A 246799-nucleotide genomic window follows, 5' to 3' on the forward strand; every position below is an offset into this window, starting at 1 on the left:
GCCGATGTTCGCCCATGACTAGTCCTATGCAACCATACAATACCTAATGTCTATCCTGCAAAGATCATTCTGAAGCTGGCCTAGATCACAACTATCACTTGCTAAATTTTCGGCTTTTTTTTTTTATGAGCCCTAGTTCACCTTTAACCAAACTTATGTTTAGCTGATTTTTGTAAGTCCCAGTCTCTTCATAGAGATGTTTAGTAGAGCGCAGGATTGATACTTCTTGTGTAAATCAATACATGGCCCACAGCATAACATGGTCTTAGTTAAATACATTTGGAACGCTTGATTTATTTTGTATTGATTCTGTCCCTTAAAATGCACACACCCTCTCTTAATTGTACAGAATAATTTAACCCTTCTAAAGAGAAGCAAGAATGTGAGTCAATAAAGAGGAAATTTAGCTTATAAAATTGTGTATTATTATTTTTTAGTATTATTGTTAGAATTATTTTTCGTTCACCTTTATTACAGCAAACTGTAATTATATAGTTTTAAAGAAATGTTTACTGTCATTACAGTAAGAATATTGAGGTATTTAACCCCTTATTAACCAGTCCTGAAAGAACTCTAATAAATGGGAAAAAAAAAATGTCATTGATGTGGCTATACAGGTCCTTCTCAAAAAATTAGCATATTGTGATAAAGTTCATTATTTTCTGTAATGTACTGATAAACATTAGACTTTCATATATTTTAGATTCATTACACACCAACTGAAGTAGTTCAAGCCTTTTATTGTTTTAATATTGATGATTTTGGCATACAGCTCAAGAAAACCCAAATTTCCTATCTCAAAAAATTAGCATATTTTATCCGACCAATAAAAGAAAAGTGTTTTTAATACAAAAAAAGTCAACCTTCAACTAATTATGTTCAGTTATGCACTCAATACTTGGTCGGGAATCCTTTTGCAGAAATGACTGCTTCAATGCGGCGTGGCATGGAGGCAATCAGCCTGTGGCACTGCTGAGGTGTTATGGAGGCCCAGGATGCTTCGATAGTGGCCTTAAGCTCATCCAGAGTGTTGGGTCTTGCGTCTCTCAACTTTCTCTTCCCAATATCCCACAGATTCTCTATGGGGTTCAGGTCAGGAGAGTTGGCAGGCCAATTGAGCACAGTAATACCATGGTCAGTAAACCATTTACCAGTGGTTTTGGCACTGTGAGCAGGTGCCAGGTCGTGCTGAAAAATGAAATCTTCATCTCCATAAAGCTTTTCAGCAGATGAAAGCATGACGTGCTCCAAAATCTCCTGATAGCTAGCTGCATTGACCCTGCCCTTGATAAAACACAGTGGACCAACACCAGCAGCTGACATGGCACCCCAGACCATCACTGACTGTGGGTACTAGACACTGGACTTCAGGCATTTTGGCATTTCCCTCTCCCCAGTCTTCCTCCAGACTCTGGCACCTTGATTTCCGAATGACATGCAACAGTCCAGTGCTGCTTCTCTGTAGCCCAGGTCAGGCGCTTCTGCCGCTGTTTCTGGTTCAAAAGTGGCTTGACCTGGGGAATGCGGCACCTGTAGCCCATTTCCTGCACACGCCTGTACACGGTGGCTCTGGATGTTTCTACTCCAGACTCAGTCCACTGCTTCCGCAGGTCCCCCAAGGTCTGGAATCGGTCCTTCTCCACAATCTTCCTCAGGGTCCGGTCACCTCTTCTCGTTGTGCAGCGTTTTCTGCCACACTTTTTCCTTCCCACAGACTTCCCACTGAGGTGCCTTGATACAGCACTCTGGGAACAGCCTATTCGTTCAGAAATTTCTTTCTGTGTCTTACCCTCTTGCTTGAGGATGTCAATGATGGCCTTCTGGACAGCAGTCAGGTCGGCAGTCTTACCCATGATTGCGGTTTTGAGTAATGAACCAGGCTGGGAGTTTTTAAAAGCCTCCGGAATCTTTTGCAGGTGTTTAGAGTTAATTAGTTGATTCAGATGATTAGGTTAATAGCTCGTTTAGAGAACCTTTTCATGATATGCTAATTTTTTGAGATAGGAATTTTGGGTTTTCATGAGCTGTATGCCAAAATCATCAATATTAAAACAATAAAAGGCTTGAACTACTTCAGTTGGTGTGTAATGAATCTAAAATATATGAAAATCTAATGTTTATCAGTACATTACAGAAAATAATGAACTTTATCACAATATGCTAATTTTTTGAGAAGGACCTGTATAAGGCCATGTTCTATGCAGAAGAAATATAATCATTTTTTGATTGTATTTGGAGGTAAGTATAAACTACGGGGTAATTTGTAAAAAAAAATTATGAGAAAATTACAGAAAGGAAACATTTTCTGCGTTGCTTTAAAAAAAAAAATTATGCCATTACACACTAAGGCAACCTGATAAATTAATTCTTCAGGTTATTATGGTCATATTGATATCTAATATGGATATGTTTTTTTTTTATGTATGCACATTAAAAAGTATTTTATACTAAACATGGCATTTTATTTTTCATTTTTTTTGCAGAATTTAACTTTTTTTTTCACTGTTTGTAACTTTATAGTATTTTAAAGCATTATTTTATACATAAAACCTATTAGTATTAGCATATTCCTGCATGATAATACATTTTACTGTGTCTTTCTGAGACTTAATGTTGTGTGACAACACTAGTGTGCCCTAATGACAGGATTACTGTACAGACAGCCTCTGGGGTCCTTGGCAGATCCTGAAGGTTGACTGCAGACAGCCCCTCCAGTCTCTGATCGGGTCACTAGGAAACCCAGTGATCTGATTGTCATGGATCATGGCAATCGGGTTAACAGCCAGGAATGGAGCTTCGTGCCACCCTGCTCTAAGAACCCAAACTATATGTAACAGCTAGTTCTTAGAGCAGAAGCGCTCCGGGAGCTACTAACCCCCATCTACTGCAGCAACACCAAAAGACCTCTCTGCAGACTGAGGACCTACAAAGGGGCTTGGCTTGAAAGGATTGCCTCATTTTGGTATTTCATGGCCAAGATGGGAATAACCCACAGTAAGACCCAAGCAGGTGAGGAGAATTTATGGAAATGGTTGAGCGTCTAGAACTCTGCTGTTTCCGTAACTTCAACAGAAGTGAACAGGAGGTACTCAGGCATCATAACCCAGCAAACTATGATTTCTCCATAGATCGGGAGTTAGGGCTCATTCAGACGGCCGTATGCTGTCTGCAAAATGCGGATTGCATTCTCCATTGTTGCGGACCCATAGACATCAATGGGGCCAAGTCTTGATTTTCACTGACAAGTATAGGACATGTTTTATTTGTTTTGCGGAGTCGTAGAACAAGAAAAAGGACCCATAGGAGTGAATAGGTCCGCAAAAAAAAGGTTCAGCACTTTTGCAGACCGCATACGGCCATCTGAATGAGCCCTAAAGGAAACATTGTAGTTTGCTGTGCTACGCTGCTTGTATGCCTCTCATTCATTGCTCTTGGCATTACAGAAACAGTGGAGCGCTGGCCGCTCTTCCATTTCCATAACTGTGGTTTATTCCCATTTCAGTCATGAAAGGCCGAGATTGGAAACTCCTTTAAAGGGAATCTATCACCAGGGACCTCACTGTTTGCCTAGACACATAGCTGTGGTTCATCTGATTAAAACTCTGGGGGAGATTTATCAAACTGGTGTAAAGTAGAACTGGCTTAGTTGCCCATAGCAACCAATCAGATTCTGAGTTTCATTTATCACAGCTCCTTTGGAAAATGAAAGGTGGAATCTGATTGGTTGCTATGGGCAACTAAGCCAGTTCTACTTTACACCAGTTTGATAAATCTCACCCTCTGTCGCAAGTTAGAACCCTTTTTTTTTTTTTAAATATGCAAACCAGGCCTTTGGTGCAATGAGTGCAACACCGTTGCTCTTGTTCCACCCAAGCTCCATTCACTTTTGTGTCCGGCATCCCCCTCCCTGCTTTGCCACTGTCTGACCCTGCCAATCAAAACAGCCAGGGAGGGGCTGGCTGCAGAAATGAGTGGAGCTTTGGGGCAACAAAAGCAATGGTGACGCCCTCATTGCACTAAAGGCCTTATTTGCATATTCAGAAAAAGTGTCATAACTCGGGAACACAGTCTCAGATGAACAAAAGAAAAACAATGCAAACAACTGGACAGGGAGGTCACTGGTGACAGATTCCCTTTAAATATATACTGTATACAACGCACTAAAAGATTAAGAGGATTCTAAAAAATAATCTCTAAAATGTCTTTCCAAAAATAATATAAAATAATGCAAATTGTTTTCTGAAACTGATTTCATAACCTTAATAATATGCACTTTTATCCTCCACTTCTCTTCTACTTGTTCCTGAATAGTGACCAGATAACGCCACACAGTGCTCAGATAAACAGGGAATAAAATGCCAGCGTCCAGATAAATAGTGCCTACCATACCTGGACAGTGTCACACCAATCTCAAGATAAATAATGTCATAAATAATAATAATGGCATACAGTGCCTAGGAAATGGCATGCAGTGCCCCAATTATCCCATACAATGGTGCCAGGTAATGCCCCTAACATACCTCTCAGTACAGGTTGTATCCACGGGATTCAGGTCCCTTTCTACCAGTCAAATGTTAATTTTCAGGCACACCGGGAAAGGCGTATGGTAAATGGCATCTGGAACTCCCCCCCCATATTGGCCTCTGGATAATTAAAGGGGTTGTCCAGCTTTTACTATGTGATGGTCTATCCTCAGAATATCCTACACCCCGTATCCTTGCCGATCTTCTGTTTGGGTGTAGCTTCGGCACTGGAGTTACGCAGAACCATTAATTGTGTAATGGGATCAATGTGGAAGTAATGATCTCCCTTCACGACACAGTCGACGGTGCTGTGTAGTTCCGTTTCTGGACAACCCCTTTAAGGGTCCACATTACTTATAGAAGGACTGATTTTATTTAAAGATACAGCAACATTTTGGTCCACTGTCACCAGTGCGATAGGGAGAGGAAATTCCAAGATTTCTTTAAAAAGACCTACTTGACTTGATTCCCAATTCTTCTACTGTATTCTCTCGACTAAATCTCCATACTGTATTTCATGGCTGTAAAAAAAGTTTTGAAATATATGGAAAACTGCGGCACTCCAATGTCATAGAAAACGTCACCTTTTATTACACCAAAATCTGCGACGTTTCGACCTGTTAGGTCTTTATCAAGCTCGATAAGCTTGATAAAGACCTAACAGATCGAAACGTCGAAGATTTCGGTGTAATAAAAGGTGAAGTTTTCTATGACATTGGAGTGCCGCAGTTTTCTATATATTGCAAGTCATTAAGGAGTTCCAGAGGCCAGGACTCAACACTGTAGGCACCGCCACGAAACGGAAAAGCTGGAAGGATTCAGTGAGTAGTGCTGTCTTGTTCATAATCTTTGAAGTACATGCAAAAAAAGTTATGATACAACTTCTTGGATCCTGGTCCAGCAGTCCGGCCTGTTCCATCTCTCCTGTCCAGTCTGCAGTGACACTATCAGTTGCTGTCAGACTTTAAGTTCCCTTAAAAGCATTCTGCTTCATTTCAGCCGCCCATCCTTCTCTTTGCTGATCCTTATTTGTAACCTTCCAGCTTATCAGCATGTCTTTATTGAATTTTGCCCGGTGTGGTCACCTTAGATCAATTATACCTTCTCTGTGTTTTTTCCAAACCATAATATGCCGGTTACAGGCTTGCCTGAGGGACAGCTTGTCTTGATGCTTCCTAAGTAATTGCAGAAGTTAATTCAATTTCTCCTTGTCACAACCGAGCTAAATGAATATAATTCCTTTATGTTAAGGGTAATAATTCAATAACCCATGTTAAAATATAAGGCAGATTGATTTCTGACAAATACTCATATTGTCAAAACTTTCAAAACACTTTTAGATATTGTGTGGATTTAGCATGTGATGGGTCAGTGTCCATCTGTAGGACAAGGCTGGAAATATAAAAACAAAATTGCTAATGACTTTGAATTGGTAAAAAAGATCATGCGGGATGAGGTGACGGTTTTATTGGTACCATTTTGTGGGACATACGCCTTTTTGATCACTTGGTGTTTAACCTTTTGTGATGTAAGGTGACAAAAAATTTTTTTTTGACACAGTTTAAATTTTTTATAATTTTTATTTTTTACGGTGTTCACCCGAGGGGTTAGGTCATGTGATATTTTTAGAGAGCTGGTTGTTACGGACACGCCGATACCTAATATGTATACTTTTTTAAAATTTAATTTCACTTTAACACAATAATAGCATTTTTGAAAAAAATTATGTTTTTTATTTTTTGAGTGATTTTCTTATGTAGGAGGTCATTTTTTGCGGAATGAGGTGACGGTTTTATTGGTACCATTTTGTGGGACATATGCCTATTTGATCACTTGGTGTTGCACTTTTTGTGATGTAAGGTGACAAAAATGGCGTTTTTATTTTATTTTTTATGGTGTTTATCGGACTGGGTAGATCATGTGATATATTTATAGAGCTGACCGTCACGGACGAGGCAATACCAAATATATCTATTTTATTAAATTTTTTCTATTTTTCTATTTTTTTATTAATTCCTCACTTAGGGAATTTTTTTTTTTTACATGTGAAACCTTTTTTAAAATTAATTTTTTAACACTTTATTTTTGTATTTTTTATTTTACGCTTTTCGTCCCTCTTAAGGTCATACAAGACCTCTGGGGGACATTTAACTTCACTTTTTTTTTTTTCCCACTGTTGATTTCTCCTTTAACTTGGGCTGACATAGTAGCCTCAGTTACAGGAGAAATGCACCCCCCAGTAAGGCTGTACAGCGCAATACAGTGCTGTACAGCCTCAGTGCAGGGCTGATCGAGGTCTCTGAAAGACCTCACAGCTCCTGCAATCTCCCGACCCTGGCGATCACAATGACCGCCGGGTCGGAACAGGAAGCACATAGCGCTTCCTGCATTGTATACGCAGCGCTCGGTGAGCGCTGTGTATACAGTGATCTAGAAGGCAGGGACACCTGGGCACTGTCCCTGCCTTCTCTAAGGGTTGCCCTGCTGTCACTGACAGTGGGCAACCTGATCTGCAGCTGCACAATTAGCGCACAGCTGCAGTTTCTGAATGGACATTCAGGAACGTCCATTCAGAAATATAGAACCACCTCCCGAACGTTTATAGTCTATGGGCGGACGGTGGTTAATAAGCACCAAAAGCACTCAGGGTACGTGAGCTCCATTTGGTCATGGTTGATCCACCCCTGTGTTCATTAAGTGCTAAAGTGATTGTCCGGATTCAGAGCTGAACCCGGACATAACCCCTTCTTCACCCCTCCATCCCCTCTGAGTGGAGCATCGGAGCATTTCTGTCACGGAATGTGTACAGGTAACAAGGCAAAACAACATGCATAAATGACTCGCTGGATCCAACAGCTAAGGAACAAAAGGGAGACCCCTGTAGAAGACCTGGCACTTTCCCTGGCTGCTTAGCCTATGCATAGATCCGAATGGTGGAGGTATGCATATCCACGTACCTTGACTATATAACCCCTGAACACCCTACAATAGTGAGGGGACACGACCACCGGCTCCCTACACCAGACACGGAGGGAGTCAGGGTCACCTGGGATCCAGCAAACAGAAAATAACAGATAACAGTATAACACTTAACTTTGTAGAGGAGAGGAGAACCAGATAGGCATGCACACATACTCCAGGAAGAAATATAAGCCGCCCAGAAAAGCCTTCTGGGGAAGAATTTAAAGGGAAGCAATTAGTCCAACACATGACAGCTGAGAGAGGCTAAGAAGAGGAGGAGCTGAATACCACAACACAGAAACTCAAAGAGGAGGTTCTGAAAGGCCTCTGTCAGAGCTTCTCAGCTGTCTGGTTGTGACAGTACCCCTCCCTCTACGAGTGGACTCCGGACACTCAGAACCCACCTTCTCAGGATGGGACCTATGGAAAGCCCTGATGAGACGAGAGGCTTTAATGTCCGTCACTGGGACCCACATCCTCTCCTCAGGACCATACCCCTCCCAGTGAACAAGGTACTGAAGAGAACCGCGGACAAGACGAGAATCCACAATCCCAGAGACCTGAAATTCAAGATTCCCATCAACCATAATCGGAGGAGGAGGCAAAGGCGAGGGTACAATGGGTTGAACATAAGGTTTCAATAAGGACTTATGAAAAACATTATGGATCTTCCAAGTCTGAGGAAGATCAAGACGGTATGCAACAGGATTGATGACAGACAGGATTTTGTAAGGCCCAATAAACCTAGGACCCAACTTCCAGGAGGGAACCTTCAATTTGATATTCTTGGTAGACAACCACACCAGATCACCAACATTCAGGTCCGGACCAAGCACACGTCTCTTATCAGCCACACGCTTATATCTCTCACTCATGCTCTTTAGATTATTTTGAATCTTTTGCCAAATAGATGACAAAGACGAGGAGAATCTGTCCTCATCAGGTAAACCAGAAGACCCCTCTCCCGAGAAAGTCCCAAACTGTGGATGAAACCCATATGCACCAAAAAATGGTGACTTATCAGAGGACTCCTGACGACGGTTATTTAAAGCAAACTCAGCAAGGGACAAAAAAGAACACCAATCCTCTTGATTCTCCGCCACAAAACAACGCAGATATGTCTCCAGATTCTGATTGACGCGCTCTGTCTGACCATTCGACTGCGGGTGGAAAGCAGAAGAGAATGACAACCGAACCCCCAAGTGAGAACAGAAAGCCTTCCAGAATCTGGAAACAAACTGCGTGCCCCTGTCAGAGACTATGTCTGAAGGAATACCGTGCAATTTGACAATGTGATCAACAAATGCCTGCGCCAGCGTCTTAGCATTGGGCAAACCAGGAAAAGGGATGAAATGCACCATTTTGCTAAAACGGTCCACCACCACCAGAATCACAGTCTTCCCCGAGGAACGAGGCAGGTCCGTTATGAAGTCCATGGACAGATGTGTCCAAGGACGGGAAGGAATGGGTAAGGGAAGGAGAGGACCTGATGGCCGTGAATGAGGGACTTTGGCACGAGCGCAAGTCTCGCAGGCTGCCACAAAACCCTCAACCGACTTACGAAGCGCAGGCCACCAGAATCTCCGAGCGATGAGATCCAGTGTGGCTCTTACCCCCGGGTGCCCAGCAAGGACCGTATCGTGGTGTTCTTTAAAAATCTTGTGTCTTAAAGCGAGAGGCACAAACAACCTCCCAGGAGGACAAAGATCAGGAGCCTCTGACTGGGCTGCCTGCACCTCTGCCTCCAATTCAGGAAAAAGAGCAGAGACCACCACACCTTCAGCCAAAATGGGACCCGGGTCTTCAAAATTCCCGCCTCCCGGAAAACAACGTGACAGGGCATCTGCCTTCACATTCTTAACTCCAGGGCGGAACGTGACAACAAAATTAAACCTAGAAAAGAACAACGACCATCTGGCCTGTTCACACGCTTGGCTGACTCCAAGTAGGCCAGATTTTTATGGTCAGTAAATACGGTAATAGGGTGTCTGGCTCCCTCTAGCCAATGGCGCCATTCCTCAAAAGCCAACTTGATGGCCAACAATTCCCTATCTCCCACATCGTAATTTCTCTCTGCGGAGGAGAGTTTTCTTGAGAAAAAGGCACACGGTCGCCAATTGGCAGGAGAGGAACCCTGAGACAAGACCGCCCCCACACCCACCTCAGAAGCATCAACCTCAACTATGAAGGGTAATGAAACATCAGGTTGCACCAAGATGGGAGCGGAAGCAAAACTCTCCTTGATATCAGAAAAAGCCTTACGCGCCTCTACTGACCAAGAAGAAAAATCTACCCCCTTTCTGGTCATATCAGTGAGTGGTTTAACAATAGAAGAATAATTCAAAATGAACTTCCTGTAATAATTGGCAAAGCCCAAAAAACGCATCAGCGCCTTTTGATTCTCAGGAAGCTCCCACTCAAGCACAGCGCGGACCTTCTCGGGGTCCATGCGAAAACCAGAAGCGGAGAGAAGAAACCCCAGAAATTGAATTTCTGGAACCGCAAACACACATTTTTCCAGTTTCGCATATAATTTATTCTCCCGCAGAATGAGCAAGACCTGACGTAAATGTTCCTTATGAGTTTTGAAATCGGGAGAAAAAATCAAAATGTCATCCAAATACACCAATACAAATTTTCCCATCAAATGATAAAAAATGCTGTTCACGAAATGATGAAAAACGGCTGGGGCATTCATCAAACCAAAAGGCAAAACCAAATTTTCAAAATGGCCCTCAGGGGTATTGAAGGCCGTCTTCCATTCGTCCCCTTCTCTGACCCTGACCAGGTTGTATGCCCCTCTTAAATCTAATTTGGAAAAGACTTTAGCCCCAACAACCTGGTTAAATAGGTCCGGGATCAGAGGAAGCGGATAAGGGTCACGAATAGTGATACTGTTCAGCTCCCTGAAATCCAGACAAGGTCTTAAAGAACCATCTTTTTTCTTAACAAAGAAAAAACCAGCGGCAACAGGTGACTTCGAGGGTCGTTTGTGTCCCTTTCTCAGACTCTCAGAGATATAAGCACGCATAGCGATCCTCTCAGGTTGGGAAAGATTGTATAAACGAGATTTAGGCAGCTTGGCATCTGGGATGAGATTAATAGGGCAATCGTACTCCCTGTGCGGGGGCAAATCCTGAACTCCACTCTCAGAGAAGACATCCGAAAATTCAGAGAGAAAAGATGGTATAGTTTTAGTAGCAACCTCAGAAACAGATGTCATGAGGCAATTCTCTCTGCAAAAGTCACTCCAACCATTTATTTGCTTCGCTTGCCAATCAATGGTGGGGTTATGCTTAGTGAGCCAGGGCAGCCCCAACACCAGAGGGGTGGGCAAACCGCTAAGGACGAAACATGACACATCCTCAACATGAGCATCACTCACAATCAAACGGATATTGTGAACTATGCCCTTTAATGATTTCTGAGAAAGTGGAGCGGAATCGATAGCAAACACAGGAATATCCTTTCTCAAAGCGCACACCTGGAAACCATGAGTTATCGCAAATTGATTATCAATGAGATTGACCGCTGCTCCACTATCCACAAAAATCTCACAAAAAATGTTCTTGCTCTCTAGCGCCACCCTAGCCGGCAGGACAAAACGGGAACTACAACCAAACGGAAAACCTTCAATTTCCGCCTCAACCCTGCCAATAGTAACAGACGGAACATTTTTCAAAGATTTTTTCCTCTTTGTTTCTTTATTATACCCAGAGAAGTGCCTGAATCTCCTAGAGGGACAAATATTTGCCAAATGATTAATACCTCCACAACAAAAACAAACCGTCCCATGCGGGCTGAATTTTCTATTGTCAGAAGCAATCAACCCCAGCTGCATGGGCTCCTGCTCAGAAGGGGCTGACAGCGACTGAGACCCCTGCGCACAGAATGGGACCGCTGCACAGTCCTGGGACCGAGTATGACATGAAGGAGAGATCTCTCCTCTCTCTCTCTGAGACGCCTGTCAATACGAACGGCCTGAGACATAGCAGAGTCCAAAGAAATAGGCCTTTCATGAAAGGCAAATGCATCTTTCAATCCCTCTGAAAGACCATGGCAAAATTGACTTCGGAGTGCAGCATCATTCCAACCAGTATCAGCTGACCATCTCCGAAATTCTGAGCAGTATATTTCTGCGGATTGTTTACCCTGGCATAAGAGACGTAGTCTAGACTCCGCCAGAGCAATACGATCCGGATCATCATATATCTGACCCAGGGCTAAAAAGAATTCATCCACTGAACGGAGAGGCCGTGCCCCCTCTGGCAGCGAAAAGGCCCAGGACTGAGCGTTACCTCTGAGCAGCGATATAATGATCCCCACCCTCCGTTCCTCATCTCCAGAGGAAAGGGGAAGAAGGCGAAAATGGAGTTTGCAAGCCTCTCTAAAACGCACAAAATTCTCACTACCCCCGGAGAACGTATCCGGGAGCGAAATCTTAGGCTCAGAACAAGCTCCATGAACGCAAGCTGAACCGGTCACTTGAAGCTGAGAAAAAGTCTTACGGAGGTCAGCTACCTCCAATGAAAGACCCTGGAAGCGTTCAGCCAAAAGTGAAACCGGATCCATGCTTAAGACGGTTTTGGCGGCTTATAATGTCACGGAATGTGTACAGGTAACAAGGCAAAACAACATGCATAAATGACTCGCTGGATCCAACAGCTAAGGAACAAAAGGGAGACCCCTGTAGAAGACCTGGCACTTTCCCTGGCTGCTTAGCCTATGCATAGATCCGAATGGTGGAGGTATGCATATCCACGTACCTTGACTATATAACCCCTGAACACCCTACAATAGTGATGGGACACGACCACCGGCTCCCTACACCAGACACGGAGGGAGTCAGGGTCACCTGGGATCCAGCAAACAGAAAATAACAGATAACAGTATAACACTTAACTTTGTAGAGGAGAGGAGAACCAGATGGGCATGCACACATACTCCAGGAAGAAATATAAGCCGTCCAGAAAAGCCTTCTGGGGAAGAATTTAAAGGGAAGCAATTAGTCCAACACATGACAGCTGAGAGAGGCTAAGGAGAGGAGGAGCTGAATACCACAACACAGAAACTCAAAGAGGAGGTTCTGAAAGGCCTCTGTCAGAGCTTCTCAGCTGTCTGGTTGTGACAATTTCATGCTCCGATGCTCTTCCTTGCCCGGTGCTGCATAGAGCAGGGCAAGGGCTTTTTCTTCATATCCGGTGATGAACCTAACATAGGGCAGTGCTAAAGACCGCCCATTATTGCCGGTGATGTCACCGGGAACACTGCTAGGCAGAAGTCTCCGCCTAGCACTGTAAAAATGTAAACAAACAGCCCTTGTCCTGCGCGATGCAGCCCAGGGCAAGGGAGAGCATTGGAGCATGAAGTCAGCCTCAGTGGCATCTGTTGCATGTGCAGTGTAGCATGGTGTCCTGCCTGGCCTTAGCTCCATTAGCATTCATCAGGATTTATGAATGAGTTTCTATCAGTTTTTAATCAAGGTCCAGATAGTTGTTTCTCGTTGGGGTTGTGTCCCTGCACAGTCTGACTCTATCCAATCAGTGGTGACACCCAACCATTGGTAACACCCAGCTGGACCTTCATTAGAAACTGCTAGCAATTCATTCATAACTTCTGCCAGGAATGATAAAGGAATGGCATAGATACCACTACATGGGGAATGAGAGCAGTTACAAGAACAAACATGTCAGGAGAGGCGACTGCGGACATGAATAGGAATCCTATATTAAGTGCTGGCAATGTGCGCCGTCCGTGTTTTGCGGTCCGCAATATGTGGACTGCAAAATGCTACGGACGTCTGAATGGACCCTAAGAGACATGAACTGGTGGATAACTGAGAAGCCAAGAAATTGTATTAAAGAAAGCAAATATCCAGGGAGAGTGGCAGTAAAATGTGGAAAACACAGAGGTACACAGTGTGCAGTATGTGGCAGTAATATAGGGAATGAGCCATAAAATGTGAAGCATTCCAATAAAACTGATGTGTAAGTGTGAGGCAGCACGGCACTACATGAAGGCACATTGCTTTACGGCATTGTGGTGGAGTCCTGTTCAGCAGGAGAGAAATCTTGCATCATAGTAAATACCTTTCACACGTCCTGCAATCTGATCTGTGGGCAGCGAGAGCAGGAGGAGCTGAGCAGATTGATATATAGAGTAGTTTTGTAGGAATCACCAAGATAAGCCCCTGCTCTCGTAATCGGTGGGGGCAGGGGCGCAGTCTGAGGGGACCCAAAGTCTCTTGTGCCGTATAAGAAGACACCAGTATTAGAGAAAGTGCACACTGGGAGGACTCTGTCCTGGGGCACTTTGCACTGGGGCCTAAAATCTTCCAGCTACACTTCTGGCTGGAGGGAGGGGATTAGGTCAGGAATTTGGCATGGGGGGGGGGGGGGGGGGGGCATGCCGTTTCATTTTTTGCCTCAGGCAGCACAAAGGCAATGTGCTCCTCTGCCCCTTGCCACAAAGCACTGAGAGAAGGGGGGCCCAAGCTGAACTCTTGCACCAGGGCCTATGAGCCTTTAGCTATGCCCTGGGTGGGGGCACCAGCAGTTGAACCCCTGCCAATAAGATACTTATCCTCTCTCTCTCTCCTGTGGATGTGGGATAAGGCTAGTTTTACACTAGCGTCATAGTTCTCTACCAGAACAGCCTGCTGGAGTTCTCTGGATCCAGCATTGCCAGATGTTACCGAAATGCGTGCCAGCTCCATTGTCTATAATGAAGTTCAGTGGAGATCCAGCTGCTATCTGGCAAATATACCAGGATTTGGCCAGACAAAAACCGCATCATACATATTTACGGGGTAGTAGCTGGGATCGTGGTAACATCTAGCAATGCTGGATCCAGAGAGCTCCAGCAGGCTGTTCTCTGCCATGGCACGTAGACAGCCCCCCCGAAAACAATAAACGCAGATAATGCTCCCAGGAAATAGTGTCAGATACACAGTGCCCCGTATAGAGCCCCAGATGATTATAGTGCACAACACAGTAAAAGTGCTACAGAGTAACCCACAGAGTTATACCAATTCTCAATGTACCCACAAATTAATATTGCCCCCTTTCTCCCCTAGACAGTAATGATGCACTTGAGTATCTATATGAAGGTATTCATGCCCCCTTAGTGCCAGCTAAAAGGTAATAATGCCAAACACATCCTTAGAAAGCCATCATGATCCATAGTGCTCACTTAAATGTGATAACTATCCACATTATCTCCTTAACCATATGTGGAATACATTTATGCTATGAAAACTTTAAAGGGGTTATCCCATGCAAAATATTCTACAGTTTTCAAACCAGCACCTGGATCTGAAGGAACCTGCATTCCCTGTATTTTCTGGTGGCCAGTATGGCACTATTACAGGTAGTATTTAGTGTTAGATCCCCGTCTTATAGAGATCGCCTTGACACCAGCAGACGGGCCCAAATAATTTTGTACAAAATGTATTTGCCAAGAATCTCAAATTTATAAAATAAGCATAGCTTTATCACCAGAATATTTTGTATAACTATGGCATTATTGTATTTTTTGGGGGTTTGTAGAGTGCTGTTGCATTGTGTTTTTTTTCTTTGTGTTTCTAGCCATGGCGACGTGCACCTGTGCATTGGGATGACCCTCTTTTTTTGCAGCTATCCTCAGGGTAGGTCTTCAGTATCTGATCAGTGGAGGTCTGACACCTGGGACCCTGCCGAGCAGCTGTTTGAGTTGTGAGCACCGTGGCCCTCTCCAGCTTTTCCTAGGCCAGTGACGACACGTTCATCAATCATGTGGTGTAGAAGCAGTTCAGTTGCATAGAAGTGAATGGGGCTGAGCTGCAATACCAAGCACAGCGCGCTATACAATGTACAGAGCTGTGCTTGGTAAGCAAGCAGAAGGCCACATGGCTCACAGGAGCGCCAAACAGCTGATCGGTGGGGGTCAGGGTGTCGGACCCCCACCGATCAGATACTGATGACCTATCCTGATGATAAGTCATCAGTATAAAGATCTTGGAAAACCCTTTTAAGAAATCCATTCACTGAATTCAGGCTCCTGTCAATGGTGCCTGCAGGTGACTCCATCGTTACTACCCTGTAAGTTCTTGCCTAATTTTATATTTTGAAATTCCTCAAAATGTAATACTCTTACACAACAAAGGAGCTCCATAGGCCAACGTGTGTTTTGCTAGTATGTGTTTTCTTTTGTAAAACTAGTCAGGTCTCATATCAAAATACAGCAACAGGGAAATATTAAAAAAAGAGATGGAAAACGAAATGTTCAAGAACCAAACTGCAAGATCTTAGCATATTCTCCTACAGTCTCCAGGGGAGGATCTGCTTTAAATTAGTACTGAGCATATGTATTTATTACGAGTTTATACCATATGGGCTTAGAACAGTTTTCTATCTGTGTTCTATCGTATGTCTTAACTATGAAGAATCAACACAAAAAGGAGGACTATTATCACTGTGTATCTCTCTGTAGGCGTATAGAACACAAGCCTACCGGGCTGCGGAGTCTTAGAGTTGCCAAAATCTGTAGTAGTTTAAATCCTAAAAAAAAAAAAAAAAAAAAGGTGTTGTAGGGATACTCAGCAGAATATGGGCTTGATTTCTGTTTCGTTGCTCTTTGGCTGTCAATATGCATTACACCTGAAATGAGCCAGATAATCTATCTCATCCTTCTTAAAGCAATTGGCCAAAGCGCCCTCAGGGTATGCTATTTTACATATGCCAGATTGCTTATATGTCCCTGTAATGCATGATGCTTGAGAGATACAGAGCAATTTCCTTAATTTACTTCCTGATTGCTTTTCATAATGAAGAAATCCAAATTTTCTCATTCATGGGATAAACACAACCAATGTCTCCTGTGCCGGCTGCTTATCATTTGCTCTATTATCAGCAGGTGGCACTGCTCAGTTTCCAGTGTCTTCAGTGGGTGTCTTGATTTAACAAACAGCACGTGCACTGAGAGGAGCATGGTTTAAAAAGCTGGCATCTTTCTTTTCTTCACAGTTTTCTCAGAGGAGTCACTATCGTCCCACTCACCAGAGGACAAGGTCACCCGAAAATCAGAAGGTGATGGAAAGGGTAGAGTGGACAACACACAAATGCTAGCCAAACAGTGGCTGGTGGACGCTCCTGAATTTCTCTCTTCAGATTGGTAAGTTTCAGGATAATACAGCTGTGTATTCTATATAAGCTATATGATAACAGCTGATTATATTACTTATTACATAGGGGTGTATCTTTCATGTCACTGTCACTAATCTTTTGTAGAGCGCTCCACTCCATCAGTTACTACAAACCAATGACTTTATAGCTTTGTTTTATTTTATTTGTATTTTATTTCATTGTTGTTTGTTTTCTTTGTTTGTTTATTTCCTTTAGAAAAGGAAAATATTTCCAAAACAAGAAACGCCGGGATAATACTGCAATTAAAGGGACCACGTACTCGTCCTAGGCAGGCAGTATTTGCCCACTTTCAATTTTGGCAATGCTGAATACCAAAATGTTCAAAAAGGGTCAGTCTGACCATAAACTGTCAGCGGTGGTTCCCATGAAAGAGACTGTTCCTGAAAAGAAAGACGTCGAACTCATCCTGGTTAAGGAACAGAATGGAGTCCAGTACACGAATAACACAATCATTGCCCCAGATAACTCTCTGAAATATGAGGCGCCCGTCCAGGAAGAGCAAGAACGAGAGCACTGGGGCAAGAAAATAGACTTTCTTCTATCAGTGGTTGGGTTTTCTGTGGATCTGGCAAATGTCTGGAGATTCCCCTACCTCTGCTATAAAAATGGAGGAGGTAAGAGCGATATTTTTTTATCAATTTTTTTAAATTTGATTGAGAAAAAAAAGCAATGAAACCATAACAATATTCTATACACTAGGATAAGGGAAATATTAATACATTTCTTTTCTGCATAGACATACTAAAATATGGTTTGAAATTTTTGGGGGGTTCATGTTTCTTCCAGCTAATACATTTTGGAAAACATAGTAAGAATGGTTTTTCACATTTCTCATATTCATTATAATATACATTTATATGACATAAGCATCATTCAGATATTCATATTGTACTCAAAATAATAACCGCTTGTATTCTGAAGGTAATGGTCAGACCCCTTATGGTTTTACAGAACTGAGTATACAGCACTATAAATGCCTATAGATCACTAAATCATAATCTACAGCAAGAGCGTAATAGTTTAAATGTTTGTAGTATATGCTATTGCTTATATATGTTTGCTGGGAAATAAGGATACTTCCCTGCAGTATATGACATGTATATGACATGGTGTAATGTTTTGCAATAACCAGTGAATGTGAGCGTTCCTACATCACTAGAGATTGATTCTCCAATACACCCCATGGCAGATACTGTTGGTTCTGCCTCTAGACTGTTCCTTAGTCTGTAAGCCTCTAGTCACACAGCCGAAACCACAAAATAATGTTTTCCTAGCAACCTACCCTACATTTATAAAAATACCCTCAGGAAATATTTGAATTCCATTTCACATACTTAGCATAACGTATTCTAATCCGGTGGTCGCACTATATTTTGCTTCTGCAAAGGAATTCATTGATGGGCTTTCTGCGCACTAATGTTTTTCCACTCTTTGGTCCCTAACCTGTGGATCTCCAGCTGTTGCAAAACTACAACTCCCAGTAGGCGCTCACAGCTGCATATTTCTAGTTAGAGATAAGCGAATCGAAGCTGCCGAAGTGGAATTCGATCCGAATTTCAGGAATTATTTGATTCGCGCCGAATCCGAATTTCCTCACGCTTCATGGTAACGAATCACATTTTTTCCTAAAATGGCTGCTGCACAAGTTAGGACATGGAGCAAGGAACTCTGGGAATGAGGGATCACCCACAATGCCATGCATGCAGCCAATCAGCAGGCAGCCAGCCCTGTAAATAGCCTTAGCCATCTTGGATTCAGCCATTCTCCAGTGTACTTAGTGCAGGGAGAGACGTCAGCAGGCGCTAGGGACAGTGCTAGGAAAGACTTGAAAACTTTTATTTTGCTCAATAGAAGTTCAGGGAAAGGATAGGGAGGAATAATTTTACAGTATTGAAGCAGAACAGGGTTCATTAGGGGAGTTTACAGCCTGGGTAATAGGAGCAATCCTATTACCCCTTCTGCACTGACTGCGGATCCAAATTACCATTGTACTGCTGCTCATTTCAGATTTGCAATGCCTCTGTAATTCCAGCAAACCGTTCTTGTTATTAGGGTCTTATTAGCCCTTGTGTGGTGCAGTTATATATATGTTCTAAAGCCTTTTTTTGTTGTGTATTAGTGGGGGAAGAAAGGGGGCTTATTAGCCGTTGTGTGTTGAAGTGAGAAAATTACAGCCCCTTTTAGCGTGTATTAGTGGCAAAATAAAGTATTATTTGATGTTCACGGCAGGAGTTATATGTTCTAAAGCCTTTTTTTGGGGTGTATTAGTGGGGGAAAAAAAGGGCTTATTAGCCATGTGGTGAATTGGGAAAATCAGAGTCCTTTTTGGTGTGTATTAGTGGCAAAAAAAAAAAAGATTATTTGCCGTTCACGGCCACAGTTATATGTTCTAAAGCCATTTATAGGCGTGTGTGTGTGTGTGGGGAGGGGAAGGGGGGGGGGGAAATGGGGCTTATTAGCCGTTGTGTGGTGATGGGAGAAAATTAAAGCCCTTTTTGGCGTGTATTAGTGGCAAAAAAAAAATATTATTTTCCGTTCAGCGATGAAATTCCATTGTACTACAGCCATTTACGGGGTGTATTAATAGGATAGATACGTACGTCCTATTAGCCGTTCTGCGGTGAATTGTGATTGTTATATTTATTTTTTTGGGGTGTATTAATAGGAAAAAGAATACGTCTTATTAGCCGGTCTGCAGTGAACTGACATTGTTATACACGTATAAAATCAACAGGCATTAAACAGTCAGCAAGTCGTCCTTATTCACAAGACTGCCCGACCCAGATTTCGCCAAAATAGCTTAATCAGGGGCGAATTCATATCCTTATCTACACTCAGAAGCTACAGCCTGTACGTGGCAGCGCGACCACCTCTTTTACTTAGACATTGTTATACAGCCATTGTTGGGGTGTATTTATGGGAAAAATAAGTGCATGTTATCAGCCAGTCTGCGGTGAATTTACATTGTCATACAGACATTGTTGCGCTGTATTAATAACAAAAAAAGGTACTTCTTATTAGCCATTCTGCTGTGAATTTACATTGTCATTCAGTGGTGAAATTCTTTTTGTGATACAGCCTTTTTTGGGAAAATTGGTCGGTGAATGTAGACTTACTTCTGTAGGGACTGAGTAATTGTGTCGATTAGCCATTTAGTGGTGTAATTTTTTGTGAAATAGCCTTTTTTCGGAAAATTGATGGGTGATTGTAGAGTATCTTCAGTAGGGACTAACAATTAGTCGATTAGCCATTCAGTGGTGAAATTTGTTTGTGATACAGCCAGGGGCGTTGCTAGGGGCGCAAAAGATCCAGGGCCCAAGCACCAATGCATATGGCCCAATTCTCTAAATTGAACAACCGCATCCCCCCCTTTCCTGCAAACACTAGCACTGAAGACATTTTCCTGTACTTGCTATACAGCAGCACATACCTCTTACATCCAGGGCTCCCAGGTGACATCTCCTCTGATGTAGATCTTCTCTGTCATCATCTTCTCCATTCGGTCCGGACAACCTCTCTCAGCCGCCTCATCTCTGCAGAGTGTGACACACGGATATCTTAGCTTCCTTACTTTTCTGTACCCCCCAATACTATCCTGAAGAAAAATGAGTGCCCCCCATAGTAACAGTACTCCTTATAGTCCCACCAATAGTAATTCCCTTTTAGAATGCTCTCATTAGTAATACTGCCCCCTACTGGATCCAACAGTCATAATGCTCCACAAGAGTGCCTCTGTTAGTAGAAGAGCCCTCCAGTATTAATAATACCCTCACAGAGCCCCCAGTAGAAATAAGGCCACCCTAATGTCCCCCCAGTGGTAATGATGCTCTCTACAGACCCCTCAGTAGTAATAAGGCCCCCATAGTGCTCTTAGTAGAAATAATGTGGATCCCTCCTATAGAGCCCCCAGTAGTAATAAAATGCCTCCACAGTGCCCCCAGTATTTATACTGCCCCCTACTGTTATAATGCTCACCCTGAAGCGCCCCAAGTATTTATAATGCCACCTGCAGTGCCCCCTGTAGTTATATCGCCCCCTACTGTTATAATGTTCGCCCTGAAGAGCCCCCAGTATTTATAATGCTGCCTGCAGTGCCCCTGTAGTTATATTCCTCTGTTTAGTGTCCTCAGAAATTATAATTCCTCAGCACCTCTGCCATACAGTCCCATGTAAATAACACTATTTCCCTCCCTCCGCCATAGAGTCCCATATAAATACCATCACACCATCACTCCAGCCCCCTCCAATATACAGTTTCATGTAAATAACATCACGCCCTCCCCAGTCGCCTTCAACATACAGTCCCATGTAAATAACATCACCTCCTCAATATTCAGTCCCATATAAATAACATTACTCCCTCCCCAGACACCTTCAACATACAGTCCCATGTAAATAAAATCACCCCCTCCCCAGCCACCTCCAACATTCAATCCCATGTAAATAATATCACTCCCTCCCACAGCTGCCTTCAACATGCAGTCCCATATAAATAACATTACCCCTCGACATACAGTCCCATGTAAATAACATCACCCTACCCCAGCCACTTCCAAATTTCAGTCCCATGCAATTAACATCACTCCACCTCACTGTCCCATGTTAATAACTAATATCTCAGAACACCCTTGTTCTGAGATATTTTCCTACCCCAGATATTTTCCTACCCAGCGAACTGAGCATGCTCAGTACAAGTGAAGTCCCCACCCACATGTAAAGTTCCCGCCCATTCTTGCCACCCATTATATTTTCCTACTGCTTCTGTTCCAGATCTGCTGGATTAATTGTGTCTCCTGCTGTCACATTCAACTATTTAAAACTAGTAGGAACTTACATGTGACAACAGGAGACACAATGAATTCAGCAGATCGGGAACAGAAGCAGTAGGAAAATATAATGGGTGGGGACTCCACTTGTACTGCGCATGCTCAGTTCACGGGTAGGAAAATATCTCAGAACACCCTAACATACAGTCCCAGTTAAATAACTACAACTCCCAACATTGCTCTGCCTCTCACACTGAGTAATCTTCACTTACCTCTCCTCATGTAGCAGATCTCACCTCAGCCTCTTCCCAGGGCTTCTCTTCGCTGCTGAGCCATCCTTTCCTGCACTGGTCACATGATGGTGACATCATCCCAGGTCCTTTTCAGCTACTGCATTTAGAACTGATCACATGACCTGTGAGGTCATCACAGGTCCTTCAACTCTTGCAGTGCATCCTGAGGATGGCAATACAGTTATATCTATCTGACAGGCAGGACATTCGGGGCCTGGGACAAAACATCAGGTGCCCAGGCTCTGAATAGTTTGACCCAGCCTTTTTTGGGAAAATTGGTCGGTAGCTGTAACTACGGTCAAGGACAATATATGTCCTTAACGGCCCACTGGGTAAATGTGGTTCCTGCCCAGCCACACCAGCAACTTGGCCAGGTGACGCCACTTCCACCTCCACGTTCTCACGCTGTTAGTCCTGCGACAACGTCTGCCTCTGCCTCCTCATCCTCCACGTGTCCTCAGCCTTCACTGCAGGGACAATTCACAGTGCCTCTCCAGCATACCACATGTGCAGGGCACGGCGATGTCACACTGTTCTACACCTCGTTTGCCTGGGCGAACGGAGTCACACAGGGGAGGAACTGCTCCGTGTCCTTCATCAAGAAATCAAATCCTGGCTTTCTCTGCGACAACTGAAAATCGGAACCATGGTGACCGACAACGGGAATAACATGGTGTCGGCGCTGTGTCAAGGAGGGCTGTGCCCTGCATGGCGCACGTGTTCAATCTGGTTGTAAAGCGGTTCCTGAAGTCTTCCACCCATCTGCAAGACATCCTAAAAATGGCCAGGAAACTTTGCATGCACTTCAGCCACTCGTACACCGCCAAGCACACCCTCCTTGAGCTGCAGCGGTAGAACGGCATCCCCCAACATAGGCTGATATGCGACGTTTCAACCCATTGGAATTCCACCCTCCATATGTTGGACTGACTATACGAACAGAGAAAGGCCATCAACGATTTCTTGATGATCCAAGCGGACAGAGGTACTCCCCTGTGTAACTTCGAAGTTAGCCAGTGGCAGCTGATGCGTGACACCTGCCGTTTTTGCTCGTGCCTTTGAGGAGGCCACTTAATTTGTCAGTTGCCAGGACTACCGGATGAACAATATCATTCCACTGATTTATATACTGGAAAAGATGCTGGTAAATCTGGCTGGTCAGGGAACTGGAGACGTGGCACCTATATCTCACAGCCACATGAGCCCTGTGGGGGCTGAACTGGAGGAGGAGGACATTGGAGCACAAGCAATGTGTAGCGAAATGGATGGTTTTTCTACACAGGTGACAGGAGAGGAGGAGCAGGAGCAGCCAGAGGAGCAAGAGGAAGATGAAGCACACCATGGCAGTATGCAGTGGAGATGGAGGCAGGGAGTCCCTCCGAGTCACTTGCACAAATGGCCCGATGCATGCTCACTTGCTTGCGTAGAGACAGCCGAATTGTCACCATTAGCCAGAGGGATGACTTCTGGTTCTCCACCATGTTAGACCCTCGCTACTGGTCCAAAATGGGGGCATTTTTTACACCCGCTGAGAGGGAGGGCAAACTGAACTATGATAGAGACCTCCTATGTAGTCAGTTGGCCGCTGCCGATCTATGCAGCCAGGAAATAGCTGTTTTTTAACGTGATTCGCCACGAATAAATTTGGATCGAAACTAATTGTTTCGTAAAATTCGGTGAACCGGCTGAATCGTATGTTTGAAAAATTTGCTCATCTTTATTTCTAGTTCCTATATCCCCTTTTAACTTTTGCAAATTTTTGTAACTTTTTTTTATAAGTTCACTGGTTCTTTGAAGGGAATGTGTTTCTTAACTCCATTCTCTGAGCACTCTAATTTGCATTTTAAATTCATTGTATGAACTCAACTGATTAAGGGGAGAGAAAATATGTATACATTTTATAGTGTTTTTAAAGGGAACCTGTCACCACAAAATGCAGTGCAATCTGCAGGCAGCATGTTATAGAGCAGGAGGATTAAATTCACAGGATTTACTTTATGCTGTTGAAAATAAAACAGGGTGCACCATAGGGTAATACCGTTGGCATACAGGTAAAATAAATGGTTCCAGTGCAAGGCTCACCTTTCATGGTTGTGCTACCTGTAGGCACAACTCTAGTGAAAGCTTGTCAAGACGTGTACTGGAGTCACGATTTGATGGTGGATCTGCAGCCGCGAAGGGGTGACTTCTTGTCGGAGATCCCTGAGGTCTCCAAGAAGTGGTAGGGTACAGAAGTAAATAGATAAGATATCCCAGGGCACAAGAATCCAGTCCAGATGGTGATAGTGAAAAGATACTTTTATTGCAGAAGTACAACACGTTTCGGGGAGTAGTTCCCCTTCATCAGGTACATAACACTGCATCATAGAGCAGGAGGAGCTGAGCAGATTGATATATAAATTGGGGGGGAAATTTCTGTAAAACTTGTAATTTATACATTTATATCTCTGCTTTTTTAACCTAAGATCACCCTTGTGACCAGTCCTCAGTACACGAGGGAGGTGCTACCAGTGACTGGCAGCTATCTCTATACACACACGTATGCCTTAGGCCTCATGCACATGACTTTATTTTGTTTCCGTGTTCGTCCCTTTTTTTTGCGGATAGGATACGGACCCATTCATTTTAATGGGTCCGCAAAAAAATGTGTGCTGTCCACATCAGTATGTCCGTTCCATTGCTCCGCCCAAAAAATAGTGCATGTCCTATTTTTTTCTAGTTTGCGGACAAGGATAGGCATTAGTACAATAGATCCGCAAAAAAAACGGATCCGCAAAAAAAAAAAAACAATGCCATACGGAACATCATCCGTTTTTTTTTGCGGATCCACAATTTGCGGACCGCAAAACACATACGTTCGTGTGCATGTAGCCTAATTCACACAGTCAGTGTTAGGCCAGTGATTTCCATCAGTGTTTTTGACTCAAAACCAGGTGCGGCTCTAAACACAGAACAGGTGCAGCTCTTTCCCTTATACCTTATCTCTGTGGAGGCTCCAATCCTGGTTTTGGCTCCCAATCACTGATATAAATCACTGACCAAAACACTAACATGTGAATAAGGCCTTATACAGAGAATGCTATCAATCGCTGATAACACCTACCCTGAGGGGTGTCTTAAAGGGGTTGTGTCACTTCAGCAAATGGCATTTATCATGTAGAGAAAGTGAATACAAGGCACTTACTAATGTATTGTGATTGTCCATATTGCCTTCTTTGCTGGCTGAATTAATTTTCCATCACATTATACACTACTCGTTTCCATGGTTACGACCACCCTGCAATCCAGCAGCAGTGGTCGTGCTTACACACTATAGGAAAAAGCTTAGGTTTATGTGCACTACCGTGGTCCCAGCCACCAGGGAAGCTGGTGCCTTTTTCCTATAGTGTGCAAGCAAGACCACCACTGCTGGATTGCATGGTTTTCGTAACCATGGAAACGAGCAGTGTATAATGTGATGGAAATTTTTTTTTTTTCAATATTACGTGTTGGAGTACCAATGTATTCCAATGCATTACTGCATGGGTTTTCTGACAGCTTGGCCATTGCCATGGGGTAGTGACTATCAATCACAGCCTTCCCCATGAGTGATTGCAACTAGTGTTTATCATGAATATTGGCACTTCGAGAATTCGCGAATATCTAGAATATAGTGCTATATCTTCGTTATTGCAAATATTCTAGATTTTTTCATCAGTACCCATGATCCCTCACTGCTTCTTGCTTGTGGGCCAATGAGAAGGCTGCAATATGTTTGACTTTAGGAGTAGTGTTGAGTGCGAATTTTCGTATCGCAAATTTTTATTGCGAGTTTTCCGATTGCCGATTTTCGCAATCAAGAAAATAATGACCGGAGATCAAGAATTCTCAAATATATGACGAATATTCGCCCAAATATTCGTGAAATATAGCAAATTCGAATGTAGGCCCTGCTGCTCATCACTGATTGCAACCAAATGTATGGCTCTAGGAGTAAAGAACTGACTGTTGGATCGGGCAGCATTGGTACAGGAGCAGAGGGGGGTCAGTGCGCATACCTTTTTTATATTTTTGTAAACCCTGTTGAGCCATTTCAAAGATATATTTATTTACTGTACAACCCCTTTAATCTCAGAATCTCTGATGTTTTAGGGCATTCTAGAGGTTAATGTCAGTATCCCTGGTGGTCTCAGACAATGAAGGGATCAGTTTACTAGGTGGTCTAGGACAGAAGGGGATTAATTACAGTATCTCTGATGATCTTAAGCAGTGAAGGGGTTAATTAATGAAGAGACGGTAGTCTAGGACAGCGAAGTGGGTTTACACTAGTTTCACCTCTGCACTAAAGGTATCCAGCATGCTGTTCCAGCAGAGGAATACCCTGCCGGAGTTCACTTTATCCGGTCTGGCCAGATAGGGCCGTGAACCACCAAACCCTATTCACTATAATGGGATCTGGTGGGCATTTGGATGGTTTCAGGGATGAACACCAGGTTTCCACCACACAAAAAACATTGCATTGTCCGACCAAAACCCAGTGCTCATGCCTGAAACCGTCCGGATCCCTGACAGATCCCATTATGGTCAATTGACTCTGGGGGTGAATGTCAGGCCAGATCCGGTGAACTCCAGCCGGCTGTTCCTCTGATGGATACCTTTAGCAAATACAGTATGTGAAAGTAGCCTATGGTCTGTCTGTGTGAGGGTCTGTGGCAGTGAAGGTGTTATTTACAGTACCCCTGGTGGTCTAGGACAGTAAAGTGGGTTAATGGAATCTCTCTGCGTTCCTAGCTTTATTAGGTGCTTTTAGCTGCTCTGGAAATCTGGGAAGGTACGGCACCATAGAACATCTGTGGAGAAAGAAATTGGCTGATATCTATCTAGAAACTAAAAATCAGATTGAAGGTTCTTTGCTGACACCATAGGAAAATTTCACTATTCACTAACAGGTTAATTATATTTCAAGTTTTCCTATAATTAATCAATCTATTGGCAATGGTAGTTAAATTGGGTTTCCGGTTCTTTTAAATTGATAGCCTATCTTTAAGAAAGGCCACCAATATTAGATCAATGGGAGTCCAACTCTTGGCACCCCCAGTGATCAGATGTTTGAAGGGGTTTGTGGTGCTACAGCACAGCAGGGCCTGGTATTACGGCTCTGTCCCATTCGCACACCTACACCGATACAATATTGGTTTAAAAAAAGTACATACTCACCTCATCCATTTGATCGTGGAGAGGCTGTTGCGGCCATCTTGATTGAAGATGAGTTGAGTATGTATTTTTTTTACTGCCATTTCAGGGAAAATTAATTTGTTACCATGAAGCATGAAGAAATTTGCCTTTGAATTTTTCATGAAATTCGGATCAAAGTCCACTTCGGATACTTTGATTCGCTCAACGCTACTCATGACCTATCCATAGGATAGGTCATCGATATACACTCACCTAAAGAATTATTAGGAACACCTGTTCTATTTCTCATTAATGCGATTATCTAGTCAACCAATCACATGGCAGTTGCTTCAATGCATGTAGGGTTGTGGTCCTGGTCAAGACAATCTCCTGAACTCCAAACTGAATGTCAGAATGGGAAAGAAAGGTGATTCAAGCAATTTTGAGCGTGGCATGGTTGTTGGTGCCAGACGGGCCGGTCTGAGTATTTCACAATCTGCTCAGTTACTAGGATTTTCACGCACAACCATTTCTAGGGTTTACAAAGAATGGTGTGAAAAGGGAAAAACATCCAGTATGCGGCAGTCCTGTGGGCGAAAATGCCTTGTTGATGCTAGAGGTCAGAGGAGAATGGGCCGACTGATTCAAGCTGATAGAAGAGCAATGTTGACTGAAATAACCACTCGTTACAACCGAGGTATGCAGCAAAGCATTTGTGAAGCCACAACAAGCACAACCTTGAGGCGGATGGGCTACAACAGCAGAAGACCCCACCGGGTACCATTAATCTCCACTACAAATAGGAAAAAGAGGCTACAATTTGCACGAGCTCACCAAAATTGGACTGTTGAAGACTGGAAAAATGGTTTCTTGAACATGACAATGAGTTCACTGTACTAAAATGGCCCCCACAGTCACCAGATCTCAACCCAATAGAGCATCTTTGGGATGTGGTGGAACGGGAGCTTCGTGCCCTGGATGTGCATCCCTCAAATCTCCATCAACTGCAAGATGCTATCCTATCAATATGGGCCAACATTTCTAAAGAATGCTATCAGCACCTTGTTGAATCAATGCCACGTAGAATTAAGGCAGTTCTGAAGGCAAAAGGGCGTCCAACACCGTATTAGTATGGTGTTCCTAATAATTCTTTGGGTGAGTGTATAAGTCTCAGAAAACCCCTTTAAATCTGCAATTCACGATGCAAGGCATTTTAGTATTTAAGTCAGTGTAATTGTATGTCACCATAGTGCTCAGAGCCAAAGGCCATGGACAGGAGTGGCACTATTTCTGGAAGAAAAACACAGCCAGACAACCCCATTAACAGAAAAATGTGTCCAATGTTATTTCCATAGAATAACTTCCCGTAATATAACTGCACACCCTTTCAGTGTAACGCTGAAACTATTATGCTGCACTGAAATGCTTCACCACTGGTCCTGGATGCCCTTTGACCGATAAAAAGGTTATGATCTGAAAATGTAAAGAGATTGTAATTCAAACTGATGTTAAATGGAGGAAATATGATATTAAATTGGCAAAAAAGCAAATCCGTGCAGCATGTAGAAATACAGTAAATAGCGGAAAACATGCAAATGAAAACCACTGGACATATTGTTGTGACAACAGACATCCTCAGATCGAGCATTAGCCGACCTCCAGGTCCTTTCGTTGGTCTTTAAAGACAGACTTTGTCGTAAACAGCAAACTGGGAAGATTTAAAGAGGGCATTTTCTGTAAATACTGATGTGAGACTCAAAGTGTTCCAAGAGGCCTCCAGAGATTATATTAATGGATATAGCGTTGCTTACAAGTTATAAGCAAAGGTTTTATTAGGAGGATATATAAACTGTCTAATTTAATCTGTACCCATACCACTATTATTGACCACTAATATAAGCTTTACTGGACTGATGTTCCTTGGACTCACCAGAAGAATGGGATTCTGAGGGCCCATCTTCTTCTTCCATCTATACAGAACATGCTGTTATCATAGTCCACACAGGGCATATCATCAGTAAACTTCTAAGGTAGTGGTATTCATGATGGCTCCCCAATCAAAGTGTGGTGGAAGGAATCAGGCAAACATAGTCATATTGTAAACAGGAAGAACTTTACTGGACTCACGTGAGACAACAAGCATAAGGGCAAGAACAGTGCGTTGACAGACAACCATCTTTGTGGTTGCAATTTCTCAATGAGAGCATGATTACTTAAAGGCAGTAGGTTTGTTAGGTACACACTCTCTTAAATTGACAACAGGCAAATATAGCACAGTTCCTTCAAGTCCTTTCCCTTTCTTGCCATGTGGTGCGGTACTCCACAATCTCTTCAGTCTCTAACAGACTCCCCCCAATTTCCGGTATCTCTTTGTGCACAGTGGTTATAAAATCTCTTTAGTCACTGTGTGTACCTTTGATATACACTGTACACAGTCTCTCACACAGCGTTGGCTAGCTGGTCTTGGTTATAGACCTGTTTCTTAAACAGCCCTTGGTTGCCTCTTTCTACCCATTAGCTCAGCCTCAAGTCCTAAGCGATGCTCATCTGCTCTGTGGCCCTATCATTGAGTTGTTGTACACTTATGACTAGTACCAATCACCTCCACTGCTAGTTAAGCCTCATGCACACGAACGTTGTTTTAGCCCGCATCCGAGCCACAGTTTTTGCGGCTTGCATCCGGACCCATTCACTTTCGTTGCTCCGTTCCGTGGTCCGCCCCAAAAAAATATAACCTGTCCTATTCTTGTCCATTTTGCGGACAAGAATAGGCAGTTATATTAATGGTTGTCCGTGCCGTTACGCAAATTGCGGAACACACACGGATGCCATCCGTGTTTTGCGGATCCGCAATTTGCGGACCGCAAAACGCACAACGGTTGTGTGCATGAGGCCTTAGATACATTTAAAATTTTGCTGGCTTTGTTTCCAGCTTCCCAGCTCACTTGTCAATTTCCTGCCTGCTTCTAGCCATGCAGTCTGCAAACCACAGCTATTTAAACCTTTGTGCCATCTACTCTCACCAAATAATTAAATGGTCAATGTACGGTAGTTCACACGACTCTGTTCCAGTCAACAGACTAATATAAGAAACGCTGAAAAATGGCTTATAGTTCAGTTATCAGCTGTTTTCTCCCCTTCTCATTTTCTAAACTAGTTTTCTCTCTGAAATTTGTGATAAATTTGTCTTTTTAAAACCAAGACTGTCTGCATGCTCAATAGTGTTGAGCATATCGAAGTATCTGAAGTGGGCTTCGATCCAATTTTCCAGAAAAATTTGATCAATCATGAAGCCGAATTTCCTTGTGCTTCGTGGTAACAAATACATTTTTCCAGAAATGGTAAAAAAAAAACATTCTCACCAAATCCATTTGGTCGCGGAGAGGCCGTCGTGGCCATCTTGATGAAAGAAAACCTGCCAAATCTCGCGCACTGATGTCTGACATCACATCATCATGCTGGCCGGGGGTCACCGCACCTGCCCAACGTGTTGACGTCAATACATGAGCATGCAGGAGATTTGGTGCATTTTCTTCAGTCAAGATGGCCGTGATGGCCTCTCCCTGATCAAATAGATGAGGTGAGTTGAACGCGGCATCTGAGGGGTTCAATGGGGGGGGGGGGGGGGGGAGTGTTAGGGGGCGGTGCAATCACCGGTCCCCATTATTGCACTTGCTACATACAATGGAATGCGATTTGTGACTAAATACTTTGTAACAAATCAAATTTCTTGGCAAAGTTTGAGAAAGCAGACAAATCGAATTTTTGAAAACTCCGCTCATCACTAATGCTCACTGAAGTATCAGATGACATGATCCCATAGAAGTCTATGGAGAGAGGATAGGAGGAGGAAGGAGGCAGTGCAGTGATAAACTAGCCTAGAGATATAATTCAACAGATTCAGCAACTAATAGCAGGTTTTATATCTCACCCCAAGTGCTTTATTCATATCTATACTGCTCCATACTTCTCTTTGATATCCTATATGGTGCTTCTGAGTGATTTTTAATGAGTGTGAGAGAAGTAAGTACCAGAATCCCATGTCTCTATGTGTTCCATGGGAAAACACAAATAGTAGCTAGTCTCTACCGACCATCTTGGGGACAACACAGAATTAGATGTGCAGCATTACAAAGGAGAAAACTGCTAGAAAATGCTAGATACAACAAGTCATATAATGTCCAGTTCTAGCACCATCACTCATGTATACACACATGGCAGCTTACTCTGAAAAGTCATCTGAAACAACAGGTACTCTTTAAGAACCTTAACTCAGATGTTCAAAAAGGCACCCACACATATTATCCAACATTAATAATATAATTTGTCATTATATGGCAGCATAACCTCAGTATTGACCACAATACACATATTTACAGTGTATACTGTGGGGACTCGTTCTGGTAGACAGGATTAGCGGACGCATTATAGAGGCAACAGCAAGTTCTTTGGATCAAACAGTTCAGTGTTTTATTCACACTTTAGGCAAGTGACAAAACAAGCAGTCATGTTCAAACAAAAAGTCACCTTGCAATGTTGGTGGTAATTTACACTATGCGGCAATTCTGCCTCAAAGAGTCCTTGCTGATGGCAGCACCAACCTGTTTTCACGCCAAACAGGTAGTAAGCCTTCATCCAGACACAAGGCTCCCAGATCCCAACACAGAGACCTGGCTTCTGAGCCCAGCTGCCTATTTAAGGACAGCCAGGTGCTGCCAAAACTCGGAACCGCATTTAAAATCCGGTCCGGTATTTGACCTCACCTGGCTGGAAATCAGCCCAGCAGCACATGATAGGAGGAAAATACCTGTTTTCCCAGACCAAACATCTCACTGTGTCACAATACATTGATATTTGAGTGCATTATCCCATAATTTCTAGTGCCTGCACATTTACAGTGGACTACATCAGTGTGGATCATCTACAAAGTCTATCACATTTTGCCCAAGGTATATGACTCCCCCAACATGACAATGGCAATATGCTGTCATAGGCAGTCTGTGACATTTCCCATCAATGTCCTATATCCAGTGCATGTGCATAAAGGGTGTTTTATCTACCTTGGTGCAGTATCTGTAATGGTGATTATCAGTGAATGTCGCCTAGAATGTTGCCTGTGTAGGAGATTATGTTCGGAAACCATTGAATGCAAAACTAAAAAAAGACTTTAAAAAATGTATAAAAATATGTCATTTACCATTGCTCAGCAATTGCATTTCATGACAAATTTTGTCTAATGTAAAAACTATAACAATAGAACAGTACTCTATTTTGAGCCATGTTTGTCCCATTCGTGCGTGCCCACACCATGGTTAATATCATAGCAAATATGAAAATACCATAGATGTATAACACATGTATGCCAAATTCCTTTAGGAAGTGAGAAGCAGAAATTTCCCATAACAGAGAAGAATACTGCATTACTGAAAATATCAAACAAACTATGTATGTTACACACATATATGGAAAGTAAAAATTATTTTCATAAGAGAAGAGCAAATACAGATGGTGTCTAACAGTTTGTGAACCCTTCAGAATTGTCTATATTTCTGCACACTTTTGACCTAAAACTACATCAGATTTTTACACAGGTCCTAAAAATACATAAAGATAACCAAATAAAATAAGTGGCCCAAAAATATTAGACTTGTTGACTTATTTATTGAGGAAATGTATCCAATATCACGTCTTTAGGATTAGAAGATAATTTGAAGGTGAAGTCACGGGTTTTCAATCAATGGTATGACAATCGGGTGTTTTATTTATAGAACAGGGATCTATCAAAGTCTGATCTTCACAACACATGCTTGTGGAAGTATAAAATGGCACGAGCGATGGTGATTTCTGAGGACCTCAGATGAAGAGTTGTTGATGCTCATTAGTCTGGAAGAGGTTACAAAACCATCCCTAAAGAGTTTGGACTCTACCAATCCACTGTCAGACAGATTGTGTACAAATGGAGGAATTTCAAGACCATTATTACCCTCCCCAGAACTGGTTGACCAACAAAGATCACACCAACAGCACAGCATGTAATAGTCCACGTGCTATCAAAGGAACCCACAGTAACCTCTAAGAAGGTCTTTCTCACATTAGATAATATTAATGTTCAAGAGTCCACCATCAGGAGGATACTGAACAACAACAGTTCAACAACAGCAGGATTGAAAGGAGAAAGTCCTAATCTAAATCCAATAGAAATGTTGTGGAAGGACCTGAAGTAAGCAATTTATGGGAGAAAACTCACCAACATAACAGAGTTGATACAGTTTTGTATAGAGTAAAGGGCTAAAATTCCTCCAAGCCAATGTGTAGGACTAATCAACAATTACTGGAAATGTTTAGTTGAAGTTATTGCTGCACAGGGGGGTCACACCAGACACTAAAAGCAAACGTTCACATCTTCACAACACTCACAGACAAGTGATATTGGATCATTGTCCTCAACCAATAAAGAACCAAGTCTAATATTTTTGACAATCTGTAGAAAAAGACATGGATCGCACATCCGTATGCCATGCATTGATCTATTGCCTCTCAGCATAATTTATAAACATTACAGAAGGAACGTTTTATAAATTTTGATCAAAATGCATGGGCCCATTCATCAGGTCAAGTTATCCTCTTTTGAGTGGGTCCTTACTCTATTTTGGCGCAGCGTCACGTGGCAACCACCACCGACGCAACACATCAACTGCAGCCCGACAATACTCCTGCTGTTAGGCTAAGCCTACACGCAGAGCACCACAGCAACAACAACCACCATGCATCATTACCCCATGTGTACAGATTTCAAAAGCTCACCTTTCCATGTGGTCTCAGAAACCAGGCTCAGGCCAAGTAGGTATAAAGCCCTACACAGTCTCCTGCTACATGTCCACTCTAAATTGGTGCAGCACCACATGCCGACCACCACTGCTGCAACAGGAACAAGAACGACCATGCAATGTATAAAGTAAAACAGGCACTCACCATCTGGTCTAGAAATGTCGTGTTTAATAAGTAATAATATTTGGTAAGTAATATAAAATACTATAATAAAATATATAAAATATGAGCCCCTAGCTGATTGTATTTATTGATAATTGCTATTGTATATAACGTGTATTGGAGGATATACACTCAACGAAAGAATTATTAGGAACACCTGTTCTATTTCTCATTAATGCGATTATCTAGTCAACCAATCACATGGCAGTTGCTTCAATGCATGTAGGGTTGTGGTCCTGGTCAAGACAATCTCCTGAACTCTAAACTGAATGTCAGAATGGGAAAGAAAGGTGATTTAAGCAATTTTGAGCGTGGCATGGTTGTTGGTGCCAGACGGGCCGGTCTGAGTATTTCACAATCTGCTCAGTTACTGGGATTTTCACCCACAACCATTTCTAGGGTTTACAAAGAATGGTGTGAAAAGGGAAAAACATCCAGTATGCGGCAGTCCTGATAAAAATATATAAAACATTAATACAACATGTCCAAAATTGTGCTAAAAAAATAGTCCCAAAAAAGGGTCCTAAAAAAGGAGAAAGTTAAAAAGTTATCAGTGCCGCTTGTATTTGCAATCAAAAGCTGTGATTTGCCAGGCGTGAGTAAGTTATTATAACATATATCTGGAGTCTGGGTGATATTAGTAGGGCTGGCGTCTGGGGGGGCCCCCTGATGCACAGCCTCTTACCTCACCGTCCGTTCGGTGGTGAGCGGATTTGGCTCCTCTGTCTGTGCGCCTGTATATGTAGATAAGCCGTGTTGCAATCTCCAAGATGCCCGGTACGTTGCAGACTCCGGACTGTGTGATGCGCGGACCTCGGCGTCCCACGTGATCCTACGATGCAGTCTACAGACTATGTGATGCGCAAACCTTGGTGTCCCACGTGATCCGGCCAATAAGTGCTATCATATGATGTTACACGTGATGCTGAGAAAGTCAGGTGGTGACGTTTCAGTGATTCTATAGGATCTTTCAAGGGCTCAGTCCTTTTAATAAGAATCTGCAATACAATAGATAATGTCTTCGGATATCTTGTATAAAGTTTAAAGTTTTAGGTGGGTATTTCTCTATTCTGAAACAGCCAGACGCGTTTTCGAGGTAACAACCTCTTCCTCAGTGGCTTCCGACCATGCAGCACTGCCCCATATTTTTGACTAATTTGTTTGATTTGTTTTTCTTTATCTACTTTTAGGACTTGTGTGAAAATCTGATGACATTATAAATCGTATTTATGCAGAAATATAGAAAATTCTGAAAGGTTCACAAACTATTCATGTTTTTAAAATGTTCGCATCTAAACATTAGTGTTGAGTGCGAATATTCAAATCACGAATTTTAATCGAGAATATCACCACTTCTAGAATTTTCCGAATATTTAGAATATAGTGCTATATATTCGTATTCGCGAATAGTGTTAAATATTCTAATTACAAATTTATTGCAAACATATTACATTGCCGATTTTGCAATCAAGTGCACAATGACTGGAGATCTCAAATTCTCGAATTTTCAAATTTATGGAGAACATTCGGCCAAAAATTAGCGAAATATCACGAATTCGAATATTGCCTATGCCCCTCATCACTATTAAACATATAAGTTTATTTTACAAGCTTTATAGATTAAAGAAGCTTTTGAAATTTATAAGGGTTGTCTAATGAATACAACAGCTTTCCAGATAAGTTTATGCTTACTTGCCAGCATTTGTGTTGGTAAATTCAGACCTACCCCTGTGCATGCCCTAAAACCCACCCAAAACACCCACTTATGGGGAGTGTTCACGTAAGCTCTGCCCATTTCCAGGTCAGGACAAGCCAGGATTTTCTCAGAAAATTGAGGATAATCATGGCAAATTCAGGACTATGAGTTACTATGTGTATGGTGGGCTTGCTCCTAGCTAGCGATAACAGCTCACCACTTGGGGTTTGCAAAGCTACCTGTGGAGATCAGCTGGTTGTGGGACTACCGTAGCTTCAGTTTAAATAGGGGTTGTCTTAGGGGCCTAAAAGTGAATGGACTTGGGCTGCAATACAAAGCATAGCCACTACACAATGAACAGCACAGAGCTTGGTAAGCTGTGAGGAGGCCACGGCCCTCACCAGAGAACCACAGCCTCTTCAAACAGCGGATTGCTGGTGGTGCCGGAAGTCGGACCCCCGACCCCCACTAATCAGATATTGATGATCTTTCCTGAGGTAATCAATATTGATCTCCTGGAAAACCCCTTTAACAAGCTAATAATTGACTTTATTTCCATGTGACATTCCAGCTATGCTAACATCACATGTTGACTGTCTTTTTTTTCTTCTAATCTCTTTTTATTTTATTTTTGTAGATTTTTAATTCTATTTTATATTCAACATTATGGGGCGGCCATATTTTTTGGCTGCTTGGACTTGGACCAGCCACTTGGACCATAGACAGCATAGGCATGAGATGTTTACTGGCATCTATTAGGTACTTTGTTGGACTTAATCTGTGACCTGCGCACAAGTCATTGTGCATGGAGGAAGAGCAGATACACAGTGATCATTACCTGCTGTAAATGGTGGATCCTGTGTCATCATTACATAACTGTTATCATCCAGTGTAGTCCTGTTTGTGATGATAATGAGATGACTGTTAAAAAAAATGATCTTAACAGAACAGAATGACAATTTTTATTGTGGATTTTTACAGAAGATTTCACACTTTGCAATGAAATTTGTGACAGAATCGGCATGTAAAAATATGTGGATTTTCAAGTCCCATGTGGACATTGCCTGGGAAAGGAATGTCTCATCCTACTCACAAAATGTCAAAATGAATAAAAGCATATCAAATTAATCTTACGAGGCACACAAATCATTGGTCTCACCCTGGCTTTCAACCTTTTGGCTTCCTCAAGGTCATAGCCCCTAAGGCTACATGCACACGACCGTTCCGTTTTTTGGGGTCCGCAAAAAACAGAAGCCGCCCGTGTGCCTTCCGCACTTTGCGGAACGGAACGGGCGGCCCATTGTAGAAATCCCTATTCTTATCCACAAAACGGACAAGAATAGGACATGCTATATTTTTTTTGCGGGGCCTCGGAATGGAGCAACGGATGGGGACAGCACACGGAGTGCTGTCCGCATCTTTTGGGGCCCCATTGAAGTGAATAGGTCCGCACCCGAGCCTCAAAAACTGCGGCTCGGATGCGGACCCGAACTACGGTCGTGTGCATGAGGCCTAAGAATAAGACTCTAATAATCTAAGATGTCCTATTTCAAGCACCCGTAGGCAAACTAGAACCGATTAAACTCAGCAGAGGGGTAGCCAAGGATTCCCTTACATCAGGCAATTGCTGGTCTAGCCTTGTATCTGACCAAGTATGAGTGGGTTGTGATGCCCCCTTGGCACCTAGTATCAGGGCAGGTGTCCCATAAACCCCTCCCCATAGCAGCCTATCAGGAGGAAATCCTCTTAAACATGAGGAGACTCCATACAGAGTCCATACATGCCCTTGGTTGGATTGAAGCTGAGGCCCCCAGTGCTGCAAGGCGACATTCCATGACAAAGTACTTTCGCAGCATGCAGTATACTACAACAATTAAAGTATTTCAACTATGACAAACTTGCCCGTTTTAATGAAATCTCCCAAAACAAAAATTCGGGCAAATCTGAAACCATATTAACAGAGTTTAACCTACTCTGCTCTTGTCAGTGACCCATTTGAGCAAACAGAATGGTTTGTCTGGAATGTGAGACTATGGAAAAAGTCACAAAAAGCATGCTGTGTTTTAAAAGAAACATTACTCTCCCCAAAAATGGCTCAAAGCAATAAGTTTTTTTGTGTCATGTATTATACTATATTTCATTAAAAACTTTAAAGTAACATCTGGCCTCAGCGTCTACGCCTAAAAAAAAAAATCATTAAAAAGCAGTAAAATCTGCATGTGAATGTAGCCAGAGTGTTAAAGAGCATCTGTTAGTAAGATGAACCCTATTCAATTAGGCATCATGCCTGGTAGGGTTGATCCTGCTGCGTTACATCTCTTATTTATGCTCCTTTGTTGCGCCGCTCCTGAGAAAAATTACTTTTTAATAATATTTAAATTAGGACTAAGGTACGACCTGAACCTCTTGGAGCACCAGAGCTTCTCCGCTCTCCCCTTAGTGCCACAGCCTCCGTACCCCCTAAACTATCTGCGCATGCGCGGTGCTTATGCCTATGCTTCCCCAGCAGTGCAGATGACTACTGTGCATGCGCTGGTGATCCTTCACCAGAAAGAAGAGACACTCAGCTTTGTTCTGGTGGAGGATGACATCATTGGTGCATCTGTTTTTTTTTTTTTGCACATCTTATGCCATTGTAAATTTGCCTATAGTATATGTTTGATGGATTCCAAATTATGATGTTTTTGCTGCATTTGTGGTGCAGAGAGCAGATACTAAAGGAAAAAAAATTTGCCACTTCTGTGGCACACAAATCATCTGTCTCAACCTCTTGGCTTCTTCAAGGTCATACCCCCTGAGACTAGGACTCATAATTTAAGATTTCCTATTTCAAGCACCCGTAGGAGACAACGAATATCTTCAATGATCTGGAAGTTTGGCAGAGTACTACTAACAGCTGGTTGTCTTGACAACTGTTTCGACAATTTTGATGAATGTATAATGTTCGTGTCTCCGCTCATTAAGTTCTGAGTGTAAAATGCATTTCTAAGACTGTAAAATATAGTGAAACGTCCACACTTCTTGTTAGAGCTCAGTTTGCTTTATTGAAGGGGTTCTCCTCTCCACAGGATAGATCATCAATATCTGTAGCTCGGAGAACCTCTTTAATACAGAAGAGTATATTGCAGCTCCAGGCACCAATGCAAGATCTGAAACAAGGACCCCAAAAATGAGTATTTGGGTCCAGTCACTTTGAAGACAGAAAAGCTAGAATGGTCAGAAAGTGATACCATGAAAGCGGATGAGATTTGAACAGTTTGTCCGTTTTTTTGCTATCGAAAGGACAAGAATTCATTATGGCTTTTCCTTATTAACACCAACAGGGATATGAAAATCTACAATATATTCTTGTGTATACTCATCTTCCTAGTCTTCTGCTGCTCCTGTGGCAAGGCTTCATTGGTAGAGATGGCCTTGTGGTTCGCCTGGCGGTCGTTTCGCGGCGAACTTTGCTCGTTCGCGATTCGCCGAACATGCAAACATATGGCGATATTCGCACACGCCATATTTTTTTGCATAGCGCCGAATTTTGACCCATGACACATCCATCAGGTGGGACAGGACAGCCAATTGAGACGTTTCAGCACATGGACACCCCCCCTACCCTATAACTAAACCCGATCTGGCTGCCATTTTACATTCAGTTTTTTGCCAGTGTAGGGAGAGGTTGCTGTGTGGAGCAGGGACAGGCTGTTAGTGACACGAAATGCTAGCTAATAGGGCCACAAAAGTCCTTTCAAGTACTGGTATAGGTGTACTTTTCTGGGATCCCTGGTGTTGTCCGTGGATGGGGGGAGGAGACCGAGGACGACATTCTCCTGGGTGATGAGCAGGAGCCAGGCCGCTCCACTGCTTCCAATTTAGTGCAAATGGGGGCCTTAATGTTCCAGTGTTTTAAGAGGGACCCCCATATAAAAAAAACATAAAGGGCAAGGACCAGTACTGGGTGGCAACGTACTTAGACCCCTGGTACAAACACAAAATGGCGGATATGTTACTATCATCACAGACGGCTGTCAGAATGCAGCATTTCCTGGCGTTGCTTCGAGAGATGCTGCATTCTGCTGTTGCTGGCTGAGGAATTTCCACCAACAGAGAAACAGTTGCGAGTACCAATCCTACAGCGCATGCAAGAAGAGGGAGGTTTGAAGCTGTGTTGGTCACTTTGGATAAGAGATCATTCTTGCAGCCAACCAATTGACAGCCGCCCTCCGGATCAAGCCTCATGGAACCCCTAGACCGACAGGTGTCCGACTACATCGGGTAAACGGTTTGAGAAGCGAGGAACCCCTGGACTACCAAGTGTGCAGGTTTGACCTGTGGCCAGAGCTGGCACAATTTGCCATTGAACTCTTGGCTTGCCCCTCGTTGAGTGTCCTGTCCGAAAGGACATTCAGCGCAGCAGGGGGAATTGTGACCGATAAGACACTCGCCTAGCTCACGACAGTGTGGACTACCTCACATTTCTAAAAATGAATGAAGCATGGATCTCGGAGGAATTGCGGGTACCAATCCTACAGTGCATGCAAGAAGAGGGCAGTTTGAAGATGTGTTGGTCACTTTGGATATGAGATCATTCTTGCAGCCAACCCATTGACAGCCGCCCTCCGGATCCAGCCTCAGGGAACGCATAGACCGACAGGTGTCCGACTACATTGGGTTAACAGCTAATGTGGATGCTCTGAGAAGCAAGGAACCCCTTGACTACTGGGTGTGCAGGCTTGACCTGTGGCCAGAGCTGGTACAATTTGCCATGGAACTCTTGGCTTGCCTCTCATGTGTCCTGTCCGAAAGGACGTTCAGCGCAGCAGGGGGGATCGTGAGCGATAAGCATACTCGCCTAGCTCACAACAGTGTGGACTACCTCACATTTCAAAAAATGAATGAGGCATTGTTCTCGGAGGTATTCAACACCTGTGACGACCACGTTTAATTGAATTTCCTCATGCCAGCCCACACATATCCGCCACCACCCAGAACAAATAATGGTCCCTGTCTTATGTAAATACAGCGGCATAAAAGGCCTTTTCTGTCCGGTGAATGCCTAATGTTTGGGGCCACGAGGAATTCAACACCTGAGTTGACCACGTGTTATCGAATTTCAACTATTATCATTTCGGGTTTTTTCAAGAGGGGGGATTTTCGTTAGCCATGTTTTCAATCCAATTTAATATTTTTGACATATGTGACATATATTTGTACTGGCCTGCAGTAAAATTGATATCCAATGACCGTCTAATATACCTCCAGCCACATAATCACTTGTTCTTTTCTGTACGTTGAATGAATAATCTTTTGGGCCTGTGCTACACTGGCCTGCTTTAAAATTGTTATCCAATGACTGTCTAATATACCTCCTGCAACATAATCACTTGATGTTTTCTGTCCGGTGAGTGGATAATTTTTGGGGCCTGTAGTCCACTGGCCTGCAGTAAAATTGATATCCATCGACCGTCTAATATACCTCCAGCCACATAATCGCTTGATCTTTTCTGGACGGTGAATGCATAATTTTTTGGGCCTGTAATCTAACTGGCCAACAGTAAAATTGTTATACGGTGACCGCCTAATGTACCTCCAGCTACATAATGACTTGATGTTTTCTGTCCGGTGAATTTATAATTTTTGGGGCCTGTAGTACACTGGCCTGCAGTAAAATTGATAGCCAATGACCGTCTAATATACCTCCAGCCACATAATCACTTGATGTTTTCTGTCCGGTGAATGCCTAATGTTTGGGGCCTGTACTCCACTGGCCTACAGTAAAATTGATATCCAATGACCGTCTAATATACCTCCAGCCACATAATCATTTCATGGTTTCTGTCCGGTGAAGGAATAATTTTTGGGGCCTGTAGTCCACTGGCCTTCAGTCAAATTGATATCCATCGACCATCTAATATACCTCCAATAATCACTTAATCTTTTCTGTATGGTAAATGCATAATTTTTGGGGCCTGTAATCTAACTGGCCAACAGTAAAATTGTTATACGGATACCGCCTAATGTACCTCCAGCCACATTATCAATTGTTATTTTCTGTACAGTGAATCAATAATTTTTGGGGCCTGTAGTCCACTGGCCTGCAGTAAAATTGATATCTATCGACCGTCTAATGTACCTCCAGCCACATAATCACTTGACCTTTCTGTATTGTGAATGAATCATTTTTGGGGCCTATACTCCCATGGTCCAAAATAAAAAATTTCTAGGCTCCAGCAGGGCACATTTTTTACAGTTTCTCTTTAAGACGCATGTGTCAGCCCCCATCTGGACACAGTTTACTGGCCGCTCATGATGACGTCTTTTGTTGACACATGGCCATTGTTGCCGTTCACGCACTGATACATTATTGATGGACAGTCCAGGAGACCAGGGAAGCTTTGCCATGGGAGCTGGAGAAGGTAAGTACACATTTTTTTTTTCCAGATCTGATTTTTGCCAAAATTATTTACAGTATCTGGATTAGAATGTCTGTGGAATTATCTACAGCAAATTCGACCTGCCTAAACTTAGCCTTAGGGCTCATGCACACGAATGCGGTTTGGATCCGCATCCGAGTCGTATTTTTTTTTTGCGTCTTGGATGTGGACCCATTCACTTAAATGGGGTCGCAAAAGATGCAGACAGCACTCCGTGTGTCTTCTGCATCCGTTGCTCCGTTCTGTGGGGCCACAAAAAAAAATAGAACATATCCCATTCTTGTCTGTTTTGCAGACAAGAATAGGCATTTCTATTATGGGCGGGCCGGTTTTGTGTTTTTGACCTACACCTGGTTTTGGCTCACAATCACTGATTGAAATCACTAATCAAACATGAACTGTGTGTGAAAAAAGTCTGATCGTTAGGGCTCATGAACACGACCGTTGCCTGTTTTGTGGTCCGCCAATTTGGATCCGCAAAAAAAGCAGGACACTGTCTGCATCTTTTGCAGCCCCATTGAAGTGAATGGGTCCGCACCCGACCTGCAAATAATGCGGATTGGATGCATACATAAAATATGTTCATGTGCATGAGCCCTTATGTCCGTGATTAAAGTAACCTCCATACTAGAGATGAGCAAATCGAAGCTGACGGTGATGAATTCATTCCGAATTTCAGGACAAATTTGATTCGCACCGAAGCTGAATTTCCTTGCATGTGCATGCTGCATGTGTGAGGACATGGAGAAAGGAACTCTGGGAAGGTGGGATCACCCATAATGCCATGCATTCAGCCAATCAGCAGCGAGCCAGCCCTGTGCCTGTGATGTCACAGCCCTATAAATAGCCTCAGCCATGTTGGATTCTGCCATTTACCAGCGTAGGGAGAGACATCAGCAGGCGCTAGGGACAGTGATAGGAAAGACTTGATTGTGGTGAAAAAAACTATTTATAAATGCAGGGAAAGGATAGGGAGGAATCATTCCACAGCATTTATGTATAACAGCGTTCAGTAGGGGAGGTTACAGCCTGGGTAATAGGAACAATCCTACTACACCTTGCTGCACTGACTGGGGATCCAAATTGCCATTATACAGCTCTGTCATTCCAGAAAACCATACTTGTTATTGGGGTGCAATTGCTGTTTGATACAGCCATTAACAGGGTTTATTACAAGGAAATATTTCTAAAGTACGTCTTATTTGCCCTTGTGCGTTGCAGTTATATGTTGTAAAGCCCTTTTTGCCGTGTATTAGTGGCAAAATTAAAATATATTTGCCCTTGTGCGGTGCAGTGATATGTTCTACAGCCCTGTTTGCAGTGTATTAGCGGCAAAATAAAAATATATTCACCGTTCAGCGTTGCACTTATCTGTTGAAAATCCTTTTGTTTAGTGTAAAGGTAGAAAAAAATTAGGGCCTAATTGCTGTTCAGTGGTGCATTGATATACTCTAAAGCCCTGTTAGCCGTGTATTAGTGGCAAAATAAACATATATTTGCCGTTCTGCGTTGCAGTTATCTGTTGAAAAGCCTTTTGTGTTGTTTAAAAGTAGAAAATAATTAGGGCCTAATTGCCGTTTTGTGGTGCAGTGATATAGTCTAAAGCCCCGTTTGCCGTGTATTAGTGGCAAAATAAAAAATATTTGATCTAACATTTGGGTATTTGATCTAACAGTATATCAGACAGAAAAGTGCCAGGCCCTGTACAGGGGAGTGGCAGAGGCCTAAATGTTTCTGGTGCAGCCACAGGTTGCAGCAGAGTAAGGGGGCGTGGCAGCAGGTGTCGCAGCGAGAGGCCTGAGCTCCCGGTGTCATCTAACAGTCGTGTTTTGACCAGCAACCCAGCGGTTCTTGAATGGTTGACTCGGTCATCCACTTCGTCCCAAGTGACATCAGACACCCCCAGCCAAAAGTCGGTGGGTTCCTCTGACACGATGCTTAGTTGGCATGGCCCGGAAGCAGGCCCTGTGCCCCCACCTGTCCTGAACCTTCCTCTCTCATTTTCAGTTCCCTCACCGTGAGAAGTATTATATGCCATAGGCTCGGCTCCACTTTTCAGCGAGGAAGAGTTACTAGAGGGCAGTCAGCAGCTACTGCCCAGCCAAGATCTGGAGGAGACATCTGCAGCTTCCTCGGTAGGCGAGCAAGTAGTGATGAGGAGAGTGGCGTGAGAGCTAATGTGGCGAGCAGTCAGGCTCCTGACCCAGAGACAGTTGAGGAGGACATCAGTGACGTGCAGACAGTACTTGATGATGATGATGTATCTGATCTCACTTGGGAGCCGGGTGATGAAGGGGCTTCATCATCATCATCAGGAGAAGAGGATGACAGCTTTCCCGTGAGCCAGCGGTAGAGCCAGCAAGTCGCTAGGGAGTCAGCAGGGTGGCAGCAGTGGGAGATCGGGAGCCAAATGTGCCTGGGGTGGACCACCTGCTTCGCGGGAGCTTACCTGCCCGGGAAGTAGCGGTACAGGAGTTCAAGGAGGCTGCGGCGATAGCAGTCAGTCAGTGCGTAGTGTTGGGGGTAAAATCACCTACTCGGCGGTGTGGCAGTTTTTTTTAAGCCACCGGAGGAGGTGAACGTAGGCATATGTAGAATCTGTGAGCAGAAGGTGAAGCGTGGCCAGGTTGCCAATGTTGGCACCACGGCCCTGTGTCAACATATGCAGCGTCACCATAAAGTGGCCTGGGAGAACCGTGGCTCTTATGTGGTGGTCCAGCCTGTCGCAGCAACCTCTGTATCACCCAGTGGCACGCACCTGGTTTCAGGCAGTCAAGGCTCCACCACCTCAGCTGAAGGGAGCTGTCTGTCCTTCCCATCATCTGCTGGTCCTGATGCTCCTGCTCCCCTTCCTCATCACTCATTCCGTCCGCAATCGATCACTGAAGCGATTGCCAAGAGACAACAGTATTCGTGCACTTATCCAACGGCGCAGAAGCTGAATGTGCTCCTGTCCAAGTTGCTGGTGCTGCAGTCCCTCCCTTTCCAAGTGGTGGACTCTGCACCTTTCAGAGAACTGATAGCTTGTGCCGAACCGAGGTGGAGAGTCCTATCGTCATTTCTTTGCTAAAAAGGCTGTATCAGCCATGCACACACATGTAGAACAGAAGGTGGGCCAGTCCTTGAGCCTGTCGATGTCTGCCAAACTGCACGGCAGTACCGACGTGTGGAGCTGTAACTACGGTCAAAAACAATACTTGTCCTTTATGGCCCACTGGGTGAATGTGGTTCCTGCACAGCCACACCAGCAACTTAGCCAGGTCATGCCGCTTCTGCTTCCAAGTTGCCACGCCGTTGGTCCAGCGACAATGTCCGCCTCTGCCTCCTCATCCTCCACCGTGTCCTCAGCCTCCACTGCAGGGACATCTCACAGTGCCTCTCTAGCATACCACATGTGCAGGGCACGGCGGTGTCATGCTGTTCTGCACCTCATTTGTCTGGGCGAACGGAGTCACACAGGAGAGGAACTGCACCATGTCCTTCAGCAAGAGATCGAATCCTGACTTTCTCCACGAGAACTCAAAATCTGAACCATGGTGACCGATAACGTGAAGAACATTGTGTCGGCGCTGCGTCAAGGAGGGCTGAGCCAAGCGCCCCAGCATGGCAAACGTGTTCAATCTGGTTGTCAAGCGGTTCATGAAGTCTTCCACCCATCAGCAAGACATCCTAAAAATGGCCAGGAAACTTTGCATGCACTTCTGCCAATCGTTCACCGCAAAGCACACCCCCCTTGAGCTGCAGTGGCAGAACAGCATCCCCCAACATAGGCTGATATGCGACGTTTCCCCCAGTTGGAATTCCACCCTCCATATGTTGGACCGACTGTACGAACAGAGAGAGGCCATAACGATTTCCTGATGATCCAAGCGGACAGGAGTACTCCCCTGTGTAACTTCGATGTCAGCCAGTGGCAGCTCATGCGTGACACCTGCCATTTGCTCAGGCCCTTTGAGGTGGCCACGTTACTTGTCAGTCGTCAGGACTACAGGATGAACAACGTCATTCCACTGCTTCATGTCCTGATACAGATGCTCGTAAATCTGGCTGGTCAGGGGGCTGGAGACGTGGCGCCTAGCTCTCACGGCCACATGAGCCCTGTGGGGGCTGAACTGGAGGAGGAGGACATTGGAGCACAAGCAATGTCTAGCGAAATGGTTGGTTTTCCTACAGAGGTGACAGGAGAGGAGGAGCAGGCAGAGGAGCTACAGGGCAATGAGGAAGACGAGTGAGAGAACCCAGACACACAGTGGCAGTATGCAGTGGAGATGGAGGCAGGGAGTCCCTCCGAGTCACTTGTGCAAATGGCCCGCTGCATGCTCACTTGCTTGGGTAGTGACAGCTGAATTGTCACCATTCAGCAGAGGGATGACTTCTGGCTCTCCACCTTGTTGACGGATCAGAGGATGGGCAAAATAATCAGTGACATCAACACAAACTTACTGCTGACACCCTCTCCAATCTGTCGGGGGCTCTACTTGTATAAGCGTTTACTAGAACAGGTTCTGTAGACATCTATGTGGAATCAGCTGACAACGACGTAAAAGGAGTGTGCTTCTTCTTGGTGCTAACATCAACCTGTAAGGCTGAGTTCATAATTGAGTTATTTGGTCAGTTTTGGCCCCGTGACTGCCCTAATAAGTGAAGTATGCAGTGATTCTAAGAGCGACGCCTGTCATCTGCATGTCATACTGTCTCACAGTATTATTTCACTACCACAGCAGACTCCCTATGCGTGTTACTCCACCACTATAATGGCTCTCTGCAGCCAGGAAATAGCAGTTTTTAAACTAAATTCGCCGCGAATATATTCAGATCGAATCAAATTTTTCCAAAATAATTTGGCAAACCGGTGAATCGAAATTTTTCAAAAATTTGCTCATCTCTACTCCATACAAACAATCTAATTTTCTTAAACGTTGGTCTTAATAAATTACCCCCATAGTGTTTTGCATTTAGGCCAAAAAATTTAACTTTGGTATAATCTGACCAGAGTCCCTTCTTCCACGTTTTCTGTGTCCCCTAAATGGCTTGTGGCAAACTGCAACTGGGACTTCTTATGGCTTGCTTTTAAATATGGCTTTCATCTTGCCACTCTTCTATAAAGGGCAGATTTGTTGACTAGATGAATAATAGTTGTCCTGTGGACAGATACTCCCACCTGATCAGTGGATCTCTGCAGCTCCTCCAGAGTGACCATGGGCCTCTTGCTGCTTCTCTAATTAGTGAACTCCTTGCCTGGGCTGTCAGTTTAGGTGAATGGCCATGGCTTTGGTAGGTTTGCCTGTGCAATACTCCTTCCATTTTCGGGTGACGGATTGAACAGTGCTCAGTGAGATGTTCAGAGCTTGGGATATTTGTTTTATAACCTAACCCTGCTTTACACTTCTCCACAACTTTATCCCTGACCTGTCTGGGGTGTTCCTTGGTTTTCATGATGCTGTTTGATTGCTAATGTTCTCTAACAAACCTCTGAGGCCTTCACAGAATAGCTGTAGTTATACTGAGACTAAATTACACACAGAACTCTATTTAATAATTAGGTGACTTCTGAAGGCAATTGGTCTCATTGGATTTTATTAAGGGGTATCAGAGTACAGGGGGCTGAATACAAATTCAGATTTTTATTTATTAAACATTTTGAACACCATGCATAATTTTCTTTTCACTTCACACAATTTGCTACTTTGTGTTGATCTATCACATAAAATCCCAAGAAAATACTAATTCAAGGCACTATGAGGGCTACAGATCAAGCTGATAGAGCAGCTCTCTCTAATAGACACGGCCATGAGATCTGCATGGGAATTACTGTTAATAGCTGGGCTGCAACTATACTTGCCAGTACTTCAAGTTGAAAGTAAAGATGCAGCCAAGCAAAGAGTGATAATCCGCATGTGGTTCTTGTGGCCAGACCTTACCAATCATATGCAGCCACGCCTCTCATGATGTGCCAGCATGTGATTGGTCCTTATTCATTTTAAATGGTTGTACCTGTTATGTTTCTTTTATCCTGTAACTAAGAACTATACTAAATGTGCATGTTGTAACATAGTAACAGAGTTTGTAAGGCTGAAAAAAGATGTCCGTCCATCCAGTTCAGCCAGTTTCATTTTAGGGGAAAAATTCCTTCCAGACACCAATCAGGCAATCATAATAACTCCCTGGATCAACGACCCCTCTCTAGTAGATATAGCCTGTAATATTATAACACTCAATACATCCAGGCCTCTCTTGAACTATTTTAGTGAACTAGCCATCACCACCTCCTCAGGCAGAGAGTTCCATAGTCACACTGCTCTTACCGTAAAGAATCCTCTTCTGGGTTGTCAATACGTTTTTATTAACGTTTCAATAGGAAAACATCCTCCCTAGAGTTACAGCAGTAATAGCAAGACAAATACAACAGCAATAACAGTCAGTTACAGAGGCGAACATGAATGTACAGCAATCATCACTGGCTTAGTAGAGGAGTATATGGGCAAAAATCATCCAGAGACAAAATAGCGTTGAAGTAATGAACAATTTAAAGTAGACAAGTAGGCAAAGGAGAGGCATAGCGGCTGGACAGCCAAGAGACCCATTGGTTATGTGTTCGTATTCTAGAGCTAGAGGTAACCACGAAGGTCAATTCACAATGCATGTGCTCATTGACCGATTGCACAACTGCAGCTATTGACGGGGACTGTGGCAGTTTCCATTGGCGAGCAATGATGTTGCGAGCAGCACTAATAACATGTGCAGTAATCCCTCGCGATGTGAAAGGAATATCTGCCAATCCAATTCCTAGAATTGTTAATTCAGGAGAGAGGCTCACATCGTCTAATGTGACTTCTTTGAGAAGCTCTTTAATATCAGACCAAAATGAGGTAACTGAGGGACAAGCCTACCACATATGAAGGGGAGGAACCCCCAAAACACTGTATCGAATGCTTTTTCGGCATCAAGTGAGAGAAACATTGTGGAGTCCCTGGATTCCTCCGCCATTTGTATCAAGTTGAGCATGCGCCTGGTTCCATCTCTGCACTGCCTCCCAGGTATGAAACCTACTTGATCCGGGTCAACCAGAAAAGGGAGGTAATTGTTAATGTGAGAGGCCAAAATTTTTGCAAAGAGCTTTAAATCCACATTCAATAAAGATATGGGTCGAAAATTGGATGGCTCGTCAGGGGCCTTGCCCGGCTATGGGATTGTAACTACCGTGGCTGTTAACATGTCAGGGGGTATAGCCTTAGGAGAAAGAAAGCTATCAAATAAGGAAGTCAAGTTAGGGATCAGTTGTTGTTGAAAAGTCTTACAATAATTAGAAATAAAGCCGTCCGGTCCCGGAGCTTTACCCAATGGGGTGTGTCTAATAGCCAGGAGAACCTCATCATTAGCTATAGGCTGGTTCAGAGCTAATAGTTGCTCGGTGGTTAAGGAGCGGAGGCTCAGTGAGTTTAAAAAGGATGTTATGCCTTCTTCAGTCGGTTGAGGAACAGAAGTATCCTCACTAAGGAAGTTCGCAATTGTCGTAAAACCCTTTCATGTTTATAAAGGAGCAGAGATTTTAAACACGACCGAGCATAATGGAGGGCCTGTAAGTTAGTGGGAGATGGGGCCTGTTTATAAAGTTTATTTGCTGCATCCAGAGTGGACAGTACTTCCGTCAGTTGTTGATCCCTGCACCTCTTAAGGCGAGCAGCCGACTGTAATAGGATCCCTCTCATGTACGCCTTGTGGGTAGGCCACAAAGTTGAAGGAGAGATTTCCAGGCTTTCATTGAGGGAAAAAAGTCTTGTAACTTAGCTCGAAATTCCTCAACTCTCGGTTCACTCTTAAGTAAATAAGTGTTCAGTCTCCACTGAGGAGGAGAACGACTGGGTAGGCCTGTATCTAATACTAGGGTTATGGGAGCATGGTCAGACCAGGTGGCACATCCAATATCCGACTGAACTGCCTTATGTAAAATATCTCTGGATATCAAGAAGTAGTCAATACGGGATTGCGACAAATGGCCCACGAGACATACGTGTAGTCTCATTCCCCTCTATGATGATACCTCCAGATATCATGAAATGACGTGGTGCTAAGGAGGGAGTGCAAATCTTCCCGCCTAACACCTGGGGTCGTGCAACAGTCAATATCCGCATTGATCGGAATATTAAAGTCGCCTCCTAATATCACTGCTTCTCTTGGCCACTCCTCGAATTTTCCTGAAAAACTTATTAATGAAAGATCTCTGTTGGACATTGGGTGCATACACAGATGCTATAGTATACATAGCTCCTTCTATAGAGCAAACTAAAATAACATATCGGCCAATTTTATCTGTAATACATTGGTGGAGAGTAAATGCTACCAAGGATTTAACCCCAATAAGTGTGCCCGCTTTATGTTTTTTAACTGACAGAGAAAAAAACATGAAGGGGAAAAGAAGGTGTGCACACTGCTGGTCCTTCTACAGTAAATGGGTTTCCTGTATTAGGTCCACATCACATCTAGATTTTGCAAGATCAGACCAAAGTTCAGAGTGCCGGAATTGGGAATTCAGGCTTCTGACATTATTAGAGAAAATGTTTAACCCTATAATACCATAATAAGAAATGCAGTGTACAGTGCGGATAGACCTTCAGAATATAAGCTCGCAATTCATAAGCACACTGATAATAGGTATTTTTAGAAAAATACATCTCATGGCTGACTGTTAGTAAAAATAAAACAGAACAAAAACCAAAAAAGTTGAGCATTCGTAACAAAGAGGTGAAACACATTGAACCTGTATGAACGGAGATGGGTAAAACCCAGCCAGAACTACAGTGAAATACTGTAAGTTAGAAGGATGTCTGCTGGGATGATGAAGCAGACTAAAAGGTGGGAAGGAAAATAAGAGTGGATGGTAGTCACTCACGCATATCGACTTCCCAATATCCAAATAACTAAGCAAGGACAGTGCAGGTAGATAGCTCACACAGTCTCCCACTCAGAGGAAATCTTATCCGGTTTGTTCCAGCTTTCTTTTCCCTGCTGCAGAGAATCTGGGAGTAATCCCAATTTGTGTAGATTAAACGCTGCTTCTTGAGGAGAGTTGCAGACATGTTGTTTGCCATAATGCGATATCAATAATTTAACAGGGAAACCCCAGCGATAGCGAATTTGCTGGTCCCGAAGGATCCTTGTCATCTCGGAATACTCTCTCCTCTTAGCCATCGTGGCCGCAGACAGGTCAGGGAAAACTGAGATTCCTTTGAAGGAAGGAGAAGGAGTAGGATTTTGCGCTATTATGTCACGCGGCAGTAGTGGGTCGAATCCTTTAGGCTTGGGTACACGATGTATACGGTCCACAATAAGATCCACTTCAGCACTGTGGGTAATGCTTCTTTAATCAGACCTTTAAGGAGGGATTCTAGGCCTTCAGAGTCGGTCGCCTCCGGGACCCCCCGAAGCCTCACATTATTTCATCTATGATGGTCCTCTAGATCCTGTAGCTTGGTCTTCAACGCTGCCACATCCTCTTCAAGCGCCTCATGGGCATCTATTAACGTGTTGTGAGAGGTTGCAAACTCGGCCATGTTACCTTCCACGTGCGCCGTACGGTCGCCCAAGCTGTGGAGTTCGCGCTTCAGCTCTTTCAGAGCGCTAGAGATGTCCTCTTTAATAGAGGAGCGAAGCGATGCCAGCATAGCCCGCATGGATCCCTCAGTCAGCGGCATGGAAGGGGAGCTAGCCTGAGGGTGCTCTGCTGGGTCCAGTGAAGTCCCCGATGAGGAGGCCGGAGAAGCAGCTGCTTGAGGTAATGGAGACAGCTCGCTCACGTGTGCTGGGCTGAGCGGTGCTGACTTTGCAAAAAACTCAGTGAGTTTCTTAGGTGCCTGCCGCTATCTCAGCTTACTCATCTCGGGTGCAGTGTAGGGTGTCTCAGGGACGAGTTTACTGTCTTGTAGCCAGCGGTAAGAGCTGCTTTGTGGATACTGTCTGGCGCCATTGACGAGCAGACTACGCCCCCGTAAAGAATCCTCTTCTATGTTTGTGTACAAACCTTCTTTCCTCCAGACGCAGAGGATGTCCCCTCGTCACAGTCACAGTCCTGGGGATAAATAGATGATGGGATAGATCTCTGTACTGCCCCCTGATATATTTATACATAGTAATTAGATCTCCCCTCAGTTGTCTTTTTTCTAAAGTGAATAACTGTAATTTTGATATTCTTTCTGGGTACTGTAGTCCACCCATTCCAGTTATTGGCTGCAGAATGTTGTCATTATAGTGTAGGGGCTTTACTGTAGTGCTTTGTATGTAGATATATTACAATATCATTCTTCAAAGAATTTTATAAAGGTGATAAATTAACACAATACATAATGTCATATTTTCTTATAGTGTAATTGGTTGAAATTATAAATACTGTTTACATACCCGTCACACAAATGCACTATGGGAAGCAATCTAGTGTTGAACCAGTTACATTGTGTCTGGTTATACCATTCAGAAGCCATTTCAATAAACTGCCAAGTTTCATAGCAATAATTTCTGATGTGTTCATTAAAAATGTCATTTCATCTAATTGACCAGAAATGTGATATAGATAATCCTTAGAAAATTTAATAGGCATCAACGGTAATTGATTTTATCACCTGTCATGTCCTTTTATAAAACCACTGTAGACAATAACCAGATTCTGCATTGAGTTACGTAGCTTGTAAGTAAACTTAAAGTGAATCTACAATGTGGGTTCAATCATCAATAGACATTACTGTATGTATATATTTACAGGTCAGCGTCAGCCGATAGATAGAAATACATTAAAATTAATTTTAAAAAATCAAGCAAAAATTTTACACGTCATCTGTATTGTGGTTCAGTGAGGACAAACATGCCCTATGATTCTTGGGAGCAATCAACAATCTACCTGCAAATTTCGGGTTCGTACTGAACTTTGGTAGTTCGGGGGCCCAGACCCGAACCTGGACTTTTTCACTGAAGTCCGGCTTGAATGTTTGGGTGATTTTATTATTTTCTGTTATAACTTGGTTATATCAGAAAATAATATCATTCTTAAGACAGAATGCAAAAGAATATGGTCATTTATGGGTTAAAAAAAACCTCACCTCATCCACTTGATCGCGCTACAGCAGTCTCTAACCCTAAGTTCACACCTGAGCGTTTTACAGCGCGTTCCTACGCGCTGTAAAACGCTCAACAAGGAGAAACCAATGCTTTCCTATGGGAATGGTTCTCACCTGGGCGTTTTACAGCGCGTACGAACGCGCTGTAAAACGCCCGACGCTCAAACAAGTTCTTGAGCTTTTTTGGGGAGTTTTGTCGCGCGTTCCCGTACATAGATATTCGGGAACGCGCGACAATGTGTGTTCGCCTGTCTCTGTATGCGCGATTGTAAACGCCGGTACAATCGCGCATACAGAGCGCTCGTTTCAGAACGCTCAGGTGTGAACCCAGGGTTATACCTTCATTTAGCAGGACCTGCCAAAGGACCTGCGATGTGCGCGATGACGTCACCACGCTCACCACGTCCAGGTCCAGAAAATAATAAAGTGAAAAGTGAAGTTCGGGTCCCCATTGACCTCAATGGGGTTCAGGGTCAAGTTCGGGTCCCGAACCCGACTAACACAATCTTCCATGGGTTCGCTCATCCCTATTCACATACTATGTTTTCAACTATTCCTTTCAAGTGTTTTTCATGGTATTATTGTACAAGACTTTTTCATGACATTTATTGTTTTGTAACATTTTGAACATACATTTTTGTGTGTTTTTCAAGTGCCATTTAGAAATGTATGTGAAAAAAGACCCAAAAATGTAAAAACACCAACAAAATCAACATAAAAAAGCAACAAAAACACATTTGGTGTGAAAAGGACTAAGGGCTCATGTACATGGCCGTAGGCATTTTTGCATTACGCAAAACACGGATTTCCGCCGCGTGCATTCCACATTTTGCGGAACAAACAGCCTGCGTTCTATAGAACAGTGCTAATATTGACAAGTATAGGACATGTTCTGTTTTTTTGCGGGTGATGCGGAATGGACATACAGATGCGGAGAACACACATGTGCTGTCCGCATCTTTTGTGGCCGCATTGAAATGAATGAGTCCACTTCCAACCCGCAAAAAATGTAGATCAGATGCGCACAAAAAACATGGTCATGTGCATGAGCCCTTAGCCTATGTTTCTCCTTCACAAATATGTACATACGCACACATACTTTTCAGTGTTTTTAGACACTTTTAAAAGTGTCATTTTACCAATTCCTATAAAGAATCCTATGGAAAAAAATTCATAAAAATGCTATATACAGAGCATGCTGAGCTTTGAACAAAAAATAAATAAAAAAGGGTCACTCAGTACAATCATTTTAGAAGGCTTTGTAACTAGTATTCTCTATATTTTCAGTTTAGTTTTTAAAAGAATGTCCCCAAGATAAACATGAATGCCAGACCCCCTTTTACAAAATTCTTTAGTATTTGAAAATACAATCAATTTTCAAAGTTGTGTGTGTGAAAAGATCTCACCATCTTCTTGGTTTGTTTCTTCTTTGTTGCCCCAGCAGTTCTTACATTTTAGAATGTGCCTGCGCAAGTCTTTACCGCTATCTCGGTGTAACAGCTTTCCTCTTCTTTATCTGTACAGTGGAAGATGTGCAGTTTGCCCGGTATCTTCAGCTCTCTGGGGTGCCTGGAAAAACTAATGTTGAGCAGGACAGCAGGTAGTCATGTAGTCCAAAGTACTGGACCTTCTGGCACTTTGGTCTTCTGATGTGTGAAATGGTCATTGAGCCACCTGGGGCACATTTATAGGGCATTTTTCTTATACTAATGGACAATGTACCTTTAAAAAAAACATCCAAAGTTGGGGCAACTCCTTTAAAGGGGTTCTCCGGGAATTAAGAAAATGAAAATACTTAAATATTACTTTATTATAAATATATTTCCAAATACCTTTCATTAGTTAGATTAGCTCGTTTTGTGTAGAGAGCAATCATCAGGGGAAATAAAATGGCCGCCGTCCTATTAGTACACACAAAACCTGTCCTAATTACACAGCAGGACAAGTTACTTCATAATACTGAGGTAAAGAGCTGCCTCATCCTCCTCTCTGCTCTGATTGTCAGGGATTATGATTGTCAGCTGATAAGATCTTCATCTGAATCTCTGGAAAAGGAGTTCATGAGGAGACATGAAGGACAGAGAGGATAGACAGGATAGATTGTGACAATGTGGGGCTGTGGTAATGGAGACTGCATACAAGGGCTGCTGCTTATCAGCCACATCCCCACCTCCGCTCTGTACTTCATGTCTCCTCATGAGCTCCATTCCTACAGAGATTCAGATGAAAATCTTATCTATATTCAGGATCATAATCCCTGACAAGCAGAGCAGAGAGGAGGATGAGGCAGCTATTTACCTCAGTGTTGTGAAGTAACTTGTCCTCCTATGTGATTAGGACAGGTTTTGTGTGCACTAATAGGACGGTGGCCATTTTTTTCCCCTGATGGTTGCTTCCTAGACAAAATAATCTATTATAACTAATGAAAGGCATCTAAGAATATATTTATAATAAAGTAATACTTAGTTATTTTCATTTTCTTAATTCCCAGAGAACCCCTTTAAAGTAACATCTGGCCACAGTGTTTGGACCTAAAAACCCATTAAAATAGCAATAGAAATGTAAAGAAAAACACAGAGAAAAGCCAAGTGTGAATCCAACCTACAGCTGCCAAGGGCTGGATTCACATACAGCATTTAGGTTTTTGACGCTTTGTTGTGTCTTTGAGTGCTTGTCATAATGCAGCATGTGCTCGGTATGAAATTTGTTACGTATTTTTCCATAAGCCTTTCTCTAGCACTTAAAGGGGTTCTCTGGGCTTTTCATAAAATCCCATCTTCAGTCCTGTGTAAGAAAGATAGTTTTATCAGTATTTACCCCCTCTGTTGCACCAATGATGATGCGGTCTCTGCTGTGCTGACACTGGCTGCGGACTCTTCCGCTCCAGTCCGGACTGGATGTGCTCCCGTGTCTTCCTGTTCAGCTCGATATACTGTATGCCTCTGAACAGGAAGACTCGGGAACACATCTGGTCGGGACCCAAACAGGCATCATCAGTGGCGCAACTGACAAGTAAGCACTTATGAAACTAGCTTTTCTATACAGGAAAGAAGATGCCAGGATTTTATGAGAAGCCAGGAGAATCCCTTAAAAAAATGCCTGAAAAAGAAAACTGAGTGTACAAGTTGTTACAAAATAAAAAATACTATCAAAAACACTACCATTAGCCTGAAGTCATAAATGCAGTTTTTTTGGGCCGTTCTAATGCAGTTTTTGGAGCCAAAGTCAGGAGTGAATTAAAAAGGAAAGGAAGATACAAAAAAGGACTAAAGCTGTCCAAGTACATTACAATTGGCCAAAATGAACAATTTTGGCCATTTTGGCTGACCATCGCTTGAAAACTGTACTCTATGACAAACTTCTGTCTGACAGATATGTGATATGCCAGGCTGGAAAAGTTCAGCCCTGGTTGGCTAAAAAATATACATCTTTGGCATGATTGGCTGAATTTGACAGATCATTTGTCACTTTGCACAATTGCCCAATTTTATTTCTCATATTGCTTATGGGATCAGTTTGTATGAAAGATCCCACTGCAGTGGCGTACCTGCAATAGAAGCAGGCCACGCAACTGGAGAGGTAGGCCTGGCACAGAACTTACAGACAGCCAAGTAGCTTTGTAATAGATGAGAAGCAGATTAATCAGTGTATTTTTGCCTGTTTTCTGGTGTAAATACATTGAGAAGTATGGTGTTCAGAATGAGTGCCATATATTTGAAGCACCTGTTCCAAAGGCAACATTTTTTTTATTATTATTTGTATTTAATTAAAATTTCTTCCACTTGATAAAAAAAAAAAAAAGGAAAATCGTCAGAAATCTAGGGCGTTGCACATGTTCTGCATTTCCTGAGAATGACTAAAATGCATACACTGGTAAAAAAAACTAGGTGCAGGGGGCTCATACTAGGTGCAGGGGGCTCATACATTTTTTGGGACTTCTGCCATACGTGTAAGGCGGAAGTCTAGTGTTTACAGATGATGCCCACTTGTGAGTACGGGGGGTGCCATAATGGCTGGGTTTCCACTGATTTACACAGCAGAGGACTGGGGGTAATGTCTGCGATCAGTGTTAATGCCAATCGTGGACATTTAACTACTCAGATGCTGTGGTCATATGTGACAATGGCATCTGGGAGTGCTAAAACTGGGAGCCGCATACTTTCCAGCCCAGGCTGCCTTTCCCTGGCGGAGAAGACAGCATACACTAGTAATAGGCTGAAGCTTATACAAGGCTTACAAGCTGATTACTAGTATATTCCAATACAGGTCTATAGGTGGCAGCGCTGCATTGGAATATTCTGAATTCAGTATGCTGTAATGCATAGATATGCATTATAGAATACAAGATGCAATCCAATTATTGCATGTTATAGTCACCTAGGATGACTTTAAATTTTTTTAAAAAATTATATTAAAAATAAAACAAATATATAAATTGTAATCACCCCCTTTTCACTAGAATAGCTACATAAACAAAAAAATAATAATCATGGGCATCACCACGTCTATGAATGGCAGTATTATTAAAATATAAAAATATTTATCCTATACAGCAAATGGCATAACAGAAAAAAAATTTAACTGGCCGATTCGCTATTTTTTGTCACTTCACCTCCGCAAAAATTTTTATTATAAAAAGTGTTAAAAAAGTCATGCACACACCAAAATGGAATCAATTTAAAAATACAGATTATCCCGCAAAAAAATGAGCCCTGACATAAATATGTAATCATAGCTTTAAAAAAGTAATCTGAGTCAGAATATGGGGATGAAAAGAAAACATTTTTTCCAAAGTTTTTTTTTTTGGGGGGTATTAAACAGAAGAAAAACTATAACCGGTAAGCGTTAATTTTAACGTAAATTTGTTTTCCCTTAGTCTTAACAGCAGCACAAGTGGGGAGTTCTCCCCTGTGAAACTGGTAGGACAGGTGGAATTTTTATTGATAACAATTTTACTACCAAGCTAATTAAACAATTAACCCACCCCCTATAAAGGGACGCCCGCCCTTCTACCAGTGCTTTATCAGCAAGTACACAAAACAAAAATTGGGTGCGAAATTTGTGTGCTGCTGTTAGGACTAAGGGAAAACAAATTTATGTTAAAATCAACGCTTCCCTTACGTGCTAACCAGCAGCACAAGTGGGAACCTAGCAAGGAGCAACAGACAAATACAGAAAGTAGATACTGCCCTTATAGAGTGGGCAGTGACAAAGGATGGAGGAGTAAACCCCTGAGCTAGAAACGCTTCATGGATTGCCTCTTTTACCCATCTACTCAAAGAGGGTTTTAGTCCTTTGCGCTTCCCTGACAAGGACAGCAGGAGGTGTTCGGATCTTATGAAGTCCGCAGTTCTGTTCAGGTAGATTCTGAGATTTCTTGAAATGTCCAAGGAATGGAGGGCTTCTTCCTCCGGAGATGAGGGAGAGGGGCATAAAACCGGTAAAGTGATGGTCTGGTTAGTATTTCTAAATGATGGCACCTTGGGGACAAAGGTCGGTAGAAACCTCAACAGAACTCTGTCCTGGAGGAAGAGAGTATAAGGCTCAGTGGCTGCCAAGGCCTGAAGTTCCCCAATCCTCTTGGCCAAAGTTATGGCAGTAGGAATGTGACCTTCAAAGATAAAAATCTAAGGTCCACATTTTCCAAGGGTTCAAAGGGGGGAGAGGATAGCCCCTTCAGAACAACAGATAAATCCCATTCAGGGATAGGTCTCAGGATTCTAGGTTTTAATCTTTCGGCTCCTTTGAGGAACCTCCTGAGTAGGGGGTCTTGAGCTAAAGGTCTGCCTAAAAAGGCAGAAAGAGCACTGGTGTGAACTCTGAGCATTGGCGGGCTTAGACCCTTGTCCAGGCCGTCCTGCAGAAACTGTAAAATAGCTGAAAGAGGAGGATCTGAGGGTACTACCTCTTTAACATCACACCACCGGAGGAAGATCTTGTATATACTAGGGTAGGCTTTGTTTGTAGACTCCGCCCTGGAGTGTGAAATGGTTCTCAAGACCTCAGCAGAAATCCCTCTAGCTTCTAGTAGGGACCTGTCAATCTCCAGGCTGTCAGATTGAGTTTCCTCAGATCTAGGCAGGAACCTGTGTCCTAATACACTAGGTCCTGCGTTAAGGGAAGTCTCCAATATGTGCCCTGACTCATCTTCATGAGCTGGGTGAACCAAAACCTCTTTGGCCAGAAGGGTATTATCGCAATGACCAGGTTCTGGTATTGTTTGATTTTCGTCAATACCCTTGGTATCATGGAAATTGGAGGGAATATGTAAGCCAGCCTGAACCTCCATGTTATGGACAGAGCGTCTATCGCCAGAGAATTGTCCTCCTTGTAGAGGAAGCAGAATCTGTCCACCTTGGCGTTCAAGCGGGTGGCCATCAAGTCAATCTCTGGATTACCCCACTGGAGAGTGATCTGGGTAAAAACGTCTCTGTTCAATGACCATTCGCCTGGAACTGGCAGACCCCGATCTGCAACTATGTTAAGATTCCCTCTGATGTGAACAGCCGAAATGTGGGATAGACTGGTTTCTGCCCAAGCAAGAATTAGACCAACTTCCTGAAGAAGAGGTTGAGATCTTGTGCCTCCCTGTCTGTTGATGTAAGCGATTACTGTCGTATTGTCCGAGCGGACTCTCACCGCCTTCCCGCGGATAAGAGCAGCAAAATGGTAGAGAGCGAGACAAACTGCTCTCAATTCTCTGAGATTGGATGAGAGAAGTCTCTCCTGCTGGCTCCAGGTACCTTGTACTGGATTCTCCTCCAGATGGGCTCCCCAACCTAGAAGGGAGGCGTCTGGGGTCAACGTGATCCAACAAGGTTGAATCAAGGACCTCCCATGTGATAGGTTCCTCCACCATCTGAGTGAGGAATGGACTTCAGCTGACAGGGAGTGAGTCTCTGACCGTGCTTATATAGCTGACAGACCCCCCCCAGCATAGCTTCGCCCCCCCGCCGGAAGTGACCCACGGTCACTACCTTATAATTTAATTTAATTAAAAGGGGGCCCCCAAAATAGGGTATTAACCCTGCCAGGTAAGAACCTGCAAAGGAAGAAAACAAGGGGGGTGCGCGCAGCCAGAAACTAGGTCCGATGTACCGTTCGCCACCCCAGAAGTTGTCATCTGACGCACTTGTGGGTTAGGGCACGCGCGCGCGAACACCGAGCACGGCAAGACGGATTACAGCCCTCCGCCAAAGTGCTGGGCTGTAACCCACAAGTGCGGGACCTAGCCAGGCAAGTAGACGGGATCTGCGTGCTCCATTCAGGATCAAGGAGGCAGACGCTGCATCCCTGGCCGAATATAACCTGTCCTAAGTTCACAGGACAGAGAAAAAAGCACCGGTAGAAGGGCGGGTGTCCCTTTATAGGGGGTAGGTTAATTGTTTAATTAGCTTGGTAGTAAAATTTTGATCAATAAAAATTCCACCTGTCCTACCAGTTTCACAGGGGAGAACTCCCCACTTGTGCTGCTGGTTAGAACGTAAGGGAAATGTGATATCACCATAATTATACTGCCCTGAAGAATGAAGGTAACAGGTCAGTCTTGCCACTTAATTCTGGAATTCTGAAAAAAAAAAAAAACCATAAAACATTGCTGGAATATATATATATATTTTCAATTCCACCCCATTTGGAATTTTTGCCAGTTTTCCACTACCATATGTGTAGTATACACAGACTTACCACACCTTTATTGTTGTAGTATATTTTGTATTTAAGTCTCTACTTAGATGTTTAATAAGATTCCATGCATTATTTTTTCTAATTTTTGTTTTTCTCAGAGTTGCATGATGGTGGTGAAGACTGGGGTTGGATTAGACTATAGCAATTTTCAGAATGCATGCTTTCAGTAAACGATGGGTTCATTTGCTAAAGACTGGGGTTTTACATAACAATCTTAGTAAAACCTCTGCTAGAAAAGGATGCGGCTAACTTATTAAACAACTCAGGCCACTTAATAAATTGTCTCGTCTGTGATGTCCGTGTGCTGAAACCTGTGCTAGCTAGGAGCTGGCATAGATTACAGTTATAATTTACTCTCATTTTCTGGTCTTAAAAGGGTTGTGCAGGCAGTATATATTGATGACCTATCCTGAAGATAGGTTATCAATATCGGATTGGCTGTTGGAAGAAGAGGTGGCGCTCCATGCCAGCACTGCTTCCTCTTCATTACACTGTATAATCGCACAGTGTAATTACAAGTACTCGTTCCATTCAAGAGAATAGAACATGTATTTGTAATTACACTGCACTGCCCAGACTTCCGAGACAACAGGCACTGAAATGAAGAGGAAACAGCGCTTGCATGGAGCACCATCTCCTCTTCAAACAGTTGATTGGTGGGGGTACCAGGTGTTGGACCCCCGCCAACCAGATAGTTCATCAATATACAGTGGCATTTAACAGTTTGGGCACCCCTGGTCAAAATTATTATTACTGTAAATAGTTAAGCAAGTTGAAGATGAAATGATTTCCAAAAGACATATAGTTAAACATGTACCACACTTTTCAGCATTTTAAGCAATATCAGTATATTATTTTGGTTTTGTACAATTTTAGAGGGAAAAAAAGGGAAATGACGACTTGCAAAGGTATGAGAACTCAAGGAGATTTGAGCAGTCAGATAACTTTGATTAAGGTTTCAGACTTTAAATAGCCTGTTAGGCTAAGTCTTGTTCACAATCATTGTTAAGAAAGGTCAGGTAATGCAAATTTCAAAGCTTTATAAATACCCAGACTCCTCTAACCTTGTCCCAAAAACCAGCAACCAAGGGTTCTTCCAAGTAGCTGCCTAACACTCTGAAAATGAAAATGGTTAAGGCCCACAAAGCAGGAGAAGGCTATAAAAAGATAGCAAAGCACTTTCAGGTTGCCATTTCTTCAGTTCAAAATGTAATTAAGAAATGGCAGTTAACAGGAACACTGGAGGTCAAGAGAAGGTCTGGAAGACCAAGAACATTTTCAGAGACAGCTGCTCATAGGATTTGCTAGAAAGGCAAATCAGAACCCCTGCTTGACTCCAAGAGACCTTCAGGAAGATTTAGCAGACTCTGGAGTTGTGGTACATTGTTCTACTGTTCAGCGACACCTGCACAAATATGGCCTTCATGGAAGAGTCATCAGAAGAAGACCTCTCCTGTATCCCTAACCACAAAATTCAGCATCAGAAGTTTGAAAAAGAACATCTAAAGAAGCCTGATGCATTTTGGAAACAAGTCCTGTGAACCGATGGAGGTTAAAATAGAACTCCTTGGCCACAATAAGCAAAAGTATGTTTGGAGAAAAAAGGGCACATAATTTCATGAAAAGAAGACCTCTCCAACCATTAAGCATGGGGTCGGATCAATCATGCTTTGAGGTTGTGTTGCAGCCAATGGCATGGGAAACATTTCATGGGCAGAGGGTAGAATGGATTCAATGAAATTCCAGCAAATTTTGGATGCAAACATAACAGATAATAGATGTAAATTGACAATCCTCAAAAGGCGCAAGCTGAAGGTTTAACCATGGCCCCCACAGTCCCCTGATCTAAACATCATTTAAAATCTGTGGATGAACATCAAAAGATGGCCCAGGAACCTCATAGAACTGGAAGATTTTTGCAAAGAAGAATAGTTGAAAATCCCTCAAACAAAAAGCATTTACACGCTGTGATACTTGGCAAAGGGGGTACTACTAGGTACTAACCATGCAGGGTGCCCAAACTTTTGCTTAAGGCCCTTTTCTTTTTTGGTTATTTTGAAAATGTCAAAGAAATGTAAAAAAATGTTTTTGATTAAAATACAAAGGGAATATGCCTTCTTTAACTTTATGCTTTTTAGAGATCATTTCATCTTCAACTTGCTTAACTGTTCAATAACGGTAACAGTAATTTTGCATGCCACTGTATACTGCCTTCGAAACCCCTTTAATTATTGTAAATGTGTTAAGTTGTGGGAGCCTTGGCTCCACCCACTTTTTAAAAAGTAGTGAGAAAGGCAAAAAGTAGCAAAATGTTTGTGCAAGAATCTGCTATGCCAGAAAACTGGCGTATTGTCTTTTAAAATGACCCCCATTAACTTTTTGAATTGGTTGATCTCCTCTATTGATAATATTAATTTTTCCATATTTTTTTTCCAATCCTAAAATAAACCTTTTCCAACAGTTTTGCACTGTGAACTTTTTGGGGACAAAAAAGATTGAAAATCCTAAAATAAACCTTTTCCAACAGTTTTGCACTGTGAATTTTTTGGGGACAAAAAAGATTGAAAATCTACCTGTCTCAGCATTTTTTTGCATTTATGAGGCATTATTGCTGATATATTGTGTTTGATATTTTTGCATGACTTGTGTTTATTTTGCTCCCCTGTAATGTCACTTCCTCGGTACAGCAGTATAAGGGAAAATACAGTACATTGGAAAAAAAGAAAAATCCGGCAAAAATACCATTAAAAACACAACACATCTTGTCACTTGCATTTTTTTCAAGTAGGGCAAAAAAAAAGGATGTCTATGGAACAAAAACACAGACAATGAGAACAAAAACATCACAATGTGAGCATGCTATAATAAAAAAAAATGCAATTAGTCCAACAAACGCACTTTAATGGTAAATAAAGGCCACCATAAAAACTGCCTGTTTGTTCTGCATAAACCAATGTGTGAGACCATATAGTCTTCTGTCTTTTTTTAACTAAGACATTGTGGTGTAAATGTAGACATGTGTGAAATGTTTTGTAATGCGTTTTGATGCGTTTTTCACACGCTTGATAAAAAACTGAAGGTTTAGAAACAACATCTCCTAGCAACCATCAGTGAAAAATACATTGCGCCCGCACTTGCTTGCGGATGCAATGCGTTTTTCACTGAAGCCCCATTCACCTCTGTGGGGCCAGGGCTGCGTGAAAAATATAGAACATGCTGCGTTTTTCACGCAACGCAGAACTGATGCGTGAAAAAAAAGCTCATGTACACAGACCCATTGAAATGAATGGGTCCGGATTCAGTGCGAGTGCTATGCGTTCACATCACTCATTGCACCCGCTCAGAAAACTTGCTCGTGTGAAAGGGGCCTTATCTGGCGTCTTGAGTGTTCAGTGGAATGCTGAATATGGATTCTTAGTTACATACAGCTTTCTAACAAATTTTAACACATTTTCCTACTCAAGCTGATTACAAAAGTAGACTCACTGTCTCTACACATTCACTTTAGGCCTAATCTGCCCTTTATAAAAAAAATATCCCATTGAAAAACCCCTTTAAGCCCTTCTCACCACTCTAATTACATTGGCGATGGGGTTATTAAAGATAGCACCCGCTAACGTGTGCATCGGTCACCATAGCTGCTGGGTGCCCGTTGTTTTAAATAGCAGGTACCCGGGACTAATCTGTGATCGACGATAACATTGATTGCATACATTTAACCCCTCAGATGCCATGTTTAAATGTGACACAGCATCTGTCAAACGAGAAGCGCGCATTCCCAGCAGTGATCCGGCTTCCCCTAGCGATCATCGAGAGAACCAGATATAGTGTGCGTCAGCCTCTGCATTCCTGAGTGGTACAAAGCTGCCGCACACTAGTTCCTATGGAGAACCTGCCTGTGGAGCAGCATAGTGTAATCCTCATAGATACCAATGCTAATGCATTGGTATCTATGAGAGAAGTTCCCTAGGGGAACTATTAAAAAGTGTATAAAAAAAAATAAGATGGAGCACGTTTTAAAAAATATTAATAAATCTAAAAATTCTAATCACCCCCTTGCCCCAAAATTTTATTAGAAATACCTAAACAATTTTAAAAAAAAATATCACGGGCATCACCACATGCGAAATTTAAAATATAAAAATATTTATCTCAAAAGGAAAACAGTGAAACGGAAAAAGAGTCAAAATGGCTGATTCTCCGTTTTTTGGTCACTTCAGCTCTGACAAAATAGTTGAAAAAAGTCATCAAAATGTCATTCACATTCATTGTTATCAATGAAAGGTACAGATCGCCCCACAAAGTTATGGGGGTCACAATAATGTGATGCAAAGAAAAAAAAATGCTTTTTCAAAAGTTTTTTTCCCCAGAACTAAACTGTAAAAAAAAATCATACAGATGTGATATTGTTGTAATTGTACTGACCTGGAGAATGAAAGTAACAGGTCAGTTTTACCACATAGGAAACACTGTAGAAACAAAACCCATAAAACTGTGGCGGAATTGTGTTTTTTTCCCCCAACTCCCATTACATTGTATGCAACCTTAAATGGCGCCATTAGAAAGTACAACTTTTCCTGCACAAAACAAGCTCTCATATGGATGAGGGAATTAAAACATTTTAAAAGTTATAGCTTTGGGAAAGCTGGGAGTAAAAAACAAAAAAAAAGGAAAATCACCTGGTACTTAAAGGGTTTAAGTTCCTCTGATTACAATAGATACATTGATTTTGTGCATAGCTACATATTGATAGTTTACTCATATTTCAGTCCTTCAATGGTTTAGCATTTGTGCCACATCATGTGCTGATCATTAATTATGATTTAAAGCAGTTCAAGCAATCAACATTTCTTGTAAGTTCCTTTAGACATTTCATATTTCATGACATTGACTAGATTGGACGCTGACAATATAAATTTATTCTAATAGTTTCCTAAAGATAAGCCAAGGGGCTCTTGTATAAGCAATGGCCCATCATATTCATATCTTAAAGGTAATTAATTTGATATTATTACTCATGTACAAAATCTAATAGACGTAGCATGACGTAATTTCACCTGTAAGACTATTTTGTCGTAGATTTTTTCAGATTTTTTTTTGCAACTACTACTGTATATAAGTATCTATTTTCTCTACTAAGCAGGTTGCTATAAGTCTACATTTTTTTCAATTTTTTTCTTTTTCTTGCTTCTTCCAAATTTCCACCCAAAAAGTATTTATCTTTCTGTTTTGATATGGGTACATATTGTAGTGCAATTTCGCAGCCATATTTTTTTTTAACTTTAAGTAAACCTAAAATACACACAGAGGATGAAGAAACATAGCAAATTGTAATAAAAAAATAATTTCCATTTTGTGTATATAGGTCCTATGCAGAGCAATGTGCACTAAACATGTTCTGTCTTCATACACGTTCACACAGTGTGCAGTCTGACATTCAGCATAAACCATTCCTGTCTTCCAAATAAGAGGACTGTTCTTTGTAGTCTAACTTGTTTATTGGTCAGCAGGTTGTACTCTCTGCGCGGTGCGCATGAGTGAGTGTCACGGCCATGGCCATGACCGTGACTCCTCAACTGCATGCGGTCGCCTGCGGTTTGGTTTAGTGTTCAATAACAGGTGAGGGCCGCTGGTGTGTGGCCTCACTTGTGGTTGCCGCGGGCAACCTGTCGTATGAGTTGGTTTCTGCAGAGCAGCCTGAGCGGTGCTGGGCAGCTTGCTGCATGGCATGCAGTTGCACCTAGCAACCTTTCTGTTAGGTGTGTGTGTGTGTGTACACTTGGTTTTATGTGTGGTGTGCACTGACCCTTCCCTTCACTGTGGTTGTCCGTGGCAACGTTTGGTCGTTGTTGTACATGTGGTGGCAGTGTCCTGGCCTTCGGGCTGACTCCCAGGACATGAGTGCCACCCATGTCGTTGCCTGCGGCAACAGCCACAGTGTGTGTTAGTGAGTTTGACACTTTCCCTTTAATGTGTGTTTTCCTTCTCTGGTGCTGGAAGGGTTAACTCCCTTCCCAGTGTGTGTGTGTCACTGGGTGTGTCCGACTGTGGGGTGTGGCTTCTTGGCCTATAAAGCCTCACTGTTTTCCCAGGTCTGGAGGTTGCTTCAGCCATGCTTTGCTGGAGCAGCCTCCTGTATTTTCTACCTGCCAGTGAGAGCCACCCCTGTGGTCATAACCATTATGTCACATTTAAGTTTATGTCCAGTTATGTGTGATGTCTATTTGATGTTTCCTTGTGATTTTGTGCAGCTATGGATCTGGGTCCCTGTGTGTGGATGCGTTGTGATCTTCACCTTGCCAGCACAGGGATCCAGTCAGCAAGGCTGTGGCAGGTAGGTGGAACTCCTTGTTCACCTGCCATATCCATAGAGCTGTTTATGTTCCCCCTTTTCCAGCAGCTTGGCCATTGAGACTCCTGCTCCTCCGTGCCTAGGAGGAGTAGGTTGTCTTACCCTGACTCCTAGCTAGGGACCGGACGGAGGGTAAGTCAGGGCTCCCAGGTTCCTGCACATGGGTCCTCCTACCTTTAAGGTCGGCCCATGCAGATAGGAGTTAGGGTCAGGGTAGGGACGCTGTAGGAGGTGACCTGCTCCCTTTCCTGTTGTCCTGGCCGAGCAGCCATAACATCATCTGGCATCGCACGGCTGAGGGTTTCCCCCATCCTCAGCCGTGACAGTGAGAAATTGTACATTTTATTGGTAGAACTACAAGAATACAAATAGCAAGTATAAGTATAAAGTATAGATAGCATGTACTATAACATTTGCATTAACACTGAAGGCACATGGTAAAATGGCTGCCTATACATAGGATTACATGTCTAGCTAACATTAGTAATAACTCCCTGACTAACAATTACAACTAGCTGAACAGCTCTGCACAACTTTATGTTCCTGAAGCAAAGGTAGATCTCTCACCTGATATGCTTATACAAGGATGGTGGAGTTTGAGAATGAGATATGAAAAAGGATAGCTCTGCTGATGTGTCCTGGAGACTGGAGGCTTCTCTCTCCCAGGATGCTTTGCACTCCAACAATGCAATGCACCACCCACAATTCAGTAGTATTGTAACAGGAAAAACAAAGTGTAATACAACTTAACACCGCTAGATGGTGCTATAACCACACTAAATACTTGAGAAATACAAAGACTGAGGCAGACGTAATCTGTAATATTCTCTAACTCTCTAAAATTAGAAAATATTTTTTTTGTGGCTAATTGAATTCTTTATATTTTGGACATATTGTTTCCAGAAAACACTACTTTTGAAGGGTCATCTGTTTAACATATATCTCCTGAAGTTTTGTGGTCAATAAGCTTTTCAGGCTATTAACTTTGTTAGATATAATAGATGATAGATAGATAGATAGATAGATAGATAGATAGATAGATAGATACCGTATTTTTCGCCCTATAAGATGCACTGGCCCATAAGACGCACCTAGGTTTTAGAGGCGGACAATAAGAAAAAAATATTTTTCATTAGACCTCAGATCATACCTCAGCTAATCAGACCTCAGCTCAGACCCCAATGTGAATGACCCCCCAATCAGACCTCAGACCCCAGACCCCAATCAGACCTCATATCAGCCTCCAGCAGCCCCCACTGCCTCTCATATTAACCCCAAGCAGCCCCTATTGCCTCATATCAGTCCTCAGTATCCCCCATTGCCTCTCATATTGGCCCCCAGCAGCCCCCATTGCCTCTCATTTTGCCCCCCAGCAGCCCCCATTAACTCATATCAGCCCCTATTGCCTCATGTTTAATAAAATAAATAAACCACTTACCTCTCCTGCTCCTGGACGTGGCCTCTCCTCACTGCCCGCGCTCTGTCTTCCCCCTGCTGTCGACTGTGCTGTGAACCAGCGTGCACAGCCGACAGCCGAGGACCAGGAAGTGGTGAGTACAGAGCCTTCACCGTTTCCTGGTCCTCCAGTACTAATGAGCGTTGCATAATGGAAGCGCTCATTAGTATTTGCCCCATAAGACGCAAGGGAATTTCCCGCCCACTTTTGGGAGGGAAAAATGCATCTTATGGTGCGAAAAATATGGTAGATAGATACACTGACACTGCAAAAGAGTAACAATGTTTTGAATTTTTGACTTTCAGGCTCCATATCTCACCATCCACTACAACGTGAGACATTTTATAGACAATCATCTTGGCTATCTCATACATAAATTGGACTTGCAACTATTTAGCATATGAATAATTATGCAGATTCTTGTCATGTAACTGCATTGTTACTGTTTTGCTCCTAAAATTCTAAATTTAAAATTGTATTATTTTGTTAGTATTTTGTAAATCCACATTTGGCTTTTAACACTGCCTGAATCCTTCTGGGCATGCTCTCAATCATATTCAACCATGTCTCGACCGAAATCCGTTCCCAGGTCTCTTTTACACGTTCCCAATGTTGGTGCATACTGGTCGACTCACTTAGGTACGAATACAGCTTTTTGTTCAACTCCACCCACAAGTGTTCAATTCGTTTGAGGTCTGTGGACTGTGGAGGCCAATCTAGCACCTCCACATCATTGTCATTGAACCATTTCTTCATCAATATCAACATATGCTTCGAGTCGTTGTCCTGCTGGAACACTATGTTGTTCATTTCATACCCATAGTAATCGATTGTACGAAGTAACTTATCTTGTAGGATAGCTCAGTATTGAGACCACTATCGATCCTGGTCAAGTGTCCAACGCCTTTGGCTGTGAAACAACCCCATATCATAAGGGTTCCTTTACCAAACTTGACAGTTCCTACAATTTCTGGATCCGTTAGCCCCCTTTTCCCTTGTTTCTTCCTGACCCATTTGCACCCATCAGAGCCCAGTCTATTGACTTTTGTCTCATCTCTCCAAATCCCCAGTTTCCAATCTTCTACTGTACACTGTTCCTACTTGTTTACAAACTCGAGCCGACGCTTCTTATGATGATATTTAAGTCGAGGATTCTTCACCTTTTTTCAGCTCACTATTCCAGACTTGTGTAATGCGGGTCACACGGTGCTTGCATAGATATCTGTGATCTCACTATTATGAAGCATACAAGCCACCTCCACTGCCATGTTTATTGCTCCAGAACTGATAGACCTTGTGATGAGCCAACTCGTTGACTCATATTTTGCCTGGACATCCACCTCTTGGCTTTGGAATGGATGGACAGACTTCATTTCATATTCTTGCAACTGTCATGGTGCTCACATGATGCAGTTTGGCAATTTTCTTGGCCGAGATATTGCTATTGATGAGCTGGATGATGCTCTTTCTCTTTTCTTGGGAAATCTTCTTCATGGCTGCTACTCAATTTCAAACCAGTGACCTTTTGCTTGGGGTTCAACCTAATAACACACTGAGCTATTAGGGAATGAGAGAGCAGGTTGTAATTTGTACATATAGAAGAAAAAGATTGTACCACTAGGAGCAAAACGGTATCATGCAGTTACATGACAAGAATCTGCATAACTAATCATATGCTAAATAGTTGCAAGTCCAATTAATGTATGAGATAGCTAAGATGATTGTCTATAAAATGATGGTAGTTTCACGTTCAAAGCTGTAGTGGATGGTGAGATATGGAGCCTGAAAGTAAAAAGTTTAAAATATTGCTACCCTTTTGCTCGTCAGTGTAAATAAAAAACAAAATTGAGGCCGTGCTCCAAAAAAAAAAGTAAAGATGGGTAGTGGACCATCTTCATTCACACCTCGCAGTGTTTTGGCCTTACTCATTGAGGCCTTTGCCAAGTAAGGCTGAAACGTTGTATGCGGTGAATTAAGAGGGTCCACTACCCATCTTCAATTTATTTGGAATGCGGCCTCATTTTTGTTTTTGGATTATCCATTGAACCTATTGCCTAGGGTCCGGGAGGGTTTGCACCCATTTTCTCTCAACTCTGACAGTGCTGCTATGTTTTGATCTTTTTAGAAAGATAGATGGATAGATATGAGATAGTTATGTAATAGATATGAGAGCGATAAGAAGATGTTAACACTTTTTTAGGGTCAGTGCATTTTCAATAGTAAATCATTGATATTCTGTTTTCAGTGATGTTAATTGCCTCCCCTCACACAAATCATTAACATCATCACAAGTAAATGTTTAGTTTTGTGGAAAAAAATTTAATTTCCAGAAACAATCAATAAGAGCACCTTCATTTTGAAGGGGGCATTGCAAAGCAATCCCTTGCAGGCAGACTAGATAAAATCAGTATGTAGCGCTATTAGTTACTGTGGCCGAATGTAACCAAAATGAAATTTATTCTGCATCTGCCAGTCCTAACTGCGTCTAATTAAATTATATAGAGTAATGTTGTGACATTCATGGACTGGGGGAATGTATCCTTTTATTCAGCATTTACTATGTACTGTGTCTTACTGCTCAGTGGATTTGGACATATAGAAGCTAGGTTTTCCTAAGTGTTTTAAATGAGAATGTTAAAAGAAACTTTAGTTTATGCGCAACTGCAGGAAAATACAGAAACATAGTATGGTGGTATTCTCACTGTACATACTGTATGCAGAATTATGGATTTCAGTATGCTTTGGTGCACACAGGCTTTTCGCCTTATTATTGGTCAGTATTTTGTATCTTACAAGAAGTTACTTTTCCTTGACGATCAGTTGTTTGAAGAGGCCATAAAGCTCCGGTGAGCACTGTGGCCTTCTTTCAGTTTACCAAGCACAGCACCATTAATTGTATATTGGTTATTCTTGATATTACAGCTCTGGTTCCTTCCCTCTTAATAAATCTATTGTTTTTTATGAATCCACTAAGCTACTGTCATGATAGGTAGGTAAGCTGGGAAATAAATAAACACAGGAAAACAAACAGAACAAATTATTAGGCCCAAAAGCTAGGGAGAAAAGGGTCACCTCCTAGCGATCCCTAAAAGCTTTCCCTAAACTGCTGTGCCCATGTGCATACCCTTATGGTGGATATGCACATTCCCTCCTGCCTAAACCTAAACACCCTGGGCAAACCCTAAGCAGCAGGGAAAAGGAAAGAGGCAACCTGCTTCTTCAAACCAGGAGGAAGCAAGCCTCTCCCTGGAGGCCTAGATAAAACACACAAAGGGAAATAACGGAGAGGACTTATCTTGAGCAGAGCTGGAGCAGACAATCCACCACACATCAAGAGCTCCCAGGAAAGAATTATAACCCGCACAGGCCACTGGGGAAGGAGGGATAAATAGCCTCACTAACAATGAAACCCAGTACACCCTAGGGAAGGTGGATCCAGCTCAAATCCAAATAAAATCAAACAGAGAAGTCAGACATGTGCAGCCAGTCTGACAGACCTCTGCACATTTACAGGGCAAGGCTTGACAGCTACATACTCTTCGTTTTCTTTTCAAAAGTGACTTAAACACCTAAATGTGGCACATGGCATGTAAACCAGTCTGGCATAATATGAATAGCATATAGTACAATAGTGCATATATAGAGCCAGACAAGGGGAGATATGTCGTCTTGGTAGCGCTCCTTTGGCTTTTCCCAAAATGATTTAACTTGACTGTCAGATCTCTCCCAAGAAGTTGGCATTCTTTGGTGAATAAAGGAGTGCCTTGGTGGAAAGGGCATGGCTTAAGATATGACACTGTGTGTTAAAATTGGGTCAAAATGGAACAAAGTAAGCCAACCACAATACAAATCCCCCAAAATAAGAGAATACTACTTACTCACCCGCACATTACTTACAAACAACACTCACACATTCTGCCAGGTTTGAGCCATGGTCATCTGACCATTCCTCAAGGTACCATAGTCCTCCATATTCCTGCATTAACCTTCTACTGAATCCTTATTGCCAGTAGCTCCTAAATCAAGCCTGATGGTATTCAAAAGGTCCTGATCTTCCATAGAAGGAGACCAGTACTGTAAGATAATATGTGATAGTAGGGGGACTATGCTGTGGCTTTGAATTTAAGCCTTGGATCTTCAAATTTCACCTCTGTACAGTCCCCATACCATCTCAGATTTGTGAGGGATGTCATTCCTTATTCATCAGAAGATGAGAATTAACCAAATTGTTCCAGTGAGTTAGGGACCTTTTACATAGGCAATGAAAATAGGAACGTTCATTTCTTATTGTTGCCCACTCATTAAATGATTTCTGCTATATGGGGATGAATGATCATTACTCCAATCTTTTGTCCAAATACTATACAGTTTCATTGGCAACACATCCAGTTTACACAGGGCAATGTGTTGCCATCAAATAAGATTTTTTTGTGCGATATAAAAGATACGATCAGGTGATTGGTGGCAAATTGACATGGCCCTGTCATCAGGAATAACTGTTTGTATGAACTTTCATTGCCAATAATTAGCCCAAACCTTGGCCTATGTAAAAGAATCTTTAGAGAAGACTGACCCTCCAACTTCCAGACCATTATTGTCACCGCCAGCTCTCTGAGAAGGTCTGGCAGACGTTCTTCTGTACCTCTTGCATGATGTTCTTTGTTTTGGTTTCACTTTGTCATCTCCTTTCCTTCTCCCAGCTGTCACCTATTCACACTAATTGCCTCCCTTTATATTCCCTCCCATACTGCCTCACTTTGCGGTTTATACTACTTCCTGGATTGAAGTGATCACTGCTGGAGACTTCTGTTACTGCTTGTTCAGATAAGTCCTTTCTTGTATTGTGTTTCTTTGCTGGCTTGATTCTAGGTGACCCTGACTCCCTCCGTATTAAGTGCAGGGAGCCGGTGGTTGTGTCCCCTCACTATTATAGGGTTTTCAGGTGTCATACAGTCTAGGTACGAGGGCATGCAATTGTCTACCTCTGAGACCCTTGTATGTGCTTAGCAGTCAGGGTGAGCTCTTAGGGTTTTCAGGGGTCACCTTTATGCTTCTTAGTTTGGGATCAAGCCAGTCGGATGTTTATCCATAACTTACAGCTATCTGCAATATCATCCGTGACAATTATATTCACCTTTCCAACACACAAAATAAATCCAAAGATCATCTATAATTCTCAGGAGACAAATTTGAGGGGACAGTGCTCTGGACATTGAGAAATTGGACACATTGAGAAATTCAATCACATCAGTTCAAATTTGATGACTTTTTTGACATTGTCATAAATTGTATATTTATGAGAGAATCATGCTCACACTGACTGGTAGAATTTCTTTTCATTACCTGGAAAGAGATGGAATACACCCATCAACCACTTGGTGTGACATCAACAGATTCTTCATAAACCTTATTCAACTCAAGCATCTCCCAAGCCCTAGTTAAGCTAAACTGACTTGAACTTAACTAGAATGTTCTTTCCTCCTCTACTTATATAGATGGTGACACCAGCCCCATCTAGTGGTGGCTATGAATAAGGTCTGTTATTGCCATGCGCATACAGGAAATATAGTAAATGCATACACGACATTACACAGAAAGGTATTTTCTTTGTAGTTTTCAGTACACTGCAACTCTTGGAGCAGGATGCTGCACTTGTATTTTTCCTAATTCTCATTTAAGAGCATAAATCCCACAGTTTTGCCTATTTTTTTTCATGAATTCATACATTTCTACAATATTTTGTATCCATATTATCTGTATTATAATGGTTTGTAGATGATACTCAAAAAGGACGTGTAATACAATTTTTTATTGTTGCTTGAAGCTCTTGTGAATAAAAAAACTGGAACAGGGCCTCTATCTCCCATGTTCTGTTAAGATTAATAATGTCTCCCTATGTAGCAGATGTGCTTCTGGGTACATAGGAAGGGCACAATCTACTTACGCTCCTGGCACTATACTTCTCTACCCTTATGGTTTTGCAACATAGGTTGATAAAAAAAAATAGGATCTCTGAGCTAAAATCTCAGGGGTGGCAGCTGTATGGAGAGCATGTATTTACAGAGGGTTGCCTCCATATACAGTTGCATATTTGGAAGCACTGCTGTGTTTGGCCATATGGACCTCATAGTGGATGTTCCTAACTTAAGACTCTACCTCTCCTCTGCCTAAATTTAAAAACTGCTTGAAAAAGGTCTTAGTCCTTTTGAATGTAGTCATGAAAACATGCTGAGTTTGGGATGTGTTTCTTATTTTTTTTATCGTCTGCACCCTCACCGTTTTCTTTGCTCCAGATCTGAAAATGAGTGCTTTGGTCTGATTGACTAAGCTTTGCAGAGTATATTTAAAGGGGTTAGCCACTTTTATGTAATTTGTGTTCCTGTGCAGTATGTTATGTATTGTTTCTGATCTATAAATTACATTTCTTCCTGCTTTGCTGTCTTTTATGTTTGGAGCAGTCCAGCTGTATACAGTGGCTCTGCTAGTTTTGAGAACTGCGACACGTTCTTATAACATCCTACAGTGCATGGCTAGCCAAGTTCATGGTCTGTCTGTCCCCTGTGCTCCTTCATCACATTACATATGTGAGAATGATTCTCTGCTCTAGTGTTTTTAGCCCACCAGCGGCGCCTGCGCAGTCAGGCAGCCTCCTCCACAACCAGCTGACCTGGCACTGGAGGCTGCCTGACTGCGAAGGAGACACCGGCTTGGTTAGGGGCTGGGGAGAAGGAGTCCAGGGGACAGGCCATGAACATATCATGAGTGATATGTATTGTGGGTCAGAACCAGTTGTCCAGGATCACATGCACAATGAATGGCACGTGATCCTGTACCAATGATGAAGCTGAATGAGGGCACCACGTGACCAGGAACCAGATTGCTGGCTTGGTAGGAAATTGTTAATGAGTGTTATTTACAAAGTTATTAAACACAGAAAGAGAGAACGTGAAATACAAAAGTGCAGTCTCGGAATACCCCTTTAATTGCATAAATCTGTTCCATTGTATCTTGTTGGCTCCAATGTCAACAACCAGCAAAATGCAATTACAAGGCTTTGTGTTTTGGTAAGTCTGCAAGTCGTGAATGCGGTTTGGAAACCTGACTTAGATATTTCTGAAACTCATTAGTCCTTTATTTCTCGCAGGTGCTTTTCTAATCCCATACACACTATTCCTAATCATTGCCGGAATGCCACTATTCTACATGGAATTAGCTCTGGGACAATATAACAGAGAAGGCGCTGCCACAGTATGGAAGATTTGTCCCTGTTTCAAAGGCAAGTATTTTGCTTTATTCTTTTTCATCAGTTTAACTATACAAGAGGATTATCTGAAGGTCTGCATTTTACTCATGATTAGATATTGGTATTTTGTGTTTTAGGCTGAAATGTTTTTTCAAAACTTCTACTTAGGTCATATATGGGCACATTTATTAAGACCGGCATTTAAGTCTTAATAAAGCCCTATAACTGGCACTGTATGTGCCGGCCTCTCCATAACTTTGGCGCATCCAGTGCCAGTTTAACTTCGAAGCTATCTTACATCTAGACCATTTTCTACACCAGAAACAGGCGTAGAAAATGATGAATGAGACGGGACTGCCGGCCCGTTGCCTTCCCCATCCATGCCACGCCCACAATATTAGACCTGGCGTGAGCAGGGCGAAGTCGTAAATAGCTAATATAGGTGTATTTCAGCATGATAAATGACCTCTATAGTTTTCAAGTATGGAGGTCTATATCCTGTGTCCTTCTACCATCACTAAGGGTAGAGACAAGTCTTTGAACCTCACACCTTTATTAACCTGATAATCTTTAGAAATCCAGAGGTCTTGGAGCTAAAAGCCAGTGATGAAAGACCAGCTAACAGGAGATGAACAGAGTGGTGGCACTAACCATTCCTTAAAAAGGTTGTCTCACCTTAAGGCATTGGTGGCATATTGCTAGGATATGCCACCAATGTCAGATAGGTGCTGGTTCCACTTGTAGGACTCTGTGGGAACTGCTCTAGAATGGAGCTCACAAACTGAACAAGAGCGCACCACTCATAGGTGGACACCCTCCATTCATTTCTATGGGAGCACGGAGTGCAGTTCCATAGAGGTGAATGGAGTGGTGGCTGCGCTTGTGTGGTGTGCTTTCAATTCATTTCTATGGGATTTTCAAAGATAGCCATTTGTGCTGCTATTTTCCTATAGAAATGAATGGAGGGAGGTTGCACATGTTCAGCGCGCTCTTGTTCACTTTGGGAGCTCTAGAGATACGTGCAGATCACAGAGGTGGTTCTATTGATATGCCACCAATGTCTCAGGTTACACAACTCCTTTAAAAAACAGTCTTCATTCCATGTAGTTGAAACATTACAATGGAAGTAAAGGTCAGAAGAAGTGTGGTTATATATGAAACCTCTGTCACCTTCTTGTACCAGCTCTTACCCTGTACTGCTTATGTTTTAACTATATGAAATTAATACTGTTTCTTGAAGGAATGGTGAGTGTTACTACTCTCTTCTTCTCCCATTGGCTGGCTTAATGTGGAGATGTCTTTGAAGTTGAGAACCATTGAAGAATCCTAGCCATATCCCAGTGCTCCAGTATATGTTAGCAGAAGCAGTAGCGCTAGTTTTGTTTTATACTTCCTACTCGATGATACCAGTGAGGATAGATGGACCAGTTCCCCTTCATCCCTAGCTCATGGACCCAACTTCTGAAAATTCTGGGTATGCTTCTATATGATTCTATATAAAAATTCTGGGTATGATTCTCTGAGTATCTGTCCTGGTCAACCAACATCTCTAGCCTGGTCAAGAAGGCACATCGGCAACTTTAGGACACTGAAGAAAAGGCACCTGTCTGCTGACATACTGGGTAACTTCTATCGCTGTGCGATAGAGAGCATCCTGACCAACTGTGTTACAGTCTGGTATGGGAATTGCTCTGTTGCTGACTGCAAGGGAATCCACCTCCCTCTATTGAGGATGTTCACAAGAAGAGATGTCTACGTCGGGCACACATCATTCTTAGGGACTCCTCTCATCCGTTACGGGAACCTTCAGACTAAAACCAGCAGGTTTAGGAACAGTTTCTTCCACACAGCTGTCACCCTACTGAACTCAGTCCCCCGCTGAACCCTTTATTCCATACTCACTTAACCCTCTACACTCCTCCTTCCTCCATCCCTTCCTATGACCATGATCATGATTGTCATTCATTCATTCTTAACATTCACGGTTTGTTCATATTGGTTACTGCAATAGTTGGGACACTGTCATAGCAAAAGTCTCTGCTATAGTATGTACAGAGTACAGTACTTACACTACATTGTTCACTATTACAGTCTGTCCATAGCGATACTCTTCCACTTCTCGAGCTATATTCATAGCATTTTGCAGATCTGTTTACTATACATCTGTAAATTCGTATATGTAGCACATCTGTATAACTGTTCATAGTACATCTGTGTATTCACCGTCTGTATAGCAATAGAACTGCTTATCTGTATATATGTACAGACGTGGACAAAATTGTTGGTACCCTTTGGTCAATGAAAGAAAAAGTCACAATGGTCACAGAAATAACTTTAATCTGACAAAAGTAATAATAAATTAAAATTCTATAAATGTTAACCAATGAAAGTCAGACATTGTTTTTCAACCATGCTTCAACAGAATTATGTAAAAAAATAAACTCATGAAACAGGCATGGACAAAAATGATGGTACCCCTAGAAAACACAGAACATAATGTGACCAAAGGGACATGTTAATTCAAGGTGTGTCCACTAATTAGCATCACAGGTGTCTACAACCTTGTAATCAGCCATTGGGCCTATATATATGGCTCCAGGTAATCACTGTGTTGTTTGGTGATATGGTGTGTACCACACTCGACATGGACCAGAGGAAGCAAAGGAAAGAGCTGTCTCAAGAGATCAGAAAGAAAATTATAGACAAGCATGTTAAAGGTAAAGGCTATAAGACCATCTCCAAGCAACTAGATGTTCCTGTGAGTACAGTTGCACATATTATTCATAAGTTTAAGATCCATGGGACTGTAGCCAACCTCCCTGGACGTGGCCGCAGGAGGAAAATTGATGACAAATCTAAGAGACGGATAATCCGAATGGTAACAAAAGAGCCTAGAAAGACTTCTAAAGAGATTCAAGGTGAACTTCATGCTCAAGGAACATCAGTGTCAGATCGCACCATCCGTCGTTGTTTGAGCCAAAGTGGACTACATGGGAGACGACCAAGGAGGACACCATTGTTGAAAACGAATCATAAAAAAGCAAGACTGGAATATGCCAAACTACATGTTGACAAGCCACAAAGCTTCTGGGAGAATGTCCTGTGGACAGATGAGACAAAAATCGAAGTTTTTGCCAAGGCACATCAGCTGTATGTTCACAGACGAAAAAATGAAGCATATCAAGAAAAGAACACTGTCCCTACTGTGAAACATGGAGGAGGCTCTGTTATGTTCTGGGGCTGCTTTGCTGCGTCTGGCACAGGGTGTCTTGAATCTGTGCAGGGTACAATGAAATCTCAAGACTATCAAGGAATTCTAGAGAGAAATGTACTAGCCAGTGTCAGAAAGCTTGGTCTCAGTCGCAGGTCATGGGTCTTGCAACAGGACAATGACCCAAAACACACCGCTAAAAACACCCAAGAATGGCTAAGAGGAAAAAATTGGACTATTCTAAAGTGGCCTTCTATGAGCCCTGACCTCAATCCTATTGAGCATCTTTGGAAGGAGCTGAAACATGCAGTCTGGAAAAGGCACCCTTCAAACCGGACACAACTGGAGCAGTTTGCTCATGAGGAGTGGGCCAAAATACCTGCTGAGAGGTGCAGATGTCTCATTGACAGTTACAGGAAGCGTTTGATTGCAGTGATTGCCTCAAAAGGTTGCGCAACAAAATATTAAGTTAGGGGTACCATCATTTTTGTCCATGCCTGTTTCATGAGTTTATTTTTTTACATAATTCTGTTGAAGCATGGTTGAAAAACAATGTCTGACTTTCATTGGTTAACATTTATAGAATTTTAATTTATTATTACTTTTGTCAGATTAAAGTTATTTCTGTGACCATTGTGACTTTTTCTTTCATTGACCAAAGGGTACCAACAATTTTGTCCACGTCTGTATACATCGGCACATCTGCATATCTGTATATCTGTATATATCAGTACATCTGTATATTTTTCCATAGTACATCTGTATATTTGCTCTCTATATAGCAATATAAACACCTGTATACTTAAAGGGAACCTGTCACCATGTTCTGACTCATAAAATCGAATGTACCTTAATACTTGTTTACTCTGATAGTTCCCAGCGATCGATCCATAATATTCGCAGGACTAAGGGTCCATTTACACGTCCGCAATTCTGTTCCGCATTTTGTGGAACGGAATTGCGGACCCATTCCTTTCCATGGGGCAAAACTATGTGCTGTCCGGATCCGTATTTCCGGATCCGCACTTCAAGGTCCACAATTCCGTTCCCGAAAAAAATAGAACATGTCCTCTTCTTGTCCAATTGCGGACAAGATTAGGCGTTTTTTATTATAGTGCTGGCGATGTGCGGCCCGGTGTCTGTGTTTTGCGGATCCGTGGATTCGCAAAACACATACGGATGTGTGAATAGACCCTAACCTGTCCTATTTTATCGCCCTATAAAGCTTTACCGCTCATTTATAAACTACAAATTGGCGTGGTAATGAATAGCAGGAAGTGCTCAACCCCATATGCAGTGGCACATCTATACCGGGGGAGGGGGGCGGGGGCAGATCCTGCACTTGTGGTCCGCTGCTAATAGCAATCCCCAGCAAAAATGCATACAATGGAGTATGCCTGCAGCGGACCACAAGTACCACAATAGACATCCTACACAGGATAGCAAATAGGTGGATGTGATAAACAATAAAACAAAATAACAAATGCAGTAATTAGGATTTTAATATGTAGAGGTCTCAACCACTAAGAAACCTGAATATAATGCCATTTATATCAGAGAAAATATAATTGACATGAATTTTTCAAAAATTAGATTCGCCAGTTCGCCAATTTTTTTGGGTAAAAATTCAGTTTGGGATCCAAATATATTCGCGGCGAATTACGTTAAAAAACTTCTATTTCCTGGCTGCTGAGAGCCTTTATAGTGGTGTAGAACACTGTACCTTGCAGTAACACGCATAGGGAGTCTGCTTTGGTAGTGAAATAATACTGTGAGTCCGTATGACATGCAGATGACAGGCGTCGCTCTTAGAATCACTGCACGTGGTGTGCAGTGATTCTAAGCCACGGGGCCAAACCTAACCAAATAACTCATGTATGAACTCAGCCTTACAGGTCAATGTTAGCGCCAAGAAGAAGCACACTCCTTTTACATCGCTTATACAAGTAGAGCCCCCTTGACAGAGTGGAGAGGGTGTCAGCAGTAAGTTTGTGTACTGTTGACATCACTGATTATTTTGCCCTTCCTCTGATCCGTCAGAACAATAACCCACAAAAAACAGATCCTGTCTGTGGAACATATGTCTTCACTCGGTCAGCATTTGCTAAAAAATCCATCAGTATTGCTAATGCCAAAAAAACAGGAGTGGATCTAAAACAGAGATGACACGTGAATAAAAATATTTTATTATATCCTGCTTTTGGCTACCAAATCATAAGCCAATTCTGATGGGACCATACAGGCGTTACAGCTGCTACACAGACAGGATCCGTTGTGCGTCTTATTTTTCCTTCCTTCTAACAGATCAGAAGAAGGGTCAAATAAATGATGATGTCAGCCAGCCCAAAAGCCAAAATAGTGGACCAGTCATGAAGTGGGAATGGTGGGAACAGCATGAGAAGTCCACAGAGTGGCACAATGACACAGTCTGGAGTTGGCAGCAGTATGAGGAGGCCATCGAGTGGCACAATGACAGAGTCTGGAGTTGGCAGCATCAGGAGAAGGCCACCGAGTGGCTCAATGACAGAGTCTAGAGGTGGCGGCAGCAGCATCAGGAGAAGGCCACCGAGTGGCACAATGACTGAGTCTGGAGGTGGCAGCAGTATGAGGAGGCCACAGAGTGGCACAATGACTGAGTCTGGAGGTGGCGACAGCAGCAGCATGAGGAGGATACCACAGAGAGGCAAGGTGACATAGTGTGGAGATGGCAGCAGCAGCATCAGGATACCACATATGTGGAGATGGAATCAGCAGCAGACCACAAAGTGGCAAGGTGACATAGTGTGGAGATGGCAGCAGTAGCATCTGAATACCGCAGAGTGGCAAGGTGCCATAGTGTGAAGATAGCAGCAGCATCAGTATACCACAGAGTGGCAAGGTGACATAGTATGGAGATGGCAGCAGCAGCATCAGGATACCACAGAGTGGCAAGGTGACATAGTGTGGAGATGGCAGCAGCAGCATTAGGATACCAAAGAGTGGCAAGGTGACATAGTGTGGAGATAGCAGCAGCAGCAGCAGTATACCACAGAGTGGAAAGGTGATATAGTGTGGAGATGGCAGCAGCAGCATCAGGATACCACAGAGTGGCAAGTGACATAGTGTGGAGATGGCGGCAGCAGCAGCATCAGGAGACCACAAAGTGACCCGGTGACAGAGTGGGGCGGTGGGTGGCAATATCAGTACCCGCGGATGAAGGTGTGTGAAAGAAGGAGCACTTGGCATCAGATGTGTGGCATCAGGCGGGTGGCAGCATCAGAGTAGTAGCTAAGGCAGGTAGCCAAGGTTTGGGTGAGGCGGCAAGCATGATCTAATCAGATGCATCAGGCATTGGTGGTTGGAAATCCTGGCTGATCCATGCCTAATTCATCTTGAGTGGACAGGCGAGTTCTCCTTGGGGTAACTATGGCCCCCGCTGCACTAAACACTCGCTCTGATGCCACACTACTGGCCGGGCAGGACAGCTTTTCCAGGGCAAACTCTGCTAGTTGCGGCCACAAATCCAGTTTGGCTACCCAGTATGTGGGTTGGCAGGGTGCTGTCCAAGTGTGCCACCACTTGTTGGTTCAGGTCCTGCTCCATGTCTACCTGCTGCTGCTGGTGAGTAGTTTCTTCACTATGCGGGTGAAGAAAGCTACTCATCAGAAACTGTAGACTCAGGATGTGTCACGGACGGTGTACAGGAAACAAGGCAAAACAACATGCATAAATGACTCGCTGGATCCAGAAGCTAAGGAACAAAAGGGGGACCCCTGTAGAAGACCTGGGACTTTCCCTGGCTGCTCAGCCTATGCATAGATCCGAATGGTGGAGGTATGCAAAACCACGTACCTTGACTATATAATCCCTGAGCACCCTGCAATAGTGAGGGGACACGACCACCGGCTCCCTACACCAGACACGGAGGGAGTCAGGGTCACCTGGGATCCAACAAACAGAAAATAACAGATAACAGTATAACACTTAACTTTGTAGAGGAGAGGAGAACCAGATGGGCATGCACACATACTCCAGGAAGAAATATAAGCCGCCCAGAAAAGCATTCTGGGGAAGAATTTAAAGGGAAACAATTAGTCCAACACATAACAGCTGAGAGACGCTAATGAGAGGAGGAGCTGAATACCACAACACAGAACTCAAGGAGGAGGTTCTGAAAGGCCTCTGTCAGAGCTTCTCAGCTGTCTGGTTGTGACAGTACCCCTCCCTCTACGAGTGGACTCCGGACACTCAGAACCCACCTTCTCAGGATGGGACCTATGGAAAGCCTTGATGAGACGAGAGGCTTTAATGTCCGTCACTGAGACCCACATCCTCTCCTCAGGACCATACCCCTCCCAGTGAACAAGGTACTGAAGAGAACCGCGGACAAGACGAGAATCCACAATCCTAGAGACCTGAAATTCAAGATTCCCATCAACCATAATCGGAGGAGGAGGCAAAGGCGAGGGTACAATGGGTTGAACATAAGGTTTCAATAAGGACTTATGAAAAACATTATGGATCTTCCAAGTCTGAGGAAGATCAAGACGGTATGCAACAGGATTGATGACAGACAGGATTTTGTAAGGCCCAATAAACCTAGGACCCAACTTCCAGGAGGGAACCTTCAATTTGATATTCTTGGTAGACAACCACACCAGATCACCAACATTCAGGTCCGGACCAAGCACACGTCTCTTATCAGCCACACGCTTATATCTCTCACTCATGCTCTTTAGATTATCTTGAATCTTTTGCCAAATAGATGACAAAGACGAGGAGAATCTGTCCTCATCAGGTAAACCAGAAGACCCCTCTCCCGAGAAAGTCCCAAACTGTGGATGAAACCCATATGCACCAAAAAATGGTGACTTATCAGAGGACTCCTGACGACGGTTATTTAAAGCAAACTCAGCAAGGGACAAAAAAGAACACCAATCCTCTTGATTCTCCGCCACAAAACAGCGCAGATATGTCTCCAGATTCTGATTGACGCGCTCTGTCTGGCCATTCGACTGCGGGTGGAAAGCAGAAGAGAATGACAACCGAACCCCCAAGCGAGAACAGAAAGCCTTCCAGAATCTGGAAACAAACTGCGTGCCCCTATCAGAGACTATGTCTGAAGGAATACCGTGCAATTTGACAATGTGATCAACAAATGCCTGCGCCAGCGTCTTAGCATTGGGCAAACCAGGAAAAGGGATGAAATGCACCATTTTGCTAAAACGGTCCACCACCACCAGAATCACAGTCTTCCCCGAGGAACGAGGCAGGTCCGTGATAAAGTCCATGGACAGATGTGTCCAAGGACGGGAAGGAATGGGTAAGGGAAGGAGAGGACCTGATGGCCGTGAATGAGGGACTTTGGCACGAGCGCAAGTCTCGCAGGCTGCCACAAAACCCTCAACCGACTTACGAAGCGCAGGCCACCAGAATCTCCGAGCGATGAGATCCAGTGTGGCTCTTACCCCCGGGTGCCCAGCAAGGACCGTATCGTGGTGTTCTTTAAAAATCTTGTGTCTTAAAGCGAGAGGCACAAACAACCTCCCAGGAGGACAAAGATCAGGAGCCTCTGACTGGGCTGCCTGCACCTCTGCCTCCAATTCAGGAAAAAGAGCAGAGACCACCACACCTTCAGCCAAAATGGGACCCGGGTCTTCAAAATTCCCGCCTCCCGGAAAACAACGTGACAGGGCATCTGCCTTCACATTCTTAACTCCAGGGCGGAACGTGACAACAAAATTAAACCTAGAAAAGAACAACGACCATCTGGCCTGTCTCGGGTTCAGACGCTTGGCTGACTCCAAGTAGGCCAGATTTTTATGGTCAGTAAATACGGTAATAGGGTGTCTGGCTCCCTCTAGCCAATGGCGCCATTCCTCAAAAGCCAACTTGATGGCCAACAATTCCCTATCTCCCACATCGTAATTTCTCTCTGCGGAGGAGAGTTTTCTTGAGAAAAAGGCACACGGTCGCCAATTGGCAGGAGAGGAACCCTGAGACAAGACCGCCCCCACACCCACCTCAGAAGCATCAACCTCAACTATGAAGGGTAATGAAACATCAGGTTGCACCAAGATGGGAGCGGAAGCAAAACTCTCCTTGATATCAGAAAAAGCCTTACGCGCCTCTACTGACCAAGAAGAAAAATCTACCCCCTTTCTGGTCATATCAGTGAGTGGTTTAACAATAGAAGAATAATTCAAGATGAACTTCCTGTAATAATTGGCAAAGCCCAAAAAACGCATCAGCGCCTTTTGATTCTCAGGAAGCTCCCACTCAAGCACAGCGCGGACCTTCTCGGGGTCCATGCGAAAACCAGAAGCGGAGAGAAGAAACCCCAGAAATTGAATTTCTGGAACCGCAAACACACATTTTTCCAGTTTTGCATATAATTTATTCTCCCGCAGGATGAGCAAGACCTGACGTAAATGTTCCTTATGAGTTTTGAAATCGGGAGAAAAAATCAAAATGTCATCCAAATACACCAATACAAATTTTCCCATCAAATGATAAAAAATGCTGTTCACGAAATGCTGAAAAACGGCTGGGGCATTCATCAAACCAAAAGGCATAACCAAGTTTTCAAAATGGCCCTCAGGGGTATTGAAGGCCGTCTTCCATTCGTCTCCAGATTATCTCTGACCCTGACCAGGTTGTATGCCCCTCTTAAATCTAATTTGGAAAAGACTTTAGCCCCAACAACCTGGTTAAATAGGTCCGGGATCAGAGGAAGCGGATAAGGGTCACGAATTGTGATATTGTTCAGCTCCCTGAAATCCAGACAAGGTCTTAAAGAACCATCTTTTTTCTTAACAAAGAAAAAACCAGCGGCAACAGGTGACTTCGAGGGTCGTATGTGTCCCTTTCTCAGACTCTCAGAGATATAAGCACGCATAGCGATCCTCTCAGGTTGGGAAAGATTGTATAAACGAGATTTAGGCAGCTTGGCGTCTGGGATGAGATTAATAGGGCAATCGTACTCCCTGTGCGGGGGCAAATCCTGAACTCCACTCTCAGAGAAGACATCCGAAAATTCAGAGAGAAAAGATGGTATAGTCTTAGTAGCAACCTCAGAAACAGATGTCATGAGGCAATTCTCTCTGCAAAAGTCACTCCAACCATTTATTTGCTTCGCTTGCCAATCAATGGTGGGGTTATGCTTAGTGAGCCAGGGCAGCCCCAACACCAGCGGGGTGGGCAAACCGCTAAGGACGAAACATGACACATCCTCAACATGAGCATCACTCACAATTAAACGGATATTGTGAACTATGCCCTTTAATGATTTCTGAGAAAGTGGAGCGGAATCGATAGCAAATACAGGAATATCCTTTCTCAAAGCGCACACCTGGAAACCATGAGTTATCGCAAAGTGATTATCAATGAGATTGACCGCTGCTCCACTATCCACAAAAATCTCACAAAAAATGTTCTTGCTCTCTAGCGCCACCCTAGCCGGCAGGACAAAACGGGAACTACAAGCAAACGGAAAATCTTCAATCTCCGCCTCAATCCTGCCAATAGTAACAGACGGAACATTTTTCAAAGATTTTTTCCTCTTTGTTTCTTTATTATACCCAGAGAACTGCCTGAATCTCCTAGAGGGACAAATATTTGCCAAATGATTTATACCTCCACAACAAAAACAAACCCTCCCATGCGGGCTGAATCTTCTATTGTCAGAAGCAATCAACCCCAGCTGCATGGGCTCCTGCTCAGAAGGGGCTGACAGCGACTGAGACCCCTGCGCAGAGAATGGGACCGCTGCACAGTCCTGGGACCGAGTATGACAGGAAGGAGAGATCTCTCCTCTCTCTCTAAGACGCCTGTCAATACGAACGGCCTGAGACATAGCAGAGTCCAAAGAAATAGGCCTTTCATGAAAGGCAAATGCATCTTTCAATCCCTCTGAAAGACCATGGCAAAATTGACTTCGGAGTGCAGCATCATTCCAACCAGTATCAGCTGCCCAACTCCGAAATTCTGAGCAGTATATTTCTGCGGATTGTTTACCCTGGCATAGGAGACGTAGTCTAGACTCCGCCAGAGCAATACGATCCGGATCATCATATATCTGACCCAGGGCTAAAAAGAATTCATCCACTGAACGGAGGGGCCGTGCCCCCTCCGGCAGCGAAAAGGCCCAGGACTGAGCGTTACCCCTGAGCAGCGATATAATGATCCCCACCCTCCGTTCCTCATCACCAGAAGAATGGGGAAGAAGGCGAAAATGGAGTTTGCAAGCCTCTCTAAAACGCACAAAATTCTCACTACCCCCGGAGAACGTATCCGGGAGCGAGATCTTAGGCTCAGAACAAACTCCATGAACGCCAGCTGAACCGGTCACTTGAAGCTGAGAAAAAGTCCTGCGGAGATCAGCTACCTCCAATGAAAGACCCTGAAGGCGTTCAGCCAAAAGTGAAACCGGATCCATGCTTGAGACGGTTATGGCGGCTTATAATGTCACGGACGGTGTACAGGAAACAAGGCAAAACAACATGCATAAATGACTCGCTGGATCCAGAAGCTAAGGAACAAAAGGGGGACCCCTGTAGAAGACCTGGGACTTTCCCTGGCTGCTCAGCCTATGCATAGATCCGAATGGTGGAGGTATGCATATCCACGTACCTTGACTATATAATCCCTGAGCACCCTGCAATAGTGAGGGGACACGACCACCGGCTCCCTACACCAGACACGGAGGGAGTCAGGGTCACCTGGGATCCAACAAACAGAAAATAACAGATAACAGTATAACACTTAACTTTGTAGAGGAGAGGAGAACCAGATGGGCATGCACACATACTCCAGGAAGAAATATAAGCCGCCCAGAAAAGCATTCTGGGGAAGAATTTAAAGGGAAACAATTAGTCCAACACATAACAGCTGAGAGACGCTAATGAGAGGAGGAGCTGAATACCACAACACAGAACTCAAGGAGGAGGTTCTGAAAGGCCTCTGTCAGAGCTTCTCAGCTGTCTGGTTGTGACAGGATGCTGCTGATGGAGCTGGTACTGCTCCTGCCACCTCACCCCTCCCCAGCAGCCATGGCAGTGGAACGTGAGCGCAGAGGCCCCCCCCTGGTCAGCGGCCAACCTATGATAGGATGTCTGTGTAGTAGTTCAGTTTGTCCTCCCTCTCAGTGGGTGTAAAAAAGGCCCCCATTCTGGACTGGTAGCGAGGGTCCAACAAGGTGGGGATCCAGAAGTCATCCCTCTGCCGAATGGTGACAATTTGGCTGTCACTACGCAAGCAAGTGAGCATTCATTGGGCCATTTGTGCAAGTGACTCGGAGGGACTCCCTGCCTCCATCTCCACTGCATACTGCTACGGTGTGTCTGGGTCCGCTGTCTCGTCTTCCTCGTCGCCCTGTAGCTCCTCTGGCTGCTCCTGCTTCTCCTCTCCTGTCACCTGAGTAGAAAAACCACCCATTTCACTACACATTGCCTGTGCTCCAATGTTTTCCTCCCCCTCATTCTGCTCTTCCAGTTCAGCCCCCACAGGGCTCATGTGGCCGTGAGATCTAGGCGCCACGTCTCAAGCCCCCTGACCAGCCATTGTTACCACCAACTGTTCCAGGACATGAAGCAGTGAAATGACGTCGTTCATCCCGTAGTCCTGGCGACTGACAAATAACGTGGCGTCCTCAAAGGGCCTGAGCAAACGGCAGGTGTCACGCATGAGCTGCCACTGGCTGACATCGAAGTTACACAGGGGAGCACTCCTATCCGCTTGCATTATCAACAAATCGTTGATGGCCTTTCTCTGTTCATATAGTTGGTCCAACATATGGAGAGTGAAATTCCAACGGGTGGAAACGTCGCATATCAGCCTATGTTGGGGGACGCCGTTCTGCCGCTGCAGCTCAAAGAGGGTCTGCTTTGCAGTGTATGAGTGGCTGAAGTGCATGCAATGTTCCCTGGCCATTTATAGGATGTCTTGCATATGGGTTGTAGACTTCAAGGACCACTGACAACCAGATTGAACACATTTGCAATGCAGGGAGCATGACTCAGCCTTCCTTGACACAGCACCGACACACTGTTCTTCTCGTTGTCGGTCACCATGGTTCCGATTTTCAGTTGTCTCGGAGAAAGCCAGGATTAGATTTCTTGATGAATCAAACAGAGCAATTCCTTCCCTGTGTGACTCCGTTCGCCAAGGCAAACCAGGTGCAGAACATCGTGACACCGCCGTGCCCTGCACATGTTGTATGCTGGAGGGGCACTGTGACTTGTCCCTGCAGTGGAGGCTGAGGACATGGTGGAGGATGAGGAGGCAGAGGCGGACATTGTCGCAGGACCAATGGCATGACAACGTGGAGGCGGAAGCGGCGTGACCTGGCCAAGTTGCTGGTGTGGCTGTGCAGGAACCACATTCACCCAGTGGGCCGTAAAGGACATGTATTGTCCCTGACCGTAGTTACAGCTCCACATGTTGGCGCTGCCGTGCACTTTGGCAGACACCGACAGGCTCAAGGACTGGTCCACCTTCTGTTCTACATATTTTGCAAAGAAAAATTATGGCTTGGGACTCTCCACCTCGGCTCGGCACAAGCCATCAGTTCTCTGAAAGGTGCAGAGTCCACCACTTGGAAAGGGAGGGACTGCAGCACCAGCAACTTGGACAGGAGCACGTTCAGCTTCTGCGTCGTTGGATGCATGCACGCATACACCTGTCTCTTGGCAATCGCTTCAGTGATCGATTGCTGACGGAATGACTGATGAGGAGGAGCAGGAGCATCTGGACCAGCAGAACATTGGAATGACAGACAGCTCCCTTCGGCTGAGGTGGTGGAGCCTTGACTGGCTGAAACTGGGTGCGTGCCACTGTGCGATGCAGCGGTTGCTGCAGCAGTCTGGACCACCACATTGGAGCCACGGTTCTCCCAGGCCACTTTATGGTTACGCTGCATATGTTAACGCAGGGCCGTGGTGCCAACATTGGCACCCTGGCCACGCTTCACCTTCTGCCCACATATTCTCCGGTGGCTTAACAAATAACTGCCACACCGCCGAGTAGGTGATTTTCCCCCCAACAGTCCGCACTGACTGACTGCTACCGCCACTGCCTTCGTGAACCCCTGCACCACTACTTCCTGGACAGGTAGGCTGCTGCGAAGCAGGTGGTCTACCCCGAGCACGTTTGGTTGCCGACCTCCCACTACTGCCACCCTGCTTACTCCCATCCATGCTACCACCTTGCTGGCTCAGCTGCTGCCTCATGGGCAAGCTGCCACTCTCTTCTCCTGATGATGATGAAGCCCCTTCTGCACCCGCCTCCCAAGTGCGATCGGCTTCATCATCATCGAGTAGTGTCTGCACGTCACTGATGTCCTCCTCAAAGGTCTCTGGGTCAGGAGCCTGACCGGTCGCAACACCAGCTCCCACGCCACTCTCCTCATCACTACTTGCCCGCCTAGCGGAGGAAGCGGCGGATATCTCCTCCAGATCTTGGCTGGGCAGTAGCTGCTGACCACCCTCTAGTAGCTCTTCCTTGCTAAAAAGTGGAGCTGAGCCTACAGCATATAATACTTCTCGTGGTGAGGGAACAGAAAAGGACAGAGGCAGGTTGAGGACAGGTGAGCGCACAAGGCCTGCTCCCAGGCCATGCCAACTAAGGGTTGTGTCTGAAGAACCCACCAACTGTTGGCTGGGGGTGTCTGATGTCACATGGAATAAAGTGGATGACCGAGTTAACCAATCAAGAACCGCTGGGTTGCTGGTCAGGACACGATCGCTAGATGACACCGGGAGCTTAGGCCTCTCCCTGCGACTCCTGCCACCAAGCCCCCTTACTCTGCTGCGACCTCTGCCTGCGCCAGAAACGTTGAGGCCTCTGCCACTCCTCTGTGCATGGCCTGGCACTTCTCTTTCTGACACACTTTTAGCTGAACTAAATAAATTAAAAGCAAATTAAAATACCCCTAAAAGTGACAAATATATTTTTCTTTTTGTACTGAAATAGGCCACTAAATGCTTTCACCCATAGGCATGCGCAGCCTATTGCATTAGGGTGTGCACCCTAAAGCACAAACACACACACCGCGCGTTATGCCATTAGCCCCATTATCACCCCCTATGCCTCTCATTAGCCCCATTATGCCTCTCATTAGCCCCCATTATGCCTCTCATTAGCCCCCCATTATGCCTCTCATTAGCCCCATTATGCCTTTCATTAGCCCCCATTATGCCTCATTAGCCCCATCATCAGCCCTCATGCCTCATTAGCCCCATTATCAGACTTTATACCTCATTAGCCCCCATTATCAGCCCTTATGCCTCTTCCTCCTGCTGTCGGCTGTGCTCTGAACTGGTGCACACAGCATGACGTCGCAAAAAGCCTCACGCTGTGCGCAGCCCTGCACAGTCAACAGCCGAGGATCAGAAAGCAAGTACATAGCGTTCACCGCTTCCTGGTCCGCCGGTGCTAATGATCGTTTCCAAAATGGAAGCCCTTCATTAGTATTAGCCGGCCAGCAGTCTTGATTAGGGTGTGCCCAGGCACACATGGCACACCCCGTGTGCACGCCTATGCTTTCACCATAAATAAATGCAACAGTGAAATGCATATGTATTTTTCTTTTTGTACTGAAATAGGACACTAAACGCTTTTGCCACAAATAACTGCAACAATGAAGTGCGTATATATTTTTCTTTCTGTACTAAAATAGGCAACTAAACGTTTTCACCACAAATAACTGCAACAGTGAAATGCGTATATATTTTTCTTTTTGTTCTGAAATAGGCCACTAAACGCATTCACCACAAAAAATAGCTAAATGCTGTGAAATGGTTCCTCCCTATACTTTCCCTGATTTTTTTTTTCACAATGAGGTTTTTCCGATTGCTGTCCCTAGCGCCTTCTTACGTCTGTCCCTGCACTCAGAACACTGGAAAATGTGTAAATCTAAGATGGCCGCCGTATTTATAGGGCTGTGACATCACAGGGCTGGCTGGCTGCTGATTGGCTGCATGCATGGCATTATAGGTCATCCCGCCTTCCCACAGTTCCTTGTCCCATGTCCTCACACGTGTAGCCACCATTTTAGCTGCCATTTTAGGAAAAATTGTGATTCATTACTACGAAGTGCGAGGAAATTCGCATTCGTTGTGAATCAAATTTTTCCTGAAATTCGGATCGAATTCCACTTCATCAGCTTCGATTCGCTCATATCTAATTACTACTATAATTACTATATGAAAATTAGAAGCTATTTGTGCACATTTTTTTATCAAAATTGTGTCAGTCCCATCTACCAGTGACAAGGGGATTCCAACAGATGAGACCTACACTATCAGACTTGCCTCTCCTAGGCCTAAGCCTACAAAATTCAGGACAATGTAGAATCCAGCTATAATATACTCTGATTAAAAACACTGGTAGATGGGTGGGAGTGCACATTCCAAATGGAGGCAGCCAATGTCTCAACTGTACAATGCTAAAAACAAAGTTAGACCAGCACCTCCAAACAGTATGAAATAAAGTACAGGTGCATGCTACCATGACTGACATACAAAAGCAAACAAATATTATATGTAGCAGCACACTACTCCAGCAGCACACTGTGCAAAGACACATGCAAACACTGGAAACGTGGATAAAGTTGAATCGCATTATTGCTTGCTATACTTACTATATGAAAATTAGGAGCTCTTTGCACCCTATTCCAAGTCAAAGATTGCATGAAACCATGTGGTGGCCCTGAGTTGAGGCTATGTTTACACTTTGTTCTTGTATCATGGTTTTTGTAAGACAATGAAACAAATACAGTGGTTTCAGTAACCATATTATGGCTCCAAGATTTGGATAACCCGTGGTTCAGCTGAATTTGGTCCAGTAGAACCTTGAGAGGTCGAGGTATTGTGGCTATCTAAGACTGGCCTAAGACAGGAACCTGATGAATAGCTTATTCAGACAAGCATTGTAAAACAGGTCAGTGTTCAATCTGCTAAAAATGAAATTTTTGCATCCATAGGAAAATTTCATGGTGGACTGATACTAAGGCGGCCACCCAAGCCGTCTTCACAGCCACTGGTTGGGTACAGGGTGATTTGATGTAGTGTTGATCGAGCACCAAAGTGCTCGGGTGCTCTACAATCTCGCTGTCACCAGCAGCGAAAAAATTAGACTGAATGTCACAGATATTTAGGATGCCCAAATGTTATACAGGAGAGGTAGCGCAGGTATTGTCGCTGTCACCAGCAGCGAAAAAATTTGACTGAATGTCACAGATATTTAGGATGTGCAAACGTTATACAGGAGATGTAGTGCAGGTAATGTCGCTGTCACCAGCAGCCCAAAAATTTGACTGAATGTCACAGATATTTAGGATGCCCAAACGTTATACAGGAGAGGTAGCACAGGTATTGTCGCTGTCACCAGCAGCAAAAAAATTAGACTGAATGTCACAGATATTTAGGATGCCCAAGCTTTATACAGGAGATGTAGTGCAGGTAATGTCGCTGTCACCAGCAGCTCAAAAATTTGACTGAATGTCACAGATATTTAGGATGCCCAAACGTTATACAGGAGAGGTAGCGCAGGTATTGTCGCTGTCACCAGCAGCAAAAAAATTTGACTGAATGTCACAGATATTTAGGATGCCCAAACTTTATACAGGAGATGTAGCGCAGGTATTGTCGCTGTCACTAGCAGCGAAAAATATTTGACTGAATGTCACAGATATTTAGTATGCGCAAACGTTATACAGGAGATGAAGCGCAGGTAATGTTGCTGTCACCAGCAGTGAAAAAATTAGACTGAATGTCACAGATATTTAGGATGCGCAAACGTTATACAGGAGATGAAGCGCAGGTAATGTCGCTGTCACCAGCGGTGAGAAAATTAGACTGAATGTCACACATATTTAGGATGCACAAACGTTATAAAGGAGATGTAGCACATTTAATGTCACTGTCACTAGCAGAGAAAAAATTAGACTGAATGTCACAGATTTTTAGGATGCGCAAACGCTATACAGGAAATGTAGCGCAGGTAATGTCGCTGTCACTAGCGGCCAAACAATTGTGCTGAATGTCACAGATATTTAGGATGCGCTAATGTAACACAACAGATGTAGCAGAGGTTGTGTCACTGTCAGCAGCGGCCAAACAATTGCACGCAATGTAGCGCAGGTTGCACTAATAATATATATTGCAGTCAGATAAAACAATAGTCCTTAAAAGGACTTTTGGATCTCTAACACCTTTCAACACTAAACAATTCCTGTCCCTACACTATCTGTCCCTGCTGCAGCTCTCCCCGACTAAGACTGAGCCGAGCCACATGTCATCGGGTGCTATATCGCACCCGATGACGTGTTCCAGCCAGCCAATCACTGTAATGCCAGTAACCAACATGGCGACGGCATTACAGTGAGGGCCAGTATATTCCTGCACGTTTATTGGCTGCATGACGTGCAGGGAGGAGCCTCGAGCATCGATCTCGAGCACACGCAGTGTTCGGCCGAACACCGCGATGTGCCGAGCATCGCAATGCTCAAGTGAAAATGGTTTTCGGCCGATCATGCTCGCCCAACACTAATTTGATGTTCTGACCGATCTGATATTTATGCACCTGCATGGCAGAAGAAAGCACCTTCCTGCATTCAACTGAATTGCCATCTTCAGGATGGTAGAATACTGCTGTTCCCAGCCTACTTTTGTTGGTCCTGCCTACTTATATTGGCCCTGCCTTCTGTCAATTTGTATCCGCCTACAATGTGGGGCTACTTTCAGTTTTTTTTTTTCCCAGTCCACCCCTGTTTCCAACTATGTGAAATCTTTTTTGTCTCCAATTAAATTCCATGTATCCATTCTTCTTGTCCCTCAAACTGCTTTCACTTCTTTTCAGTCTCTGGAAAAATGGACTGCCCATGGATGACCATCCACGTGCTGCCCGTTTTCGTTTCTCATGGACCCAGGCGAGTTCAGCATTAAAATCAGACCAAAGTAGTGCATGACGCAACTTTCTTTGCACAGACTGGTGTGGAAGATGATGAATGGGATTTGGTCCATTGCCACGAGACAGTGTTCCAACTCTTGTTCCAGCTCGTTCCAAGTGTTCCTTCTCTCCATTCTACACCCAGAAAGCACATGGACGTGAACAATGCTTGTCTGAATAAACCCTTAGTCTGTTGAACTTTCCCAAAAGCTGTTAGTTGATGTTTTCATCATCTGGTTTTTAATGACCTCTAATAACCCTTCAGGAACCAAATAATAAGTAACAGTACATTGTTTGCGCAATATTTCATGCATTCACGTAAGAATCTGGGTGATGCTGTGATTTAAAGCAGCAGTATTACTTTGTAGTAAATTTCAAACAGATCTTCCTTACAGATGTTCTTCTTTTTTCACTCTCCAGGTGTGGGCTACACCGTGATATTAATAGCTCTCTATGTGGGATTCTACTACAATGTCATCATTGCATGGTCATTATATTATCTTGTATCTTCCTTCACCTATGAGCTTCCTTGGACCAACTGTGGCAATGAGTGGAACACTCCTAACTGTACAGACCCAAATCATCTCAACTTCTCTCTGCTGAGTAATGGGACCATATACGCAAAGTATAAACTAACACCAGCTGCTGAGTTTTATGAGTAAGTTTCTCGTGATGCATTATTGAACATAAAGTACTTGTTTCATCTTATAAACTTTCCTTTACTTTGTTCTTTGCAAAAAAATAAAAAATGAAATAAAAAACTTCACAACATAAAGATTCTTAAACCCAATCGGAATGGTAGTAATAGTGGACGTATATAAGGTAAGGTGAGTACATCTCTGATGGTACATGTGATCTACAGACACTGGAAATAGTTTCCTCTATGTGCAAAATGTTGTCTCTTTTGACGTTTTATACTTTCAGAAATGACATTTTTATGTTCCTGTAAGAGTCAATCATATGAAATCACAAGCTTTCTGCCCATTAAACCAATAACAGCTCCCAGACTTAACTGGGTTATTCAGGAATCGATGATGATGACCTTTCCTCAGGATAGCTCATCATTATCACATCGGCAGGGGACAGAGTCCCGGCACCCCCACCTCTCAGCTGTTTCTTGCAGGTCGGATGCAGACCCATTCTCTTCAATGGGGCTATAAAAGATGCAGACAGCACACCCGTGTGCTGTCCGCATCCGTATGTACTTTACATGGCTCCACAAAAAAATAGAATATGTCTTTTTCTTGTCCGTTTTAAGGACAAGGATTGGACAGTTCTATGGAGGGCAGGACAATCTATTACACAAAATGCAGAACATGCTCGCCCGGTATCTGTGTTTCTGCGGACCGCGAAAACAGCAAAGGGTGCTTGTTTGAGCCCTTACCTTGTATGTTTTGTAATTCTGTATGTAATGTTAGAGGACAGAGGTTAGGTTAATAATTTGGCATGGAGATTGGGGGGGGGGGGGTATTAGCTTCTGTATGGTGGAGGTATTCCCACATTCCTGCAGCATGACCCTTAAAACAGAAGATTGATACTTACCTGCTCCATGCTGCTCCGGTCCTCTGCGCTGCCTCCACTCTTTCTATCCTCCTGTCCTGGCACCATTTACATCTGGCTGGCTATGGACATGGTCACATGCACCGCTCTAGCCAATGACTGACTTCAGAGGTGACGCGCTGCTTGTGGCCACATCATTGCTGGAGCCAGTCATTGGCTGGAGCGGTGCATGTGGCCATGCCCATAGCCAGCCAGATGTAAACAGTGCTGGGACCGGAAGTTGGAGAGATCGGAGGCAATGTGGAGGTCTGGAGCGACATGGAGCAGGTAAGTATAAATCTTCTGTTTCAGAAGGAACTTGTTAAAAAATCATTTTTCCTGGAAAACCTGCATTTCAAAAGCCATAACTTTTTCATTTTTCTATCGACACAGCTGTATGAGGATGTTTTATATGGGGCAAGTTGTATTTTTAATGCCACTGGTTTGGGGTACCACTACTGTATTGTATAATAATTCAGAAATACCAGATTTAAATGTTTTTTGTTATGTTTTACTACTTCAAAAATTTTTTAGAAGTCCTTTTTAGAAAGATGATTGCTTTGTGTCGCCATATATTCTGACATCCATAACTTTGTTTAATTTTCCTACCAACGCATACTATCGGGTGGATTAAGGGTACCATGGGCTCTGGGCTGTTGGTTTTCCAATTCCATTTGGATTTTTTTTTCCCTTTTCCCATTACACTGTATGCCATATTAAATGGTTGCAATAGAAATTACAACTTGTCCCACAAAATAACAAGCCCTCATCTGTGAATGGAAAAATAAAAAAGGTATGGCTCCGGGAAGACGAGGAAGGAAAAATGAAAATGCAAAAAATGAAAAAACCTCCGGTATTCAAGGCATTAAGAAAAGAAAGCTGACATCTGATTGATTATCGTGGGCAACAAAAATGTTCTTTCTTTTAGACAGTCTTGATAAATGAGGCACAGGTATATTGATCAGGTATATTGATGCTGCATGTTAAAGTTACCCCAAGTTATAGATACAGTGCATTTAACAGAAAGAATACAGCAGACTGCAGGTAAAGGAATAGCATTACCTGCGTTCAGTAATGGTCATAGTTATATCCTAAGCATAACCCCAGTGGTCAGTCAGAGCTGAGTAGGACGGAAGGAGGCAGAGTCTGCCAAATTATTTATATGAATTAAACCACTCAGTATTCCTTTGTGCTGCCTGTTACACTAGACCCTCACACTCTCAACATACAAGAAGCCAACACACGTGGATGCATTCATACACACGTTCACCAAACACTGACATACTCTGGCATATGTTCACCATACACATGGATGTATTTATACACACACTCACCACACGCATGGACACATTCATATATACCTTTAACACACTCAAGGATGCACTCACATATATAGAGTAATACATACACGTATATAGATAGATAATATATGGATAGATACTGTAGATATACACTGTGTATTTATTAATCTATCTCATTCAAAAAGTCTTCAGACCCTTTCACTTTTTTCATACTTTATGTTGTGGCATTGTGCTAAAATAAAAAAGTTCACGTTTTTCCCCATCATTCTGCATTCGATCCCTCATAATGAGAAAATGAAAACAGAATGTTGGAAATCTTTTCTAATTTATTGAAAAGTAAAATCTAAAATCTTGCATTGACATAAGTATTCAGCCCCTTTACTCAGGACTTAGTTGAAGCTCCTGTGGCAGCAATTACAGCCTCCAGTCTTCTTGGGTGATGCCACAAGGTTTGCACACCTGCATTTGGGGATTTTCTGCCGTTCTTCTCTGCAGATCCTCTCAAGCTCGGTCAGGTTGGATGGGGACCGTCAGTAGACAGAGATGTTTGATTGGGTTCAGGTCAGGTCTCTGGGCCAATCAAGGACTTTCACGCTCTTGTATTGTCTTGGCTGTGTGCTTGGTGTCATTGTCTTGTTGGAAGGTGAACCTTTGGCCCAGTCTGAGGTCCAGAGCACTCTGTTTAGAGTTTACATTTAGAATATCTCTGTGCTTTGCTCCATTCATCTTTCCCAGCCACTGAAAAACACCCCCAAAGCATAATGCTGCCACCACCATGCTTCACTGTAGAGATGGTATTGGGCAGGTGATGAGCAGTGCCTGGTTTCCTCTAGACCAGTGGCATAACAACAGGGGAATGAGGGGCCCGAGTTTTGAAGGGGCCCAGGAGCAGTGTTTTTTCTAGTACATTTTAGGCCAGATCAGGCCCCCTCCAGATACCGTCACATTGGGGCCCATGCCTATCATAGGGGGACATACCAGAGTATGAAGGACCTTAGAGAAATATTTATGGTAGGCTAAAGGGCCTTCGATGACATCATGTCACATGATCGCAGGTCCTTTAACCTCCAAAATACACCTGAAGAGAAGTAGGAGAATGGAAAACATGCAGCCTGTAAGTAAATAAATGTGTATGTGTGTGTTTATATGTGTGTGTGTGTGTGTGTGTTTATATGTGTGTATGTGTATATCTGTGTGTGTTTATGTGTGTATGTGTATATCTGTGTGTGTGTATGTGTATATCTGTGTGTTTATCTGTGTCTGTGTTTATCTGTGAGTGTTTAATCTGTGTGTGTATTTATGTGTGTGTTTGTGTTTATCTGTGTGTGTATATGTGTTTAACTGTTTGTGTGTTTATCTGTGTATGTGTGTGTTTATCTGTGTATGTGTGTTTATTTCTCTGTGTGTGTTTATATGTGTGTATGTGTATAGATCTGTGTGTGTTTATCTGTGAGTGTTTATCTGTGTGTGTATTTATGTGTGTATGTGTTTATCTGTGTGTGTGTTTATCTGTGTATGCATATGTGTTTAACTGTGTATGTGTTTAACTGTGTGTTTATCTGTGTATGTGTGTTTATTTCTCTCCGTGTGTTTGTCTATCTGTGTCAACATCTGCTTATTCTATATATAGAAGACAGCACCAGAGTATTAAATATCTGTATATGAGTAGTAGTGTATACAACAGATACTTTTTGATTCCCTTTGTGCTGCCAGAGAATGCAACAAATTAATGTTGAGGCACAGGCCTCATGATTTGTTTGCCTCCTCCATCAGTCTGTGTATTATACTTAAAGGGGTTGTCTTTTTTTTAACTATTGATGACCTTTTCTCTGGATATATATCTCCAATATCAGATCGCATTTCTCCCAAGTGTCCCTCTTTTGGTGGGACAGTCGCTCTTTTTTTGACCCAATTCTTTTTGTCCCTCTTTGATCCTTAAATGTCCCTCTTTTTGACCTGCACAATTAAAACTTAAATCTGAAATAATAAATTTACTAAATTGCTCCTTACTAAAGTGTCTGTATGGATTCTACCTGTAAAAACTTGGACCTTAAAATATCTATAATCTGATGATTTATGTGCTAAAATTTAAATGGATTTTGAAGGGGCTCCGGCATGCTGTAAAAAATGGAGGAACTTACACTCACCTAACCGATCCCCAGCTGCAGTTCTGACGAAGTCAGTAATTATGCTATGGACAGAGTTAGAGGCATGGTCTAGTATGAAATACATTGCTGCAATGCACGCCGGAATATATTGTCCCTCTTTGTGATTTTCAAAAGTTGGGAGGTATGACATCGGTGGGGGCCCAACCCCCAGCACCACCGTAGTTCAGCAGTTTGAAGAGAAGGCAGTTGCTCATACAAGTGCTGCCTTCTTTGCTATGTTTATCTACTCACTGCAGCAATTGCAGTGTAATTACAAGTATGGCGTCCCCATTAACTTCTATGGGACAGCTCTGCCCTATTCACTTGAACAGACAGATTTGTTCGATAGAAGTGAATGGGGACGCCATACTTGTAATTAGACCTGCTCACCAATCTTCAAACTGAACCAATCTGATATTGATGACCTATCGTGAGGATAGTTCATCAATAGTAAAATGCATCCATGGAACACGGTCCGTGAGATACCGGACTGGCATCCTGCTTAGTGCAAGAGCGCACGGTGTCATTGGTTGCTATGACACCGTTCGCTTTGTGCCGCTGCTGCTGTACAGCAATACACTCGTATACATCATACGAGTGTATTACTGTACTGCGGTGGCAGCACCAAGCGAACGGTGTCATAGCAACCAATGACGCCGTGCGCTCCTGCACTAAGCAGGATGCCAGTCCGGTATCTAACGGACCGTGTTCCACGGACGTGTGAATTCAGCCTTATAGGCTATTTACCATCAGCCTTCAGAGGAATGTAATAGCGGCCGGGACATTGAAGGGCTGGGGCCTTTAGAAGGACCCTGACTGCCATAGCAATGTATCTGATGACACTTAGATGCAGTGGTCGTTATTGACTGAGACATCTGTGGGGTTAAACTGCCGGGATCAGAGTTACCTCTAATCCTGGCAGTGAGAGTAGGGTACCTACTTTCTAATACAGCTGGTGCCTGCAGGCAATTGCGTGGGCTCAGATCCTGAGCTGCACCGTCACCGGGATGTACGATTATGGCAGAAAGCATTAACTACCTGCAGGAGTTATAAAGCCATTTATTATTTAAAAACATTACCCAGAAAAATAAGATATAGCATGTAATTTACAGTGCAGAAAAATAAATATTTATGTTTATCATAAAGAATGGGTTAACTTATTATTCTTGTTATTGGGTATATCAGTGCAAACCTGTACAGAAATTCGATTTGGCTGCTTTGCTGAATTTTACAAATAAATTCGCTTTGTGAGGAATTACTTTGATGTAAATAGCGGGTACAATGACAGGGAATGGCGGTTGCGCCCCCGTCATTGAACCCCTTGGATGCTGCATTCTTTGCTGATCGCGGCATTTGAGATCAATATAAAGGCTTTTCAGGGGTTGTTAAATAAATAAAAATAATGAATTGAACTTACCTCATCCATTTGAGCGTGAAGAGGCTACGGCGACCATCTTGCTTGAAGATCCAGCGCCAAATCTTGCTTGTCATCACGCCGGCCGGAGTGGTGATGTCATACGTCACCATGAAAGAGATTTTGCGCAGGATCTTCAAGCAAGATGGCCATGGTGGCCTCTTCGCGCTCAAATGTATAGGGTAAGTATGTTTTTTTTATTTTTACCGCCAAAATCGATTTGTTACCACTAAGCACGAGGAAACTCAGATCGAAATCCACTTCGTCAACTTCGATTCGCTCAACACTAATCGTAACAGATCACATTTGTATATTGTATGTTGCTTTGCAGAATGTATGATGAGCTCTCAGGAAACATCTAGTTATACTCTGTGTATCTGTTCCCACAGACGTGCAGTGCTGCATCTACATCAAAGCACTGGAATTCATGACCTTGGACAACCACGATGGCAGCTAACTATTTGCCTGTTTGTTGTACTTATAGTACTTTTTTTCAGCCTTTGGAAAGGAGTGAAGACGTCAGGCAAAGTATGTAAATGTAAATAGATGTTTAAAGGGGTTGTCCATCAGTATAACATATATGAAAAATGTTGCATTTTGGATTTGTATAATGAAATGAAAGATAGAGAAGTCTCTGAGGTAAGAAACTACTTAAAGGGAACCTGTCACCGGGATTTTGTGTATAGAGCTGAGGACATGGGTTGCTAGATGGCCGCTAACACATACGCAATACCCAGTCCCCATAGCTCTGTGTGCTTTTATTGTGTAAAAAACCCCGATGTGATACATATGCAAATGAACCTGAGATAAGTCCTGTCCCTGACTCATCTCAGGGACAGGACTCATCTCAGATTAATTTGCATATGTATCAAATCGTTATTTTTTTACACAATAAAAGCACACAGAGCTATGGGGACTGGGTATTGCGTATGTGTTAGCGGCCATCTAGCAACCCATGTCCTCAGCTCTATACACAAAATCCCGGTGACAGGTTCCCTTTAATGGGGTTTTCTGAAATTTTCATATTGATGGCTTACCCTTAGAATAGATCATCAATATGAGATTGTCGGGGGGTCCGACAAAAGGAACCCTTGCCAATCAGCTCTTTGAGAATGTTGCGGCACTCACTGGAGTTGTTGTGAGCGCCGCGGCTTCCTTGCAGCTTACCAAGCACAGCACCATCCATTGGATACTGTCTGCGGTTGGTATCTCAGCCTTTGCCCATTCACTTGAATGGTACTGAACTGCACCTAGGCCAGGTGACTGATGAACGTGACATCACATCACTGACAGAGCGCCGCAACCTTTTTATACAGCTTATCGGCAGCGGTGCTGGAAGTCCAACCCTCACCAATCAGATATTGATGACCCTGAGGACAGGCCATCAACATCAAAATCCTGGAGAACCCCTTTAAAATACTACTGATCACTACAACTACTATTCCAGTGATGTGTACAATGTTTACAATGTAAGGAACGGAATGTGGATGGAACTACTGCAGTCAGGGCCGCACTGGCCCACCAGAGAGCCAGAGGATCCTCTGGTGGGCCCAGGCTCTAATGCAATAGTGGGCCCTAAAGGTCGAAAGAAAAAATCCTATTTGGAGCTGTCTTTGGAGTTAATCACCTACCACTAGGGTCAATTTCTTTGATTCAAAACCTATTCAACATTATTGATGATATAGGCTTTGGGCCCCATGAAAAGTTTCCTCTGGTGATCCCAAGGAACACCAGTCTGACACTGACCGCAGTGTGATTGACATCTTCTGTCTATTGTACTGCTGCTTAAAGGGGTTATTCATCTTAGCGGGGCCTTTCTTCTTGCCCCCTTCCCCATCACTGGACCTTCAAAGTAAAGCATACTTACCTGATCCCACAGCTGGGTTCTGGCTCCTTTGGTCCCACTGCGCCACTTTCTCGTTCTGGTCTCCACATGTCAACATGCTGTTTGACGCAGTACAATACTGAGCAGCAGGGGGCACACCTATAAATATAATGGGGGAGTGCTGGCCTAGTATCAGAAAGCAACCATGAATTAAACTAAACAAAGAAATACCATAACTAAGCCGCACCTCCAAAGGTAAAACATGATTTATTGAAACATATTGATTAAAAACATCGATACATGGAGCAGACCCCACTGATGGTTGTGGTGTATAATAGTACGAACCTAGCCAATGGGTAATAATGTAATTCACGGTATTACTTATTTATTTATGCATTTATTTATAATTTGCTTTGTTTGTGGATCATGGGAGGGTGATGGTTATTCTGACTTTATCATTATAAATTTTGATGCCTCCCGTGTTTATTATCTTTGATCATGTTTTGTCTATTATGTACATAGGTATAAATTATTCCTTTGACTGCGGTCTACTATGGCCCTTGGTTTGCACATTCTGTTCACCTAAAATTATATTTGATATTTGATCATGTAGTCACTTTGCAAATGGTATTTAAAACACTGAATCATGTCTGGATATTCATTTAGTTCTCCTAATTGGCTTGTTGACTGATAGGTATTTTCGGATTCATATGCCCCATTCGCACGTCTGAACCAATAGCACCTTTCCTTGCCTTTTGCGATCCATTGGATGTATCGGCGCGGTTTGGCGCCCCTGTATGACGTCGGGGCCGTGATGCCTCATGTGACTACTGGTTCCAATAACTGACCTCAGCAGTGAAGTGTCCCCACCCGGTGACGTAACCCATGGGTGATACATCACCACTGCGGCCTGTCATTGGGTACAGTGGCCACAAGACACTTGGAGACCGGGGCAAGGCAGCGGAGAAGCCAAGGACCTGGAACCCAGTGGTATGCACTTCCATGGCGGGATTAGATAACCCCTTTAATGCTGTCCTGGGAGATCAGCAATATCATTATAAGGCTGGGTAAACATCACTTTTTGCCCGTTTAAAAACATTTAAAAATAAGTTGGGGGAAAAATGATGCAAAGTCATAGTACACCACGCTTTTCCATCTTGCAGAGTCCAGGAAAAAACCCACACGTTAACGTATATATTCTTTTTACAATGGAACCCTATGGTGACGAACGCCACTGTATAGCATCCATCAGAGGCATCCTTTTAACTCATATGTTTTTTGTACCTGTTAAATGTAAGACAAAAATGTGAACCCAGTCATACATTATATACAAGATTGCGATCATGACTGCGATGCAGGCTCTGTGCTGTTTAAGTTAAACTCACATCAGTGGCAAGGAATGAGAAGATTTATGGATCCATACATCTATGGAAAGCTGTCGACATCTTTCTTGGGTAACAGACATAAACCACATGTTTTTTCACATTTCCTAAAGCAATCCTAGAATAAAATAGGCTTTGATTGAACGTATCAGGCAAAGCAGCCGCCATAGGCGTAACTACCAGGGTAGTAGCTTTTAAGGGGCGCAACAGCTTAAAGGGATTTTTCCGGACCTTGGAATTGACAATCTCTCCTTATCATAGGTCATCAATTTCAAATTATGGGGGTCCAACTCCCAGTACCCATACTGATCAGCTGTTAGCAGGAGCCGCAGCCACCAGAACTAACACAGCGGACAGGATACAGAAGCGGACAGCTCCGTATTGGCCGTGCCAAGTTCTTGCAGCTCAACTCCCATTCACTAGAATGGTGCTGAGTAGGAATTAGCAAAGCGAGCTTCGGATGCTTTATTCAAAACTTCAGATTAGTACTGTACGGAGATCTGTCGGGCTCTAATAAGCCAAAGTCATTGGAGCCTGTACATTTTAATACTGTATGGGGACGGATCACCGTACAGTATTAATCCTAAGTTTTGAATGAAGTGTCTGTGGATGTAGCATCCAAAGATCGCTTCGCTCATCACTAGTCACTACACAGTGTATGGAGTTAGAATTGGAAATGTAATGTGTTCATTTCAATGCTGTGGCATCTGCTAACAGCTAATTGGTAGAGATCTGACATAGGTGACCTGGAAAGTCCCTTTTAATAGAGGGTATGTCCAATCAGGCATAAGGTGCAGGTTGAGTGATGAGTATGGAAAATTTAATGCAGCCCCATTCTAAAGTTTATTATGAAGTCTCATGGTTAGGCATGCACGAAGTCTTTGAATCCAGAGAAAAAAAGCAGACTAGTTTAAGAGCTCCAATTATACAAGCAGGCAAATAACGCGAGTTTGTGAGCGGTCGCGTGTTTGAGTTCAAGTGTGTATTTTTATTAAGTGTGTGACTTTAGATTACGTGACTTGAGATTCAGGGACTTTAAGAGGGGACTACAGAAAGTTAGATTCTTATCACTGCGCTATATTGTATTTTTCTCTTTTTTGCGTAATCCCCATTTAGTATGTGTTCCATAATTAACAGCGCAGTCCAATGCACATCGTGTCTAATGTATGCAGTCCTGGAACAGCCGTTTGAGGGTGCATATATTTGTTCACAATGTGAGCAAATTGCCCGTTTGGAATCGCACATCGAGTTTCTAAACGGGTGAGTTTCAACACTGAGAAATTTGAAAAAGAGTTTGCTGCTCACTGAGCAAGCACTCTTTGGGGTAGATGGGGTGGGAGGGTGGTAGCGAGGAGGCGGAGGAAAGTGAGGTAGCTATCTGGGTAACAGTTAGAAAGCGGGGTAGAGGGAAGAGTGCCAGGGAGGCTAGCCCTGATCTGACACACCCCAACAAGTTTTCAAGGTTGGCAAATGAGTGGGATGTCAGTTCAGAGAGATCACTGCTGCAGCTGGACACTTCCTCTGCCAGTCAGGGGAATGTCGCCTGCAGTAAGCAGGGGACCAGGAGAACAGGTCAGGCCAGACAGGTGCTGGTAGTGGCAGACTCAATTATTAGGGGTACAGATAGGGCGATCTGTCACAAAGACCGGGATCGTCGAACGGTGTGTTGTCTTCCTGGTGCTCGAGTTTGACACATCACGGATCGGGTTGACAGATGCAGCTGTCATGGTCCATATCGGAACCAATGACAAAGTTAGAGGTAGGTGGAGCGTCCTTAAAATAGATTATAGGGATTTAGGTCAAAAACTTAGGGCAAGAACCTCAAAGGTAGTATTTTCAGAAATACTGCTGGTAGCACGAGCCACACAAGAAAGGCAGCGGGAGATTAGGGAGGTAAACAAGTGGCTCAAGAACTGGTGTAGGAAGGAAGGGTTTGGGTTCCTAGAGAACTGGGCCGACTTCTCTCTCGGCTACAGGCTCTATCGTAGGGATGGGCTGCACCTCAATGGGGAAGGGGCAGCTGTGTTGGGGAGAAGATGGCTAGAAGGTTGGAGGAATGTTTAAACTAGGGACTGGCGGGGTAATTACGTTATAGGAGGGGAAGATAGTACAGATAGAGACCGGGGGCGAGTTAATGGGACTGGGGGAGGAATGGATGGAGGGACTAGAACAGTTTACTAATAAAACTGGGAAACTTGAAGTACTGATGTGTGAGGACTGGAGGACTATGACATAGTGGGAATAACTGAGACATTACTGGATGATAGCTATGACTGGGTGGTTAATGTACAGTCGTGGCCAAAAGTTTTGAGAATTACATAAATATTGGAAATTGGAAAAGTTGCTGCTTAAGTTTTTATAATAGAAATTTGCATATACCTTAGAATGTTATGAAGAGTGATCAGATGAATTGCATAGTCCTTCTTTGCCATGAAAATTAACGTAATTCCCCAAAAAACTTTCCACTGCATTTCATTGCTGTCATTAAAGGACCTGCTGAGATAATTTCAGTAATCGTCTTGTTAACTCAGGTGAGAATGTTGACAAGCACAAGGCTGGAGATCATTATGTCAGGCTGATTGGGTTAAAATGGCAGACTTGACCGGTTAAAAGGAGGGTGATGCTTGAAATCATTGTTCTTCCATTGTTAACCATGGTGACCTGCAAAGAAACGCGTGCAGCCATCATTGCGTTGCATAAAAATGGCTTCACAGGCAAGGATATTGTGGCTACTAAGATTGCACCTCAATCAACAATTTATAGGATCATCAAGAACTTCAAGGAAAGAGGTTCAATTCTTGTTAAGAAGGCTTCAGGGCGTCCAAGAAAGTCAAGCAAGCGCCAGGATCGTCTCCTAAAGAGGATTCAGCTGCGGGATCGGAGTGTCACCAGTGCAGAGCTTGCTCAGGAATGGCAGCAGGCAGGTGTGAGCGCATCTGCACGCACAGTGAGGCGAAGACTTTTGGAAGATGGCCTGGTGTCAAGAAGGGCAGCAAAGAAGCCACTTCTCTCCAAAAAAAACATCAGGGACAGATTGCTCTTCTGCAGAAAATATGGTGAATGGACTGCTGAGGACTGGGGCAAAGTCATATTCTCCGATGAAGCCTCTTTCCGATTGTTTGGGGCATCAGGAAAAAGGCTTGTCCGGAGAAGAAAAGGTGAGCGCTACCATCAGTCCTGTGTCATGCCAACAGTAAAGCATCCTGAGACCATTCATGTGTGGGGTTGCTTCTCATCCAAGGGAGTGGGCTCACTCACAATTTTGCCCCAAAACACAGCCATGAATAAAGAATGGTACCAAAACACCCTCCAACAGCAACTTCTTCCAACAATCCAACAACAGTTTGGTGAAGAATAATGCATTTTCCAGCACGATGGAGCACCGTGCCACAAGGCAAAAGTGATAACTAAGTGGCTAATTCTGACAAACTCCGAGAAGTGAATATGAAAGAATGGGTTGCTATCAGTCAGGAATTGGCCCAGAAGTTGATTGAGAGCATGCCCAGTCGAATTGCAGAGGTCCTGAAAAAGAAGGGCCAACACTGCAAATACTGACTCTTTGCAAAAATGTCATGTAATTGTCGATAAAAGCCTTTGAAACGTGTGAAGTGCGTGTAATTATATTTCACTACATCACAGAAACAACTGAAACAAAGATCTAAAAGCAGTTTAGCAGCAAACTTTGTGAAAACTAATATTTGTGTCATTCTCAAAATTTTTCGCCACGACTGTACAGGGTTACAGTCTGTTTATAAAGGATCGCCAACACCAGAGAGGGGGAAGGGTCTGCTTTTATGTAAAGTCCTGTCTAAAGCCCACAGTCCGAGAAGATATAAGTGAGGGACATGAACATGTGGAGTCACTGTGGGTAGAAATACATGGAGGCAAAAACAATAATACATTATTAATAGGAGTTTATTATAAACCACCTAATATATACCAGAGTCCACAGAAAATCTACTACTAAACGAGATAGACGAGGCGGCAGATCATAATGAGGTCATTATTATGGGGGACTTCAACTACTCAGATATAGACTGGGAAACTGAAACCTGTACATCTCATAAAGGAAACTGTCACGGCTGTTTAAGGGTAACCAGAGCATACACAGTAAGAAGAGCTACTGACCGGACCCAAACTAGGGAAGAGAAAGGGTGACCCCTGTCAGACCCTCAACACTCTCCCTATGCTGCTAAAGCACATGCCCGGATCCAAATGGTGGAACAAGGCATGCCCGCGTACCTTAGACTGATGAGCCCTGTAACCCCTACAATAGTGGAAGGGGCACGGCCACCGATGCCCTGCTCAGAATATGGAGGGAACCGTGGCCACCTCAGATCCAGTCAGGAAATCACCAGGTACACAACAAAGTCTGCACACTTAGCTGATGGAGCTGCAGCCGCAGAGAAGACAGATCCAAGGGCCGCTGGCAATATCCGGAGTGCTTGCAGCAGCAGAACACAGGTCCAGAGAACTAGTAGCTTAAGAAGTGAAGATACTCAAGGCAGAGCTACAACTGAAAAGAGAAATATAATCCACGCCCTGCAATAGGAGGAGGGGTGATTTAAAGGCAGGGAAATCAAACGCAGGAGAGACAGCTGGGAGTAAAGACCTCATCACAGGGGCGGAGAAACAGAACAGTGAGAACACCTCCAAACTCTAAGTGACATCATCACAGGGGTGGAGACACAGAGCTGTGAGAACGTCTCAAAGCTCTGGTAGTGACAGTACCCCCCCCCCCCCCTCTACGGGTGGACTCCGGACACCCAGGACCCACCTTCCCAGGATGAGCCCTATGAAATGCCCTGATAAGGCGAGTGGCTTTAATGTCCGACATTGGAACCCACATCCTCTCCTCAGGACCATAACCCTTCCAATGAACGAGGTACTGAAGAGAACCGCGGACAATGCGAGAGTCCACAATTCTGGAAACCTCAAACTCCAGATTGCCATCAACCAAAATCGGAGGAGGAGGCAAAGAGGAGGGTACCGTGGGCTGGACATATGGTTTTAAGAGAGATCTGTGAAATACATTATGTATCTTCCAAACCCGTGGAAGATCAAGACGAAAGGCAACAGGTGACTTTGAGGGACGAATATGCCCCTTCTCGAGACTCTCGGAGATATAGGTTCGCATTGCGAGTCTTTCCGGTTGTGAGAGATTGTAGAGGCGTGCTTTTGGCAGCTTGGCGCCGGGAATGAGGTTAATGGGACAGTCAAACTCCCGGTGAGGAGGTAGCTCCTGAACACCGCTCTCGGAAAACACATCTGAGAAATCAGAGAAAAATGATGGCACAGTTTTAGTAGACACCTCTGCAAAAGTCGCTGTGAGACAATTCTCTCTACAAAAGTCACTCCACTCATTTATTTGCCTTCCTTGCCAATCAATAGTGGGGTTATGTCTAGTGAGCCAGGGTAGCCCCAAAACTAGAGGAGAAGGCAATCCGTTAAGGACAAAACAAGATATCTCCTCCACATGAGTGTCACCTACAGCTAGCCGGATATTGTGAACAATGCCTTTCAGAGATCTCTGCGAGAGTGGAGCAGAGTCGATAGCAAAAACAGGTATATCCTTTTCTAATGTACAAACCTGAAAACCATGCAAGGCTACAAATTGAGTGTCAATAAGATTGACGGCCGCTCCACTATCGACAAAAATCTCACAAGGAATGACTTTGCTCTCTAGCGCCACCCTGGCAGACAGGAGAAAACGGGAAGCTGCAGGTCAGAGGAATAGCATCAATTCCCACATCAACTTTGCCCAAAGTAGCAGATGAAGCAGAACTTGATGATCTACCTTCTTGAGGTTTTTCTCTTATTATCGCTCTTAGTACAGTTCAGGAATCTCCTAGACGGACAAACATTTGCCAAATGACCTATGCCCCCACAACAAAAACACACCATATTCTGAGGACTAAATCCTCTTTTATCAGGGGCAAGTCGGCCTAGCTGCATGGGCTCCTCCTCAGAGGGGAGCGAGACAGGATGAGACCCCTGCATACTGAATGAGTCCGCACCATTGCCCCTAGACTGACAATGGATGGACGGAGAGGTCTTGTTTCTTTCCCTTAGACGCCTGTCAAGCGTACCGCCAATGACATGGCAGACTCTAAGGACGTTGGTCTCTCATGGAAAGCAAAGGCATCTTTCAAACCCTCTGAGAGACCATGACAGAACTGACTTCGGAGTGCAGCATCATTCCAGCCTGAATCAGCTGCCCATCTCCGAAATTCAGAACAATAAAGCTCCGCAGACAGTTTGTTCTGGCATAAAACACGTAAGTTCGATTCTGCCAGAGCAACACGATCCGGGTCATCATATATCTGCCCCAGGGCCACAAAAAATCTTTCCACGGATCGAAGGGAGGGATCCCCTGATGACAGCGAAAAAGCCCAAGTCTGAGCATTACCCCTGAGCAGGGAGATGACAATCCTCACCCTCTGTTCCTCATTACCAGAGGAGTGGGGACACAAACAAAAATGGAGTTTACATGCCTCTCTGAAGCGAACAAAATTCTCACTGCCCCCGGAGAACGTTTCCGGAAGTGAGACCTTTGGCTCGCAACAGACTCCATGAGCCGGAGCAGAGCCCAATGTTTGTAGCTGAGTCACAGATTGACGGAGATCCGCTACTTCCAAAGAAAGACCCTGCATGCGGTCAACCAAGCCAGAAAGCGGATCCATGTCAACAAGGACGGTTTTGGTGGATTATAATGTCACGGCTGTTTAAGGGTAACCAGAGCATACACAGTAAGAAGAGCTACTGACCGGACCCAAACTAGGGAAGAGAAAGGGTGACCCCTGTCAGACCCTCAACACTCTCCCTATGCTGCTAAAGCACATGCCCGGATCCAAATGGTGGAACGAGGCATGCCCGCGTACCTTAGACTGATGAGCCCTGTAACCCCTACAATAGTGGAAGGGGCACGGCCACCGATGCCCTGCTCAGAATATGGAGGGAACTGTGGCCACCTCAGATCCAGTCAGGAAATCACCAGGTACACAACAAAGTCTGCACACTTAGCTGATGGAGCTGCAGCCGCAGAGAAGACGGATCCAAGGGCCGCTGGCAATATCCGGAGTGCTTGCAGCAGCAGAACACAGGTCCAGAGAACTAGTAGCTTAAGAAGTGAAGATACTCAAGGCAGAGCTACAACTGAAAAGAGAAATATAATCCACGCCCTGCAATAGGAGGAGGGGTGATTTAAAGGCAGGGAAATCAAACGCAGGAGAGACAGCTGGGAGTAAAGACCTCATCACAGGGGCGGAGAAACAGAACAGTGAGAACACCTCCAAACTCTAAGTGACATCATCACAGGGGTGGAGACACAGAGCTGTGAGAACGTCTCAAAGCTCTGGTAGTGACAGAAACAGGTTATTTTCAATAATCAAAGACAATTAGCTTTCCCTACTGGTTCAGGGACGGCCATACTGGACTTAGTATTAACCAATAGACCTGACAGAACAACAGATGTGCAGGCCATGGCACACCTGGGAAATAGTGACCATAAAGTAATAACCTTCCAATTATCATTCAAAAGAGTGTTTCTTCACGGAGGAACAAAAATACCAAACTTCAAAAAAGCTCAATTTAGCCAACTAAGAGAGGCCATGGGCCTAACTAACTGGGACAAAGTCCTCAAAAATAAAAATACAGCCACAAAATGGGATATTTTTAAACGCATCCTAAAATCTAATTGTGAGAGGTACATACCTTATGGGAATAAAAGGTTAAGGAACAAAAAAGAATCCAATGTGGATAAATAGAACTGTAAAGAAGGCAATAAATGAAAAAAAGAAAGCATTTAAATCACTAAAACAGGAGGGTAGCGAGGAAGCACTAAAAAACTATAAGGAAAAAAATAGAATATGTAAAAAACAAATAAAAGCAGCCAAACTAGAGACCGAGAGATTAATTGCCAAAGAAAGTAAAACTAACCCTAAAATGTTCTTCAATTATATAAATGGTAAAAAGTATAAATCTGAAGGTGTCGGAGGGGGGAGTTGCAGAGAGCGACGAGGAGAAAGCAAAGCTATTAAATATTTTTTTTCTCCTCTGTATTCACTGAAGAAAATAAACTGTCAGATGAAATGCAGAATGTAAAGGTAAATTCCCCATTAAAAGTTCCCTGTCTGACCCAGGAAGAAGTACATCGGCGTCTTAAAAAGATTAAAAAGACAAATCGCCAGGACCGGATCCTAACCTCTGTATCCTAAGAGAATTAAGTAATGTCATAGCCAGACCCTTATTTCTGATATTTAAGGACTCTATACTGACAGGGAATGTTCCACAGGATTGGCGCATAGCAAATGTGGTGCCAAGATTCAAAAATGGTCCAAAAACAGAGCTCGGAAACTATAGGCCGGTAAGTTTAACATCTGTCGTGGGTAAACTGTTTGAAGGTTTTCTAAGAGATGCTATCTTGGAGTACCTCAATGAAAAAAGGCAAATAACGTCATATCAGCATGGTTTCCTAAAGGATTGGTCATGGCAAACTAATTTAATTAGTTTCTATGAGGAGGTAAGTTCTAGACTTGACAGCGGCGAATCAATGGATGTCGTATATCTGGACTTCTCCAAAGCATTTGACACTGTACCACATAAAAGGTTAGTATATAAAATGAGAATGCTCGGACTGGGAGAAAACGTCTGTATGTGGGTAAGTGGCTCAGTGATAGAAAACAGAGGGTGGTTATTAATGGTACACACTAAGATTGGGTAACTGTCACTAGTGGGGTACCTCAGGGGTCAGTACTGGGCCCTATTCTCTTCAATATATTTATTAATGATCTTGTAGAAGGCTTGCATAGCAAAGTATCCTGTGCTAGATTTCCTGTAACTTAGAGCGTAGACTTCAACTTAAGGTGCACGAATTGCCAGAGATGTGCCTAATTTATTAAGAGTCATCTGCATCTATATAGGTGTCTCTCAGTCTTATACAATCATATACTAAATTTGGCCAGATTGCTTATCTAGCTTCAGATTTTGTGCACACAACCGTTGTTTGGGTCCAGATCCCATTAGCAGTTTTTCCAGGTCGCACACGGACCCATTTATTTCTATGGGTCCGTAAAAAAAATGCAAACAGCATACAGATGTCATCCATGTGCTGTCCACGTCCCTACGGTCATTCCGCAAACTGCAGAACATGTCCTATTCTTGTCCATTTTGCGGACAAGAATAAGCAATTCTATTAGCAATATGCGCATGGCCGTGGCCAGTATCTGTATTTCTTGGATTTGTGGTTTGCAGACCGCAAAATACACATTAGGCCTTACACTGTCTACATCTAGGCCACAGCCACACGGTTTGGATTTTCAGTAGTGGAAACTAGCAGGATTTCCACTGCGGATTTGACCGATTCTCCTGGCTGCTCACATTGACCGATTTGACCGATTCTCCTGATCTATATGCTATATCTACCATGACGTAAAGAGGACCTATCAGCCTAGTTGCATGTTTCTTGAAACCTTGTCACACCTCATGGAGATTGCCCAGAACTGTTATTTCATGAGGAAATGACTCAAACAGATATGTCAGGTGACAGGTCTTCTTTTATCAATAGTCTCCAGCTCCTGCAGAAGACCCACCAGAGAAGATCGGTATTGCTAATCGTGGTCATTGAATGTATGTTACTTTGTTTGTTCTTATTTCTGCCTGAAGAGACTTAATAAACTCCTTTATACATTTCTCGTTAGGTCGTATGGATAACAGCAACACTCCCATATGTAGTGCTATTTGTACTCCTCATACGTGGCATAACACTGCCTGGCTCTTTCAAAGGCATTAGTTCATACCTTCATATAGACTTTAAAAAACTACAGGAATACACAGTAAGTGTCCTTCAAAAAAAATAATTTCTATGATATTTCTAATTTTGTCTAATCTTTCCTACAAGAAGTAGTTAAATTCAACCCATTACTGTGTCTGTAAACGAAATATTGAAAAAACCCTTAGTGCCTTTTTGTGTCACACAGTGTCAGAGTGTGTAGAGACACCCTCCATTGACTCAGTTGTCAATTTGCTCATACATTTCCAGGAGGAATAACAGGGACGTGGCAAAGAAAAGATGATTCAGAATTTATTATGAATAACAAGTACTTACTAAAAAGATATTTCAGGAGAGCTGAGAAGTCTTTTTTAACCATTTAGCTACCAGCGCCGTACATGTATGGTGTCATGGCCGGTGGGTCTCCGCTGTTTCAAACAGCAGAGACCCGTGGCTAATTACTGCAACCGGCAGATTGTGGTAATTAAAGCCTTTAGATGCCATGATCAATTGAGATCACGGTATCTAAAGGGTAAAAAACCCAGAAGCTCTGCGGCCAATGAGGATGCCGGTAATTGCTTTAAATGTGCTAGGTCTCGCTGAAGAGACCCAGGGCATTTATGCTGCAATTCTTATTTTGGCCAGCAGGTAGTAGGTCCACATAACAAATGAGCAATTCTGAATATTAAAATGATGTAAAAAATCTGTGAATGTTCAGAATTAAAGACAAAAAATGTATTTTGTAGGCTCAAATACAAGATTCAAAATCATAACAAAAAAGTAAAAAAAAACTGTTAAAAATATATAAAAAATAAAAAAAAATGAAAGTTTAACCTTCTCCCGACCGCCTAACGCAGGAATGCGTCCTGCGGGCGGCCGGGTTATTCCTCATGGAAGCATCGGTGCGTCATCCCGCGAGAGCCGAGATTTCGAGTGAACAAGCGCGTGCGCGTTCACAGCGACGCACGGCTGAGAAGTTAATCTACAGCCTGCCAGCAGCGATCATTCGCTGGCAGGCTGTAGATGCGATTTTTTAACCCTGAAAAAGTATATTAGATGCTGTTTTGTTAACAGCGTCTAATATACCTGCTACCTGGTCCTCTGGTGGTCCCTTTTGCTTGGATCGACCACCAGAGGACACAGGCAGCTCTGTAAGTAGCACCAATCACCACACTACACTACACCCCCCCTGTCACTCAGTGGCGTTGCTAGGGCTGGTGTCACCCGGTGCGGTAGAAAATGGTGTCACACCCCCTGGGACGAGTCACGTAGGGGACGTCCATCAAGCTCCGCCCTGCCGCCGCCGCGCCGCTGACATCCCTTCACTGAGCCTGCCGACCGACCCAAGCGGTAACCCACACTGCCCCACATAAAAAATATGCCCCCCACACTGCCCCACATTAAGTAATATGCCCCCCCACACTGCCCCACATTAAAGGGGTTCTGAACTTTGTTTTAACTGATGATCTATCCTCTGGATAGATCATCAGCATCTGATCAGCAGGGGTCCGACACGTGGGATCCCCGCCAATCAGCTGTTTGAGAAGGCAGCGGCGCTCCAGCAGCGCCGCGGCCTTCTCACTGTTTACCGCTGGCCCAGTGACGTCACGACTAGTATCAACTAGCGTGGGAGGGGCTAAGCTCTGTTTACTTGAATGGAGCTTAGACGCGCCCAGGCCATTTGATACTAGTCGGGACGTCACTGAGCCAGCGGCGCTGCTGCCTTCTCAAACTGCTGATCGGCGGGGGTCCCGGGTGTCGGACCCCCGCTGATCAGATGCTAAACAAAGTGCAAAACCCCTTTAAGTAATATGCCCCCCCACACTGCCCTCAATTATGTACTTTGCCCCCCACTAAGTAATTTTTCCCCACACTGCCCTCCATTATGTAGTTTGCGGCATTTCCAGGAAATGCACTTTAATGCTCCATGAGTCATGGAGCATTAAAGTGCATTTCCACCTTCTGTTCAAGCTTTACCCTGGCTGGACCTGGAGGCCCCAACCCCCTGCCCCCCCTAAATATAATAAATACTATAATGGGGTATTAAATTAAATCTAAATATAAAGTCAATATGCGCTCTCTGCGCTACCTACCACACCTCCTCCTCCCTCAGTTGCGGCAGTGGCAGGTCTGGCTGGCTGTGTGAGTGAGTCACCACCCAATCCATTAGCTCCAGACTCCAGTCCTGGGCCTGCAGGCTGCTCCTGCAGTGCCGCCACGGCGGCGCTACTCACCAGGTAGTCACACCCCCTTCTCCACGTGACGGCCGGACCGACATCCTTGCTACTGAGTAAGGAGTAGTGATGGGAAGTTCGGATCTTTTAGGTGAATCGGTTCATTTGAATCAGCTCATTCAAATGAACCGATTCATGAATTGGATCTTCGGTTCACTTGCTGAGTCACTGACTGCTGAGCTGAGTTGACTCACAAGTGAACCGAAGACTCTAGGTGCCGGTGCGCATGCGCAGATGCTATACATTCGATTCACTTGCTGCTGACTCAGTGCAGTCGGCTCTTCAGCTCTCTAATTAGTAATGAGTCAGGATCAGGAAGAGTGATTGATTATAGTGTTAGTGAAGGGAAGCTGAGGCTGACGCTGGACAGGAGGACTCAGGACAGGAGTCAGAAGCTGTCACTGTGGTGTGCAATGTGCATTGTTACCCACAGTGACAACAGTCTGACACTGACAGTAGTACAATGAACCAAGTGAAGTGAAATGTGAATGCACAGGGAAAGCTATGTGCTGAATTGATAACAGTATTACAGTAACACAGTCACTGGCTGATAATAAAATAGTCCCCACAGTCATCACTCAGGAAAATAACTAGTGTGCAATTTGTGCACGATTTTCTAATAAACCTGAAGAGAGATTGTCACCCTGTCGGATCCGTCCTGCCACCGCTCCGTCCCCGGATCCCATTGACTATAATGGGGACGGGGTGGAGCTCCAGCACGGCAGTTTGCGGTGAGAGGCCGCCGGACTAAAAAGTTGGACATGCAGGACTTTTAGTCCGGCAGCCTTTCGCCATGCACTGCCGTGCTGCGCCGGAGCTCCACCCCCGTCCCCATTATAGTCAATGGGGACGGAACGGTGGTCGGGCGAAATAACGGCAGGACAGATCTGACAGGGTGAACAGCCTGTCGGATCCGTCATGCAACTAGTGTGAAAGTAGCTTTACAATCTCATGGCTTCTGAGCAACAGATCCCGTGGTCTTCACAGTCATCTGCTGCCCAGAAACAATGATTCTGTAGGGGGACGAGCAGTAGCCATCCCTCATCCTCATGCACATGGCTCACGGGCTCAACATAGAGTAAGATCAAGATATAACACACTCCGTCTCCCACATAAACGGTGACATCTCTTTTGACAGCCAATTTGATCCTAAAGGGTTAATTCAACCTGGAATCTAAACTCTGTGTCATCTGTCACTTCTCTTAGGCTACTTTCACACTAGCGTTCAGAACGGATCCGTCTGCATTATATTGGCAAAAAAAAGCTAAGTGTGAAATTAGCCTCGGACGGATCCGTCCAGACTTTCAATGTAAAGTCAATGGGGGACGGATCCGCCTGAAGATTGAGCCATATGGTGTCATCTTCAAACGGATCCGTCCCCATTGACTTACATTGTAAGTCTGGACGGATCCGCACGCCTCCGCACGGCCAGGCGGACACCCGAACGCTGCAAGCAGCGTTCGGGTGTCCGCCTGCTGAGCGGAGCGGAGGCTGAACGCCGCCAGACTGATGCATTCTGAGCGGATCCGCGTCCATTCAGACTGCATCAGGGCTGGACGGAAGCGTTCGGGTCCGCTCGTGAGCCCCTTCAAACGGAGCTCACGAGCGGACAGCCGAACGCTAGTGTGAAACTAGCCTTATCTCTCTGCTCCTATCCCTGACCCTGGGTTCAGACCTGAGCGTTCTGAAACGAGCGCTCTGTATGCACGATTGTACGGGCGTTTACAATCGCGCATACAGAGACAAGCGAACACACATTGTCGCGCGTTCCCGAATATCTCTATGTACGGGAACGTGCGACAAAATGCCCCAAAAAAGCTCAAGAACTTGTTTGATCGTCGGGCATTTTACAGCGTGATCGTACGCGCTGTAAAACGCCCAGGTGAGAACCATTCCCATAGGGAATCATTGGTTTCTCGTTGTTGAGCGTTTTACAGCGCGTAGGAACGCGCTGTAAAACGCTCAGGTGTGAACTTAGGGTTAATCTTATCACTGCTTCAACAAAAGCAGCCAGACAGCCTCAGCCTCAGTGTGATGTAACCTGTTCTACAGCCTGACTCACAGCTCCTTTAACTCAAAGAATCGAATGAGTCACAAACTAAGTCGGATCTTTAGATTCTTTTAACTTGTGACTCATTCGATTCCTTTCTATTCTTAGACTCCCTGCACTTACTTGTGTGACTCAGACGACTCGATTCAGAGAGCTGCTGGTGTGCTGTGCTTGCCTTGCCCCCTCAGCTCTGGTCGGTGATTGGTTGGTGGGCGGGGAGGGGTGGGGCTGGCAGAAGCAGCTTTCACTCTAAGCTCATATTACGCTCCTCCCCGTCCCTCCCTCAGGCTCCCTGCTGCCAGCGTCTCTGCATTTTCTGTGTGACTGAGCTGAGCCGTTTCAAAACGGCTCGGATCAGTCAAGAACTCCGGCGGCCGGCGGGTGACACCCCATCAGACTGGTGTCACCCGGTGCGGCCCGCACCCCCCGCACCCCCCTCGCAACGCCACTGCTGTCACTTATTAACCCCTTATTAACCCCTGATCACCCCATATAGACTCCCTGACCACCCCCCTGTCATTGATCACCCCCCTGTAAGGCTCCATTCAGACGTCCGTATGTGTTTTGCGGATCCGCGGATCCGCAAAACATGGACACCGGCAATGTGCTTTCCACATTTTGCGGATCCGCACATTGCCAGAACTATATAGAAAATGCCTTTTCTTGTCCGCAATTGCGGACAAGAATAGGACATGTTCTATAGGCTCTACAGAAAACGCAGTGTTCGCCCGATCAGGCCTGATCTTGTGCGCACACTTGCGTTCAGTCCGCCCCACCGCAGTGACAGAATTTTTTTTTTCTGATCCTGCAAAAACACAGTAAAATCGCTGCAGCGCTATAAAGATCACTTTTGAGGGGCATGGCGAGTTCATAGAAGATCTTATTTTTTTTTTGGCACAAGTTAGCGGAAATAGATTCCACTAACTTGTGACAAAAAATAAAATCTTACATGAACTCCCCATACCCATCACGAAATCCAAATGCGTAAAAATGCCCTGTGAAATCCTAAAGGTACTCATTGGAATTTGGGCCCCTTTGCGCATCTTGGCTGCAAAAAAGTGTCACACATGTGGTATCACCGTACTCGGAAATAGTAGGGCAAAGTGGTTTGGGGTGTATTTTTACATATACCCATGCTGGGGGATAGAAATATCTCTGTAAAATGACAACTTTGTATAAGAAAATGGGAAAGTTGTCTTTTACAGAGATATTTCTCTCACCCAGCATGGGTATATGTAAAAATACACCCCAAAACACATTGCCCTACTTCTCCTGAATACGGCGATACCACATGTGCGACACTTTTTTGCAGCCTAGGTGCGCAAAGGGGCCCAAATTCCAATGAGTACTTTTAGGATTTCACAGGGCATTTTTACGCATTTGGATTCCAAACTACTTCTCACGCTTTAGGGCCCCTAAAATGCAAGGGCAGTTTAAATACCCCACATGTGACCCCATTTTGGAAAGAAGACACCCCAAGGTATTCCGTGAGGGGTATGGTGAGTTCATGTAAAATGTTATTTTTTGTCACAAGTTAGTGGAATATGAGACTTTGTAAGAAAAAATAAATAAAACATTTTCCGCTAACTTGTGACAAAAAATAAAAACTTCCATGAACTCACTATGCCCATCAGCGAATACCTTAGGGTGTCTACTTTCCGAAATGGGGTCATTTGTGGGGTGTTTCTACTGTCTGGGCATTGTAGAACCTCAGGAAACATGACAGGTGCTCAGAAAGTCAAAGTGCGTAAATTTCTTTTTTTGCACCATAGTTTGTAAACGCTATAACTTTTACCCAAACCAGTAAATATACACTTATTGCATTTTTTTTTATCAAAGACATTTAAATTTATATAGAAATCTAGTTTTATTTGAAAAATTTTACAACAGAAAGTGAAAAATGCCCTTTTTTTGCAAAAATTTTGGTAAATTTTGATTAATATCAAAAAAAGTAAAAATGTCAGCAGCAATGAAATACCACCAAATGAAAGCTCTATTAGTGAGAAGGAAAGGAGGTAAAATTTATTTGGGTGGTAAGTTGTATGACCGAGCAATAAACCGTGAAAGTATTGTAGTGCAGAATTGTACAAAGTGGTCTGGTCATTAGGGGGGCTGAAGTGGTTAAATTACCCCCCTTTCCGTAGAATAAAAAACAAAATACATAATTAACAAAAAATATAAACATCATGGGTATCACCACGACCAAAAATGCCCGTTCTATTAAATTATAAAAATATTTTTCCAATATGGCGAATGTCATAATGGAAAAAAGGGTCAAAATGGCCAACTTGCCATTTGTTCATTGCTTATCTTACCCCAAAAATTTTTTTAAAATGTGATTAAAAAATCACATACTTCAAAATGGTATAAATAAAAACTACAGATTGTTCAAAAAAAATTTACCTCCACACAACTCAGTAGATATAACAATAAAAAAGTTATGGGGGTCAAAATATGGTAATGTAAAAAAAAAATATTTTTTTCAAAGTTTAAATTTATTTTTACATTATTTAGACATAGAAAATCTATACATAGGTGGTATCATTGTAATCGTTTTCCCGCTTCCCACTACATTGTATGACATTAAATGGTGGCATTAGAAAGTACAACTTGTCCTGCAAAATATAAGCCCTTAACAGTATGACAGCTCTATTGTTGACTTCACCGGCCTAAATAAAGAAGTCCACTGCACTTATCAGTGTAATGTGTGATGCTCTAATTGAGTCACTCATCCATTTTCCCTCTCGGGTCGCAGTGAATGGTCTGACTGATAAAGTCAAGCGAGGCCGCCTGCTGTACTAAAAGTCCAAACTAAGGAGGAAGTTAAATAGCCAGGACAGGAAGTAGAAGACATGAAGTGCAAAAAAAAAAAAAGCCATCTACCTGTTTTTTTTGTGTAAATAAATAAACAGTTACATAGAATATTCACACATAGGCTGTTAATGTATGATTTTAAAAAAAATTGATAGTAGTGTGTGTCCCTTTAAAGACTTCTTTGTTTTTGGTTTAGGTATGGATAGATGCCGCAACACAAATATTCTATTCGCTTGGAGCGGGGTTTGGAGTTCTCATTGCCTTTGCCAGCTATAATAAATTCGATAACAACTGTTACAGGTAAGTTTAGATTGCCTTCTGTCTGCTTTAGGAGACATATACTAAAAAGCAAAAGGGTTTTGAACTTTTGACTTTCAGGCTCCATATCTTACCATCTTCACATGTGAGACTACCATCATTTAATAGATAATCATCTTAGCTGTCTGATACATAAATTAAATTTGTAACTATTTAGCATATGATTAGTTATGCAGATTCTTATCACGTTAACTGCATTGTTACTGTTTTGCTGCTTTTAGTGGAACAATTTTTTTCTTTTTGGATGCTACAAATTGCAACCTGTTCTCACATTCCCTAATAGCTCAGTGTGTTATTAGGCTGATTCCCTGGTCACTGGTTCAAATCCAGGAGCAGCCATGAAGAAGATCTCTCAAGAAAAGAGAAACAGCATCATTTAGCTCATCAATAGCCATGGAAATTGCCAAACTGCACCATGTGAGTGCCATAACAGTTGGAAGAATCCATCCAGGGGCGTAGCTAAAGTTTCATGAGCCCTGGTGCAAGAGTTTAGCTTTGGGCCCCCATCCCTCATTGCTTTGTGGCCAGGGGCAGGGAAGCACATTGCCTTCCTGCTTCCTGAGGCAAAAATTAAAAAATGCACCCCCACCATGCCAAATGCTTGACCTAACACCAGGGGCGTAACTAGAAGTGCCTGGGCCCCACAGCAAATTTTTGTATGAGCCCCCCCAGCCCCCCGCCCAATTTTTGATATACTATTTTTACCCCCACCTGTTCTTTTTTATATTTTATAAAAATCTTTTTTTTATATGCAAATTACCTTCCTAACATGCCCGCTATTAATTATTCACTGCTGTCCTCGTCTTTTTTTTCTAAGTGTGCCGTAGTCTAGCGTATGCGCCGATGTTACTCACGTGCGGGCCCGCGCGGTGTCCTGGCAGCAGCCTCAAGTAATGTAATCGCGCATGCGCCAGAAAGCGGAGAAAGCTGGCGCATGCGTGATTACACTACTTGAGGTTGCTGCCAGGACACCGCATGGGCCCGGACGTGAGTAACATCAGCGCATGCGCAAGACTACGGCACACTTAGAAAAAAAAAAAAGACGAGGACAGCAGTGAATAATTAACAGCGGGGCGGTGGTGGGCTTGGCGATAATGGGCGCGGCTGGGCACAAACGGCCAGAGGGACAACCTCTTGGGCACGTTAGGAAGGTAATTTGCAAATAAATAAAAAAGATTAAACTTAAATGACACGCTGTCAGGCGCCGGGCCCCTTGTCAGCCCGGGCCCCGAAGCAGCCGCTTCCCCGGTAGTTACGCCACTGCCTAACACCTTTCCTCCAGCCAGAGGTGTAACTTGACCAGCATGCACCTTCTATAAAACAGGTGTCTTCTCATGTGGTACAAGGGTCTTTGGGGCCCCTCAGGCTCCTGGGCCCGGTAGCGACTGCTACCTCTGAACCCCCTATAGCTACGCCCCTGCGTTCCATCCATTTCAAAGCCAAGAGGTGAATGTCCAGGCAAGATATTGGAGTCAACAAGTCGGCTCATCACAAGGTCTATCAGTTCTGGCATGACAAACGTGGCAGTGGAGGTGGTTCGTATGCTTTGTAATAGTGAGATCACAGACATCCATGCAAGCACTGTGCGATACACATTAGACAAGTCTGCAATGGTGACCCAAAAAAAGGTGAAGAAGCCTCGACTTCAATCTCGTCATAAGAAGCGTCGGCTCAAGTTTGTAAAAAAAAAAGTACGAACACTGGACAGTAGAAGATTGGAAACTGGTGATTTGGAGCGATGAGACAAAAGTCAATAGACTGGGCTTTGATGGGTGCAAATGGGTCTGGAAGAAACAAGGGAAAAGGGGGCTAACAGAACGAGAAATTGAAGGAACTGTCAAGTTTGGTGGAGGAAGCCTGATGATATGGGGTTGTTTCACAGCCAAAGGCATTGGATACTTGACCAGGATCCATGGTGGTCTCAATGCTGAGCTATATGTGAGTATCCTACAAGACGGTTTACTTCGCACACTAGAGTACTATATGGGTATGAAATGGATGACATAGTGTTCCAGTAAGACAATAACCCAAAGCATATGTCAAGATTGGCAAAGAAATGGTTCAGTGACAATAAAGTAGAGGTGCTGGATTAGCTCCCACAATCCCCAGACCTCAAACCAATCAAACACTTTTGGGTAGAGTTGAAGAAAAAGCTGTATTCGTGCCCAGTCGACCAGTATGCACCAACATTGGGAATGTGTAGAAGAGACCTGGGAACAGAATTTGTTCAAGAATCTTATCGAGAGCATGCCCAGAAGGATTCAGAAAGTGTTGAAAGCCAAAGGGGAATTTACAAAATAATTAAAATTTCGAATTTTAGGAGCAAAACAGTAACAATGCAGTTACATGACAAAAATCTGCATAACTAATCATATGCTAAATTGTTGCAAGCCCAACATATGTATGAAATAGCCAAGATAATTAATTATCTATAAAATGATGGCAGTCTCATGTTCAAAGCTGTAGTGGATGGTGAGATATGGAGCCTGAAAGTCAAAAGCTCAAAACATTGTCCTCATGCACACGGCCTCAATCCGGAGCTTTGGTATGGAAGGGAGGCACGGAACCTTCTGTGGTGTTTGTGTCCGTTCCGCCACACCACAAAAAAATAAAACATGTTCTATTTTTTTGCGGTGCGGACGGATCACGGACCCTGTCAAGTTGTAAGTCGACCGAAAATTGCGGTCCCCAATGCACAACGGCCATGTGCATGAGGCCTTACCCTTTTGCTCTTCAGTGTATTTGCGAATGGCCTGGAATTGTGAGTTAACAGAACAAGGTGGCACGTTGAGGAACGTTAACAGTTTGCTAGAAAGGAAGAAGTGCTACAAAGTAGACAATGTGTAATACTTCACCTTTCCTGCAGTGGCGCTACAGAGAAATTGAACCCTCACAGTTATGTCTTCCCCCTTCCCCTTCCAAATGACAATTGAAAACTGCAGCAGGTCATTCTATGATCAGATTATGGTCAGGGGACTCACAAAAAGAGATTGCCCAACGTGGAAAACCATTTTAAGATAATATTAATTCCAGCGGGTAAAGATATAGGTTTATAATGGGTCAAAAAATAAAGTAATAGTTCCAGCAGAAAAATTAACCCTCACAAGGATTTATATTTATTGATATATTAACATAAAGGACAGACATACATGAATCACTATGGTCAGTATACCACCAGCTAACTGGCCACTACTGGATAAGGGGGGGGAGAGGGGGGAGAGAATATCCCTACACTCGTACCCTAATCTACACCTCAGCCCAGGGACGGCCCCTAATGGTGGGGACTCCCTGTCCTCGAACCTCGGCTAGCACCTCCTAGTAGGCCCTCGGAGGATGACGATGGCCAGATAATACTAACTGTAATACTAGCTGTAGACTAAGGTCTCATGCACACATACGTGGACCACAGTCCGTGAAAACCCGTCCTGCTGAGTGCAGGAGTGCACGGCGTCATTGGTCGCTATGATGCCGTGTGCTTTGTGCTGCTGCCGCTGTACAGTAATACACTCATATAGATCATACAAGTGTATTACTGTACAGCGGCGGCAGCACGAAGCACACGGCGTCATAACAACCAATGATGCCGTGCGCTCCTGCACTCAGCAGGACGGGTTTTCATGGACCGTGGTCCACGTATGTGTGCATGAGGCCTTATGATATGCCCATTTTTGGTTAATGACTGAATGAGCACAATTAGACTGTAGACCAGTGAAGGCTAACCTCCGGCACACCAGCTGTAGTTAAACTACGACTCCCAGCATGCTCCATTCATTTCTATGGAGTTCTGAGATTAGCCAAGCAAGTGTGGGAGTTGTAGTTTTACCACAGGTGGAGTGCCGGAGGTTACCATTACAGCTGTAGACTATGGACACAGTATACGCAGCTATGCTTTAAACGTGTTGTAAAAGGGGAAACAATCCATTTTCCATTAAAGGGTCTCTATCAGCAGATTTGTGCCTATGACACCGGCTGACCTGTTACATGGGCACTTGGCAACTGACAGCATCTGTGTTGGTCCCATGTTCATATGTGCCCGTATTGCTGAGAAAAAGGATGTTTTAATATATGCAAATAATCCTCTAGGAGCAACCATTGCCTTACACCTAGAGGCTCTGCTCTCTCTTCAACTGCTGCACCCTCTGTACAGGGCCAGGATTTATGATGTTTTCACTGTTTGGCCCAGTCAATCAAAGTGCAAAGGTTGCCACAATTGCTCCTAGAGCTTTATTTGTATATATTAAAACTTCATTTTTCTCAGCAATGCGGACACACATGAACATGGGACCAATACAGATGCCTTCATCTGCCAAGTGCACATGTAACAGGTCAGCCAGTTGTGCTTGCTGTGGACCACCCAAAGTTTGTGTAGCTACCTATCCGGAGGCTTTTTTTTTTTACATCACTGGATCTCTGCAGGTTGATGGAGATGCCACATGACATCAGAGAATATTTTTTATTACTCCATGCTAAGTGGTTACCATCATGAGGTCTTATGTTTCAAAACTATGACCTTGTTGCCTAAAGGAATAAGTCGTGAATTCAGTATCTGATGCTGAGTCAAGGTGAGACCTTGCCACCCTTCGCTAACTGCCTGGAGGCAAGTAGACAAACAGTCCATCTGTGCATTTCCGTATTTGTGGAGGGCTTCATCATTTCACTTTTCATAGCGAGAAGCACCCGTGACCCTGTGAATGAAGCTATTTCTTGTCAGTTAGGATAGGGATACCTGCAGTATAGAAGGTGCAGTGTTAACAGTGACTTCAAGACCCTGGGGGCTGAGGGAGCCTACAGGTCCCTCTGCCATGTAGGAAGACACTAGTATTATAAATGGGACATGGATGGGAAGGAGGGGGCTGACGGAGCTTGTCTTCATCCTGAGCGTACTGCCATTATTCACATGATATATACCTTCATATTAGTAAAATAGACATATTAAACAACTGAAAGAGGGCTTGCTGATTGAGATAACAACCTGTGTTAGCTAATTTAGACTAAAAGAGGTTGTCCCATTGTCCCAAGATTTACACTTATCCACTATTCACAGGGTATGGGCTAAGTGTCTTAATAGTGGGGGTCTGACCACTTCGACCCCCACTGATCACAATAATGTGTGTCCTGTGTCTCTCTGTAAGAGTGGACTGGCGGTTGAGCTTGTGCATTGCTGCATTCATTCTACCTGTATATAGAACTGTGGGAGATATTCAAGTACTGTACTCAGAAGTCCTGTAGAGAAGAATCGAGCAGCAGGGTACATGTTGGACCACTTCTCCATTCATGTGGAGGACACAGGAACCCTGTTCTTATGTAATATTGATGTCCAGCTTGGGCAAGATAGTTTTTTTGCAACCGCCCTCCCCTTGTTGAGACCTGCTTCCCAGTGCCGCCTCCCCACTCAAGGGTGCACCTCCAATAAGCCAGGTGGGGCGGAGAGACCTAGAGACAAGAGGGTGCAATGGCAGGGCCATGAGAAATGAGCGCTTCAATTGTGGAAGTGCTCATCTCTCTATATTCATGTGTATCACAGTATGCCTTTCAGTAGGGCTGGGGGGGGGGCACCATTTCAATGTTCACCTCAGGCAGCAGAAAGGCTAGGTGCACCCCTGTCCCTATTCCTTCTCCTTCTTGCCTGCAATTGCCCACTGGTCGCCCTCGATGCAAACATCCAGTTTGATGCCACCTGCAGCCAATCACTGCCCAGGGTGGTGACCAGCTCCCATTTTGTCATGACAAATGGTCACATGATGTAAGGGGATCTGGTTACCGCTGCAGCCAATGATTGGCAGCATCAAACCGGATGTTTTTATCGAGGGAGCCAAGCGGAGCATGGCAGGCCTGGAGGAGAAAAAGCGGGGAGCCAGCACCGGAAGGCAAGTAAGCTTCCCTTTACAGGTCTGGCCAAGTAGGATTATTGCCAACCCTCCTCCCCTCCATTCTTGCACCACCCATTTAAAGAGGACCTTTTACCGATTATGACACTGTGAACTAAGAATACAGACATGTAGAGCGGCGCCCGGGGATCTCACTGCACTTACTCTTATCCCTGGGCGCCGCTCCGTTCTCCCGCTATTCTCTCCGGTATCTCCGGCCACTAAGTTATAGTAGGCAGAGATTTCAGTCACTTTATGTCAGGCGGAGTCTGCCCTTGTTCTGCTCTAGCGCTGGCCAATCGCAGCGCAGAGCTCACAGCCTGGGAGGGTTTTTTCTCCCAGGCTGTGAGCTCTGCAATGCAATTGGCCAGCGCTACAGAAGAACAAGGGCAGACTCCGCCTACCATAACTTTGTGACCGGAGATACCGGAGGGCATAGTGGGAGAACGGAGCGGCGCCCGAGGATAACAGTAAGTGCAGTGAGATCCCCGGGCGCCGCTCTACATGTCTGTATACTTAGTTCACAGTGTCATAATCGGTGAAAGGTCCTCTTTAAGGCAACATTCTGTTCTCAGGAAATAAATGATATAATTAAAAAAGTTCTAGAACTTTTCAGAGATCTTGAAATCTGCAGGAAAGGACAAATAGATAATTACTGGTGGCTACGAGGATAAGAGATTTGTCTTCATACACAGAAGCCAGCTGTAGATTGAACTGTATTTGAAGTTCGGCTGCAGAATTCTAATATGAAGTGTGTCCACTGAATTTCTCATCCACTAGTTGTTTCCATGGATTCTCACCTCGTATTTCAGCCTCCTGGGGGTATTCAGTTGCTTTTTGGTCTTTGGTCTTTTTGGATACTTCAGATTCCATATAGGAATTAGAAAAATGGACTGAAAGTTTTAATACATGTTGAAAACCATTAAATCAGTTGTTCAAAGCACAGCTTCTAATTAGTCTGGAGGCTCAAAGGTTTTGAGCTATCCCTGCACAATGTCTTCATAATGTAAGAATACACTGCATATCCCTTCTCAAGCTCCAAGTCAAAGGCTCGGCTAAATCTTAGACAAAGGACAAAAGAATTAGATGTGAATGACTTTGTCATGCTTACTACGCAAGGTTTATTGCAGAATTCCTGATTTACAGTGCCCATGTGGCTGGGAAATTGTTGTTTTGCGGACCTATTGCTTTTTATGTTGAATTTGTGTAGATTTGTTAGGCAAGAGATTTGTACATTAAGGTTTAGTTCCAGGTGTAGTTTTTGGCACTTTCACTTTTTTGTTACAAATGCGGATCTGCTTTGTCTACTAAAAACATTTGACTTGGGGCTGCTCCTAAGGGTGTTATCTTAGTGGCCTCCTAGTCTTCACCCTTCAAAGAAGTTATTCGAGACCTTGCGTTTTTAAAATGTGCAGCATTTACCCACTCTCAACTTCGGTTGCGTGATGCACCTCCCAGCTTTCCTTGAAAACATACACTTTTGATCTCCTGCGTTGATGTAGAAATAACATTACCAGCGCTGTTACAACACACCCCTTATGACTTATCCCCATCAAGCAAAGGTGTAGCTAGGCTTTCCAGCACCAGGGACAAGGATTCAGCATCGCACCCCCATCCCACACACTTGCCACTCAAACTTACATAAAGAAGGAAAAGTTCTGTTTTTTTAACAATTTTTTTTTTACATTAAGCCACTCCTCTAACTCTGCCCAGTGTATAACTATACTCGCCTACCTATCTAATAAAATCTATCATAGGGTACACTGTAGTAGCAATACACCTTTCAATAAATGATAGGACCAGCTGGTTCTACCGCATCCAGGGTTTCACTTGCGTGCGGAACAAGGTCGCTGCGGTGATAAAGCAAAAAGATTAATCACATAAGGAAGGGATGGTAACTGCCCCTGTGAAATTCCCAGCAGGTTGCGCTGTACTGCTCTGTATGACAGAGCTATCCCAATGTATAACCGGGTAATCTAGGGTATTGCTTTCCTCTTAGTGCTAATACAGTACTAATGCCCACATTGTGCCCCTCACAGTAGTTATACCCACATTGTGCCCTTCATTGTAGTTATGCCCACATTGTGGCCCCTCATAGTACTAATGTCCATATTGTGCCTCTTTTACAGCAGAAATGCCCACATTGTACCCCCTCACTGCAGTTTTGCCCACATTGCGCCCTCTCACAGTAGCTATGTCCCCCTTGCAAACCCTTCACAGTAGTTATTTCCTCCTTGTGGCCCCTTCACAGTAGTTATTTCCTCCTTGTGGCCCCTTCACAGTAGTTATACCCAACTTGTGGCCCTTTCACAGTAGTTATGCCCATCTTGTGGCCCCTTCACAATAGTTTTGCTGAGCTTTGTGCCCCTTCACAGTAGTTATGCCCACCTTTTTGCCCCTTTACAGTAGTTATATTCACCTTTGTGCCATTTCACAGTAGTTATGCCCACTTTTGTGCCCCTTCACAGTAGTTATGCCCACCTTTGTGCCATTTCACAGTAGTTATGCCCACTTTGTGCCCCTTTACAGTAGTTATGCCCATCTTTGTGCGATTTCACAGTAGTTATGCCCACTTCTGTGCCCCTTCACAGTAGTTATGCCCACCTTTGTGCCATTTCATAGTAGTTATGCCCACTTTTGTGCCCATTTACAGTAGTTATGCCCACCTTTGTGCCATTTCACAGTAGTTATGCCCACCTTTGTGCCCCTTCGCTGTAGTTATGTCCACCTTTTGCCAGACATATATACTTACCTGTTTCCCTGATGATCGGCACACCCAGCGTTTCCAGCAGCAGCACAATGCACATTGCACTGCTGGCTGTGCAGGAGGCTGATTCGAGGGCTTTCATCTTTTATGTGCGGCTGCTGGGGAACGCCGGAGACCAGCAGAACAGTGAAGCAGGTTGTGGACAGCCCCTGTGTCTGGGGCACATGTACAGCGACACCCCCCCCCCCTCAATACGCCCCTGCCGTCAACCACTGGCTGTTCCACCCACTGCTAGAGGGTGCTCCCCCTCGACATCTTTGACTTGTACAGCGCATGCGCGAATGGTATGGAATAAATAAATAGGGCGCATAGTTTGGAAATGGCGTTAAGTGTTGTAAGTGGCAGGGGATGAAGTAGGCAGGAGATACTGTGGGCAGAAAGCTGAGTGAAGAGGGTAGAGGACAACATGTGATGGGTGGGAAAAAAAACGTATCCTATAATTTCTATGCTGCATATGTAGTAGAATCCATATTGTGATTTTTATATTTTTGGGCTTGGTTAACCCCTTAACACTTATACAGGGATCTGGACTCTGCTGCAGGTAAACTACATGGTCTCTGTTCATTAGACTGCTGACCAACTAAGATCAAGAGACACTGGTGTGAAATACTAAGGAATCAAGCAAAACCATAATCAGGGACAAGCCAAAGACAGCGCTGAGTTTGTGCAATCCAAAAACAGTCTGAGGGTTAGGGCAGGCAGCTCAGGGTCAGTACCAAGACCAGGCAGAAGTCAGGTCAGGCAGTTTAGGGTCAAATTCGGAGGCAGGCAGAAGTCAGTATACAGGAAAGCAAATAGTACACCTTTGAAGAAAGCTAGACAACAAGGGGAAGGTTCTTTAAATAACCAGGGGTGGATAGATAACCATAGGCTAGGAAAGATGAAGTGAGCACTGGCCCTTTAAGAACCAGATGAAGCTTGCATGCCCTATGGTAAGAATGACAGGGTGCTATCAGGAAGCAGCCCTCAGCCTGTGTGGAGTGGATGGAGCAGTGCTACTCAGATGGCTGTGTCCACTGAGCAGGAGAAGAGGGAAGCTGCTGGGTCCAGACCACTGGAGATCTAGAGAAGGAGAGAAAGTTTTACAGTGGCTTTGCCCCTGGGGAGCAGGAAGATATAACATTATTGATCACAGTGTTAATAGTAAAGGGGTGATTTGTGAATAGCGTAAAAGAAAATATTAGTGGGATGTTCTTCCTTAAAATAATATAAATGCATAGTATGCATTATTCATAAAGCATAATAGAAATGAATATAAAGGCAGCTTAGAAAATTAATAAAAAAAATAGTGGATTGTGAATATAGGGTCATATTGGACCACCAGGAACACCCACTAAGCCAGGGATGAATTGGGCACTGGAAAAAACTAAAAGTGGCCCCATTTTGTAAGAGGGTCTAAATAGACGAGAGGTGAGCAAACAAAGGTAGGCAGAGACAATTCAAATAGGTGGGGTCAGCAATGCAATAATGCAGCACACAATACCACCCCAGCAGAACCAAATACCACAGTGCAGCACAAAATACCGCCCAACAAGTACCTGACGTTCCCAGGCTTAATTAACAATCAGCATAAGGTTGCTATGTACCCAGCTGGCAGCCAAAAGAAGGCCCCCTGGAGATCGGCTCACCCGGAGGGTGTAGGGTCTATGGTCAGGGTACCCCTGCACTAAGCTTTGAACTAGGAGCCACACAAGCTCACATATCAGAGAAAGCAAAAAATGCAATAGGGAAAGTCACCAACATAACACAACTTGAATCTCTCTCCACAAATTCTCTTGAATAAAATCTAAATAATCCAAACTTTTCCCAAAATTTGGGTCGAATTCCGATTCTATAGAATCATTTTGCTTATCTCTAAACACGATACATTTCTAAGGCCTTGTTCACACATCAGTTATTTCCATCAGTTTTTGTGAGCCAAAACCAGGAGTGGAGGCCACACATTGATAAGGTATAATGAAAAGATCTTCAACTGTTGTGTATTTATGACCGGCACCTGGTTTTGGCTCGCAATAACTGATGGAAATAACTGATCAAAAGACTGACATGTGAACAAGGCCTAACAGGTATTATTCAACAAACTTAGCTTGGTCCTCAAGGAGATGATTGCATCTTCCATCTGCATTTGATCTAATTTGATCAATTAGGTCTGACATCTGAAACTGGTTTCTGCTGTCTCCTCTTAAAACATGCTGCACTTTCTTTCAGAACATGCACATTAGATCTTCATGATGTTCCTCGTTCTGCTTCAGGACATGCTTTTTATTAATATGAGGCTCTTCCATTGCATGTCATAGAAAGTGTAGTCCGTAGGATGTGAGTAAACTCCATCTGGTGATACTCAGGTATAAAGATATTATTTCTATTTGCATGAGGGATGTATTGGAAATAGAACATTGTATTCTGAGAATCTGATTAGTTTTTATGCATCATTTCTGGTTTGAAGACTGTATTTCATTGCCTGCAGTCTGAACTTTATGAGTTCCATAAACCTGCATGGCTGTTGATCATTCACTGTATTATTTCCAGACACAGGACCATCAGTACTTTCAGGAATCTTTCTTCATTTTCTTGGTGCACTGCCTCAGGTACTAAGAGTGCATGAACGTTCTTTTTGGTCTAAACTCTCTTTTTACGGCTTACTTTCCCTGTTCAGCTGCCTGTCTTGTCATCATCAGCACTAAAATTGATCCTATATTACCATTCTCATACATAACATAGTAAGTTTAGTCTGCTGTCTCCGCTAAAGATAGTCCGAATTGTTCTGATTAGAAATACCACATTGATCCTTTTAAAACATGCATACCTAATTGCCCCCACAAGATACAATAGAGGTCATTTACAACGGCTGTATGACAGATTTTTGGCTTACAAAAGTTGCAAATTTATGTGCAAATAGCATTTCGGGCAACAATATCTTCCTTTTTTTGCCTTTCTCTGCTGCCTTTGCCGCTTTTTATAAAATAGGTGGAGCTTAGTAAAAAGGACAAGGACACCACTGTCCGACACATTCAATATTAATATCTACACCAGCTTCTGCTGGCATGAGTTTTTTAGTTTCTGGAGGTCACTGATGAGATACATTTATTAAGAGGCCTGCATCTTTCCATACAAGTGTCTTGCAAAAGTATTGACTTTTTTCGTATTTTGTTACATTACAGCCTTAAATTCAATGTTTTGTTAATCTGAATTTTATGTGATGGATCAGACACAATAGTCTAAGTTGGTGAAGTGAAATAAGAAAAATATATAAAAAAAACTATTGTTTAGAAATAGAAAACAGAAAATTGGCATGTGCATATGTATTCTCCCTCTTTGTTAGGAAGCCCAAAAAAGCTCTGGTGCAACCAATTACCAATTACGAAGATAATTCGTGAAATGATGCTCCACCTTTGTGCAATCTAAGTGTCACATGATCTGTCATTGCATATACACACCTTTTTTGAAAAGACCCAGAGGAGCACCATAAAATTGATCATAACCAAATGGAAAGAACATGGCACAATAGCAAACCTGCCAAGAGACGGCCGCCCACCAAAACTCACGGACCGGGCAAGGAGGGCATTAATCAGAGAGTCAGCACAGAGACCTAAGGTAACCATGGAGGATCTGCAGAGTTCCACAGCAGAGACTGGAGTATCTGTACATAGGACAACAATAAGCCGTACGCTCCATAGAGTTGGGCTTTTTGGTGGAGTGGCCAGAAGAAAGCCATTATTTTCAGCTAAAAACAAAAAAGCACATTGTGAGTTTGCGAAAAGGCATGTGGGAGACTCCCAAAATGTATGGAGGAAGGTGCTCTGGTCTGATGAGACCAAAATTGAACTTTTCAGCCATCAAAGAAAACGCTGTGTCTGGCGCAAACCCAACACAGCACATCACCCAAAGAACACCATCCCCACAGTGAAACATGGTGGTGGCAGCATCATGCTGGTGGGGTGGGACTGGGAAACTGGTCAGAGTTGAGGGAAAGATGGATGGTGCTAAATACAGGGATATTCTTGAGCAAAACCTGTACCACTCTGTGCGTGATCTGAGGCTAGGACGGAGGTTCACCTTCCAGCAGGACAATGACCCCAAACACACTGCTAAAGCAACACTTGAGTGGTTTAAGGAGAAACATGTAAATGTGTTGGAATGGCCTAGTCAAAGCCCAGATCTCAATCCAATAGAGAATCTGTGGTCAGACTTAGATTGCTGTTCACAAGCGCAAACATCCAACCTGAAGGAGCTGGAGCAGTTTTGCAAGGAGGAATGAGCAAAAATCCCAGTGGTAAGATGTGGCAAGCTCATAGAGACTTATCCAAAGCGACTTGGAGCTGTGATTGCCGCAAAAGGTGGCTCTACAAAGTATTGACTTTAGGGGGGTGAATAGTTATGCACATTGACTTTTTCTGTTATTTTGTCCTATTTGTTGTTTGCTTCACAATAAATAAAAAAAACATCTTTAAAGTTGTGGGCATGGTCTGTAAATTAAATGATGCAAACCCTCAAACAATCCATTTTAGCCTCCATTCACACGTCCGTATAATGGGTCCGCATCCCTTCTGCAAATTGCGGAACGGGGTGCGGACCCATTCATTCTCTATGGGGACGGAATGGATGCGGAGAGCACACTATGTGCTCTCTGCATCCGCATTTCCGGAGTGCGCCGCCGATCTTTCGGTCCGCGGCTGTGGAAAAAAATAGGACATATCCTATTCTTGTCCGCAATTACGGACAAGAATAGGCAGTTCTATGGGGGTGCCGGCCGGGTGTATTGTGGATCTGCAATTTGCGTATCCGCAATGCACTACTGACGTCTGAATTGACCCTTAATTCCAGGTTGTGAGGCACCAAAACACGAAAAAAAGTCAAGGTGAATACTTTTGCAAGGCACTGTAAATTGGTCACATCTTACTTCAGCAGGCTTTTTATTAAGACTAGCATGTGAAACGCAAATCCTTGGTAAATGAGACCCAATATTTGTCCGGCAAAACTAGCAAGTGGAAAAGCTGACATATAAAAAGAATGGATAGTAACATCAGTCTATGGACACCTTTGCACTATTTTTTTTATTGTTCCTTTGCTTCCTAAACACAAAATTAACATAGACTAACCCCTAAAGGCCCCAAAGCGTTTCACCTTTAAAGGAAGTGGCGGGCAGTGTTCACAGTAATGCACTGACCCACAGCACTGCTCCCTGATGAGCCGGATGACCGGCGAAACGAGTTGGGGTCATTAGGGGTTATTCTATGTTAGGGTGGATTACATAGGTCCGAGGTTCCAGAGGCTGGGGGACGCTCTTTTTAGGGCGGGTGCTCCGATTGCAGCCATTTAGGTATTCCCCATCAACAGACTAGGGTCTATGAGGGATAGTGTACTTAGGCACTTTGCTATATTGCTGCAATGTGGAGTTCACACCACCACTGAGACCTGTGAGCTTCGTTTGACCCCTTTAGCCTCACCAAACGGTACCCTATCTGAGCCTCCGTTATATATTATACTTCTTTGAGCACCTTTTTCATCTTATTTTATCTGTAAAACGAAGTAAAAGCTAAGTTTTATATTCCCTAAAAGCGTTCCCAGCTTACCAGTATTAGTTTGAGGCTTACTCTCTGGGTAGACCTGACACAGAGACTGGGTGTCAGAATACATATAGTAGCGTTTCTATTTCCCGGTATTGAGATCCGTCATAGGGTCTCAATACCGGAAACAAATGCTTCAGTTTTGTCCCCATTTATTGTCAATGGGGACAAAATGTAACTGGACAGAACGGAGTGCTCCAAAATGCATTATGTTCCGTTTCGTTGTGTTCTCATACCGGAAAGCAAACCGCCATGGGGTGAGGAGCAAGGCGGATCAGTCAGGACCCAAAATGCAAGTCAATGGGGATGGATCCATTTGACTCTGACACAATCTGACACAATCGAAAATGGATCAGTCCCCCATTGACTTTCAATGGCGTTTATAATGGATCTGTTTAGGCAATGTTAAAGATAATGCAACCGGATCCGTTCATAACGGATGCAGGCTGTTGTATTATCAGTAACGGAAGCATTTTGCTGAGCCCTGCCGGATCCAGCAAAAACACTAGTGTGAAAGTCGCCTTAGACAGGCCGATTATCGGGAATGGATGTTTCTGAGAACCCATCTAATGGTGCAGCCGATCACCCGATGAACGAGTAAAACGCTTGTTCATCAGGTGAAACTGTTGTTCATGTAGGCACCTAAATGATCCGTAGTCACAGATCGCATCTCTGCCCTAATAGAGCTAAGATAAAAGCGGACCTCCCAAGTGTCCCTCTTTTTGACCCAAGTCCCTCTGTATCTCTTTGCTCCATAAATGTCCCTCTTTTTGACCTGATGTATAAATTTGCATTAATACATGTACAATATTGATCCAGAAAGTATTTATTGTATTTTCATCTCTGTATGGCCTCATGCACTCGACCGTTGTTTCATTCCGTGTCTGTTGTTCCATTTTTCGTGATTTTCTGCAGACCCATTGACTTTCAATGGGTCCGTTGAAAACTCGGCTAATGCACCGTTTGACATCTGCGTCCGTGATCCGTGGTTCCAGTCCGTCAAAACAATATAACCTGTCCTATTTTTTTCACGGAAAACAGTTTGCGGACCCATTCAAGTCAATGGGTCCGTGAAAAAACGCGGAGGCACACAAGATTGTCCTCCGCGTCCGCTTTTTTCCTATTATTTGCATGGCAAACTTGACTTAGATTTTTTTTTACTTTCCTTCATGTCTGGTGATCCTCCAAAAATAAAGGAAGACACACGGAAACAAAAACGGAAACGGATCACGGAACAACGGAACCCCATTTTGCGGAACGGAACACAACAACGGTCGTGTGCATGAGGCCTTAACCAAACATTTGTGAGGACAAATCAGCAGTAACGGCACCTGTCTTATTCTTCTCATTACAGGGATGCTCTGCTCACAAGCACCGTGAACTGTGTGACAAGTTTCATTTCTGGGTTTGCCATCTTCTCAATACTGGGTTATATGGCTCAAAAACACAACATGAGAATTGAAGATGTAGCTACCGATGGTGAGTGATTTTTCCCTTTGCTACACTGTGATAAATGCCTTAGTAAAGACTGCAATTACTATGTCACATCCCAGCTACTTACTGGTCCAGCTCTGATTGGCTGTGTCATTATATTCTGCAATTTTCAAACCAGTACCTGGATCTGAATACTTTTGTAATTGCATGTAATTAAACATTTAATATGGCCAATAAGTTATTCAATAAAATGTATGTGTATAGTGCCACCTGCCGTTTTTTTTTTTATTGTTTATCTGTCCACCTTGCTGAGGTGGACGCACATGCTCAGTTCCATCCTTTATCTGTCTCCTGAGCTGTGATAGGTAGAGCATGGACACGCCCCCTGAGCTGCAGCAGAAAAGACACTCCCCTGAGCTGCCAGCTTGATATAAATCTAGCAGAGCAATGAATGGGAGATATCTGGATCCATGTGAGGTACAGGGCTGGTTCTAGCTTTGTTAGAAAGAGATTGTCATGTACTGTATCATTTCTGATTTTCATTTTTTACATTAATCACGGGATAACCTCTTTAAATGAGCGTGGCTATGCTTCAGTTAGACAGGATCTCTTGGACACAAGTGGTGCTCTATCTGAATAAATTTGCAATACTGAATAAATTTAAATACTAGTTTTTATAAACCTGGGCAATCCCTTTAATATCAAACTTCTTTCTTTGGTACAGAATTGTCCAAAATAAAATTTGCTATTAAATATCTATTAGAGGAGACTCATAATTGGTGCTGAACTCAAATCTGTGTTAAATGATAAACTGCTGGCCACTACAACTCCCAGCATGCACAGTTGCTCGGCTGTTCTTGGAACTCACATAGAAGGCAATGGGACATGCTGGGACTTGCTGAAGTGCTGGAGGCTGCTGATCTGCTGCACTAGAGGGAGTCTGCATACTGTTCTACTAATAAATGAGGTTTTCCAGGAGTTTAATATTGATGGTTAGTGTTGAGCGCGAATATTCGAATTGCGAATTTTTTTCTCGAATATTGTAACTTCGAGATTTTGCGAATATTTCGAATATAGTTCTATACATTTGCGAAATCAAATTCTTGCTTGTGGGTCAATAAGCCATTAGCCCAGAAGCAACTTAAGCAGGGGGGAATCATGTTTTCATATGGAAAATAAAATTACCAATATTCTAAAAAACTAATACATAGCAATATAGTGAATATATTCGTTATTTAGAATTTTGGCATTATTTTTTTTCCTATCTGTACAGTTGTTCGCATACTCCTCCCCGACAAGTGTCCCCGTCACCATTGGAACCCCTGTGGGTTAGAAAATACCATTGGATCTGAGTTTTCCCTGAGATCGTTAAAGCTCAGATCCGATGGCATATTCTAACGCACAGGCGTTCCCATGGTGACGGGGACGCTTGTCGGGGAGCAGTATGCCAAAGTGGAATAACAGTACACATAAATTACAGTCTATATGTGTATTTTACGAATATTCGTAATATTGCTCTAACTGCGTCTTTTAGAATATTTGTAATATACACATATAGACTGCAATTTAGCTAATATAGTGCTATAGTAATTTTTTTTATAGTGTATATATTTTCCAAAACTGAAGTTCAGAAGAGGCAAAAAAAAATTAGACTAAAAAAAAAAGATTATAGCACTATATTAGCTAAATTACAATCTATATGTGTATTTTACGAATATTCTAAAAGACGAAGTTAGAGCAATATTAAGAATATTCGTAAAATACACATATTAGCCTAGCCATAGTCATAGGAACGTTGCCTTATACAGGGAAAAAAAAAATTGCACGATTAGTTTAACCACCTCCGGACCGCCTAACGCAGATTCGCGTTCCGGAGGTGGCAGCTCTGCGCAGAGTCACGCATATATGCGTCATCTCGCGAGAGCCGTGATTTCCTGTGAACGCGCGCACACAGGCGCGCGCGTTCACAGGATCGGAAGGTAAGCGAGTGGATCTCCAGCCTGCCAGCGGCGATCGTTCGCTGGCAGGCTGGAGATGTGATTTTTTTAACCCCTAACAGGTATATTAGACGCTGTTTTGATAACAGCGTCTAATATACCTGCTACCTGGTCCTCTGGTGGTCCCTTTTGTTTGGATCGACCACCAGAGGACACAGGCAGCTCAGTAAAGTACCAGAAAACACCACTACACTACACTACACCCCCCCCCCCCTTGTCACTTATTAACCCCTTATGAACCCCTGATCACCCATGATCACCCCATATAGACTCCCTGATCACCCCCCTGTCATTGATCACCCCCCTGTCATTGATCACCCCCCTGTAAGGCTCCATTCAGACATCCGTATGATTTTTACGGATCCACTGATACATGGATCGGATCCGCAAAACACATCCGGACGTCTGAATGGAGCCTTACAGGTGGGTGATCAATGACAAGGGGGTGATCACACATATAGACTTCCTGATCACTTCCCTGTCATTGATCACCCCCCTGTCATTGATCACCCCCCTGTAAGGCTCCATTCAGACGTCCGTATGATTTTTACGGATCCACTGATACATGGATTGGATCCGCAAAACACATACGGACGTCTGAATGGAGCCTTACAGGTGGGTGATCAATGACAAGGGGGTGATCACCCATATAGACTTCCTGATCACCCCCCTGTCATTGATCACCCCCCTGTCATTGATCACCCCCCTGTAAGGCTCCATTCAGACGTCCGTATGATTTTTACGGATCCACTGATACATGGATCGGATCCGCAAAACACATACGGACGTCTGAATGGAGCCTTACAGTTGGGTGATCAATGACAAGGGGGTGATCACCCATATAGACTTCCTGATCACCCCCCTGTCATTGATCACCCCCCTGTAAGGCTCCATTCAGACATCCGTATGATTTTTACGGATCCACTGATACATGGATCGGATCCGCAAAACACATACGGACGTCTGAATGGAGCCTTACAGGTGGGTGATCAATGACAAGGGGGTGATCACGCATATACTTATCCAGCTATATTCTAACCCTTAATCGTAAATGGTTTTTATTAATATTATTACATCACCTAAAAAGTCCTATGAAGTCCATGCACAAGATGTCCACCAATACCAAAATAGGGGGATAGATAACCCTAATAATGATCCTAAAGCTAGGCCCTTTGCCCAGGGGCGACTCCTAATGGTGGAGACCCCCCGTCCTCGAACCTACCTGGCAACTCCTAGTTCACCCTACAGTGTGCGGGCTGGTAATGACCGTATTGCTGGACAAAGTTGGGCATGGACATACAGGATATCCCCAAATTGCACAGTGTATACTGCCCTATCGGTTAGAATATAGCTGGATAAGTAATTTTTCTTTTCAACCCACTTTATCCAATTACATTTAATAAGGCTGGTTCCTTTGATCACGCATATAGACTTCCTGATCACTTCCCTGTCATTGATCACCCCCCTGTCATTGATCACCCCCTGTAAGGCTCCATTCAGACATTTTTTTCAGACTTCTTCTCACGCTTTAGGGCCCCTAAAATGCCAGGGCAGTATAAATACCCCACATGTGACCCCATTTCGGAAAGAAGACACCCCAAGGTATTCCGTGAGGGGCATATTGAGTCCATAAAAGATTGAAATTTTTGTCCCAAGTTAGCGGAAAGGGAGACTTTGTGAGAAAATACAAAAAAAATCAATTTCCGCTAACTTGTGCCAAAAAAAAAAAAATTCTAGGAACTCGCCATGCCCCTCACGGAATACCTTGGGGTGTCTTCTTTCCAAAATGGGGTCACATGTGGGGTATTTATACTGCCCTGGCTCTTTAGGGGCCCGAAAGCGTGAGAAGAAGTCTGGGATCCAAATGTCTAAAAATGCCCTCCTAAAAGGAATTTGGGCCGCTTTGCGCATCTAGGCTGCAAAAAAGTGTCACACATGTGGTATCGTTGTACTCAGGAGAAGTTGGGGAATGTGTTTTGGGGTGTCGTTTTACATATACCCATGCTGGGTGAGATAAATATCTTGGTCAAATGCCAACTTTGTATAAAAAAATGGAAAAGTTGTCTTTTGCCAAGATATTTCTCTCACCCAGCATGGTTATATGTAAAATGACACCCCAAAACACATTCCCCAACTTCTCCTGAGTACGGCGATACCAGATGTGTGACACTTTTTTGCAGCCTAGGTGGGCAAAGGGGCACATATTCCAAAGTGCACCTTTCGGATTTCACCGGTCATTTTTTACACATTTTGATTGCAAACTACTTCTCACACATATGGGCCCCTAGAATGCCAGGGCAGTATAACTACGCCACAAGTGACCCCATTTTGGAAAGAAGACACCCCAAGGTATTCCGTGAGGGGCATGGCGAGTTCCTAGAATTTTTTATTTTTTGTCGCAAGTTAGTGGAATATGAGACTTTGTAAGAAAAAAAAAAAAAATCATCATTTTCCGCTAACTTGTGACAAAAAATAAAAAGTTTTATGAACTCACTATGCCCATCAGCGAATACCTTAGGGTGTCTACTTTCCGAAATGGGGTCATTTGTGGGGGTTTTCTACTGTCTGGGTATTGTAGAACCTCAGGAAACATGACAGGTGCTCAGAAAGTCAGAGCTGCTTCAAAAAGCGGAAATTCACATTTTTGTACCATAGTTTGTAAACGCTATAACTTTTACCCAAACCATTTTTTTTTTGCCCAAACATTTTTTTTTATCAAAGACATGTATAACAATAAATTTAGCTAAAAATGTATATATGGGTGTAGTTTTTTTTGCAAAATTTTACAGCTGAAAGTGAAAAATGTCATTTTTTTGCAAAAAAATCGTTACATTTTGATTAATAACAAAAAAGTAAAAATGTCAGCAGCAATGAAATACCACCAAATGAAAGCTCTATTAGTGAGAAGAAAAGGAGGTAAAATTCATTTGGGTGGTAAGTTGCATGACCGAGCAATAAACGGTGAAAGTAGTGTAGTGCAGAAGTGTAAAAAGTGGTTAATCGCATATTATTCGCGATAAATGAAATAATTACGAATATTTGATTTAGATGAATATTATACGAATATTCAATCGAATATTTGCGAAATATCGCAAAATCGAATATGGCACCTCCCGCTCATCACTATTGATGGTCTGTCCTTAGGCTGGGTCATCAATATTGATCTACTTCTGGCACCCCTGCTTATCAGCTGTGTGAAGAGGAAGTGGTGCTCTGTTTCGACCTGCGGCATCTTCCTAGGCCAGTAATGTCACGTTCATTGGTCACATGGCCTATATGCAGATCAGTCAGATTCACGTGAATGGGCCTGGGCTGCAATACCAAGAACAGCCACTATGCAATGTACAGCGCCGTTCTTGGTATGTTGTGAGAAGGCCGCAGCGCTTGCCGAAGTGCCACAACCTCCTCAAGCCGTTGATCAGTGAGGGTGCCGAGTGTTGGACCCCCACCAATCTGATATTGATGACTAGGGATGAGCGAACTCGAACTGTATAGTTCGGGTTCGTACCGAATTTTGGGGTGTCCGTGACACGGACCCGAACCCGGACATTTTCGTAAAAGTCCGGGTTCGGGTTCGGTGTTCGTCGCTTTCTTGGCGCTTTTGTGACGCTTTCTTGGCGCTTTTTGAAAGGCTGCAAAGCAGCCAATCAACAAGCGTCATACTACTTGCCCCAAGAGGCCATCACAGCCATGCCTACTATTGGCATGGCTGTGATTGGCCAGAGCACCATGTGACCCAGCCTCTATTTAAGCTGGAGTCACATAGCGCCGCCCGTCACTCTGCTCTGATTAGCGTAGGGAGAGGTTGCGGCTGCGACAGTAGGGCGAGATTAGGCAGATTAACTCCTCCAAAGGACTTGATTAACTGATCGATCTGCAGCTGTGGATCATTGAGCTGCTGATCCTCAATTGCTCACTGTTTTTAGGCTGCCCAGACCGTTTGTCAGTCACATTTTTCTGGGGTGATCGGCGGCCATTTTGTGTCTTGTGGTGCGCCAGCACAAGCTGCGACCAAGTGCATTTAACCCTCAATGGTGTGGTTGTTTTTTGGCTAAAGCCTACATCAGGGTGAAGCTGTCACACCAAGTGCATTTAACCAGCAATAGTCTGTTCATTTTTTGGCCATATACAAAATCAGGGGCAAGCTGCGCCTGTCACCAAGTGCATTTAACCCTCAATGGTGTGGTTGTTTTTTGGCTAAAGCCTACATCAGGGTGAAGCTGTCACACCAAGTGCATTTAACCAGCAATAGTCTGTTCATTTTTTGGCCATATACAAAATCAGGGGCAAGCTGCGCCTGTCACCAAGTGCATTTAACCCTCAATGGTGTGGTTGTTTTTTGGCTAAAGCCTACATCAGGGTGAAGCTGTCACACCAAGTGCATTTAACCAGCAATAGTCTGTTCATTTTTTGGCCATATACAAAATCAGGGGCAAGCTGCGCCTGTCACCAAGTGCATTTAACCCTCAATGGTGTGGTTGTTTTTTGGCTAAAGCCTACATCAGGGTGAAGCTGTCACACCAAGTGCATTTAACCAGCAATAGTCTGTTCATTTTTTGGCCATATACAAAATCAGGGGCAAGCTGCGCCTGTCACCAAGTGCATTTAACCCTCAATGGTGTGGTTGTTTTCTGGCTAAAGCCTACATCAGGGTGAAGCTGTCACACCAAGTGCATTTAACCAGCAATAGTCTGTTTATTTTTTGGCCATATACTACATCAGGGGCAAGCTGCGCCCGTCACCAAGTGCATTTAACCCTCAGTAGTGTGGTTGGTCAAGCTGTGACACCAAGTGCATTTAACCAGCAATAGTCTGTTCATTTTTTGGCCATATACTACATCAGGGGCAAGCTGCGCCCGTCACCAAGTGCATTTAACCAGCAATAGTGTGGTTATTTTTTGGCCATATCCCAGTCTAATTCTGTCACTAAATCCATACCGGTCACCCAGCGCCTAAATACTAGGCCTCAAATTTATATCCCGCTAAATCTCTCGTTACCGCTGTCCTGTTGTAGCTGGGAAAGTTATTTAGTGTCCGTCAAAGCACATTTTTTGTTCTGGGTTGAAGTACAATTCCCAATTTAGCAATTTCATAATTTAGTGGTTTCTGCTATATCAGAGCTATTTGAAATCTATCCCTAAAAGGGTATATAATATTCAAGGTGCACATTGGGTCATTCAGAATAACTTCACACACACCCGCTACTGTGTATTTTCAAGTCTAATTCTGTCACTAAACCCATACCTGTCACCCAGCGCCTAAATACTAGGCCTCAAATTTATATCCTGCTAAATCTCTCGTTACCGCTGTCCTGTTGTAGCTGGGAAAGTTATTTAGTGTCCGTCAAAGCACATTTTTTGTTCTGGGTTGAAGTACAATTCCCAATTTAGCAATTTCATAATTTAGTGGTTTCTGCTATATCAGAGCTATTTGAAATCTATCCCTAAAAGGGTATATAATATTCAAGGTGCACATTGGGTCATTCAGAATAACTTCACACACACCCGCTACTGTGTATTTTCAAGTCTAATTCTGTCACTAAACCCATACCTGTCACCCAGCGCCTAAATACTAGGCCTCAAATTTATATCCTGCTAAATCTCTCGTTACCGCTGTCCTGTTGTAGCTGGGAAAGTTATTTAGTGTCCGTCAAAGCACATTTTTTGTTCTGGGTTGAAATACAATTCCCAATTTAGCAATTTCATAATTTAGTGGTTTCTGCTATATCAGAGCTATTTGAAATCTATCCCTAAAAGGGTAGATCATATTGAAGGTGCACATAGGGTCATTCAGAATAACTTCACACACACCCGCTACTGTGTATTTCCAAGTCTAATTCTGTCACTAAACCCATACCTGTCACCCAGCGCCTAAATACTAGGCCTCAAATTTATATCCCGCTAAATCTCTCGTTACCGCTGTCCTGTTGTAGCTGGGAAAGTTATTTAGTGTCCGTCAAAGCACATTTTTTGTTCTGGGTTGAAGTACAATTCCCAATTTAGCAATTTCATAATTTAGTGGTTTCTGCTATATCAGAGCTATTTGAAATCTATCCCTAAAAGGGTATATAATATTCAAGGTGCACATTGGGTCATTCAGAATAACTTCACACACACCCGCTACTGTGTATTTCCAAGTCTAATTCTGTCACTAAACCCATACCTGTCATCCAGCGCCTAAATACTAGGCCTCAAATTTATATCCTGCTAAATCTCTCGTTACCGCTGTACTGTTGTTGCTTGGAAAGATATTTAGTGTCCGTCAAAGCACATTTTTTGTTCTGGGTTGAAGTACAATTCCCAATTTAGCAATTTCATAATTTAGTGGTTTCTGCTATATCAGAGCTATTTGAAATCTATCCCTAAAAGGGTATATAATATTCAAGGTGCACATTGGGTCATTCAGAATAACTTCACACACACCCGCTACTGTGTATTTCCAAGTCTAATTCTGTCACTAAACCCATACCTGTCACCCAGCGCCTAAATACTAGGCCTCAAATTTATATCCTGCTAAATCTCTCGTTACCGCTGTACTGTTGTTGCTGGGCAAGATATTTAGTGTCCGTCAAAGCACATTTTTTGTTCTGGGTTGAAATACAATTCCCAATTTAGCAATTTCATAATTTAGTGGTTCCTGCTATATCAGAGCTATTTGAAATCTATCCCAAAAAGGGTATATAATATTCAAGGTGCACATAGGGTCATTCAGAATAACTTCACACACACGCTTCTGTGCATTTCCAAGTCTAATTCTGTCACTAAATCCATACCGGTCACCCAGCGCCTAAATACTAGGCCTCAAATTTATATCCCGCTGAATTTGAATACAATACATTGGGCCAAATAATATATTTGTTGTTGTGGTGAACCATAACAATGAGAAAAACATCTAGTAAGGGACGCGGACGTGGACATGGTCGTGGTGGTGTTAGTGGACCCTCTGGTGCTGGGAGAGGACGTGGCCGTTCTGCCACATCCACACGTCCTAGTGTACCAACTACCTCAGGTCCCAGTAGCCGCCAGAATTTACAGCGATATATGGTGGGGCCCAATGCCGTTCTAAGGATGGTAAGGCCTGAGCAGGTACAGGCATTAGTCAATTGGGTGGCCGACAGTGGATCCAGCACGTTCACATTATCTCCCACCCAGTCTTCTGCAGAAAGCGCACAGATGGCGCCTGAAAACCAACCCCATCAGTCTGTCACATCACCCCCATGCATACCAGGGAAACTGTCTCAGCCTCAAGTTATGCAGCAGTCTCTTATGCTGTTTGAAGACTCCGCTGGCAGGGTTTCCCAAGGGCATCCACCTAGCCCTTCCCCAGCGGTGAAAGACATAGAATGCACTGACGCACAACCACTTATGTTTCCTGATGATGAGGACATGGGAATACCACCTCAGCATGTCTCTGATGATGACGAAACACAGGTGCCAACTGCTGCGTCTTTCTGCAGTGTGCAGACTGAACAGGAGGTCAGGGATCAAGACTGGGTGGAAGACGATGCAGGGGACGATGAGGTCCTAGACCCCACATGGAATGAAGGTCGTGCCACTGACTTTCACAGTTCGGAGGAAGAGGCAGTGGTGAGACCGAGCCAACAGCGTAGCAAAAGAGGGAGCAGTGGGCAAAAGCAGAACACCCGCCGCCAAGAGACTCCGCCTGCTACTGACCGCCGCCATCTGGGACCGAGCACCCCAAAGGCAGCTTCAAGGAGTTCCCTGGCATGGCACTTCTTCAAACAATGTGCTGACGACAAGACCCGAGTGGTTTGCACGCTGTGCCATCAGAGCCTGAAGCGAGGCATTAACGTTCTGAACCTGAGCACAACCTGCATGACCAGGCACCTGCATGCAAAGCATGAACTGCAGTGGAGTAAACACCTTAAAACCAAGGAAGTCACTCAGGCTCCCCCTGCTACCTCTTCTGCTGCTGCCGCCTCGGCCTATTCTGCTGCTGCCGCCTCGGCCTCTTCCTCCGCCTCTGGAGGAACGTTGGCACCTGCCGCCCAGCAAACAGGGGATGTACCACCAACACCACCACCACCACCTCCGTCACCAAGCGTCTCAACCATGTCACACGCCAGCGTTCAGCTCTCCATCTCACAAACATTTGATAGAAAGCGTAAATTCCCACCTAGCCACCCTCGATCCCTGGCCCTGAATGCCAGCATTTCTAAACTACTGGCCTATGAAATGCTGTCATTTAGGCTGGTGGACACAGACAGCTTCAAACAGCTCATGTCGCTTGCTGTCCCACAGTATGTTGTTCCCAGCCGGCACTACTTCTCCAAGAGAGCCGTGCCTTCCCTGCACAACCAAGTATCCGATAAAATCAAGTGTGCACTGCGCAACGCCATCTGTAGCAAGGTCCACCTAACCACAGATACGTGGACCAGTAAGCACGGCCAGGGACGCTATATCTCCCTAACTGCACACTGGGTAAATGTAGTGGCAGCTGGGCCCCAGGCGGAGAGCTGTTTGGCGCACGTCCTTCCGCCGCCAAGGATCGCAGGGCAACATTCTTTGCCTCCTGTTGCCACCTCCTCCTTCTCGGCTTCCTCCTCCTCTTCTTCCACCTGCTCATCCAGTCAGCCACACACCTTCACCACCAACTTCAGCACAGCCCGGGGTAAACGTCAGCAGGCCATTCTGAAACTCATATGTTTGGGGGACAGGCCCCACACCGCACAGGAGTTGTGGCGGGGTATTGAACAACAGACCGACGAGTGGTTGCTGCCGGTGAGCCTCAAGCCCGGCCTGGTGGTGTGTGATAATGGGCGAAATCTCGTTGCAGCTCTGGGACTAGCCAATTTGACGCACATCCCTTGCTTGGCGCATGTGCTGAATTTGGTGGTGCAGAAGTTCATTCACAACTACCCCGACATGTCAGAGCTGCTGCATAAAGTGCGGGCCGTCTGTTCGCGCTTCCGGCGTTCACATCCTGCCGCTGCTCGCCTGTCTGCGCTACAGCGTAACTTCGGCCTTCCCGCTCACCGCCTCATATGCGACGTGCCCACCAGGTGGAACTCCACCTTGCACATGCTGGACAGACTGTGCGAGCAGCAGCAGGCCATAGTGGAGTTTCAGCTGCAGCACGCACGGGTCAGTCGCACTACAGAACAGCACCACTTCACCACCAATGACTGGGCCTCCATGCGAGACCTGTGTGCCCTGTTGCGCTGTTTCGAGTACTCCACCAACATGGCCAGTGGCGATGACACCGTTATCAGCGTTACAATACCACTTCTATGTCTCCTTGAGAAAACACTTAGGGCGATGATGGAAGAGGAGGTGGCCCAGGAGGAGGAGGAGGAGGAGGAGGAAGAGGGGTCATTTTTAGCACTTTCAGGCCAGTCTCTTCGAAGTGACTCAGAGGGAGGTTTTTGGCAACAGCAGAGGCCAGGTACAAATGTGGCCAGCCAGGGCCCACTACTGGAGGACGAGGAGGACGAGGATGAGGAGGAGGTGGAGGAGGATGAGGATGAAGCATGGTCACAGCGGGGTGGCACCCAACGCAGCTCGGGTCCATCACTGGTGCGTGGCTGGGGGGAAAGGCAGGACGATGACGATACGCCTCCCACAGAGGACAGCTTGTCCTTACCCCTGGGCAGCCTGGCACACATGAGCGACTACATGCTGCAGTGCCTGCGCAACGACAGCAGAGTTGCCCACATTTTAACCTGTGCGGACTACTGGGTTGCCACCCTGCTGGATCCACGCTACAAAGACAATGTGCCCACCTTACTTCCTGCACTGGAGCGTGATAGGAAGATGCGCGAGTACAAGCGCACGTTGGTAGACGCGCTACTGAGAGCATTCCCAAATGTCACAGGGGAACAAGTGGAAGCCCAAGGCCAAGGCAGAGGAGGAGCAAGAGGTCGCCAAGGCAGCTGTGTCACGGCCAGCTCCTCTGAGGGCAGGGTTAGCATGGCAGAGATGTGGAAAACTTTTGTCAACACGCCACAGCTAACTGCACCACCACCTGATACGCAACGTGTTAGCAGGAGGCAACATTTCACTAACATGGTGGAACAGTACGTGTGCACACCCCTCCACGTACTGACTGATGGTTCGGCCCCATTCAACTTCTGGGTCTCTAAATTGTCCACGTGGCCAGAGCTAGCCTTTTATGCCTTGGAGGTGCTGGCCTGCCCGGCAGCCAGCGTTTTGTCTGAACGTGTATTCAGCACGGCAGGGGGCGTCATTACAGACAAACGCAGCCGCCTGTCTACAGCCAATGTGGACAAGCTGACGTTCATAAAAATGAACCAGGCATGGATCCCACAGGACCTGTCCGTCCCTTGTCCAGATTAGACATTAACTACCTCCCCATAACCATATATTATTGGACTCCAGGGCACTTCCTCATTCAATCCTATTTTTATTTTCATTTTACCATTATATTGCGATGCTACCCAAAGTTGAATGAACCTCTCCTCTGCCTGTGTGCTAGGCCTAAATATATGCCAATGGACTGTTGCAGTGGTGGCTGACATGAAGCCTGATTCTCTGCTATGACATGCAGACTAATTCTCTGCTGACATGAAGCCAGATTGTCTGTTACGGGACCTCCCTCCTCTGCCTGGGTGCTGGGCCTAAATTTATGACAATGGACTGTTGCAGTGGTGGCTGACGTGAAGCCTGATTCTCTGCTATGACATGCAGACTGATTCTCTGCTGACATGAAGCCAGATCCTCTGTTACGGGACCTCTCTCCTCTGCCTGTGTGTGTGCTGGGCCTAAATATATGCCAATGGACTGTTGCAGTGGTGGCTGACGTGAAGCCTCATTCTCTGCTATGACATGCAGACTAATTCTCTGCTGACATGAAGACAGATTCTCTGTTACGGGACCTCCCTCCTCTGCCTGGGTGCTGGGCCTAAATATATGCCAATGGACTGTTGCAGTGGTGGGTGACGTGAAGCCTCATTCTCTGCTATGACATGCAGACTGATTCTCTGCTGTCATGAAGCCAGATTGTCTGTTACGGGACCTCTCTGCTCTGCCTGTGTGCTAGGCCTAAATATATGCCAATGGACTGTTGCAGTGGTGGGTGACGTGAAGCCTCATTCTCTGCTATGACATGCAGACTGATTCTCTGCTGTCATGAAGCCAGATTGTCTGTTACGGGACCTCTCTGCTCTGCCTGTGTGCTAGGCCTAAATATATGCCAATGGACTGTTGCAGTGGTGGGTGACGTGAAGCCTCATTCTCTGCTATGACATGCAGACTGATTCTCTGCTGACATGAAGCCAGATTGTCTGTTACGGGACCTCTCTCCTCTGCCTGTGTGCTAGGCCTAAATATATGCCAATGGACTGTTGCAGTGGTGGGTGACGTGAAGCCTCATTCTCTGCTATGACATGCAGACTAATTCTCTGCTGACATGAAGCCAGATTGTCTGTTACGGGACCTCTCTCCTCTGCCTGGGTGCTGGGCCTAAATTTATGACAATGGACTGTTGCAGTGGTGGCTGACGTGAAGCCTCATTCTCTGCTATGACATGCAGACTGATTCTCTGCTGACATGAAGCCAGATTCTCTGTTACGGGACCTCTCTCCTCTGCCTGTGTGTGTGCTGGGCCTAAATATATGCCAATGGACTGTTGCAGTGGTGGCTGACGTGAAGCCTCATTCTCTGCTATGACATGCAGACTAATTCTCTGCTGACATGAAGACAGATTCTCTGTTACGGGACCTCCCTCCTCTGCCTGGGTGCTGGGCCTAAATATATGCCAATGAACTGTTGCAGTGGTGGCTGACGTGAAGCCTCATTCTCTGCTATGACATGCAGACTAATTCTCTGCTGACATGAAGACAGATTCTCTGTTACGGGACCTCTCTCCTCTGCCTGGGTGCCGGGGCCTAAATATCTGAGAATGGACTGTTCCAGTGGTGGGTGACGGGAAGCCAGATTCTCTGCTATGGAACCTCTCTCCAATTGATTTTGGTTAATTTTTATTTATTTAATTTTTATTTAATTCATTTCCCTATCCACATTTGTTTGCAGGGGATTTACCTACATGTTGCTGCCTTTTGCAGCCCTCTAGCTCTTTCCTGGGCTGTTTTACAGCCTTTTTAGTGCCGAAAAGTTCGGGTCCCCATTGACTTCAATGGGGTTCGGGTTCGGGACGAAGTTCGGATCGGGTTCGGATCCCGAACCCGAACATTTCCGGGATGTTCGGCCGAACTTCTCGAACCCGAACATCCAGGTGTTCGCTCAACTCTATTGATGACCTATCCTGACATAACGCGATTTCAGCAGGCCCATTGTCAAAATGTCTATACTTATCTGCAAAATGGACATACAGATGCAGATAGCACACGGTACGCTGTCCGCATTTTTTGTCCCCTTGAAATAAATGGGTCCATATCCGATCTGCAAAAAATTTGGATCAGATGTGGAAAGAAATTACGGTAGTGTGTATGAGGCCTTGCACAGGAAAGCTGGAGATCTTCATTGCATATACTGTATGATCACTGTATATAGTTTGGAGTTCAATAGAAAGGGTAAGAAGTGAAGTGGTAATAGGCATACAAGGTGGACAACCTCATTTGGTCATGCTAGGTGATACTATTAGTTGGAAAGCTTGGAACTCTGTAAAACAATAGTATAACTGATGCATAGGCCACAGTCGGCAGTACCCACATGCAGGGTGGTCTACCCAAAGTTTTGCTACGGGAACCTGTAATTTGTAGCTACTCTTGACTATTTAGTAAACTGCTAATCTCCATTCATAATAGCAAGTAGGTTCAGAGAGCTATACTGCCCTCCTGTGGCTTCCAAGTAAAATTATTTAATGGGTTAACTTAATACTTGATACGCCTAAATTTAAAAAGATGTATTTTTATAAGCATGCATTTGTATATTTTGTATTGGTCACATATCTTAAAAATAATTTATGAACCATTACAATGGACTGTAAAAGCTCCTATATGTACATATGTATGAAAGTAACAGTGTAGTGATGTCAATCAGTACCTGAAAGGGGGCTCATTTTTATCTTTGCAATGGGGTCCCCAATTTTCTACTGATGCCACTCCCTGAAATTCACGCATGCACTAAATGAACAAAAAACATTACAAAAAATTCACAAAGGATAAAAAATTAAAAAACAAAACAGTAATTTCTCCTGTAATCTCCTCTCTTTTGATCTCATTGTAGCTTATAATTAATTACTGTAAAACTGAGAATTATATAAAGAAATCTCATTGGGACAGATTTACTAATCCTATAGATGCTGTAAGCTTAGATGTCTATCACCAGATTTATCACCAGAATTAGCAAAGCTAGCTGGAGCCCCCGATTCCACAAAAGCTAAGCCAGAAACAGATCTCCCTTGTGAAGAGAGATTTACATGAAATAGAACCCTGTCAATTCTTTTGGGAAATACCTGTGCATCAGAGTGACCTCCCTGATTATCACTCAGACGCTTAAAGTTTTCTGGCCTAGTTGGAGAGGATCACAGTAGATGTGCAGTAGAAGCAAAGGACCTTCTTGAAGTGGTGTTCCCTCCTTTGTTGGGAAGACATTGTACCCGTTTGCATGGACCTTTCGGACTCCACTGGCACCTTCACCACATTAGACTGAGAGACAGAAAGGAAGGGAAAAGGACAGACAGAGAGAGAACATTCACACGTACGTTCCCTTAAACATTGCTCAAATCGAATAGCTAGAGACATTGCCTCATCTAAAGACCCTGGGGTTGGATGCCTAACAGATCTCTCAGAGTATCTGAAAGGCCCAGTCTGAACTGTGATTTAAGGGCCAGATCATTCCAGCCAGACTCAGTATACCACCTGCGAAAATAGGAGCAAGCGCAAATGGCCACTCCTGGGGGTCACCTTGCAGCAGACACATGATGATACTGACTCTCTCTGTGCTTTGGTTCCCAAGGAGGGAGGTCTCAACCGGAAATACAGTTTGCAACTTTCCCTAAAAGTTGCAAAACCCTTACGGTCACCAGAGAAGCTTAGGCTCCATCAGTGATGGGGTGGCTGAAGCAGTGGGAACTGGTCTGATGTGACTCCTGCTGTTGGACCTTCTCAACTAATCCTGCACCAACTAAGCAATGCCCTCCATTTGTGAGGCTAAAGCTGCCATGACATCCATAGTAGTGCAGGTACCAAGTCTTTTTTTTTTTTAGGCCAGTGATAAGGTTACGACTGTAGGTAGGGACAGACAAGGACAGTGAGCCCTAAGGCTACAACTCAGCCCACTTTCCCTACCTACTTGCAGTACAAGTCCTAGATAGCTTGACCGCAACTGGCCGATGGTCCCTTTGGGGACAATTTATTTTATGATTGCATTTTACTCATTTGGGGCTAAAAATCTATTTTTCGATTGGTCTTTATTAAAAATATTGAGCCGTTCTATCACAAAGGGTTAACTGTTTTTCTAGCTGTGTGCATCCTACTTTCACTTTGTGAACCCTTATCTCTAAATTACTAAGAGGTCATAAACACTTATTTAAGCAACATTCTTATAATTAAGGAGCCTGTCAGCTCCATGCCTGATGGAGCAGGGAGAAAATACAGCTCCTGCTAGTTCATTTCACCTCTGTACAGAGGAAAGGACTCCATATTTTTTTAATAATGACCAATTAAAAAAATAATTTTTAGCTCATAATGAGTACAATGTACTAATAAAAAAATTGCCCCCAAAGGTGTACATGTAAATGGGTCAGAACCAGACGAACTATACAGTACCCAACGAGAGACAGAGAGAGTGGTCAGAAGATAAGCTGAGATTAGAACCCGACGGACAATGGAGTACCAAACGAGAGACAGAGAGTGGTCAGAAGACAAACCAGAGTCAGAGGAACGAGCAATACAATAAGCACAGGCCAGGAACACAGCTAGTGAGTCATAGACTATCGCTGACACTGGTCTATGGCCAGGAAGGGGTTTAAATAGAGAACCGAGTCCCTGGATCAGCACCTGATAGGCGCTCCATTAGTCAGAAACACTAGCACACAGGAATAGAGCAGCTGAGCAATCAGCCCACTGCTAATCTCCTCCAGCACACGCCCGCTGTGGAGAGAAACAGAGCATTGCATACTGTTGCTAAAGATGCTGCCGCGTAACCAGGGGGCATGGCTCAGCAGTGCGTCTCTCTCGGTGCAGCAGCGCAGAGGCTGTGCGTTGCGCCACTGGAGCCCGAACAGGTAAGTTTATTACAGGTGGCTATTTGTTTGGCCATTTTGATAAAGGTGATTCTTTGTTCACTATGGTATAGGTGACTGGCCATCACAATGCAGCTTTTTTCAGCCATTATGATATAGTTTGTTCACTATGCTGTAGATGACTGGTTGGTTAGTATTATGTAGGTAACTCATTGCTTGATCCATATGATGTAAGTAACTCTTTGGCTGGTATGATGAAGGTGACTCTTATTTTTGCCGGTATAATATAGGTGTAAAACAAAATCACAGAACTATAGTGGCCAATATGGGGGAACTGCCCAAGCCCCAAACACTGTAGCGTGTTTCTCATTGGGCGAGCAGTCCCACCACATGTGAACCACAAAAATACAGTGGCAAGTATAGGGGAACTGCTCAAACCCCAAACACTGTAGCGTGTTTCTCATTGGGGGAGCAGTCCCACCGCATGTGGACCGCAGCAAACGACCATCCCGAGCAATTAATGCGTACAAAGGAGGACGCCAACGCGGTCCACATGCACCACAAAAGCATCCTACACAGACTGGAGCATTGTGCGGATGAAAATACAATTATATAAATCACTGAAGAAAATGCACCAAACGGATATGTCACTGACTATACTAGCTGGTCATACAAGCAGATATTAAAAGCTGAGACTTTTGCCAATATATTCCTGTCAGGAAGATATCGGAGCCCATCATGCACCACGTCACGGTCCTCAGCATGGCAAGGGGTCCTACCACTGCGCTAACTCTGGTGCGCTAACTATGGTGTGAACACGGTCTGAAGGTGATGTAATCCAGCTCAGAGCCAAGCTTCCACACAACCGCATAGCAGGACAACTAATGCAATGTGAACAAAGCCAGACTGTAAGCCACACCCATATCAGACCATGTGATGGAGGTTACCAGGTGCAGAAGAATGTTCAATTGCCTATAATATAGGTGTACTGTACATTCAATAAAATATAGTGAATAATATGGTTGGAGGAACCTTGAGCTGCCATCATTGTTAGGGTTGTTCATGGTCAGCTACTGTGTCTGATATGCTTAGCTGAGCACATCAGGTCAGACAAGAAGTCTATCCATTACAGGAGGTAAGAGTGGCTGGACTCATAATGGGGGAAAGGGGCAGCGTCAGACAGGCGACAGACCCATGGGTGCATGATCATCCATGGAGCTGTTCTTCTACAGATCCACAAAACATGGTGGTATAGAACAAGGACCCTTCATGACCACTGCAAAAAGCCATATTAGCAGTCACTGAGGGGTTAAGATTAGAATTAAATATATTGGATAATATGGGACAGTATTCATCGGGTCACTGTATGGCACCATTCATATGGGCACTTTTTTATGGACATATTCTTTGTGGTATTTTTAGCTGTCCTTTTTTTTAAAAGTTTTTCTTTAAGTATTAATATACATGTAAATTAAATGAATATACATATACAAAATATGGTGTTGCTGTAATCATACTGACCTGCAGAATGAAGGCAATAGGTCAGTTTTACTGCATATGAAATATATGATTTGTAAGCCTGTGTGGCCCTCAAAGGGGGTGTCCCATCTCACTGTTTACACAGTGAGATGGGACTAAGCGCCACATGGGTGGGCTTATGGAAACAGCTGAGCGGGCCAGTACTCTGTTATTTCCATAACTCCAATTGTAGTGAATGGGAGCTATGCAAATGGCCAAGCTACGCTGCTTCTGTAACTTCGGGAGACAACACCTTAACAGCTTTTATGTATCAGTTTTTGTTATCTTGGTCCTACATTTCTATGCCTTTGAAACTATTTTTTTTTTTTTTTTTTTTTACAGGACCCGGACTTGTGTTCATTATATACCCAGAAGCTATTTCTACCCTTCAAGGATCAACAGTTTGGGCTGTAATATTTTTCATTATGTTGATCACACTTGGCATTGACAGTGCTGTGAGTATACCTGAGAATAGTCTATGTATCTACCACCATTTACTATGTCAATAATTCCACAAGTGATGCCATTCAGCTGACAGCTATTCCTATAGACCCCCAATACACATGCACACTTCACTTAACTGTGTGAGTTCTCAATTAGAGAGAAATGAGCCTCTGCCAGGCACCTCTGAAGGTGACATCTCCTCTGAGAACAAAGGATTGGGCATGTTGAAATCCAACTGCCTGATCCTTCTTTTCTGGGACATCTTCCATTAAATGGGTTGTCCCACAGAAAATATTTTACCATTTTCAAACCAGCACCTGCATCTGAATACTTTTGTAATTTTGTAATTGCATCTAATTAAAAATTTAGTATGGCCACTGAGTTATTCAATAAAATCTGTATAGCACCACCTGCTGTTTCTTATTTCTTTGACCTGCTCACTGACAAGGCCGCACATGCTCAGTTTCTTCTTTCCACTGCCTCCTGAGCTGTGATAGGTAGAGCATGGACACGCCTCCTGAGCTGTGATAGGGAGAGCATGGACACGCCTCCTGAGCTGTGATAGGGAGAGCTTAGACACACACCCTTAGCTGCGGCAGAAAAGACACTCCCCTTGAGCTGTCAGCCTGATATAAATCTAGCAGAGCAATGAATGGGGAGATCTCTAGATCCATGTGAGGTACAGGGCTGGTTCTAGCTTTGTTAGAAAGAGATTGTCATGTACTATCTGATGTCTGATTTTCCTTTTTTTACATTAGTCATGGGATAACCCCTTTAAGAAAGAGTCAGGACACCATAATGGGTACCCTACTACAAACCGGATTCCAAAAAAGTTGGGACACTAAACAAATTGTGAATAAAAACTGAATGCAATGATGTGGAGATGGCAAATGTCAATATTTTATTTGTAATAGAACGTAGATGACAGATTAAACGTTTAATCCGAGTAAATGTATAATTTTAAAGGAAAAATACGTTGATTCAAATTTTCACGGTGTCAACAAATCCCCAAAAAGTTGGGACAAGTAGCAATAAGAGGCTGGAAAAAGTAAATTTGAGCATAACGAAGAGCTGGAAGACCAATTAACACTAATTAGGTCAATTGGCAACATGATTGGGTATAAAAAGAGCTTCTCAGAGTGGCAGTGTCTCTCAGAAGCCAAGATGGGTAGAGGATCACCAATTCCCACAATGTTGTGCAGAAAGATAGTGGAGCAATATCAGAAAGGTGTTACCCAGCGAAAAAGACTTTGCATCTATCATCATCAACTGTGCATAACATCATCCGAAGATTCAGAGAATCTGGAACAATCTCTGTGCGTAAGGGTCAAGGCCGTAAAACCATACTGGATGCCCGTGATCTCCGGGCCCTTAAACGACACTGCACCACAAACAGGAATGCTACTGTAAAGGAAATCACAGAATGGGCTCAGGAATACTTCCAGAAACCATTGTCAGTGAACACAATCCACCGTGCCATCCGCCATTGCCAGCTGAAACTCTGCAGTGCAAAGAAGAAGCCATTTCTAAGCAAGATCCACAAGCTCAGGCGTTTTCACTGGGCCAGGGATCATTTAAAATGGAGTGTGGCAAAATGGAAGACTGTTCTGTGGTCAGACGAGTCGAGATTCGAAGTTCTTTTTGGAAATCTGGGATGCCATGTCATCCAGACCAAAGAGGACAAGGACAACCCAAGTTGTTATCAACGCTCAGTTCAGAAGCCTGCATCTCTGATGGTATGGGGTTGCATGAGTGCGTGTAGCATGGGCAGCTTGCATGTCTGGAAAGGCACCATAAATGCAGAAAAATATATTCAGGTTCTAGAAAAACATATGCTCCCATCCAGACGTCATCTCTTTCAGGGAAGACCCTGCATTTTTCAACAAGATAATGCCAGACCACATTCTGCATCAACCACTACATCATGGCTGCGTAGGAGAAGGATCCGGGTACTGAAATAGCCAGTCTGCAGTCCAGATCTTTCACCTATAGAGAACATTTGGCGCATTATAAAGAGGAAGGTGCAACAACAAAGGCCCAAGACGATTGAACAGTTAGAGGCCTGTATTAGACAAGAATGGGAGAGCATTCCTATTTCTAAACTAGAGAAACTGGTCTCCTCGGTCCCCAGACGTCTGTTGAGTGTTGTAAGAAGAAGGGGAGATGCCACACAGTGGTGAAAATGGCCTTGTCCCAACTTTTTGGGGTTTTGTTGACACCATGAAATTCTGATTCAACATATTTTTCCCTTAAAATGGTACATTTTCTCAGTTTAAACCTTTGTTCTGTGATTTATGTTCTATTCTGAATAAAATATTAGAAGTTGGCACCTCCACATCATTGCATTCAGTTTTTATTCACGATTTGTATAGTGTCCCAACTTTTTGGGAATCCGGTTTGTACATTATTATGAATATATGCGTTCCTTTTCAGCTGCAGAAATTCACAAAATGTAATCTGACCATTATGACTCGATATTAATCTTAATTATCTATTCAGCCATGTTTACAGGTGCCCAAAGACTGTCTCTGTATGCAAGCCACATAAATCCAGCCACACAAACCCTTCCTGCCATGTCATAGCACATACAAATTATCCACAGGATAGGTGTTAACTAACAGATGGCGGGGGGTCCGACCACCAGGACCCTCTATGATCCAGAGAATAAGGGCGCCCAGGTCCTCTCTCTGAATGGAGTGGTAGAGAACATGTTGGTCTAAGTCAGCCCCTTAGAAGTGAATAGAACACACTCCTTTAAGAGAGGGGTCTTGGGGACTCTTCATTTTAGAGATTACGGGAGTCCCACAGTCAGACGCCCCATAATTCATTATTTATCGCCTATACAGATAATTTCTGTGTGACCACCCCCCTTTTAAATGGAATGTATCACCTGTATTTATTTTAATTTTATTTAAAATATATACTTAAACATCTTTCCTAAATCGGTTTTTATATACGGTAGTAACATAGCTTGTAAGGTTGAAAAAAGACAGCCGTCCATCCAGGAGGCTGATCTGTTCAAAAGCAAAAATCCCTCATGAGGTAGGATCTAATTTATTCCAGTTGAGTGGAAAAAAATTCCTTTCTTAACGACCCTTCAAGTGTAATCCAGTAACTATTACTGGTAACATTGTTACATTGTTTTTTATGATTTGTAACATATATTTTTCACGCACACGATTATAGGGGCAGCAATCTTGCCTGAGATGTTCTTCTGAGCTGTGAACTACACTTGCAGACATCTTCTATATAACAGGCACCGAGACATGAAAAATCTAAGTCAGAAAATGACTGATTGGCCTCTATGGGAGAGTGTGATTTGCCTGCTCTGTGCAGAGGTAACTGTGCATGGCTAGGGGAGGAGGGAGGAGGAGCTGCAGTGTCCTCATCCCCCACTGTCAATTTGTGATCTTCCCTCATCTTTATAATAGAGGTGTTGTCTCCAATGCCTATGATGATAATGAGATGACTGCTGATACAAAAAAGTAAAAATAAAACATGAACATAAAAAATAAAAAAAAACATTTAACATAGAAAAGTGATTTAAACAATTGGTCATTTACTGATGACACATTTCCTTTTCATGGCGATACATTGTTTTTAGTAGAGACTTGTAGCTCCACAAAGATGAGAGTTGTATTATATATTATCATGCGGAATGAAAAATAGATTAGCTTACCATCCCCTACTAACTCAACATATTCTAGAAGAACAGATGTAGAGGAGTTGCTTAAAAGGGTTATCCCATGTTTAATGTAAAAAATTTCAATCTGACGCCGTTAGAACCATCCCTGTACCTCACATGGAACCAGAGATTGAAACCTTCTTTCCTCCAATTGCTCAGCTAGATTTATTTCGAGCTGTCAGCTTAGGGGGGCATGTCCTCTCTGCTGCAGTTCTCTCCCTATCACAGCTCAGGAGGCAGTTAAAGGATTGTATTGAGCATGTCCATCCACCTTAGCAAGGTGGACAGAGAGACTAGGAAAAGGTCAAACATGCAATTGCAAAAGTATTAAGATTCAGGCTCTGGTTTGAAAACTGAATACAATTATTTTTGTAGGACAACCCCTTTAACATACCGTCCGCTGAAAGGGAGAGAAACCAATGATATTTCTGTTGGACAGAGTGTCGAGATGCGATGAAACACTTTGGTATATGTTGAATATACAAAGTCATTTATACTTTTTGTATTTGCTGTTTTTTGCTGTGCAGATGGGTGGGATGGAGGCAGTCATCACTGGCTTAGCAGATGACTTTGCTATTTTGAAGAAACACCGGAAGCTCTTTACTTTCCTAGTTGCGGTTATTACGTTCCTCTTCGCTTTGCTGTGTATAACAAATGTAAGTAATAAAACTCTGAATATATTCTACCCACTTTAAATGAAGAGCAATCGCTAATTAATCCAGCCTATAATGAGCAACAACAAGAAGCTCTTTATTCACTGATGCCAGGGTTGCCAACTGTCTAGAAATTTCTGGACAATCCGTAAAAAATGGACATTTTTTTTTTCCTGCGTCCATGAAAAAAAAATAGATGTGTCTGTGATTTTATTTTTAGGCTGATGGTACTTTGCTAAATTAGCTTGGTGGCAATTTTCAACATTTTACAGCTCACAGTCATCATTGTAATTTGTCCGTAAAAAATGTTGGCTGTCTGCGATTTTGGGATAAGTTTCCCAGAAAAAAGAAAAATTCTGGTTGGCAACCCTGACTGATGCAACCAGTTGGAGTACCCAGTGAACGGCAGTCCAAACTGGGGGTTTGGGGCACTGTTTAAAGTGTGTACTTTGCTATCATCATGATTCCTCCTGACCTGACTCAGAGGCCCTGACTCAGTGACCCCAGTATTTGTGTACAGTCACCCTGTGGGGCTGTTTGGTCAATTAGACCAGGAGGTTCTGTAATTAGAATTGAGAATGGACCTTTCAGTTGATCAGTTATTTGGAAAGCTGTCCTCTGATGGTGTTCACATAAACTGATCCTCTGGTTACGGTTATGGTTTTGCTGTTTGCATATCTACGGTATTTTTAGCTCCTTTCAATAGGGTTAAGCTGGGCTTCAGGCAGTTTCCACATGGAAGCGTCTTCAAAAAGGAATATGTCCCTTGTGGACACTCTTCGGAAAATCCATATGGAAATCATCTGTGACCCCATGGATGACCATTGTCAATAGTGGGAGGTGGTTTCTATGTGGATATGGTGTACTTTTAGGTGTGGAATCTGCTTGGAAATCCCTACACAAAAATGGCCTTGTGAACAAGTCCATATACAGGGAGCTGAAGTGAAAATGAACCTGTCTGTTGGATAGGAGATAAAGTTTATGTAGTGTTAGATTTTCACCATTTCATGACCTTGTTTTTTTCTGTGATCCTGAAAACAAAAGTAAGACGGTCCCTTTGGCCGTTCGCCTGTATGGCGATGCTCCTGCCACATAGCGCCATTCAAATAAATTGAACAGTGTTGTAGTTCCCTGCACGAGTGGCTCACGTCAATGTGCAGGTATAAATAGTGAAGGATCCACAGCACCAAAGTATTGCTATAGCCCATTCATTTTAAGGATCAGATCTATCTATCTACTCCTCAGCATTGAAATTGCAAAACAAAGAAGGAAAAGTTGTGGAATTATTGAAACTACAGGGTCAATAGACATGTTAATGGTATGCAAATGATAAAAAAACGAAAACAAAGTATATTTAAAACATCTTGATTTGGTCAGTATCGAGTATGAGTGCCACGCACAGAAATACACGCACTTACATGCCTTGACATGCTATCAATGAGGTCATTAATGGTTGTCAGAGGAATGTTCTGCCATGTTGAATGCACTTGGGCATGCAAATCATCAAGATCTGCTGCTAAGAGCTGACTTTGCAGTTGCCGACCAATGATATCTCAGATGGTCTGCTCGATAGTAGACAGGTCTGGAAACGTTGCAAGCCATGGTAGCACTTTAGGCCATGCAGGTTGCTCACAGTAGCACGAGCAACATGCGGCCTGGTGTTTTCCTGTTGAAAAACGGCTCATGGGACACTTTGGAGAAATGGCTCTGCCACTGAATCCAAGACTAAATCAATGTAATGGTGCGATGTTACCTTGTGAAGGCCTCTTAATGGTGTTACCCACATGGTCTCCAGATCAATCTACAACTATCATTTCATCTAAGACAACAGCGGGACTCATTGCTGAAGAGGACAGACCTTCTTTCCAGCTTCCACTGCCATCTTACTGTGCACCATGATAGCCTTTGAGAGGGGTGGTGTGAGGTCAATGTTGTGCAAACCCCTTCTGATGGTTGGTGTAGACATTGTTTGTGCCCTAGGCTTGGGATGTGATGTCTGATTTCACTTGCAGTACAGAATGGATCACTATGCACCATTCTTCTTATCAGATGATCCGTCCATGCAGAAGTTTCCCCCTGTGCACCTCTTGCTGTCATTCCAGTTTGTCATCGCTTTCCCAATCACTGGGATACACAATGTTGAGCAGTGCAGACATCGTTGCCTAGGCATGCAGTGATCTGCTGGAGTGATAAACCAAAGTCTTTAACTTCATGGATTCTGTTCCTCTCAGTTTGTGACAACTTGGCGATAACTGGCACATCGACAAACAGGAGGCATCACAAAATCATCCCACATGACTTGATCTCATTTTTTAGGCTTCATGTGGCTAAAAAAACTTTGCTTTCAATCTGGCTTTTATGCCGCTCCCACACGCCACAGATCGGAGCTAGGTGCTTGAAAATTTGATCATCTGCAGATCTTAGCGACACCTGCTACCTTCCCAATTTGCATTGCCTTATGGCTTGCCCTTTTTCGTGTTGCAATTTCAATGTTGAAGAGTGTGTATGTATGTGTATATATAAATATACATATTAGACATATATAGACAGGACTTTAGGTGTATGGTGTTTTTATGTGCATTTCTACTAGTCTTCACAAACTGTTTTAGTAACCTGTTATATAACACATTTCTTAAAAATACATGTCATAGAGTATGTATATTTAACATATAATTACAGGGTGGGATCTATGTAGTCACTCTTCTGGATACATTTGCTGCAGGGACATCCATTTTGTTTGCTGTGTTAATAGAGGCCGTTGGAGTGTCATGGTTTTATGGTATAGTATATGTCTTTATTCTTTTCTTCTGCTCTGCAAAAAAAATCAGCATTGTGATTGCAAGACCGTTATACGAGTTTTCCTGTTGAGTAGCTGTCCATAGGTTGCGTCTGGTAGTGCAGTACAAGGCCATTGAAGTGACTGCAGCTGAGTTGCAGTACCCCACACAACCTGTGGACAGATGTAGTGCTGTTTTTGGAAGAAAGCAACCCTGTTTTTCTAATCCTATACAAACTCTTTAAAGGGATTGTACATGTGCTGGGAACAGCACATACATGCAGCTAGTATTGGGTATTATTAAACCATTGGCGCCAATGTCGGATGGTTTAATACACCTAATTTATGTCTACTTGTAGGTCCTGCACTTTCAAAATAGCTGCTGATGGACGGGTCCCATCTATCAGTGGCCTCCGATCACATACACTGGAGCCAGACAGGGGAACTATGCAGTCTATCCCTAATGTAAGTAAATGGAGGCTGCTGATGGACGGGGCTTCCAGAGACACAGCCAAACTCTAGGCGGGAGTTCAAAAATTAGCCCCTGCCTATGTTTCCTGAAATCCAGAATGATAGCTGTTGGATAGACAATCATCCAGCTCATAGTTATCAACCTTGATTAACCCACAAACTTGCTGAACATACATTAAATTCTATATTTGCCTGGGTAATATGTATGCACACATATACATGCATGTACAGTGAAATCCCTTCAAGCGCCACCTTTGTGAGAAGACCACGCTAGAACTAGGCCAAAATGTTCAATGATGCATTTCGAATTTCCTTACATTCTTCTATGAGAGGACCATCCCTCCTTTTTTCTCTACAGTTGTGCGTGATTACAATGTATGTGTTTGGTGAGCAAGGAGAAGGCCACGGTGCTACTCCCTCAAACAGCTGATCGGCAGGGGTCCTGGGTGTCAGACCCCCCACCCATTAGATACTAAAGAGCCTTCCCCTTTTAAGCAAAATCATTATGGTGGTCTCATTCACTGATGGTCCTAACTATGTTTAAAGTTTGAAAGTTTTTGAATAGATTGAGAAATTCTCCCTTAATCGCTTCATCTTCTTTGATCTATTTCGGCTCATATTTCAAGGTAAACTGAGAAATGTATAAAGACATTTTCTCTATCTGTCCCAGGAGATCAGCTATGTCCCCCCTCCTTTACCTCAGCACCCTTTGTCTGGCTGTAAGACAACTGACTGCAGCATGGGCTTCCCCCCTCTGCTCTGTCTGCTAGAGGACCCTGTAAGGGGATGGCCACACGTTCAGGTTTCCTGATGCAGTTTTGGAAGCCAATACCAGGAGTGAATTCAGAAAAGAGTACATATCATACATGTCCTTTATACTCTCTCCCCCCCTTAGGCCCCTTTCACACGAGCGAGTTTTCCGCGTGAGTACAATGCGTGACGTGAACTCATAGCACCCGCACTGAAACCTGACCCATTCATTTCAATGAGTCTGTGTACATGAGCGTTTTTTTTTCACGCCTCAGTTCTGGCAGAGTTATGGCTTTGGGAATGCAGGGAGTGCAAAACAAAAACGCAAAAACAAAAAAACCTCTGGGGTAGAAATGGTTAAAGGGGTATTTCCATCTAGGACTTTTCGGGCATATTGTTAGGATATGTTCCCAATATCTGATAGGTACAGGTCCCACCTCTGGGACCCGCAGCTATACTTAGAACAGAGCCTGCACCACGCATGCCCAGCCGCCCTCCATTCTTTCCTGTGGGATCAATATGCCCCCAATGTCTGAGATGGAATACCCCTTTAAGGTCTGCCCTTTGGCTAAGCCCAGACCTCATATATTCTCCAACCAAAAATGGGGGAGATTTATCAAGACTGGTGTAAAGAAAACTGGCTTAGTTGCACATAACAACCAATCAGATTCCACTTTGCCCCAAAATTAACCTCTGCTCATAGATTTATGTGAATAACTAGATATTTTTCTCAAATTTGTATTTGATGCATTGATTTTTGTTCTTTGAAAAACTCTTTGTTGTTCTGTCAATCATTTAGGACCCGTTCAGAACAATACTATGGCATCAGTTTCTGGAGCCATGAAAGCTATACTGGATCCATTTTGAACAGACACCAACAAATCTACATGGACCCCAGTTGCTTAAATGTTGCTTCTGATGTGAATAATGCTGTAGACTCTATAATTCTTGGTGTCAGCAGGATCAACCCAATTAAAGGGAGTCTGTCACCAGAATTTGACAATATAAACTGCTTACGTGGCGCTCTAGCACAACTACACAAGATTCCAATGGTACCTTTGTTGTATTCTTCTGACTTTCACCGGATGAAAAAACGTTTTATCTATATGCAAATGAGGGCTCGCAAGTGCCCAGGGGCGGCCCTGGGCAGGCATGCGGCAATGAAGGAGAGGCTGACACAAAGTTCCTCTGGGGCACACTCTGTATGTAGGGACCAGGCCTGATGGTGGATGAGGTGCCCTGGATGTTGCAGGTGCTTTATGTGCCTGGGACAAGGTCCCTTTAAGGATCGTGACCCCAGTGCCTGTAACGGTGGCACACCGGTTTCCAGTAGCAATGAGTGAGGTACACAGATGGTATGGTGAACCAAACGTTGCTTTACTTTCAACAGTCCAACTTTGAACATACAAGATGGTAATACAGTCCCTTATGTCATATGCTTCACAAGCAGGCTTATTTAAATAACGGCAGGTATAATCTTGCAAGATACTCGGAGGGTAATAATAATGCACACACTCAGACCAGGCTGTACCTTCTCCTCAGAAATAGTGTACACTGTTCCTTTTGAACTCCTGGCTGGCTTTCCATCCCAAGGCCCGGACGCCTAAATGCTGGCTTTTATCCTTGGCAAATAATCTTCCTCCCGTATTGACCCTTGCGCTGTCTTTATAGTTCCTCTGCCCATCAGCTTACTTATCTTAGCTGGATACTCTGGCTCTGCTTGGCTGGAGGGTACTGCAGGTTTCTCCCAGGAGGCTCTTCTACTGGGGTAGATTCTTCTGAGCTAACATAGGCTCATTAACTGCAGGCAGGCTAGGATTCATCCACTAGCCTCCTGGTGGCAACTAGAAGCCTGGACTATCTAGCTGCATGTCAGGAGGAGGCCCTCAGCATATCTCTGGCTGGTGCCTTCTCACTTCTGTCTCCACAGACTCCTGACTACAGACTAACTCCTCCCTGTCTGGGCCTGAACATTTATACTAGGGGCTCCCTATCTCCCTCTAGTGTCTAGGATGCTATACTACACCCCAATAGGCCTGCTATACATGTCACAGGGGAACAATACATATCAAAACACATAGAAAATACATTAAATTGCATAGTTAAATATAATGTCACTGTCCCTTGGAAGTAGAGGTAACACGTGAACCAATTGACCCTTGTGTAGTGCCCACCCCTACCTAGTGGGACACTACAATATTACCCCTCCCCAGCCTCTTGCTGGTCCCGCCCTATAAGGCTGTTTCATCATCCCAAGTACCGGCCGAGATCCGGCGCATGCGCACTGCAATGTGGATATACTTACCTTTCTCTTGCTCAGCTTGCCTCCAGTCTCCCTGCTTGCTTCCGGTCCGCCGGCGCATGCAGGCGGATCTAGGCCGGTACTTGGGATGATGAAACAGCCTTATAGGGCGGGACCAGCAAGAGGCTGGGGTGGGGTAATATGAAAAGAAGGCAGAGCAGCCTGGGCACCTACAACAAGAACCCAGCCCCTGGGCACTTGCGAGCCCTCATTTGCATATAGATAAAACTACGTTTTTTCAGCCGGTGAAAGTCAGAAGAATACAACAAAGGTACCATTGGAATCTTGTGTAGTTGTGCTAGAGCGCCACGTAAGCAGTTTATATTGTCAAATTCTGGTGACAGACTCCCTTTAAGTAAGGTTTACAGCCTGGTAGAGTTGATTCTGCTGAATAAAATAATACCTGTTTTGTGAAAATCTGTGGCAGTGTTGGTGGGAAAAATTATTTTTATTCTTATTGATAATTAGGGCTTCAGTGAACCAGGGGGAGGACCTAGCCCCTCAGCTTTTCAGTGCTGGCCCCACCCCTAAGTGCACTGCAGCTCTCATTTGTATTAAGAATAAAAGTCATATTTCTTTGAAATGCGGCTACTGATTTTCACAAGAGAGGTATCTTTTTAATCAGTAGGAGCAACCCTACTAGGCAGTAATCCTGGTTTAATAGGGTTGACCCTGCCAACAGGTGCTCTTTAAAGCCGAAAAGAGTCTACAAATGTGAACAAGGTCATAACCAAATGAATCATTTTCTTTTTTATTGTACCATATTCTTGTTCCTCCACAATTCATTGTATTATCATGACATGTATGTGCTTTTCGTTCAGGTGTGGACCGGTTTAGTGATGACATTAACAGGATGCTTGGCTTTAAGCCTGGTCTTTACTGGAGGCTATGCTGGAAATTTGTCAGTCCTGCTTTTCTTCTGGTTAGTACAAAAAGTAATTGTAAAGCCACATTAAAGTGTAAATGCTATTTTATTTTTATTTGTGTAATGTATAGGGGCAGTGATACTTACCATTTTTGTAATATACTTTAATTACTGAAATCATACATTTCTATTAGAAAAATAGCTCTAAAGTGGCCCATTTTGAGCCTTAGCAACGCTCCTCTGACTTCTGTTTACATAACACAGCCAGTGTTAGCAAGTCTCCACTGTTATGTAAACAGAAGACAGAGGAGCGTTGCTAAGGCTCAAAATGGGCCACTTTAGAGCTATTTTTCTAATAGAAATATATGATTTCAGTAATCATTTTCTTTTTTTTCTAAACATTTTTTTTTTAAACATTATAACAATAGTTTATTTTCTGATGACACATTTCCTTTAATGCCAAGACTGCAACATATATGGCTATGGGTAAACGGATAGTAACGGGTGGTAACAAACAGCCTGTTTAACATTTCAAAAATTATGTAGGGATAGTAGTAGTGGCAGCAGCAGTATGGAACATGGTGGCAGTGGACAGTGGCAGTGACATCATTGAGCCAAGGATACGTAAATAGACAGTTCCCACTGTCAACAATGGCAGATTTAAGATCCATGCCTCATTCAGTTTCACAAATGTAATGTTTACACTTATGGAGGACAATTCATAAGGAATTTGATTAGTTTGAAATCTATTGCCTCATTATTTTCCTTATCACCGTGATACTCATACTATTCTATAGGGTGGCCCGCAAAAAAGTAGCCCGCCGAGTAAGTATATTGTTTGTTTTTTTAATTACCCACAAGTCACAAAAGATGCTGAAAGTGGTCCCCATTTACGTCTATGTATCTTTGGGCATGTCGGATTATGTATTTTATTATGGATGCTGTTTATGCAAAATAACTTCAGTCCAGTAGATGCTACTATGCTAGTTCACACTTTTAGTATTGCAATCATAAAAAAAACTCCCACTATTGCTCTAACTTCTAAATTACTAATATTTATTTTTTATATAATTTTTTTTATTTTTGTGTTCATATGCTATGCAAGGGTATGTTTTGTGCAAATCAGTTGAAAAAAAACTGCATATGTTGCTTTGCATTGGAAAAATAACACGTTCTACATAATAATTATTTGGCTAAAAGTGATTCAGATCTTCTGCAGGTTTAAAGAAAAGGATAAAAATCATGTTATCGTTCTACCCATAACCTTAGCCAGTGACTGCCCCCTTACTCTGCAGCAAATGGTCACCTGCCAGAAGAGATTTAGCATTTGTGATATTTAAGGATTTCTTATCACTTCTTGAAGGATAACCTATAACATTTCTTTTTTCAAATAATGCAGACATTTTGCTCCGTAGCAGGGCAAGGCTGAGTAGCCTAAAGCTATATATTTGATGCCATGAGCCCAGTATTGTAACCCAGAGATCAAATAGTAATAGGTTAAAGAGGATGCACATTGTATACATTAAATTGGTTATTTTAACCCTATTAGTACATAAGAGTTAATGTCTGGTTTTATTCCCTAGAGCATTTGTATTAGTTTTTTTATGAGTCTATTATCTATCTATCTATCTACAAAAAGTTAGGGATATGTTTGGCTTGTGAGTGAAAATTCAAGATGAACCTAAAATTCACTCTGACCTTTACAGGTGAACTTAATGTCACCTTCTCTAAACTTTTGAATGCACATGTCCAACTGTTCAGTGTTTCAGTACTTTTAGCACAATTTGCTGTTCTCTAACAAGGAGCTTAACGGAAAAAAAACTGGTGTTTGATCCATGAATCACCCAATAAATTTCCTGGTTCCATTAGAATTGTTATTTAAACCATCCTCCTCATCATGCTGTTCACATTTTGACATCATGAGACTAAGACGACACCTAAAAATTGATCAACCGTAACGATGTTCTAAAGAGGATGCACATTGTATACATAAAATTGGTTATTTTAACCCTATTAGTACATAAGAGTTAATGTCTGGTTTTATTCCCTAGAGCATTTGTATTAGTTTTTATTATGAGTCTATTATCTATCTATCTACAAAAAGTTAGGGATATGTTTGGCTTGTGAGTGAAAATTCAAGATGAACCTAAAATTCACTCTGACCTTTACAGGTGAACTTAATGTCACCTTCTCTAAACTTTTGAATGCACATGTCCAACTGTTCAGTGTTTCAGTACTTTTAGCACAACTTGCTGTTCTCTAACAAGGAGCTTAACGGAAAAAAAACTGGTGTTTGATCCATGAATCACCCAATAAATGTCCTGGTTCCATTAGAATTGTTATTTAAACCATCCTCCTCATCATGCTGTTCACATTTTGACATCATGAGACTAAGACGACACCTAAAAATTGATTAACCGTAACGATGTTCTCAGACGGAAGTGGCCACTGAGCTTAGTGTCACAGAGTGTCATCAGCAGGTTGCAACAAAGATACAGTGAGACTGGAAGAGTCACAGAAAGGCACAGAAGTGGACATCCTTTAGCCACATCCCACACTGGTGGCCGCTTAATTGTGGACAATGCCCCGCGGAACCGGTTGATGAATGCCACACAACTCCAGGCACATTTAAGGGAGGTGAGAGCCTCCCAATTGTCACGTCAGACCTTTGGAAACTGTTTACATGAGTGTGGTCTGCATGCTAGACGACCTGCAAGGGTACCTGACCACAGGTGTCATCGTCTTGCATGGGCCAGGGAACATCTACACTGGAAGATGAACCAGTGGGCCTCAGTGCTGTTCACTGATGAAAGTCAATTCATGCTAAGCAGAAATTATGTCCGCCAATGATGTTAGACACGTCAAGGAGAGCGCTATGCATCTGCCACAGACGAGCCTTTGGTGGTGGTGGTTGTGTTACAATGTGGCCAGGTGTGTCTAGTAAATACAGAACTGCCCTACACTTTGTGAATGTTACAGTGACAAGCCCATACTACTTGAATAACATCATTAATCCAGTGGTTGCGCCTCTGCATGAACAACACAGGCCTAATTTTATCTTCATGGATGACAATGCGGCAGCTCATCGAGGTCACATCATTAGGGAACAGCTGCCAGAGACTGGGGTACCTGAAATGGAGTGGCCTGCACTTTCTCCAGATCTGAATTCAATGAAAAACCTATGGGATCAGCTGAGTTGCCGTGTAGAGGCTCGTAACTCTGTACCCCAGAACCTCAATGACCTGATGGCCGTCCTTCAAGAAGAGTGGGATGCCATGACTCAGCAGACAATAAGTCGACTTGTGAACAGCATGAGACGTTGTTGTCAAGCTGGAATTGATGGTCAAGGCCACATGACAAGTTTGTGTGGGTATACCCACCGCTGTTGTTGGCTTTTGTTTCAATAAATAGTTTGAGATGAGGAAATCACTATTGCTGTTTCTATTTAAATGCCCTACTTTCATGATATAATATCACTGTAGTGTGAACTTTTTACGTTTTTCATAAATTTCACCCGAAAGCCAAATATCCCTAATATATATATATATATATATATATATATACAGTACAGACCAAAAGTTTGGACACACCTTCTCATTCAAAGAGTTTTCTTTATTTTCATGAGTATGAAAATTGTAGATTCACACTGCAGGCGTCAAAACTATGAATTAACACATGTGGAATTATATACATAACAAAAAAGTGTGAAACAACTGAAAATATGTCATATTCTAGGTTCTTCAAAGTAGCCACCTTTTGCTTTGATTACTGCTTTGCACACTCTTGGCATTCTCTTGATGAGCTTCAAGAGGTAGTCACCTGAAATGGTTTTCACTTCACAGGTGTGCCCTGTCAGGTTTAATAAGTGGGATTTCTTGCCTTATAAATGGGGTTGGGACCATCAGTTGCGTTGTGGAGAAGTCAGGTGGATACACAGCTGATAGTCCTACTGAATAGACTGTTAGAATTTGTATTATGGCAAGAAAAAAGCAGCTAAGTAAAGAAAAACGAGTGGCCATCATTACTTTAAGAAATAAAGGTCAGTCAGTCCGAAAAATTGGGAAAACTTTGAAAATGTCCCCAAGTGCAGTCACAAAAACCATTAAGCGCTACAAAGAAACTGGCTCACATGCGGACCACCCCAGGAAAGGAAGACCAAGAGTCACCTCTGCTGCGGAGGATAAGTTCATCCGAGTCACCAGCCTCAGAAATCGCAGGTTAACAGCAGCTCAGATTAGAGACCAGGTCAATGCCACACAGAGTTCTAGCAGCAGACACATCTCTAGAACAACTGTTAAGAGGAGACTTTGTGAATCAGGCCTTCATGGTAGAATATCTGCTAGGAAACCACTGCTAAGGACAGGCAACAAGCAGAAGAGACTTGTTTGGGCTAAAGAACAAAAGGAATGGACATTAGACCAGTGGAAATCTGTGCTTTGGTCTGATGAGTCCAAATTTGAGATCTTTGGTTCCAACCACCGTGTCTTTGTGCGACGCAGAAAAGGTGAACGGATGGACTCTACATGCCTGGTTCCCACCGTGAAGCATGGAGGAGGAGGTGTGATGGTGTGGGGGTGCTTTGCTGGTGACACTGTTGGGGGTTTATTCAAAATTGAAGACATACTGAACCAGCATGGCTACCATAGCATCTTGCAGCGACATGCTATTCCATCCGGTTTGCGTTTAGTTGGACCATCATTTATTTTTCAACAGGACAATGACACCAAACACACCTCCAGGCTGTGTAAGGGCTATTTGACCATGAAGGAGAGTTATGGGGTGCTGCGCCAGATGACCTGGCCTCCACAGTCACCGGACCTGAACCCAATCGAGATGGTTTGGGGTGAGCTGGACCGCAGAGTGAAGGCAAAAGGGCCAACAAGTGCTAAGCATCTCTGGGAACTCCTTCAAGACTGTTGGAAGACCATTTCAGGTGACTACCGCTTGAAGCTCATCAAAAGAATGCCAAGAGTTTGCAAAGCAGTAATCAAAGCAAAAGGTGTCTACTTTGAAGAACCTAGAATATGACATATTTTCAGTTGTTTCACACTTTTTTGTTATGTATATCATTCCACATGTGTAAATTCATAGTTTTGATGCCTTCAGTGTGAATCTACAATTTTCATAGTCATGAAAATAAAGAAAACTCTTTGAATGAGAAGGTGTGTCCAAACTTTTGGTCTGTACTGTGTATATATATATATATATATATATATATATATATGTGTGTATATATATATTAGTGCTAGTACTCCATATCTTTTAAGACCCTAGCAATAAACCTGGCTGTTAGTGCTTAGTGATGCCGCAAAAAAGGTACAGAAGGTCTGCAGCTGGCATATGTGAGCAGAAGTTGCCTAGGGAGCCAACGCCTAATTGTTGCATTGGGGCCCATGAGCCTTTAGCTATGCCCCTAACTCCTAAGCATTAAAAGTGCAATTAATAAATTAAGTTTCCCTCAAAACAATATAACAATCTGCTCAGCTCCTTCTGCTCTACAACATGATGCTGGTAATATTAAAAACATTTTCATAGTAGACAGACTTTATGATGCCATTTCGGTGACAACTTACTGTTCTCTGCCACCCTACAGCTCAAGTCTATGCTGGGGATGAAAACATGCAACTAAGCAGCACCGGCATGACCAACCTAGAAGCCATCATAGGAAACATTGCAACTGCCAATCACCCCGGTTGCCACTTGTAGTATTTTCTCCTCTATGGGTGCAAGAGTGGAGAGGCACTGCTGAGACTACTGGGAGAAAAGCAGGGCCAAAACATGCCATTTCAATGAAAATTCAATAAAATATATCATGGTAAACATTATAACCTGAGGAATAGGTAAATTCAGTACATTTGCTCTTAGTATGAGTCCAAATCTGCACCGGAGGCTCTGTCACAGATTCATTTAAAAATATCAGACAAAATAGTCCTACATGCTGGTAACATGTCCGGTAACATGTGAGACTCCCTAAAAGAAACGTGTTGGATCCATTTTAGTTTTAGTTATATGGCAGATCAGGCATGTCCATTATTTTTTTTGTTCTACTTCTATAATGGTGTAAATCATTTGCGCTGATGTGAAAAAGTCCTTAAAATGGTTTTCAGAGATATTTTTACTGATGACCTCTCCTGTTGATAGGTTATTAGTATCTGATTTGTGTAGTTCCAACACCCGGGTCCCCTGCCGATCAGCTGTTTGAGAAAGCACCGGCGCTCGCAGTAGAGCTGCAACCTTCTCTGTGCGTCCACTTCAATGAGGGCCATGTGACCAATAAACGTAACGTCACATGTGGAGTTCAGCGAGTCTGCCTTTTGGCAGGTTCGAGTTCGTGGTTTAAGTGAATTACGTAATGGATTCCGTTCTCACGGAATCCAGAACGTAATTCAATGCCGGCATGCCAAACGGAATGCCTTTAGAGCAGTGATGCCTGTGGCCCTCCAGCTGTTGCAAAACTACAACTCCCAGCATGCCCGGACAGCCCACAGCTATCAGCCTACAGCAGGGAGTTGTAGTTTTACAACAGCTGGAGGGCCGCAGGTTGAGCATCATTGCTTAAGAGGCATTCCGTTTTGCATGCCATCATAATACAAGTGTATGGCCAGCAGAACGGAACCCTCGGGGCTGGCCATACACTAGTAATATGCGGCATGCCGTCATTGAATTACATGATGGATTCTGTCAGAACGGGGTTTGTCACAACGTAATTCATTAAAAACCCGAACCTGCCAAAAGGGCAGGCTCGCTCAACTCTAGTCACATGGCTGCAGGAAAGCTGTGAGAAGGCCGCAGTGCTACTACTAGTGCCGGCGCCTTATCAAACAGATGATCGTCGGGGGCCCCTTAAACCAATTCAGTGTTCCTTGTACAAATAACCAATGTCTCTTGTTTTATCTCTCCTGGCAGTTTGTCGTGATCGCTAGCATTGCGAACTACAACCCTCTGCGCTATGACACTTACCACTTTCCTCCATGGGCTAATCGAACTGGATGGATGATTGCTATGTCATCTATGATCTTAGTGCCTCTCTATTTTATCTACAAATTTTTGACAGTGAAGGGGTCTTTCAAAAAGGTAATCCTTTAAAATATTATCTGTAGAAGGTACTTGGTTATGTTCCATGCACAGAGAGCATACGTTTCGATTACAGAATGCCATAAATCACTGTTACTTTAGAGGGGAATAGAGAAGTCAGATGTAACCCCCCTGTGTTTATCAGAGGATCACCTATTGCTCCAAGGGTTACATATATATGCACATGTTGTTCCTATTTCCTTGGCTGGCTAGGTACGCTAGTGTGTCTCCATATATTTTTTTACCAAAAACCAGGATACAGTCCCACAGAGAAAAAAGTAAGTCTTTTTCGACTTCCCTCAACCAAGATATTTTCATGTTTTTGAGAACATGTTGTTGTAGAAATATTAATAGTTGTAATCTGCTCTCCAATGTCTTTGTGTAAGGAAAGCTAAAAATCTCAACCGCAGTCAGCCAAAGGTGTTTTCATGTTGAATTCTTGCTGAGCAACTGCCCCGCCCTGCTCAGTGTGTTCACTTTTATTTACTCACAAGAGGTGTAAAAGGGGCTGGCCCATAACAAGGATGCAGGAAGTGATGACATACAGGAAGTGATGACATACAGGAAGTGATGACATAGGAAGACAAGACACCATCATTTAGAATACCCTAGCCAACAAACACATGTATGCAATAATCTACCATTACCACTGGAGCTAATTTTATCCAGCCTTGCTCAGTGATCAATATCAGATAAAATTACTATGATCCTCATGCATGTCTATTTATAGGACAACGTCATTATCTCCAGCGGCTGATCAGGCGCACTAGAGACAACAAATGCACGTTCCTTTCGTTATATTGTTCTCTTAACAAATGCATCCACGCCAAGCCAATAAATCTGCGTCTTGCGTGGGGGCCCTAGCTGGCGTCCACACATCAGCCAACAAAACACTGCTCTGCTGAACACATCAGTCTCCCCCGGTCCACAGCCCAGTGCTTAGCACATGGACCATTCGCCGACGGAGACCTCTGCGCCAAGCAGCTGTGACAGGACATACACGGGAAGATATCCACTCCAATGGTTTACCCTGACACTGAGAGACATGATGACGATACACAATATATTAAATACACATACACTAATAAAATTTCCACAACAGTCCGCATCTGAGCTTCAGTTTTGGTGGCTCGGATGCGGACCCTTCAATGGGGCCGCAAAAGATGCGGACAGCACTCTGTGTGCTGTCCGCATCCGTTGCTCCGTTCTGTGGCCCCGCCCAAAAAATATAGCATGTCTTATTCTTGTCCGCGCTTTGTGGACAAGAATAGGCAGTTATATTAAAGGCTGTCTGTGCCGTTCCGCTAATTGCGGAACGTGCACGGACGCCATCCATGTTTTGCAGATCCGCGATTTGCAGACCGCAAAACACACAACGGTCGTGTGCATGTAGTCTAAGGCCTCTTGCGCCCCGTTGCCGTATTCTGGACCGCATTTCCGGATTGGCAATACACGTGTGCCGTTCCGTGGGCATTCCGCATCACGGATACGGACCCATTCACTTCAATCGGTCCGCAAATCCGGAGATGCGGAACGGAAGCACAGAACGGAACCCTACGGAAGCACTACGGAGTGATTCCGTGGGGTTTCGTCCAGTACTTCCGTTCCGCAAAAAGATAGAAAATGTCCTATCTTTTTGCGGAATGGCCGGATCGCGGACCCATTAAAGTGAATGGGTCCGCGATCCGCTGCGGCTGCCCCACGGACTGTGCTTGTGCATTTTGCTGGCCACAGCGCGACCACGGGGCGCACACGTTCCCGTGCAAGAGGTCTTAGTCTGTCTGCCTGTGAACCAGGCAGGTCCTCTGGCATGAGAGAAGATCTTTGAAGATGCTCTTCACTTTAGCCAAATTGGATCTTCTTTATAAACTATATATCAAGTATATATCAATACTGTGTATATATATATATATATATATATATATCAATATATCAAAATGGGGTTTCTAAACTAGACAACTCCTTTAAGCAGCTGCAACTTTACTCCTATTGGAAATAAAGCTAAAATAAATTATGCACAATATAAGTGGAGTACTACTTTATAAACACTGTCCGTGAGGATATCATGTGATTCCCATATGTATCTACACAAGTCTTATCAATATAATGTATGAATATCTTCTATATTTTAGAGGCTTGCGTACTGTATCACCCCAGAAAATGAATATCATCTTGTTGATCAAGGAGACATCAGACAGTTTAAGGTAGGTTTATTCACATTTTATTTTACATTTCATACTCTGCAGGAATAGACTCAATCAATTCTATCTTCCCTTATGAGATTCCCATGTAAAAACAAGACAGTCGCCAACTAAATAAAATTCAAACAGTTCTCCTGTCCCGGTCACCACTGCAGGCACAGGGGCACACAAGCGCTTTGGGTACTGGCTATTTAGAGGGTTATAACTATAAAGTCACTGAAAAGTCGCCATAAAGTCGCTGATCTTTTCAGTGACTTTACACATCGATATTGTGTTATCTTTCTTTCTGAGTTATTCCTACAAAGGGTTATAACCATCTCAGACACTGGTGGCACATCGCTAGGATATGCCGCAAATGTCAGGTGCAGATTGCACGTCTGGGACCCTTTCTTATCCTCAGCATGCTTTCCATTCACTGCTCTGGGAGTTCCTATTTTCGGAAGTTCCATAACGGTGAATGGAGAGCACAAAGTTGTCACTGTGATTGTGTAGTGAAAAGATCACAGAGAGGAACAGAGCATTATCAATCACGTTAATGCTCCGTGACTCTGCTGTCCAGAGAGCGGCTTGGCCTTCTTTCACACAGTGGATTCCACACACGGGATCAACTCGTGTGAAAGAGCCCTAACAGTTGGGCATTCTGTACTCCTTTACCATGAATCTCCTGGTTCCAATTATGCCACCCTTCCAGTGTCTTTTCCACTCAGTCCATCCTAGTTCAAGATTGTACCAGGCCACAACAATAGGCAACAGGGCAACCAGGCCTCCACTACAGCTCCTCTCTTATCCCTCAGAGGAACGCCACAACCCTAACCAGACACCGCAATAGCAAACCCCCTGTTTTTTATAGTACAATTTACCACACCTCTGGTTCCCTTATTGGCCTTCCTTTCCCCACCACCCCAGTAGACTCCTCAGAGCTAACCACTCATTCTGATGATACACTTTAGCCATCACTGGTGATGCACATAGAACTCTACTAAACCCATCTCCTCCATTGCCTAACTCTATCAACCTCTATACCACTAATGGCCACTTTGCTAGTTCACCATACTTTTCATGACACACATTCCTGGCCCTGCTTGACAAAGCAGCAGAACCACTTACCTCTGACTATCTACAGGCAATCTCCTCAACCTAGCACAGGTCCCTGGTGACAACATCCAGCCTATGGTCACCACCTCTACAGCTTCCAGTCTCCCCTGCCTCCAAGCAGAATGACAAACTCCCTCCCTCAAGGAGCCGTGTCCTAGTCTACTGCTTGCACATACCGTACCCACAGCACTGATGTCTAGCACCTGACGTGGGCTGTCCACACTCTCTTTTTGTTAAAGGGAACCTGTCACCTGGATTTTGGGTATAGAGCTGAGGACATGGGCTGCTAGATGGCCACTAGCACATCCGCAATATCCAGTCCCCATAGCTCTGTGTGCTTTTATTGTGTAAAAAAAACGATTTGATACATATGCAAATTAACCTGAGATGAGTCAGAGCTTGAAAACATGACTCTTCTCTGGTCACACAAGATATGACTCTTTTATGTTAATTTGCATATGTATCAAATCGTTTTTTTTACACAATGAAAGCACACAGAGCTATGGGGACTGGATATTGCAGATGTGCTAGTGGCCAACTAGCAGCCCATGTCCTCAGCTCTATACCCAAAATCCAGGTGACAGGTTCCCTTTAAGACACTTCTGGCCTCACTCCCCTTACAAATGTATTGCAGAACCATATCTAAAAAATGTCCACTTACCTTGTAACATAATATATATATAAATTTAGAACAAAGTATTGACTATTGCAAACTAATTGACATTGTGTGCTTTCTTGTAGCGCCAGCATTGGCTGACAATAGGCTAGAAAGCTGATGGAGAAGAAGACTACCCTGGGACCACCTCACTTTGGCTATTCAAATTTTAGTCTAAGCAGCCTAAGAGAAGACTACTTCCTGGGTTTCTTTAGTGCCAGCTTTACTTACTTTTTTTAAATTGCAAAATGGTGATACTGGTACAGGAATGGATGGGGGATAAAAGTGTCCTAAAAATCAAATGTGTGGGTGTCTCATTAACCTTCACATAAGACAGAAAAAAACTACCTCTGTGTGATGTCTGAATGGTAATGGTTGAGGCAACGTAGACATCTCAAATTCAAAAAGACAATGCAAAAATTAAATCTGTCACTAGAATAAGGTTATGTCCGCTCTGCTCTTAGCTATTAGCTGTGATCATGAGGGGAACGCTCATCCAGCCTCTCCACTCCCCCTCCCCAGTGACCAATGGCTCTTGTCTGTATCTATACACAGTGTCCATTACTCACTGGTGAGAGTGGACAGTGGGAGCTGAGGATGCACCCCTAATAGATACAGTAGCCTCATAACTATGTCTTCTGTATTCATTGTTAAATGCTATTAGCTAAACAAGACAAACGGGGAGATTTATCAAAACTAGCGCAAAGGAACACTAACACTGTATTTTCCACACTATAAGACGTAGCTCACGTTTAGATGACAAAAAAATAAAATAAAAATTAAAATGTTTTCTGCTTAAAGGAGGATTTCTCAACTCCGGTCCTTGGGACCGACCTACCGGTCAGGATTTGAGAATATCCCACAGAATGAATACCCGTGGTAAGTCCTATTGCATGGACATCAGTTATATCACCTGCTCAATACTAAGGAAATCCTGAAAACATGACTGGTAGGTGGGTCCCGAGGACCGGAGTTCAGAAACCCTGGCTTAAAGCTTTCATGGTGGTTTAATGAAGTGGAGGGACCAATGTCAGTAACTTACAGACACAGCACTGCTACGTACACACACTATAAGATGCAGACACTTTTGAACAAGATTTTTTCTTGCTAAAAAAATGCATCTTATAGTGTGAAAAATACAGTAGTTGCCCCTATCAACCAATGCTATGGGCAACTAAGTCAGTTTTTCTTTATACCAGCTTTTCTTTATACCCCCATACATTTTTTTTAGACGTTTGGGATAATAATCGAGAGAACCTGATGTTACCTTATAATAAAGACCACCTGTCACCTCTCCGGACATGTCTGCTTTAGTACTTACTTGCATTGCCAATAAAATAACAATTCGGGCACATCTTTTCTTATATCTCTATGTTGTGCCATTCCTCTATTATTCCTGTCGGACTTTGGGTGTTTCCAGTTGGCGGTGTGTCCCTGCACGGCCTGACACTGACAGCACTGATTGGACAGCATCAGATTGTGCAGGGACACACTCCCAACTGGAAACACCCAGATTTACTTTTATTCATAAACCACTAGCAGGAATACTAGAGGAACGGTACTACATAGAGTGATAAGAAAAATTGTCCAGAAATGTTACTACATGGGGGATGTAGGTAGTTACTAAAACGACATGTCAAGAGAGGTGACAGGTCCTCTTTAAATAGGACAGCAGGTACCGCACTGTTGACAGACCCACTTTAGTGAAATAAAGGGGTTATCTAGGACTACAATATTGACGGCTTCTCTTTAGCACAAGCCATCAATGTCAGACTGATGGTTGTCCCACTTCTGGCAGCCTCATAAATGAACTGACTGAAGGGATCATGGCCCCCTAATTATATACACGCTACAGCGCCATACTTTTAGTAGTGGCTGTATCTGGTATTGCAGCTCAGTCCATTCACCATTGGTGGTGCCTATCATCCTTAACGCCAGCTTTACGTAAATAATAACTGAAATCTCAGGAGCACGGACTGCCAGAGGATGCACTTCATTTATGACGAGCAGTGTACCTCATCATTAGGTTCATCTGCTGCTGGTGCGTGGGGATATCAAGACCGGCATACCACACAGTGGTCTTGATAAATCTCCCCCCATAGATTGTATCTCTATTTGATTCAGACGCCTGTAGAAAATGGAGGCTGCAATCTGACTGATCTCCATAGGCAACTACTTCAGCGCTCCTGTGCATTGAAACCTGATGGTTGCCCATAGCAACCATTTAGAGTTCACTTTTAAACCGCCTCTGGAAAATGAGATGTAATCGGTTGCTATGGGCAACTACTCCACTTTTTCTTCGCGCTACTTTTGATAAATCATACCCATTGTAGATATATAAAGCTTTTTTGGTGAAAAATATTTTCTGTGACTTGTTTTGTACCTCATGTTGTATACAAGAGTCACGTTTTATCAGCTAACATAGTACAATCCATTAATTTATATTGCTAAGCAGCAAATGTTACATTATATATACGTACTGTGTATATATATATATATATATATATATTCGACTATTATTATGGACTGTATACCAATGACTTATTTTGCATGGCCATTCGATAAGCCAAACTGAGCATTCAGTAGACACTGAACATGCAATAAACCATACAAAGTCATATGCGGAGCTTAGAGTCATTCTGCCTGCACACTAAATGTACTGCAGTTAGGGATATGTATTAAATTAAAATGGTCCATCGCAACCAATCAGACTGCTCCTTTCATTTTCAAAGGGGCTTTTGAAAAATGAGAGCTCGAATCTGATTGGTTGCTATGGGCAACTACTTTACTTTCCCTTTGTATCAGTATTAACACATATCCCAGTATGGTTCTCACCTTTTTTTGAACCTTGAGAGATATGTGACTCATTGAGAACACCTTAGACTTGTGATGGCTAACTTCCGGAAACCCAACTGTGGTAAAACTACAACTCCCAAGATGCACACTTGTTTGGCTGTTCTCAGAACTCCACAGAAATGAATGGAGCATGCTGGGAGTCATAGTTTCACCACAGCTGGAGTACCGGAGGTTAGCCGCTGTGTTCATCCCACTTTTAGTGTGTCGGTTCAGTGTTTGCACAGGGAAACACGCCTGGCACAAACATACCCATAGAGGGGGTCATTTATCAAACAGGTGTAGAGTAACTGGCTTAGCTGCCCATAGCAACCAATGAGATTCCTCCTTTCATTTTCCTAAGGAGCTTTCTAAAATTAAAGTTGGAATCGGATTGGTTGCTATGGGTAACTAAGCCAGTTCTACTTTACACCAGTTTGATAAATGACCCCCAGAGTTCTTTGGATCTAATGAGTATCCATTCGGCATCTGCTTAGACTATTTTCACAGTAGCTGTAAATTCGTCTGGCAGAGGAACATCTTATCCAGAAAGGGCCAGAGAACCACAAGGCACCTTGGACTATAATGGGACTTGGCGGGGATCAGACCTATTTCCAGCATTAGTGACGGGATTCGACCGGACAAATGCGGTCGACTCCCAGCACTAATGCCGGAAACGGGCCAGGTCCCCACAGAGTCCATTATGGTCAATGGGGCCTGGCGGGGTCAAGTCTTATCTGGCCATGCTGGTTTTTATATCTTCCAGTAGGCTGTTCCTCTGCCGGAAGAATTTACCGCTAGTGTGAAACTAGCCTTAGGCTACTAGCGGCAGCCTTCTGCAGCAGGCTGTTCCGGCGGATGAACAGACTGCTGGATCCGTGCTGCCGCTACATGTCGTAGTTCTATTCCGGCCGCCTCTCAGCATGTTTGCTGTGCTGCCGCCGGAACTCCAGCCAGCCCCCATTATAGTCAATAGGGCCGGAGCAGACCTCCGGCGGCAGATGTGCACTAGCGGCAGCACGGATCCGGCAGGCTGTTCACCCGCTAATGTGAAAGTAGCCTTAGAAGGTATAAAGCCAGTACCTGATTTTACTGTACTGGAAAGCGTAGTCTGCTGCACTTTCATATTTAGTTGGCCCTTTTTCCTATTTTACCATGGGGCCCTTGGTATACTGACCTCCTTCTTTTAGAAGGACAGTCCCTGCTTTGAACCCAGGTCCCTCTTTGCTTTTTGAATGTCCCTCTTCTTTGATCTGGGGAATAGATTTGCATTATTACATTTACTATATTGATCCAGAAAGTGTGTCTGGTTCCTATCTGTATACTAGAGCCCACCTTGTATATTACTTCATTATATGATGCAGTTTAGAAATTTCTATATTCAGATTATTTTTCGCGTAAAGGAAAACTATTTAATTGCATATATTTGCAGGAAGAAGTGACTCTCACACAATGAACCATAAGGCTAAGTTCACACTTTGCAGATTTTGTGGGGATTTCCAAATGCGTACCAAATTACAGCACAGTGTAAGTCAATGGCGTTTTGCTCACACTGTGTACCTGCTGAGGATTTTTTATATTTTTTCTTTAGTGGGGGTTCCTTCTTGCGGATGCCATTTTGAAATATGTACAGCATGTTCATTATCTTGCAGGTTGCACATTTTTCAATTCTAAAATCCACATCTAAATCCACAAAGCAGAATGATTTACTAGTGGATTTTGCTGCAGATCCACAAAGACATCTGCACCTTCGCACCAAAATCTGCGTAATATTTCAAAAATTATATTTTAAAAATCTGTGAGGTGTGAACTTAGCCTAAGCGTCCCAAAAAGCTGGGAGGTATTTCTGAGTATTACATATGCTGCTGTATGGCATACAGTGGTATACATCAGGCCTTTACATTGGGTACAGATATATCATATACATAAAAGCAAAATGCAATGTGAACAAAGCCTAAAGCGTTAACATGTGGACTCCATATGATCACACATACTCAGTATTTTCTATGTTCTGATGTGCTTGTCCACTAAATTTGTGCCTTTTTTCAATGTTAACCACCCGTCAGCTGACAGTGTTTCATTCTTCCCACCTTTGCAATGACCGTTCTCCACTAGAGTCATTTTCTATATACATTTGCTATGCAATATAACCAAAATTATTCTTTGCTGCCAGCTATTAGTAAATCTTTTGTAGGAATGATGCCAGGAAACGTTCAGTATTATCTCCTTACATCGGATTCCTTGCCAATAAAAGAAGAACTGGTTTATAGTCAATATCTTGAGTTCTGATATATTTTAGTCTTATATCTTTTTAATAAAGTGGTTGTCATTGTCTGTGGTCAGTTTATAAATCCTGCATCCAATAAATCAGATGAATTCACATATGTATAAAAATTGGCCTCTGAGTTTATCTTTCAGATGTTCCTCTGTGTAAGGCCTCATGCACCTTCCGTTGCCCAGCCGTGCCCGTATTGCAGCCCCGCAAACAGCTTAAATGGGTCTGCGTTCCAGAAGGTCCAGTGCAGAACGTAGGCACAGAACCCATCGTAAGCACCACAGAGTGCTTCCGTGGGGTTTCTGTCCGTGGCTCCACACCACAAAAAGTGGTGCATACACTACTTTTTTTGCGGTGCAGATGGACCACGGATCCATTCAAGTTGAATGGCTCTGGATCCGTCTGCGGAATCCGCATGGATGTTGCCCATGCATTTGGCAACCACAATTTGAGGTGCCCAATGCACGGAACGGCCAGTCAACGGCTGTGTGCATAAGGCTTAATTCTGACGAGCTGCTAACTACTGTTCCACTATGCTTCATCTCTCTGTCCCCTAAAGATATCATTGTCAACAGTTCTGAGAACTGAGCCTGAACAGGGTTGTGAACGGAGTTTATGCAGGGGTGGTCCTGGTTGTTAGAGGGTGTTCACTGGGCAGAGCTTCAAGATCTCGATTTTGTTCATTCAAATATATGTAATAATGGAATGCGAATCATTAAAAAATAATAAAGAATTCTTATGTGCAAAAGTCCTAGAGATGGAGTAAGCCTAACCACTCTCATGGGCAGATTGGCCACAGATCCTACAGGGAAATTTCCTAGTGGGCTGATGCCCAGGAAGCCATCCAAGCCATCTTCATGGCTTCCAGCCGTTAACATAACGAGCTGATGCTCTAAGCATTAATTAATGCTAGGACCATCAGGCACTTGGCCAACAGCTGCAGGTGTCCTCCTGAACTCATTGAGGACAGTGATACAGTTAAATATTGTGGTGAGGGCGGTAGTATTTTGTTCTGCAGTGTGCTATTTTGTTCTGCAGGGGTGGTATTTTGTGCTGCACTACAGTATTGCCCAGCCTACTTCTGTTGTCTCTGCCTACTTGTTTTACCCCACCTTCTGTATGTTTTTTTTCCCAGGGCCACTTTAAGTTCCCAGTCTGCCCACGCTCATGGAGTATTCCCATCACAGATATTTTTTCGCATATTGACAGTATGTGCCATAAATGCCTTATAGGTGTAGGTCCACTTATTGGATATCCACCTTTTGGAGGAATAGAAGATGCTGTTATACAGTATCTAGTGTAGGGTTTTTGTGTGTGTGTGAGTTTGTGTGAGGGCATGGGAGATGGGGGGTGCATGACATAGAGATTTAAAGAGAAGCATAGAGAGATTCATAGAGAGAATCAGGGACCTCATCAAATGCAAAGGTATTTTTTGGGGGTACAATGAACCATCTTGATGTGAAGTCGACAAGGTTGAAAAATAACAGGTTCATCGAATCTAATCTATAATCCTACTGTATTGTTTCGAGGAAGGCAGACATTCCTATGAGGAGGAAGTCAGGTCCCTCTTGAATTTGTCCAATAAATCAGCAGTCACAGTGGCAGGAAGTTCCATAGTCTCACTGCTCTTACAGTAAAGAATCACCATCTACGATGATGGTAAAACTTAGGTGGATGGTGAATGCTCTCTTGCTATGGTTAATGGCCTAGTTATAAAAATATCATTAGAAAGATTTCTGTGTCTATAACTACATTTGAAATTTTCCACACTAAATAACCTCAAGTTTGGCTCATAGCTGCAATTCACCCATTCCCTTAATTACCTTGGTTACCCTCCTCTGCACCTACTCCAGTTCAGTTCTGCCCTTTTTATTCACAGGTGACCAAAACTGTGCACAATATTCCATGTGTGGTTCGACTTTTGATGCCTCTCATTATTTCATATGCCTTGGCCCTTGGCATTCGTTGCTTAAAGGGTTTGTCCAGCTTTTTTTTCATCCCAGCTTGGAATACCTGTGGAAAAATCCATTCTGTCCCCAAGCACGTCACTAATGTGCACATGAGCTCATCCGTGGAGAAGTTGACAGACAGGGAGCGGAAAACCAGGGAAAAAAGACAGGGAGCCGAAACAGAACATCAGGGAGCAAGAGACTATGGCTTTTTTTTTTTAAAAGCTGGTCAACCCATTTAAACGTACTATTTACATATGTTTTCAGTCCCATGGTGCAGATACCCTCAAAAGTGTTCAGAAAACTAATAACAAAAAATGGTTAGCACTCATGGTGTATTAAATCTGGCAATGTTTATTATTAAAATATATCAAATATATCAAAATAAGAATAAAATAATATTAACCCATCCAAATAACATAATATTAACCCCTTGAGGACCTCCACCACCCGCTCACGCGTGCAGACACCTGCAGCACATGTATGTGACCACGGCATCTGATCAGTACAGAAGGGGAAGTCGTGTGCGCTTCCGCTCCCGAAACAGCATTGCCCAGCTGAGATCGGGGAACCTGTTACATTGATCTAATAGACCGAAGCCCCAAGCAAGCTTCAGAGTCTATTAGATGAATATACTAATACAGGGCACAGGTCAATTTTACCGCAGAGTGTTACGGTGTAAAAAATAAAAATAAAAACCTTTATCAGAATTGTGTTTTTTTTTACAGTTCTATCCCATTTGGAAAAAAAATTCCGCTACATGGTATGCAACCATAAATGGTGCCATTTAAAAGTAAAACTTGTCCCACAAAAAATAAGCCTTCATCAGGCTATGTGAACATAAAAATATAAAAAAGTTAGGACTATGGGAAGGTGGGGAGTGAAAAAGGAAAATGCAAAAATGGAAAATCTCAGGGTCAAACATAAAAAAATAAAATAATGCACACCCCTAACCAGCCTATCTGCCCCATAGGCTGATTTTAATCATTATGGTACATAACAGGTAGTATTTAGTGTTAGGTATCGCCTTAGAGATCGCCTGTTAGGTATCGCCTTAGAGATCGCCTTGATGTGGGGCAGACGGGCCCAAATAATTTTCTACAAAATTTATTTGCCAAGAATCTCAAATTTACAAACTAACGTAGCATTAGCACCAGAATATTTTCTATAACTATGGCATTATTGTACTTTTTTTGTGTTGGCAGAGTGCTGCTGCATTGTCTTTTTTTTTCCTTCATGTTTCTAGCCATGGCGGTGTGCACCTGCGCATTGTGATGTGCTGACTGACCCCCTTTTTCTTGCAGATTTTATCGTCCGCTACCCTGCATATTGTAAAACATGCATGTGCTGTTTTTTCCAAACTGCAACCCCCAAAAATATTACATTTGAACTGTGTGGAGATGCACACAGAGTTCAGCCTCGTATGTCACATTATCACCAGTGATGGCCAGTTCGCATTGTTCGCCCGCGAACACATGCAAGCTGCCATCTTAAATCACAAGTCCGGCGATGCACAGGTAAGCCCTTACCTGTGCCTGTGCCGCGAGCCAGTCTGAAACAAATGCGGTCACCAGGAGCAGGCAGTTCCGAGAACAGCCACCGGGGGCCTTCATCGGGCTGTTCTCGGAACTGCCTGCTCCCGCAGACCGGCTCGTGGCACAGGTAAGGGCTTACCTGTGCATCGCCGGACTTGTGATTTAAGATGGCAGCTCGCATGTGTTCGCGGGCGAACAATGCAAACTGGCCATCACTGATTATCACTCTCAAATATTATCATCCGCTAACCTGCATATTGTAAGACTCGCATGTGCTGTTTTCCCAAACTTCAACCCAAAAAAATATTACATTTGAAGTATGTGGAGATGCACCAACATGGATTTATACCTAATATTTCATGTTATACCTCATAGATATTATCATCTGCTACCCTGCGTATTGTAAGACACATGTATACCATTTTCCTAAACTTAAAGAGGACCTTTAACTAGAATAAAAAATCTAAACTAAATATACAGACATGGAGAGCGGCGCCCAGGGATCTCCCTGCACTTACTGTTATACCTGGGCGCCGCTCCGTTCTCCCGTTATAGCCTCCGGTATCTTCATATGTTAGGCTCCACCCAGTGGAACCTGCCTGCGTCTCCTCCCATGCTGTAGCACTGGCCAATCGCAGCGCTCAGCTCATAGCCTGAGAGAAAAAAAGCCTCTCAGGCTATGAGCTGAGCGCTGCAATTGGCCAGCGCTACAGCATGGGAGAAGGAGACGCCGGCAGGTTCCACTGGGTGGAGCCTAACTATGAAGATACCGGAGGCTATACCAGGAGAACGGAGCGGCGCCCAGGTATAACAGTAAGTGCAGGGAGATCCCTGGGCGTCGCTCTCCATGTCTGTATATTTAGTTTAGATTTTTTATTCTAGTGAAAGGTCCTCTTTAAACAAATAAAACAAAATAAAATTAACTATGTGGAGATGCTCTGATGTGATTTTGGACTATTTCAGGTGTTTTTAATAAGTTTTCAAATGCTACATCTATCCTCTGGTTTGTAAAACTGGTGTTGTACAATTTTAAGCTTATTCCCCACCACCAGCACAACAAAAATGTATTTCTGTTAGAGTCCATTTACACGTCCGTAGTGTATTGCGGATCTGCAAATTGCTGATTCACAATACACCCGGCCGGCACCCCCATAGAACTTCCTATTCTTGTCGGCAATTGCGGACAAGAATAGGACATGTTCTCTTTTTTCCGAAGCTGCGGACCGGAAGATTGGGGCCGCGCTCCGGAAATGCATATGCGGAGAGCACATAGTGTGCTCTCCGCATCCATTCCTGCCCATTGAGAATGAATGGGTCTGCACCCGTTCCGGATATTGCAGAACGGATGCGGACCCATTCTACCGACGTGTGAATAGACCCTTAAAATGGGGAAAAAAAATAAAAGGAAAGTCCTTGTAGGTAGCTGCCTTTGATGTTCTGCATCAGCTGCTACTGTGTTATAAGGCAGTAATTACAGCTAGAACATGCTGCCAGGCACACCCAGCCTCCCTGCCTTTCCCTATTTTACACAATTATTCTTTTTAGCCTTTCCCTTCACTGTCACTGGAAGTAGAATACAAGCTTTATTGATTTCTGACTGTCCCTGACTCCCTAAGATCGTTTTTCTGGCAGACACTGTAAGGCTGAGTTCACACGAGCGTGTCCGGATAAGGTCCGAAAGCGTTGCGGCAAACCCGCGCGAGTAGGTACCCAATTGCAGTCAGTTTTGACTGCGATTGCGTTCCGTTGTTCAGTTTTTATCACGCGGGTGCAATGCGTTTTGCACGCGCGTGATAAAAAACTGCCTGTGGTACCCAGACCCGAACTTCTTCACTGAAGTTCAGGTTTGGGTTCGGTGTTGTGTAGATGTTATTATTTTCCCTTATAACATGGTTATAAGGGAAAATAATAGCATTCTTTAATACAGAATGCTTAGTAGGTGGTCAATTGAGGGTTAAAAAAGAAAAAATAATTAACTCACCTTCTCCTCTTGATCGCGTAGCTGCCGGTCTCTTCTTACTTCTTTAATCATGAGCTGCCGGCTAAAGGACCTGTGGTGATGTCAGATCACATGGTCCAATCACATGGCCCATCACCACGGATGGTGATTAGTACAATGCATACCTCAAAGTGACTATCAGTCGTTCTTCAGGAGTAACACTTCGACAAAATTTGGTATCCTTATGCAACAGAGCAAGGACCGCAGTACGGTGCAGTGGGTCAGGATATGTATATATATATTTAGGAGTTATTTGTGACGCCAATTGCAGCTTGCGCAGGTACTGTTGCAGGGCCCTTTAAGATGTTGTAACTCACGTACCAGGTGAGGAATGCCAGAGGGGGATAACGTCTCTGTGTAATGTCAACGGTGTCTCCTACCTTGGTACGGCTGGACTCCTGGATCCTGGCTCACTTGCAATAAAATGAGTGCTGTTAATAGGAGTAACTGAGGAACTTTGGTAGCAGTAAATGAGATCCAGACTGGAGATATAATCCAACTTGTCTTTTCTTGAGGCAGCATAAATCCACACGAGTTACAGCAATAGTCTTGGGTCCCAGCAGGTATAGGCAATGTATGGCAGGGATCAGTATCTCTTCTGCTTCCATACTATGTGCCTGGAGAATCTGGCAGGTATTTATCTTCTGCTCTGTCTGCCTTCTGCTTGGTATGGGCCTGACTAACTGAGGAGGAATTTGGCTTCTCCTGGACTCTGGATATGCACTCACAGCTTGGCTCACAGGGGATGCTTCTTCCTGGAGGCTGGAGATGGCTGCTTCTCTTGTCAACCAGCTGAGGCTGATGGGCTCAGTCTGGGAAGGTTCTCTGGTCTAAACCGAGACAGGGTCCTGACTTGGAATCCCTATTTTCTGAGAGCTCCTACTAACTCAGCCTTCCCCTAGCCGGGGTGGCTGGTACACTAACTTAACTTCCTTCTCCTCCCCATGAGACAGGACATGGGAACAGCCCACTTCTGCTCACACAGGGGAGACTAGACTGGAATGAACTATTCCAGCCTAGATATACTAAACTGGCTAAGGTCTGCTGAACACATTGCTGCCACCTGCTGGTGCACATGGAAATTACAGCATAATATATCAAACAGGCCTGGAAAATACATATACAGGGAAATGCAATGTTAGATTACACAAGATGACAATAAATATACACCTGACATGTTGTAGCAGGGAAACAGAGTTTAGTAACATACTCTGGGATGTTACACTTGCGTCTCAATCGTCTACTAAAACGTTGGACAAGGTCATCAAAGCTTGAGACACTGACACAGAGATACTCAGAACATTTTTCAGGGTGTTTTTGAAGTTCATGAAGAAGGGTGCAAAAAACACTGCGTATCATTCGACACAATGTAATGGGATGCACCCAATGTCTCCGTCTTCTTATGGATGACCTTCGCATGTTTCTGAGTTTCCAAATCATATAGTCCACAGAAAAAAGGACATGAGCAGACAGCATTGTTCCTCTTCCAGCAAAGCAAAGTGATGTCACAATAAAGCACCATTGAATTTAAAGCATGTAGATGTGGGAGGGACAAAAGAAAAAAAAAGGAAAACGGATCCGTTATTAGACTTACATAACGGATTGAATAAACATTTTTTAATCAGTTTTTTAGCATATCAGTTACTGGTATCCGTTTTTAAACGTACATAAAGGTGTACGTTATGTTACATTAGGAATGAATCCGTTTCGTATAGCGAACAGACAAAAAACAGAACGGAGAGTCGAACGGAAGGCTGAACGCTGATGTGAACATACCCTAAGACCCAACCACCCTCTTTTACAGATCAGCACAAAATGATGTTCTGCTCGTTCTGCAAGGGAACCTGCCTGCCAGCTGCTACACTGATTGGCTCATCCAGGTGTCAGCCTGGGAGCCAATCAGGCCAAGCCCCCCCCCCCTTCCTCTCAGGGTCATATGAGCTCTCTTCTTCTTACTCCCTAATGCTTTTTTGTCACCGACATGTAGGTTTCATCCAAAATCAACCTGAAAAGATCCAGATAAATCTGCTGGCTGAAATTTTCCAAAGTTCATAACTAGGGATGAGTGAATCGACTTCAGATGAAACATCCGAAGTCGATTCGCATAAAACTTAATTCTAATACTGTACGCAGCAGGAGCTCCGTACAGTATTAGAATGTATTGGCTCCGATGAGCCGAAGTTATTGCTTTGCGAAGTCTCGCAAGACTTCGCATAATAACTTCAGAAATTGATTTATACTGTAAAAAAATAAAACATATCCCGAACTCGGGTTCGGTTCCAAGTGGTACATCAATTTCTGAAGTGATTATGCGAAGATAGAGCACTATTAGGGTCACTAGGACAAGGGATTAAAAGATCCCAGGTTCTAGCCCCTAAGGGGGGAAATAGTTATTAAATAAAAAGTTAAAAAAAAAAAATTTGGAAAAAAACACCAAAATATTAAGTATAAATCACCCCCTTTCCCAATTATACATATAAAATATATAAACAATAAAAAAAAATAAACATATTACAAATCGCCACGTCTAAAAAGTCCAAACGATTAAAATATAAAAAATATCTCCTATGCGGTGAACGCTGTAACAGAAAAACAAAACTGCCCGATTCGCCATTTTTTGGGTCACCTTGTCCCCCCCCAAAAAATAGGATTGGACTGTTCTATTATGGGCCGGACGTTCCATAAAATGCGGAAAGCACGCGGCTTTTTTTTGTGTTTTATTTTTTTTTGCATGGTATCGAGTATCGCAATACTTTTTTAATGGTATCGAAACCGAATCAAAATTTTGATATCGAAACAACCCTAGTCACTTATACTGCACGGTGAATGCTATAAAAACAAAACCTAGAAACAATGCTGTAGATGTTGCCCAAAATTGGTGCCAACAATACAACTCGCCCCACAAAAATATGTAGAGGTGACAAACCAAAAAAAAATAAAAAACTGTTCAACATAGGTAGTGTCCTCAGTGGTTAATCACTGTGAAAGCAGTCTTATCCTGCCCTCTCTATACAATAAATGTAAATGTAAAAACTGTTCAGCATATATGTTAATGGTGAAGTGGGAGGAATATCAGTGCGTACTGCTCGACTACAACTGTTGTTAAAGTTACAAAGTATCTCCATCTAGTCATAGGCTAAGTAGCACAGTTTTTGTTTGTCCAAAACAAATAATTATATATTGCGTTATGAAAACTGACCACTAGGTGGTGGTCTAATACAAGATATATGCAACAATTAGCCTACCAGAGCCTGTGATATATTTGAAGCCCACTAGATGGTGCTATTTACAAATGTAGACCTGCCATACATTAAAACCATTAGTATTTCTTTCCAAATGAGGTCAGAATTTTGAAAAATCTAAAACTAATACTGTTCATGGGCTGGAATTAATGGTCCTGTATTATTGAAGACAAATGCAGCATTAAAATATCGAATCCCCCCCCCCCCCCCCTTATATTTACTTTTAATTAGCAAAGAGAATCTGATAAGACTGCTATGTTGCTGTATTCAGGAGATCTGTGGATGCCACCTTCTATTGGAAAGTGAGTGTGGCCACAGATGGGGTCTGCACATTGTGCCTTTGCGCAGCAGCACATTATAGAGGCCAAGGGCATAGACAGATCTCATAGAGGCCCACGGCAAAACCTAGTATGGGCTCTCCCACCCTACTAAGATTCCCAGTACGCATGTGTCAAACACTCCTACTCAACATGGAACAGACACCACAACTCCCGAGCTTTCTGAAAAATGTAAGTTTTTTTTAATTAAGTGGAAGACATTTTTAGTGGAAAAAATGTAATAAAAAATAAATCACACTCTGCCTTGTCCACTTATGAACACCATATTTCTCAAGGTATTTACACCAGCAAACTGTTATAATACGTACAGTACAGACTAAAAGTTTGGACACACCTTCTCATTCAAAGAGTTTTCTTTATTTTCATGACTATGAAAATTGTAGATTCACACTGAAGGCATCAAAACTATGAATTAACACATGTGGAATTATATACATAACAAAAAAGTGTGAAACAACTGGAAATATGTCATATTCTAGGTTCTTCAAAGTAGCCACCTTTTGCTTTGATTACTGCTTTGCACACTCTTGGCATTCTCTTGATGAGCTTCAAGAGGTAGTCACCTGAAATGGTTCTCACTTCACAGGTGTGCCCTGTCAGGTTTAATAAGTGGGATTTCTTGCCTTATAAATCGGGTTGGAACCATCAGTTGCGTTGTGGAGAAGTCAGGTGGATACACAGCTGATGGTCCTACTGAATAGACTGTTAGAATTTGTATTATGGCAAGAAAAAAGCAGCTAAGTAAAGAAAAACGAGTGGCCATCATTACTTTAAGAAATGAAGGTCAGTCAGTCCAAAAATTGGGAAAACTTTGAAAGTGTCCCCAAGTGCAGTCACAAAAACCATCAAGCGCTACAAAGAAACTGGCTCACATGCGGACCGCCCCAGGAAAGGAAGACCAAGAGTCACCTCTGCTGCGGAGGATAAGTTCATCCGAGTCACCAGCCTCAGAAATCGCAGGTTAACAGCAGCTCAGATTAGAGACCAGATCAATGCCACACAGAGTTCTAGCAGCAGACACATCTCTAGAACAACTATTAAGAGGAGACTGTGTGAATCAGGCCTTCATGGTAGAATATCTGCTAGGAAACCACTGCTAAGGACAGGGAACAAGCAGAAGAGACTTGTTTGGGCTAAAGAACACAAGGAATGGACATTAGACCAGTGGAAATCTGTGCTTTGGTCTGATGAGTCCAAATTTGAGATCTTTGGTTCCAACCACCGTGTCTTTGTGCGACGCAGAAAAGGTGAACGGATGGACTCTACATGCCTGGTTCCCACCGTGAAGCATAGAGGAGGTGGAGGTGTGATGGTGTAGGGGGGCTTTGCTGGTGACACTGTTGGGGATTTATTCAAAATTGAAGGCATACTGAACCAGCATGGCTACCACAGCATCTTGCAGCGGCATGCTATTCCATCTGGTTTGCGTTTAGTTGGACCATCATTTATTTTTCAACAGGACAATGACCCCAAACACACCTCCAGGCTGTGTAAGGGCTATTTGACCATGACGGAGAGTGATGGGGTGCTGCGCCAGATGACCTGGCCTCCACAGTCACTGGACCTGAACCCAATCGAGATGGTTTGGGGTGAGCTGGACCGCAGAGTGAAGGCAAAAGGGCCAACAAGTGCTAAGCATCTCTGGGAACTCCTTCAAGACTGTTGGAAGACCATTTCAGGTGACTACCTCTTGAAGCTCATCAAGAGAATGCCAAGAGTGTGCAAAGCAGTAATCAAAGCAAAAGGTGGCTACTTTGAAGAACCTAGAATATGACATATTTTCAGTTGTTTCACACTTTTTTGTTATGTATATAATTCCACATGTGTTAATTCATAGTTTTGATGCCTTCAGTGTGAATCTACAATTTTCATAGTCATGAAAATAAAGAAAACTCTTTGAATGAGAAGGTGTTTCCAAAGCTTTGGTCTGTACTGTAGATAAATCCCCTGCACTACTTCACAGAGTATACTTACTATAAAATTGGCTGCCTCCTGCCACCACTAGGGGGAGGTCAGTGCATAGGAACTTATATAGTTACTATTCAAAGGGTTGTCTAAACCCCAAGCATTTTTAAGGATCTTGTGATGTCACAGGGTCTCATGACATGCTAAAGTCACGTTGGTTTGAAGCAGATACAGGATGTAGCAGCAGTATAATATCTACATCCCATGCACTGTGGTAATAAAGATTAATAGTATAATACAAAAATAATAATAACTAACCCTAATGATGGTGCATGGTCACTTTAAAATTGACGCTTTGAATGTCATGTGACCCTGCAATGTCTCAGGGTACTTAAAGGGATTCTGTCACCAGGATTAACGATATAGCGATATTTATATGTGCCCATTAGTCTTCATGCAGTGTTTACAATGATCCCACTGTTTATGCTCTGTGTGTGTTAGATTCTTATAAAAACCGATCTTATTGATATGTAAATCACCTCTGTCAGGAGCCCAAGGGGTTGTCCCACGATCTTCTGGAGCCCAGCGGCGCCCATCGATCCGGAGCCCAGCACCGCCTACCACTTAATTTATTCACTCCACTATCCCTGACGTCAGTTCTTTTCAGTGCCGTAATCTCGCGCTTGCTGCCAGAAGATTCCTCCGCCTAGGACTGCCTTGCGCAGAGATGGTCTTTTCCGGTCCGATCGGGGTGTGCAGGGAACCGGCGCTTGTGCAGTGGACAAGTGGAAGCCAGTGCCAGTAGTCCGCACGGGTGCAGACTACAGTGTCCACTGCGTCTGCGCGAGACTACGGAGCAGAGATTACATGACTTCAGGATAGTGCAGTGAATAAATTAAGTAGTAGGCGGTGCTGGGCTCAGGATCGATGGGCGGTGCTGGGCTCCAGGAGATTGTGGGACAACCCCTTGGGCTCCTGACAGAGGTGATTTACATTTGAATAAGATCGCTTTTTATAATAATCTAACACACACAGAGCATAAACAGTGGGATCATTATAAACACTGCATGGAGACTAATGGGCACATATAAATATCTACATATCGTTAATCCTGGTGACAGAATCCCTTTAAAGCTCCTAATCAATGGCATACCTGTCATGGATGGTGTTGCAGAAAACTAGAAGACACAAATGAAGATCCGACTGACTTGATCCAAAACTAAGGAACAAGAGGGTAAGCCCTGTAACAGCCCTAGCACTCTCCCTTACTGCTCAGCCTATGCAAAAATCTCTATGGTAGATAATTGCATAACCTCGTTCCTCGACTCCATGACACCTGAACACCCTATAATAGTGAGGGGACACGACCACCGGCTCCCTACACTAAATACGGAGGGAGTCAGGGTCGCCTAGGATCAAGACCACAGGAAAACAGAAATAAAGGAACAGACTTATCTTGTGGATGCAGCAGTAACAGCTTCTAGCATCAGCACAGTCCAGGAAGTTGTATAAACCACAAGGTGAGGCAGTATGGGGAGGAGATATATAGGGAGGCAATCACTGCTAATAGATGACAGCTGGGAGAGGGAGGAGAGATGTCAAAACAAAAGCAAAACAAAAGAAGATCATGCAGGAAGTACTAAAGAACGTCTATCAGAACTTCTCAAAGATCTGGTGGTGACAATACCTTGCATGGAAGCAGACCACATGACTGTTATGGAGCCCATGGTGGGCCTAGTACTAATCTGCTTTCTCTGTCTTCCAACATAGTCAAATGAAGTTCATGCAGATGCCACTAGGGGGAGCTCACTGCATAGAGATTATTACTGCTCCTCCTGAGTTTTATTGCAGCTTTATAAATGTATTCATGCAATGAGCTCCGCCTAGCGGCATACTAATGCCATCATTTTCAGAAAAAAATAAAAGTTATTAAAATGTTATATTTGAACAAGAATGGTATCAATAAAAATTATAGCTCGCCCTGGAAAATATGGTAAAAAAATACAAAAGTTATGGTTATCAACTTTTTTTTACAAATGTTTTTATTAAAGTAGGAAAACATAATAAAAACTATATAACTTTGATATGGTGAACACTGTAAAAACGAAACCCGAAAACAAAGGTGGAATATAATATTTTTTTTGCATTTCTACTCCAAAGATAATGGTTTTACAGTTCAGCAATAGAGTGTATATACCCTTAAATGGTTGCATTAACTCCTTCTAGCCCAGTCCCATACATGTACAGCACTGGGTAGGTCTTTAAAGATGGCGCCCGCTCACAAACATAGTGGGCACTATAGCTGTTGAGTGCCTGCTGTTTTAAACAGCAGACACTTGGGGCTAATGTCTGTGATCAACAATAATGTTGATTGCAGACATTTATCTCCTCAGATGCCGTGATCAAACGTGACCACAGCCTCTACATTGAACAAAAATATAAAAGCAACACTTTCAGTTTTGCTCCCATTTTGCATGAGCTGAACTCAAAGATCTGAAACATTTTCTACATCCCCAAAAGACCCATTACTCTCAAATATTGTTCACGAATATGTCTAAATCTGTTAGTGAGCACTTCTCCTTTGCCGAGATAATGCATCCCACCTCATAGATGTGGCATATCAAGGTGCTGATTAGACAGCATGAATATTGCACAGGTGTGCCTTAGACATCCCACAATAAAGGCCACTCTGAAATGTGCAGTTTGATCACACAGCACAATGCCACAGATGTGCAATGTTTGAGGGAGCGGGCAATTGGCATGCTGACTGCAGGAATGTCTACCAGAGCTGTTGCCCGTGCAATGAATGTGTATTTCTCTACCATAATCCGTCTCCAAAGGCATTTCAGAGAATTTGGCAGTACATCAAACTGGCCTCACAACCGCAGACCACGTGTAACCACACCAGCCCAGGACCTCCACATCCAGCATGTCCACCTCTATGATCATCTGAGACCAGCCACCTGGACAGCTGCAGCAACAATCAGTTTGCATAACCAAAGAATTTCTGCACAAACTGTCAGAAACCGTCTCAGGGAAGCTCATCTGCATGCTCGTCCTCCTCATCGGGGTCTCGACCTGACTGCAGTTCGTCGTCGTAACTGACTTGATTGGGCAAATGCTCACATTCGATGGCGTCTGGCACGATGATAATAATGCACGGCCTCATATTGCAAGGATCTGTACACAATTCCTGGAAGATGAAAACATCCCAGTTCTTGCATGGCCAGCATACTCACCGGACATGTCACCCATTGAGCATGTTTGGGATGCTCTGGATCTGTGTATACGACAGCGTGTTCCAGTTCCAGCCAATATTCTGCAACTTCACACAAAGAGGAGTGGACCAACATTCCACAGGCCACAATCAACAACCCAATCAACTCTATACGACGGAGATGTGTTGCACTGCGTGAGGGAAATGGTGGCCACACCAGATACTGACTGGTTTTCTGACCCCCCCACCTTCCCCAGTAAGGCAAAACTGTGCCCATTTCAGAGTGGCATTTTATTGTGGACAGTCTAAGGCACACCTGTACAATATTAATGCTGTCTAATCAGCACCTTGATATGCCACATCTGTGAGGTGGGATGCATTATCTCGGCAAAGGGGAAGTGCTCACTAACCCAGATTTAGACAGATTTGTGAACAATATTTGAGAGTAATGGGTCTTTTGTGTATGTAGAAAATGTTTAGGATCTTTGAGTTCAGCTCATGCAAAATGGGAGCAAAACCGAAAGTGTAAGGTTTATTTTTTTGTTTAGTGTAGGAGCTTAAAAACGCTGGAGTGCATGCTCCCAGGCCTGCAATGGCTCCCCTAGTGGTGATGAAGGGAGCTGGATAATGTGTCCGGCAGTCTCGGTCCTCCTGAATGATCTGCGCAGACATATTCCTACGGAAACCCTGCATTGGAGTTTAAGAGAGAAATAATCTAACGATTGCATGTTCAAGTTCCCAAAGTAAACTTTTAAAAGTCTAAAAAAATAGTTTTTAAAATGTAAAAGTAAAGTATGAAAGTAAAAATAAAAAAATAAAAATAAAATCACCCCCTTTCCCCAAAATAAAAATAGATTTGTCTGCAGTGTGCAGTGTGATAAACCAGCTACCGAAACATTACGGTGTTCGCTAATGGCAATGTCCCCTTACAGCAGGATACTGTGCCCCACCACACTGCAAACATTGTTCTGGAATGGCTTGAAGAATATGTATTTCATTTTAAAGAGATTGACACCCCTTGCATTGTTGCCTAGGGGGGTGAGGGGGTGAAGCCTCGCTGCACACTACTCTCTGGCATATGCATTACGCATCGGTGAGTGCTCCTGTCAGGCTGCTCAGCCATGATGGTATATCGTAGGCATTATTACCATCTATTGGGTAGAGCAGTGTTGTAAGGACCTGCACCGTCACCCCTCCCTTCACCAGGCAGCTCTGCAAGTGGCGGCAACCAGTCATGCTCACATTCTAGGACAGGTTGCTGGTGGCCATTTTAAATAATTCCCGGAGAACCCCTTTAACATCATTTTTTTTATTTTAATATTCATTGACATTACAGACGGTTGGAATAGGACTTTACAGATGAGCCACATTTACTGCATGTCATCGATCACCGGTGATGACACCGCCATATCACTTGGTATTGCGCAGTGTATCAGCAGGGTGTTTCACACAGTTCACTGTCCTAATTATTAACATTAATGAATAGCTTTTATGTTGTAAGACAGTACCAATAACTCGCTGACTCTCTTCTATAGTTTCCATCATGTTTTTTTACTTTTAGCAGTGAAATTATCATGTGTGTGCTTCAAGCCAAACCTGCATTATTAATAGTTGTGATGCAAAGCAGCACTTATGCTAAGGCTACTTTCACACTTGCGCTAGGAGGGTCCTGCAGGCTGTTCCGGCAGGGAACCAGCCTGCCGGATCTGTACTAACGTTAGCCCAAGTGTGCCGCTGTAGTTTTGCCGTGCTGCGGCCAGACCTCATGGCCATCCCCATTATAGTGAATGGGGCCGGATCAGACTTCCGGTGGCATACTTGGGCTAGCTTTAGTACAGATCCGGCAGGCTGGTCCCCTGCCGGAACAGCCTGCCGGTCCCTCCTAGCACAAGTGTGAAAGTAGCCTAACAGTGCACATGTGTTAAAAGGGTTCTCCCACAAATTTAAAACTCTTTTAATTATTATCTGCTTATCTGGAGGACTTTCTTCCCTTTCTGTGGGTTGACGGCAGCTCCAAAGAGACAATCAAGCAATTGCATCTCCCTGGGTGTATTGCATTAAGCTTTTGTTAACCCCTTCCTCCTCTCCACACAAAATAGTCCCTGACAGAGGTACATATTCTATGTAATGCCCCAACAATTGCATTTTCCCCCTTTCTAGAGAAAGATATAGCTGTATATTGTAAGCATTAGAATGATAAGTTATGTTTGGCATCAGGAACGGAACTTACCATTCCATTCCTCCCCTCTTGGTGGGAGTGGGCTGGTCCTACTTCCTGCCAGGAGGGGGAGTTCTAGAGAGTGCCAGAGTCAGCATAACAAGCTTGGCATGAGGGAGCACGTTCCTCTGCTCCCACCCCAAGGTCCTGTGGGGCTAAACATACAGCTCGTCTGTGAGGACCACTACTCCAGGGAGGCTGCTGAGTCCCAGGCCATTGAAGATCTGTATGCTACAGCATACAACAACAGCATAGTGATCAGCGCTACAGCTATACAGACTCTGCTGCAGGTGAGGGGATAACAAGTTAGGACACCCATCATCACAGTTCAGGACAGGCATATGTAAAAGCCTGCATTTCACAATGGAACAGCTATAGCCACATGTACCAGCTTATTGCTGTTAGGAAAGAGAAGTAAAGAGAGAAGGACTATTCTAGAGTTCTATTGTCTGCCATCTTGCCTGCCACCATACCTCATCATCTGGGGATAGAGATATTTCACCTTGTACAGACGACAGCTGGATGCACTGTAACTCATCCTTTGCACTCAGTAAAGAAAAACGTGTAATGTTTTTCTACATCTGCCTGTTCCTTTCATACCACCTTTTCACTGCACCAAACCCCAGGGAGCAATAGCCTGAGTGAGTACACTCCCACATCTCACCACTACCACTCCCATCCTCTGCATTGGCTTCTCAGGGACTTGCTGCAATATCTGGACCACTTCACCTACCAATATGCCAGTACTCAGGAGAGAGGAAGGGAACAGGAAAGCTGCTGAGCATGTTAGTTGACCTCTGAATGCTGGAGAAGGTGGACCAGATGGATGAACAGCAAGAGGCGCCACCAAAGAGGAAAATGTAAAACAAAAAAACGTACAATATTTTTATTGCATGTATAATACCCTAATTATTACATATATATTATTTTAAGAGCACCTGACCACACCTGTATTTCTATCCTGTTTAGACAACTTACACTTATTAATAAATATTAATAACACACACTAATGGCTGAAACTCTAGCTTGGCTTGATTCTCACGTAGAAATATAATTTTCTGCAAGATTGTTCACGGACACTTTAATGGATGATTTTCATGAGGGCGTTTATGATATGTTCACAGGATATTCCATAAACATCCCATAGGTGAGGGTCCCACCTATGGGACCCACTACTACCGCATGCTGAGGGAAATGGAAAGGTGGACTCGTATTATGGCTCTCACCATTCACTTCAATTGGCCCAAAAATAGCTGAGCATGCTTACTTGGAAGGTCCTATTGAATTGAATAGTGAGAGCTGGGCGTGCATGGCCACTTCACCATTCCCGTCAGAGTGCCATTGGGCTCTGTTCTTCAGGTAGGAGCAGGTCCTAGAGGAGGGATTTTCCATAAATGTACATATTTACATAAATGTATATATTTTATAATTCCAGGTCATCTAAAACCCCAAAAATGAAGCAACTTTGAAAATCAGGGGTCCAAATGGAGGTTAGCAGGGGATATATAAATGTCAGAGGTGATACCTAGGCTTAAAATTAAGACTAGGAAAGTAGGGGCTTGTAATGTTAGATGAAACATGTATAGCTGCTTTGATCATTCAGGTCCCTAGGTTTCTCTGTACCAAGGCGAAAGATCCACTCCAGTTCTTTTCTCAACAGCCTATTGTCAATGTCACCTCCTCTAGGTGACTGAAAAATCTGTTCTATACCCTGAAAACTAATCACTCCAGGGTCTCCTACATGTGACTCGACGGTGTCTGTCAATGGGGGTATCCCTCATATTGCGGATGCCCCTAGATGTTCTCTGACACGCCGTCTTAATTCATGGATGGTCTTCACAACGTACTGCAGGCCACAGGAGCAGGTGATAAGATACATCTGAAATTACCCCTGATTATTGTGGATAGCCAAGTTCGAGATTGTAGGGGTTTTAGAAAGCAATGGACCAGCCCAGGGGAGGACACAGACACCAGAGGGCCCCTGTGCAAGTAATGTCCCTGCCACCTCCCAAACCACACATACAAATATAAACATGTATGTGAAAATAAAAAACATCTTCTTAATATGGGTCAATATGTTTACAGTATGTATATATATTTTTTTCATACTAGATCACACCTCTAACCCGCCTAAAGCATAACTAAACACAACCAGTCCCCTTAATGTCCCCACATAGTAATTATTCCACCTTTGTACCTGCACATAGTAATAGAGCCGGATTGGGGGTATGCCTCTCTGACGCCAATAATATGCAATGGCTGGGTCAGGTGTGAGTGATAGTTTATAGTCTTGTTCGTGACGCCAATTGCAGCCTGCGCATGGACACTCTCTGAGCTGGCGGAAGATTTTCCGATTGAAAAGAAAGATGTTGTGTTGTACGATAAAGTCGAATAGGGTCACCACAAAATCATTGTGCATGGCAAAGTGTGTCCCTCGCTCTCTTAGGAAGCAACAGATGGTTTCCAGTTCCTTGTCATGTGGTATGGAGCTATACAGGGCCTCTACATCCAAGCTGGCCAGCATGACGTCCTCCTCACATATGACGTCATTCAGTCTACTAATGACATCCATTGTGTCACGTGTGTAGAATGGAAAGGAAATAACAAAGGGACGCAGAACATTGTCCACATAAATACTGATGTTCTGCATCAAACTTCCAATCCCTGACACTATGGGTCTCCCTTTGGAGGGTTGCGCCTTTTGTGTATTTTAGGTAGACTGTAAAAGCAGGCCATAATTGGATGTGGAGAAAGCAGAAAATCCATCTCACCTTTGTTGACAAGGCGGGTAGTATACGCTTTCTTGACAATGGTCACCAATTGTTTACGGTACTGATCAGCAGGATTTTCACACAAAATCTCATAGCATTTATTATCACAAGGATCACTATATTTGCACCTGTGTTGGAAGGTTTTATGGTGATCTCTTCATCCCTCTCCAGGGAGAGAAGTCCCTCTAACTCATATTTATCAATATTCTGATGTCTGGGGACACGTCCCTCTAGGTGACGTAGTTCTTCAGTGACTACCTCCAGAAAGGTGTCCAGGGGTGTTCCAGCTCGAGGAATGGTAATCATGTGTCCAGCTTTGGCTGCGATACATTAATGACATTCTAATACTATGGAAAGGGGATGTCCAACACTTCAATTCTTTTGTGGAGCAGCTCTATGTCAACAACATGGGGCTGTTCTTCACCTCCACAATAGACCATGATTCGATTACCTTCCTGAACTTGACTATCACTAGAGGGAGGGACGGTCACCTCATAATGAGGAGTTATCGAAAACCCACAGCAACAAATAACCTATTGCAGTGGGAGAGTTGGCGTCCACAGGCACTCCGCAAAGGTATCCCAAAGGGACAGTATCTTAGGACGAGACGGAATTGCTCAGATCCTTTGGACTTTAAAAAAGCGGCCAATGACCAGAGATATAAACTCAGAGTTAGAGGGTACCCTGACACTGTCCTGAATGGCGCCTACCATCATGCCCGATGCTGTGACAGAAATAGTCTGTTAATCCCCAAAACTAATGAAAATATAAACGAGGTCACGAGAACTATTGGGATTTTTGGCACAGGGCACCAAGAAGTGAGAAAAATCCTCAGTCGCTATTGATGCATCCTAAAAATGGACCCAGATATCGGTGACTTGAATGGCGACTCTCCTTCCATGACATTTTGTAGGGTACGCAATCCGAAGGACCGGCTGGTCCGTAGCTTTCTAAAACTCCTAAAATCTCGCACTTGACTGTTCACAAACATCAGGGGTAATTTTAGATGTAGTGGCTGCATTGCCTGCAGATCTATGACAGTCAGCAAGTGTTTCACAAGCACTGTCAATTCCCAAAAGTTCAAAATCAGGACTTTTATCAACTGCAAGACCATGGGAGTTATTTATCTTATCACCTGCTCCTGTGGCCTGCAGTATGTTGTAAAGACCATCCGTGCTTGTCGGTGAACATCCGCAATTTGAGGGATTCCCCCATTGAAAGACACGTTGTCGATTCACATGCAGGAGACCAGGGAGTGATGACTTTTTTGGGTATAGAAAGGATTTTACAGTCATCTAGAGGAGGTGACATTGACAATAGGCTGTTGAGAAAGGAACTGGAGTGGATATTTCGCCTTGGTACAGAGAAACCTAGGGACCTGAATGATCAAAGCAGCTATACATGTTTCATCTAACATTACAAGCCCCTCTTGAGTTTAGGCTTACCACTCCCTTCCTTTCCTAGTCTTAATTTTAAGCCTAGGTATCATCTCTGACATTTATCTATCCCCTGCTAACCTCCATTTGGACCCCTGCTTCCCTCTCTACTATTTTCACCCATACTGGGCACATCGGGACTTGGGACTAGGGATGAGTGAATCGACTTCGGATGAAACATCCAAAGTCAATTTACATAAAACTTTGTTCTAATACTGTAAGTAGCTGGAGCTCCATATAGTATTAGAATGTATTGGCTCCGATGAGCCGAATTATTGCTTTGCCAAGTAACTTCATAAATTAATTAGTACTGTAAAAAAAAACTACCTTGGAACTAAACCCGAGTTCGGGAAATGTTTTTTTACAGTACAAATTAATTTTTGAAGTTATTGCGTGAAGTCTAACTTTGGCTAATTAGAGCCAATACATTCTAATACTGTACGGAGCTCCTGCTCTGTACAGTATTAGAACTAAGTTTTATGCGAATCGACTTCGGATTCGCTCATCCCTACTCGGGACTATGGGCTCTGGCTGGACATGCCCCTCTCCTATGGTTGGCCACTGCAGACAGCCCCTTCCCTGCTTTTTCAGCTCATCCCTATTTAATGAGCAGAAACCGGCAGGCGCGCACGGCCATACCAGTGCCGATGCTGCTGCATGCTCCATGTGCGGCGTCCTCCGCTAGTTACCTAACTTAGGAAATTAGCCAGTATTCTTAGCACTCTTGTGCATGGCTCCTGATGAAGTGCCCGACACAGGGTTACTAGAAAAGAGTCGAGCAGGGCTGGGAATGATCAGTCAGACTTAAATTAAGCGGTGGAAGGGGTTCTCCTGGGACCACTCTGGTTGTCAACCACTCTGGTTGTTCTCCAAGGACACCCATGTGCTTTACCTGGGCTAATGATATGTACCCCTTGTTCAACTAGGCACCCGAGATTTATCCAGGTTAGTCACCATGCCTGGTTTTGTTAAGGTGCTGAGTGGTGGCACGACTGAGACTACATAATCATAGCAGTCCAGTCTATTGTATGTACCATTCAGGTTATAATACACTCTGGGGAGACTCGCGACTGTGCATATCCATAAGTTTTGTTAATTCTCATCCGCTGTCTGATGTATGGGGAGGTGAAGACATATACACCCTCACCCAGTACTTACCCCATCTGCCTATCTCTATAGACTAGGGAGAGGGATTAGCCTTGTTTTATTTATGTATATTCTCAATAAAGTTTTATGTTATTTTTAACCGTTCTTCTAGGTAGTGATTTTATTTCAACTTGTCAAATAGCCCTACAAATTTACAGTTTTGTGTATCCAGCTTCCACAAAGATCTATGTTTCTTCATAGTTAGATTACAGGCAAATCCTATGCATCTATCCTCCCTTCTTTTAAAAAGAAGAAAATAGTACAGGAGTACTACAAGGAAGGACTGTTTGAACTAATACTTATCATTTGGTCTTTCAAGCTGGTTTTTCAAGCATGTAGACTGGTACTCTGATCGTATGTGTCCAAGGTGATGGAATTGACATTCAGAACTGTATAAAGCTTCATTCTGTGGATAGTTGGGAACTACTGTACAAGTGCGACTGACTGGACATTTTCTTCCATGCCATGTTTGTATATTTCTCCAGTATATCTGGGTGCTGTAGACTTCTCAATGGTATATTCAACCATGCTTGCACCAAAAGTGTGGAGAAAATCTTTGACCTTCTACATAGTTTATATCCCTATGTCTATACTCACGATGGTGTGTAAAAGAGTGGTTGAGTAGTCCCCTTTGAAAAAACTGTGCATACCATGTAGTTTAAGAGACAAGTTTTACTAAATCTTTGCAACACACAGTGGCACAACATGCTTGATGGTTACAGATCTCATATATGGCAGACAAGCTTAGTGGTTGCAGTACATTCTAGGTGGCATTATTACTTCAACCTTTTAGAATGAAACATTTTATAATTTTTTTCTCACAAGACACCACTGACCTCAGGCCAGTGTCGACTTCGCACAGACCTCCCAACAGTGTAAACTTCCCAATGATTTTCAGAACGTGTTGCAGTAAATTGATAACTCATGCTGCTTCGGGGGCATCTCACACAGATTTTTGCAAGACTATCCCAAGTCCACTACTCCCAAGCAGCAAAGAATCTCAAGGTTAGATCACTGTCTGATTTCAGTGACACTCTCCATGGCTTATTCAGTGATATCACTGGTGACAACTGTTGCGTAATGTGTCTCTTAAGAGCACGCTAGATGATGGACCATGCAGCTTTTCCACAGGTCTCACACACTCCAGTCTTAGCCCACTACCCTTCTTGCAAAGGTGAAACCACTCCAATTCCAAAAATAAACAAGTCCATCTTGGCATCCTGCTCACCAATGCAACCCTAGTGGACAGGTCTCAGGCAAAACAGTTCACAAAGGCCACTTGCAGGTCTACTTGACACCACTCGTGTACCCTCTACACTTAGCTCCATGGCAACAAAACATACCCTTTTCATTTCTTTCTTTATTTTTTTTACTGCTTTTACCATCCAGTAGGCATGCTGTCTTTATTCTGTGGGTCATTATGGTTTGCTACTTTTGCACAATAAAAACACTTAAAAAAACAACTTGTTTTTCTGTCTCCTCAATTTGTGACCCATAACATTTTTGTTTTTCCTTTCATAGAACTGTATGTGGGCTTGTTTTTTTTTAGGAAGAGCTATACTTTTTACAGAGATTACATTGTGGGATAAATAAAGGGATCATTTTATTCTCTGGGTCAATACATTTATATAATTTTTTTTAGGTAGACATGAGTGAATTTTTTTAAATTCGTTTTAGGTCCTATTCGCAAGAATCAGTTGTCAGATTTAATTCAGGTCCTAATACATTTGACCTAAATCAGTGCCCCAATTTCCCCGAAAAGTCATTCACAACACTCTGAGGTCTCCTGTGACTGTATCCAACACGTTTGAAGCTCTTTAACACCATGACAACATTAATAATGTAAAAATGACAGCGACACATATAGCTAGGGTTAAATGCATGGTAACAAACAGCCTGTTTTAAAATGCACTGTTGTTTTTTCTATTCTTTTTAACATTAAAAAACGGTCCAAAATTATCCCTTTTTGGGGATTAGCAACATGTTTGGTGCTATGTTAATAAACAAAAGTATATATACCGGTATATATGAATGAATTTACCGGTAATTCGTTTAGAATTGATTAACTCATCTCTAGTTGTAGTTTTAATTACACACAACTTTTGTTTGCAATTTATTTGTGCAATTATAACTTTTATTATATGCTAATTAGCCTGCTCCTAGAGGCTCCGTTCGCCCACCTCTTTCCACTTCCTTCTACTCTTGATTGACAGGGCGAGGCCAGCGTTGGTCTCCCCCTGCCGGCCCTGTCTGCCGGGGAAATCTCGCACCTGCGCCGTCCCGTTCAGTATTCAGCGCAGGTGCAGTAAGGGAAGGACGCTTGCCGGCTTCCTCACTGCGCCTGTGCTGAATACTTCACAGTGAGGAAGCCGGCAGCCGGCGAGCGTCCTTCCCTCACTGCGCCTGCGCCAAATACTGTACGGAACGGAGCAGGTGTGAGATTTCCATGTCAATCAAAAGTAGAAAGGAGTGGAAAGAGGTGGGCGAACAGAAACCCTTTAAAGGAATACCAAATTTATATGTGTTTCTTTATTACTTTTGCACAATAAAACACTTAAAAAATTGTTTTGGGTTGATGAAAGGAGCAGTGTGAGGGCTTGTATTTTGGCAGGACAAGTTAAAGTTTTCATTAGTACTTTTTTGAGTGTATGAGTTTTTGATTGCTTTCTATAAAATTTTTGGAGAGGCAGATAAACATAAACAGACCTCAACTTTGTCATTTCTTTTTCATAGCTGCATAGTTACATAGTAAGGTTTAAAAAAGACACAAGTTCAAGCTCCAACCGCACTGTATTGATTCAGATGAAGGCAAAACCCTATGAAATGGTTGACAGTAAACTTACCTGTTGGGGCTCCAGCAACGCGATCGTTAGCTTCCTTAGCAACCTTGGCTCTGGGCGACACAGGTAGTGGACCGATTGACAGTTTGTCTCAAAAATTTCTTCTCAAGTCAATGGCATTGTAAAAATAAGTCCCTGGATCTCATACTGTAATAGACTTACCTGTTGGGGCTCCAGCAACGCGAACCTTAGCAACCTTGTGTGATGCTCTGTTTCTCCCCACTGCGCGTGTTCTCTGGGGGACACAGGCAGTGGACCGATTGACAGTCCATCTGCTCAATCAAGTTTAGCTTTGTGTATGACCATAATGGAGCATCAGGCCGCCGGACCAATCAGGTTCTGTTGTGGAGACCTGGCACTCTATTTAAATCACAGTGTTTCTGACCTTGGCTTGACTTCTGACCATTCTTTGCCTCACGTTTGGTACTTTGCGGCCCTGTGTCGTAACACATACATGTAACTAATGATCATTACTTGCAATAAAAGCATCTAGACCCCTCTTGAACTTGTTCAATCAACTACCACAATAATGTGTGGCAGACAGAGTTGCTTAAAGAGGACCTTTCACCGCTCCTGACATGCCTGTTCTAATAGCTACATGCATTCCCCGTGTAATAACAGTTCTGGAGCATCTATTCTTATGGCTCTATGTTGTGCCGTTCCTTTATTATTTCTACTAGAAGTTATGAAAGACTTGCTAGCAGTCTGCAGTAAGGGTACAGAGGGGAGGTAACAAGTTGAGGGCGTGTCCCTGCACAGTCTCACTCTATCCAATTAGTGCTATCATTTTCAGACTATGCAGGTACACACCACAACTGGTTACCTCCCCTCTGTACCTTTACTGAAGGCTAATAGCAATTAATTCATAACTTCTAGTAGAAATAATAAAGGAATGGTGCAACATAGAGCCATAAGAATAGATGCTCCAGAATTGTTATTACATGGAGAATGCATGAAACTATTAAAACAGGCATGTAAGGAGAGGTGAAAGGTCCTCTTTAATCTCACTACCCATACTCATGTCTATGATGAGTAGAAAACCTGCTTTCCTCTAGATGTAGGTGACACTCTCTAGTCACAGTTACAAGCCTAAGTATAAAAAATCATTAGAAAGATCTCTGTACTGTCCATTGACATATTTGCTTTAGAAAGTGCTAAACTGAGTAAGTTTTTAACCAGTCTTGTTACTGCAATCCACACATTCCCTTAACCCCTTCCGGACCCAGACAGTTTTCACCTTTAGGACCCAGCTTAATTTTGCAAATCTGACGTGTCACTTTGTGGTAATAATTTCGGAATGCTTTTAGTTTTCTAAGAGATTCTGAGACTGTGTTTTTTTAAACATTGTAATATGGGTCGCTATGTTTAGCCTTTATGTTTTAAAAATGCAATTTTCTAAATTTGAATTTCTCTGCTTTTAAGACAGACAGTAATACCTCACAAAAATAGTATTAATTAACATTCCCCATATGTCCCTACATGTTGGCATCATTTTATGAATGTTATTTATTTATTTTGGTTTTTAGGACGTTAGAAGGGTTAGAATTTTAGAAGTGATTTTTCACATTTTCAAGAAAATTTCCCAAACCAACTTTTTTAAGGGTCAGCTTAGTTCTGAAGTGACTTTGAGGGGCATATATTAAAGAAACCACCCATATATGACCCCATTTCATAAAGTATACCCTTTAGGTTATTCAAACAGACTCTGTTACCACTTTAGGAACTCCACACCAAGCAAAGAAGACACGGTTGTGTGCATAAGGCCTTATGCTCTACTTCTGGCTTTAGAAACACTCATCATGTGGCCCCTATTCTTTTTGCCTGAATGTATGAGTGGGCTCATGACCGGCGTATTGTCGAGTCGCTCACCCCTTAACCTCCCCATTTCCAACCCAATAATGACAGACTCAGCAAGTGGATTTATTGGCCACAGCAGCCTTTTATTAATAACATAAATACAATAAATACCATAAATATAACTAACCCAAGGCCTTCCCACCTGAAGGTCCCCACACCAAGAACCTTAGAAAGAACCTAGAGAAATGGGGGGAGGGTCCTTGGTGCCCCGTAAAATGACGTATAACTGCCCCGCCCTCAGTTAACTTACCTGTAGCTGATAAACGCCAGCTCAGAGGCAGAAACCGGTAACCATGAGCAACAAACGTGGGCCGTTAACCTCCATATCACACTTCAAAACCAATACCTGGGGAGTCCAGAGCCCCCTTTGGATCCCTCCCCACCATGCCAGAGCCACCATAACCACCAATTCCAAGGACCCATCACCGCCCACGACACAAGAAGGTGAACACCTCACCTCCTTGCGTCCCGCCACACCCGTAACGCCAAATCAATCCAGTCCTGCAAACCTGAACACCAGAGATCAATCCCTATCACATTTAGGTGTACCTCAACACTTCTTCAAAATGCCCCTTCACCCGACTCCAGCTCTCTATGCTGAACAGCAATTCCACCGTTCCTTGCTACAAACCTACCCACACTTGTTCACCTTTTTCCTCGCTTTAATCAGCCGTTCCACAGACCTCGCGTTCTTCCAGTGCTTATGCGGCACCATGTCTGACCAAACCGTCACCAGTTGCGGATACTGCGCCCACAACCTCAGCAAGTCAAACTTGATGTTCTTCACAAGCTCCCGGAAGGGGCGCGCCACCAAATCGTTCCCCCCTACATGCAACAAAAACAACCAAAATTTCGGGGGGCATATCTAACCATGCAAACCTGTGAAACTCAGTAAGAACCCGACTTCACAGCATGCCTCTCATCCCCAACTATCGGATCAACGCCACATCTCTTGAAAAACTCAACTGCCTTCCATCCGGCCTGACCGCTGCTCGTAACGCTCCCCAGAACACATAAGAGTACCCCATAATCCACACCAAACACTGTGAAAAACCTGTAGGGAACACAAAAATAGCACACATCAAATCCATTCCGGAACCGAATAGACTACCAATGACCAATGCACCGATTCCTCCACCAATCCCCACCTAGCCGGTTCTGTGGCCGCGCCTATCCAAAAAGAATGACCCCCATACAACGAGGGGTCTGATCCAACCCCTTCAAGCAGGCTCTCATAACAGCTATAAACTGGAAATGAGAAAGAAACAACCTATCCTCATGAACCAACAACGGTCTAACCTCCAAACTCTCTCCCTCCCCAAAATTCCCTAAGGCATTGAACCGGCCTCACGTTCAATCCTGCCAGCTGATACAACACCACCTGACAACCCCGCCCCAATTGATCCCTCTTTGACCTCCTGATGCAAAACTCCAACCTATCATCAAATAACTCCACATCCTTTCCGCAAAGGCTCCCGGCCCGACTCTTACTCAGACTAACCAACTCCCCAATCCCCAGTGCCCTAAAAAAGGCGAGCGAAAAAGGCAGCTTAAACAGCCCGACCTCCCCCGCTGACACACACTCTAGCTGTCCCATCATATCTACCAACAAAGCAAACAAAACCGGTCGACGTTGATCCACCCCCGATGAACGCTTCCTCCAACACCTTAGGGCCTGTGCAACCCAAAACGATTTGTCACATCCACTGCCTCCTGGCACCTACAACCAAAAGCCACCCCTTCCATAAACTTGTTCAATCTGGAAAACAACCATCCCTCCTCCCTACAGTGCCCCAGCCAAAGCAACATCAAAGCTCCATCATTCAACCCACTTCCTTGAAAATGCTGCCTCCAAATCTCCCAAAAGAACCATGCCCTCGCATACGAGCCCAGGTCACCGCCAACAAGGAACCCCTCACCAGATCTTTAACTGACCAAATGGCAGATTCCACTGCTCCTGGGGAAAGCTTGTTTCTTCCAACACCCGAAAATGCTCCCACTGGAAACGAGACAAAGCATCTGTAATTAAGTTACTAACCCCAGGGACATGAGACGCTACCACCCATGTGTTCAAGGATAAGCAACCCAAAATCAAATGCGGAAGCAAGTGCACGACCAGTGGCGATGAAGCTGAATTGCGATTAATGGCCTCAACCACCCCCATATTGTTGCAATGAAATCCCACCTTCCGTTTGCTAAAAATTCACCCCAAATGGACACCGCCACCACAATGGGAAAGAGCTTTAGCAACACCAATTTCTGCACTAAACCTTCCTCCTTCCATTTATTCGGCAACTCTCCAACACACCAATGACCCCCCAAATACGCCCCGAAAACTTGACCCCTCGCCGCATCTGTAAACAAATCCAAATCTGCTGCCAACACCCTGTCCGCCATCCACAAATACCGCCAGTTATACATTTAAAAAAATGACGCCCACACCCTCAAGTCATCTTGCAACTCACGATTAATCCGAACAAAATGATGTAGAGCCCCCACCCTGCCGTCACCTATGCCAACTTCCTACAAAAGATCCTCCCCATGGGCATTATACTGCATGCAAAATTAAGCTTTCCCAATAGGGACTGCAACTCGCGAAGCTGCATTTTCTGCCGATCGCACGCCGCAGACACCCCCCCGCCGTAGATCCATGACTTTATCCTCTGGCAACCGGCACTCCATAGCCACAGTATCAATGACTGTAGCTGGCCAGATAAGACCTGTCCTAGGTTGCTAACATAGCTTATATGTTTATACAGCTAGACCTGCCAATAAGCTTAATACAGTTCCTATGTTTGTGTGTTAAAGACAAAAGCAGAGTTATTTACAGTGACTTCATGTTTGGATGTCATGTAATAGTTATATTTTCTGTCCACAGAAGCAGAAAAAGATAATGTGCCTTTAAGATTTATTATATAAATGTAAGCCTCACACACAGCAGGAGTTTTGACCAATTATAGCCAGCCTCACACACAGCCTGTGTGGGAAATCCCCCTAGCAGGAGCTGCTAGAATCATTAAACTAGAGGAAAGAAGCTGAACAGACACACACTCCACAAAGAGCTATGTTTTATGGAAGCAGAAAGGCCAAAATACGTATTTAAAACAGTTATATTATGTTCCTACTGTTAATATAGTAATTAGAACTGAATACTGAACCATACAAACGAACTACTGAGCCATACAATCATGCAATCGAAATTGCATACAAATGCGAATTGCTCATACCAGATCAAAAGCAATTGTATAGAGCAAACTGCAAACCAAGTAGAGCAAGTAAACTATTGGTTAACCTCAGATATACCTCTCAGAGAGATCATAAAGTGCTTAAATAACTTAAAGTCAGAGTACAGATACTGAAGAGAGAAATATATCCACCATTTTATGTTGAATGACAAGATTGAACAGTTGAACCACCATCTTATGCATACCGCCATTTTATGATACTTTATTCGACACGTGTTTTGTACATGGTCTATCTGCTGCAGAGGCGGCAGTGTTATATATGAAGAAAAGTTGAAGTTAATAAAGAAGTTACAGTCAGGTCCATAAATATTGGGACATCGACACAATTCTAACATTTTTGGCGCTTAACACCACCACAATGGATCTGAAATGAAACGATGAAATGAAACGGTGGAAAGACGCGCACCTCTAAACAAACGTCCGAAACCCAAAAGGGGAGAAAACTAATAGACCTTGCCCATACCGAGGAAGAAAAAAAGAATGGTTTCTTCAATCTGTCTAAATACTACCTCACACCTAATAAAATCCAACTATTAGGTAAAGGTTTATCCTTTTGCCCAACCAATGGACCGATGCCTTTGAATTATTTGTAGATCTTAATCAATTTGTGAGAAAATTAACCCTTCATAGACACTTCACCATAAAGAACCACATTTGCCCTATTCCTGAAAAGGCAACGATTATTAGCAACCCATTTGAACCCATTTCCCTCTCCAGTCCATCTTCTGCACCTTACACGATGGCCTACCTCCCCAGCCCTCTACCTGTTTCTGTTTCCAATTCTGCGTTCATCCCGTCCACTATCAAACCCAAATCCGTGTTCTACCCTTTGGAGAGCAGGGGTCCGCATATTGAGACATTCTACAATATGGTCATGGCTGACTTTAAAGATAATTTCTCCACTATAGCATTTACAGATAAAGAAAAAAATCTTAGTCCAGAACTGACCTTAGCCTTGAATTCACAGGCCCGGAACAGAGATATCGTTATAAAAAGCGCTGACAAGGGAGGGTGTATAGTCATCATGGACACCAGTTACTATATCCTGGAATCCCTCCGTATCCTTTTGGATCGGGATTACTACGAACCTTTAACACACAATCCCACCCAAGAATATAAAAAAGAACTGCACTAACTCATAGATGAGGGTTTCACCAATGGTATTATTGATAAGAAAATGAGAATATATTTAAAAGCACCTCATCCATCTATGGCCAGATTCTACTTCCTACCGAAAATACATAAATCACTCACCAACCCTCCTGGCAGACCTATCATTTCGGGTATTGGCTCAATTACTACCAACCTCTCTAAATACATTGATGGTATATTACAAAACTACGTTGTGAAACTACCCTCCTATCTCAAAGACACGTCCCACCTGTTAAATATTCTTGACACTTTCCAGTGGGAAAAAAGTTACAATTGGGTGACTCTAGATGTGTCATCTCTGTACAGCAATATGCTCCACTCCTATGGCTTAAAGGCCATTGAAGATGTCTTATTGTCTGATCCTAATATGCCTAAATCACAAGGCTCCTTCATTTTACAATCTATTAATTTCATCTTGAAACACAATTATTTTGAGTTCCAGGGTAACATTTACCGTCAAGAAAAAGGGACTGCGATGGGCACCAAATTCACCCCATTGTATGCAAACTTATTAATGGGAGAATTGGAAGATCAAATGGGCCTCCTCCCACATCCCAGTGTAAATCTGTATAAGAGATACATCGATGACATCATAATAGTTTGGGATGGCAACCATGATGCTCTATCAACATTTGTGAAAACAAATGGAACTTATCTTTCACTCTTAAAAAAACATCCAAAAGAAGCTGTATTTCTGGATCTTCATCTCAGTATAGTGGATAACCGTATTGTAAGCAGAACACACTTCAAATGTATTGACACTAATAGCTATCTAGATTTCAATAGCTGCCACCATCATCGGTGGAAGAACAACATACCGTACAGCCAGATGAGAAGGCTGAGAAGGAATTGTTCCGACAATATGGTACTTAACCAACAATTAGACATGGTGGGAAAAAGATTTCTAGAGAAAGGTTACCCTAGAAATCTTATTAATGAATCCAAAAAGAGAACCTTATTAGCGAGCCAAAAAGAGAGCCTATTAAAGAACAAAAAAGAAGAACCAACCGACTCTAACCAGGGCCAGCGCCACCTGTAAAGCAATCTAGGCAGCCACCTAGGGCGCAATTTAGCAGGGGGCGCCGGCCCCGTGCGGTTTAAAAAAAAAGCGTTGGTTAAGTGGCGGCCGGGCCGGTCCTGCCGCAAGTTATTTTTTTTAAGTATCGCGGTGGGCTCTCCCCCGCACCGGGCGGCTGCCGCACTGCCCGGGCTAGTGCGTCTATGATTGTGCACCGCCCGGGCGCAGCCTGAAGAGAGGGACTGACAGGAGGGAAGCGCCTCTAATGTAGCGTGGCCGAGCTCTGTTCGGTCCGCGGTACAGGAGCTTTTGTTTCCTGTACCCGGCCGGACTGACAGGAAGTGCTCACTTAGGGTGCACTTCCTTTCAGTCCGGCCGGGTACAGGAAACAAATGCTCCTGTACCGCGGACCGAACAGAGCTCGGCCACGCTACACTAGAGGTGGGGGGGGGGATTAGAGTGACAAGGGAGTGGGGGGGGGGGAAGGAGAGTGACAAGGTAGGGGGGAATGAGAGTGACAAGGGATGGCGGGAGAAGAGAGTGTCAAGGGAGGGGGGAGAAGAGAGTGATAAGAGAGGGAGGGGGGAGAAGAGAGTGACAACGGAGGGGGAGAAGAGAGTGACAACGGAGGGAGAGGGGAGAAGAGAGTCACAAGGGAGGGTGGGGGAGAAGAGAGTGACAAGGGAGGGGGGAAGAAGAGAGTGACAAGGGAGGGAGGGGGGGAGTAGAGAGTGACAAGAGAGGGAGGAGGAGAAGAGAGTGACAAGGGAGGGGGGGAGAATAGAGTGACAAGGGAGGGGGGAGAAGAGAGTGACAAGGGAGGGGGGAGAAGAGAGTGACAAGGGAGGGAGGGGGGAGAAGAGAGTGACCAGGGAGAGAGGGGGGAGAAGAGTGTGACAAGGAAGGGGGGGGGGGAGAAGAGAGTGACAAGGGAGGGGGGGGAGAAGAGAGTGACAAGGGAGAGAGGGGGGAGAAAAGAGTGACAAGGGAGGGGGGGAGAAAAGAGTGACAAGGGACGGGGGAGAAGAGAGTGACAAGGGAGTCCCCAGAGACAGACCAAGAGCCAGACCGCAGCCAGAGACCAGATCATCTTATTGTCCTGTGGTAAGTAGACAATGCAATATGTTTATTATTTAATTGTTTAGTTATTAATACTACATTGGAAACTAATTTGCCTCACATTAAAAGGACACTATAGTCCAAGAACCAGTACAGTTTAATGTAGTGGTACTGGTGTCTATAGCCTGTTCCTGCAGAGAACAGACACTGTGCAGTACTGGTGGTAAAGGAGCACTATAGTGGCAGGAAAACAAACTTATTTTCCTGGCACTATATAGTTGTTAGGAGTGGGGCAACCTCGTGTCTCCCTCCCACTGGGCTGAAGGGGTTAAAAGCCCTTTAGCCACTTACCTTTCTCCAGCGCCGGCACTGGGAACTCTTCTCCCCCATCCTCCTCTCAGCTGCGAATGCGCACGCATTCAAAACTATTTTCTGCGTCTTCCCACTGTAATTTTCAGAGTTGCGGAAGCACCTCTAGCGGCTGTCAGGGAGACAGCTACAAGAAGCTTGATTAACCCTAAGGGAAACATAGCAGTTCTTTTAATATGCTGAGAAAGGGGTGGAACATATGTGATGTCATGATATGGGCAGATAATCTGATAAGAGGGGGGGGGGCGGCAATTTTTATCTTGCCTAGGGCGGCAAAAATCCTTGCACCGGCCCTGACTCTAACACCTCCCCCTTGAGTCTGATCACTCGTTACAACATTAAACACACAATGATTAGAAATATTCTTACAAAAAATTAGCCACTACTGAGAAAGGACCCTATTATAGGGACTAACATCCCCAAAGTCCCCAACTTGATCTTTAGAAGGGCTAAAACACTGAAAGAGACCCTAGCACCATCTTGCCCTGGAAAATCCAGATGTAAATGCTGCACCATGATTTCCCACAACATTAAGGAAGTGAACGTCACCACCCATAAAGACCCTATCCGCTTACGACATAATATGAATTGTAACACCTCATATGTGATATATCTGTTCCACTGCTCTTGCAATATATACTATGTGGGACGCACTACACAAATGTTGCGTGAAGCATAGCATAGGTCCAACATAAACAGAAAAGTCACTACTCATAGTGTCTCCTGCCATTTCTTTATGCACCATGATGGTGATCCCAGTTACCTCAGAGTAACCTCCCCTTGAATGGGTACCCCAATCATACCAGACACTGTGCCGTAAATACATGTTTTGGATCTACAAACTCAATACTCTGGTTCCCTTTGGCCTTAATGAGTCACTAGAGTATGTAAACTACTAAAAGAAGACCCTGAGAGGAACACAAAAAATGAATTTCAGATAAGGCTTCATTGAGGCATAATCACTTTTAATGTAGTTTTAAGGTTCTCTTTTCTCCTTCTATCTAATTTTAATAAGATGCCGTTTTACCTTTATTTTGCCCAGGTTTATTAGCATCTCTGTACATCTGTACACGCGACTATATAGTGAACATATAGTGCCTCTAAGTTGGTATGATGATATGGCCCCTCTTGTATATGGTGACTAATGTCACGACCCTATATCTTTTTTATCTTGCTGGTTGCATGGACGCTATTGGTCTCTCGATAGTTTGGTGTTTACTTATATTCGCTAGGACAAGACCCCTCACCAAATCTGTATGTGTGCATGGATACATGTGTATATATTTAAATTTCCCTATTACATGGACATGGAAGCGATGTATCGCTATACCAGTAAGGGCTCTTGGCCTGTCTTTTGGCCTCCTCTCATCTGCCAAGCAACAGCACCATCCGTAACAGGTATGGATGGTGCTCTTTGGAATATTTATATTCGTTTTTACTTCTTTCCATCCAAGCTTATAGTAGGGAAGCATCTGCGTTCCACTATGAACATACAAGACGTCACTTCCGGTTCCGGGATGATAGGCGCAAAAAATGCAATTTTTTCACTGATTGGTATATGTATAAATATGTATGTATCTATAAGGTATATGTTCTGCATTTGCTCCTGAGGAAGGGGAACCTCTGTCCCCGAAACGCATTGAGCCCTACATTTTCCGAATAAAGTGATTGATCCGAAGCCTCCACGGTGTGCTGCCTTCTGTCACTGCTACTCTACGTGCGATTCTGGCCAGGGGGGTTTAGGTCACAGGTGTTATGTGCTTGTCCTGATGACCACCCCCCAGCGAAGTGAGTGCATTAATATTTTAATATTTTATCATACATTTTTATCAATTGTGAATTTTACCATCAGTACGACCACTATTTCTTAGTACTTTTTCTAGTTACCCATCGACATAGCATAATTCACTGTCTCCTTCACGATATACTTTATATATTTTATTTATTTGGACCTGCCTAACTGGGCTACAGCCGATTTACCAATACAGCACTCAAGCTGTAAGATGGTCTACCTACAGTAACTGCACCCATCACCATCGGGTCTGCTCACGGGCCCTACACCCTAGACCATTATCTCCTTTACACGAAGCCACATTGCCGCACATTATATAGTCGCATTCTTTTTGGAGTGGCGCTCACTCTCCGCCTCCCCTCCTCTTCTATCCTTCACCCAGCGGTGGGTGACTGTCCACTGTGAAACTGCTCACACGGACACCATCTGGAATCCACACTTCCAACATTGCTGTTAACTGCAGACTGTCTATGCTTTGGGTCATTGTCCATCTGCACTGTGAAGCGCCGTCCAATGAGTTCTGAAGCATTTGGCTGAATATGAGCAGATAATATTGCCTGAAACACTTCAGAATTCATCCTGCTGCTTTTGTCAGCAGTCACATCATCAATAAATACAAGGGAACCAGTTCCATTGGCAGCCCTACATGCCCACGCCATGACACCACCACCACCATGCTTCACTGATGGGGTGGTATGCTTAAGATCATGAGTAGTTCCTTTCCTTCTCCATACTCTTCTCTTCCCATCACTCTGGTACAAGTTGATCTTGGTCTCATCTGTCTATAGGATGTTGTTCCAGGACTGTGAAGGCTTTTTTAGATGTCGTTTGGCAAACTCTAATCTGGCCTTCCTTTTTTTGAACCTCACCAATAGTTTACATCTTGTGGTGAACCCTCTGTATTCACTCTGGTTAAGTCTTCTCTTGATTGTTGACTTTGACAAACATACACCTACCTCCTGGAGAGTGTTCTTAGTCTGGCCAACTGTTGTAAAGGGTGTTTTCTTCACCAGGGAAAGAATTCTTCGGTCATCCACCACAGTTGTTTTCCGTGGTCTTCCGGGTCTTTTGGTGTTGCTGAGCTCACCGGTGTGTTCCTTCTTTTTTTAGAATGTTCCAAACAGTTGTTTTGGCCACGCCTAATGTTTTTGCTATCTCTCTGATGGGTTTGTTTTGTTTTTTCAGATGCAAATAGCACACTTGAAATAAACTCTGGACCTTTTATCTGCTCATTGTAATTGGGATAATGAGAGAATAACACACACCTGGCCATGGAACAGCTGAGAAGCCAATTGTCCCATTACTTTTGGTCCCTTAACATTTGGGAGGCACATATGCAAACTGTTGAAATTCCTACACCGTTCACCTGATTTGGATGTAAATACCCTCAAATTAAAGTTGACAGTCTGCAGTTAAAGCACATATTGTTTGTTTCATTTCAAATCCATTGTGGTGGTGTACAGAGCCAAACATTTTAGAATTGTGTTAATGTCCCAATATTTATGGACCTGACTGTATTTCAAGCATTTGGTGAGCTCTTTAAACCTACTGTTTCCATAGAACTGCGCTAGAGGAATTACAGAGTAATAGACAGTCTGGTTAGACTAAAAAGTCAGAGATATCAGGATTCTTCTAATGCCACAGCGCAAAAGGCACTTCATAGTGCAGCGCCGGCCACAATGACTATAGCCAAAAGACTCAACTGTGTCGTAGGGCCCTCCGTCTTCTCAGACGCAAAAGGAACCCCTATAGCCAAAAGACTCAACTGTGTCGTAGGGCCCTCCGTCTTCTCAGACGCAAAAGGAACCCCGAAAAGGCAAGACATGGCTTCAAACGAATGCAACATTACGGAACAGCCATTCGAACTGAACGGCCCGATGAACAAAAAATCATCCAGATAATGGATGATGGAACCCCAACCTGACCACTCTCGTACCACCCACTCCAAGAAAGACTGAACTGTTCAAAATAGGAGCATGAAACCGAACAACCCATAGGCAAACTCTAATCAATGAAAAATCCCTGTCCAAAAAGCACCCCAACAAGTGCCGCCTCAATATCCACCTTGGCCAACAAGGCTCCCTGCCCATAATACCGTAACCAACAGCCTAATCAAACGACGTATACATGACAGAGCACAATTTTGGCACAATCCCGTCATTAACCAAGCCCCCCTTTGGAAACGAAAGGTGATGTATAAGGTGAAATTTTTTAGGCTCCATTTTTGGCACAACCCCTAATGGTGACACCCGCAAATCCTACATCGGCAATTCTCTAAAGGGCCCTGCCATGCGACCTAACTACGCTTCTTTCCGCAATTTCTCCATCACCACTCCAGGAAACTCCATTCCGCCGCCTCCACATTAGGGTGCCTATTTAGAAAATGCTCCATCTCGGCTACCTCGTTTGGTGTCCGCCCCTTTTCCCGCCGCATCACTCCAACTTTTTCCTTATCACCTTTGAAGCACGTCTGTGCTCCGTGGTTCCCACCTCATAAGGAACACTCATGCTTAAATTTGCACTTGTCCCCATACTTGCAACCCCCCTCGTTGAACAGAAAATATAACCCCTTAAGCGAGGCTGCCAAGCTCTCTGATTGCACAGAACCCCCGGTGCCCCTCCGAAAGGAGTCATCACCCGCATCCACAGACTAATGTCATTATGGTCCCAGCGCATACTAGGCCGAACCGCCTTTCGCCATCGAAACTGCTCATCGTACCTCAACCACCCCTACCCCCCCATACACTCGGTACTCCTCCCCTATTGCGTCCAGGTAACAGAAAAGCGCCGAACAATTGACTGGCGCTTTCTCCCCAATAACACTGGCCAGGTTCACAAACGCCTGCAACCAGTTAGAGAAGGTCTGCGGAATCAAACGATAACACTGCTTGGCTTTCTCCTTCTTTTTCCTATCGTCCCGCCTATCCCGATCCAAATTAAAATGCTCAAGCGGGAGAAGCGAAAATCTGTCCACGTACTCCCCTTTCCAATTTTTTTTCCTAACCTCGTGCTTCAAGTGGGCCCCCAGGGGCCCCTCAAGATACACACTCATAAACCTCCCCCTTAGCCGCGTCATCCACTCGCGGCTCCTCCCCATCCCTCTCTTTAGTCCCTTCCCTCTCCTTATCCCCGTCCTTATCCGCTGATCCATGCTGCGCTGCCCCAAGTGCCCCCTCAGCCCCCGTACCCAATCCGTATCCCCGTCCCACCTGTTCCTCTTTCCGCACTTGGTTACTCGGTAACATCGCTCCTTGTACGCCCCACGCCTCCAATGGCGACCCCGCCACATACCTCATACCTACTAACCCTGTCACCAATTTCTGCAACCCCAACAATAACTCCCCCAACCCTCCCGTAACGGACACCCCTGAGCCCCCCCGACCCCGGCAGCCCCCCCACTACAAACAACCGCTAATGAGGAATCCCTGCACATCTCACCTGGCTGCGGCAACGCTATGATTCCACCAGCTGAAACGTGAGGAATTGGGACTTGACTGGCGTGGAACTCTCTTCCGGCCGACCTCTGATCTTCAGCACCTCCTGCGGCCCTTTTTGCTTCCACCGACTCTAAAGCCTGCAAATCTGCAGCTGAGCCACCAGAGGTTGCCCTTGTCATGACTGGAGATGCCAAGACCTGCAGGTTTGCAGCCTCGCCACTAGATGCCACCCTTCTTCCAACTGGAGCCGCCTCTGAGCCAGCACCGCGTTGCCCGAGTAAGTAACCAGGCAAAGGGCCGCCATCTTGATCCCACCATCCTGTCGTTTAGACCCGCACATCTCTCCCCCTCTGGGCTTGGCTTGGCCCCCCCGCCGATCCAGTTCTCCCCGGTGCATGCATCTGAGGAGGGGGCATCCCGCAAACCCCCTCCTGGGGTCCCACCTTACCATAGGATCCCTCCCGGCACGCAACCGCCTAGATGTCCTTCTACTCACTGTGGCACATGCCAGAGGGTCCCCGGAGGGGCTCCTTACCTGGCGCCGCACCCTCGGGATCAACTCAGGACTAAGGTGCGCCAGAGGCCTGGTCCTCCACAGCTGGTTTATGGGGATTGCTGATGGCGCCGCATCCCCGGACCCCGGAAGCATGCCTTGAACTGAAGCCTGCAGCCATCCCGATCGTCTACATTCCGCTGCCGCACAGAGCTTTGCCAGGATCGTTTCCACCTCAGACATCGTGGGACAAGATCAACGTCACAAGAGGTTCTGCAGCAGCTTAGACACGGGCTGCTGCCACACTGCTGTCCCTACAAAATGGCCCCTTTTCTCGCCCTTGCTACCCCTTTAAAGCCCTAAGCCCACCTCTAGCACCCTCTCAATCACTATTCCTCCTCCTTAACCGCTTACGTCCCAGGCTCCCCTCCCTCCAAGCCCCAGTCATGCCAGGCATCCATCCACCCTGGTGGAGGGAGTAAAAGAGCATCATATGCATTTTGAGGCCTAATGTGGTGATTTACACCACTTGTTCTGACACATGTAAATGCCTCGGGGTGAAATCATAAATAGAACCTCCGATAATTTACACCCTTTTATTAAAGGGTGTAGTCAGAATTTTAACCTCACAGGTGTTTTGCAAAAGTTAATGCACACATCATATGGTGCAAAGGGAAAATTGCAATGTTTCCACAGAAGTGATGAGTGAAATTTTGGAAAATTCGATTCGTCAGCTTCGCCAAACTTTTTCTAGAAATTTGATTTGTTCCGAATTACTTTGTCACTGATTGCTTTTCATTCTATGGAGCGGGTGCAATGACGGGGAATTGCAATCGAGCCCCCCACCATTATTTAACCCTTCAGATGCCATTTATTAGTGCTGATTGCAGCATCAATATAGTTGCATAGGGGATTAATCCAAGGTTAAAAAAATATATATATGTTATACTCACCTCATCCACTTGATCGTTTAGAGGCTATCTGCTCCGTCTTGATTGAAGAAAACCCACCAACCGTGCATGAAAAATATTAACATATTTTATTTTAAGGTTTTTGTACTTTTACAGAATTTGTAAAAGCATTTTGTGCAATTTTTTTCCCAGCAATAGTCTTGTGTGAGGGCTTTGTGTTTTCTGGAGGGGTGAGGTACCATTTTTGGGAACATAAGATTTTTTAATCGCTTGATGTTTTTGGGAGGCAAGGTGATAAAAAAATGGCTGTTCTGGCATCATTTTTTTTTCACAGCATTCATCTGATGGGGGCATATCATTGGACACTTTTATAGAGCAGGTCTTTACAAATGTGGCAATATCATTTTTTTTTTCAGTTTTACACAATAAAAGCATTTAAAAAAATCTGAAAACAAAGAAAAGGATTCTTTACGGTAAGAGCAGTGAGACTATGGAGATCTCTGCCTGAGGAGGTGGTGATGGTGAGTACAATAAAGGAATTCAAGCGGGCCTGGATGAATTTCTGTATTGTAATAATATTACAGGCTATAGCTACTAGAGAGGGGTTGCTGCTCCAGGGAGTTATCTGATTGCCTTTTTGGAGTCTAAAATTAATTTTCCCCCCCTTAAAGGGGTTGTCCGGGATTGGGGACATTACTCTAATAGTACAAGTGTGGCATACACATTACATACAAGCAGGTAGTACCTTTGGCACAGATTTCTGCAGCCCCGTTTTCATCTTTGAAATTCCTGGCCGGAAGTTACTGTTTTCTTCTCCTCAGTGACGTACCGGGTCCCTTGCAGGCAAGCAAAGCTTCCTCTTCCGCTGCTCAGGGAGCCCGGTGACGTCACTGGCAGCAAATGAATTGAGGTGAATATGGATGAGGGGGCGGAGTTACAGCGGCTGGCCGATATCCCGCTAAGCCCGCCCCTTAACCAGCTCAGCTCCGCCCCTCCAGTGCGGTGAGCTGCAGAATGAATTGAGGTAAATATTGATGAGGGGGCGGAGTTACAGCAGAGCAGAGAGACAGCTGTAACTACCTGATGCTGCGCTGCCCCAGGACCCACAGGGCAGTGCAGCCGGAAGTCAGGTAAAGATAAACAGATATATAAACAATGAGTGGGGGACCGTTGGAGCCACATAGAAGTGGCAAAAATAACTGAAAATGTATGGAGGTCTTTACTTAGCTGTACATTGTGAGTAAACGTGTTTTTTTAAAAAACATTTGGTCCCGGACAACCCCTTTAAGTGGGGAAAATTGGCTTGTACCTCACAGTTTTTTTTTTTTACCTTTCTCTGGATCAACTTGCAGGATAACAGGCCAAACTAGAATGACAAATGTCTTTTTTCGGCCTTATATACTATGTTACTATATACTATGTTACTATGTTTTTGTGTCACCATTTACTCAAAGCCATATTTTTTCACTTTTGTGGTGATGGTCTTATGAAAAGCAGTTTTTTTGTGGGATGAGGTGACATTTTTATTGGTTCCATTTTGGGGTACATATAGCTTTTTGTTTGCATGATATTATGTTTTTTGGGAGACAAGGTGACCAAAAAAAGGCTGTTCTGGCATAGCATTCACTTGTTGGGGTAGATCATGAGATATTTTTTATAGAGCAGGTCATTACTTGCATGGTAAAACCTAATATGTTTTTTGTTTTTTTTTTTACTTTTTTCTACTTATTACAGTAGTAAATGGCTTGATGAGGAGAAGGGGGCTTTTTACACTTGAAACTTTTTTTTTTTTTTTTACAAAACTATATGTCTTTGACATTTTTTAAAGTCCCACTAGGGAACTTCAACTCTTGAGGGTCTGATGGTTGTTTCAGTGCAGTATAATACATGCTGTATTAAAACTTTCAGTTTCACGCTGACGTTTTGCCTATAAGACCTGTCCTGGTGCTGGACCTTATAGGCTTCCAGAGCTGACAGACAAAAAAAACTTTGTTTCCAGGTGCAATTGCAATGTGCCTGTCTGCAGGGGCCCCTGAATTAAGTAATATCGTGACGCCTGCACCTTGATGGTGCAAAATGTTGAGAGTGGCAGCAGCATGGAGATAGAAGAATGAGGCAGGTTCGAATCCAACTAAGAACTTTACTATAACCAGGGTCCTGATAACAGTTTACATCCAGCAATACACATGCAGGTTGGATGTGATGAATCCCAGTAACAGGCTGTACTTGTAGTTATGTCTCAGGCTAGGGTAATTAGTTATGTACTCACTGATATCCAGCTCTTTGCCTTGCTTAAATCTCAGTAGAGGTAGTTTAAGTCTTAGTCTACTACACACAAGTGATGCAACAGAAATCTTATCTGTCCTGAAAATAACGGTGAGGCTGCCGGAAGCTAATAAATCCTTCACCTAGATACAAAGGCGCCTAGAGCCTAGAATAATGGCTTTGTCCTTCCTTTGTCTTTATTAACTCTTTCTTACTTGAACTAACTTCCACTCAACACAGCTAGCAGCTGCACTCTCACTCCTTTAACTCCTACTCCTCCTCTCACTGCAACTAGGCCTTAACTGAGGTATATATATCCTAGTGCTACCCCCATCTAGTGGTGGAATGTGTGTAGTGCACCTGACAGCCTGGTAACAGGGATTTCACATACGAATAAAATATAGCATGATATAACATGTGACATAACAAGCTTTTGCAGTGCCCACGTACACTAGTGGGATGCTACATACCCCCTTGTTTAATATGTGTTGCCCTCGACACATCCTTGATGAAGTCTCCTGAAAGATATATAGGGAAAGAAGAAGCATGCATGCATAAAGAACATTACCATAACCCTATTCTTGTAGTCTCTTCTTTTAGCTGCAAGAGAAATAGGTTAGGCATATATATATATATATATACATTCAGGAATATGAAGATACATTAAAGTATAATCTGGGTGACAAGGGGCCGTCGTTCTCCTTCAAGACTGGTGATCTGGGGCGCTGACCTGGCACAGCGAACAGTCAAAACCAGGATAGTCCATAATGAAATACAACAATATATCTTACAGGAGGCTCACAGGGCATGTGTCAATAGTGGAATATCACGGAGGCTCAAGTATGTTAAAGTCTATCTCTGGGCACAAGGCTTAAACATTGCAACAAACAAGTAAAAGCAGGTTTGTAGATAGTCCTTAGGATAAGGCAAAACAATCGAAGTAATAAGTCTCTCACCCGCCTCTGTAGTTTCAAATTGTAAGGAAAGGGAATTACTGTTGAACAGGGAGGGCTGGAAGTCTTCTTCTCGGCTGCGGCTGCAGAAATTCTCTGTAACAGTCAGGCGGTTGTCCCTTAGTATTCCGGTCGGATCTCCGAAGCGGTAGCGACTCCATAGACTTTGGTTCAAGAGAACTGGGTACATCTGGGGTTTCTGAGGATTCTCCATGAGGTAGTTCTTCTGGCTGAAGTGGAACTGTATTTATCTTTGCGGATACAGGAATGTTAAGCCACGGCATAAGGAACCACTGTAGAGGATCTGATTACAGTAACAGTTTCTCAATTGTCTGCATTGGTCCCTCTGGATCAGCAGATTTTTTAGGCACTTGTACTGTGGATGGAATTTCCTCTTGAACAGCTCTTTTTAAACACAACTTAAGACGGTGGTGCTCTGTCTTCTTTAGTGATTTCATAGACATCATTCTGACCATTAGGAACGGCTGTGATGAGGCAGAATTGTCTTTCCCATTTGCTATCCAGCTTGCTAGTGCAATGGTTATTTCTCAGCCACACATGGTTACCAATTTCTAAAGGTTCTGCTTTAGCAGACTGGTTATAGTCATTCTGTTGTTTGTTGCGTGCATTTGCCATACGGACTTGGACAATCTCCTGGGCATCAGCTAGACGTTTTTGATGTTCACTCACGCAATCAGTTTGTGGTAGGGGATTAATTGAATCTGGAACTTGCACATCCAGGGTGTGATCTGCAGGCAACTTTCCTTGACGGCCAAACATAAGATAATACGGAGTATATCCAGTAGAACAATGGATGGTATTGTTGTAAGTATACATCAATTGAGGTAGTAAAGTTGACCACTCGGTTCTCTTAGTGGGACAGCCCTCAACATTTCAATTAAGGTTTGGTTCATTTTTTCACAAAGTCCGTTACCTTGAGGATGGTAAGCTGTTGTTCTGATCTTCTGACAATTGTGAAGTGAACACAGTTCATGGAACAGTTGGGACTCGAAGGCAGATCCTTGATCTGTAAGAATCTTTTCAGTACATCCATAAGGCAACAGGAAGTTTTTCCAGAAGACATTTGCGGTGGTTTTGGCTGTCAAGTCTTTAACAGGTATGGCTACTACAAACTTGGTGTAGTGATCAATTATTGTCATGGCGCAGGAATACCCTGAGCGACTTGGTTCTAGCTTTACATGATCAATGGCCACTATTTCTAGAGGGGTTTTGCTTACAATGGAATGCAATGGTGCTCTTTGGTCATGTCTGTCGCTTCTTCCAATGGCACAGGTAGAGCATTCTCGACACCAATATCACCTCTCATTCCAATCCAATAAAATCTTCTGCAGATAGTAGCTTCAGTTTTTTGTACACTAAAGTGTCCGGATCTATCATGGTACATTTTGAGGATGATTCTGGCATCTCAGCATGGTATTAGAATCTGATACAGACGATCGTTGGTGACTGGATCTAGGGTTCTTCTTAACATTAATCCCTTTTGCATGAAGAGTTACTCTCGGTGTCTCCATAGCTTGAGTAACTCTGGGTCTGCATTTCTCCTGCGGATTCTTTCCGGTGTTCTACCACTAGTGAAGAAGTCTTGAAGTTCACCTAAGACTCTGCTTTCTGATTGTAACTTGATCCAACTTTCTTTTTCAACTTGGGATTTTGGATCTGTTTGTTGTTGGAAGTGGAAGACTTCTTTACCTTTGGCGGTAATGATATCTTGTTGGGCAAAATGTTGGTAAAAAGTGGGCATTTCTACTTCTTCCCATACTTCTATCTGTTCAGTAGGATCTTATTTGGTAGGCAGGCGAGATAAGGCATCCACATTTTCATTTGACTTGCCTGTTCTGTACTTGACGGTGAAATTGTAGTTGGCAAGACATGAGGCCCATCTCTGCTCTAAGGCTCCAAACTTGGCTGTGTTGAGATGTACCAGTGGGTTGTTATCAGTATAGGCCACACATGGGGTTGCTGCGAGGTAGTCTTTACATTTTTCAGTGACGGCCCACACAAGTGCTAGAAATTCTAACTTGAAGGAACTGTAATTTTGGTCATTTTTCTTAGCACCTCTAAGGGATCTGCTAGCATAAGCAATTACTCTCTCTTGCACTTGAGACAGGACAGTTCCCAAGCCTCTCTTACTGGCATCAGTGTAGAGATTGAATGGCTGTTGATAATCGGGATAGCCCAAGACAGGTGGTTCTGTCAACTTCTTCTTTAGGAGTTGGAAAGCGATATCTCTTTCTTTATTCCATTCAAACGGTATCTGGGATTTCTGTTACTTTTTAGGATGCCCTCTTAGGAGCTCTTGTATCGGTTCAGCAATCTGAGCGAAGTGAGGTATTAAACGTCTGTAGTATCCTGCAAAACTAAGAAAACATCTCACCTCTTTTACTGTGGTAGGAGAAGGGCAATTCCGGACTGCAGCTCTCTTTTCTGGGTCTGGCTTGACACCTTCAGAACCTACAACATGTCCCAGGTACTTGACTTCTGATTTTAGTAGATAGCACTTAGATGGTTTGATTTTGAGTCCATGCTTGATGAGGACTTGGAAAACTTCTGCAAGATGTTTTAAGTGATCCTCATAGGATTTTGAATAGATGATTATATTATCCAGGTATAGCAGGACAGTGTATAGCAGGACAGTTTCAAAGTTTTTGTGGCCTCCACCAGTACAGCCTGTGTTCCCCTAACTCCTTCCACACACATGGTTGATCACATGACTGTGACATCACCACAGGTCCTGTAACCACAAAGTAGTATTTAATTTAGTCTCTGGAGCTGCTCCTGGTGAGGGAGATGTCTGTCAGGGGTGGGGCTTCTCAGAGGAGGGGCGGGGCTTCAACTAGGCAGAGGCCCACTGAGGATTTCCCCGTCTCCCCGGTGGGCCATTCCGAGCCTGCAGATATACAGCGTACAGAATTTCAGCATGCCTATGTCCATATAAAAAACACTGATACATTATTTAACAAACTACACAGTTTATTAATATAGATGCATCAGGTGGCCGAGAAGACTTCTAGGCCAGCCAGTATCCTCTTTCCTCAAGGATCTGTCTTCTCAAAATCGCTACAGGGACCCCCATAATCAATTATCTTAAGCATCTTGGTGCTGCCTGCCGCTGTGGTAGCAGGTAGTATTTTCCTGTAGCCCTAGGCACCCCAGTCTGACAATGCCCCCACCGATATGATATTGATGACCTATCCTGAGTTTAATCATTGGTAGTAAAAAGCAGACAACCCCTATAAGTAATGTTATAGACAGACCTCCATTTCTGATATTTAAGGACTCTCTAATGACAGGAAGCATTCCACAGGATTGGCTCTTCAGCATGGCTTCATGAGGGATCGGTCATGTCAAACTAATTTAATCAGTTTCTATGAGGCGGTAAGTTCTAGACTTGACCGGGGTGAGTGAATGGATGTCATATATATGGGCTTCTCCAAAGTATTTGAGGACAGTATACTGTATATATACCACAGAGGACAGTATACTGTGTATATATACCACAGAGGACAGTATACTGCTACACAGGGATCTGGCTAGATTGGAGGCTTGGGCAGAGAACTGGCAAATTAACATTGACAAATGTAAGATAAGAAAGAAAATCCAGCACTGGTGTCTCTAATAAAACGGATAATTAATTTAGAAGATTACATGTAGGAACAAACTTGACGTGTTTCGGGCTATACATGCCCTTTGTCAAAAGGTATGTATAGCCCGAAATGCACTACGTTTGTTCCTGCATGTAATCTTCTAAATAAAGTATCCCGTTTTATCAGGACTGGATTTTCGTTCTTATCTTCTGTTGGAGCTCCGCCTCACCGTGCACACCAGTCTAGAAGAAGTCAGCTGAGCCCTGCAGAGCTGAGCTGGTAACGTGGTTTACCCATTTTACTGACAAATATAAAGTTATGCACATGGGAAGGAACAATGTAAGTCACCAGTACATACTAAATGGTAAAACACTGGGTAACACAGACATGGAAAAGGACTTAGGAAGTTCAGTGGACAGCAAACTAAGCTGTGGAAACTAGTGTCAGGCAGCTGCTGCCAAGGCCAATAACATAATGGGTTGCATCAAAAGAGGCATAGATGCCTGTGATGAGAACATAGTCCTACCACTTTACTAATCACCAGTCAGACCACACATGGAGTACTGTGTACAGTTCTGGGCTCCTGTGAACAAGGCAGACATAGCAGAGAGGGTTCAGAGGAGGGCAACAAGAGTAATAACTGGAATGGGTGGACTACAGTACCCTGAAAGATTATCAACATTAGGGTTATTCAGTTTAGAAAACTGAGGGGAGATCTAATTACTATGTATAAATATATCAGGGGTCAGTACAGAGATCTATCCCATCATCTATTTATCCCCAGGACTGTGACTGTGACGAGGGGACACCCTCTGCGTCTGGAGGAAAGAAGGTTTGTACACAAACATAGAAGAGGATTCTTTACGGTAAGAGCAGTGAGACTATGGAACTCTCTGCCTGAGGAGGTGATGATGGTGAGTACAATAAAGGAATTCAAGAGGGGCCTGGATGTATTTCTGGAGTGTAATAATATTACAGGCTATAGCTACTAGAGAGGGGTCGTTGATCCAGGGAGTTATTATGATTGCCTGATTAACGTCGGGAAGGAATTTTTTCCCCCTAAAATGACGAAAATTGGCTTCTACTTCACAGGGTTTTTTGCCTTCCTCTGAATCAACTTGCGGGATAACAGGCTGAACTGGATTGACGGATGTCTTTTCTCAGCTTTATAAACTATGTTACTATGTTATTATAAAAATCAGATAATGTGGATGAGGAACTTTTTTTTATTGCAATTTGTATTTAATTAAAATTTCTTCCACTTGATTAAAAAAAATTTAAATTCGTCAGAAATCTGGGGCATGGCCCATGTTCTGCATTTCCTGGAAGTGACTGGTGCTACACTGGGAAACTAGGTGCAGGGGGCCTATACTATGTTTTGCTAATGGGACCTATGAGATCTGTGAACGCCACTGAGCTGACAGTTTATTTCCAGGTAGAATAACAGAGGAATAACACAATGAAAAGTAGACAGCACGTGCCAGACTTGTTATGTTTAGGAGGAATGTGAGTATTTACGCGAACAGATCTGTCAGGAGAAGTGACACGTTTACTAGTCTTTATGGCTTGTTTTAATACACTGATACAACCGAACATTGATTTTCATATGTTAAATTAGAAAACAAATTCCTATACACAGGTTAATAAGGTAATGAAATGTTAACGTTAGTGTTTCCATTTGTATCTTTCTAAAATGTAATTTGTAGCCACCGGCTTTTGCCATCTGCGTTTGCCCAAGACAACATGAGTGAAACACTAAGATTACATTCATATTTAATATAGACACATATCTGTTTGTTCCTTGCAGATTATTTTTTCAGAAATGATTAAAGCAATGCTTAAACTCCTTGGTGTATTTTTAAGGATAGAAGCATATTAAGGTGACCTGCTGTGCCTCTTTTAAGGATGGCATTTTCCTCCCCTTTATTAAAGGTCAACTGACTTTAGATTATCCAGGCAGCTCAAGTGCGAATGCAATCTGTCATACAGACCAGATATGTATTGCAAATCTAGCAAAATATAATCTTTAGGAATCATATTCTGAATACTGTTTTGATTAAAAATAGGAGCTTGGATTGGTTCTAAACTAATATGTTAAGAAATGGCTCTAGGAGATTGAATTAACCCCATCAGGTCTGGCTACCTCCAGCAAACCTCCCAAAATTGATAACTAAACAAACGGCACAAACCTACACATGAAAGATGGAAACCTATTGTTTTCTCCTACAGTCATATAGCATTGCCTGTCAAAGATCAATATTTGTGATTTCCTATGAGCTCAACACTGACTCCTGCAATGTCTTAGATGCCCCCCAAAAAAATGCTCGGCCTACATGTGCAATGCAACTCTATTCTGTTTTCACATCATAAAAATAGTTTCCATATATAAAATAGTTCAAAAAGTCTTTAAGTAGCTGAGGTCCAAAAATGTAAGAGCTTATTAAGATCCTGTATTTTTCATCCTTGCAAAAAGCTGATTTCCAAGGCCATATTACTGATTTATGATTTTTTAATGGAATGTAGGTCATTGGGGCAAGCCCTAATCACACAACTGCCAACAGAATTGCACCGAGATATATGATGGCACCAGTAAATGGGTCAATCAAAGGGCACATAATGATTTTGGGAAGATTTTTTTTTTTTTTGTCTTTGTAATATGCACAATGCCATCTTTTCATGTTCTCAAAATTGTCATTGTCAGAAGTAATTAAGAGAACATCAATGGTCCAGAAATTCCTAAGGTTGTAGAATACATGATGCTAAATAATGACAACACGTTGAACTGCGTTCTTTAACTAGATGTAATGAAGTGTGCACGCTGCCTTCCCATTAACATTTGAACTCCACTCGACCAGCATATAAAGTTTATTTTGTAAATTTCCCACCACATAATGAGACGCCTAAATCAGTAGTACACAGTACATCATGTCTTATGCTGGTTAGCCAAAGAAAGACAAAAGAAGGGAAATGTAGTGTTTACATGTACTAATTAGAAGACAACAAAATGATGGGGTTTTGTCTCTTTCTGATAGAATGCTGAAGGCGTATGGGATTTTATTGGTCCTATTGACCATGGGGAAAAATATGGAGATGGGATGCTGAAAACAGAGCTCAACTTTATTGGCAACAGGCTTCACACACTTTGATACCTCACAACAGGGCTTAAACGTTACAAATAGTCTCTTAATTGGAGGTGGTGGCGGTAGTTGACGTATATTTCATGCCCCAGCTGCTTAATGGCTATCACAGTCCTCATCTAGCTCCTGTCTGTCAATTCCGGGTAGCTAATGTGGCTTTTGCAGAGCTTGTTGGTGATAGCCCTTCCACTCCAGGCTGCTTGCGGCAACCTGACTTCTCACTCCCCTTTCCTTTCTTCTCATCCCCACCCTTACCTTGGTTCAATTTGATGGATGGATGCCTTTTTTCAACTGTACTACATAGCTTGGTGGGAATGAGAGTCACATGGAAGCACTCACTGGACTCCCATGATGGGGAGCCAAAACAATTCCTCTCCCTTCCTATACTGATATGATGTCTAGAAAATGCCAATCTCTACACTTTAGCTCTACCCTGGTGGGGAATGCAGCACCATTGCACTCTCACACTCCCACATGGTATGGCCACTACTAGTGTTGAGCACGAATATTTGAATCGCAAATTTTAATCGTGAATATCGCCACTTCGAGAATTTGCAAATATTTCGAATATAGTGCTATATATTCGTATTCGCGAATAGTGTTGAATATTCTAATAGCAAATCTATCGCAAATATATTACATTGCCGATTTTCGCAATCAAGAAAACAATGACTGGAGATCACGAATTCTCGAATTAGCGAATTTATGGCGAATATTCGGCCAAAAATTTGCTAAATATAGCGAATTTGAATATTGCCTATGCCGCTCATCACTAGCCACTACTGTATCTCCACTAAAAATGCTGTTTGTGGCCAAACAATTCACAGTGTCAGGCAACCAACACAAGTGGCCACCTCCTCCCTCTTACATATAATGAAAGAAAGGGGCAATTCCCATAATAGGGCCTGCAAAACTTCTCTCAACACACAACCTGTGGACAACCGGCAATGACACCTCCAACTCCTCACAGCCGATAGAACTGAAACTTTTCCTGTGCTATGAAGCATTATAGGAGATTTAGCCTGGGACGACATGGCAATTTTGGCAGCAACACATCACATTATAATGAAAGTGAACAGGGTCGAGTTATTACCTGCTAATTGACGTAACCCCGACATGTGTCACCAGAAATCCACCAGGTTTGGATGAGACTCAGCATGGAAGGTGGAATGTGATGAGACCACAGACTCAGCTTCTCTCCTTTGATCATATAGTGCTCTCAATAGGGAGAAAGCACTTCACAGAAAAATTTGGTTCAAAATCTATCCACATTTTATCTAAATCCTGTGGCTCCATGTTCCATAACATTATGGTTTGGACTCTGTGACCACATGTTCTCCTTCCTAGGGAAAATAAATCTAGTTTTGATAACCTTTCTTCATAACTGAGATGTTCCATACATTGCATTAAGTTGTTTTCCCTTGTTTGAACTTCATTTAGGTCTCTAGATAACATTTTTATGGACTACTACAAAAAACTGGACTGTATTCTCAAGATGTGGAGCCAACAGTGCTAAGTTGTATTCTCCCCTAATTGTGATCCATTCAGGGCATACATAGCGCATTTATTTTTTGTCCCAAAATGTATACCCTTACACTTATCAACACTGAACCTTATCTGCCATTTTGTTGCCCATTTGGCCAACCTGTAGGGATAAAATATACCATACGATTGGCAGATGCGAACACTAATACGTAATTTCGAGAAGAGGGCATCACTTTTTCAGATCATGAAACGGGGGTAATTTATTAAGATGAAGCTTCATACAGATGTAGCCAGCATTATCTTGACTCAAGGCATGGCAGAATGATAACATTAGGTTATGGCTACATGGCGACATTGGTAACATGACATGTGTCATGGCCAGGATAGCAGAGTAGCAATGATGCCATAGCACTGCTGGATTTTATATGACTCACGCAATGATCCCATTCATTTCTATGTGATCACTACTACTCTTCTATCCTGGCCACGACACGTTGTGCGACCAGTGTCTCCGTGTAGCCATACCCCCCTACAAGGCAATTTGCTGCATGCTGATATTAAGGTGTTAGGCCTGTCTAGAGACAGTTGGCTACGTCTGTACACCAGTCTTAAAAAGATGGGCGCTGCGGTAAAATGCACCCAATTTAGATTAAAGGGGTTCTTTATACATTTAGCACATCTTCTGGGAGTCCATACGTCAGAAAATCAAATCTACACCAGCAATTTACATCAGGTTCTGTCTTAGGCCTCAAGGAAACGACTGTGTCCATTTTGCTGTCCACAAACCATGGATCCTCAAAATAATACAGATACTGACCATGTCCATGCCACAATTTTTTCACTCCCTTCACTAGAATTTGACAAGAATAGGACATGTTCTATAATTTGTGGAATGGCCACACAGATGTGGACAGCACATGGAGAACATCAATGTATGGGTCCTCCTTCAATCAGCCAAAAATATTGATCGGATGTGGACCAAAATTATAGTTGCATGAGTGAAGCCTTATTTATAGTAAATTTGTTGAGTAGTCGGAGGTCCTGCCCCTCCTGCTAAGCTCCGTAACCTTCTTTTTTTTCAAATGTGGCAAATTTTTGCACAAAATGGCCCTTTTCATCAAAATTTTTGACTTTTGTACTCCATAAAACCAATGTACTTCCCTTCATAAATTGGACAAAAATAAAATGATATAATTAGAAATTCGTAAAAGCTCACAACCTTGATGATACGACAGAAGGACTTTACTAAACCACACATTAGTAAAATAATTGACTGTAAGCCATTGCATTGTTGTATGTGCGCACCACATAACCTCAGATAATCTCACCAGGGTTGGTTATTGCTATTACTGTCCCCTGAGTAAAAATGTCTGATTAAGGAGATTTCTAATGCGGCTGCACTAAGCTGCTTATTCTTACATCTTCAGTTTGATGTTCAACTAATGTCTACATTTCCCTTGCTTTAGAGTACATTCACATGGAGCAGGTGAGGTACAGTTGACCGTGGGTTCACATATGCGTTGTATATTCCAGTATACCGTTTCTTTATAATGAAATATTATGCAATTTAAGGACGGAATGCAAAAAGGAACCTTTTAGAGGCGTTCGGTTTTGATCCGTCCTAATAGAGTTCTATGGGCACAAATAATGGTTCTGTCTTGTTTAGTTTTATAAGACGGAAAAAAAATGTCCTGTCGACAGGACTGTTGCCAGTGTTCTACATGGTTGCAGTTTTAACAGGTGAAATAAACAATGCGGTTTTAACTACCATTAAATGACCCATGGTCTTCTTCAAAACTACCAGGAATGTACATTATGAGAACCACAATTCTTTATAACCTTGTGCATTTTTCTTTTGGCACTGATTCTTGTCCAGTCTGCTGCCTATGTCCGATAGATGATGTAACACTATTGCCAACCTATGGAATTTGCACACTACTTGCAACATGAATACTGCTACATAGGACCCAGCCTCGCCCCTCTCCTGCGCTCTTCTGTGCTGTGGTGTGCCAACATCCTGCTCACAGTTTGGAATTGTCTGTAAAACCTGTGCTTTTAATAGATCCTCTCTCTAACCACTTAAATGCTAGGGTGAGCATTGGCCGTGGCATTTAAGGGGTTCAATTGTAGCTATCTCCAATCCCAGCAGTGAGAGCAGAGTGCTAACTATACATGCAGCTGGCACCCACAAGTGATAGCATGAGAATGACTCTTGTGTTTAAAGAGGACCTTTCACCGATTATGACAATGTGAACTAAGTATACAGACATGGAGAGCGGCGCCCGGGGATCTCAGAGCACTTACTATTATCCCCGGGGCGCCGCTCCGTTCTCCCGCTATGCCCTCCGGTATCTCCGCTCACTAAGTTATAGTAGGCGGAGTCTGCCCTTGTTCTTCTGTAGCGCTGGCCAATCGCATTGCAGAGCTCACAGCCTGGGAGAAAATAACCTCCCAGGCTGTGAGCTCTGCGCTGCGATTGGCCAGCGCTACAGCAGAACAAGGGCAGACTCCGCCTACCATAACTTAGTGACTGAAATCTCCGCCTACTATAACTTAGTGGCCGGAGATACCGGAGGGCATAGCGGGAGAACGGAGCGGCGCCCAGGGATAATAAGTGCAGCGAGATCCCCGGGTGCCGCTCTCCATGTCTGTATTCTTAGTTCACATTGTCATAATTGGTGAAAGGTCCTCTTTAAGCCATCACAGTGGCACATATACAGGTGAAACTCGAAAAATTTGAATATTGTGCAAAAGTCCATTTATTTCAGTAATGCAACTTAAAAGGAATTGCATTAATGCAGATTAAAATAAAAATTTAGTGAAAAGGTTCAATATTCTAGGCTCAAAGTGTCACACTATAGTCAGCTAATTAATCCATACCCCCTGAGCAAAGGGTACCTCAAAATTGAGACTTTGGGGTTTCATAAGCTAAAAGCCATAATTATCCAAATTATAACAAATAAAGGCTTGAAATATCTCGCTTTGCATGTAATGAGTCTCATATATTAGTTTTACCTTTTAATTTGCATTACTGAAATAAATGAACTCTGCACGATATTCTAATTTTTCGAGTTTCACCTGTATGTATTGTTCTGTCCACTATCGATCTACTTGCGCCACCATACATGTATGGCAGGGTGAGGGAAGGGGTTAAAGGGGTTGTGCAGTGCAAAGATAGGTCATCAATATCAGCACCCCCACCGATCAGCATGTGAGTGCGGCTTCTACTTTAAAAATAACTGTGCGCCGTCTCCTTTGCTGCAGTGGCGCCATGCAATTGCAACTGTTCATCCCGCTGACTTCATCCCATTTGCATCTACTGTACAAGTGAGATGACACACCGGTAATTTTACAGTGGAGGCAATGCTCGCATGAGTGCTGCTACCTCTTCAAGCAGGCTGATCGGCGGGGTGCCGGGAGTCAGACCAATGTTATATTAATGACCTATCCTGACTCAGATAATGTAATAGCACCAACCAAAGGTTGCTGACAGCAACAGATCCCTCTCCCTTCCTTAATCTGAGTAAATGACAAAATTCATGGATCCTGACTTGTACAACCAATTGAATTGCTTTTATATAAATTGTATCAAATATACAACTGATGATACATTGTATATCCACGTGTGCCATAAAGAGTCCAACAATCATATATACAAGACCACGTGCAACAGTTCTCATGAGTCAATTTGATCTAATTCAGTTTTATTAGGGAAGTAACATGCCACGTACTCCGCCAACGATGCACACACAATACCGTAAATAGAGGAGTACCAGCAACACTGTCTCAGCAGCTTATCTTTCATACTTGTCAGCTAGCAATAGGTTCTCCTGTGTGCAGAACACAGTACTTACATCACTAGACCCCATACACATGAGATAGTGTGCATTTAGGGGGCATTTATCAAAGATTGGCATTACAACATATGCCCTGAAATGCTGGAGGATGAGATTAATTTATGAAAATGCCTTCTCCGCCAGTCCATATGCCTAGATTCCCCTGGCTGGAGTAGTTTTCAGTCAGGAAACTGGCCCCGTTTCTGGCACTCCTCAGTGGCCTGAATGGAGTAGAATGTGGCTAAATTTAGGTACACGGACATTCAAAAAGTTGCTAGGATAGGCCAGCATTATCAGATTTGTGAAGATCCGACTCTCCATACCACCACCGATCAGCTGTTATTTTTGCAGCTCTGGCACTGCAAGTAGACACGGAACTACGTAGCCCCATACATTGTGTATTGGATGGTGCTGGTTACTGCATCGCTGCTACTACTAGAGATGAGTGGACTACTCGAGATTCTGTTTGGATCAGGTTCATCATATTTTTTTTAAAGTTTGTATCGGACCAGAAACTAAGTTGTCCAATTGTCCTGAAAATTGGTATATAACTCACTCTAGCCTCCTAGAACTCAGAATTTTTTGAAAAACTTGTTAGCTATTTTATTTTTTTTGATTTTTTTTATTTTTCCCTCCCCTCTCTCCAAGCCCTGGCATGCAATGACCGCAATAGTAAATGTGTGAGTGACACTGACATACATAGCTGTGGGTAAACGCACATTTGGCGGCATTAACATACAGCGTGTTTAAAAACACACATAAGTGTTAGGCTACAGATATAGTGGCATGCAGCTGCAAAAGGAGAATAGCATGGAACATACAAGGCTGTCTATGGGTAGTAGTATTAATAGTAGTAGTGGTAGTCGTGGCAGATGTTTTGAGTTAATAGTGGTGGCAGTAAGGGATTAGCAGTGAGAAGCAGCAGCTGAGGCAGCAGCAGCCATATGGTACATTTTGGCAGGCAGCAGCATAAAGGAGGCGGCAGTAGCCTTACGGAAGATGATGGTCGGTAGGCCGCAGCTTTGCCATGATGGTGGAGGTGGCATGATACAGAACGTGATGATAGGTAGATAGCAGCAGTGGCATGATGGTGGAGGTTGAATGATGAAGGCGGCAGCTGCAGCTGTACAGAATGTGATGGTAGGCAGGTTTCAGCAGTGGTATGATGGAGGCAGTGGCATGAGGAAGACAGCAGCAGCCATACAGACTGTGATGGTAGGCAGGTCGCAACAGTAGCACGATGGAAGCAGCAGCCATACAGACGGTGATGGTAGGCAGGCCGCAGTAGTGGCATGATGGCAGCAGCAGCCATACAGAATGTGAAGGTCACAGCAGTGGCATGATGGAGCCGCTAGCAGCAGCCGTACAAAACATTATGTTAGGCAGGTCGCAGCAGAGGCATGATGTCGGTGGTGGCATCAGTCGAACAGAACAGGATGGTAGGCAGGTTGCAGCAGTGGCATTATGGTTGCAGGCAGACAGGCAGGCACACAGCACCAGTGGCAAGATTGGGCACTGCCAAGAAGGCCAGATCTATTCTTTGGCCTCAGTCGGAGTAGTGTAAAAATACTTCTGAATCTAGGCTTGGTTCATTTTCACAAAAGTGATGTTTTGGAAGACCCCCCCCCCCCCCCCCCCCCCCCCGCTGCAATGAAAATCTTCTCTGAGATGACACTGGAGGCTGGGCAAGAAAGAAGAAAGAGAGTGTGCTGTACCAGGTCGGGTCAATGCTAATGTCTGCCTGACCAGAAATCCATGGGGTCAGACTCCACTAAATGGAACGGCAGCAACTAGACTGCCAGCAACTTGGCTAGGTGGGAATTAGGCTTGCGCACCATCAGATTGCTGGGTGCATAGAGTTTTTCCTGGTCATGCAGTCCCTTATTGATAAATGACGGTGTACTGATCACCTACAGTATATGCAGGTTTAATTAAATTGAAACCCCCCAAAAATGTAAATTCCAACCACGTTGAAATAGAATAAATAGAAACGGATGATTGAGGTCTAACACTCAATTTCTCTGTTATCACTCACAGGTAAGTAATTGCCCTAGCCTGTGTATTGGTGAACTGATCACCTATAAGCTGGTTTAATTAAATTGAACCGCCCAAAAAATGTAAATTTCAACCATGTGGAAATAGAATAAGCAGAAATGGACGATTGAGGTCTAACGCTCAGTTTCCTGTTATCACTCACAGGTAAGTAGTTGCCTTAGCCTGTATATTGGTGTACTGATCACCTATATGCTGGTTTAATTAAATTGAACCTCCCCCCCCAAAAAAATATCTAAACGGAAATGAAAAATTGATGCTCAATTTCACATTATCACTCACAGGTAAGTAGATGCTGTAGCCTGTGTTTTGGTGTGCTGATCACCTATATGCTGGTTTAATTCAATTCAATATCCTCTTCCCCCTCCCAAAAAATTGGAACTGAAGTGTATGTGTGTGTGTGGAAATAATGAACTGATTTAGCCCTAATATTTAATTTTCAATCACTGATGTGTACGGTTTTTCAAAAATGTTATTTTTTTTATATGTTAGATGACCTGACACACAGTTCTCACTAGTATTCTATATGCTATGCTAGATTGATTGTAGAACACGTGTTGTACAGTTTTTGGTTATTCCACCCCCCCCCCCCACAAACAAAGAGATGGGAAAAACAAAATAAAGGATTTCAGTGCAGTTAGCTGCTTTTGAGGTTTGCAGCAGATTAAGTTAGCAGGCACAGCAAGCCTCAACTCCTCTCTTCCCAGCTCCCTGGCTTAAGCTAGGATACCTCCCTGCCTGCTGCAGCACTGATTGGCTCATCCACGCTGTCTGTCATCCTGGGAGCCAATCAGGGCAGACCTCACCCTACTTCCTCTCAGGGTCATGCGAGAACCCTTCTTCCTCCCTAGTGTTTTTGCCAACATGTTAGTCTGTCAAAAAAAATAGCTAAGTGGTTTATCATCTTTATCTACTACCAGTCTCGAGTACTGAGCACGACTATGTTCATAAATTAATCTTTATTTGCACCATGCAATACCACATTGTTGAAGCAGGAGAAATGTGCAGCTGCCCACAGCTTCCCCTTTCACAGCTGCCAGACAAGTAGCCATCAGTTGCCAGAGGATCTATAGTTAGGTGGGGAATTTTCCAGATTGGACAGACCCTTTAACATATTGGAGCAGATTTATTAATCCTGTCTTATAGTTCAAGTTTAGACTTGACAATCCAAGGATACGCCAAGTTTATCAAAGTGGCTGATGCTGGAAGATAAATTGTCTTATTTTTGGACACTTTTCTCTAACTTTACATGATTGATATACTTAGTTTGCACAAAAAAATAGTGACAACATTTTGTTGCAGTTTTGACATACATTGGCATCTCTTAAGCCACGCCCCTTTCCTGTGAAACCACACTCATGTCCAGCTAGGCCACGTCCCCTTGTCAAATGAGATGAAAAAGATGTCTAAAGCCCATAATAAATGCAGTACAGCAGGTGTTTGACACAAATTAAGCCAAAAGTTTGGCTTCTATACCGTCCTAAAACTACTCCTCTACTGTATGTCAAACATTAATATGCTAGAATGTATTTTTATGATCATTTTGGGTTAAAAGAATTTTTGGTTTTTATTAAACAATTTCAGTAGTTTTTGTCCTAAAGGATTAAGTTTAAGCCTAAATGCAGAGTACCTTAGTTTCACTTTTACATTGTGTCCTGTCAGTGGCGTAACTACAGGGGAAACAGCTGCTTTGGGGCCCGGGTTGACAAGGGGCCCGGCGCCCAGCAGCGTGAGGCACAAAGTTTCCTAATTATCTAATAGTTTTTCATGCCAGGCCCCTTCACATACAGTGCAGCTCCAATTGGGGGCCTGGCCTGTCCATCACCAAACACCGCCCCCTGTGTGGCCAAATATGAGCAGCAACACAGTCTCCAGCACAGCCCGAAGCCTGACTCTGCCCACTCATGTGACTGATCACGTGCTCCTGACGTCATGAAAGGTCCTTTTGCTCACTATGAACTCGCATCTCCTGAGGTAGGACATGTAACTGAAATAGTATATAGCCAGTTCACAGTGAGTTAGTCCCCCCCCCCACACCTCAGTGTACAGTCCCCCCCACATCTTAGTGTACAGTACCCCCCACACCTCAGTGTACATTCCCCCCACATCTCAGTGTACAGTCCCCCCATACCTCAGTGTACAGTCCCCCCATACCTCAGTGTACAGTCCCCCACATCTCAGTGTACAGTCCCCCCATACCTCAGTGTACAGTCCCCCCACATCTCAGTGTACAGTCCCCCCATACCTCAATGTACAGTCCCCCCACATCTCAGTGTACAGTCACCCCATACCTCAATGTGCATTCCCCCCACATCTCAGTGTACAGTCCCCCCCATACCTCAATGTACAGTCCCCCCACATGTCAGAGTACAGTCCCTCCCATACCTCAATGTACAGTCCCCCCATACCTCAGTGTACAGTCCCCCCACATCTCAGTATACAGTCCCCCCCATACCTCAGTGTACAGTCCCCCATAGCTCAATGTACAGTCCCCCCACATCTCAGTGTACAGTCCCCCTATACCTCAATGTACAGTCCCCCCACATCTCAGTGTACAGTCCCCCCATACCTCAGTGTACAGTCCCCCCACATCTCAGTGTACAGTCCCCCCATACCTCAATGTACAGTCCCCCCACATCTCAGTGTATAGTCCCCCCCATACCTCAATGTACAGTCCCCCCACATCTCAGAGTACAGTCCCTCCCATTCCTCAATGTACAGTCCCCCCATACCTCAGTGTACAGTCCCCCCCACATCTCAGTATACAGTCCCCCCCATACCTTAGTGTACAGCCCCCCCCCATCTCAGTGTACAGTCCCCCCATAACTCAGTGTACAGTCCCCCCCATACCTCAATGTACAGTCCCCCCACATCTCAGTGTACAGTCCCCCATACCTCAATGTACAGTCCCCCCACATCTCAGTGTACAGTCCCCCCCATACCTCAATGTACAGTCCCCCCACATCTCAGTGTACAGTCCCCCCATATCTCAGTGTACAGTCCCCCCACATCTCAGTGTACAGTCCCCCCACATCTCAGTGTACAGTCCCCCCACATCTCAATGTACAGTCCCCCCACATCTCAGTGTACAGTCACCCCCATACCTCAGTGTACAGTCCCCCACATCTCAGTGTACAGTCCCCCCACATCTCAGTGTACAGTCCCCCCATACCTCAGGGTAAAGTCCCCCCACATCTCAGTGTACAGTCCCCCCATACCTCAGTGTACAGTCCCCCCCACATCTCAGTTCAAAATAAGTTACTACATGAGTAGGTTCCGCATACTTCTCCAGCGCTGCTGATACTCGTGAACTCCATGATCCATGTGAAAAAGCACGTTACTCTCCTGTTTTTGATCCACGTGATCTGGGAGTGCCACGTGATGTTGTTGCAATCAGCAGGACACTGGTACAATGCAGTGGGTCAGGATAGATATGTGTATAAGTTTATGGTTTGTTCGTGACGCCAATTGCAGCTTGCGCAGGTACTGTAGCAGGGCCCTTTAAGATGTTACAACTCACGTACCAGGTGAGGAATGCCAGAGGGGGATAATGTCTCTGTGTAGTAGGTATAGTAGTGTCAACTGTGTCTCCTACCTTGGTACGGCTGGACTTCTGGATCCTGGCTCACTTGCAATAAAAATGAGTGTTGTTAATAGGAGTAATGGAAGAACTTTGGTAGCAGTAAATGAGATCCAGACTTGGAGTATAATGCAACTTGTCTTTACTGGATAGCAACAGAAATCCATACGAGTTACAGCAGTAGTCTTTATGTCCCAGCAGGTATTGGCAATGTATGGCAGGGACTAATATCTATTCTGCTCCTATACTATATGCCTGGAGAATCTGGCAGGTGTTTATCTTCTGCTCTGTCTGTCTTTTGCTTGATATGGGCCTGACTAGCTGAGGAGGAATTTGGCTTCTCCTGGACTCTGGATAAGTACTCACATGCTCGCAGGGAATGATTCTTCCTGGAGATCTGTAGTTCTGGAGGTGTTGCTTGGTTGTCCACAGTCAAGGCTGAAGGGCTCGGACTGGGAAGAGTGATCCTTGGCCTCAGCCAAGGCTGGATCCTAGGTTGGGATCCCTGTAACTGGGAGCTCCTACTAACACAGCCTTCCCCTTGCAGGGAGAGCTGGACAAAACTGGCTCCAACTGGTTTTTCCCTCCCTTGCCGCAGGGCGTGGGAAACTCCACTTCCCTTAAGCAGAGGGGAACAGAACATAACTGGAATGTTCCATTCTGAATGGCCATAACATTAAAACTATGCCTACCAACGATGCCGCCACCTGCTGGTGGACCTGAAACATTACCAAGGAAAATATAACATTTAAAATGGTTTCAACTGCACAGTAGTGAATGACATGAGGAAATCACATCAGCTGACAATATTAATGCTCTTAGCAGATTGTAGCGGGGCAAAAGCAATTAGCAACCCCAATCTGGGATGTTACATTCCCCCTTACTTTGAATCAAGCAGTCCTCGGCTTGTTCTTGGGATAAGAGAAATGAGCTCTGGGGGTACCCAAATTAATACAAAGGGCTGCCTGAAATACATATAATGACATACATAGACAAACATGAAACGGCTATTCCCGGGTTCCTGCCCGCTAGAGTAAGGTGTCCAACACACAGTTTCCTTCTCTTGGTATAACCAGGTAACCTAAATACTGCACAAAGCAAACATTACTGACTGACTTTGAAGTCTTTTGAGCTCGGTAAACACCAAAGAAAGCATGGGGGTGCCTTTACTCCGTAATCCCGCTATTGCGTAATGAAATACTGGCAAATGAAAGGGTGGCTTTATCCTGTATTCCCTTTCCTGCACCATAGCCTGAAGAAATTTGGCTTGTAGGACGTTCACTATGATGACTAAGGGGAAGCTAAAGTAAGGCTCTAAGGCTTGAGGTACCATACCTTAGGCAAAAGGCTCAGAAGGGGAGGTATTTATCGTCTCCGTATCTTCTGGCAATGTCACAGGAGGAGGGCCTTTAATCCAGTGCGCTCCCGGAAATGAGACACCTCAGGATGGGAACAATCCTGAACATTTAACAAACGGGAAGGAGCAGCCTAGGGCTTCTAACGATTCCCGAAGAAGCAGGGGTACCTGTGAAGTAACTGGATCTGCCTGGACTTACCACTTGGTCCTACCCTGGGTACCTATGGGTATATATCACCGGGTGTAGGCCATTAGCATCCAACGTCCCTATGAAGACAGTCCGTATAAGAAGGGGAGAGAGCAAAAGCTGTAAAAATGCACACTTTAAGTAAGTTGCTACATTTTTGTTAAGTGCAATGGTTAAGTGCAATCATGGCAAACAGTGCATAAATTCACATTGTGGCACCTAGAAGGAGAATACACACAATGGGCATGTTATCTTGAACTTTACAAAATTGGTAAACTGGTACAATAGTGCAAAATTAT

At 43.7% G+C, this 246799-nt stretch overlaps 1 protein-coding gene across 1 annotated transcript; it reads left to right on the top strand.

Annotated features, from left to right (window-relative positions):
• The first annotated feature begins 16967 nt into the window (after positions 1-16967).
• Positions 16968-179300, top strand: SLC6A2 (solute carrier family 6 member 2). The gene is made up of 14 exons (XM_044270290.1): positions 16968-17280; positions 75731-75862; positions 95388-95625; positions 101758-101896; positions 114274-114408; positions 121639-121742; positions 137316-137440; positions 156379-156491; positions 160693-160821; positions 163498-163597; positions 167939-168039; positions 174889-175056; positions 177189-177260; positions 179094-179300. Exons 1-14 carry the CDS (start codon positions 16968-16970, stop codon positions 179118-179120), a joined length of 1896 nt encoding a protein of 631 aa, XP_044126225.1. The 3' UTR covers positions 179121-179300.
• Positions 179301-246799: the final 67499 nt, after the last annotated feature.

The sequence above is a fragment of the Bufo gargarizans genome, chromosome 10, assembly GCF_014858855.1.
Source record: "Bufo gargarizans isolate SCDJY-AF-19 chromosome 10, ASM1485885v1, whole genome shotgun sequence".
NCBI lineage: Eukaryota > Metazoa > Chordata > Amphibia > Anura > Bufonidae > Bufo > Bufo gargarizans.

What these genes read in the sequence shown, in the direction of transcription:
- SLC6A2 (XM_044270290.1), top strand. Translation starts at nt 16,968, where the DNA reads ATGCTGAATACCAAAATGTTCAAAAAGGGTCAGTCTGACCATAAACTG. An exon ending in CTGCTATAAAAATGGAGGAG is followed by an intron (nt 17,281 to 75,730) that starts GTAAGAGCGATA and finishes TATTTCTCGCAG; the next exon opens with GTGCTTTTCTAATCCCATAC. An exon ending in GATTTGTCCCTGTTTCAAAG is followed by an intron (nt 75,863 to 95,387) that starts GCAAGTATTTTG and finishes TTCACTCTCCAG; the next exon opens with GTGTGGGCTACACCGTGATA.